The following is a 277,119-nucleotide window of genomic DNA, read 5'->3' on the forward strand; positions in this document are numbered from 1 at the left end:
TCAAGTGTGACACACCACAGATAATTCCCCACTGAAAAATTACAGGCAGACTGGCCTCATGATATCACGCTTCAAACCCCCCATGTAGACTGCCGGTTTGTTAGGTCTCTATGCTACTAAAAACATTTCCCCTTACTTTCATTAGATAAATCGTTACATAAACCTTACCTTTATAAACTCACATTGGAGCTGGAGACTTTCCTATCACTACTTTTGTCTTGGGTGCACATTGTGTTATGCTGTGATGCCAAACTTTGGCGTTCCAAACGTAACGCCATCACTCTTCTACAACTTTTGGCTGCATTTTCAGCTGCCCTCCATTTGCTTTTTTCATATTTTAACACATTTCTCAAATTTGGTTAACCTATTGATGGAAATTAATAAAGCATTTATGAGCTACACACCTAAAAAAAAGAAAATAGAAAATGTTTTAAAAATGTTGAAACAGTATGTCCCTTTTACAGTATAATAATTAAGTGAATGCACAATAAGCTAGGGTATCCCAAGTTGTGGCTCACTAAACAAAGTTTATTAGAGGTGTGTTCCAACAATCTAACAGTGCTGTAGGCAAATATTTTAACTGAAATATTTATTTGAAAAACAAATAGGCCCATGGTCCTGAGTTGAAACGGTATCGACATTACATTAAAACGTCTCCATTCCTTCAACAGCATTGGGCACACAGACCTCCGCTCCAAGGATGAGATATTTTCCTCATGTTGAATTCCCATGCTAGCAAAGCAAAGTCTCATGAGATCGACATATCAGATCCCCATGACTGATTCCCGAGTTTCAGATGGTAATAAAACCTCAAGTTGATCCAGTCGGGATGCATCATCATGTGGCTGAATTCCAGCTCCCTGGAGCCATGTGAGAGCCTGATAATTTTCCAGGTTAGTCTAGTTTTTAGATAACCGAATTTAAGCCGTAGTAAAATTGGGGTCAAAGTGCACATATTTGCAAGCAGTCTGGAATTCCAACACAATTTTTCCATTACCCTCTGAGGATGGGGGTGGCTTTGTGTTACACACTCACAAATGTTATTTCTCCTTCCTCGGGTCTCCTACTTGGCATATTCAGCCTGTAGAGAACAGTGCTGCATTTACTGACCCTCGTGAACCATGTTGGGACTGTTATTAACAGTCTGCCCAGGGCTACACACATGTCTCATATTACGGTTTTAGGTCCATATCCACGCAGGACAACATTTAACATAGCTGCTAATCTTTCTAGGACTGTCCGTACCTGTCATAATCGGGTTTTCTTAGACTCTGAGATACACAACCACGAGGACAAAGACAGTGTTTTAACAGTTTATTTAGAAATATGGATCAAGGTTGGACTGGAACCAGGACTGGAGCTGGTGGACAAACGCTGGGTCTCTCTGAAGGAGAAATACAGAAGCTGGTAAACACTCTGGGTGGAAACAGAGAAACTGTGAATGCCTTCTTTAGATGCTGACTTACATGGGTTGGGTTCTTGGCAAGACCGGGGGGAAATAAATCCCTTTCCACGCTGGCTTGAGGCTGACAGGCTGTGAACAGGTTCTGGAGGATGAAGTGCTTTGTTTCTTCTCTTCCAGGAAACTCCACTATGGTTGGAGAGTTTTAACGTTGGAGGGTGGACAGCAGGGGCGTTTGTAGGGTCTCAAAACATTGGGGGCTTTAGCCCAAATCCAAAATATTTAGATGTTAATAAGACAATTTATAGGTAATTTAAAGTTAAAATAATATAGGACATATTGTACCAGTTCTGTGTCTCGGCTGGTTTTAGACTGAATGTAAATTATTGAGAATCAAACCAAAAAGGTTTGCAATAATTTAACTTTTTATTTTTGTTAGAAGCTGAATGAAGGACAAGGAGAAACAGAGTTTAGTCCTGATGAAAAACCATTTTGCTGAAGCAAATAGTGACACATTTTGAGGTATTTAGAAAAGAACTTAATCTGAATTTTTGCTGACAAAAGTTTTTCTTAAACTCAGATATGTTTATTATGGGCCAGATAAATGTGCTTCTTCTGTCATCTACATAAATTACCTTTTTTAAACGTTACATTCTCATCAAAGTGTTCCAATCCTGAGGCTCCATTGTCTTTATTCTTATATTTCAAAAAAGGAAAGTGGTATAAAGTTGATTTTCCTAAATCTTAGTCAAATGGAAAAATCCTAAAACACATTTATTTTATTATGCCAAGAGCTTTAGAAACATTTTATTAAAATTGCTCCTACTTTTATGAACCTGTTCTCTTTTATCTCCATCTTTTCAGTCCTCTGTTCCACTTCTGGAGAAATTTGGCCTGCCAGAAATAATAAATGAAACATTTTACAACCAAGTCTTTTGTTCTGCACTGAACATGTGAGACATTAGTGCAGTTCTTACTATTAAACACTTTGAGAGGAAAGGGTGTTAAGTTGTGTTGTTTAAAATATAGCATAGAGCCTCATCCTGGACCTTATCAGTACTAATATTACAGTTATTAATAACTGTATACATATGGTATGTATGTCTCACCTTCAGTAAAACTGTATCCTTGTTTAATTAGTTTAGTTTATATAATATTACATGTGTAATTCAGAAGAAATAAAATAGTTAACTAACCAACGGTCCACCTGTGATTAATTGCTATGATTTATTTCTTAATTATCCTGCATCTTTAACCCCAGAGCTGTATGTTTAAAATCAGCACAGAAGATATGAAAGAGAAGAAGGAGGCTTACTGTTGCTCTTTCTACTACGTCTTACTGGAACCAGGAGATATTTCCCTGGTTTATTGAGCAACACCTGGTTCTGTCTACATGAAGAACTAGACTATAAGACTGGTTGCAGCAATGAGATCCAATGTGATGATCTGAAGGATCTTTTAATGTGTTCAGCTATGTTAGGATTAAATGCTTTTATTTTGACTGAAGTAAAGGACCAGATATTTTCACATTATGATGCATATCTGGCTAGAAGGTCACAGAGAAGGTTGCTACTGTTTTCTATCACAGCCACATCATTTAACTTCACCTGTAGCTAAGGTGAAAGTCCCTCATCATGACCCTGAAGATACTCATTAGAGTGAACCTCCACCTCATGTCTTGCTGGGTGAATCAGTGATTAGCTGTAACTTACAATTAGCCCATTCTGAGTCAGCATTCAGGTTTTACTGCTATCTTCGTCTGGGTTATACCGCTCTGTTTCCACCTGTTCCTGAACACACACCCACCAGCCTCCCACTCTCCGGTTGCCTCCGCGGTTGCTCTGAAATGATCCTTGTTCGAGGCGCTCAGTGTAACTTTTCAGGTAATGAAGGAAGCAGGTCGACATGGAGTAAACTGCTGTTCTGGACTTCTCCAGAATGGAGTCCATCTCTGGCTGTGCGCGTAGTTGCACATTCGTGGTGCTGCAAGTGTACAAATAAATATTTTATGTCTTCTCCTTTGAACTCATTGTCAGGTTAGGTGGAGCGGGACGTGATTATATGGAACACATATGAAAAAGTCTGATTGTTTTTAAATAAAAATGTGAAGTCTAATACCGTTTTGTGGCTGCATCTTTTTAATACTTCTAAATTACTTCTATCAAGAAGTCCGGGCTCTTCAGAAAACATCCGGGGCTTCCGCCCCGAAAGCCCAGGTCTAACTACGCTCCTGGTGGACAGGCAGGTTGATGGGTGGTTCTCAGGTGGCTCCTGAGAAGCTGGGCTTGGAGTTGGAAGCAGAGAGGAGGCTCAGGGATGAGGTGTCGAGGCTGGAGTTCCCAAACCCCTCTGAACATGACACGAGTGAAAACGGAGACCAGAAAGGTTCCATGACTTCCTTCAGCGAATGGTGATCTGCAAGGCAGGGGAAGAAAAACAAGGAGATCAGAGAAACTCCTTGGAAGCAGGACTGCAGAGAAGCAGAGGATATATAAGACAAACATACAGGCTGCCCTAGGATGTCCTACTTTTTTCACTTGACTGTAATAACCTACTAGTTTTAAAATATAGTTTGTTTGTGTAATGCAAGCTGTAAAATGGTTTTAATCCCTTTTAAACCAAAGCTCCCCTTTCAGTTAAATGAATTACAACAGACAGTCAATGAAATGCCTTGCTATATAGTTTATATAACTTACAGAGCCCTAATATTACTTAATTCAGTGCAACAGGATCTTCGATAACAGTCGGTTGGAGAGATATCCTCATATTTGGATTGTTTTCAAAGCTGGTTTGAGCTTCTCTTAAAGCTTTCCATTTGTACACACACACACACACACACACACACACACACACACACAGACACATACACACACACACACACACTTGCGCTGTTGACTTAAGGATTAGAAGCCTTCCAGTAGATGTCTGACGATGACCACCATCCCCGTGTCATCTCTGCACAGCTGGATGGTCACTACATAGAGATATATGGTTCAACTCACACACACTGCAGACTTCGGGCTAACTTTGTAAAGTCAATTTGTTTTTCAGGCTTTTTAACAGAAACCTAATGTTTGCTATTTGTTTGATTGAACTGTGCTGTTATGATTGTTTTAGATGATTTATTGTAAGTGATTTTTTTTCTAGAGCGAAACAAATAAACAGTTTACAACTCTAGTTATTTTTAAAAACAAGAATTGAGTGTACACATTTGTATGTTTTGTGGATTTTTACTAATGCACATAGTTAACAGTTCACATGCCTAAATATGTCCATACATTCGTTTAATTTAATCCTTTAAGTAATGGTGCTGAACGTCAGTCAGTCATTTTCTACCGCTTATTCCATAGTGGGTCGCGGGGCAGCTGGTGTCTATCTCCAGCAGTCTATGGGCGAGAGGCGGGGTTCACCCTGGACAAGTCGCCAGTCCATCGCAGGGCAACACACAAACAACCAAGCACACACAATTTTGAGAGACCAATTAACCTAAAAGGCATGTCTTTGGACTATGGGAGGAAGCCAGAGTACCCGGTGAGAACCCACGCATGCACGGGAAGAACATGCAAACTCCATGCAGAAAGACCCCCAGGCGCTGAACGTTTTACAATCTATTTTAAATGGACAAGGGCATGAACAACCTTTGGTTGGCGAGCATGATTGTATAATATTAGGCAAAAATAACATGAGTAAATATAAAATGCTGCTATTCAAAGCCACCTGGCCCTATTAAAAAAAAGGTACCACTGTTGATTAAAAGGAACACAAAGGCCCGTCTCATATTGGCCTAAAAACATATTGATGATTCAAGGAAATCATTCAAGGATTTGGAAAAATATTATCTTTTTAGGTCATAAAATGATTTTTACTCTCAACTGTCAGTCTACACACAACAGAGTAGAAAAGCATTTTAACATTTTAAACTTATTTCCTCCAGCAGCAGTCTATGCATTGTGAATCTCCCTCAAACTCTTGAATAGGCTTTGCTTCACAGTCTTCTCAAGGTTGCAGTTATCCCTGCTCCACCTCTTTATATCACACTTTTTTCTTCCACTCAACTTTCCATTAGTATGGAAAGTTGAGTGGACATGGGCCTGTCTGTGAGCAAGCAGCTTCCTTAGGAACAATATTATCTGTTTTTTTTTTTTGCTTGTGGTGGGCATCAATGACTGTCCAAAGGCCAATTGTAAAAACAAAAATCAGAAAACCTTTCCCCCTCTACAGATAATGATAATGAAAGCAGTAATAGTAGTATTAGCTTTTGTATTAGTATAATTCTATTATTAGTATTCTAATTGTATTTTGACCACTATTATACTTGTTGTTACTATACTGTACACTAATGGTACCATTACATTATATTGCTACTATACTATAATGCATTTAAATTGGTCTTTTGTATTTATACATAATTATATATTATTATTACAATAAATATGATTATGCAGCTGTGGTTATTGCTGTTTTCGTACTCCTATATAAAATACAGACTTGCTAATGTATACATATTTAAATATTTCTGTTACTGATCACCATCCACTGTGATTTGTTCACCTTATGCAGTAAAAAAAACCTCGGCAGGATTCCAACTTATTGTGTGGGCCATAACATAACATTTGTTCTTAAGTAATATTTCCATCTTTCAAGAGACATAATTTGTGGTTTTCATTGGCTCTGAGCCATAATCATTAATATGAACAGAAATAAAACCCTTGAAAGTAAAATATCTTATCGATGTTCTGGTTTTTGCCTGTATAAAAGGATGCTGAGTGAAAACAAATTGGGATAGCCCAAATGACTGGTGCTGTGTCCGATAACGGATGACGTTGTGTCGGTGGCTGAGGGGGATCCTGTGTTTACGGTGCGCGGGCCCTTTAAGAGAGTCCCGTGTTTCCATTGGCACGGTGACGTCAGAGCAGCGCAGCCTATCCTCTGCTAAAGATGAAGGCTTCGGTCCTGGCATAGCGGCCAGCTTCAGGAGGGGGAGTTTTACGCAGCTCAAAAGGTTGGAAAGCCTTGCCCGCTGAAGACATCCAGGCGCTCAACGTGGATTAAAACAGGAAACTTTTCACGATGGCTCTGAGCGTGGAAAAATAGCCCGAGAAGCAGCCGACGCAGAACACGGAGCCTCTCTCACTGCAAAGCAACAACTCCTGGTTAGATGCACGACTACTGCTGAGAAAAAATATGCTCCAGCCGAGCCTCCGCAGCAGCACCAACAAGCCCGGCTTCAAGCGCAGATTGCCCGTGTTTTAACCTCTTTCCTCCAGCAGCCGTCGTCCCGTCTCCTGGTTCGTTTCCAACGTCTGTTTAGCCTAACAAAAGTTCGCCGTTACAGTCTCCCCTACCGAGCCTCCAGCCCCGGAGAGCCATGGCAAGGAAGCTGACAGCAGCGCAGGGCGCAGGAATACTGCTGGTGACAGCCAACGTTGGATCTCTGTTCGAAAACGTGAGTCTCTGTTGATAAACACACTCTGTGGCTTTCAGTCCCAGTACATTCCACGTCGTCCACGCTCTGTTCACGGTATGCCAATTAACGTCTCATCTGGTCACGACTCGTACCGTTATAGTATTACCTGTACACATAGGCGTCGCCAGACCCAGTTTATTAGGGCACTTGTCCCAGGATATATGTCTTCTGTGTCCCAGCTAAAATTCCGACCCAGTTTCAACAAAAAACGTTGACATATTTGAACAGAACAGCACATAAAATTTATCTTTACATTTTTACAGCTTGGATGGAAAATATTAAGGAAATACTAAAGAAATATACACCAACGCCAGTTGTGTTTAAATGTATACTTTAACAGTTCAGATAAATAAAAACTTCTCCTACAGTGGAAACCATCAGGTGGAACAGGGGTCAGCAACTTTTTACCATTCAATGAGCCATGTCTGTCTCATGTCTATTTTTAGATTCTATAATAAAGAAGAAAATTCAAACTTTTTCAAAGAGATTAAATGCATTTTATTGATTTCTATATTTATGTTCTATTATTAAAAAAAAAGCACAATTTGTGACCTAATAAAAATGTTAATTGCACCACTTGTTTAGTTTTGTTGTAGAAATACTATGCATGGCAGAAGGGTGACCGGAGGGTGTGTTCCAACTAGAGGGGGATCACACTCCTCAGCCTCCCTGGTAAGGCCTACGCCAGGGTATTGGAGAGGAGAGTCCGGCCGATAGTCGAACCTCGGCTTCAGGAGGAGCAGTGTGGTTTTCGTCCCGGCCGTGGAACACTGGACCAGCTCTATATCCTCTACAGGGTGCTCGAGGGTTCATGGGAGTTTGCCCAACCGGTCCACATGTGTTTTGTGGACCTGGAGAAAGCATTCGACTGTGTCCCTCGTGATGCCCTGTGGGGGGTGCTCCAGGAGTATGGAATCGGGGGCCCTTTATTAGGGGCCGTCCGGTCCCCGTACGAGCGGAGCAGGAGTTTGGTCCGCATTGCCGGCACTAAGTCGGACCTGTTCCCGGTGCATGTTGGACTCCGGCAGGGCCGCCCTTTGTCAACAGTCTTGTTCATAACTTTTATGGACAGGATTTCTAGACGCAGCCAAGGGCCGGAGGAGGTCTGGTTTGGGGACCAGAGGATTTCGTCTCTTCTTTTTGCAGATGACGTGGTCCTGCTGGCCCCCTCTAGCCAAGACCTACAGCATGCGCTGTGGCGGTTTGCACCCGAGTGCGAAGCGGCTGGGATGAAGATCAGCTCCTCCAAGTCCGAGGCCATGGTACCCGACAGGAAAAGGGTGGCTTGTCCTTTTCAGGTTGGAGGAGAGTTCCTGCCTCAAGTGGAGGAGTTTAAGTATCTCGGGGTCTTGTTCACGAGTGAGGGAAGAATGGAGCGGGAGATCGACAGACGGATCGGTGCGGCTGCCGCAGTAATGGGGGCGCTGTGCCGGTCCATTGTGGTGAAGAGAGAGCTGAGCCGAAAAGCGAAACTCGATTTACCGGTCGGTCTACGCTCCTACCCTCACCTATGTCTATGAACTTTGGGTCATGACCGAAAGAACGAGATCCCGGATACAAGCGGCTGAAATGAGCTTCCTCCGTAGGGCACAACCTTAGAGATAGGGTGAGGATCTCAGCCATCCGGGAGGGGCTCGGAGTAGAGCCGCTGCTCCTCCACATCGAGAGGAGCCAGTTGAGGTGGCTCGGGCATCTATACCGAATGCCTCCTGGACGCCTCCCCGGGAGGTGTTCCAGGCACGTCCCACCGGGAGGAGGCCCAGGGAACGGCCCAGGACACGCTGGAGGGACTATGTCTCTCGGCTAACCTGGGAATGCCTTGAGCTCCCCCCAGGGGAGCTGGAGGAGGTGTCTGGGAGAGGAACATCTTGGTGTCTCTGCTGAGTCTGCTGCCCCCGCGACCCGGTCCCGGTTAAGCGGAAGATGACGAGTTACGAGTACTATGCATTAATTGCCTAAAGGAAGTCATTTTCATTAGCTTTGTTTACAAAAACAATGCTCAGTTTGTTACTACTGTGGCAAAGGTTGTTTATGGAGGCCCTTAAGAGCCACATGTGGCTGCAGAGCCTCAGATTGCAAACCCCTGAGGTGGAATATGGGTGTACAAAAAGATCATGCTGCACTGAATAAGTCTTAATCTAAATTAGATCACACATTTAATAAAAACGTTTTTTTTTTTTTAAAGAAACGTTTAACCCCCTTCTTTCCATCTCCATACTCGGTCTAGCTTATTTACATGTTTGATGGGTTTGGGTTTGACGATATAGCAACACTACTAAACTCAATGTATTCATTAACAAGATAAAGGGCATACTCTCCTTTAAAACCACCTGCGTGCATCACAGGAATGAAGACACAATCTGTTATCTGTCTATTGGCAGAAACAGTCACAGAGGTGCATCTGAAGGGATGTTTACACAAAGTTTCATAAATCATCTTTTATTGCTGCATTTATTTTTTTAATACCATTCAATTCCCTCCCGGGGCTGACTGTGAAGTTATAGTCCTATAATGTAATAAACTTTCAAATTTTGATATTTTAGAACCAAAAAAACACCAATTTATTCTTTGGCATTTATTTGTATGTAAAATCTATATTGTATACAAAATGTAAAGATTTCTCAACACAAGAGCATCCCCAGATTATGATGGTGTGTTGCCTCGTTTGTATCAAAATCTCAGTAAAAAAACAACATTTTTTGTAACATTTCTTCATGTTACAACCATACATTTTGTGTGCTGGCTGTGTCTCGGTGGGTAGATTTGCAATCAGAATGTTGTTGAATCCATCTTCTGCCCGCCACATAATGAGGTAACCCCAGGTAACCTACGGATCTGTGTATCGGTGCTTGACCAAGTGGTCCTTCATCTTAGTTTTTTTTTGTTCTCAAGGTTTTCTTCAACGATTACCTTTTATTTATCTCTGTCCTTCCTCCCATCAGCTCTGACTAGATTTCTTGTCTCTGCTGAATAAACACATCCCCACAGCATCATACTGCCCCCACCATGTCTCATGTTCAGGGTGGGGTTTGGGGTAAATGTTTTCTGCACACATGATATTTGGCATGGCCAAGCACCCTTTTCTGCATGTTTTCTGGATCCCATTAAAACCAGGTTCCGTTTTCCTTCCACTTCACAATTAAGGTGCAGTTTGGCTCACTCAAGTTTGAATTAAATACAGAATAAAACAAGTAAATATAAAATGAATTAAAAAGATAACAAAAAACACAAGAACTTTTACACATTTCATGATTATTACACCAATATTGTAAACACTGTGTCAGCTATGAAGATTCTCCAGTACAATTATTAATATTGGATGAAAAGTGTTATTTAAACGGGTCGTATGAGTTTGACTGCCCCGGTATCTCTCTTCTGAGGGTAGGAGCTGGAACAGAGTGTGTCCTGGGTGTGTTGCATCTTTTCTCATTTTAACAGCTGCTTTACGTTGGCCTGTCACATAAAATCCCAATACAATACTTCAGAGTTTTAGTTTGTAATGTGACAATATATGAAAACGTTGATGAGTAATGAATACTTTTCCAAGGCACTTTATTTCCTGTAACTCCATCCTAGAATCAACAGCATTTTGTTGATTCTACTCAAGTGTTTCCTTCAGAAAAGCAAAAGTATGTTCTGGATAAAATTAGTGCATCTGGCCTCCTGCGGTGCAACTTCTTCCGTCTTCAGTTGCTATCATGTATCCGGCTTTGATGTTGGTTCTGAAAGACTTTCTTGGTTCTGATGATTCTGCTTTCAGAACATGAGGGAAAAATAAGGCTTCAACTTTCAGAACCAGCCTCCTCCTCCTCCACCCACTCATGTGAAGCGCTGCTCCCAAACATAAGGGAAGAGCTGTCTCCAGCGCTGGAGTAAGCCTATAAATAGGCCGCCTCTCACCAGCATCATGTTTTGGCTGTCTGTTTTTATTTCCCCTCCTTCTCCAGACTAATAACCGACTGAGCCAAAAATGCACATTTGAACATGATTCCTGCTATGAGTGGGTGAGCTGCGCATACATAAGGCAAACTGCAGTCTCCAATGCGTTGGTACCCCTTGTGATGAATATGTGGGCTGAATGAATTCTTTGTCTATGAATGCTGTTTCTTTTATTAGTTCTGCTTTGGGCTGTGTGTGAAGCAGCGCCGGTTGACCTTGATCTTAAAAATATTTTACCTTTTGACTTTCTTATTTTGGCATTAATGTCAGTTAAAGGTTGACACCTCTGAAGGTGTTAGAAATGTAAAGACTGCTACAACACCTCCTCTGCAGTGAAGGGACATTTGAATGATGCATGCAGCTGGATTTTGCGAGAGATTGAAAAGTTTTAACGACAGGGACTATTTTAAATGTTTTAAATATGGCTATGAAAACATGTTGTTAAACCCGTACTGCTGTTTTTTACCTATGGCTTATGTTACTATTAACTCTCCTCTGTGATCTAAGTAATAAAGATGTAATGATCCGGCTTTTCCTGGTGCCCAGTTTCCTTTTGCCGATTCCTATTTTGACTGATTCAGATTGTCTTTCTTTCTAAGGATCGTACCAAAGCTGGTCTCCTGCATGTTTAGATGTGTTGCTGCTCCAACCCAGGTGATTCCAAAGGCTGAGTCCCCTTCTCAGCTTGTCATCAAGGTTCTGCAGAACTGTTTCTTTCATTCAGGCGTTTTGAATCATTGATTAACATCTAAAAACCAGCAGGAAGCTGGTTCTTGAGCACTAGAGTTGTCTGACTCTGGACTGTACCACACAAAAGAGAAAACATGTGCTGCACGTTCTTTGATGGAGGTAATAGGTTGGAATCCAGAAGAAAATTTCAAGATAATCACAACTGATGCTTTAAAGCTTATTTGTTTTCATTGCAAGTTTAGCAGCCATTCTTCTCTTTAATTACAACTTTATGTAATTTGATAATCTGTTAAATTCATTCTAATTTTAGGAGGGTGGCTTTGTGGCATTTAGTTATTTGGGAAAGTGGGATGCAACTATATCCAGAAATATTAAATTAGGCCTAATAGACCATTCATCAATCAGAAGACTCAAGGTTTGAGTCAGAAGTGCAAATCAAGACCCAGTGAGTTCAAAATTATAACATTTCCCAGGTTGAAATGAAAGTGTTCTGTATTCAATTTCAGCAAATTTTATTGCGATGATCAATTTTAAAACTAATCGATCTTTTTTGATCAGTTTGCTACCAGGTGGTGTGCAGTTGTATAGCTTTGCTCTATAAACCAGAGATGTCTCATACTGATAGTGTGTAGTTCAGTCAGCGGTGTGCAGGCACTGCATGCAGCCTCTCTTGAACAGTTTTGGACTGCCCATTTGTCATAAATTGTAAATTTGAAAGCAGCAGGGGAGGGAGATAGCTGCATTCAGACAGCTGTGTCATTGCCTGTAGGAAATCTCATAATGAGAGCAAGTGGTTTGTTTGGTGTTTAAAACCTTTAAGATTTAACATTTTTAAATGTAATTTTAGTCCCCCATGCCCCAGTTCATGGTGGTCTGCTTGCCCCGTTGCTTCTGCAGCAGGTTAGATGTGACATCTGTCACCTGAACTCACAGCTTTGGTGCTGACTTCCTGTGGAACAAATTCTTCTAGTTTGTCTTGACCAGATAATGATTTATGTTGAAGCTGTGTACAGGTCCTTCTCATAATATTAGCATATTGTGATAAAGTTCATTATTTTCCATAATGTCATGATGAAAATTTAACATTCATATATTTTAGATTCATTGCACACTAACTGAAATATTTCAGGTCTTTTATTGTCTTAATACGGATGATTTTGGCATACAGCTCATGAAAACCCAAAATTCCTATCTCACAAAATTAGCATATCATTAAAAGGGTCTCTAAACGAGCTATGAACCTAATCATCTGAATCAACGAGTTAACTCTAAACACCTGCAAAAGATTCCTGAGGCCTTTAAAACTCCCAGCCTGGTTCATCACTCAAAACCCCAATCATGGGTAAGACTGCCGACCTGACTGCTGTCCAGAAGGCCACTATTGACACCCTCAAGCAAGAGGGTAAAACACAGAAAGAAATTTCTGAACGAATAGGCTGTTCCCAGAGTGCTGTATCAAGGCACCTCAGTGGGAAGTCTGTGGGAAGGAAAAAGTGTGGCAGAAAACGCTGCACAACGAGAAGAGGTGACCGGACCCTGAGGAAGATTGTGGAGAAGGGCCAATTCCAGACCTTGGGGGACCTGCGGAAGCAGTGGACTGAGTCTGGAGTAGAAACATCCAGAGCCACCGTGCACAGGCGTGTGCAGGAAATGGGCTACAGGTGCCGCATTCCCCAGGTCAAGCCACTTTTGAACCAGAAACAGCGGCAGAAGCGCCTGACCTGGGCTACAGAGAAGCAGCATTGGACTGTTGCTCAGTGGTCCAAAGTACTTTTTTCGGATGACGCAAATTCTGCATGTCATTCGGAAATCAAGGTGCCAGAGTCTGGAGGAAGACTGGGGAGAAGGAAATATCAAAATGCCAGAAGTCCAGTGTCAAGTACCCACAGTCAGTGATGGTCTGGGGTGCCGTGTCAGCTGCTGGTGTTGGTCCACTGTGTTTTATCAAAGGCAGGGTAAATGCAGCTAGCTATCAGGAGATTTTGGAGCACTTCATGCTTCCATCTGCTGAAAAGCTTTATGGAGATGAAGATTTCATTTTTCAGCACGACCTGGCACCTGCTCACAGTGCCAAAACCACTGGTAAATGGTTTACTGACCATGGTATCACTGTGCTCAATTGGCCTGCCAACTCTCCTGACCTGAACCCCATAGAGAATCTGTGGGATATTGTGAAGAGAACATTGAGAGACTCAAGACCCAACACTCTGGATGAGCTAAAGGCCGCTATCGAAGCATCCTGGGCCTCCATAAGACCTCAGCAGTGCCACAGGCTGATTGCCTCCATGTCACGCCGCATTGAAGCAGTCATTTCTGCAAAAGGATTCCCGACCAAGTATTGAGTGCATAACTGTATATGATTATTTGAAGGTTGACGTTTTTTGTATTAAAAACACTTTTCTTTTATTGGTCGGATGAAATATGCTAATTTTGTGAGATAGGAATTTTGGGTTTTCATGAGCTGTATGCCAAAATCATCCGTATTAAGACAATAAAAGACCCGAAATATTTCAGTTAGTGTGCAATGAATCTAAAATATATGAATGTTAAATTTTCATCATTACATTATGGAAAATAATGAACCTTATCACAATATGCTAATATTTTGAGAAGGACCTGTATATCAAAATAAAGCTACGTTGCTGTGAGAAAATATTTGCCCCCTTACAGATTTCTGCTGCTGGTGCTTTTTTGCCATATCTAAATGTTGACATCAGATAAAGATACCTTCAATAAATCCAAAATGCACTTTTCTAATGATGATTTCATTTTTGAAGTGAAAAAAATCCCATCCAAACCAAGCTAAACCTATGTGGAAAAGGAACTGCTCCTCAAGCTAAACCTCGATTTAATTGTGATTAACCACCGTTGTTTGGAAGTTGAGTTCAAGTTTAGACCTGATTACTACCTGAACGTTGGAATGAAGTCACTACTTAAATAGAACTGGTCTGACAACATGAAGGAGAGCTGAAAGATCTCAAAAAGAAGTTACTGAAATCTACTAGTCTGGAAAGGTTTATAAAGCCCTTTCTGAAGGCTCTGGGACTCCAGAGAACCACAGTGAGAGCCATTGTCCACATATGGAGAAGATACGGAACGTCCTACCACAATTTCTCACAAGAGTGTATCAAAGACTCATTCAAAGGGTCCATAAAGACCCAGAACAACATTTGAAGCACTGCAGGCCTCAGTTAAGGTCAGAGTTCACGATTCAACAACAAGAAAGAGACTGTAGAATAAAATCCTGGAGGAAAATATCCGATTATTGGTTTATGACCTTAAGCTTAAGCACACTGAGGTTATGCAGCCAGACAGTGACCCAAAACACACCAGCAAGTCCACCTCTGATGGCTCAGTCAGTTCTGGACTTAAAATTTATTGAGATGTTATTGCATGACCGTAAACAGGACGTTCCTGCTGGACAACGGTCCAGTGTGTCTGAATTAGAACAATTCTGCAAAGAAGAGCAGGCCACAATCCCTTCTGAGCAACATAAAAGACTCATTGACCGTTATCGCCAGCACTTGATGGCAGTTGCTGTTATAAAGAGTGCCACAACGAACTGTTCATATCATCATTTAAAAATGAAGAAAATACAGGATATCTACTGCAGGTTCAGTTTTCCTAAATAGTCAAACTATTTATAAATAATGAGGAGTCATAACTTCCACCGAATTCACCTTCTTACAGTAAAGCAGCTTTTTATGCATTGTTGATCATAAATGCAGCTTCTTAATGGATCGTTCACTGCCATGCTGGTTAATGGGTTTCACACAGAAGATAAGTGGAAGAAGAGTGATTGGATGAACAAATCAGTGACTTTATAAAGAACATGTTTGTTGTCATGACGTTAAAAGGCTGCCGGGTTGATGTAGTAACCTAAAGAACAGACTAGCTTAGGATAAGTCAGAGGAGGTACCGTAACTGCAAAAATATGGTCAACCGGACATGTTTGAGAACTGTAAGAGTGTTTTCTGTTCAGTGTTAGTCTGTTAACACAGGTGGACCTGGGTGTCACTGAATTATAGTGCTACCACAGATGAGGAGAAGCTTTTGTTTCATTAGAAAGACTCAGAAAACATTGCAACAATTTGTTTAACTTCAAACAACTAAAATTCATTTGAATTTAATCTGCATCATATGTTTCAAACCCGTTGTCTAGTATTTTATTGGCGTCTAAATAAACTCATCCATTTATTTAAGCTATTGTAGATCAGTTTATGTCATGTAATTTTATGTTTTTATTTCACGACTTTGTGTTACGCTTCATATTTCCATATATTTCGGTTCTGATTCCAGTTTGCGGCGCTGAAACTTCTGAAACATGGCAGATTGTGACCCCTGATTAAACCAGAGTAACTCTCAACAAACACTCAAACAAGCTGAATACATTTAGACATGTGTGTTACTTTAATGAATTATGGCCACACATACCTTTAGCAATATAATGTATTTAAAGACTGCTGACTTTAAAAAAGTCTTTGTACAGATGTAACCTCGATTTCTTTCTCTATGTGATGAAATAACTGCAGCAACCATAAATCCTTGAGCCTACATGCAGATTTTAGTCACGTGATGGATGGTGTTGAATGTCCTTATTGAATAACGTAATTGAGCATCCATGTTGTAAGTCTTTAGTCCGGCGCCGTCCTGTGGACGTTTGGTGGGACAGACCATAGTGTCGATACAAAGTACGAAAACTGATTTAATCTTAATGTCCCGTCTTTACAATGGCAAAGGCTGCCGAACAGACTGAATATTTCATATGAAGGCTTGATTTCTGCCTTTCTTCTGCTGCCAAAGTCTTTTGCAGCATGCCGCTGCACAAGCGGAAAAGTTCATGAAAGACAAACCTGATAGCTTTTTTTTCTCAGCCCTCCTTCCATCCTGTCACAACAACCCAAAAAAATGATGAAAATGGATAAATACATCTGGATTGTCCGCTGATGCCACATAATTAGCCGTATGTGATTGACAAGATATGTGAAATAATCCTTTTCTAACACCGCGGTGGTAAAAATAGATTTAAGAGCTGTAATTTAGAGGGTGCCACCACCAAATAAACGTTACGCAGCACATTTTACATGTAGCAAGCGTTCATTCTTATTAGGACTTCAGTTTGGAAGAGGAAAGATGAATCATAGTCTTTAGAAAAGCTCCAAGTCTGTGAACCTGTGCACCAGTTCAGAGTGAAAGGGTGAGAGCTGTGGGGGTTTTCCAGTTTCTTATCACTGTTTCAGCCTAACATAGATAAACTTTCTGCACTTATCATTGATGGCCATTCTGCAGTTGTTTCTTGCACAAGATGCAGGGCAAGATTGGCCTGAACTCGGTCCAAATTTTGGAAAACGATGAGTTTTAGCGACAAACTTTGAGATTCTAAGCTGCTCCATTTTTTCCTGTGCTGCATTAACACAACAGGTGCCATCCAGACAGCAGACCAATGCAACAGAGTTCCATTTCATATCGAACAAAGGTGAAGCCAAAATGAGGAGCTGGTGTATGCAAAACTAAGTATACCCAATAATTCAAAAGTTTAAGAGGAGAAATGCACCAATCTGTCAGCCAGAGGTCGAAAACGGTCAGTTTTTGTCTTTACTGGATCTGGTTTAAATGCAGGCAAACTAAGAACTCCTTTCATTTTAGGTTTATAAATGCATCAATCAGTAGCAGCCAGCAGGCACGTTTAAACACTTTTGTTAGCTGAATAATATTGTGATAAAAGTTGGGGACACTTGCCTCAATCAAAGAACCTGAAGCACATTTTCAGCCTTTTAAGTGTTTTAGTCCTAAGAGGGAAAAGTATTGGTGGGGCAGGTCTGCAGAACCTCCTCTTGGAGCACTACCTTGCAGTATTTTTCGGTCTGACTTTCAGTCTCTCACATAATCCTGGATGAATTTTGGCCCACATTTCTTTAGATTGTCTTTCTTCCTTGGCTGAATGACCCAGATTCAGCCAAGCTTCAGCTCTTACGCACATGGCCTCATATTTGACTCTTAAATACTTTGGCATGGTGCCCAGGTCCTGTGGCTACCAAACAAGCCCAAACCATCAGCTCTCCACCACCTTGTTGGAAAGTTTGCATGAAGTGTTTGTGCCAATATGCTGTATTTAGTTTTCTATAAAAACATGTTGCTGTGCATCTCCGCTTTGGTCTGATTTATACAAAGGACATTGTTACAAAGATCAACTGGTTCATTCAGATGCAATGTTCATGCTTCGATGTGCCTTTTTAGACAGAAGAGGGTTTCTCCTGGCAACCCTTCTGAACATGCTTCACTTGTTCAGTGTTTTTCTGAATATGCTCTCATTAACTATAACATGTAACATGCCAGCTGAGGCCTGCCGAGTCTGAGATGGAGCTCCTGGTTGTTTTCAGTTTCTTTGAGGATTGCACACTCTGACCTTGTAGAGAATTTGCTGGGACATCCATTCCTGTGGAAGATTGGCAACTTTGTCAAATGTTTCCCGTTTGCCAATACTCTTTCTCACGGTAAAACGAACTTAGGATTGTTTGGAAATCGCATCATGACCCTCTCCAGATTGATGGGAATTAACAATTTCGTCTCCACAGTCATTGCTATTGTCTTTCCACCGTCCATAGTGGCAAACTGCTTTAATAGAGGAGGTCACACTGATGATGACCAGTTCATTAAGTATTTGTGTTTCGCATCACCTGGCTCCAATTTTACGTCTTCACTTAATTTTTCTTGAATGATAAAAAATCCATCCATCCATTTTCTATACCCGCTTCTTCTATACAGAGTCACCTGGGGTACACCCTGGACAAGTCGGCAGTCCATTGCAGGGCAACACAGAGACACACATGACAAACAACCATGCACACACCCGTTCACAACTAAGGACAATGTAAAGAGACCAATTAACTAACAGTCATGTTTTTGTACTGTGGGAGGAAGCTGCAGTACCCGGAGAGAACCCATGCATGCACGGAGAGAACATGCAAACTCCATGCAAAAAGACTCCCAGCGGGAGTCAAACCGAGGACCTTCTTGCTGCAATGCAACAGTGCTACCAACTGTGCTACTGTGTATCCCATAATAAATGATGTCAGTGTCAAATATTTGGTGCTTGTTAAAATACTTTGAAACCCTGGTGAAAAAAAACTAACCATAATCAAGGTTCTTGATAATATATTTTCTGAACCACTTATTTAATCTGCTGTGACGTTTCTAGATCCTTGAAGAATTGGTTATGCACATTTGAACCATTAGTGATGCTTTCCAGGATGAAGTCCCGGAGGTTTTCCTTTTTTGAATTCTTTTAAATGATTTCTGCCATGCTGATGATCTGGACGTTGTTCATGTGCCTTATCTGACTAATCGGAGCTGTATCTCCTTGGCGACCGGACATGTCACCGTGCCCCATGAGACTGAAATTCTGCGAGGTGGACAGATGATCATTCCTGTCTCCTGACTTATTTGCACCTGGCAAAATCAACAAACACTCAAATTATAAATGATGTTTGATGTGAGAAAGAGACTTTTTCCCAGGGTTCACTGAGCCTTACTTTCCAAGCAGGATTTGATCATGTATGGGACTAGAGCAGGACGATCATTCAGAGGCCTCAGATAAGGAACAGGGGTAAAAGTTGGAGAGCTGGCGCAGTATAAGGGAAGTTTGGATTCACTTCAAAAAGTGTAAATATCCATTCTGGGACAGCTGTGGATGGGAATGTTGTATTTGTAGATTTATTAAAGATACAGATGTTTTGGTGGTACCCCAGTTTGCCATCTGTGTGATTAACCCAGACCTTGATAATTAAATGTCAGAGGTAGGTGAATGGTGAATGTGTAAACTCTAACTGGGTTATGTGGGTTTCTAACGAGTTTAGAAGATTTAGATACTTTTAGACGAAAAAGGCAGGTTAGTTCAGTTAATTGGGTTGGAGCAAACAGCTCGGTCTATATATTGATAACAGTTATATTGAAGTTTTTACTTTGAAACAAAACAAAAGAATAGAATAGAAAAAACAGTCTTTAACTGACTGAGGTGCAGAATATCTGTTTTTGTCATTCTGCTCTTTACGCAGTAAAAGTAAAACGAACATACACATATATGTACATATTGTTATTTTTATTCTTTATTTCCTCTTAAGTTTGTATATTTATATCCAATGTTTGTATGGTGTAGGCGCCTGAAACCGAAGTCAAATTCCATTTTTGTGCTCTCAACCTTGGCCAATAAAACTGATTCTGATTCTATGTGGCTAACTAGTCAGGCCATCTGCTCATGCAGAACCTGCAGGCAGGTGCTCTTTGGTTCAGAGAAAGATGCATTTGTTCCCGGAGTCTGGAGGAAAGTGGAGAAACTCAATTCAAAGATTTAAGTGCCACCACACAGATGTTTTCAGGAGATGGGCTACAACTGTTGCATTCCTCATCTGAAGCCACTCCTCCCCTTTGCTAAGGAGAAAAAAGTCTGGACGTAAAGTTTGCATTTCCTTCAGAAATCAAGGTCACAGAGTAGGAAGAGTGAAGAGGCACAGAATCCAAGCTGCTTCAGGTCCAGAGTGAAGTTTCCACAGTCCACTGGGTTTTCTGAAGTCCACAATCAACACAACCATCTACCAGGAACTTGTAGAGCACTTGCACATCCTATCAAAAAGCTTTATGGAGATGCTGATTTCATTTTCCAGCAGGACTTGGTACTGGTCCAGATTGCCAGAGGTACCAAAAGCTGGTTCAGTGACCATGGTGCAACTGAGCTTGATTGATGAGCAAACTCACCTGACCTGAACCCTGTAGAGAATCTGTGCACTATTGTCAAAAGGCAGATGAGAAACACCAGACCAACAATGCAAATAACCTGAAGGCTGCTATCAAAGCAACCTGGGCTTCCATCACACCTCAACAGAACCACAGGCTGATCGCCTCCATGTCACACCGCACTGATGCAGTAATTCATGCAAAAGGAGCCCAGACCAAGTATTATCCGTAGTTGGACAGCCGTCAGGGTGGAAGGATTCATATAGACAGCCTTTGATTTCATCACATGCTTCTCACATTTGAATGGCTTGACAAAAGCTCTGAAATCATTTGAGATGCAGATTTGAGAGAAACCATTCCTACTTTTTGCTTTAAAGAGGAACATCTGATGGAAAGTGACCTGTTATTGAAGCTATGTGGTTAAGGCTAACATTTTCTTTTTACTTCTTTTTCCAGCCTGGATGTTTTTACACTCTGTAACCCCAAGCCTTGATTTATCTTCACGTTTAATTTGCCTTTGGAGGATGTTAAATAGCTTGCTGCAGGAATTTTGCTGTATGTTTTAACATCATGTCATAAACCTGTTTTACATTGAGCTGCATGTGTGGTTTATGTTCTGTGTAAAAACTCACTTCTGCAGTGTTTATTAGAAGAATTTGGCTCGACTGAATCTTGTAAACCCAAACTGCGGTGCTTCAAGAGACCCCCTTGGCCTAAGTTCTTCGCTGAGATGCATATCCACTTCACTTTCTCAGAAGTTTTCTTTCCCTCCCTCTGTTTGTTACAGTCAACACTCCCACCTGCACTTGCTCATGCCTTGCTCTAACCTGCCGTGTTTTATCTCAGCAACTGGTGGGGTGGGGTGGGTGGAGCAGCAGCAGTACCAGCAGCTGAATGATTACAAGAGCGCTCATACCGCTTTTATTACCGCTGCAGCCAACTTGCTTCAGCAGCCGCCTCGTGCCGTGGCTAAAGCCAAAGGTGAGGTGAGTCTGTGGTCCCAACCGTGCACCACGTCACCTAGAGAGAAAAAACGCTTTACAACCACCTGCTGCACAGTTTGATTTTATGAGACAAATGTATACATTTATATCTTCCAGTAGATCAGATTCAAAAGACTTGAAGTTATGATTTCTACTTGGTATTTTTGTTGGAAGCTTGTATTTCAGTTTAATTTAGTTGTTAAGGAATGAGACTGTGTTCAACAAGTAAAAAATCATGTAATTGTCCTTTAGTAACAGATTTCTGCAGAGTAGATGCAAACTGACGACTTGCTAAGCAGTTTCTAAATAAATCTAGGATTTTGTTTCATTTTTCATTTAAGAGTTTTAGGAGTTTTTGAGCAATCAGTATCTTACCTGCAGTAGTCCCTCCGCATCCTCATCACACTAAAACAGAAATAGTGTTGTCCTCTTAATGGCTGTTAGCCACATTAAAGTGGATTCCAGAATTCATACATCCATTGTCTTACACCCGCTTGTCCTTCAAGGTGGTGGGAGGGCTCAAATAATCTCCAGTGGTCATTGGACCACAACCATGCACACACACTCTTAACTAAGATTGACCTAGAGTAACCAACAGTTATGTATTTGGACTGAGGAAGGAAGCTGAAGTACCTGGTTGGAACCCACAAATGCATGGGGAGAACATGCATAGTCCATGCAGGCCGGGATTAAAAATCAGCACCTTCTTGTTACACAGTTGTCTTCACCAGAACTAGACCAGGTGTTTGGGTCATTTCATGTCCTATTAAATTCTCAAAAAATGCATTTGCTTTAAGTCTAAAACACTTGATTTTCTTATTTAAGTCTCAATTTAAAAGGTTTGGCCCTAGGCATAGGTTGGTATGAGGTGTTCACTATATGATCACATTCAGTGAAAATACAGTATACCAAAGTTTAAGATCAAACGTATAGGGTCTGTCCAGAGTGTACTCCACCCCTCATCAAAACATTGATGGAGTGAGGCATTAGACCTCCCAGGTAATGGGGGGTGGTCCTTTAGTCAATTTAATTTAACCAGAAATATTTCCAAACATACAGATTTGCCCTTCCTAGAACCGCCACCTTAACGTGGTGGAGATGTTAGAGTGCTCGAATGATCTTAGAGGCTATGTTGTCTGGGGCTTAAATGCCCCTGGTAGGGTCTCCCATGGCAAACAGTCTCTGGGTGACAGGTCAGACAAAGAGTAGTTCAAGACACCTATATGAGGACCACACAATTGAGGCACATGACGTCGCCTGATACAGCGGAGCCGGGGCCCACCTTGGAGCCAGGCCGGGGGTCGGGACTCGTTGGAGCGCGCCTGGTGACCGAGTTGCTCCTCGCGGCACCCGGCTGGGCCAAGCCCGAACGAGAGATGCGAAGCCATGCCCCAGTGGGCTCACCATCTGCAGGGGGAACCATGAAGGACTGGTGCAAAGAGGATCGGGCTGCGGACGATGGTAGAGACCTTGGCGGCCCGATCTCTGGATGCTTAGGCTGGCTCTAGGGACGTGGAATGTCACCAGGAAGGAGCCTGAGCTTATGCGGGAGGTTGAGAGATATCGACTAGAAATAGTCGGGCTCACCTCCACATACAGCGTAGGCTCTGGAACCCATCTCCTGGAGAGAGACTGGACTCTCTTCTACTCTGGAGTGGTCTGCGTGGAGAGGTGGTGAGCTGGGGTGAGCTGCCCTCTGGCCATGACCGAAAGCATGCACTGCGGTGGTTCGCAGCCGAGTGTGAAGCGGCTGGTATGAAGATCAGCTTCCTTCCTACTAACTTCCTCGGGAGGTGTTCCAGGCATGTCCCACCGGGGGGATGCCCAGGGGATGACCCAGGACACGCTGGAGAGACTATGTGTCTCGGCTGGCCTGGGAACTCCAGCGCTTTGTACGGCATCTTATTAAAAAGGCTTAAACATTGTTTTATGAGTGGAAATCTTTTGTGACGTTTTAAAACCTCTGTATATGTTGATGCCAGTAACTGACCCAAGCCTAGCAGCAAGCCATTAAAGCCTCTCCGTTTGCCTTAATGGCGTTTACTAAAAAGGGCTCACTTATGAGAATATTTTAGGATAACAGAAATTAGAGAGTTTGGGTACTTTTGGGTCTTTGAAGTTTTAATTACAAACCTTTACCAATCCTGGCCCATTTTATTGATTCCTCACTGCTGCAGTATAAGAAGACTTACTTGTGCTTGTGCTTCTGTTTTCTCTGTCTTGGGCAATAAGTCATTCCAAGCTGGACGGGTGTTTATTTAAACTCAAGTCTTCGATGGAAAGAGTTTGTTTTTTCTGGTCCTTGTATAATCATTGGTTGAGAATGTCCCAGTAAAGGCTATTGTTTTTGTTTTATTGTTTTTGTTTCCTCCATGCCTGTAGCACAAGAAGACTCATCTGGCCAAGTCATTAGCCTAAGTCTCGTAGACGCCATTCTTATCCTGCGTTCTGTCGCCCCTTAGGATTTTCTGCTCGGGACTCCTACTGTGTCTCTGAGCCCTGGGGCTGCTACATGCTCTGCTTCTATAAATACCAGGTATCACTGGGTCTTGCACATACATTAAAAATTAAAGGAAAGCGTATGCATCATGCAGTTACAGTGCTCAAACATTATATATATATATATATATATACCCAATCAGTCAGAGCTGGGTCTGGTTTCCTTCAAGAACCTTTCCTAACCAGACATCTTCAGTATTTCACTGTTTACCATCATTTAAGGCGAGCAGAGCTATATTTTATAAATACATACACAAACTACCATATACCTGCTCCTGTTAACTCCATCTCTGTGAATATAGCTCCATATTGCCTTATAGGTCAAAGATAACATTAGTTTTTACTCCATGGACAAAGGAAAGTTTGCATTACTCTCTAAAGTTATGCAAATACTTTATGCGGAGCTTTGAAAATTTGTTTTGTGGATTCTGCTTTTGTCTTCGTGTCGTGATGCATCCATACTGCTCATGTCAGTTCCTTCCCACAGATGCAAACAGAGGGTAAGAAGCCACAGGGGGTGGCAGTGGGCGTTACTCCCCATCAAGCTGCTGCAGAGTTGCAGCTTGGCGCCTGCTTTAATTACGCTGTCATTAGTCCTCCCACTCTCAGCCACACTTTAAGGAGAAATTATGGCCTAGAACAGTTGAATGCGTTGCAAACGGAGATGATTGAAGATTACAGTAACAGCGTGTTGTAACAAAGCAAAGCCTGTTTAGGATTATTATTATTAACTAAAGACATAGTGATGAGGTTTCTTGCTCCAGCTGTGATACACATAAAAGTTTATTTCTTACCGCGCATCTGTTAGACTTGATTGCCATCTCACAAACACTTTGCATCACAGAGCATTCCTTATTGCTTCCCCCAGAAACATTTAACAAACTGCAACAGTGTCCAACGTCATATTTGTAAGAGAAAAATTTTGATTTGCGGTTAGATGTGTTACATCTTTAAATTCAGCATTTGTTTTAATAATAAAGTGTAATTTAATGTGCTTTAATGCTGTATATGTTCATTACTTATTCACATAAGGAGCAAAGGCAACAGTTTGAATGTGGATACAGTGTTACAGTAAAACATGACTTCACTGTTAGGATTAATAGGGAGAAAAAGTGTCTGGGTGTGTTTTCTTTACCGTAAAATATGTTAAATTAACAAAAATTTCCCCCAATGACTGCCAATATGTTTAAATCCAGCAGGTTCTGTAACAGAGACAGATTGAAAGGTAGAAAAGGTAAACTAGATTAACTTGTGCTATAATTCCTTTACTCTTCTATTAGTTTGCTGAAGTTTAAATCTGTATTAACAGCCGACCTCTTATAAATTCTGTGCTTTTTTTAATAATTCTTTTTCTCATTTAAAAACCTCCCTATGGAAGATCTGCAGTTTACCTCCAAACTTAGCTTTTCCCTGTTGCCTTCACTAAGCAGAAATAAGACTATTTCTAAAATTTTAGTCAGGATGGTCAACCTGAAAGTCCTCCAGTATTGCACCAGAACATTGTTTACATTATTAATTTATTTGGAATAATTCATATGTCCTTTGTTGCATCAGAAAGTCAGCAAAAAAGTGTGAAAAGTATCTGTGTGCTGCCAACCAGAAGTGCCAGTGTGTGGGGTTTAATGGAAGATAATAGTGACATATTTTTATATGGCTTAAGAATTTGCTGCCCTCTACATATTGGGTCCATATTGAAAGGGAAAAAGCTGTAAAGTAGCTGCTCAAGTGCTTTGATTAATAGGAAATAGTAGTGATGTGTCTTTTGACACTCATTGTATACTGCCCATGTGTTGCTCTTTATACAGTATACTGGGCCCTTATTAATAAAAAGTTGGCTAAAATATGGCCTCAAAATGTGATTATTTGCTCGTTACGTTATTGCTCAGGTTTTATGCAGGACAACTGTGTGATTTGTTTATTAGAAAATAATAGTGACGTGTTTATACACTGCTCAAAAAAATAAAGTGAAGACTTAAACAACACAATATAACTCCAAGTAAATCAAACATCTGTGAAATCAAACTGTCCACTTAGGAAGCAACACTGATTAACAATCAATTTCACAGCTGTTGTGCAAATGGAATAGACAACAGGGGGAAATCTTTGGCGATTAGCAAGACACACTCAATAAAGGAGTGGTTCTGCAGGTGGGGACCACAGACCACTTCTCAGTACCTATGCTTTCTAGCTGATGTTTTGGTCACTTTTTAATGTTGGTGGTGCTTTCACACTCGTGGTAGCATGAGACGGACTCTACAACCCACACAAGTGGCTCAGGTAGTGCAGCTCATCCAGGATGGCACAACAATGCGAGCTGTGGCAAGAAGGTTTGCTGTGTCTGTCAGCGTAGTGTCCAGAACCTGGAGGCGCTACCAGGAGACAGGCCAGTACACCAGGAGACGTGGAGGAGGCCGTAGGAGGGCAACAACCCAGCAGCAGGACCGCTACATCTGCCTTTGTGCAAGGAGGAACAGGAGGAGCACTGCCAGAGCCCTGCAAAATGACCTCCAGCAGGCCACAAATGTGCATGTGTCTGCACAAATGGTTAGAAACCGACTCCATGAGGGTGGTATGAGGGCCTGACGTCCACAAATGGGGGTTGTGTTCACAGCCCAACACTGTGCAGGACGCTTGGCATTTGCCAGAGAACACCAGGATTGGCAAATTCACCACTGGTGCCCTGTGCTCTTCACAGATGAAAGCAGGTTCACACTGAGCACATGTGACAGACGTGACAGAGTCTGGACACACCATGGAGAGAGATCTGCTGCCTGCAACCTCCTTCAGCATGACCGGTTTGGCAGTGGATCAATAATGGTGTGGGTTGGCATTTATTTGGCCCTCCATGTGCTCGGCAGAGGTAGCCTGACTGCCATTAGGTACCGAGATGAGATCCTCAGACCCTTTGTGAGACCATATGCTGGTGCGGTTAGCCCTGGGTTCCTCCTAATGCAGGACAATGCTAGACCTCATGTGGCTGGAGTGTGTCAGCAGTTCCTGCAAGATGAAGACACTGAAGCCATGGACTGGCCCGCCCGTTCCCCAGACCTGAATCAGATTGAGCACATCTGGGACATCATGTCTCGCTCTGTCTACCAACGTCATGTTGGACCACAGACTGTCCAGGAGTGGGCGGATGCTTTAGTCCAGGTCTGGGAGGAGATCCCTCAGGAGACCATCCGCCATCTCATCAGGAGCATGCCCAGGCGTTGTAGGGAGGTCATACAGGCACGTGGAGGCCACACACAATACTGAGCCTCATTTTGATTTGTTTTAAGGACATTACATCAAAGTTGGATCAGCTTGTAATGTGTTTTTCCACTTTAATTGTGTGTGTGACTCCAAATCCAAGCATCCATGGGTTAATAAATTTGATTTCTATTGATTATTTTTGTGTGATTTTGTTGTCAGCACATTCAACTTTGTACAGAACAAAGTATTTAATAAGAATATTTCATTCATTTGGATTTAGGATGTGTTATTTGAGTGTTCCCTTTATTTTTTTGAGCAGTGTATATGGGGCCCATATTGGTAGGCAATTGGCAAAAAAATATTGAGCTTGAAATGTGATTGTCTGCCTATTACATTATGGACCCATGTTCATTCCATATGTAGGTGTGATTAGGATGACTTGGGACCCGTAGGGGTCCTAGATGTGTTTACAAGCACATGTTGTTTGAGAACTAAACTCTGTCCTGTGAATTAGTTTAAATAACCTGAAATGGAAATCCAGCATTATTGTGTTGTTTAATTTTGATTGAGTAAGATCTTGCAGGATATAAGTATTAAGTCTAATAGGGCATATTTTCATATTTTGGAATGAGAAGTAAGCACAACTCGGAAAACTGTAAGAGGAGGATATTTTCTATAACATTTTCTATTAAATTAAATTAAAAGATATTTTATTCATCATCAAACAGTCCTTAAGACGCTGTGGTGATGTTTCCTCATGGTAAACCAGTGAGTTTGACCACTCCCCAATTGTTTCCCGCTGTGTTTTGAAAGAGTACAGGGGCTTTCTGCCAGTTTTCCAGGAGGTGTGGCTCTATTGTTATTTGTGTGGTTCCTCTCACTGCCTTGTCTCTGTTGGCCTTTGCCAGAGGTTATCTCTTGCTCTTCCACTGCGGACAGCTCAAACAATGTAAACCCTCCCCACTTGTCTTCACCACTTCTGTAACCCCGCTAGTGGCTATATTTAGATCTCAGTCACAAGTACATATTTGTCTAAGACATCTTTTTTTCTTTTATTTATGTTGTTGCTTCAAAAGGTCTTGTCCTTGCAAGATGTTTGGCCTGTGGTTACAGAGTGTCCTCTGAGATGTTTTCCTCACGCCATAACGAAAAAGTTGTGAGAAGAAAAAGTCAAGAAGAGATAAGCTGTTTTTTGGGGCCAGTAAAATTGTTTTTTCTGTTCACGGTTCCAGAACTGCACAGCTCCACTTCGCTCAACCTCTCTCTGCTCGGCACAAAATTTGTTGTTTTTCTTGACAATTGATGCTGTCCAAAGTAAAATAAACACTAATCGTTGCACTTGATGTCCTTCAACAGTAAGATTGCGGAGTCCAGACCACCCTCCCGTCCACAACTCATGGGACGATGGCCATGCATGGTTCCATAATTTTGAACCACCGCCTTGGCTTCCCATTTGACTCGCTCCAGCCATTGTGGTAGTTAATATTTTAAATACTCTCCGCTACTGCGGTGAACACCTTCTCATTTCTTGTCTTCCCATCAAGCTGCCGCTGAATATTGCAGTCCAACTTATACAGCTGACTACGCCCATGGCCAACTGGTGAACACCAATGTTTTCACATCACATCTCAACTCTGCTCAGCCCCAACGGTTCCTGCTGCCTAGCAGGAACCACGAAAGTCAGCACCTGGCCGGAAAACCCAGTTATGGAAATAGTCACAAAACGGGGTAATCACAAATTCTGCTAGGAACAGGGGTCAAATGCCCAGGCAGTATATGTTACATCATCATTTCACCCCGAAAAACAGCACTTCATCACTAAAAGCTCTAAGTGACGGTGACATCCGTTGGCATTATGAGTGTGTCTAAACTTATGTCTGAAGCGGTACATTTGTGACTCTATTGGGGTTCAATAAGATACTTTCAAGAGAAAGCAAATAGTTTTCACTGGAATTGTGCATTTAATCAGAAATTGATTAAATGCGTGGAGTGACAGTGTAGATAGAAGACAATGGACTTCACACTTGGCCTGTAAGCACACACTTGTCTGAAGAGATCTGTTGGCCGTTTGCCTGCAGCTTGTCAACGTTTTCCAGACAAGAGTCCATTCGTTTCCTGGCTTCCATGGAGCGGTCCCTCCACATATGCCCTCTGAACAGAGGGCATTTTCTCCAGCTTGCCTGCTTCATGGGTTTGTATTACCCAATTTGGCCGACAGGAAGCTTGTTTGAAACAGAAGATAAATGCCTCCTTAAACGGGATCACATTTATCGGTCTCTGAGTGTTTTCACAGGTACTTGCTTTGCCTGTATGGCAGATGGACACCTTCTCATTTTGTGCAAGTAAAATCTTAAAAGGCTTCATATGTTGGTTGGTGGATTACAGAAAGATTCCACTGATGATGAAGAAGATTCACAGCTGCTGAGTCTGCTGTTTAAAGCTGTCCAGTACATATAAAAATTCCTAAACCAAAGCAATGTGTACAGTTTACAAGGTTTGGCATCTGTTCTGTTCTTCTCTCCTGAGAGAACGGTCTCATACTGATTGCTTGGCTGCCTCTGTAGGCTGCATATGTTTTATGTTTATAACCATCAAATCTAGACCTACAGAGAGATATACTTATGAAAAATTGTTATATTTTTATAACACTCTTACACCCCTTACCTAGCCTCCTTTAGCCGATGCCAAATGTTCTCTTCCGCCTTTACACATGTGATGAACAATAGAGTGCAGCAATAATAATTTTTGTTCATTTCAAGTCTCAGAAGACAGAGATCTTGTTCCGTTTATTTTTGTCAGTGATGCACTCTTCTTGAGAACAGAGCTACAGAGAAGACACCAGGAGGACTAGAAGTGAACAGCAGCATCTCTTGTCAGAGTTAGTAGCAGACTGCTGTTTGCTCATTAGTGCTATTTATTACATGAACGCAAGCAAGGTGTAACTATTGTCCATCTGTCCACGTCTGTGAAACTAGTCAGACATGTGGAAATGTGATGCATTTGTTTAGCTAAACCGTTCAAAAACCATTTTAATATTTACATATCTGGAATATGACCAAAGCTTTGCTGGTGTGTCTAGTTAATTGGCATAACTGTCAATGAACTAATTCCTTTAGTAGGTGTTTGCACACAGTGATGCATACATAGGGATGTGACCGAGTTTCTAATGTGATTGGCTGCATGCAGCAATAAAGTGGTCAGGTACAAGGCAATAACGTTAAAAAAGGTGGCTGATGATGGAAGTCATGGCCATTAGCTTTCTTATTTCCCTCTTCCTGTTTAGATAAATGAGCTCTAATGTCTATAGATCCAGTAATAAAAATAAAAGCTGCCAACATCTGATATTGCAAGTAATATTTGTTTTCCTGGTCCTCCATTGTTTTCCTCACTGACTGTTGTTAGGGCAGGTTTTCCATTGATACAGAGTTTGACTTAAGTAGCTCCTCATGTGGGGTGTAGTCTCTGCAAAACGGTGTGGAATGACAACATGAGTGGGTTGACCCGTGCCTTCAGACCACTGAAGGCAGTCAAACGCAAGTCAAACATTTTACATAGACATCACTGATCTCAATAGGACCAAACTATATCCAGATCGGGGCATTGTTTCTCGGGGAGTAGCTGTGTGTGTGTGTGTGTGTGTGTGTGTGTGTGGGCGCGTGTGTGTACAAATGGTTCCTACACAGTTTGGGAAAGCCTTTATGTTAGGTATTATTTAGTCAACTCAGAGGCAAGAACGATACGGGGGGGGGGGAGGTCAGAAAGGTTAGGGTTCATGTGTCTTGATTGAGGACTCGGTACCAGACCCTAGATGTTGCTGATAAAAGCATAACTCATTCCTCTCCCCATCTCCCTTTCTGTGACATGTAAGGAGGGAAAAGCACTTAGAGCAGACATGAGTGATAAACAATACAAACGTTTTCAAACCCTAACACTTTAGAAGCTCTGGAAATTAGATATTTTTTAAAAATATGTGTTTAATCTCCTGGTGTGGAAATGAAAGAATGAATGAAATAGAGAATGGAAAAATATTTGTTTATCCAGATTTTATTCAGTTATCACTTGTCTAAAACATCCATCCATGCCTCTATTTTGCATGCCTATATTTTAATAGAATCCACTGTGGAAATACACTGCCCTATTTATTGCGGGCTGCACAGCGGCTTAGTTGTTAGCACTGTTCCGTGTTTGAATCCAGGATGAGGGCCTTTCTGCATGCTGTTTGCATGCTTTTTTAAGGCAAACACGATTTCTCTCTGGGTATTCTGGCTTCCATGTTAGATTAATTGGTTACTCTTAAGTTGTCATTAGGTTTGTGTGTGTACGTGCATGCTTGCATGCATGGTTGTCTGTCCTGTTTGTCTCTGTATTTGCTTGTGATGGACTGGCGTCGCCTCCAAGATGTACCCAAAGGCAATGAAGCTATGAATGAACACACATGGAATTATGTAGTAAACAAAATGTGTGAAATAACTAATTTGAACACTTTGATTACTGAGTTGCTTTCTTGGCATTCTCTCCATGAGCTTCATAAGGTCGTCACCTGAAATGGTTTTCCAAAGAGTCTTGAAAGAACTTCCCAGAGGTTCATTGACAGACGGCCAAAGGTTAATATTTCAGTCATCACAGCAAAGGGCGGCTACTTTAAGGAATCTAAAATATAAAACCTATTTAAAGTTATTCTACAGTTTTTTTGTTTGCTACATAATTCCATATGTGTTCATTCACAATTTCGATACGTACAATGGAAATAGTCATAAACATGATCAAAAGCCAGGGGAAGCAGCAGTCGTCACATTATCTATGTCTTGTTTTTTTCTGAAAGACATTAAAGACTTTACACTGTAGTTGGATCTGCTGCTTCACACCTGTCGTTAAACCGTGTTTATGAGAACTATATTGTCTAGATCTGTCTGTGATGAATTACTCAAATGTCATCTGTCAAGACTGAATTGTGAGTGACATATTTGCATGTTAGCTGAAAACTTGCTTTGCTCCTAACAGTGTTTTGTTTCGCACTGAATTTATTAATCTTGTTAATTATGAACATTTTCTTTTCTGGTCTGATGAAAACAATCATATTAAAGTAACTGGATTTGTCCCTTTGGAGGTTAGCTGCTGTCAGTCCCTTGTTGGGGATAGTTGATGTGATTATGAACATCACCATTGATTAGCTGTGATAAGAGGTTAGGATTGTTTTGTTTTTCCGTCTGTAACTGAAGGAACGACCCTTGGCTACAGAGTCAATGTGTCACCTAATCTTTTAGGGCTCCACAGATAATGTTTAAGCTGTTGTGTGCGTCTTGCATAAATACAATAGTGATTGTGGGAGGATTTATCATCAGGATCTGTGTGTGCGTTGGTTCTCATGAAGATTAATGGAAGTAAAGGTGCATTGAGATAGATGGCCTTTGTGTGACTGAGTACAGTTTATTTCCCTCTGGCGCTGTGAGGTACCTAAAAACACTAAATTGGTGATACCCTTACATCTGGAGCAAAGAGATTACATTTGACATTGTCTTCCAGTTCCTGTTTACATGTCTTTCCTACTGAACAGCTTTTTGCTCTCAATCCTGTGTGCAACAGTTTGACTTAGTGCTGAAAGGTATTCATACCCTTTGAGCTTTTTTACATTTTACAACCCCAAACATGTATGTATTTAATTGGGATTAGATGTGATAGACCAACACAAAGTGGCTGTGAAATGGAAGAAAAGGGATGCATGATTTTCAAAAGTCTTTGCTACAAGTACAGCTGCAAGTCTTTTGAGGTTTGTTTCTACTAGCTCTACACAATAGCTCTAGCTCAGTCAGACTGCAGGGAGAGCATCTGTGAACATAAACTTTCAAGTCTTGTGCAGATTATCAATTGGGTTTAGGTCTGGACTTTAACTGTGCCATCCCACTGTAGCTCTGCCTGTATGTTTACCTCCCAGGATTGTCCTTCATTTAGCTCCATCCCTCTACCATCAACTCTGCACAGCTTCCGAGTCTTTCCCGCAGCATGATGCTGCCACCACCGTGTGAGTATTTTGTCATCTGAACAGAGCACCGTCTTCAACGGTTCCTGTGTGCTTTCGTATGGCTTTTGGCAAACTTTCCTATGGCCTATAGCAAGAATATCTTTCTTCTCACTGCTCCTCCATGAAGACCACTGTCAACAGGTTCTCCCTCCTAAGCTGTGGATCTCTGCAGCTCCTCCAGAGTCACCACATATCTTTTGTCTGACTGTCTAATCTCCCTATGTGGACTCGGCTTTTGAGGGGAATCAAGGCAACTTGACTCACTGGACTTTGTTTAGTGGTGTCAGAGTAAAGGGGGTTGAAAACAAGGTACTCCACACTTTTTGGATTTTTAACAGTTGAAAACCATGTCACTTTTTTCCATTTCCCTGCCATGCAGCACTTTGTTTTAGTCTATCACATCAAAACCCATGAGATTACATTGATATGTGTCTTTGTAACATAAAAATTGCGAGGAAGTTGAAGGGTTGTGAACACTGGAACATAACTGTTGTCCTCTGCAGCATTGTTCAGAATAAATTCCTAAAAACCGTGATTAATTTAAAGGACACAAAGACCATGTTTCTGTCAGGATTTCTGTCTAGACAACATGTGTGAATCACTTAACTGAGGGACAAAGAGGTATTATTCTTCACACGAGTTCCCATTGTACAGACAGTTTTTACTCCACTGCTGTTTTAATCTCCTGGATGACCACCAAACTAACTGTCTTGTGGCGAGGTATAAGTTATCTTCTTCTGAGATGTTTTCCAGCCACATCACTTACCCTCCGGCTTGTCGGTGATGTGACTTCTGAAGAAAATTACAAAACCGAGTTGTAAAATTGCACAAGAGTTTTCATAAAACACATGAGCACTGTATGCTGAAAAAGGCAAACAACGAAGGGAGCGTAGTGTTGTGTATGCGGGGACCTTAACAGGGTTGTAACTCACACTCTGTGCTTCTGCAGCATCAGGATGTTTGTGTTGGCATGTCTGTAAAAGCAAACGGGCAAACCCTAAAGCATCACGAACAGTAGAAATGGAAGTGAGAGCTGGGACAGGGAAAAAAATTGGATGCAGGACCAAATCGATGGGAAGTTTCTTGTTAGCAATCCAACACAACCGAAAGCTTAAAACCCATGTTCTGCATGTCATCTGCTGTGGTTAGCTGTCTTTATTGGATATTGTCCAGCATCTTTTGTGGCTGGGAACCTTGCGTGGTGATTCCACTGTGCGACTTCCTCCTCCGGCTTGTTTCACGGCAGCGTGTTGCGGAAAATACACTGCCTCTCCCTTTGCTTATTTTGGAGGCCTGATTTTCTATTTGCCTCTGGAGAGTACTGCTAAGGGGAAAACATTTAAATGAGGCGGCTTCTAGGAAGATTTGACATATTTTGGATGTGTTGGAAGTCCAGGGAGAGTCTGGGTTGTGTCATTTTGGGCATTTCCTGATGAAGTGCAATGGTTTAAATGACTTTTCTATAATAAAGAGCCCCCATGTTGATTGTTCTGCCCATCCATCTTGCAGAGGAACGTAAAAGTGACGGGACCTTTTAACAGGGTTCTGGTGGAAATAGAAACTGGCCCCCCTTCTTTACCCACTTGTTCCTCGCCCTATTTTTTCCTTTCCTTTCTAACTACTCACTCACTCCCCCGCAGGAAGAACCCAATTACAGAGATATCAGGGCCACGAAGAAAACGTGATAGCCTGTGAAATGTCTTTGGCGTCACACAGAGACGATGTTTGTCCTGCTGCAGCGCAAACAGGATGCTGTATGCAGACAACTCCATGAGATAACACGGTGCACTATAAGGAGGGAAGGCAAAAAAAAACTCCAGCATGCAAGGAGACGGAGGATTGCTTAGACAAAGAGAGGAAAAAACAGCTGTGAGACCGATGATGCAGAGGTGATCTGATGACCTCATCTGCAGCAAAGAGGAGCCTGAGCACAGTTACAGGATCGCTAAGAGAGTTCAAACCCTGCACAGGAAGTAGAGCTGTGTGCAGTGTAACCTGTTGTGTAGACATTGCCTAGTTTCTCCTCCTACTCCTAACCATTTCCTGTTGGTTCCTGTCAAGAGTTATTTTTCTTTAGGGCAGCAACTAAGCCTGATTTGAATGACAAGTTATAGTAAAGGTTCAGATAGAGACACTTGTGACATGATTCTGCACCCATACCAACCACATGTTTTGTTACAAAGCAGCGGCTGAAGAATGGTTTTCAAACACTTCCCTTCAACTTGGCCTCAGATTTTCTGCAGCGGTGCCATTATGATCCTGATTCAGGTTCTGTTAGGTCACTTCTGAAATGAAAACCAGTCATTGTTGCACAATATATTGCATTGGAAACAAATTTGTTCTCCTCTGACGGGACATTTCTGGCATCAATAAATGACTTTTATCACATTTATCATTACCCACATTCAATATTGTGTACAACCCCCTTTTTCCATTAATATTTAGTCTTCTTCTATAGCATTTCACAAGGTTGAAGCATCCAGGGAGAAGGATCCTGGGTCCCTCCTAATGCTCTCTTCTCATCAGCTCACCGCATACCTTCTCTATGGGATTAAGGTCTGAGGACTGAGATGGTCATGGAAGAAGGTGGAGTTTGTGCCTGTTGAGCTATTATTGAGATGAAAATCCTGACGCATTTTCAGGATTTTGGTTGAAGACACCAGGGACCTCATGTATGAAAGATTGCCCAGCTTTCATACTAAACGTTTGCGGTAGGGAGAAATTCTGAAACTTGCAGTTCTCAAAAAATTCAGGTGTACAAAACTGTGCGTAGACTTGTCACCGCACACGTAGTCTTCATACATCCCAATTTGCGGTGGATTTGACGTAGCTGCAGGTGGCGCTTTGACCGCCTGGTTCCCGCCCATAAATACATATGCAAAGTAGCATAAATAGCCTAAGTGAGACAGTGTCTACACACTATGAGAGATGTTTGTGGTGAATCACAGCAAACCAACAACTACTTGAAGGACATCAGTGATTCATCCCTGACTGTAAATCAAACGTTTTTTGTCTCGTATCTGTTTAGTTCTACAATGTGCGTATCTAAATCAAACGATGCTGTCTAGCAGCTGCACTGAACTCAATCATAGCTCAATGCTGATCATTATAATGTTATGAATAAGCATCCTATATTGCTATTAGGAAGACTGTCACCACAAACACTATGTGATGTACTTTAAATCTTCATAACCATGCAGGATGTCACATACAAAAATATTTAATTATTGTATTATTATTGTTTTGATAGTATAAAGCAATCATGAGTTGAGGAAGCCATCGTGCCACTGAATTTGCGCATCACAAATGGGTTGCACACATATTGAATTAAATTTCTATTCATTAAAGCACTTTCACTTAGAGCTGGTGCCCTTATAGCTTTATGAATCCAGTCCATAGCTCTGATTACATTCAGAAATCACCTCCTCGGTGCAAATGAGAGCCACAGTTTAGGGGAACGTTACAACATATGGATAAGGCTGACCCATATGGCTGGCATGGCCTGGCTCAGGGATGACTGTTAAATACCTGACCGGTCAGTCAGCTCCCTCTGAAAAGCTCCGGTTGAAAGGACCACAGCGAAGTAAGAACTGGAATTGGCATCGGCAACACACAGTTCCTCCTGGTTTCCCTCTGCAACACTGAGGCCAGCTCCAGGCAGAGCTCCAAAATAACTGCTCAGGGCAATTTAAAGCAGCTGATAAGCCATGCATCATCATGTGCCAGCAGATCAGTACGATCTCTGAATAAAACACTTCCTCCAACTTCTTCCATCGGTGATGTCCTCCAGCTGTGCCAAAGTTGCCATCGTTCCACAATAAGCGCAACTTTATGCAGCTATTTATCGACATGTGTGATTGTCTCCGACTTGTCCATCTTATGAATCATCAAACCTGACTGGTTTGGAGTTAATTTGCTGATCTGACACCGTTTTCTTTTTCAGTGAGAATGAAAGTACCTCTTCGATTATTCGCATGCATTTTATGCTCCTCAGCGCACAGACCGATGCGCATTTCCATCTACAGGTGACAAAAACACAGGAAGTTTCACCGTTTATACCTGAATGGAGTTGTTCCCATAATTTTCTGAGGTGCGTTACGTCATTGTATGACGAGAAATGTGATTCAGTTTCATTGCTCTGGTTTAAACCATAAAAGGCCAAACTCTTGAAAGGTCAAACTTAGTTGCGCAACCTTTAAAACTCTTATAAATTTCAAACAGTAACGTAAAAAGTCTTCAGATTAATTTATTTTAAATGGATTGTCAGGCGTGTCAACAATATTGCCACAAATTATTTTAAAAGCAAATATAATGATAATGATGGAAAAGAAAAAGTGGAACAAATTTGGATTTGTTACAGCCGATATCACCAATTAATTGGTATTAAGCACTGATTTTGCAGTCACGTGTCCCTAATATGTTGCAGGCCCTTGGTTTTCTGTGTGCACCAGCATGAATTCCCTGATAGTTCACCACCAAGAACTTGTTGAAATAAATTACTGCCCTGCCTTTTCCCCTGACAAGTAACCTTTAATTATTTCTCATGAAGAAGAAAACTGGCCTGACTGCTTCAACTATTTCAATGCATGGATTTTGATTATAGGATGTTGGAATATTCAGATCCTGAATTTCATGTTCTTGTTATCGCCACACCCTGAAGTTGACATTTGTTCTGCAAAAAAAAAAAAAAAAAAAACTACACAGAACTTCACTTTGAGATTGCAGTTTCCAGTAACAAAGGATTGCTTGTGCTGAGTTGTTGCAGCTCCCAAAGATCAATGCCAGAATTCTTTCTCTTTTTGTTGGTTTCATTTAATCAATGCTGCTAATGTGCCAGACAACACCACCCATCCGCCAGGATCAATTTCACAATCAATGCTGGACTTTTAGCTCTTATGCACAAAGTATCCTGACATACAGTAGAGGAGTAAACCCTTCTCTATCCCCATCAAACACTTCTGCACAGATGACCTGAGAGGCAGAAGGCTTCCGAGTGACTTTTTAAAGCCAAAGAATGTACACCGCAGCCTGATTCTCTTAGTCTCTCTTTTGTTTGTTACTAAATTATGCATAGGTTTCTGAGGATTTTGCAGATTGGATCCACAGCTTGAAAGTGTTAGCAGAAACATGTTGGGCTGTGTCCCTGTGGATGCGTTTTAGACCATCTGAGCACTGAGTGGCTTACCCGTTGTTTGACCAGCGATGGGACCCTTCAGGTTCAGAACCCAGATTGGGTTTTCCTATAGTAGTGTAAGGTTTTTACTAGAATATCATGCACAGGTTATTCCATGTTTGGTTAGCAATCAAGGAATTTAAATCATACCTAAATTAAACCATTAATCCTTGTGGAATGGTCCAGTCAAAGTCCCTGCTCCCTTGTTGAGTTAGTTTGTAACAGGAAGTTTACTGTTGACCATATCAAAACATTCCCATATTTACAGCTCCAATATAGATTTATGTGATCAATTGTTCAGATCACCTAAACTCTTGTCACGATGTAGCTAAGGGAAATAAGTTTCCATCCAAACAATTATGGGAAACTGAGTACACCCTACACTTCACCGGGGTTTAAGAGGGAAATGTGCCACCATGTGATCTTCAGTCAATATGGCCACCTCTATGAAAGTAGGAGTTTTGTCACTTCTGGTCTCTAGTATTTGAGTTAAAACAATGCCAAAATGGAAAGACATCAGAAATGATCATAAAGTAGCAATTGCTGTTGCTTCTCAACCTGGAAATGGTTATAAGGCCATTTTCAAACTATTTGAAGTCCAAAACGTTCAAGCAAGAACCTTTTAAGTGGAAAACATATTAAGTCAGCTGTGCATCTTCCAATGAATAGAGATTTCAGAAGATTCCCCCCAAAATCAGAGGCTTCAATGCTCTGAGAAATTGCCAAAAAACCCAAAAGCTTTAACTCGGACTCCACTGGCCCCAGGTAGCATGTTAAAGTTTATAACATGACAAGTAGCAAGAAGTCTGAACAAGTACTGCTTGTTTAGAAGAATTGCCAAGAGAAAGGCCGTTCTCTCTATAAACAATTTAGCAGCATGACTTAGGTTTGCAAAGTTGCATCTGAATAAACCATCTGACACCTGGAACAATGTTAGACACTGAAAAAGAAAATGGTGTCGGATCAGCAAATTATTTCCAAACAAGTCAGGTTTGATGATTCATAAGATGGACAACAATGGACATGTTAGACCAGAGAGATTTAGCCATAATGCGTCTGTAAAAAAGACAAACAAACACGTCATACCAGATGTCAAGCACATAGGTAGATATGTGATTATTTAGGTTTGTGTTTTCAGCCACAGCACCTAAGCACCTTGCAGTCACTGAGGTCAAGAACTCTCCTGTGTTCCAGAATATTCTGGAGTGAGATGTGAAGCCTTCTGTCCGATAGGTGAAGCTTGGCCCAGACTGGGTTACAAGAAGAACTGTGGGAGTGGTGGCCTAGTGATTAGAACAGGAGGTTTGCGTTCCAGAGGGGCCAGGTTCATATCCCACAGATTCCCACTCAGGGTCCCTGAGCAAGACCCTTAGCCCCAGAATGCTCCCCGGGCGCCGCACAATGGCAGCCCACTGCTCCCTATAAGGGATGGGTTAAATGCAGAGGACAAATTTCGTTGTAATGTACATGTGCAATGACCAATAAAGATGATTATTATTAAACACAGCAGCAAATGCACAGCAAAATGACTGAAAAAGAAACGGCTCAAGGTCTCACAGCGGCCCAGTTAAAGTCCAGACCCCAACTTGGTCAAGATGCAGTGGTGGGACCTTCAGAGAGCTTTGCAGGAAAGAAGACCGGGTCAAAATTCCCTGACAATGATGTGAGAAACGGATGGTCATACAGAAAACAACTACTGTGAATTTTTGCTGCTAAATGGGCTTCTACAAGCAAATGGATCATGGGGTGTCCTTAGTTTTTTCTATGACTGTATTCACAGTTCATTATTTTTTTCCCCAGTGGCTGTTTCGTTAAGCCAGTACTCTAAAGCTAGATGGGAACATTAAAGACTTTTAATCCTGTAACACTCAGCAGATCTTGGCCCCATCATCCGCAACAGAAGTCCAGAGAAAAGTAGCTGCAGCAAGATTTTAAAGTCTTTGACTGATGAACCAGCTGAACTTGTTGACGGTTCTTTTCCTTAATTTTAAGCCAGAGAAAGAATGAGATTTCTGTCCAATCTCTGCAGCTCTAGACAAATTAGCATAAAGGTTTCGTCCTGCTTAAGAGTATGAATCTCTCTCTTCCCCGAAAGAGTGATGGGTTCCTGTAGCTCTGAGACTGTTGGGGATTTTCTGCTCTTTGTCACATGGTTCTATTAGGACAAATAAATAGTCCTTGACCTTTCCAGACGTTTTAGTGGTGCAGATTATTTGTGAGCAGTGGCAATAAGAAGTTACTGTTGTTAAGGAACAAGTCAGTAACTCAGACACATTTGGACACGTTCAAAAGTAACTCCCGAAAATCCGTGGGGAAAGTTTTTTTTGGGGGGGGGCTGGCATGTGCTGAGCAGCATGAATACTTTGCACTCACCCTGTTGGGCTGTCTTATAATGTTACATGCTCAAAAGTGAAGCAGGCATGTCAGCTTCTTCTGTATAATGGGTCTGTTGGGAGCAAAGTAAACATTAGGATTAACCTTCGCCGTGTTGCATTTGTCAGCTTCTATGTCTCAGATGGAAGAGATCAGGTCAAGACAATCTGACTGAAAACTACTGAAACTGTATTCATGCTGTTTTTGTTTGAGCTCATTGTTTTGAAGGAGAAATTCTGTTTACAGAGACGGTAACCAGGCGTGTGCAGCATTGTTTCTTTTATTTTTTATATCTTCCAGTTACTGATTTCATGTAGAACGTGCTTGCTTGTAAATTATTGTTTTCTCTTTCCTCCGTCAGATGCAGATGCTTTCTGTCCAAACCCCAGCCGTTTATTTCCTCTTATTATGGAAGGTTCAAACAAGATTCCCAAAAGGAAACTGGAAGAGATGGCAGCACCATAAATCAAACAAACAAACCTGTTGGAAACAGGTTAACAACAGAAAATTATCAAAACGTCCTTCTATTTCAATAATTTCATTCAACATTTTATACTCATACAGATATATTGCACAGAGTGATATATTTCAAGCATTAAATTCCATTACTTTAGATGATTTTTAATGCTGAATATTATATTATTAAGTGCCACAACAACTCATTGTTAAAGAAGCTGGCTGTTGACAGACATATTAATGGAAGGTTGAGTGGAAGGAAAAACTCTTGAAGAAAAGGTGCAAGCAACACAGATAAACAAGTGCATATACTCCGCAGTTCATGGACATGCTTATCAGTAGGATGACATTTTTGTCTTGGCAAACCTATATGTAAAAAATGGCATAATTATATAATCTTGGTTTACCTTTTTTTTTGTGACACCTTTTCCTTCCACTCAAACTTCTGTCTGTATGTTCTGTTAAATCACTATGAAAAAACAGGTTTTCTAACAATTGTGGAGGGTGCCTGTGGGACAGCTGTCAAGTCAGCAGTCTTCTCCATGATAGTGTGGATCAAAAGATAACAATTCTGCTTTAAAATGATTTGATGATTGAACCTGACTGTTGTGAAGTGCCTTGAGACAACATGTGTTGTGAATTGGCGCTATATAAATAAAAAAAAAAAAAACTGAATGATTGATCTTATATAAAATATTTTTTTGGAGAAACTTAGCTGTCAGCCATAATCATCAAAACATATTTTTATGTTTGTAATGAAGCTATAGAAAACTGACTTTTGAGTTGAATATCTATAAATGAACTTCTTGATGATAATCTGCTTTTCTGAGTTGTACCTTTTTGTTTTGCACTTTGTTCCTGTGGTTGGAGTTGTTTTTAAATTGCTCCTCTGATAGTCTGCGAGTTGTAGTCTTTCTAACTCTTCAGTTAATTGGGTGTTGTCCTGATCTGAGTAGCATCACTGCTACCCAGACCCAAGAGAATACCTTAATCCACACCAAGGCATGGTGGTGGCAGTATTATACTATGGTGTTTTCTTTCCTTCTGATGGAGCTGTTGTTTTTTTGTTGATTTAGGTTTTTATGTCACTGTAGATGAAATCATGAACAATTCCATATATAAGTCAGTTTTGACCTAGAGCTGTAGCTGAGAAAGGAGATTTTAGCCTCACGGTGAGTTCAAGGGTACCTCCAAACCAAAAATGGCTTCATCAAAAGTAAACCAGCTGTACTGAGGCTGTGGACAAGAGTTCACAATCTGAAAGCTAGAGTGGGGAAATGATGACAGATTACTATCAAAGCAGACTGAATGCTGAACTAAATCCAAAAGGTTCCCTTTATAAAATAGTAGTATAATTTAGAAAGTGCAAACTTATGCAACCAGGTTATATTTGATCATTTTCTTCTGCTAACATCATCAGATGTTTTGAATGAGAATCATGCAGGTGGTCTAAAGACAACTCCTCATATTTCCCAGACCGCAGGCTGTAGGGAGGTATTGTTAGTAGAATTAGTAAGCGAGGCTATTGTGCAACATGTTAATTTGTACAATATTTATCTTGAATGCAACATGAGGTGAACAATATTTACTCTGTTGAAGTTTTGCTCAAACATTTTTCAGATTAACACTTTCCACCACAGTTTCTATGCAGCAATTTTTCCAAATGTTCACATTTTCCTTGGTAACCAAATGATACTAAACAGATAACATACATAAATAAATTTAATGTACATAGAGTGGCACATTAAATATCCTGATCCTGAGCTCTGGCCACATCTCCTGTACAAATTCTTAGTCATGCATTTTCAGTCATGCAATTATGCAATTTCAGTGTGAATTTTCAAGGATTTTCTGATTACAACTTTGTGCAGAGGAGAGATTTACAGCAGCGAGGTGCATCATATTTTGGTGCTGAGTTTGCTTGACTGTGTTGAGTAACACTTTTTTTTTGGGATAGCAGCGTTGTCAGAGATCCCTTGAGGCTTGCTGGGGATTGCACAATGCAGCAATGTTTTTAGGTCTGTCTTAGGTAGAAAGCTGATTATGATGTAACAAAATATTCTTTCATTTTCTGGTTAAAAGGATTAAAACACTAGTTTCAGTGGGACCTCCCAGTCTCTCCTGACAGATACTGAACCATACATGAGGTGTGTGATGTCCGTTGCCTCATACTGTGAGAGTGGAACAGGTTTTATACCCACATCTGTGGTTTCTGAGTGCAGTAATTTCCTGTCTTCTGGTGACACATGGTTGACACAGATCCCAGCTGACTGCAGTGTTCATTCACTCTTCAACCTTTAGGCATGGTCTGCAAAAATAATGTCATACAAATACATTTAAATAAATCAGAAAAGCATGGAAACATTAATTTGGATGATTATGATCAATTATTCTCTCTAAGCCGTTCGGCTTTAAGGAAATTGTGCAAAAGGTTGATTGGAAAGCGTTTTCACCAAATGCAACCTTCTGCATATGTGGTAAAAGAGAGAAGAACTGGATTCCCAGTTAGGAAGCAGACCTGCTGTGCTGCAGAAATGATTTATGATTCTTTTGGAGTTTTAGCTTTATAGTCTTTAGTTTCCATTGCGGGTTTTAAAGGTGCTAACACCCAACCGCAGGGCATCATTTTACTGCTAAACATCTGTTTACTCTTTATACTGAGCATTACTAAGATCTGTCGAACGCTGTGGCATCAAACTGATAGGAAAAGGGTTTTTTGAGATCTTGAGATGATCTTAAGAGGTGTCTCAGATAGTACTTTGCTGCTTTTGAGTAATAGTTTGCATATCATACTCATCACACTTTAATCAAAGCAGATTGTATTTGGTTACCAAATCATTTCTTGAACATTTGATTATCCGACTTTGACAGCAGGTCAGTGAGGATGTCACTGTAAGCTAGACGATTGGGGGTTCGATGTAAACCGTTTATATGTCAATGTTTTAGGGATGCTAGTCTGATGGTAGCTTTAGTGGTCTACACGTGTGTCCACAGCAAAAAGAGCAAAATATGTCAGGAACACATGACTATTCAACACAATAGATGAAATCCTAAGTTTACTCTCACTGGCCTTTTTATGAGGTACACCTGCTCAACTGCTTATCAACAAATAGCGAATCAGGCAAGGACATAGCAGCAACTCAGTGGATTTAGGAATCTTATGGACCAACGGTTGTCTGCTCTGAGGATTTAATTAACTGCTGATCTACTAGGATTTTTACACCCAACCGTCTCTCAGGTATACGGAGAAAGAACAAAAATACTTACAAACAGTTGCAGGATGAAAATGACGTCTTGATGTCAGAGGAGATTGAGCACACGGGTGGCTTCAAGGTTCATGTTGAAACAGATTGGCTAATCTAAACTTGCAGGATAATTGTTGAAATATAAAGCACAGATTCCCCTACAAATGCATTCAGTGGATTTATTTGGATGCACAGATATTGCATTAGTAGACTTTAAGGTTTTACACAGGTGGGTGATCTTTTCTTGTTGCCGTGTCCTGTAAGTTAATTCGTCTCATGTGATATGTGGGCAAAGAGAGCTTTAAGGAGACATGAAATGCTTTGTTTGAAGCATACCTCCTCCATACTTCTACCTTGTTCTCTTGATGGATGAAGACCTCTCACAGGAAGCAGCATCGGTCTAATTGAATGTTTCAGTGCAGGTTTGCTCTAATTAATTCCTTAATGAGCCTCTTTGATGTGAAGTTGCATAAAACACAGATGGGACCCTACCTCTGCGTCACCTGGCCTCTGCACAGGAACTGAGAGGAAGAGTTGTTTTCAGCACCAACCTGCTGAAGGATTCTGGGTCAGCCTATTCTACTTCATCAGACCCCCTCCCTCTTCTTAGGACCTCCAACTCCATCCAGCGAGGGTATTTTTAATCAGCTGCTTGAAAGCCAATAACCTCCTTTCAAACAAGTTGTCAACATAGACAAACACACACACACACACACACACACACACACACACACACACACACACACACACACACACACACACACACACATATTCAAGCTTTCCATGCACAGTAAACCAAGACTTTGATGTATAATACTTCTAATTTGTTCCTACACCTAAGTATGCTGCATATTTCAACATTTTATTGTTATTAACTAGGTGGTGGTTTGCAGTTTTGCCCATATAACCCTGTTTCTAAGGGGTAATGTATGCAAGCACATCAATGCAGTGGAAAGATTCAGCTGGAAAAACAGTTTTTTTTTTTTTTCCAGACACCTTCCTGGTTCTAAAATCAGGCGCAGATTTATTGCTGCATTCTGCATGAAAAATCAGGTGGTCAAATCAGCTGTTGTCATTTGTTTGCTGTAGTTTATAAAATGAAACTGACTTCTCTTCAGTAAGCAGTAAAAAGCTGCTCTTTTTAGTTCTTTTTAGACATTATTTTTATATACACTCACCGACCACTCTGCTAGGATCCTCTTTTGTCTTCAGAATGGCCTTAATTTCCCATGGCATGGATTCACCAAAGCATCGGAAACATTCCTCAGAGATTCTGCTTCATAATGACCTCCTGTTCCACCACATTCCAAAAGTACTCTTCAGATTAGGGTCTTCTAACTTTGGAGGCCATTGGAGTACAGTAACTCAGCCAGTTTGAGATTATTTGAGCTTTGTGACTTGGTGCACTGTCCTGCTGGCAGTAACCATCAAAAGTTGGGTACACTGTGTGCCAAGAAGATATCAGACACCATTACACCACCACCACCAACCTGAACAGTTTATACAAAGGAGGATCGACCCATCCATCTTATCTGAATTTTGCAGCTGAAACCGAGACTGTTTGGTGAGCCTGTTTGGACTTGAGCCTGAGTTTCTTGGTTTTAGCTGAAGGTAGGGGAACGCGGTGTGGTCTTCTGCTGCTCTACCCCTTCTGCTTCAAGGATGAACATGTTGTGCATTCAGAGGTGGTGTTCTGCACACCCTGGTTGTGACAAGGGGTTATCTTAGCTATACTGTTGCCTTTCTACCATCTTGAACCAGTCTGCACAATCTGTGACTCATTGTGACATCAAAGTGTTTTTTTTTGTCCACACAACGGTCGCCCGCTGGATATTTTCACATTTTTGGACAATTCTCTGTTAACACAAGAAATATGGCTGTGTGAGAAAATTCTAGTAGATCAGCAGTTTTTGTAGCACCAACGAGGAAACCACTTTTAAAGAGACTTGCATCCCCTTCGTTTTCATTCTGATGCTCAGTTGAAACTTTAGAGTTACCTACACCACATCTAGATACCTAAATGCATTGAGTTGCTGCCATGTGATTGGCTCATACACTGTGTGTGTTAACAAGTGATTGGACAGGTGAACCTAATAAAGTGGCTGTCAAGGTGTGACCCAATGGCCCTGATTTATGAAACAGTTGATATGAGGTCCAACTTTGAGGCTTCTAGGAACGTCTGCAATCGACACAGATTGGCAAGGATACCCCTTTATGTTTAGTTTTACGAAGCCACATACAAAGCAAACTGTAATCTGTTATAGTAAATATGTTTTCCAATGTATGCCGCAGTTGTGCTTCATTTGGACAAGGCAACACAAACCAGTCTTTAAACCAGTCTTTGCTTCCCTCTTGCAATAATGCCAGGTTCTTCATCCTTTCTTCCAGGAACATTCGACAAATGCTGCAGCTTTGATTCAGATAGCTAACCAAGTCAAGTTTGCCCTGGTTAAAATAGCTGAAATTTATTTTAATCATCCATACGTGTGTCCAGCACATTAACCTGTGTGTGAAAAAGGTGCACTTGCTGCCTGATTTTCCTACACCTTGCTTCATGCCAGCAAAATTCTTCCGACTTCCAACTCTGTTGCCTCGGTTTTTAAGGCACACTGTGAGACTTCCTTAGGTCAAACTCACTTAACTACTAGTGACGGCATTTGCTTTGTCTTTTAAGATTGATGAGATGCCTGCAAAGATGTGGTGCAGCCATTTCTGTATGGAGAGGAAGTTTGGTCCTGCAGTCCCGGTGGTGTGCTGCTGTTTAATATGGGTTATTAAAGAAATGCTTCCTTGTGGGATTGAATTGTTTTTAATCTAAGCATACTGTTATAAACTGGTAATAAAAGCTGCATGTTCGAATTTCCATTCGTACTCTAGCATGTGTTTTTTCTTAGTTTGAAGGTTGGATATTAAATGTAGCTGTTTTTTCTGCGGTGGACTCGTGTGTCTGTGATTAATGTCAGGTGTAACCAAGCAACCAATGCTTTTTTAAAAGCTGCTCATCTCCGCTCTCTCTTCTTATCAATTATGGAGTTTCTAAGCTGCAGACCTAGTTCTTTTAAACCAGTATATCAATCCTGTTTTATACCTGGAAGGAAGATCTTATGGAGATGTCTTGATAATGAGCATGAAGCAGAAGAATTCTAATTTAAACATCAGATGCATTAAGGTAATTCCTGTAAAGGACTTAGTTCAGGTAAGAAGTCTTTATACACTACTAGTCAAAAGTTTTAGAAACACTTTCTCATTTTATAGTTTTCTTTATGTTTATGACTATTTACCTTGTCCATACTGTAGATTCTCACTAAAGGCATCAAAACTGTGAATCCAAGCTTCTGCTGGCAACAACTTAATGCTCACCTTCTACAGATGATCCACATGGCCCTGTCTTTCAGTGTTTAACCCTTTCTCTCTCCTAGATATAGCAGTTGACTGAGCTTTTACTGTAACTAATTATATGTTCTCTCTTTCAGACTCTATCCTTGAAAACTGGCTCAGAGTTTATCTGTTCTTTCTTTCTAGATGAAAGGACTAAAGGAACTACATTCACTAACATTTACTTTTCCTTCCCATAGAAAGGACTCCTGGATCAGTGCTTCTTTGTTCTCTTTGTGTCTCTGCTCTGTTCTCTCTAACCCCTAGTTGGTCGTGGCAGATGGCCGCTCACACTGAGCCTGGTTCTGGTTCTGCTGGAGGTTTCTTCCTGTTAAAAGGGAGTTTTTCCTCTCCGCTGTTGCTACATGCATGCTCAGTATGAGGGATTGCTGCAAAGTCAACGCCAGTGACTGTCCACTGTCTCTACATGCTCATCCAGGAGGAGTGAATGCTGCCAGTCACTGACTGGATGCAATCTGCTGGATTTCCTTAGATAGAAAAACTTTTTATCCAATTTGAATAAATAACTAAATCTGACTGCACTGTTCAATGGTTAGGATTAATTGGTATGTATGTGTTGTGAATTTGCGCTATATAAATAAACTGAATTGAATTGAAAACTGAATTGAAATTTAATTGAATGAACACAAATGGAATTATGTAGAAAACAGAAAATTGTAAAATAACTTTAAATATGTTTTATATTTTAGGTTCCTTAAAGTAGCAGTCATCAAAGCAAGGGGTGGCTATTTGAAGAATCTAAAATATAAAAATGTTTAGTTATTTCACACCTTTTGTTTACTACATAATTCCATTTACAGTTTTGTTGCCTTTGGTCAGAATCTGAAATGCAAATACTCATGAAAATAAAGAGACCCATTAAGTGAGAAAGTGTATCTAAAACATTTGACCGGTAGTGTACACTCATCATGGGTACGAGAGTTATTCATTTAATAAGGTAAAGTAAGTTTATTTATATAGGTCTTTTCAGTAACGAGACACTCAAAGCGCTGTACATACAATTACAATACAATCACAAAGAAAATAAACACAGAAAAACAAATCAAATGATACTACAATCCTTCTAAGAAATCTAAAATTCTATGAATCCTTCTGAGAAATCTAAAAATCTCTGGTCAATATTACAATGATACAGATAACATTAATAATCCTTTGGGTTTTACTGGTAAGAGCTGGTTCTAAACCAATCTTTATATCAATAAATCCTCTATGTAGGGGAAAGCATCTTGTGCTAAGAGAGAATGATCCTTGGGTTCGCTGGTATAATGCAGTTGTAGTCCCATAATAACAGTCATTTGCTTCCATTGAAATTTAACTGAGCAATCACTGAGTTCTAACTAAGGAAGCGGAGTCACTGGTGTCACTTTTGTTCAAATTTTTAAGAAACTAGTATTATTTTCCTTTCACTGGTAAATCTAAAAATCTATGAAAAGGAGAAGAAATTAAGAAATGAAATCCACATTTAGGTAAAAATAAGGAGCATGGGAAAGCAACACACATAAGCAAAGATTTTGCAGGGGCATGGTGGACTCGTGAGGGTGCCAATATTTAAGTATGATCATGTTTGCAAAGAGTTAGACTGTCAACACTGACGAAGGTGCCATTGTCCTTTAAAAAGAGATGGAAGTTTTATCAAATGGCCATACAGTTCAGTTCACAGATGAGGGGGGTTGCTGGGGCAGAGCGTTGTAGTTACAGAACATTCAGGAGAAATGTTTTGATAAGAAGCCTGTGAAGGCCGTATCGGGGCGCCTGAATTTGACAAACAATAAATGTTTTGGTTCAGGCCGGCTGTGATTTTCTGCCTGCCTTCAAAGTCTTACTGGCATTCTCAATTTCAAATCCAAATAGCCAAATTTCTGGTACTTTCAGTAGATCCTTAGCAAACAACTTTCTCCAAGATTAAATCATATCACCTTTGAGTCTGGGAAACGCAGCCAGCCTGCGATTCTGTTCAAGGATCGCGTCAAGCTTGCAATTCTGCTCTCTTAACATATTAGTCTGAGCGCTGAGAGCTCTAAAGATCCCTTCAAACATCCCAGGCAGCTTTAGAGTGCTTTGAACAGCTGCCGATGTTTTACAAATCTTTCGATAAGCCACGTAACCGCCAACTCCAATAAGCAGAAATCCTGTTATCAGAAATCCAATTATGTACAAATCTTCCACTTCCTCGACTGACATTGTTGTCAGGTACACAATCTTCCACTGCTGCCAGGAATCCATTGCGTATCCGGAGAAGAACGTCCTGTCTGGACAAGAGGGTTCCCCTTTACCCTTTCTTCCCGTCGAGAAAATATGATCGATTGCATTGAGAAACCAGCTGACCAAATCCATAATGAACAAATTAGGAGGATATGCGAACAGAGGCTCTAAGAAAAACATAGACAAAATGCTGAAGCAGGGCAAAAAATGGGGGAGGATCAAGGAGAGAGTGGAAAAGCGTCTGCCCCATCGAGAGCAGAAGAGAAAAATGGTTTTAATGACTTATTTGAATTGCTTTTTGTCCACGGTAGAATGTTTGTACAACCAACTAACTTACACAGGGATAAAATTAAACATACACCGTCACAAATATATGAATATATCACATCATGGTTAAAAATCTGTTAAGCTGCACTTAAACCGCAAGCCATTGTGGCCATCAGCAAGCTTCAAGCTTATTTCTGACTGGAAATTGTACCACTCTTTTTTTTGGCAGAATCTGTAGAGTAAATTTCACCAGTGCCACTGGCAGTAACACAGCCCCACAGTATAATGCTGCCACCACCATGCTAAGGCAGTTGGTACAGTGTTCTTAATTTTGAAAGTCTCACCTCCTCCTCCTTCCCCACCCCCTCTAATATTTAGTTAATATCCCTAAGTAAGAGGCACCTCAACCATTCATTGTTTGGAGCCATCAACAAGTTTCAGGCATAGGTCTGTCATGGCTGTTGTTCTTGGCAGAATTAAAGGAGTTCATTTTTTGTTTTTCTGCAAGTAAACCAGCTTTCTTTTCTATTAACATGCCCTGTTGCGGCCTTTCAGGCATATCATATAGAGAAGCATGTGCCAGGATTGATGTGCTCTACAACAAGGATAACAAGACCGAATCCTAATTGCATGATTGACTTTATTAAATCAAGACTGGATCCAGCATCAAAGTTGGCAGGCCACATTGATGTAGTAGTGTTTGAAAGATTTTCAGCCACTTGGATTATCTGTGTCGGTGTATGTGAGTGAGTTTGTTACCTTGGAGGTTCATAGTTATTAGAGAGGAGAGATCAGTAGAAGGCCTGCAACACAGCCCCCGAGAGCAGCGAAGGACTGGTGGACTCGGCTCTGGAAGGCCCCAGGCTAGAGAAGCACAGGGTGTAACGTAGGGCACCGAGACCCTCCGACCAGGCCACACTGCCAGGTCCCGCCATGCAGGCCAAGGCCAGTTTGGGTCTGTGTTGACATGTACAGTTAAGTTGTATGAAATAGTTTGAAGTGATGATCTGGGATTCTGCGTTTGCTCTGAAATGGCTCACAAAGAGATCTTTCTGTAGTTACTTTTGCTTTCCCTTTGTTCTGTCTATTGTATTTATGCTGACAAAGAGAATCATGATCACCGACCAAATTTTTATATGCCTTGCCTTTGTCTAAAAAAGGCATTGTTGAACCTTAGGCATCATTTGTTATTTAATTTGATTTTGGAAAATCTACAATAAATTCTAACTTTTGCACCCAGGTCTTGTTTTTCAACATGTTGTAGGGACGCACAATATATCTGCAAAAACACCGGTATCAGCCGATGTTGGTAATTTTTTAACATACCAGTATTAGTCCCATGAGTAAGATTTTTTTTCACCATGTCTATAGGCTAGGGAAATATATATAATAGGGGTAAATATTGGTTATTGGCCTCAACAGCAATATTAATAATAGGAAATTGAGGTTATACCACCATATTTGCCATGTGGAGCTGGTCACCATGGGGGGTTTTAATGAGTGGAGCCTTGACGTAACACCCCTCCAAACCACCACTTTGTACAGTCTGCTACGCTGCAGACTGCTGTCAGGCAAGGAATTTCTCACTGAAGAGTTCCAGTGGAAAGAACAGTGTTTTCATTTCAGGTCACAACCTCTGAGTCTGTGTGGAGGACTGAGGGTTATGACCTGACACTTTCACCAAACTACAGAAAAGCAGAAGGGAGTTTCTCCCTCTGCTCACATCATCGCTGTTCTTTGTGATGGTCTTACTAGCATGTGGTGAAACGTATGTTGTGAGTTAAGGTTAGGACAGCTGTGTACTTTCAGATGGAGTCTTACTTTGCTATGTTTGTTGGCTTGGATCTTGGCTTGCACACATTTGACTAGATTTAGCCATGTGTTTGTAGTATTGAAACTGAAAGTAAAAATTCTTCCTATGCAAGTGCAGTTCAGAATATGAAATATATATTTTTAGTGAGTTATTCTCAGTGCGAAGGTGTGTGTCTAACTGTGTAACTATAGTAACGGCAAAATATTGAAGAAAAAAATATATATATATTAAAACAATGTAGAGTGATACAACACAGATAACTTTACACATAACATGTACCATATGCAATAAGTGAAAGTGTAGGGGGTTTAGATAGAGATGAATATTGCACATCCTTATTGCACATAGTTGTGAAATAGAAGAAAAGTGATGTAGAACAACCTTTCAAGTCAAGTCAAAGCAAAAACACTAAAAGTAGTTGGCGTAAGGTTTGCCCAAAATGTAATATAATCAGTAAAAGATAAACTACAATATGGGGGTATGGCTTTATAAACGTTGTACGTATAGAGACTTGGATGTTTGCCCATTGTTATTTTTATAACAGCTCAAGCTTAGTTATTGATGGAGAGTGTCTGTGAACATTAATTCTCCTGCATTGCCACAGATTTCTAGTTGGATTTATGTCTTTACTTTGACTGGGCCATTCTAACACAGGAGCATTCTTTGATCTGCACCATTGTATTGTAGCTCTGGTTGTGTGTTTAGTGTTGTCCACCTGGAAGGTGAACCTCTGCTCCACTCTGATCTCATTAGCAGTCTCTAACAGGTTTTCTTCCAGGATTGCCTTGTATTTAGCTCCATCCACCTTTCTGTAAATTCCCACCATTTCCCTGTCCCAGTTGAAGGAAATCATTCCAACAACATGCTGTCGCCTCTTTCCACCTTACAATTGTGCTTCACATACTCCAATAAAAATAATATTTTGTGATTGTAACATAACAAAACGTGAAAAAGTTGAATGGGTATTAATATTTTTTCAAGGTTCTGCAATAAAATGTGAGTGTCCAGGACTTTGCTTATTTTTTTGTCCCAATTTGGACATAAGGACAGTTCTGTTAGCTCTCCGGGTAACAACAGTACACATATTTAAATCCCACCTTACTCTGAAGGCCTAAATTTAAACCTGATTTGTTTTGCAGCGCAGTCTCTTTGTTCCTCCTCGAAAAGTAGGCCATTGGCTCAGAAAACAGTACATGGGCAGAGAAGAGACAGGAGGTGGAGACAAGTGAGTAAGTGAAAGTTCCACTGAAGGACGAGGAGGAGCCAGGGAGGTGTGGGTCTATTTATACCTCTCTGTCTGTGTAGCCCCACTTTCTAATTAATTCTGAATTATCTTGTGATAAGTTGAGGGTGGGCGGCTTTGAGCCGACGCTACGGAGATAGACGTCTCTTCTCTTATTAGCCCAGTTTCGCTCCATGGCTCGGGCCTCTGAGGGCCCCACCGGTACTCCTCTGAGCCACCCTGGCAAGGCCGACATCTGTTCCCTAGAACCGTCTTTGCTCCACATCAAAGCTGGAACATCAGCCTTATCTCAAATGATGGAGAAAAGCTCTCCATGGTTTCATGCAGCTAGCAAGCAGTGATGACATACTTTCAGACTTGTTTGAAAAACTGTCACCAGGATGCATTTATGGTGTTATATTGTAATCTTATAATAACCCAATATATGACGTGTAACACAGAAACAAAGAAGAGAGGTGGAAGCAGGCTGTCTTGTTACTGTACGGAAGTGCTGTTGGTTTTACCAGGAATTAGAAGGTCAGGATCTAAACATAAGGGCATAAGTCAGTTTGTTTGTTTCTCCATTACCATGGCAGTCAGGTGGCATCTCCATGGTTTGAGCCTGTTTGTTCCTTTGTATGCTTGCATCTGTCTCACTGTCTTTGTCTTCCTCCATCCCTGTGACTGATGACGGGCTCCACTGCTCATTTCCTTATATAGAGCCACGCTCTGCCTGATCCGGCTGAGATTGGGACAGCGCACATGCTTGCTAAGTCCTGAGATATTCAGGTACCCCTTGATAACATTAGTATTAACATTTATCAAACAGTTCTCTTTAGCTCATTTAATCCTCTGTCTTTAATTAGCTTGGCTAGGCATGGGCTATTTTGAGATGATCATTTTAAGTTAAAATATCTTGGTTTTACCATATTGACATAATCTTTTTTAACAAAAACATATTACATGGCCCATATTACTTTTATTTCAAACAGAAAATCATCACTTATTCCGTGCTGCTGCTGTTAAATAATTTTATATGTGGATTCTTATGCTTGTGCTGTGCCATGAAAAAGTATTTGTCCCCTTAAAGGTTTCTTCAGTTTTTTTCTTTTTTTGTCACACTTAAATGTTTTACATGAAACAAGTTTTACTATACTATACTATACTATACTATACTATACTATACTATACTATACTATACTATACACATAAAAAAGCAGTTTTAAAAAGCAGGAAGAAAATCTAATTCAAACCGTCGCCTTGTGTGAAAAAGTAATTTCCCTCCCTTGTTAAAGCTTGAGAGAAATAGCACCCAGACATGATTACTGCCAGAATTAAGAACTTAAATAGTACCTGTCTGACAACATGAAGTAGACTAAAAATCTTTTAAGGAAACAGCCTTATTCCACAAAATCCCCTTTATTCTCATGTTTAGACCCACATGACGCATTTTTCAATATGCCAGCATACGTACAAGAAACAGCGTTACAGTAGATTAATAACTTCATACGTATCTATTGAACATCCCAATGAAACATCTTGTTTTTTGTGTTTTTACGTATACAATGAAATAACAGGATTTTGATTGGATTGGAAGTAAAGCCTGTTTGCTTATTTTTGTCTGGGTCTTCTATGCGTTTACAGTAACTGAATGGAAAAGTGAGTAGTACTGGTAACCGCAAACCAGAACTTACCGGGTCTACAAAGTATTTGTTTAGCTTTGTGCTTTGTTGCCATCCTGGGGTACAGAGCCTACTTTTCTAATGTATTTGCTCTTTGTAACAAATGCCAACAAAGCCTGTGAATCCCCTTCGTGTTATTATAGACTGGTCTCGTTAGGACAAACTTTCTCTCTCTCTCACCCCGCACACGCTCACACACATGGTCGTTCATCAGACATGGTTATCGACATTGGGAGATCTCTCCTTAAATGGTAGACTGCCCTGTCTCTGTTTCCACCACACAGACTAAATGAAGTCCAGGTCTGGGAATAGCCTTTAAAAGAGGGGGAAGTGGGGGAGGGTGTCAGAGGGAGGGAAACAAAAAAAAGAGGAAATCATGGTGAGAAGCCCTGGAGATGTTTTGACCTTTAAATATAATGTAATTGAAGAGAATAAAATTGCTGCTATATATGTGGTGGATTTAAAGTCCTTTATGCTGTTTAATTCAACCAAGAAAACAAACAAGTCTGTTTAGAAGGGATGTATAATCACATGCATGCATAGGTGAGCACCCCTTAAAATAATACCTTGCCTAAGGCACCTTTGTTGATTTTATTTCAGTCTGCTTGAGTTCACCTGGGCCACTGGCACCCATCCGTTCTAGTTAAACAGATTAACTTCAAATAAGTTTAAGCTGTTCTGGTTGGATTTTCCTGGCATTTCCTCATTTACATTCTTTAGTTAAAGATAAATACAGGTCCTTCTCAAAAAATTAGCATATTGTGATAAAGTTCATTATTTTCCATAATGTCATGATGAAAATTTAACATTCATATATTTTAGATTCATTGCACACTAACTGAAATATTTCAGGTCTTTTATTGTCTTAATACGGATGATTTTGGCATACAGCTCATGAAAACCCAAAATTCCTATCTCACAAAATTAGCATATCATTAAAAGGGTCTCTAAATGAGCTATGAACCTAATCATCTGAATCAACGAGTTAACTCTAAACACCTGCAAAAGATTCCTGAGGCCTTTAAAACTCCCAGCCTGGTTCATCACTCAAAACCCCAATCACGGGTAAGACTGCCGACCTGACTGTTGTCCAGAAGGCCACTATTGACACCCTCAAGCAAGAGGGTAAGACACAGAAAGAAATTTCTGAACGAATAGGCTGTTCCCAGAGTGCTGTATCAAGGCACCTCAGTGGGAAGTCTGTGGGAAGGAAAAAGTGTGGCAGAAAACGCTGCACAACGAGAAGAGGTGACCGGACCCTGAGGAAGATTGTGGAGAAGGGCTGATTCCAGACCTTGGGGGACCTGCGGAAGCAGTGGACTGAGTCTGGAGTAGAAACATCCAGAGCCACCGTGCACAGGCGTGTGCAGGAAATGGGCTACAGGTGCCGCATTCCCCAGGTCAAGCCACTTTTGAACCAGAAACAGCGGCAGAAGCGCCTGACCTGGGCTACAGAGAAGCAGCACTGGACTGTTGCTCAGTGGTCCAAAGTACTTTTTTCGGATGAAAGCAAATTCTGCATGTCATTCAGAAATCAAGGTGCCAGAGTCTGGAGGAAGACTGGGGAGAAGGAAATGCCAAAATGCCAGAAGTCCAGTGTCAAGAACCCACAGTCAGTGATGGTCTGGGGTGCCGTGTCAGCTGCTGGTGTTGGTCCACTGTGTTTTATCAAGGGCAGGGTCAATGCAGCTAGCTATCAGGAGATTTTGGAGCACTTCATGCTTCCATCTGCTGAAAAGCTTTATGGAGATGAAGATTTCATTTTTCAGCACGACCTGGCACCTGCTCACAGTGCCAAAACCACTGGTAAATGGTTTACTGACCATGGTATCACTGTGCTCAATTGGCCTGCCAACTCTCCTGACCTGAACCCCATAGAGAATCTGTGGGATATTGTGAAGAGAATGTTGAGAGACTCAAGACCCAACACTCTGGATGAGCTAAAGGCCGCTATCGAAGCATCCTGGGCCTCCATAAGACCTCAGCAGTGCCACAGGCTGATTGCCTCCATGCCACGCCGCATTGAAGCAGTCATTTCTGCCAAAAGATTCCCGACCAAGTATTGAGTGCATAACTGTACATGATTATTTGAAGGTTGACGTTTTTTGTATTAAAAACACTTTTCTTTTATTGGTCGGATGAAATATGCTAATTTTGTGAGATAGGAATTTTGGGTTTTCATGAGCTGTATGCCAAAATCATCCGTATTAAGACAATAAAAGACCTGAAATATTTCAGTTAGTGTGCAATAAATCTAAAATATATGAATGTTAAATTTTCATCATTACATTATGGAAAATAATGAACTTTATCACAATATGCTAATGTTTTGAGAAGGACCTGTATTGACTTGAAATAAAAATAAAAAAAATGTTTTGGAGCGGGCCAGCAGGAGTCCCAACCTCAGTTTGATAGAGAATCTGTGGAGGGAGCTAAAGATTAGGGTGATGGCAAGGAGGCCTTCCAACCTCAAAGATCTGGAGCTCATCATAAAAATACAAAGGGTTTGGTTTTATCATTGATTATTGAGAGTTTAAGTTTGAGTTTAAAACTGTCTCTTGTTTTAAGAATTTCACTAACTGTGTTTTTTCTCTGTCTTTCAGCCTGGAACTCTGCAGGAACCCTGGCTGAAAGAACTTTACAAGGTAAGATTTACACTCCACAAGCTCAAATATTCAGGAATGATTACATGCAAAACAGTGCTAGAATGTAGAGATAAAACTGCTGTTGGATGCAGTGTTACCCAGCATGCAAGTCTCTCTGCTTATGATGAGAAAGAGTCTCTGTGGCTCTGTTCATCAGGAGTTAGAGTTATCACTTAGTTTAACATCCTTTCTCAGCATTGTCCGTCCATTAAAAACCACCTTGGTTATGCTTGAATCTGGGTCGGGTTTCAGTTTTTTTGCCACATCAGTTTGAGACTTTTATGCTGTATATTGGACACGTTTTTGTTGTTCTCTCCTCCTGATATTTGTTCTTTAAAAACAAATTTTAAAACTTTGTGGCTCATTTCACAGGAATACACATCACAAATGCATATGAATAGATTAGAATGTCATTGAAAAGATTAATTGAATTGAAAAATTAAAATTTGTACAGCCTTAATTTAAACCTGCTGAAAAGTCCTTGAAACTGAGTAAACTTAAAATTAATTCTTCATTTCAGTATATTGAACTCCCACATGGTAAAACGTCCTGACTTTTTTTCCTTTACTTTTCCCAACTTTACTGTGTGCTGAAAACGCAACAGTTAGAACTTTCCGCAGAGAGAGATTTGCTCTTTAAGGAAATCCTTTATTTCAAGCAAATAAAAAGGACAATCGGCTCGAACCCGTTCATGTTTTGCCATTGACAGAAAACGTCTTGCTGTATGTTTATTTAAAATAGTTTTGGATCTGTGTCAAACAGCTTGAGTGGAGTGATGAACTCACTTGAGTGTAACTTTGTTACGCAGCACCCTGACAGGTTTTCTGTGGTAGTATGAGATATTCTCGGCCTGAGCCTTCGGTTGAGACGTGTTTATGACCACAAACACTGAAAATCATCAGTGTGATTTTTTTCTTTCTTCTGGTTTCCAAGAAATGGATGAGAGCTTAACCATAACTTACAAATACTTGTCAAATAATTGGCTTTTTAGGAAGGCTGATGTTGATATAGCGGTGATCCGGTCGTTTTCACGCTTTAATAACCTTTTTTTTGTTTTAACAACAAACAAGTAGTTGAGCTCAGTCATGTTTCATCTGATGAGGAACCCCCTGACTAACCACAACTCTTTCCGCTGGCTTAAAGGATGTGAGGCAGCTAAACCTCATAACTCCTGTCAGAAAGTGATAGAAAAAAAAGATTGAGTGGGCTTGTTGGCTAATTATTTTTTTGCTGTACTATTTGCCTTTATTCTTGTTACTTTTTTAAAGTAGGCAGACAGGAAGTGAAGGGGGGGGGACATATGCAGCATCGGTCTTCTGGGTCAGAACTTGAACCCAGGACGGCTGCGTCGAGGACTGAGGCCTCTACCTCTCTACCGCTACACCACGCTCTGCACTAATAAACAGACAGTTTAGAACTTATATTAACGCACAAATGAAGTTGATGTAATTTCACCTAAGAAATGTATTTACTTTCTAAACTTTTGGTTGTAAGACTAATGTGAGATGTCAATGTGGGGTCGCGGTCCATCACAGAGAGCCACACATCAGACAACCAGCACACGCTAAGGGCAGCTCATGGTGACCGCTAACATGCATGTTTTTGCCTGGTTGAAGGAAGTGTTATACGTAGAGTAAAGCCATGCTTGCTATGTGTAGAATAGAACCAAAGATCTTTTTGCTGTGAGGCAATAGTGCAAAGCACCCATCCTCTTTTTTAAACATAAAAAAAACATTGGCTAATGATTAAAATTTGCTAATTTTCTCTTTCTGGTGATTAAATGATCTGATGAATCTGATTTTTCTTTTTCCTGTTAAGTAATTGGCTTAAAACCAAAAATGATTCCTTTATTGATCTTTAAAAGCATCAACAAACATCTTCTCTACCTCGCATCATTTATTTTGAGTTTAGTGTGACCTCTTCCTTTCTGAGTGGCCTTTCAGTCCATGTCGGTGCAGGTCTTGTTTCCCCGAGGATGATGACACTCTCTTACCAGCTTCAGACAGTATCAGCACCAGGGGCCTCATGTACAAGGCGTGCTTACGCACAAAAACCTCGCGGTACAGTGTTTTACGCACAACTCGGTTTGTACAAGAATGAACGTTTTCTAAAAAAGTGCAGAAATCCGATCAAAGTTTTGACCTTCCGTGAAAATATTCGGAAGCCTATATAAATTGTGGCTCTCATTTGCACCGAGGAGACGATTGCTGAATGTAATCAGAGCTATGGACTGTACTGATATTGCTATAAGGGCCCCATCTGTAAGTGGATATGCTTTAGAGAATAGAAATTTAATTCAATATATGTGCAGCCTACTTATGATGCGCGAATGTGTCTCACTAATGCAACGGCACGTTGGCCTCCTCTACTCAGGATTGCTTTATACTATAAATATAATTATAATTTTTCTAATTATAATGGTTGTCTTGAGAACAAACTTCAAGGTGGTGTCCTGAATGATTATAAAGATTTAAAGTTCATCACATAGTGTGTGTGGTGACAGTCTTCCTAATAGAAATATGGGAGGCTTATTCATGTCATTATAATGATCAGCATTGAGCTATAATTAAGTTCAACGCAGCAGCTAGATGGCGCTGTTTAGATTTGCGCACAGTATAGAACTAAATGGGTTTGAGCCGACAAACATTTTATTTTCAGTCAGGTTTGAGTCGCTGATGTCATTCAAAAGTTGTTGGTTTGCTGTAATTCACTACAAACATTCATCACAGTGTGTAGACAGATAGCATTTTTCCACCAAAAGGAATTGTTCAGTTCTTTGATTGTCACAGCACCGTTGCCATGATTATTTGTTAGATGCCTTCCTGTTATTTATACTACTTTGCATAAGTATTTATGGGTAGAGACAGGGTGGTCCAATCGCCACATGCAGCTGCACAGAATTCACCACAAATTGGGATGCACGAAGGCTACGTATTCGGTGACTTGTCTACGCATGGTTTTATATATCTGACACTTTTTGTGCGCCGCAAGTTTCAGAATTTCTCCCTACCACCAACTTTTGATAGCTGCGGACCCTTAAGTACACAAGGCCCCAGATCTTTTGCTTTTGTTCTACGGTGGATTAGAACATTTCACAGCAAAACACGTTCATCTCTGGGACATAGAACCTGTCTCCTTTCTTAACGGCTGGATATAGCTGGACATTTCTGGGATGTTGACGTTTGGAGAAAACTATTTGAATAGATGTATGTGGTGCCTTCAAGTGAATGGAAAGCGTAGCCAAGGATGAACCCGATTTGTGAAGGTCCGGAGTTCTCTTCTGGCATCACGCAAACAGAAATGATTGTGAAATCCTACCTGACCCTTAAATAGGAAACGTTTTGTCTGTTTTAATCTCAGAATTTGAACAAAAAGAGGTTGTCTTTTATTAATACGGTGATATACACTGCTCAAAAAAATAAAGGGAACACTTAAACAACACAATATAACTCCAAGTGAATCAAACTTCTGTGAAATCAAACTGTCCACTTAGGAAGCAACACTGATTAACAATCAATTTCACAGCTGTTGTTCGAATGGAATAGACAACAGGTAGAAATCTTTGGCGATTAGCAAGACACACTCAATAAAGGAGTTGTTCTGCAGGTGGGGACCACAGACCACTTCTCAGTACCTATGATTTCTGGCTGATGTTTTGGTCACTTTTTAATGTTGGTGGTGCTTTCACACTCGTGGTAGCATGAGACGGACTCTACAACCCACACAAGTGGCTCAGGTAGTGCACCTCATCCAGGATGGCACATCAATGGAGCTGTGGCAAGAAGGTTTGCTGTGTCTGTCAGCGTAGTGTCCAGAGCCTGGAGGCGCTACCAGGAGACAGGCCAGTACACCAGTAGACGTGGAGGAGGCCGTAGGAGGGCAACAACCCAGCAGCAGGACCGCTACCTCCACCTTTGTGCAAGGAGGAACAGGAGTAGCACTGCCAGAGCCCTGCAAAATGACCTCCAGCAGGACACAAATGTGCATGTGTCTGCACAAACGGTTAGAAACCAACTCCATGAGGATGGTATGAGGGCCCGACGTCCACAAATGGGGGTTGTGCTCACAGCTCAACACCAGAGAACACCAGGACTGGAAAATTCCCCACTGGCGCCCTGTACTCTTCACAGATGAAAACAGGTTCACACTGAGCACATGTGACAGACGTGACAGAGTCTGGAGACACCGTGGAGAGCGATCTGCTGCCTCCAACATCCTTCAGCATGACCGGTTTGGCAGTGGGTCAGTAATGTTGTGGGGTGGCATTTCTTTGAAGTGCCACACGGCCCTCCATGTGCTCACCAGAGGTAGCCTGACTGCCATTAGGTACCGAGATGAGATCCTCAGACCCCTTGTGAGACCATATGCTGGTGCGGTCGGCCCTGGGTTCCTCCTAATACAGGACAATGCTAGACCTCATGTGGCTGGAGGGGGTCAGCAGTTCCTGCAAGATGAAGACACTGAAGCTATGGACCGTTCCCCAGACCTGAATCCGATTGAGCACATCTGGGACATCATGTCTCGCTCCATCCACCACAGACTGTCCAGGAGTTGGTGGATGCTTTAGTCCAGGTCTGGGAGGAGATCCCTCAGGAGACCATCCATCGTCTCATCAGGAGCATGCCCAGGCGTTGCAGGGAGGTCATACAGGCACGTAGAGGCCACACACAATACTGAGCCTCATTTTGACTTGTTTTAAGGACATTACATCAAAGTTGGATCAGCCTCTAGTGTGTTTTTCCACTTTAATTTTGTGTGTGACTCCAAATCCAGGCCTCCATTGGTTAATAAATTTGATTTCCATTGATGATTTTTGTGTGATTTTGTTGTCAGCACATTCAACTTTGTACAGAACAAATTATTTAATGAGAATATTTCATTCATTCAGATCTAGGATGTGTTATTGAGTGTTCCCTTTATTTTTTTGAGCAGTGTATTATTGGCAAGCAGAGTTTAGATGCATGACCTGTAAAATATTCTATTTTACCACATTTTAGATCCATTCAGCCTTTACGATATTGTGCTCATTAAAGTTGCACAATTCAAAATGTTGTGCAGAAGAGTCCAACAGAAATGAAGATGTGGATCCTGGGTTGATTTATGGGAACTCATCAGTAATTGTGCAATTCATACATCCTTGATCAACACCCGTGTTGCTAAAAAAAGGCATAAAATAATGTGTGTAATAGTAGCTTGTAAATGTCTGCAACCTGATGATAACATAAAAACCGGAGTGCACGAGTTAACATTAACATTTGTGCAACGTGTTGTAGATCCCCATTACAACCCTTATACCAACCAGTCTGTTGATGAGAAAGGGCTTTGAGGTTTTTTTTATAATACAGAGGTTGAGTCAGTGAGATTTTCTCAGCAGGAAGTGGTTTGACCTAGAGCAATTTTCCATTCATCGCTTTATTGAAGAAGAAATGCTTAGGGGAAGGGCTGCATTGGGGCCAGAAATTTATTTTCTGTTTACGATTTAACAAGTTCATGATGAATCAACCTGCTCAGTGCTGATGAACTGGTTCAACGTCATAAAGATTAAAGTTTTTTTTTTTAGATCCACAAGGTATTTATCAGATTGTCTTTGTAAAGGTTAGTTGAATAATAACTCTGCAGTAATTGTCTTTTAAGATAATCGCATTTGCCTGCAGGGTAAAGCAGTAAACATGTTCCAAATAGATTTATTTTCCGCCTTTTGCAACCCCTTAAAGAAACCCAGGTGTCACTTTCAAGTTGACGAATGTTATCTGACCTTAAGCAAACAAATGTCACTTCAGACTCATCACAAAACTGTTGCAGCCAGAAGTTCCCGTCCACCCAATAAACGTTTAATGATTCATGTAAAATGTTCCTTTCTGAGGGCAGAATACTAAAACCCCCTCAGGCACCCGATGAGTGGATGTAGACTTTAAGCTGAAATAATAATTACAGATTGGCGGCGAGGTAGTGACCCATCCTGTCAATGATTGCTGGGGTTGCCTTGTTTCATTAGATGTTTTTCATAATGCAGTATTTCTGAGGAACTGTACTATTTTCTGTGTGGATGTTGCTCCATTTTTTCATCTTTGCTGCAGAGAAATTAATAAATTGTGTCTGCAAATGGAACCAAACCCGTCACCTGTTTGGTTTTCTATCTAAATTGCTCTGTGTCAGATGGGAGTGGCCAGTGATTCAAAGCAACTTTCCAAAGAAAGTCAATAATAGGCCTCAGAGCCTACAAGAGAATGGGAAGTTTTTGTTTCTAAGAGGAGCAGATCCATTGGTTGGGGGGAGAAAATATTCCAGTCTAGATACACAAGTGTTGACCGTTTTGAGATGAAATTGAAAGTTATAGTCGTACTTCAGTCTTATGTAAAACAAAATAAATCCAATCAGCTTTAGAAATCATAAAATAGTGTTTTATACAATTGAACACTTGAGAAAACTTTGGATGACTAGTTTCTTTCAATGAGTGTAATACATGGCTGCATGCTAGACTAATAGATTAATGGATTTCCTTGTATTAACTGAAAAGGCATAAAGCAAATTGAGTATAATGCAAAGCTAATAACCAACAAGTGAACGCTGATATTCATGATTAGATTTCCTGCTAACTGCCAGACCGCCAAGAGCCTTTCCAGATCAATAACAGTGATGTTGTGGAGTCATATGACATCTGAAATAGAAAAGACTGTTTGTTGACTGTTTTTTTCAAATGAACTTTTATACCGTATCATGGGTTTTATGTGATAGATCACCACAAAGTAGCTCATAATTGTAAAGTGGAAGGAAAAGCATGCATGGTTTTTAAATGTGTTTACGAATAGCGGGATGGAAAACAAATACACATGACTCTTTTACAGTTTTCTGAGTCAAATAATGTCCTTTGTTCTTTGCAAAATAGCCCAAACTCTTGTTTTTTTATTTACCTTTTATTTATACAGGTTGTCTTAGTGAGATCCAAGAGAGACATATAAAAAAAACAACAAGAAAAATAGTTAAAAATGCAGTAACAATACAAATAAACAAAACATTCAACTCAAATTAAAATATGACCTAAAAACAAGCAGGTTTCATAGGATGATTTCTCTATTTTTCTTAAAAAAAATTAAAATTGTTCCAAAGGAATCAACGTGAATAGTTTCAGATCTTTCTGCAGAAGATTCCAAGTTGATGGAGCAGAGGAATGAAATGCTTTTTTCCCATGTTCTGATCATGCTAACGGACCACTGAAGGTGATAACGTCCTGAGAGCGAAGTCTGTGACTGGACTGTTTTAGTGATATGTAGGTGAAGTAGGAACAGTCCAAGGATGGCTTTATGGATGAAAATGTACCGATGCATGAGTCTACGGATTGATAACCATGGCCAGTTCACTCTAGAATATAAAGTACAGGAAGGAGTGAGAGATTAGCCCTGTTATGCAGCGTTATGCTTCATGATAGACAGCATCCAACATATGCAGAGAGGAGGCAGGTATAAACACCTCCACAGTAACCTAACCAAGGCAGGAAGGTCATAAGACAAGAAGCACTGAAAAAAAACCACAATCTGAATAAAACACCCATTTGATCTTCAACCTCTTTACATGTTCAATATGTGACTTGAAAGCTTGTTGTCTCCTATGCCAGGGTACTCGGTGTACCTGTCGTTGTTTATATGGACGGGAGAGTTTGTGGGACTTTCTTTTTGATTGCAAACAGCATGACCTTTGACCTATCGTTATTTAGGACCAGAGTCAGAAGATGCAAGTCAGAAGAATACAGTCAAATGCAGACTGCAGGCACCTAAGCACAGCAGTAACGGTTTTGGCAGGACACAGAAGTTTTGGTTGCACAAGGTTTTATTTTTGGGGAAGAAGGCGACTGTGACTCAGTAGGAAGAGTAGTTGTCTTGCAATCGGAAGGTTGTGGGTTCGATTCCAGCTTCCTCCTGCTGTTTGTCGATGTGCCCCTGGGCAAGGCACTTAACTTCAAGTTGCTCACCGATCTGCGTATCGGTGTATGAATGTGTGAGCGTTAGTGAGTGCGATTGGGTGTAAAGTGCTTTGAGCGGTCTGTATGACTGAAAAGGCGCTATATAAATTCAGTCCATTTACCATTTATCATTAAGTGGGGGTAAACTGGAGGGGGTTAAATACAAATAAATACACAGCAAACATTTCAAATTTTTATTGGTATAAAAGGTTGAAAACAATGTATCCTTTTACTACTTCACGGTACTACTTTGTGTTGGTCTGTCACATAAAATCCTAATAAAATACAGTGACGTTTGTGGTTGCGATGTGACGAGATGTGAAGGTTCAAGGGTTGTGAAAACATTTGTAAGGCGCTGCGTGACATCAGAGCTGCTGCTGGGAACTCAGCCACCATTGTTGGTCATCTAGCTGGGCAGCTACCTGTCATCACATCTGTATGTTAACACAAACGCTACCCCCATGGATATAAATACACTGAAGCTTTATTAAATGAAGTGTGAATACATTTCTTGTCAATTTTGTGTATCGTTCTATAGCACTTTCTCAGCTCAGAGGGAAAAAAAGCAGTTCTCAAAGCTGGAAGGCTTGGATTCTGTTTTTATTGTCTCTAAAATAAAATCCTGATAGCAGACTTCTGAGGTGGACTGTAATGCATCTGAGAAATGTCACAAGGGAGTAACTGCACAGAATACCCCCTCACTACTCCATTTTCCCTTGGACTTCCCTGCAGTTTCCATTGAACATATTTAAGGGTATTATAGTTGGACACAGCCTGGGTACAATAAAGAGAGCTGCTAGCAGCTCCTTGGAGAGCACATGAACAGTGAAAAAGACTTTGAACTGCTCACACCCAACTGTGCAACACCTCGGATCAATGTGCAGTCTCTGATTTCTCTTGCACTTGACACCGCCTCTTGCCTTTAAAAAGAAATAATGTATTTGTTCGTAGTGTTTAAACATTTATAAAGACATTTTAGATCCCAAATATTTGGTAATGTTTTGTAGACTTGCTGTTCTTTGCATTGATATTCAGAATCCTTGAACCTTTTCACAACCTGTGACGTTTAGACCGAAAACTGAATTTAGCTGAATATATATTCATTGTGATAAACCAACAGTCTGAAAAGTGTGGCCGGCATTTGTGTTCAGCCTCCCTGAGTCAATACTCTGTTGAAACCATTTCTCTACAGTTACAACTACAAGTGTGTCAGTGTATCTTTCTACCAGCTTTGCACATTAGTAAACTGACATTTCTGCCCATTATTCTTTGCAAATTAACTGAAGATCAGTCAGATTTGATGGACAGTGTCTGTGAGCATCAGTTTTAAGTCCTGCCACAATTTTTCAATTGGATTTAGGCCTGGACTTTGACTGGGCCATTCTAAGAAACAAATGTGCTTTAAACTAAACCAGTCTGTCGCAGCGCTGGCTGCATGTTTAGGATTGCAACAGGTTTTCTTTATCAACTCTGTCCAACTTCTGTGTGCCACAGCATGATGCTGCCATCGCCGTGTCTATTAAGTTAGCGTGTCCAGGGTAATATGCAGTTATTAACAGGAGCTCCTGCAACTTTCTTCTTGCCTCTCTTCCATGAAAGCCAGATTTGGGAGGTGCATGACTGACGGTCGCCGTGTCAACAGATTCTCCCACCTGAGCTGTGGATCTCTGTAGCTCCTCTACAGTAACCATATGCATTTTGCCTGCTGCTTTAATCAATGACTTCTATAGGTACTGAACTTGATATTATGGGGTATCAGAGTAAAAGGAGCTGAATACATAAACATGGCACACCTTTTAGATCTGTATAAAACAGCGTGTTGTTTTCCTATTTTCACCGGTACTCCAAATTTTGGAGGTAACTGCATTTTGTTTGCATGCACAATTCCTCTTTTTTATGTGTTTGTATTTTGCCTTCCTTTGTTTCCTCACTGGGAGACCTAAACACTGAATTTTTAACGGGTTACCTGACTCCTGGTTTTAATTTATTTATGTTTTTTAGTTTCACCATTTTTTTATTCTTTTAAACCTAATTGAAATCTGGTAAAAAAAATTAAAAAAACACCTTTACAAATGCAACCCCACCCCCCTATTACAGACTATTTCATTAGTTGTAGAGTTTGAAAAATTCTGATAAATCGTCAGCCTCGCTGCCTCTGGATATCTCCCAGTCTGTTTTAGCACTGCTTTCCACCTCCGTGTAATTATTACTGTCACCAGCATGCCCAAGCATGTTGTTTGCTCTGGGATTTTGTTGCTTGTGTTTGTTTTACACTCGGGATATTGGATACATCATGTTTGTGTGTGTGTGGGAATAATGCATGTCCTGGTTGCGGCTGTTGAGGAATTCTGTTTGCATTGGGTTGCAGGCTTGTATGTTTTGAGGGAAGGTGTCACGGTGTTTGTGTGTGTGTGTGTGTGTGTGTGTGTCCGTGCAGTAAAAAGAGAGCAGGAGAAGCATGCGGTGTGAGAGGTGTGAGAGGTGTGCCCCTGAGTGAACCAGGCAGGCTTGTAGCCTCATGCCAGCTCCGTGTTGCTGCTGCTGACGTCATGGAAAGAAGCATCCGACGCTGAACTCTGCTCTGCTGGGAACAACCAGCAGGGACGACTGAAGTTAGCTACCATCGGCCAGGTTGCTAGTCTACTCTGGCTGTAAACTCACCGATGCCTCTGTTAGCCTGACATGTGATCATGACTCCTCAAAGTTACAATCTGTTCCTTGAAACACCTCAGTTGATGTAATAAAATAGGGAACTTGAAGTTGGTCTTGGCAGGAATCCAAAGGAATGTGTCCCATTCCTTAAACGGAGTCAGCTCTGTCGTTTCTTCCAGACAGGACAATCATGTTGTTGAACAAATCTGAAATTAGTGTTAAAATTGAACATGTTTACATAGACCTAAACGGGACATTAAATCTGGTGGTGTTCGGAGTTTTTTATTATAAATTGTAATAATTTATTCTATGACACACCTTGGCAGGAGTTCACGGTTTCACAGAAACAGCCTTCCAGCGGTAATTGTTCTATTGTTTCAAAGAGCTTGGGAAGGTTTTCTTCAGTAAGAAAGAAGTAAGTACATCCTGTTTCAGTTCTAGACGTCTACCTGTCAGGACAGGGCAAAAATTAACTGATCTTATCCAGGTTCTAAACTGTTTTATACCCAAGTGTACAGAAGCATCAGATTCCAGACCTATGTTTTGTCCAGCTCGTCCGGTGAACGTTGCTTCAGTTCGGTCAAGTTTGCAGAGATTCCTTTCTGACATCTTTCTAAAGGTCCCGCCTCAGCATTTCAATCAATCTAAGGTCTGGACTTTGACTGGGCCATTGCAACACCTTGATTCTTTTCTTTTCCAGCAATTCTGTTTCGGATTTTCAGCTGCGTTTTGGGATCGTTGTCCTTTTTAAAGATCCAGTTTGGACCGAGCTTTAACTGGCGGACAGATGGGCTCAAAGTTGACCTGATTCTGGTAAACAGAGGAGCTCATGGTCCACTCAGTGACTGCAAGTTGCCCTGGCTCTGTGGCTTCAAAACAAACACAAATCGTTACCCCTCCACCATTGTGCTTGACGCTTGGTGTGAGATGATTGGGTTTCTCCAAATATGGCACCATGCATTATGTCCAAACATCTCAACTCTGGTCTCATCTGTCCAAAGAACATTGTTTCCTTGTGTTGTGGTTCATTGAAATGAGAACCTAATGCATGCTGCCATATTCTGTTTAGTGAGAAAGGGCGTTCTTCTTGAAGCCTTCCAAGTAGCCATACTTTTTCTAACTCTCCTCCTGTCATGAACTTTAACATTTAATACATTTACTCAGGCCTGTAGAGTCAGACACGAAGCTGTTGGGTTTGTTTCGCTGTATGGTCTGAAGTTTAGGAGAATTTATCGTGAAGATTGATAGCTGTCTTAAATCGTTCTCTTTGATGGACTTCAGGTTGGCCTTGTAACCCAGTCCAGATTGACTGGGGTCAGTAATTGCTTCTCTAAGGCTATTGCTGATGTTAACTGATTCTTAAGTCCTATAAAGACAGCAAAGGTTTACTTACTTTTACAGTTTCCATTGTGGTTTTATCTTTGTTTAATAAATAACAGCAACATGCAATCTGTTTGATTTTGTACGCTTTAGGGCAGATTTAAATCATTTTGCAGCCTGGTATAGACCAGGTTTTCGAAAAAAATTACTTTGTGTTTCCAGGGTTTCTGAGGATCCCTAGAAATGAAAATAAATTAAGTTAAAGAGACTAGATACATGAAAAAATTGTTATTTTTTTATCTGCCCATTAACATAACTTGGTTGATGAGGATGATTGAGATCCATACAAAGCCTGTGTGAGCTCTTTGAACCTGGATAAATTAGATTTGTCTCCTTTATTGGATCATATAAGTGAGGCAAAGGAAATAAAACTGCTCCTATCTTCTGTTGCCAGTGAATCCAATCAGTTCTTACATCAAAGCTCTGCTCCGCTCTCACGATTTTGCAATTTAAAAGCTCACATACACATAAGCAAAGCAGGGTCATTTGCCTGCCCCACTTGTGTACGATAGACTGGGCTGAATGGGATTCCACCACTACTGCCGCAGCAGCTTAGACAGCACTTTGCATTGAGCCACACTGAAATCGATGGCCGCTTGGCTGATTTGCATTGGAAGCTTCCCTGGACGGAGATGATCCAGTGACTGTGTCACATCCAGTCTTCTGATCAGACACACATTATATTATCTGGAATCAATTGCAGTTTGTAGGAACTACAAGTAAACAGTGAAATATCAATAAAATATGAAACATTTATAGGCAGTGGTCCTAGCTGCTGTCACTTTGTGAGAATATAGTGCAGGATTACTGGTTGTTTTTTAAATTGATTTAGACTTTTTTAACTTAATAGCTTGTTTGACACATAAATCAATCAACATTCATTTCTGTGACATATGACTGTTTTCTCTTTATGTGGCAGGTTTTCTGGCTGAAAGTGGGAAGGTTTGTCTTGTGTTTTGTCTCATAACAGACTGGTTCCTTATGTAGTTTTTGGGGATTTTATGTGATAAAATAGAACATAGTTGTGAAGTGGAAGAAAAAGGATACATACATTATTTATTCATTGTTTTTTACTGATGACTCTAAAACAATGGAGCGCAACCAGTTGCCTTCAGAAGTCCGCAACTAGTAAACAGAGTCCACCTGTGTGTCATTTCATCTCTCTATAAATCCCCAGAGGTTTGTTAGACATTATTATGGCACAACCACAAACCTACCAAGACATGGCCATCCACCTTAACTGACACGCGAGCATCAATCAGGACAGCACCCAAGAGACCCCTGGTAACTCTAGAGGAGCTGCAGAGATCCACAGAGCTCAGGTGGGAGGATATGTTGGCAACGAATATTTTTTCACCATCTGATCTTTATGGAAGAGTGGCAAGAAGAAAGCAATTGTTGACTGCCAAAGGAAGTCATTTACAGTTTTCACACGCCATGTAGGGGACATAGCGGTGGAAGAAGGAAACTAGTAAGGGCACTGAATCTTTCTGGAGAGGGAAGGGAAGATGGATGGAGTTAGCTGATGTTATTTCTATTCTATTACATAAAACTAGAAATACAATTGTAGGGTAAGTGTAATATCTTTGTCTTTTTTCAAAGGATTGTTCAGTTTCTGTGGCTCCAGATAATTTTTAATTAGCAGGACTAAAGGCAGAAAAGGGTTTTTAGGTTGCAAAGGTCTATCAAATAAAAACCCAATAAAACACCCTGAAGTTTGTGGTTGTAATGTGACGCAATGTGAAAACGTTTATAGTGTCTAAATAATTTTACAAGTCGTTGGGTCCAGATAGAGGTCAAATTTTGGGTGTATTTAGGAGCCCCTTCCCAGTAGATTTGAATGTGTAAGGTCAGATAAAAGGCAGGATCCGCTGCTGAATGTCTGACAGATGAGTTATTTACACAAACGGAGCCTCCTTGGAATTCATATGTTGCCAAGAGTCAAGTCACTGTCAAGGAAGAGGAAGGACGACAGGACACGCCTACACATCAAACACACCAGTGTGTGACATCCTCGTAAGGCTGAGAATCGGTCCCATATGGCAGGTCTCTGTTAGCCACGACAGCGGGTCAGGACGGGCTTCTCTCAGCACTCACACAGAGCAGCTGTCACCGTCTGAGGGCTGATTTTAGAGGCCTCACGCTGTTACGGATCAGTAGCTGCAGAATGCAGAGTCAATATGGCAATCAAACATCAACGCGGTTTTGTGTAAACTATGTGTAATTGGATGCCAGTAAAAGGCTTGCTGTTTGCAGAAGAAAAATAAGGCTGTCTTGTAATCGGTCTGGTTTAAAGCTGGTGGTTCTTATAATGAAGTTACCTACTGGTTCCTGCTTGTTTGCCAGCTTGGATCTCCATTTAAATTAGGCGCTTCATTGGTTTATTTCCTTTTTGTATAATTATTTTATTACTTTTATACCAGTTTACTGAACCCACTGTTATCCCCATTATTCTGGTTACTCTTTTTGGTATTGCTCTTATTATTACTACATTAGTCTTTCTTATCCTATTGCCAAGGAAACGTGACCTAACACTTAAGTCAGTGGATGCATTTAGTCTAACACCCTTAAGCCTTAGATGGTGGGTATCTTATTAGTCTTCAGAAAGTTAGTGAATATGCCAGAAAAGTTCCTAAACAGGCAAGATAAACAAAAATACACACACAAATATTGAATCCAATCATTTTAGTAACTTCATTTATGCGTAACTCTAACATTTACCCAAACTCTAACCTAAACTTAAGCCACACCATACATTTAACCCTGGGCCTTATAAGTGGGGGTCCTCCCCATTAGGCCCACCTGTCTCCAGGAGATGAATAAATATACCAGAAAAGGTCATTAATAAGTAACATAAACAACTGCACACTCACATACATCCTTCTTATCACATTAGTTGTGAGCTCCTTGAAACTGACCTTCCCTGCCGTTAGTTAGATAGGAGCTCAAATGGCTTCAACTTAGACCTGCTTGAGGTCTGTGCTTGTGGGTCATCCAGCTAAGTGACAAGCCATAGGTTGATGGAAAATCCATAGCAGCACAGTCATACATTACCTTTATATGACCGGGCCTGTGGAAGGAGGGATCCTCCATCTGCAGGGGTTCTGCTGGTGAAGGAGCTGCATGGCAGCATTCGGGTCTGGGAAGCATTTGTAGGCCGCGACCTTCTGTGACGTTGATGCACGTTCTCTGCCCACCGTCCACAGGCCAGACTCCTGTGAGTGCCTGCGAAGGCTGTAAATCTCTCCCTGCTATCAATTTTCCATTAGAAGTCAGCCGCTCGGAGCACCTCTGACACGGTGCTCACAAACAGCTCACTGAGTGGAAGAGGGAACGCTGCAGGGGGGTAGCATGAGGTCATGTGACTCTGGGGGCTCGCTGAAGGGAAAATGGGTCACGGCTTTCAAGATGATCATGAATCTGTGATCTGTTCTTGTTCCATAGCAGAAAGGTTTACAACAAACAGCAAAACATTTACCATGAGCGCCCTTTTTCCTAGAAATCAGCACCATTATTCTCTTTCCTTTTGGTTCCTTATTTTTATGTTTATGATTATTACATTTTTTGGGTATTATTTATTTTTAACCATTTTTTCTAGCTTTGGTTCAGTATGATGGTATGTGTTTAATGGTGAGTTTATCAATCGGTGGAGGCTTGTTTTTCAGTGAGCCCGTTCAGAGACTCCACCTCAGCACAGTTGACCCTGACGAAGCCCGGTCAACACTTTGCTCAGTCAGTTTTCATTTTATTTTGAATTGTCATGTCCAGTAAATCAATTGAAGATTTTTTCACTCGTTCCTTTGGTAGTTTTTATGGCCACTTTACGGAAAGCAAGAAGCCTGGTAGATGACCCAGAAAAAGCCTGGAGACCCGAAGCATCAGAAGAGCAAAGCAACGCTTCCATATTTCTCCTCTTTAGGCTTCTGGCAGGTTTCTGGTTGGGTATTTGACCAATAATCTGGGCAACTATGGTAGAGTTGAATTCAGCTGGTAGGTTTCCTGCAGAGCCACTCTATGCGTTGAACCACAGTCGTCATCAAAATTTAGAGCGTGCTATTTCACAAGGACCACTGCAAACATTAATATATTTGGTGTGCTGCATGGACTTTAAGTCTACCAAATACTCCTTATGTATATAGCGGCTGAAATTGGGGTTGCTTATAAGGGTAAAGAGAGAAAAGTGTCAAGAAAATGGCATGGACCCAGATTTAAGCCTAGGCCACCAAATCTTTAACAGGGTTGAGAGTCGATTTTCCAGGAGCGTAACGTTTCCTGCTTTATCAGTTTCAAATCAATGTTAGTCCTGTAAGAACACCCAAGTTTTAACAATCTGATTCAAGCTGTTTCCCCTCAGCTAAGTGGAAGTTGGTTAGGATCACCACCAAAACTTAAACCCGCCCTGACCTGGATGACCCAAATATGTTTTGGCCAAACGTTTTATGGAGACAAAGGCAGAGCTGTTTTACAATAGAAGCATGTTTGGATGAGTCAGGTGAGGCTAACAAAGCCAGGAGAACGTTGCTAAGTGTCCAGCCAGATAGTGGTAACATCATGTCTGATGCTCTGAACTAAGTGGATGGAAAGATGATGAAGAAAGACTAACTCCTGATTCTTTAACTTCACCTCAAACCAACAGCTGGAAAAAACGTTGGGTGTTCCAGAAGGCCAATGATGTCAAACACATCTGAAATGCTTTAGGAATTGATAAAGCAGGCTAACAATAAGCTTCAGCAATGTTTTTCCTTATGTACAGCGCCTTGAGTGCCTTGTTGCTGAAAAACGCTTTATAAATAAACTTGACTTGACTTGACTTGAGCTACAGCGTTGACCTCAATCTAACTAAATATTTGTCATTTAAATTAGCTGTATTAGTTTTGGCAAGATGTATGTTGATGTATGTATATATTTGAGCCTGTATGTATAATTTTGACTCTAGGTAGAGCAAATCAACAACTCTCTTTTATAAAAATCTTGTATGATGTTTCCACCCTAGAAAGAAATAAATTGAGTTAAGGCCTAAAGGTCGTGGCACTCATGGGCTTGTTGATGCGTATGCAGCATTTCCACTGAAACGTCTATTAGATTTAACGTCTTCTGTTTGCTCGAGTCTTCCTGGAACCACAGTCCTGTTATCAGGTTCTTTGCGTTGTGAGACATCTGATCGTCAGTCACACCCTTCATGCATACAGACCTGCAGGAACATCCCTGATAGGAGACGAAGATGGAGCGCTGTGAGACGAGCCTTCAGCGTTTACTGAGGCACTGTTTAATTATCAGAAAACCAACTCAGCCCATTTCTGATCTTCCTCTTATGAAGAAATAAAATGATAAAAGAAAAGCGTCGATCTTTTTCTCTTTTGACTCTTTTCTCTCTTTTGTGTCTCTTTTACGGCAGACAGTACAAACACACAAGCCTCACTTCTTGGCCGTCCACTGTCAGGAGCTGGGTGGGAAGAGTTTCAACGCAACCGTGTCATATGTGAAGAGCTTTGTCAAGTAAGTATGCCACTTATTATTGAGTCTAATTGATTTTACAGTGGCAATCTGAAGCAAGGACCAACCACAGAGTTAGAAACTGAGCGCACTACTCCCCCCTCTGGTCACTTCATGTCAACTCAGGAGTCTGGTTTGCTGTGCAAAATGTGATTTAATGTCAACACTATCTCTGCTTCATACGTTTAGCAGAGTATCTAAGGGTTTGAGGAGGTTTTAGTCTGATGAATCTGTGTGTCCATCAGAGCGCTGCTGTCCAGTGATGCCCTGAAGGAGTTCAGCAGAGCCTGCATCTACCTCGATGAGAACTACGAATCCGAGGAGCTCTTCACAGTAAGTACACACCTGTGATCCCGAACAAGTTGCTCCTGAAGCACAAACCTGATCTGCTCTGATCTGTTCATCAAGGAATCATTAGAAAGATTTAAAGAAGATTGCTAGATCTAAAGCTGTTTATATGCTGAAAAACCTGTCCACACTTTACAAATGCTCTTCATTGACATGAATGTTGTCATTTGAGCAATTCAGTGATTTATTTGAACGGTTCTTTTTCCAGGATGGAATAATTATACAACAAATTATTGCAGTTTTAATTTCTCTAATCGACACATAATTAAAGCCATGCATACAGGCTCAAATATATACATACACCCTAACTTATACTTTGTTAAATGTCCCTCAGCAGGTTAAACATCAGCTATTTTTTTCTGTGGTTATCAAGCAGCTTCTGGCATAATCCAAGCTTAATGTTTGACCCATCTTCTTGTCACAATTGATGCAGTTCATTTAAATTGATTGGATTTAAGCATAACACACACATTTAAATGGGCTTTAGGAGAAACATTCCAGAACCTTTAATATTAGCTTGCTTTGTCCATTCCCAGTTTCCATTCCCAGTTTGGATCTGTTATTCATCTGGTAATATTATCCTTTTAGAACACCCAGCTGTGTCCAGGTTTCTGCCATCTATCTGTTGCTTTAAGGTAATCTCCGTTATCCCATCCAGTTTGATTAAAGCACCAGCACTGCTAGTGGCAGAACGGCCCCACAGGATGATGCTTCCACCACCATGCTGGACAGCTGGTACAGGATTCTTTGCTTTGAAAGCCTCACCGTGACTCCTCCAAACATTCTCTACTGCTGTTTTATATAGCATAATCATTCCACCCTGGAAACAAATCATTAAAAGCCCCAAATCCGCCTGAAATTCTTGCCCACGATGAGTGGTTAGAAGGTGACCTTAGAACTGTAATTTTAGTCTTTTCCTGAGGTATAATACTTGAATAATGAGCCCTATCCAGGACCAGAGGGTACACTCTGGATCTCTTTTTGATTGAATCCTCACATTACCATAGAGAATACTAAATCTCTGACAGAAACAGGTAATGTTTATTTAAAATTAGAATATAGTGGCTGAGATACCCCAGCTGAGTTCCCTATACATGTCACCAAGCTACCAGGTTACTGGAGTGTTGGGAGAAACCAAGTCTGGTTTCAGATGGTTAAATGCGTTTGACTGAAAGAGAGAGTTTCCTGCAGATAGAGGGGTCTTCAACCTGCTGGAAGACAGGTGTGAGAGCATTACAGGTCCTTCTCATAATATTAGCATATTGTGATAAAGTTCATTATTTTCCATAATGTCATGATGAAAATTTAACATTCATATATTTTAGATTCATTGCACACTAACTGAAATATTTCAGGTCTTTTATTGTCTTAATACGGAGGATTTTGGCATACAGCTCATGAAAACCCAAAATTCCTATCTCACAAAATTAGCATATCATTAAAAGGGTCTCTAAACGAGCTATGAACCTAATCATCTGAATCAACGAGTTAACTCTAAACACCTGCAAAAGATTCCTGAGGCCTTTAAAACTCCCAGCCTGGTTCATCACTCAAAACCCCAATCATGGGTAAGACTGCCGACCTGACTGCTGTCCAGAAGGCCACTATTGACACCCTCAAGCAAGAGGGTAAGACACAGAAAGAAATTTCTGAACGAATAGGCTGTTCCCAGAGTGCTGTATCAAGGCACCTCAGTGGGAAGTCTGTGGGAAGGAAAAAGTGTGGCAGAAAACGCTGCACAACGAGAAGAGGTGACCGGACCCTGAGGAAGATTGTGGAGAAGGGCCGATTCCAGACCTTGGGGGACCTGCGGAAGCAGTGGACTGAGTCTGGAGTAGAAACATCCAGAGCCACCGTGCACAGGGGTGTGCAGGAAATGGGCTACAGGTGCCGCATTCCCCAGACCTGGGCTACAGAGAAGCAGCACTGGACTGTTGCTCAGTGGTCCAAAGTACTTTTTTCGGATGAAAGCAAATTCTGCATGTTATTCAGAAATCAAGGTGCCAGAGTCTGGAGGAAGACTGGGGAGAAGGAAATGCCAAAATGCCAGAAGTCCAGTGTCAAGTACCCACAGTCAGTGATGGTCTGGGGTGCCGTGTCAGCTGCTGGTGTTGGTCCACTGTGTTTTATCAAGGGCAGGGTCAATGCAGCTAGCTATCAGGAGATTTTGGAGCACTTCATGCTTCCATCTGCTGAAAAGCTTTATGGAGATGAAGATTTAATTTTTCAGCACGACCTGGCACCTGCTCACAGTGCCAAAACCACTGGTAATGGTTTACTGACCATGGTATCACTGTGCTCAATTGGCCTGCCAACTCTCCTGACCTGAACCCCATAGAGAATCTGTGGGATATTGTGAAGAGAACGTTGAGAGACTCAAGACCCAACACTCTGGATGAGCTAAAGGCCGCTATTGAAGCATCTTGGGCCTCCATAAGACCTCAGCAGTGCCACAGGCTGATTGCCTCCATGCCACGCCGCATTGAAGCAGTCATTTCTGCAAAAGGATTCCCGACCAACTATTGAGTGCATAACTGTACATGATTATTTGAAGGTTGATGTTTTTTGTATTAAAAACACTTTTCTTTTATTGGTCGGATGAAATATGCTAATTTTGTAAGATAGTAATTTTGGGTTTTCATGAGCTGTATGCCAAAATCATCCGTATTAAGACAATAAAAGACCTGAAATATTTCAGTTAGTGTGCAATGAATCTAAAATATATGAATGTTAAATTTTCATCATGACATTATGGAAAATAATGAACTTTATCACAATATGCTAATATTTTGAGAAGGACCTGTTCAACACAAGAGCGCTTGCGCCTCTTGGGTTTATGCAGTACCAGCAGATGGCCACAAGGCGGCAGCAGATATTTAGAAATAACTGTCGGAGCTATTAGGATGAAACATTTTTGAAACAGCTGCTTACAACCAGTGTTGGGAATATGTGACTTTTATATAGAGATGTACTCAGAATTATAAAACTCTCAAATGAATGCTTTAAAAATAAACTTAGCTCTAAATAAGAAAACATAAACGGTGCCCTGCAAAAATATTCACACCTGTTGAATTGATTTCACATCACAATCCCAAACGACATGTGTTTTCTGGGCTTTTATGTGATAAACTAACACAAAATGGGTTATAATTATGTAATGGAGGAAATTGTTGATTTAATCTCATTATGAACACAGCATCTTATGTCAAGGCCTCAGAGGTTTGTTAGAGGACATTAGTGAAGAAACAGCATCATAAAGACCAAGTAGAGCATTTATTAGAGAAGTAGCCAAAAGGTCATGGTGACTGTGGAGGAGGTGCAGAGATCCATAGCTCAGGTGGGATAACCTGATGGCAGGACAGTTATTAGTTGTGTACTCCACATACCTGCCTTATGAAAAGAAGAAAGGGAGTCCCACATCATTGTTTGACAAACAATGTGGAAGAAGGTGCTCTGGTAAAATGAGACCAAAGTTGAACATTTAGGCCATCATGCAAAAAGCTATCTGTGGAGGAAAGCATAAAACTTCACATCAGCAAGAAAACACCATACCCATGGTGAAGCATGGTGGTGACGGCATCATGGTGTGGGTATGTTTTTCAGCAGTATGGACATAGAAGCTGGTCAGAGGTAAAGGGAAGATAGTTGGAGCTAAGTACAGGGAAATCGTGTATTTTAAACCTGTTAGAGGCTGCAAAAGACTGTGTGAAGGTTTACCTTCCAGCAGGAACACACTAAACATCTGGCCAGAGCTACTATGGAGTGGTTTAGATGAAAGCATATTTTTAGAATGGCCCAGTCAAAGTCAAGAACTAAATGAGAATGTGTGGCAAGATTTAAAAGCTGATGTTCACAGATGCTCTCCATCCAGTCTGACTGAACTTGAACTATTCTGCAAAGACAAAAGGTTAAAACAGTCTTTAGATGTCCAAAGCTGAGAGAGAAATACCCCAAAAGACTTGCAGCTGTAACTGCTGCAAAAGCTGCTTCTACAGAGTATTTATTCAGGCAGCCCAAATACATATGCACATTTCATAACTACTTTGTGTTCTATCACATAGAACCCCAATAAATTTCACTGAGTTGTTCTGTTGTCACAAGACAGAATGAGAAGATGTTGAAGAGGTATTAATAGTTTGCAAGGCACTGTAGAGGATTCTATAATTGTCTATAACTCATGTTGGTGCAGTATTTCTGGAGCCAAATGCTCAAACGGAGATATAATCTTTAAATTTAGGGGTAAAGGGATGTTTATTCCTTATTGTGTGGCTACAACAACATTTTGGTGGCACGTAATTATAGTAAAAAGCAAAAAATATCAAAAAACAATTGAAAAAAGCAGAAAAAAGGTTGCCTTTTGTCTTGAATCAAACGACATTTTTTTCGACATTCAGTCTGTTCAGTCATTAAAGTTATCATCTGCATGTTCCTAAGAAGGTGCTACAGAACAACACCTCCATGTGTTCTGTTTTATGGACTGCAGCCTCGGTCGGAGTCTGCTGCGCCTTCCTGCGAGCGCTCTCAGTTGCATCTCCACGCTAGGCTGCGTCTCCACAAACGCTCATTAATCAAAGCGCCCACAGAGTCACATTTGCTCTTTTCAAAAAAAACGATTCCAAACGCTGGCCTTTCGGAAACATAATTATCTGCCGTTTCATATAAGCTCTGCACCCGTCTCGTCCTCTGGAGCTGTTTGTTCAGCGCTGTTTGTCTGTAGATTAACCTTTTTAGTCCTATTTCGATTCCCATCAAATAGAGATAGCAGTTTGTGCGAATCAGTCGGTGGAAAGAGAAACATCTGATGTGCTTCCTGTGGTGTTGATATTGAAATCCCAGCAACAGTAAATATGAAGAGACTCTCCAGTCATTCTCACACTGGGCTTGCCATTTAGCTTTGATGACATCACCCGTGTTTGTTTTCCCAATCTTCGATCTTTTCTCTTCCCCTCAGCCGCGCTCCTGGGATAATTGTTTGTTGTCCGCCCCGCCTGTCAGTTTTCACATAAAATAAGCGGCAACATTTTATGTGGCGTTGTGTATTGAAAGTGCCTAAAATAAAGGTTTGGATGTCGTGAGCGTTTAATAAAAAGGCCCATCAGAGTGTTTACGTGCCTGTCCCAGTGTGAGTGTGTTTGATTGATGAGATAAATGCGTGTGTGTGACGCTTAGTAATGAGACTATTGATTTATTTTCTCCCAAATCTGAAAAACAGCTTGATAATCTGATGTTTCTGCCAACATTTCCTATGACAGAAAAAGGTTTTCACTTTGCATACACAGATTTATATTTTATTAAAATGATTTAATAATATTGTGTGGATCAAAACATTTATTGATGTGTGACAATCTACATGTGCATTTCTGTTAAAACTATTAGTGAAAAGTCGTATTTAATTCAGGAATTCAATTTAAAAAGTGACACTCACACAGAGTGATGTTACATCAGTTAGTTTCTTTTCATTTTGAAGATTCTGACTTATATCCAATAAAACCCCCAAAGTTCAGTTTCTTAGAAAATTGGAATTTAAGACTAATAAAGATATTTTTAATGTCAGGATGTGTTGTAATGGCTCAATTGTCCAGCAGACAGAGGGTTAAACACAAAAGCTCACTGCTAAAGAAGCTGGCTGTTCTCAAGAGTGCTGTATCCCAGCACATCAATGTAAAGTTGAGTGGAAGGAAAAGGTTTTGCCTTTTGCTTCTTTGCTTGTTTGGATCTGGTGTCACTCATCTTCCTGTTGACAATGCTTCATAGATTCTCTATGGGTTTTCAGCAGAGGGAACAATGAAGTGCTCTCCAGTTTTCTGGTAGACAGCTGTGTCGATTGTAATTAAAATGACTTTTATTTGAATGAGAACTGTGGACCACTGAACAACAGTTCAGTCCTTTTTCTCCTTCACCCATGTGAGAAGTGAGACGTCGCTTGTTCAGGAGTGGCTTTACACAAGGACTGCTTTAGGTGTAGAGCCCATGTTGTTGGTGGTTCCTCAGGCTAAGACTTCAGCAACAGTCGACATCTTGTGAATCTACCCCCAAAGTCTGTTTTTGTTTTTTTAAACCGTGTCCTGTCTGGCAGAGTAACACTCTCTTGTCTGAGTGCCAAGAAGAAGCCCAGCAGATTTACTTTCACAAGAGGAGCATTGCAGTTAACACCATAAAGCTCTGCTTGATATTTATAAGAAAAACTTTATTAGAAACTGCTTTGGGATTATTTCAATTGCTATGGACACGGAGACGGAAACGAAGAGGAAAAAATAAGAAGCACGAAAGAGAGAGAGGCACCCTTTTCTTCTACCTTTTTCCTTCCACTCAACTTTCCTTTATAATGTTTGGATACAGGACTGTGTGAGTAAACACCTTGTTTATTAATTACTGTTATGCAGCTAACCCTCCTTCAGACATGTCTAGGTGTTTGCTGGACAGCTGTAAAGTCACTAGTCTTCCCCATGATTGAGTAGAACGATAACAGAACATTTCTATAATAAAACCTGATTTTATTTGTTCTCATGTAATATATAATATATATAATATAATTTCCTGAGAAACAAAAAACCCGCTTTTGGAAACATTAGCTCTAAGGCGTAAACATTAAAATAAAGAGAAATAAATACTTAAATGATGTGCTCTGTGTGTAATGAATCTTTGTCATGTATGAGTTTCACCTTTTGGATTAAATTACTGAAGTCACTTAATGTTTTTCTATTAAATGTTGTCTAACAGGTGATTTCTTTTTGAATTTACATAAAGGAAGTGGTCATTTGGACCTGCTTTAGGCTTTTGCTTCTATGAAATTAGTCACATTAGGCAAAACAAAGCTTGTGTCTTCATGAGCTTGATGCCAAATGAGAAATGAGAAGTCCAGAACCTGCTGGATTTTCTCCACCCTCCCAGAGAAGCAGCTTGACTGACATGGCTGCTTCCAGGCCTGGTGTTTTACAGCTCTGTTAAGGTATACAGCAGGTAAAATGTCAATTAGGAAGGCCTGCCCTGATAACTCAACTCCCAGTCCACTTGTTCTTGGCCATTAATATTTATCGGAGCGATGTGCGCCGGCGTTACGGATTCCTGACATACAAACCCGAGCTGCGGTGTCCCTGCAGCTTAACAGAAGCGTCCGGCGCTGTCACACAGTTCCATCAGGCCACCGACACACACCGTGACACACACATGCTGCCTCCTCCACACTGAGTTGTTCCAGAGCATTTTAATAGGAAATTAAAGGCATCCCTCGTGTGTGTGTGTGTGTGTGTGGTCTTCAGGACAGGAATGAGATCAGTGACAGCGGATAAATCAGGATCTGTGCCTTGACAGGATACTGCTGTCTCCTTTTACCCCAGGGGCATACAGGCACGAGTGTAGCTGTAATGTCCTGAGACTACAGGGTGTGATGAAGGACTTTATTCTGGGCTCAAATTACTGTGAAGGAATTTCACAGAAAGGCTGCTCTTGTTTGATTTTTTCCGCTTGCAGAATCAGAGTCTTCTATCTGAGTGTATTTAAATGTTTCAGCTTTTATAATTTTGGGGAAAAAGCTGCTTTCATGTGAAGATTCAGAGTCAATTCAGTCATTTAATCGGAACTGACTCGCTTTCATTAAACTATAAATCTTTGCTTAACAAAGAAAAGTAAAATATCACTAATGTGTTTTTACAGTACAGTTCCTTGATGAGACGTGCAAACTGAAGCACTGAGGAACCAACTTTACTGACAGACCAGCACGTTCATCAGGGGCCTGACAAAACATCAAATACTTTGTAATTTAAAAAACAAAGGTCTATTACACAAAAAATCAAATCAACCAACCACACACTCACAACAATGTTCAGGCTAACCAGTCAGCTTTAAATGGGGTGGTGTTGTTACCTGGCTGGAAGGCCTGAGCCATTTCAATGCATATCAAACTCAAAGGTGAATCATTTTACACCCCAACAGTAGTTTATTCCCAGAGGTTCCTTTTTAAATGCTGATAAAAACAAAATGAATGCAGCAATCATGAAACATATAAAATCTGTAGCATAAAACTTACTTTTGAAAGTAAAATCACTGCAAGCATTCAAAACCAATCACATCCTCATTCATCCCTGCAGGCAGTTTTTCCTCCGTAAAGTAATGTTGCCACCTCTTTTGGCAGTTTGCCCCAGGTCTTGTAACGGTGCAAAACCAGCATTGCATATCACTCTGAACATTATTTCCAAAGTGAGACAGGGTGGTGGCAGAATCATGCTGAGGGGAAGGCAAGGAGAGACAAACAGTCCATGAAGAAAAACTGACTGCAAACGACTGGAGAAGGAGAACGGCCAGAACTAAACGGGCTTAGATCAAAGAATTTTGTCTTGCAATGTCCCATTCAAAGCCCAGAACTAAATCCAATTTAGAAATAGAGCAAGACTTGAATATTAATGTTCACAGTTATCCCCCATCCAGTCTTGCAGAGATGACAGAATAAAACCTCCAAAGACTTGCTGCTATGATGATGTGTTTCTGCAAAGTTTTGGCTTAATTCCCTTTGAGGCAGAGTGCGGCAATGCAATAATCAGTTATGCTCTTCTTCATCTATAATTTAAGAAGACTTTGTTTCTGTCTATGTTAGGAGTTCAAGTCTTAACTCCTCTCTTTCAGGCCTTTCTTCCTCTTTATGACAAAACAAGGCTGCCTGGGGAGTTTTATTCTCGCCAGAGGAAGCAGCGTCGAATTGGCAACCAGGTGCAGCGCTCCTCCTCCTCTACCTCGGTGTTTAAAAAGCCTCCAGCAGCCACATAAACAGGTTAAGATATTGCAAACTAAATCCGGCCAGGCTCCTACTTCAATACGGTGAGAAGCACAGCGCCGACTGAGGCCACTTGAACGGAGTAAATGTCATCTTGGTAATATCGCCCGGGGCATAATTCTCCTTCACCATCAGTCATGCCATAAGGGCAGCAATAAGTGCGAATACGCACACGTATGAGATGACAAAGTGAAACAAACACAACCGCGAGCGTGCACAGTGGGAAACGCACTCATGGCGTTGACATGGGCTGAGCAACAATCAATGAATCTGCCATCAGGCCTGAGTTATGGAGCAGAGAGTGTGGGCATTCCTTCTGTGAAAATATTTAGACTTAAAATGTAGATGTAATTAATGGATTGTGTAAAGAGGTGAAGGAATTGATGCGTTTCTGACAAGGAGACAAATTTGAGCTTTTGCCCTCGTGGATTGTAGCTGAAACACACACAGACACACACACACCAGTTTCTCCATAAACAGTGTTGATAAAGTGTCTCCATGTGAGTGTGTGTTTGCAGAGTAAATCAGTGGTGGTGGAGGTGCAGGTGCAAGGCAGGATGTTGTGTTGTGGGTGTGTCCAAGTGTCTCCAGCCTGTAGATAATGATTGCAGCAACCAGTCGGGCCGGGTGTACCTCGCCATCGTCCATTATGATGTGCACAGCCCGCTAAAGCCACCCCCAGCCACCAAGGGGGCAGAGTGAAGGTGAGCCTGTCATATCGATCTTTTTAGTGCTAAAATATGAGCCACTTTACTCTGCTCTCCGGCGCAGTGATGTGAAAAATAATAACTCGGACCCAAATTAAAAATATTGATCGCTTAGAAGGTGTTCAGAGCAAATAAACACCCCCTGAAAGATTTTTATCCCCTTCTCTCCTGCATCCAGCTTGTCCTGGCCTTCCTGATGGAAGGAACGGGGTCAGGGATGAGCTGCTACATTGCCTCACAAAAGTATTCATACCTCATACCACATGTCCTCATGTTGCAACCACAAAACTTCCTGTATTTTATTAGGATTTTATGTGATAGAAGTTTTTTTCCACTAAAAATCCTAAAAATGTGCCGTACATTTGTATATATCACCCAATATTTGGTAGAGCCACCTTTCATAATTACAGCTGCAAGTCCACCTGCTTTGTAGACACTAAATATTTTACCCACTGATCTTTGTAAAATAGTTCAGACTCAACCAGATTGGATGGAAATCTTTCCTAAACAGCAACTTTTAAATGTTACCACAGATTCTCAGTTGAATTGAGGTTTGGACTTTGACTGGACCATTCTCACACATGTATATGCTTTGATCTAAACCAGAGATTCTCAAACTCTGAGCACTAATCCAGATATGGACTAAAATGCAATTCAGTTTTTATTTTTAGGGCAGACTCAGCTGAAGCTAAAGCAATAGACCTGAGTTCTGTGTCTCAACGCTGAAATGTTATTCGTTAATAATAATTAATTGGTTTGTAAAACATTGGATTAGCAAGATAAAAAAATATGAAAAACAGAATTTAGTAAAAATGCATTAGGTTTAGGCAGGTAATTGCCACTTTTTCATTAGGTTGCAGTGCATCCTAACTGTGTCTTCGTTTTTGGAAGTCCTACCTCAGTTGTTCAGATATTACAGCATCTTATTGATCTGTCTAACCCCCAGTCTGTCGTGGCAGATGGCCGCTCATACTGAGCCTGGTTCTGCTGGAGGTTTCTTCCTGATAAAAGGGAGTTTTTCCTCTCCACTGTTGCTACATGCATGCTCAGTATGAGGGATTGCTGCAAAGTCAACGCCAGTGACTGTCCACTGTCTCTACATGCTCATCCAGGAGGAGTGAATGCTGCAAGTCACTGACTGGATGCAATCTGCTGGGTTTCCTTAGATAGAAAAACTTTTTATCCAATTTGAATAAAAAGCTAACTCTGACTACACTGTTCAATTGTTAGGATTAATAGGAATGTATGTACCTGACTGTTGTGAAGTGCCTTGAGACAACATGTGTTGTGAATTGGCGCTATATAAATAAAACTGAATTGAATTGAATTGCACCTTCAGGTCAGTTTTTTTATTTTGTTTATCTTATATACTGTAACTTGATTTGTTGGGGCATGGAACGTAATTAAGTTAATAAAAGTTTACGGTAGAATTTCTGATAATTAGATTTAGTAATTTTCATAGAGCTTTACTGTCAGTCAAAACAAATTATATCAGCTTCAGGTTACAAACATAACATAAAGGCTTTGTTTGCTTGTAAGTTTAAAAAATGAATACCTAACATAAAATTGCTAATCAACAGTTGTTCTGGACATTTGACCATATCTAGAAAGCATATTTGGATCTTTGAACATGATGTTTGAGAATCTTTGATCTGGACCATCCCATTGTAACTCTCTATGCTTTGGGCTGCTGTCCTGCTAGAAGCTGAACCTCCAGCCAATCTCAAGTCTTTTTTCAGCCGCTAACAGGTTTTCTTCCATAGTTGTGCTGCATTTAGGGCATCCATCTGCTCTGACCAGCTTCCCTGTCCCTGCTAAAGAAAAACATTCTCGCAGCATGATGCTGCTACCACCATGTTCCACCATAGGGATGGTGTAGGTGTTAGTTACCTGCCACACTTCGCAGTTTGAATGTAGGCCTAAAAGTTTCATTGTGGTCTTATTTGGCCCAATCAGCATCCTCCACATATATACCATGTCCCTACATGCTTGTAGAAACGTTTGAATAGCAAAAACCTTGATATAATTTTCCTTCCACTTCAGGTAAACGCTACCTAGTGTTCATCTGTCACATAAAATCCCAGTAAAATGCATTGAAATTTGTGCTTACATTTGTACGGCAGTCTCGCACCGTCTTGCTGCTCACTAGTCCAACTTCCAGCTCTGTATTTTTCCCAAACACAAATCAGCAAGCAACCGTCTTTTCAGATACTCTCTAATGCTGACTGATTGCATTTTGACTCTATAATCTGGCATTAGTTTCGCTCTATTCAAGGTCCAACCCCTCTCCAGCAAGTCATCATTTTTGTGCACACCCCTCATGACTTTTTTTTCCTTTTTTTATGCCTTTCCGTCCTAACAGATGAGCTGACACGAGGGCCATCAAACGGGTGGGAAAACAATTGCCACAAGGTTAATTTTATTGCTTGCTCCATGCATTTGTGAGCAGACGGGAGGTGTCCTCTGCCCAGACCCTGATGGATGGCCTGGCCGAGCAGGCAGGAATGAAAATGAGAGGGGAGAGGCCAGCCATGGGAAGGCAGAGTCCTGCCGCTCCCACCTGAAATTGAAATCTTTTCGGACACACTCAGAATTGGTATTCTGACATACAAGAGAGGAGATGTTTAATTTAGTTTGATGGTGAAAGCCATTGTGTGTCCCCTTCAATTGTGTTTTACGACGTTTTCTTTAGCTCATACGTCTAGAGAAGGTTAATATCCACACACCCTAAGAGGTGGATGTCACATTGTCCAGGCTGCAGGAAAATAAACTACTTAGTGTGTTTAAATGCTGTCGCAATACTTGGCCATCCTGGTCGCAGCTTTTATTGATCGTCCACAAGGGCGTATGTTGCGTTTTTGGAGGCCAGGATGGGTGGACTAGATATATAATGTAGCGTAGCACCTCAGAGCGGTGTCAGTGGGGATGAGAGCTAGGCGTGGGGGACAATCACATGCTGCCTGTTGACATCAGTGAGAGGGAGCTGGGCCGGAGCTGGCGACATCTCCTCTTCCCCACTTGAGTCGGCCCTCCTGCTGAAAGCTCACTTCTGTCTGCTGGCCTCAGGCCCTTGCTCTATTTAGTGTGACTGTGGGTGTTTCTCTGCTTCTCTGTGCAGACACAATCATGTCTATGGAGCATTGCTGATATAGGGCTATCTTGAGGCAGTGCTTTGTCTATGTGTATCGATTCCTCTTCCTCCACCAGCTATAGTTGCTTCATTTGCATGACCCTGCTGACCTCAGCAGTCAGTGGCCATTATATTCCCATTAGCTGATCTCTAAGCTTTGATTTCCATAATCCTCATGTCTGTTGAGAGCCTTTTCGGCTCTCGCAGACACTCTCCTCTACATAAGGTCTCATGTCCATCCAAAATATAACATTCTGAACTCAGTCTAGACTCAGTCATCCTTACAATCACATGATGATGAAAGCGGATCCTATTAAAGTTCAAATCTTGAAAAGTATCCGTCCGTCCACCCAATTGACCATCCAACTGTCCGTCCGTCAGTGAAAATGTATCTGATCCTAAAGAAGCAGAACACGCTGGTGGGGTGATTGGATGGTTGTCAGTTGGTTGTGTATTACATTATTACTACGTGTAATATGTCATTTGTTGGTAATCTCAGATTGTGTTTATATAAGATCCAGATTGTGTTTCATGATATGTAAAATGTAACTGTTGAGAGAGGCTCTCCTTACGTATACTCAGGCTCTGTACTGTTATCTATATATATCTTAATTGTAGTAATGAAGAGCTTTTATGAATCTGTTTCTTTTGGGCGTGTTAGATTATCAGAGAATGATCAGTTATTTGTTACTGTGCTTGCTTTGGAACCATTTCTGTGACTGAAAACAAATGATTCGTCTAATCACCAAGGCTTTCTGAGTTCCCAGATGCAAAGCTCAGCATTCACTAACCCTCTTCTGGGAAGGAACTTGGATCGAGCCAGGCAGAACTGACCTTAAACACCTTCAGTGGAGTTATCTCACAGCGATCAGTTCCATTGATCAAAGAGAACCGAAAACCTCCCACCCCCGACTCCCCCCACCCGCCTAAATGAGCTGATAATTAATACGAGCTGGCTCCCGCTAAGACCAATCAACGGACAGTGTGATGGATCGGACAGCTTTGATGCTAACCAATATGCTGCTGGGCCTTGTTTCTGGCCCTCTGGGTGTCCTTTATCCTGCCTGATCAGTGATGCACGGTGGCACCCACCCTGCTAATTAAGCACTCACAGGTTGCCTTTGTTTTTTCAGACCTGATCACTATTGGCATGTATTTAATAATTCATGGAGCTGAAAGCTGAGAGTTTTGGGTTTGTGCTTTACAGTTTGATCGTGTTGATTGTTTCTCGGCTCACGCTTCTAACCTAAGCGTTGAATCATGTCTAGGTGTGCTGTAATCATTAATATCTCTCAGACAATTCTCCTCATTCATCTACAATGATTAGATCATTAGCTAAGATGCTGCCCAGTAATTTATGCAATGGGCGGTTTGCTGTCACTGAGGTGGTTTGACAGCATGTCACCGAATCGCTCCGTCTTGTGACAGCTGTTTACTCTGAGCAGTGACGGACACCTCCGTGACTAATCCGTGCCCCCAGGCTCCAACCATCTTTTAAATCACTGCACTTCCTCCTGGTTTGTCAACATGTGACTTGTTAGCTTCTAATTAAGAGACATAGGCCTTTCCCACAGGATGAAATTCTGTTAGCCGCTTCATTAGAGTGTCTAAGTTCTTCATGGGTTAGCGTGATCATTACCAGCGACACTTTGTGAGTTTCATTATCATCCGGATAGATCTTGAAGATATAGTGTTAGCCAGACTGACAGTTTTTATAACTCACGGCTTATTTTCACAAGCACAGTTTACAAAACCTGTTATAGGCCATGCACTTATTTTGTTGATCCAACAAACCTGAACTTTTACCAACAATCTAAATTATTTTTCTAGCAGTGAAGGCCTGATTATATTAGCAACTGGCAGCAGCTCAGCCACAGGTCTCCTTTCAAACAGGGTGGATCTGTCTGTGTGGTAAAAACCTGATCAGAGTGCAACTGAAACACTAGTCATTACAAATTATGATGTTCAAGGAAAGTCTTAAGTTTCTGAAGTAAAACTGCTAACCAAAAAGGACACAAAGGCACATTTTACATTTTCTAAAAGAAACACCTTGATGATAGTAAAGACTTTTGGGTGAATGTTCTGTAGATCGACAAAATAAAAGTGAAACTTTCTGGAAGCTGTGCACACTATTAATCTAATGAGGAGTAAAACTAACACAGCATTGCAGGAAAAAAATATATACTTACAGATATGTTGGTGGTTTGTTGCTCTGGGGCTGCTGGGCTTCTTCAAGACCTTGGTGACCTCTGGTCTCCTACAGCAAATCCTGTCCCTGAATGGGTCAGAAAACAAAATTAAATTTTTGGATTGATCTAGTCAAAGTCCGGCCTTAAATCTGACTGGTAAGCTTTGACATGGTCTAAAACCCTTCACGCTCTAAAAACTTTCAGTGCTACTTGTAGGACAGGTTAGTACACAAGTTACAACACATAAGAATATTCAATTTTTTTTTTTCCATTTTTCAGTTAAACATTCCCTCTATGTGAGCTTAGGCTGCACATCATGGTTTTCCTGCTTGAGGAAAACGGGTAACTGCAACAGCAGGAAGTGCAATATTCACTCGTGTTGTGTGATTGGTTATAATTGGTGAATGTGCTCTAAGAGGACTCAAACCTTGGCAGCTGTGAGTCTGACATATTAACGACCAACAATGTAATCATTTCATTTCCTTTTCACTTCCACATCACCTCACTTGAGACAGGACACACACAGGGACAAGGTTAATGTTGGGTCTCATTTATTTCCCTCTAACAATGACTCCAAATAACCTTTCAAAAGCAGAGTGCTCGAGGGAGATGAAAATAATCCAATCACACAATTACTGCTTGGCTTGATTCTATAGTTAAGTGCATTTTTATTGTGTAACGTTCCTTTTTTTTCTTTTGCACCCTCTCCCACCCCCTTCCACCCGCTCTATTTACCCTGCCTCCCTCAGCAAGCGTTCTCTCCCTGCCACTTCTCATCTAATATGGCCATAATTGGGTTTGGTTGCACAAATCAGATTTGAACAATTGGGTTATCGTCCTCTGAAATTGGAGAGGTCTCCGGGCCGGCATGGGTGGAGAGTTAATCTGCTTTTGTTAAGCTCTCTCTTTTTAGTTGCAACATTGTGCCGTGCCAGTTAAACCAGTTTACCTGTCACTGTGGACATAGCTCATAATTTAGCCCACCTCAAAAAAGCCCCCCTAAACTACTTGTGTGTTACACGTCTTGCACATTGGTCCACCCTTTGCCTCTCTCCAGGCAAATAATGACATTTGAATCAAGCATTAACTGGCTTAATTGCTTTAAAATTGTCGTTATAATTTACACTGATATAGTATTGATCACACAAGCAGAGATTAAGGCCCTCAGTGGAGCGGTTGATGTGGAATTAAACGGCGCCGGGTCCTCCTGGGGCCCGCTTGGCCTGTCCTGCCGCAGTCAGAAGAGGAATGACATCCCTCTCCTAATGAACTGGCAGCATGCGCAGACATGAATTTCAGGCCCCGCCAGAGAAGCAGGGAAATAATGGGGTTTGGGGAGACATGGCGGGTTATTCATTCACTGCCATGCACCAATTCTCCTGTGATTCATCCCCAGGCCCCCCAGACCCCCGCTGCCTGTTTGCCTGGCACATTCAGGCAGCCTGACCTTTCTCTTCCCTAAGTGTATATAGATGTCCCCACCCTCCTCTGGGAACACCTTGTCCCAGAGAAGGTGTCATGTAGAGAGGGAGAGAGGTGCCTGGGGTGAGGGGGGGTGAGACATCTTCGAAGAGCCAGCAGCCTGTAATCCAAACATCCCCCACAGAGCTGGAAGTGCCGGTTCGTGATTTTCCCTTTCATGGTGGCTCAGCAAGCTATCTGACGAAGATGCTTCCTCCTTGGGGCATTGATCTTCTCACATGAGCCCAGTGTCATGCACAGCGGGTTAATATCAGGGGGAAATCGTAACATTAAATCCACGCCATTTTTCTGCAGTTTGAACAAATCCTGTGGCTCCTGTGGTAAGCTTTGTGTTGTGAACCAATTAAAGCAGTCAGAACGACCTCTTGACTCGTGTCTCTAGTGAATTCACTCAAACAATCACACTCTGCATTAGTGCTTTAAATGACTTGCTCTTACAATGAGAGTCTAAGAAGAATGTTGTCTTAAGGTGAATTGTGTAAGAGCAGTTACTTCCCAGCTTTGCATGGGAGTCTGAGAATTTTTCCTATAATATATGCATGTAGAGGAGAGAGTCTGCCAACAAGTCATGGGCTTCCTTTTTTTTATGGCCATTTTTTTCAGTTTTGCCACATTTTAGTGTCCACGATCAATAATGTTTTGGTTTTTTTTTGCAAAAAAGCTCACATTTGTGGCATATAGCCCCTTTCATTCTGATATTCCTACATTAAATCCAATGCAGCCAGTTGGCTTTGAGGATCAACTTAAGAAAAAGATGGATGCCTTCCTGGTGAGTTTTATTTAACTGAACTTGAAACACAACCTGCTGCAATCAGTTTTCACTAGAGGTTTTCCTTTTCGTTCTCCCCTGTCCGTAGGTGCTCTAGCTATCCTCTTGGTTCAAGGTTAGCAACACTGTTAACCCTTCAATTGCCTGGTTATAAATGCTTTGGTTAGATTTGGTTTTTGATATCAAAGTGATGGACAGTTTCTAGCTCATGTCCTGGATATGTCTAAGTGTGGTGGCTTTTTGAAGCTCAGAGTCCAGATGTAGTCCAAGCCTGCCAAGTCTTCCCCAAACTGTTGAATAGGCTTTGATTGGTTATTCCTGTTGCCAGTGCAGCTTCTACCACACTTTTTCTTCCATTCATATGCTTCTACTTTCCGTTCATATGCTGGAAAAAGCCAGCGTAGCAATAACTGTTTGTGGCTTGTGGAAGGTATCAGTAACTACCGATCTGCAATTTATGAATGTAGGCTCGTTAGTAAGTGCTATTGGGTGAATGTGGGTGTGGTGTAAAGTGCTTTGACAGGTTGGTATGACTGGAAACGTGCAATATAAAATTCAGTCCATTAGCCATTAAAATCCTTCTTTTTATGTCTTATGTAAATTCAAATTTTCTGATAATCTAAGGTTTGGGTGCTAAGCCATCACCATTCACAGAAATAAACGCTTGTGATATATCACTCTGTCTGTAATGTATCAATATAATATAGAAGCTTTACTTTTTGAAATAAATTAGTGAAACAAATACTGAAATGTACCAAGATGCTCCAGTACTTGCTCCAGTAGGAGCTGTTAACAGCTCAGCCATGTTGCACGTCTCTCCATCTTTTGATCTCCTCTCCAGTTTTGTGGACGACTTGGCTAGTCCCTGTTTGCCCTTGAGCCTAGTGGCTCCCAGTGTTTCTGTGAGCCTAAAGGCCGCGGTGCAGACTGACAGAAGGGGGGACTGTTTGTGAGGTCCCTAATTGATTTCATTACCTGCACTCGGATGTTGGGAGATGGAAGCCATCCTGACGATGACGGCTAAACAAAACAGCAGCTTCCCCTCTCTTCCAGCTCACTACCCATGACGGATATCGAGATGCCTCCAATACACATAATGGACTTGGCACGGCCCGAGGATGGCCGGGCTCGGGCCTTTCTACCCCACTCTGTCATCCAATCATCTTATTCTAATGCTGTTGCATTGTTTAGTCAACCAGCTGTCCATTTACATCAAACCATAACCACACGGCCACACCGCAGGAGCACTTAATAGAATTAGCAGGTATTGTGCAGCACATTTTAAACACATAGACCATTCTAAAGACACACACTCAGTCACTCTGCCTCCCACTTTGAACTGGGTTTGTTGTCAGAGTAATGGCATCACAAGCTCTGCATGCACAAGTTGCCTTCCCTCTTTAACTGTCATTACTCCACTTTCTCCCCACTGTGGACAGTTTATTCACATCTTTAAATGTTCAGCTAATATTATTGCCATGTTTATGTTACGTACTGCATATTAAAAGCTTATGAAGCTTATTTGTTCCATTATTGAATAATTTTTCATTTGCTCTTCGTTAGGAAATGGGAAGCCAAAGCTTTTAAGTGAAAAAGCTTGTTCATTATTAGGCTCGTAATTTCCCTAATCGGATTTTTGGGAAATGCCGGTCTGTTCATCCAGCAAGTTTATAAATAGAGAAACAAAAATTAAAGTGCCACATGGCTAGGCAATTTAAAATCATATGCCCCTTTTGCCCTTGACTGAAAGCATTTATTCCTGTTTAAACTCCCATCCTATTGAACTAATTGCTTTCATATGCTTTCCACTCATAATTACCAGTTTTTTTTAAATGCATTTTACTGGTTTTAAAAATGTCATGTTGCAAATCGTCTCTCTCCTAGCCACCACCTTCTCTTAAACTATTACCAATAAAATGAGCAATCTGCTCCCAGTGGGAAGGAGGGTCCAGCTTGCCGTCATAATGAGTTCCTTTCTCCTTGTACTGTCCTTTGACCGATTGATTTTTGTTTTGAAAATTAAAGCAGCCGCAGTGAGGTTCACGCAGGGTCAGAGGTAAGATGGGCTCTGGCAGATGATGGGCGGTGCAAACAGAAACACAACAAACCTACTCAAGAATGCTGGTTTCCGTCTGATGAATCCTGTTGTGCATGTGTTTGTGGGCAGAGCCTGAAGTATCTGCTGATGTATGGTCTCCGCACTTTGATACACAAACCCAAATGTATCTGCTGCAGTTTTCCAACTACAGCGTTTTATATATATATAGCCTGGTTTTATGTTGAGTGTGTTTGGCATCTAGCAAGCATCCTACCCAGTCTAAAGTCTGGAATGTGGTTGTGCTTTTTAAGATCTGGAAGAATAGAAAAACCAAACTGTGGATCTAAAAATAGGAGAATTGTCAGATTATTTCCTTCTCCATTCTTCAAAATATCTGTCCGTCCGTTTGTTCATCCATCCATCCATCCATCCATTCATCCATCCATCCATCCATACATCCATCCATCCATCCATCCATCTCCCCAGCAACACTTGCCAGTGAACAGAAAGGAAGTATACAGGTCCTTCTCAAAATATTAGCATATTGTGATAAAGTTCATTATTTTCCATAATGTCATGATGAAAATTTAACATTCATATATTTTAGATTCATTGCACACTAACTGAAATATTTCAGGTCTTTTATTGTCTTAATACGGATGATTTTGTCATACAGCTCATGAAAACCCAAAATTCCTATCTCACAAAATTAGCATATTTCATCCGACCAATAAAAGAAAAGTGTTTTTAATACAAAAAACGTCAACCTTCAAATAATCATGTACAGTTATGCACTCAATACTTGGTCGGGAATCCTTTGGCAGAAATTACTGCTTCAATGCGGCGTGTCATGGAGGCAATCAGCCTGTGGCACTGCTGAGGTCTTATGGAGGCCCAGGATGCTTCGATAGCGGCCTTTAGCTCATCCAGAGTGTTGGGTCTTGAGTCTCTCAACGTTCTCTTCACAATATCCCACAGATTCTCTATGGGGTTCAGGTCAGGAGAGTTGGCAGGCCAATTGAGCACAGTGATACCATGGTCAGTAAACCATTTACCAGTGGTTTTGGCACTGTGAGCAGGTGCCAGGTCGTGCTGAAAAATGAAATCTTCATCTCCATAAAGCTTTTCAGCAGATGGAAGCATGAAGTGCTCCAAAATCTCCTGATAGCTAGCTGCATTGACCCTGCCCTTGATAAAACACAGTGGACCAACACCAGCAGCTGACACGGCACCCCAGACCATCACTGACTGTGGGTACTTGACACTGGACTTCTGGCATTTTGGCATTTCCTTCTCCCCAGTCTTCCTCCAGACTCTGGCACCTTGATTTCCGAATGACATGCAGAATTTGTTTTCATCCGAAAAAAGTACTTTGGACCACTGAGCAACAGTCCAGTGCTGCTTCTCTGTATCCCAGGTCAGGCGCTTCTGCCGTTGTTTCTGGTTCAAAAGTGGCTTGACCTGGGGAATACGGCACCTGTAGCCCATTTCCTGCACACGCCTGTGCACGGTGGCTCTGGATGTTTCTACTCCAGACTCAGTCCACTGCTTCCGCAGGTCCCCCAAGGTCTGGAATCGGCCCTTCTCCACAATCTTCCTCAGGGTCCGGTCACCTCTTCTCGTTGTGCAGCGTTTTCTGCCACACTTTTTCCTTCCCACAGACTTCCCACTGAGGTGCCTTGATACAGCACTCTGGGAACAGCCTATTCATTCAGAAATTTCTTTCTGTGTCTTACCCTCTTGCTTGAGGGTGTCAATAGTGGCCTTCTGGACAGCAGTCAGGTCGGCAGTCTTACCCATGATTGGGGTTTTGAGTGATGAACCAGGCTGGGAGTTTTAAAGGCCTCAGGAATCTTTTGCAGGTGTTTAGAGTTAACTCGTTGATTCAGATGATTAGGTTCATAGCTCGTTTAGAGACCCTTTTAATGATATGCTAATTTTGTGAGATAGGAATTTTGGGTTTTCATGAGATGTATGCCAAAATCATCCGTATTAAGACAATAAAAGACCTGAAATATTTCAGTTAGTGTGCAATGAATCTAAAATATATGAATGTTAAATTTTCATCATGACATTATGGAAAATAATGAACTTTATCACAATATGCTAATATTTTGAGAAGGACCTGTATTTATATCCTGCAGCGAACACCTCTGGAACACCTCCCTCCTAATCAGATGCATCCATAGTCTGAACTAATAGGGAAAACTGGAGTCTTGAAATGTTAGGAGTGTTTTCACAGTATGTGTAACAAACGTTCCCCAGGTTGATCTTAACCTGACAGGTTATTTCTTAGCAGCTTTTCACTGTGACACTTTACACTTTAATCAGCAGAGACAGTTGTTTTTTCATGAAAGCTAGACAATCGCCTAAATCAGCAGTCTAAAACCTCTGTCTGACCCCCAGAACTAACCCAAGTGGTGTCTCATGTAGGTATTAAGCAAAGCATAACCACATTCCAGTGAGTAATGTCTCGCAAGTGGGATATAATCTAACACAAAGGGCGCCCCAGTCAGGAAGGATTCGTGCTCAAGTTCCAGCCACAATGGTACTCTGTGTGAACCATGATGTGGCCAATTACCAGCTCATTAATGATCTCTCTAACTAGATTAGATCTTATGCTCTTTCACTTAAATTCAAACTCTAAATTTTAACAGCCTACTTACATTTTCTGACCAAGAAAAAAAAAACTTTTCAAAGCAATGCCTGACCAAGTGGAAATGAGGCAATTCTGTAATGTCAGAGAGATCTGGATGTTGTCCTCATGGTTTAGTAAACCTGTGGAGAAACAGGAGCAGATATTGAATCAGAATCAGAAAAGCTTTATTGCCAAGCTTTATTGGACATACAAGGAATTTGTTTTGGCGTAGTCGGTGCAATACAATACAAATTAAACAGTATAAACATATCTACAATATAATATAAATATATGTGCGCAGTTTTAAGTGAGTGAGAGTAAATGTAGAGCAGTATAAGATGCGAGAGCAATACAACAGTGCAGGTGATCATTGTGCAAGTATGGCAGTGCAAGTAAAGCAGGAGTCCAAGCTGAGTGTTAATGTAACGCATAGAGTTGCAGGTTATAGGTGTCCTGTCAGCAAAAAAAAAAAAGGGGGGTAAAGGGAGAGTGTCAGGGTGGTTTCCGGGCTTTGTTAACAAGGCTGGTGGCAGATGGGAAAAAACTGTTCTTGTGCCGTGAGGTTTTGGTCCGGATGGGCCGCAGCCTCCTGCCAGAGGGGAGAGTCTCAAAGAGTCTGTGACCGTGGTGGGAGGGATCAGCCAGAATCTTCCCAGCCCGCTTCAGGGTCCTGGAGGTGTACAGTTCCTGGAGCGACAGTAGACTACAGCCAATCACCTTCTCAGCAGACCGAATGACACACTGCAACCTGCCCTTATCCTTGGCTGTAGCAGCGGCGTACCAGATGGTGATGGAGGAGGTGAGGATGGACTCAATGATGGCTGTGTAGAAGTGCACCATCATAGTCTTTGGCAGGTTGAATATCTTGAGCTGCCGCAGGAAGAACATCCTCTGCTGGGCTTTCTTGATGAGGGAGCTGATGTTTGGCTCCCACTTGAGATCCTGGGAGATGATGGTTCCCAGGAAGCGGAAAGATTCCACAGTGTCAATTGTGGAGTCACAGAGGGTGATGGAGGCAGGTGGTGCTGGGTTCTGCCTGAAGTCCACAACCATCTCCACTGTCTTTAGAGCGTTGAGCTCAAGGTTGTTCTGGCTGCACCAGTCCAACAGATGGTCCACCTCCCATCTGTAAGCGGACTCGTCACCATCAGAGATAAGTCCGATCAGAGTGGTGTCGTCCGCAAACTTCAGAAGCTTGACAGACTGGTGACTGGAGGTGCAGCTGTTGGTGTACAGGGAGAAGAGCAGAGGAGAGAGAACACAGCCTTGGGGGGAACCGGTGATGGATGGACAGTATAGCAACATATTGATAACTAAGCATAATTATTAGGCTGCCAATATTTGACCTACAGAACCTTTATATTGAGGAAATAGAAATATTTCCAAAGATCAGATGAATAATAAAATGCTAGTTTATAATCATTCTATTAAATCCAGTAATTTAGTAACAGTTTTATGAAGTTTATTTTGTATACATTTACTTAGGTTAAATTCATGCCTCGGCTTCACAATATCAGGAAAAAAAATAATTCTGATGCTATTGCTGAAAGGTTCTATGACGACATTAATTATGATTAACCCATATTTTCCTGACCCTTTAACCATTGCACAGTCCCCACCACTCTGAGCTTTACTATCTTAGCCACTAAGAATATACATAGGGTTGTGGGCATCAACAGAAGTTTCAGTCCCTCCAACTGGATGGACAGTGAAAGCATGACCCTTAAATACAACATGCTACCAAAAACTGCAGCCAAGCAGTCCTTTGCGATTGCCATGATTCACACAAAATTCCCATTCTGAAGGTGGCGCCAAAGAGACAAGAAATGCAGAAAAAAGCAGACTTTCAAAGATTGCTAAAAAAAAACTATCCAGTATGTGTCAACATGACTTTGTTTGCCTAAATCTTAATTAAATAAGTCTCCATTTTTAAATTTTTGTTTGACGGTACTTAGGATGCCTAGTAGAAATAAACACAGTGACAGACAAGACAAGAGGATTAAGCACTGTAAGACAGTATTGCCAAACATTACACAGGTTACTAATGAACGTAAAGGTCGTTTCTGAATCCATAATATTCATACAGTTTCTTCAGATTTGATAAAATAGGAAGAATCAGGTTATTCGTATCAAAATATACCAAACCTGAACTCAAATGTTTGTACAAACGTTTTAAAACACAGTTTATAATTTGTTATACTTTTATTCTGCTTAGGAAAAATACAATTTTGCAATTATTTTTAGGACCTGTAGACCTGGCGTTGAAGTTAGCACATGATTCAATGCTTCATTAAAATGCTGTTTTATAGTTTTTAAGGAATCTGGTCTGCATATGAACATCTGTAGTTCGAAATCCAAAAGAGGCTCATGAAACTTAAAGTGATTACTTCTAGGCAAAGCAAGGAATTATAAATCACAGGTTGTTAATTAGAAACCCCCCCCCCCAAAAAAAGGTGGTTTCAATTAAGTTTTTGGCATTAGGAACACCTTAGATAAGGTCCTGCTAGAAAACTGCAGAACTTATAAAATTAAAAAACAGGAGTAAACTATTATGCACTCGTTCCATGTCCATTAAAAACAGTTTATACGTGAAACATTTACTCTATTTGGGAAAGCCAAAATAAAAGAAGATTAGTTTTCCCCGAAAATATTTAGATTTTCTCATCTGGTTCTCATAAACTGGACGAACCCATTCTGCAAATGATCAACCTGCAACTTTAGATTTAATCTTTGGTTAATTCTGAGTTTGAGTCGAAAATCTTCAGCATGTGATCAGTTTTTAAGCATTACAGATCCCATAGACTGATTCCCAGAATCAGAAGCTATGGGTAGAAGTGCCTGGAAAAGCTATTCATACCACTGGCTCTGGACTTTGACTTGGCCATTCTAACACGTGTTCTAACACGCAGTATGTTAAGGGTCTCAAGTCTTTGACAGCCTCTAACAGGTCCTGTGTTTAGCTCCATCCATCTTACATCAACTCGGACCTGTTTCCCTGTCCCTGCTGAAGAATAACACCCCCACAGCATAATGCTGCCACCACCTTGCTTCACCATTGGGGATTTACACTCCAAAAGGTTTTTTATTTCTGGTTTTATCTGACCGTAGCTTCATCTTCCATGTATTTACTGTGCGCCCTACATGGCTTCTGGCAAACTTGATATCAGACTTGATTAAGACTTGATGTGTGTAATGCAGAGTTAATAGATTTACTGTCAACAAATTCAAGAACATAGGACAGTTAAATCTACACTGACATCAAATTACAAGCAGGTCGACTGTATTTATTAATTAGGTGTTTTCTGGAGGCACTCCATTTTATTCAGGGGTATCAGCGAAAGACAGCTGAAAACAAATGCATGCCACACTTCAAAGTTTTTACAGCAGCCATGCAGCCTTTTCCTTCGACTCCACAATTATGCACAACCTTGTGTTGGTTCATCACATGAAATCTTAAAAAACACATACCAGTTAGTGGTTTTAATCTGGTAAAATGTGGAAATGTTGAAGGCCTATAAATACTTTTGTCTGTAAAGGCACCTGCATGGCTAAACTCCCTCAGACGAAGCAGATGCATTCTACACTTCACATTGTGGTGTCGTGATAAACAATAAGGTGGCACCTGGTCATGGGTGGAGTTCTCAAAGGGGGCGAAGCAGCAAACCTGGTGCAGAGATGCCTGCATGGGCCTCCATCTAAATCCTCTTTTCCTCCCACATTTCAGTTTGTGGTATGTTTACAGCAGAGCAGACGTGGGTTTGCTGCCACTCTTGCTCCTGGCACCGGACCCCTGATTTCTTAAAGCTGTCTTTTAAAGGGGGGGGGGGAGTCCGGATGCATAGATTGTACGGATAAAAAGAAACATCTGCGCTCTTTTTTATTTATTATTATAATAATACAATAAGATGAAAAAGGCATGACATAATTTCTTGTTATCTAAGAAGCTGAGGCTGCATTTACATTTGCTTTTTATGCAGCGTCCATGTGCTCTCGGCGGCGATGCACTGGAGTATAACTAAGCTAGCATGGAGGATATCCAACCATTTAAATCAAGCCTCTGGGAATTTTACATAACACATCATTGGAGAGCATTGGTTTTTACATAAAGACAAAGACGGCCACAAAGAGGCAGCGGACGGCGTCTTAGCCTGAGACGAGCTGCTGCGTGTGTTTCTGCAGACTCCTCTAAAGCTTCACGCTCCCGTGGTCACTGTTGTGCTGCGAGAACGCCTCTGCTCATACCCAGACAGCACGCAGACAGAAAGCTGCTTATTTTTTTTATACATCCCAGGAGGTAAAAAAAATATATTTTTCTGAACATGACCCCGAAACTGAACCCTCTCCTCTGGTGCAGTGATTGCTTGGCCTCAGCTCCAGAGAAGCACAATCGAATCTCTGTCCATGCAGACGCTGCAGGCCAGCATTCACTGTCCCCACGCCAGAAAGCTGGGAGCTGTCATATTTTATAGATGTTTCATGGGATGACTCATGATCTACACGTGTTTTTGTCATTTAGGAAGAATTGTGTGTTTGCTAAGGGAGGAGAAAAGCTCTAGATGCAGAGAAATGGAGACCTTCTTGGTAAGTTCCTCTCACATGTGACAAAGTAATGCCACTAAGATGTAGCAAACTGATATATCTCAGTGCGGAAGAGCTGTTTCCCATTGGACAGCCAAGGATAACACTTTGTCATTGCAAGGCCAACTGAGTAAGCCACAAGTAGCAACTGAACGGGAGCTGACTGATTCATGTTGCGGCTGACATCAGCGCTCTTTACCCAGAGTCCTCTGGGAGACCCAGTGCTGATCTCGTCTTTTTAAGACCAAAGCATCCTCGTACCAGCAGGTGTTTTACAGTTACTCAGATTATTAACTCGCCTCCATAAACGTTTAAAGCAGGATTCCTACAGGGTCGCTTATAGTATGGAATGTGGTTTTTCTATTCAAAGTCCGTCCGTCTCTCTAAGGTGGAGGCTGGCCACCCTGCAACAGAAACCTATTTCAGCCGTTTGTTTCATGGATCTCATTGTTTTAGTCAGTCCATTTCGCCATCACTCATTATCAATGTGCCAAATTTTGGAACTTCACCACAGTACAGGAATCACTTTTTTCAATCTTTTTTCAAACTTTCAGAGAACTAACTTTTTCAAACTTCTTTATTTGACTCCAGTAATCAGTTAAAATTATATTGCTTCCAGCCTCCCTACAGCCTGTATATTCCTAATTTAATCAATTCTTTCACAAATGAGGCCACATGAATAGGCACATTATTGAATCAGATAAAAATATAGATTGATGAACAGTCCGTGACAACATTAGCAGCCTTTCCAAAATGGAGGAATGAAGAAAAAATGAAAAGAAGAAGAGAAGAAAAATCAATGAGCTCAAGGAGCTGTCGTTTCCATGGAGCCTCCTTTGCTAATGGGAATGCTTTTATAGATGAGGAATTACAAGTTGAAATATTCTTTTTGATTATTGGACATCCATAGCCAAATATGATTTACATTAATGTGCATAAGTATATTAAAGACTTTGTATCCCCGACATCTGAAACAATTGAATAATGGGTTTGGCAAGCAAGCAGTGGCAGAGAATATAGGGAGGATGTAATGTCATTTTAATTACTAATGGGTACCTCAGTTGTACAGACTTTGATTTTTCATCTTTAGCAACAATCTAATAAGGCAAATATTCATCATCTTCATATCCCCTTTTAAAATGATGATTTTGTCGAGCCAAGACAGCATCGTCATTTAGAGATAGTGACTATTTATGCGAGCCCTGAGATCATTGGGTCATTTGAAGATTGCTTTTAGAAGACGGTCTTCCTGCGAGGAAGTAAGAAAGGTCTTTTCATGCCCAGTCGCAGATGTCTGATACACTTAGTGCTGAGAAGCTGACCTTGTTAGCAAGCTAAATTTCTCCTCAGAACCTTTAATTTTCTTCATATTTCTCTTTGCTGTTTTTAATGAATTGATGTTAAACGAAGTTTGGAGGTCCTGCATGCATCTTGATTTAATTGTGGACTGCTCCGCTTTGACCTGAGCTTCATCAAGGATCTGAATCGTCTTAATGGAGTTGTACAAACCAGTTGGCTGAAAGATGTCTTAAAGCTTTCCGTTTTATTACACTTTTCCATTTAACGGCAGCATTTTACTCCTCTGCAGTCAGTGAAACTCTATTTCTTGTTTTTAGGAGGGAATGAATAAATACAGTTAAGCCCAAAATAATTAATACCCCTGAAAATTTAAAGTAATCATAAGAAACCAAAGTGTTTCTTAAAACTGAACATAATATTAAGGTTTTGGGGTCAATAGTCCCTTCTTGAATCTGACAGAGAATCTGTGGAGGGAGCTAAACATTAGGGTGATGGCAAGTATGACTTCCAACCTTTAAGACTCACAATTCATCAGTAAAACATCATCTAAATGTCAGTTTTCTCGATGTCAGCGCTTGGCTTGAGAAACGTGTTCATAAGCAGCAAAAACTAGACACACACACACAAACAGCAACAGCAGCAGCGCATCGTTTCTTAAAACTTTGGAACTAATCCACAGGGTTTGTGTTTCAACATAAACTGCCTTAAATAAAATATTGTGTTAAAAATGTTTGCATTCTCCCTCCACAAAACTCCATCCAAACGTTCCTGGTACATGAACGGTTACTAATTAACTACTACCAGGACGTTTTTCTGCAGTTCCCTGCAAATTTGTTTTCGACCAGGTAAATAAATCATTTTCAACAGTTAGGACGCTGCTGCCTTTTTTGTAGAGAAATTAGCTCACATATTTAATTTTTCTGTTAATTAGCACAACCACTATGTACTATGGCATGTAATACGCCCAAACTTGCATGACTTTTCATCCTTACTGTTTCATCAGAAGACATTTATTCAAACCCTTATCTCACAAAAACGAGGTGCTATTACTGTATGTATCAAAGATTTTTAACAAAGTTATCAAAGTCTTCCATCAGAATTAAGGAGAAGAAGCCAATGATGAGATCAGGAGAAAAAAAACAGCGTTATATGCAAGCTGCCTCAAAGTCTGAGTCATGTCATGTACACTCGTATTCACTTTGTTTCTTATTTTTGTGATGAATGTCGCTGCTGTGATGGTTTTATTGCTTTAGACCCCTCTGCCGGGCAGGTTAGAGGAGCGGCTGCACGACTGATGAGCGTGGCAGGAAATTGGCAGATGGAAGCATCCATTTCACCGCTAATTAGGGGGTCCAGAAGCCCGCCGACTGACAGGGTTCAACTGGGCAATGTAGTGCCTGCCAGCTCCCATCCCGAGCGCTTTATAAAACGCTCTTTAATTCCCCGGCACAATATCATTAACTTTGTAAGTGGATGAACACAATGGACAAGCAATTTAATTAACTTCTACCATTGAATGTTGGAGGGGAGACTAAATGAAATTAATGCACAATATTTCCCAGCGAGGCAGCCAACCTTGGGAGTCGGTCTGGATTGTTGGCAGGTCAGGCGCTGCCGTGGGTTTGGCCAATTATGCCTTGTTTAGACCCATCCATAATATTTTCCTCAAAAGAAAATAAAATCAGTGGTTTAGAGATCAGTCATGACCGTGTGTCGCTCTGCATTCTGGGAGATTTTAGAATAATGAAGTGGAAGCCCGGAAACAGTCCGCCAAAAGCCTTGAAAGTCAACCAAGCTGAAAAATCATAACTGATCTAAGCAGCTATGGGGGTTCACTTGCAATAGAGAATCCATAAATAACACCCAGGAAGTTTGGGTCGGGGATTAAAAGCACACAGATTTTTTTTTTACCATTGAATTTCATTCAGACCTCAAAGGATGAAGCTTTTTCATTGGCTGAGAGAACTCCGCATATAGATACACTTTTGAGCTGATTTATTAAAACAGCATTATTTTGTGCATAAATACATGCAAATATGGTAATAAGCTTTAATTTGTCTCCTGGAAAACCAAAATAATATAATATTTTAATTTATACTTTTCACTGTGACCATCAACACAGAAATACATACACCAGATGTTAGTCTAAAGAAATGATGTGCGCCTGAAATGTTTGGTATACTAAAGTATTGACATGGGAGCTCTAATTGGTGTGTGGATCCGTTTTGATTATTTCTATGTGTTTTCCATGATATTTTTTCATAGCACCCAACCCTGTGGGTTTTTGTGTGTGCAGTGTTCTTTCCGTATTGAACATTAATATGCTCAGAGTTATTATCTAGATTAATTGTGCACTGGTTTTTGCCATTCATTTGATAATTGCTACCATTTTAACTGCATCAACGTATGTGGAAGACTCAAAACAAAAAGACAAACTCAAAGAATCAAATTAACGAACCTATTTCCTACCTCTAAATTCGTGCAAACCAGAGTTTGCATCAATTGCTTGAAATAAATACCATCTGCTACAAACTGGGAAATAAAATCCCCGCCTTAAAAAAATTAGGGCAGAGATGTTGTAGATGATAAAACTGATCCTCTCTTCCAATGACTGATATGTTATGTCTACAGGAAGAGAGGATCAGTTCTATGAATGTCACCCTGGTGCTATGTAACGTTGCAATAAATAAGCCAGGAATGCAGCCTTAATGCATTCTGCACTCATATCATGGCTGAGCATCTGCTCCCTTTGTTTTTGGCCATAATGTTTTGGTTTCCTTTGGTCATAATGTAATGCTTTGGGTTAGTAAAAAGAGGTTAAAAAAGCCTACCTATATCTGAATAGCTAATATCCCTGGTTTCATTAATTGCACAACATCATTTTAAGTCCTGATTTGCAATGTAAACCAGTTTTCTGGAAAACCTTGCACAGGATTTCTTTTTTCTCACGAGGAAAGAAGTCTCTTAATTAATGTAAAGTTATCTTAATTACTTTGTAAGTAGTTAAATTTACATTAACATGTTTTCTTTTTGCACTGTGGCATCTTTTCCATGTGTCCCTTACCTAGAGCCCCTGACACCCTGACCCCTGAGACAAGCGCCACTCCAGAGCCCTGACGGATGCCTCCTTTCAAATCACAGGAAGTGACAGAAGAAGTTTTAATGAGAGTTTTGTCTGTGTAGCCAGTTGGGCCTACCCGGCAGCCGATGAATAATAGACACTGTGGCTCAATACTCTGAATACTCAATCAATGGCACTGCGAGGGGGGCGCTTGGCAAACACATATGGCAGTTCGAGATGGCTGCTGGGCTCTGGAGAGGCAAAAAATACTTGTGCTTCTCCATCTGTATCTCTGGGCTGAAGAAAATAAGCAAGCCGTCTCTATTGATGCTGCACACTTTTTTGCTGTGGTGTTTTTCTTGCTGGGGATGACAAACAGGCTGTTTGTGCAGTATTGGACACTTGTGCTGACAGGCTCATGTGAAGGGGCTGTTTGAGGCCCAGATCCTGCATATCAATGGGGGGTGATCTTTGGATTCTCTATGAGTCGAAGATGGCGCATCTGTCTCACTGTTTTACATTTTAATTCAGGTAATGTTTGGATGAATACTCGTCTCTGGTGACTTTTGTGGATATTATGCATCTAGAAATCAGAGCTTGTGCTTGTGCCTGATTTATAGCTCCACAATCTTGGTCTTGACAGAATGTCTGGTTGACCTTTCTGATATAACTATTTGTTATGGTTACAACATGGTAGTAACATGAGGATGTACTATTACTGAGCGATAAGATTTCAACCAGATAATTTTCCCATTTTCATTGAGGAGATATATACATCCATAGTACAAAGAAAGTACACCCTCCTTCAGTTTTAAGGTTTTATATATCAGGACTTAATTAAAATCTGGTCTTTTGTAGATTCTAAAATTATATAGATCTCATCACAAGAGTACAGCAACACACAATAGATTCCACTTCCAAAAATCTAAGTGTGAAAAACTGTGTACACCCCATGATTCAACAGCCGTTCTGGATTTTCTGCCTTTTTTTTGGGAACATTGTCCTGTTGATGACCCAGTTTGGGCCACGCTTCAGCTGTAAGACAGATGGCCTCACATTTGACTCTAGCATACTCTGGTAAACAGCCGAAGTCATTGTGGACTCATGCCCAGGTCCTGTGGCTTCCAAACATGCTCATCATTCCCCCACCACCATGCTTGACAATTGTTGAGTTTGTGCTTATTTGCTGTGTTTGTTTTTCTCCAGACATGGTGTTGTGTGCTATGGCCAAACATATCGACTTTGGTCCCATCTGCCTAAAGGACATTGTTCTACAAGTTCATTCAGATGCTTCTTTGCAAATCTGAATCATGCTGCCATTTTCATTTAGAGAAGAGACTTTGTCCTTCCCAACCAGAAATACTTGCTCAGTCATTTTTCTAATTGGTCTGGCATGAACTTCAACTTTTAACGTGCTGAGTAGAGTCTGAGATGGAGCTCTTGGGTTGTCACAGTTTCTTTGAGCCTTGCGTGGTCTGAGCTGAACACTCCAGGGAATGTTTTGCCCCTTCTCTCTGTAGAATGATGGACTTCAGATTGTTGGGAAACACCCTGCTGTATCTGTTCACATATTGATGGGCAGCAACTATTGCTTCTCTTGTGTCACTGCTGATGTCTTTGTGGCATTGTGTTAACGCCCATTAAACTGCTAAAACTCTTGCTTTTATAGACGTGATATCACTGATGACGAACAATTAACCACATGCTTTAATCAGAAACACCTGGCTGTTACTTTAGTCAATTAAATCCAAGGGAAACAAAGGTGAACTTGTGTGTGATGTATTTTTTATTTAATATGAGGGATCCATGGCACATTCCAGGTAAAAGAGGCAATTAAATATATTGTCCTGCTTTAAACCTTTTCGAACACAGACCCTCACCATCAAACCCAACAAGACTGTATGAGCATCCGAGGATGCCAGAGTATTACCCTGTAAAGTTGCAGGGTGACACTGCCATGACACTGGAGTGTATCGACCCTCATGGGACTGACCACTCTCCCTTAGCACAGATTGGAGGTGAGACCTTGAGGAAAAGTTATTACTTTTATGTTTGCTTTATGGCTCATTTTTCACATTAAACGCAGAAAATCTATGCCGGGGTCACAGAATTCCTGCTTCTCCTCCCCCGGCCTGCGGCACTTTTTGCAACCCCTGGTATTGATAAAGCATTCAGCGGAGCAAAGTATGCGGGCTATGTACTGCTACCCTCAAGTCTCTATTTTCCACCAGCAAGTCTATTGGGACTTGTTCAGCTCACATCTACTGGGGTTTTGGAAATGCCAGACACACACACACACACACACACACACTCGTGCAGAGAGTGTGCACAGAGCCAGCCTTGTGTCAGTGTGTCCTTATCTGTGAGTGCCGTAACCAACATGACTTGTGATAAGAGATAGTATTGCCAGAACAGGTCATAAAATCCCAGCTTTTATGGCGCGGTTATTGTCTTTCTGTCTACAATTATAGTGATTACTCATTTCCCATCACCTCCTCCCCCCCGCGGCCCTCACCGTGCACTTAATAGACTGCATTTTACTAATGGAAAATTAAGTAGGCTCCTTGGCGGTGAGGTTTATAAATATGTAGAATAATCTTTTAATTATTTCAAGTGAATCTGGCAGCTAATCAATAAAGAGGGACGTGACAAACATACGTTTGACACAGGCCATTGTAAAGCCACCGGTAAAAGATAAGCCCGGCCTGTCAGCGCCGTCCGGCCCTAATGAATATTTTGAGCCTGTCATGTAAGGAGACAAATGGATTAATTGCGCCCTGCTAATATAATGGCTCCTTCATGAAGAGTGCAGGAAAGAGGAGGAGGAGGAGGAAGGAGTGCAGTGGCTACTGGGTTCAGAACCCCGGCGTCAAATGAATATTTATTAGGGTTGGGGTTAAGTAGATTTTTGCGATTACACGGGTAGCCACTTAGGCACGGTTGTTTATCATTTGTTTGATAATTGATTTAGATGGTGTCATATTAATTTTGTTTATAGTCATCTAATCTTGATCTCCTGCAGAAGAGCCACCTTCCACTGAAAACTAGATGGCAATGGTTTCAATCTGAAAGATGTATTTAGTATAAAAAGTATAAAAAATGCCTTGTTAGGTTTTCCTTTTGTTATAATTTATGCCTGGCTTTTGTTGACATTAAGGCAGAAAGACATATTAAATTGAGACAAACCTTTATTCAAAGCATGTAGATATAAGTTGGTTACCAGTAGCCGGTTCTACCAAGGTTCAAATAAAACTCACCCGAGTTAACTCTTGCTCTATGTAGCAATAATTGATGCAGTGCTACTCCTCCCCCACCTGTTGCTGTGCACTGCTAGCCAGCTTCCTGAAAGAAGCAAGAGCGTTTATTTATATATCAAATTTAAATACAGATTTCTTGTACATCATATCAAAACATTTTAAAGAGGCAACAGCTAATTTAAAAGCAACAAGAAGAATAAAATAAATAAATAGATAAGAATAAGCAAGGACCAACAGATGGAAAACTCTTTTATTGCTCAAGTCATGATTCAGATGAATTTAAAATGTGCTCAGGTTTGATTGCAGTGTTGCTATTAGTTTGATGGTTTTAATTGGTATTTTTACTAAGGTTTTCTCTGGAGATTTCTTTACTTTGACTACTCTTGTGCAGTAATTATGGTTTTATGTTTTTTGCCTGGTTGCAAGGCGAATGTTCCTATGGGGACAATAATAAAATGCTACTTATACAGTTTGGGAAAATTGGCAGGCTGAATGCCAAATTAAAATAATGTTCTGCACATTGAGTAGTATTACTTGAACACTACTACTAAACTCGATCAGGCTTATTTTATATTGTTTTCTTAAGTGTGTTAAAATAAACAGTAAGGTTAAAAAATTGGTCTAACTGTAATACTGTTTTTTTGCAGAAGTGGGATAAAAATGTAGCTTTCCTGCCTGAAGAAATTAGATTATGTTATACATTTTCGTTTTGAATTTTTTTGTCGTGGTACTGTGGTATTTCCTTTCTAGGTTATAAAACCTCGAGAGTCTCATACATGTAAAGTCCATCCATTTTTCGTCGATCAACCAAACTTTGACCTGTCAGATAAATAGCAGACTGCAGTTTAATTTGTTCTCTTTATTTGTGCTTCACTAGCTAGTCTCACGTAAACAACATCACTTAGCACAATGACACCATGTTGACAAATGGCATGGTTCTCCCATCCCTTTTTGTTTTCCTATTCATCTCCTAGTCTGGCGTTGGCACCTTTAAGGTGAAAGACAACATAAGGAGAAGCGAGCCCAAATAAAGCGCAGTGTCCCCCTCCCTGGAATCTGTTTTCTCTCTGTGTGAAGTTTTGACCTTGAGTCCTGCCTTCCTCCATCAGAGCTGGGAAGAAGGAATGACGAAGGCGAAGGGGAGGAGTACAGCGTGGCGGAGGTTCGGGTCACCAGCTGCAGTTCTCATCAATTAAATGCACGACGGTGTTTTCTGTCAGCTGAACTTAAGTGTCAAGGAGATGGGCAGGACCTGGTGTTTGTGCTTTTGACAAATCAGCAAATGTTTAATCTCAAGATGCGCCGTCGCTCATAAATAATGCAGAGGCCTGGCCCGAACACTGTCCTCTGTGTAGGAAAAGATGAGAAAAGATAAAATCCTGCCTCATCCCTCGTGTTTTTCCTCCTAATGACACCTCCTCTTTTCAATCAACATCTTCCACTCACCTCCACTCGTCATGGAGTGTGCTTTACAAAAGTATTCATACCTCACAAATTCCTAAGGATTTCATGCAGTAGTCCTCAGAGTAGTGCATAATTGTGAAATAAAAGAAAAATAGCACATGATTTTCTGTAGAACCACATTTTGCTGCATTTACTGCTGCAAGTCTCTACCAGCTTTTCACATCGAGAGACCGACATTTTGTCCCATTCTTCTTCGTCAGATACATTAAGCTCAGTCAGAATGGATGGAGAGCATCTTTGAACATCAGTTTTGAAGTCTTACCACAGATTCTCAGTTGGATTTAGATCTGGACTTTGACTGGACCATTCTAACACATGATTATGCCTTGAGCTAGACCATTCTTCCAAGTTATCTTCCAGGATTGATCTGAAATGATCGCTGTCCACCTTGTCCATCCTTGTCCCTACTGAACAAAAGCAAACCCACAGCATAATGCTGCCACCTTCATGTTTCACCATGGGAATGGTGTGTCCAGAGTTAGACACAGTGTTGATTTTCTGTCACAAACAGCATTTTGCCTGTAGGACTCAAATTATTTGCTTCTTCTCATCTGCCCAGAGCCCCTTCTTCCATGTGTTTGCTGTGTTCCCTACTGGGCTTGTGGCAAACTGAAACCAGGATGTCTTATGACTTTCTGATAACGGATGGTTATCATTTAAACAGATTCTCCCCCCTGAGCAGTGAATCTCTGCAGCTCCCCCAGAGTTCCCATGGGCCTCTTGGCTGCTTCCCTGATCAATGCTCTCCTCCCCTGGCCTGTTAGGTTAGGTGGACAGCTATGTTTTAGTAGGTTTGCGGTTGTGTCATATGTTTTCTTTTCTTTTGGATGATGAACTGAACGGAGATCTGTGAGATATTATTTTATAACCTAACTATGCCGTAATATTTTCCCCAACTTCCTCCCTGACCTTTCTGCTGTGTTCCTTGGTCTTCATGATGCTGTTTGTTCACTAATGTTCTGTTACCAGACTCTGAGGACTTCACAGAACATCTAGATTTATAGTGAGAGTAAATTACACACAGGTGAACTCTTTCAACCAAACGAGTAACTTCTGAAGGCAATTGTTGTTAGTTGATTTTACCTGAGTGAAGGGGGTTGAATGTGATCCTTTGTTTTAATTGATCACATGAAATCCCAGTAAAATGCATTGATGATTGTGGTTGTAACGTGACAAAATGTGGAAAGGTTTTATGGATATGAATAATATTGACGCAATGTGACAGTCGTTAATGCGCCTGGGATTTCCGCATCTAATATTTTTGAATTTTATGTTTTCTTTTTGTTTGTTTTTATTTTGTTGGATCAGCTTTTTCCACTAAAACTGACTTATCAGCCTTTTTCTCAGTGTTTGCGGAGGGAACAGAGACTTATTCTGAGCAAAAGGTCCGTTATCTCAAAGACACAGGGGATTGAGCTTGAGCTTAGCCTCCATTTGACCTAAATGTAAAGAGGCCAACAGAAAGCAGTGTAGTGGAGTGTGAACCGCATCAAATCCCCCCATTGCAGCTCTCCTACTTCTTCCCACACACTTTGATTGGCTTGTCCAGCGACTGGGAAAGTTTTCTGATTGTTTGCAGGGAAAATTAAGATTTTAAGCCTATTGAAGTCGATCTCTGCTCATTGAAAAGTCCATCTGAATGTGTTCTTTGAAAGGGTAAATTGTTGCGTTTGAGGAGTCCAGAAAAGGGGCGAAGAGTACTGTACTGAGAGGACGGTGCACCTGTTGTTGTGTAGCGGATGGTGTGTAGTGTTTCTGGAGACTTTCTAGAGGAGTTCATCTTTCAGGCTACATTATCAACCTTGTAAAGTCAATTGTTTAGAGAGACTGCCTCAAGGTTTTGAGAGATGGTTTTTAAGGTGCAAACATGTAGATTTGTGTAATTTCTCCGAGCATTACTCCATCTGAAGTTGAGGTAAATTAACCATGAGGGGCAGCAGCTGTTTTAAATTTTTTTCACTTAGGTTAATTTATCTGATTTATGGAGAGCAAAAGTCATTGCTGATGTCGTCCCAACTGTCCATTGATGGACATCCATCCATCCTTCCTTCCTCCCTCCCTCTGGTTTTTAGAGGTTCCGTATTTAAATTCTGATCACTGTTTAAAGATTTGCCACAAATTAATGGTTTGTATTTATTTTAAGGGTTCTGGCAATAGTTAAATTTGTTCACTGCAAATATCCACAATCTAACAAGGTCTCCTCTTCTCTCTCCCTGCAGGCTCTTGGAAGTTTCTACTTTATCCACAAGTCTTTGAAAAACATCCATCAGTTTGATTTCAATGGTGAGACTTTTCCCCCTGACACACAGCATGGATACATCACCAATCCCTAGAAATGAATCCTCACACCGATCCCATTTACAGGCTATTCTTGCTTCCATCAAAACCAGAGAGCTAAGATTGGCTCTGGAGATAATATGAAGGCAGCAGGACTGAATGGTAATGCTTATTAATATTAGGATTTAATTCATACAATTTCGGGGCTGCCGGTAATGGTGTGCTGCAAGTTATTGGACAGTTACAGCAGTCTCATCAGTCTGTGGTGTCAGAGGGCTCCAGGGTCTGGCGACCGTGCTAATTAAAAGAAGGATATAGATGTGGAGGCGCCTCGCTTCCTATTACACACCAAATCAGTATTAGCACCAGTGAAGGACAGGGCGACAGTGGGGAGGGGGGTCAAAAGCGGAGACGACCACTCTTCATCAACACACACATCTCCTGACAGAAGAAGTTGGCCTGAATCTGAAATTGCATATTTTGATAGATTTTATTGGATGGTTGTTTGCTTCTTGCTGTCCTGTAAGCTGCTGCAGTGAGTCTAAGTTACCCACATCTATACCTGTTAAAATAACAGGTGTGAACACTTTTAAAACTGTTTCCTCCTTTTAGACGACCTAGTGTATGTCCACAGTTCAACGAAAACCAACAGTACACTCAGCTGGTTGCATAAGTGCGCATTGTTGAACTAATACCTTATTGAAGCACTTTTTGAATCAGTGATCGTTGATAGTTGTCTGTCAGCATCCCACATCTTGACTTGGTAATACTTGTCTACTCTACTGGCTAAAATAGTTCAAATTGGTTAGATTGTGAGGACATCTCTTGTCCAGAACCCCCTTGAGATGACTCCACAGATTTACCCTCAGACCTATTTCTGAACACTAGCTAGACCATCCTAAAAATCTTAATTGTCTCCTGGTGAAGTCATTCTTTTGTTGGTTTGGATGTATGCTTGACATCACTGTGTTGCTGAAAAATGTGATCATTCATTATCTTTAGCTTCCTTGCAGAACACCGAAGGCTCCTGAAACTGATCATAATTTCATCCACCTTTATACAATCCCAGTTCCATCTAAAGAAATAGAATCCCAAAGCATGGTGGTGCCACCACTGTGTTTCACTGTAGGTATAGTGTTCTTGCTCAGAGTTGTTTTTGTGCCTAACTTACCTTTTGGAAATCTGACCTTTAAAGTTCTAGTTAGGTTTTTTCAGACCATAAACCATTCTCCTACCCTGGCCTGGACATTTTGCAGCTTTCTTCCTAGGTGACTAAGGTTTGGAAACATATCCAGTTTTTAGAATGTAATTGTTGTCCAATGCTTTCTAGGCTCTTCACGATTCAGTTAAATTCTGATTCAGAGGGTTACAATGTGAGTAAAATTAAAACATTGACCTAGCATGACCCCTGAGTCTAAGATCTCGTGACCTAAGATTCTTGTGTTCTTCAAAATTAGGTCATAAATTAACATGGAGAGAATCAAGTTTTGATGTTATTTGATTCAGAATCATTTGTGTCCGTGTTATGATGCATCAAAAAATAGATTTTATCCCATCACCCCTAATGTTTTCTTCCCTTTCTGATGAGTGTTTTCAGTGTCCATGGGGTTTATATATATCTATATTTATATATAGATATATATATATCTATATCTATATATAGAGAAAGAGAGATTTACGTTGCTGCTTTAACTAAAGGAAAACATGATTGAATGTCTGGAAGATCATGTTACAACAGCTGAACTTTATTTCAGGTTAATTAGATTAACTGTGATTTGTGGCAGGTCTGAGCTCTGACTGAATGCTGAAATTGAATCAAAAGGTGGTTTCAGGATTTGCTCACTTATGCAACCAGGTTTTTACACTCTTTTATGTTTTTCATTTTACATGTTATGTCTCATGATATGTGAAAAGAAAACTTATTTAAAAAGTACCATTTAACTATAGGATGGATTTGTCCTAACGAATAGATTCTGAAACTAGAGCTGAATTTCTGTCTGGTTCTTACTTTAATTCTCTACCTGACATCCTTCAGTCTGACCAGCAGGTGGTGCAGTTGCCACTTCAGCAGCATCAGCAGTTAGAAGATTCAGACTCCATCATGGAGTCTCCAAATATTAACCAATCTGTTTTTGTGACATTTCTCTCTTTTTATCCTCCACTTCACTCCACTCTTCCTCCTTCTGTCCTTGTCTGTCTTTCTTCCTCTCTCCTCCTCTCCAGCTCAAGAATTTCGGAAGGTGAGTGGGAAGGAAATCTGCGCAGTGACACTAGGTGGCTCACCCATGGTGGAGAAGGAGAAGTTTCCACAGGACTACTTTCCGGAGGTGGGTTTTGGGAAATAACGTTCAGTGATGAGCTGAAGCTGAAGCCTTCTACTAAAACAAGGATTAATGCATTTTGACACACATTGCAGACTTTCCTGCTTCAATAAAGCTTCAGACTGAACACTTCAGTACACATAAGTATATGATGTATGATTTTAAACATCTAAAAAGCACAATTTTTCCTTAATTGTTTCTTCAATCCCATAATTTTTTGCATCTTTCCTTTATTTAACATAAAAAAATTCTTAATGATGTTTGTGCACCAGGGAAACTCTGCAGATGCATGCTTGGTCTGAAGATGAATCACACCTAAAGGTAAAAATCATGAAAGCGAAGGTCCCCGTTGTTTCCCCCGCTCCTGCAGTTCCCTGCTCGCTCCACTGTGTTCGGTTTTCGGCTTTCGGAGCCGTCAGACGGCGAGCCGAGCGCCGCAGTGCTGATATAGTAATAAAGAGCACGACTGCCCACGTGTCATCCCTGCACTCCCCGCTCATCTGTCAACCATGCTCCAACGGCCACCTCTGCGAATATATGCAAAACAGATGGATACGGCCCCTTCACACACTTCCCCTCAATTTCCGTCTCTTTCACACACTTCAGGACCCCAAAATAAACACACACACACCCACCATCTCATTGTGTATCCTTTCCCACTCTAGAGATCCACAAAAGCAGCTTCAGGTTGCCCACTCTCCTGTTCCACAGATGATCTAAAAACATGGAGGAAAAACATTAAAGACGACTGCAGCGAATCGTTGTTCTGCATTAAATGGTGGAGAGCAGAGAAGGCCACGAAAACAACGTGAGAAGGATGAGGGGAGTCATAGAGTGAGAACGGAGGCGTGTGTGTGGGTCGAGCGGATGAGAAGTTTTGGCCCGTGATAGATGCCTTCTCCTCAGCTAGGGTATGAATCTGGGATGATGCTCCAGAGAGCACCACTCCACATAATGTTAGCCCATTTAAAAAGAGCAGATTTGTGTAGTCTATCAGGGTCGCAGAGTATTTTTTCCCCCTCCTGCCTCCCACCCTCAGTCCCTCCTCCTGCGACCCCTCTGTAGTGAGAAATTGGTTGTTATCATAGATCACAGATACTGCTCAAACCTCTTATGAAAGATGAATTAATTTCACTAATGCTTTAATGCAAAGCTCTCATGAGGGAGGCAGACTGGTGATAACCCCTGCCTCGTCCCCGCTTCCTCCACCCGTGATTTATGCCCTCTTTTAGTAGATGAAACTGCCTAGATTTGCCATCCATCTGCAGCTTTGAGGAATCCTATTACTCCAGTGGAGGGGTGGGGGGCTCTTGGATCGGTGGGGACGCCATATGGACTCCGAAACAGAGCCAATCCTTTAGTTTTGGGTCTCATGCAGCTCAAGATGCAACTTTTGTGAGAAATGCTAAATCATCAAACTGTCTGAAGAGGTAATTTCTGCATTCAGAGTCCCTTAGGTGGTTCATCTGAAGAAGGTTATAGGCTGACAACTCAGGTGGACATGTGTTCATGTCTTACCTGTACAGTAGAGCGCCACAAGGTGTGTAACAATGCTTTAGACGACAGGATTCTAGTTTTCGTACATAAGAAGCAGCGTTTGCAAGAATCTCTGGACAACATAGAACTAATTTGGCTCAGATTTGATCACTATGACTGTTATAGGTTTCAAACTACAGAACAGAATTGCCAGATTCCTTAAAAATAGCGAAACAGCCCTTTAGTGATGCAGTGAGTCACATTCTAATGTCTATCTTTCTTTTTTATATTCTTACCCATAGAATAAAGAGGTAAAACATCATAAATTGTGTTTTATAGAGAACATGAGTTGGTATGATAACCTTGAGGGAAGGTTTCCCAGCTTCACAGTGTCGCTTTTTTTTCAACCAATTTTCAAACAAAAATGTTTTATATAATACAATTAATTGCTTTACTTTGAAACAGAAAAGCAACAATTACTCCTACTGCTCAAAACAAAACCAAAGCCTTTTAATTGATATCTGTATCACATATAATGAGGTGAGGATACATTCAGCTCTCAAGGCGAGGCCACACACGGTATTATCTTTATGAAAATGAGACAAGGTGAGATTTCAGCAATATTTTAGGAACAGCTAAAAAAACGTAATTCCTGTTGTTTCCATTAATATACTAAAGAATTTACAAATTAAAACCTTTGTTGTTATTTTTTGTAGATTCACTGGCACCAGTGGCCTTTATTTGGCATTAATTTGACAGAAAAAAGTGCAGAAAGAGAAGTGTATTTAATAAAGATTTATGCCTGCCTAATTCTAAAGTGTTCCTTCAGCCAAAATAAGCATTGAATTACTCCATTTTGTCTTTCCACAAGTACAGTAAAGGTTTCATGAATCTCAACCTGGGTTTTAAGGAACCTCTGTGTAGAGTAAAATTATTCAGTTCATATTTGATTAGTCTTAAGTATTGAAATTTAGGTGTTTTACACCAGAGAGAATTAAATACAGCTCTGTCTAAATAAAACATGTAAAATGGCCCTTTAGATCGTTGCAAGTAACAGCTCTAAAGCAGATGCCAACCTTCACACAAACCTTCAAATCTGGGGCTTATAATAATCACTTAGGTTAAAAAGGTTACTTCAGCACGCCAAGCCACTTGCTAACAGCGATTGGATAGAGGCTTGTGAGACAGGAAATACTTCCACCATATATTCATTCTCATTTTGATTCAAACTCTTAGGCAAAGGGTTTGAAAAAACATGACCACATTTTTAAATGTGCTCTCAAGTAAACTTTCCTGTAGCTCTCTGCTCCATGTAGAGTAACACAATTATAACAAGCAAGACCAGAAATATTTCTAAACAGCTGAATTTTCAGCTAGCTAACCGGCAGTGCGCAGCAACAGGTTGGGGAGGAGGAAGAGCTTGGTGCATCTCAACAGTGATAGAAAACTCCAGCCATGCTGCACTGCAACAGTTTCTTACATTGGTTAGAAAATGTTTTTGTCTGTCACTGTTTATTTAAATACCATGAAGAAGAATTTTTAATCATACTCTGAGAATCTAATAACCAATAAACACCATGCAGCTAATGAACCATTAAGGTGTTTATGGTAAATTGAGTTTGATTAGGAAAACAAACTGGATTGGGTTGTAAAAATTGGAAAACATTGGGCTGATTTCTTGTAGTTTGACTCTGATTCACGCGTCAAGCACTCCATATGCTAACCATCACTTGTTTTCCATAACCTGCCTGTGAGTTATAGCAAGTCGGCAGGAGAGAGAGAAGCGAGAACATTTATTGAAATGCTGAAGAAGGAAGAAGTGGCCAAAATAGTGGGCCACATTTCTTTTGATAGGGCGCTGTGATGGATTTTGGCGGCTTGTCGTTTTCCGTTCTGTCAGTCTCTCCACCTTCCCAGTGGGAATTCATGTATTTATTCCTTTGGCTCTATGGCGCTACGTGCGTCCAAAAGCCATTGCATCACAAGGATTTGTCATTGCCTAATATAAATAAAGTATACGACCCGGACCTTAATGTGCCCTTGGTATTGATTGTTTTACACAAGCGTGGAGGGAAAAAAAATAAGTGAGAGAAAGGAAGAAATGAACAGACAGGCTGTAGATCAACATCTATATGAGTTTGTTGTTTGGCACCATCAGCACGTCCATAAAAGCACCAACTTTTCATACCCTTTTAGTGCCCCCCCGAAGTAAGCTTCTGTTTCACCACTCTGATTACTTTAAAGTTCAGACCTCGATGGAAGTTAACTTCCTTCGTGTTTTTTTCCCCTTCACCAATTTAACGCCTCGTGTGATTCATGTGTCCGCTAAGGAGATGAAGTCATTTAAAGCGGCGTTGCGTGTAAAACGCTCCCCGTGTTTATCACCAGACAAGACACCTGTGACACGGATGCCGTCCTCCGTGACAGGCGTGATCCATGAGACGGCAAGGAGCTCTCAAATGAGGGGCTAATGTTGAGATGAAGGCCTGCTGTGCTCATATTCGCAAATAGAACGCAAGTAAACTCTGCTGCAGGAGTCACTTTCCGGCTGTAAACCCTGCGAGAGGCCCTTGTGTTATTTAGTGGGCCCCCTTGCAGGATGATGGAATAAGGATAGATGTGACCGTCTACTGGGGCTCAAATCAATCAGTGTTTGTGTGCATTACTTATCACTCACTGTGCTTTTCTGTCCTGTACTCTTACAGCACCACTAAAGCACCTCCTGAACATCATCCTGCCATAATGTTATTTATGGGGGTCAGGCTTTCAGCTGGATTATACAAAAGGCCAAAGAATCAAAGGAGATGGACCAGGAAATAGTCCTAGGAGGGTGTTGTGAGGCTATGAGCTCTGACGGTATATCGTGACCTTTGAATTTTTTCTATAGTCACAGTTGTATAGTTTTTCAGTCATGGTACTAAAATTAAGTCTGTGGTTTTAAAACAGGACACACTAACACAGAGCTGGTCTTCTCTAAGGGCTAAAAGTATGTAAATCTAAACGTAAGTGTATAAAAACACAAGCTGTGTGTGAAAAAGTAAGTACACCCCATCAATCAACGGCTTGCAGAACAACCTTTAGCAGCCATAACTTTCAGTACTTCTGTCTTTACAACATTGCTTCAGTTCATAGAGGTTTGCAGACATTTGTTTCTTCACAGCTCTTTTAATGTCCCCCCACAGCATTTCTATTAGATCTAGGTCTGGACTTGGACTGGGCCGAAGCAAAACCTTGATTGTTTTCTTTTTTAGACCTTCTGTTGTAGCCAAGCTTCAGCTGGACCAACCCACATTTGACTCTAAAATCGTTCCAGAAGCCTTGCGGTTTAAGCAGATGCAACTTTGCAAATATAAGTGGTGCTGCTGTATCTTTTTCATGGGAAGAGGCCTTTCCCTTCGACTCTTTCCAACAAGTGATTAAAGCGAGTCATTTTCTAACTGCCTTCTAATAAACCTCAAACCTTTCATTTGTTAGCTGAGGCCGGCAGAGTCTGAGATGACTTTGTTTAGTGAAGTTGCATTATCATCAATGCAACTTCTTAGCTGTTGTTCATTTGTGAATAGTCTTCATGAAAGTGCAATGACAGCCTGATAACCCTTCCCAGATCAATGGACAGCAACAGTTTGCCCCCTGAGGTCAGTACTGATGCCGTTCCAGCTTGGCATTGAGCCTGCTTTTACAGAGGTGTTAACATTTTTTATGGTCAATTAATAATGCATATAATTGCTTCTGCTATCCCTAAGTGCTATAGAAGCAGCAGAGGGTGTACTTATTTTTTTTTTTACAGTTTTTTCTTATTTTGGCTTCACTTTTACATAATGATTGTGTTGAATCTGTGTTTCTGTACAGTTTAGATTAGATTTTAAGAACTGAAAGAGGGTGTGCTTTCTTTTCGTCATGACAGTACAGAGGTCTTTAAAGCAAACCCAACAGCATTCCGCTCCTTATTTTCTTGAGTACGTCTTCATTTTTCTTTCATCTTTTACCCTCTGTGTGGGTTCATGCTTTATGGTCAGCTGTGGTCCGCCCCAACATCCATGGACGTGACCCGTTCTGCAGCCGCCGTTTATCACTGTCGCGGGCGGAGACGCCATCACTGACCTGTGTAAGCTGAGCCAATGTCACCCTGAGCCTCGTGGCCTTCCTGCTGCCCCTCGCATCCACTCTTCAAACTCCACCCCCACAGCCACTGATGACTTTATTATGTGGACCCAGCATGTCTGTTCGTCTGTTTATTCTTTAACTGGATGAACTCTTCAATTCTGACTGAATATGCAATTTTGGTCATTTATGCCCATGTACTGTCTTCAAATATCAGCTGAAGCAACCTAATCATGATGTCCTCCTGTCAGCTGAAAGAGTGGGACCCTTGTCTTTAGGGGATCTGGCTGAATGTTTGAGATAATGACCCAAACTACACTCCTGTCCCAAAATAAAACCGGTTTCATTGGAGCAGATAAATGACTGAAGGCTGCCTTTATGTTTTAAAGTGCGGGACAAATGTATGACTGTGTGTGTGTTTACCCCGCTTGTGTCGTTTGTGTGTGTGTGTGTGCGCACACATGTGTTTGTGAGGACCATGAGGTCAATCAGTCATATGTGCAGGAAATGGGGTAATCTGGGGCCAGGTGTCAGGAAAGTGATGGATTTTAATGCTGTGATCGTAGTTAATGGCTCTTTAAATTAAATCGAGATTAATCGTCTCTAGCCGCAGTCAGATCTTGTACGGGTACTGAGCAAATCCACCGCCCCCCAAAATCCCCCACCACCATCCCTGACCTTCATCTTCCACCTCCTCATCCTCTCATATGCTTAAGACTTTCCTTCCACAACTTTACAAACCAAAGGATTTGTCCTGCTGTAAAGTAATTATATTGTTCTGAGAACATGTAGCCCATTATGTCTGCAGTTACTCAGCCTTTATTGTGCTTGTTTCTTTTTTTAATCACTTCCAGAGTGTGTAAGGTCAGTCTGTTTTTCCAGCAGGGTGAAACTCATATTTAATTCCATTTGCTCTTTTCAAAATCACAACATTGGACGAGCGAGTTATAATTGGGCCCATACATCCTGCCGAGGCAGTATGGATTAATTCAAGTATGCTAATGTAATTCAATTTGATACAGTTAATCTTGTACTAATGCAGATTGAAGGATGCGAGGCGCAATCAAATACCTCTTAGCCCTTTAATTTGCATCTGGGTTTTTTAAATAAAATTAGTCAATTTGTAATTATGCGACCTGGCCCATAATTAGTTTATTTATCACCGCAGTTAACTCCCAGAGAGAGAGAGGGGGAGAGAGATCGACTGGAAAAGAAAGAAAGAGGTTGCGGGAAATAGACTTACTTATCTTATTCCGAATGAGAAGACTCACAACATCAATTTGTCCCTCATCTAATAACCAGCTTCACGGTGCATCATGCGCTGTTTGATCATGTGCTGTTGGAGAAAGAAGCTGCTGGTTTGATCAAATCTCCCCAGGACAAGCCCAGTGAAATCGGTGAAACAGGATCACACCGCTGTTGGTCTCCCCTCTGAACTCTACGTGGTCCGTTTTCTTTCTGTTACACGGGCCAGAAGTAATATTCCTTTTTTTGTTTTTTTACTCAGGTCCTAGCTAAAATGATTGTCATTTTTTGCATTTTTTAAGGAAAAATAAAATAAAAAAATTACACAAGTGAATGCAATAAATTAGAAGAATGATTATTTTTGTTAATTTTGATGATTGTGTCTTACAGCCAGTGAAAACTCAGAATTTTAAAAATTAAATATTGCATAAGAACAGTAAAAAACAAAATTGTATTTAAAATAGAAATTTTCTAAAAGTAGCTGGATGTTCAGTGTTGTATCCAAGCATATTTAAAGAAAGTTGAGTGGAAGGAAAAACTGACGGCAAAAGGTGGACAAGCAACAGGATTAATAGCAAAGCCCACTCAACAGTTTGGGGGAAATCCGCAAGGCGTGGACGGAGGCTGGACTCAGTGCTTCAGGAACCACCACACATAGGTCTATCCAGGCCAATGGCTACATCTGTCGCATTACTTGTTTTAACACTGGAACCAACAATTCAGATGACCTGAAGGATGCTAAAGCAACCTGAGCTTACCTTAACACATAAGTGAAGCCAAAGGCTGATCACCTCCATGCCACGCCACAGTGATGGTGTAATTAATGCAAAAGAAGCCCCAACCAGGTTCTCAGTTCATATACTGTACAGTACAGCATTTACAGTAGGCCCACGTGTCTGTAATTAAAATCCATTTTTATTGGGCCTAATGTAGTATTCGTAATTTCTCTTAAACTGAATTTGCTCAAAAAGCCTTTTTTCTTCAAATTTTTGGTGGTTCAGTGAAACATTATCAGAATACCATTTGAGATTAAATGTCCTGCTCGACATAATAGCTTCCACACATCTTTCTGTCAAACTTTGACTGATAACAGGTTCTGCTTTTGTCGTGCTGAACTGAGTCTCTCTGTTCTGCAGGGCAAGTGGTCCAGAAAGGGATTCATCAGAACTCGATGGGCCCTGGGTGACTGGTGAGTTTTATTAACAGGCCTCTACAGCAACACGTCCCACCCACCTCATCACTGTTCAACCTTGAGTCATTGCAACTCTATCAGTGTGATTAGGGACGGAGATCCAGCCGTGTCAGTCATGTCTGACATCTCACACAAGCGGTAGCGTAGACCTGGAGAGCTCCCCACATAGCTGTACCCTCTGTGGACCACGTGTCACAGTAGCAGGCCAGGATTTGATTAGATGTAATCCCCTTAGTCAAGCAGCTGCATATGACAGATGACAGAAAACATTAGATGCAATTGAACCTGCACGGCATGAATAGAAACGCTGCTCCAAGCTTACAGAGGAGTGGGGGGCTGAGGGGTGGAAGAAGGGGATCATAATCTAATAGAGGGATGACATGAGGACTAAAGAGCTGAAACGGTAAGCATTTAATAGGAGCATGACGTTTGACAGGAGTGGCAGAGAGAGGGCGACTGCTGGAGAATAGGAGATCAGATCTGGGATGGGATAGACACGCATTGTCTAAGCCATGGATGTTGTCATTTGTTCTGGATGTCACTGCAGAATAAACTTGTGAGATAAGATCAATTCCTCTGGGCCGCCCTGCTGAGCCACCACGCTGACAAAACACCCAGACTGATAAAATCAGCAGGAACGTGTTCATCACTGCACATTGAGTCGTCTCCCTTAACAGGACAAGATTAAAAAAGCCAGTCAGGTTTTAAAAATATCGCGCAAGACGACAGCTTTGCTAGAAAAAGTGCATAAAGTTTCTTTTTACACAATTATATTGTTTTAACGTGATGTTTTCAAGGACATTTCCTTACAAAGTCTTTGCCCCTCCACAGTGCCTTCGATCTGGTCAACATTCACCTTTTCCATGATGCTAACAACGTTGTGGCCTGGCAGGAAAGTCCTTCCTTATACACTGGGATCAGGCAGAAGGCCCTGGAATTTGTTCTACACAGGTAACGGACCGGCTCTTAGCTGCAGTCCAGGTTATTAGCAGCAGATATGGCTGAGCAGACATAAACAGGGAAATTCCTCCTTTATGTAACATTGTGTCCTTACATTAAATCAAGAGGAAAGCACCTTCTCAGAAAACTGATTAATTGTTGTTCTGCATGATTTATAAATACAGACATGTACAAACAAAAATGTATTTGTAATAAAAAAAACATACAGTAATAGAATATTTCGTTTATTTTGTTTTACCCCTACAACTCCAACTTTAGCCCAAAATTGTCCCTGCATTCATGTTATAATTGGGATCAAAATGAGGTGAAGCGGAGGACGTTTTGATTAATCCAGTTGGATTTCAGTAAATAAAAATAAAAAGTTTTATTTTGTGATATTAAATGATCACACCATGCCTAATCATTTCCAAAGTATTTCCACCTTTATGGTGACATACACTATTTTGCCAAAAGTACTGAGTCCCACCACCGAATCAATAAATTCTGGTGTTCCAATCACTTCCATGGCTGCAGGTGTATGAGGTTTGGTGAGTTTGGTTTGGAAGATGTTTACAGAATAGTTAAAGTTGCTGTTGCTGGCAACGATGGGTCAGTCAGCAAACTGGACCTTATAGATTAATAGGATGTCATCAAAGTTCATATACATGTAAAGGTGGACAAACAAATACTTGTGGCATTATAGAGTATACCCAGTACAATTCAGGTAAAAAACAAGCAGAGGTGAACTAAAAAAATAAAAAGTGGCTGCACCTTTTTGTGCACGCTCTTAAGCCAATTTGCAGATCCCCTGCTTGATTCCATGTCAGCATTCAGTCTTCAGTTTACACTGGCCGTCAGGTATATATTCTGGTTAACCTGAAATAATTTGCAGATCTGCATCTTTTAGCTAAAGCCATAACTTGCAGAGAGGTGAGAAAGGATCGAAAAGATCTGATTGTACAAACGTATCAGTCAGGAGAAGCTTATTAAAAGCTCCATGACATTATATTTACTCCAAAATAGTCATCAATACTTAAAGAAAATATGGGACAACAGTTACATTCAATGGTGGTTTTCGATATGGGCCCAATACACAGTTGCCCAGGGTAGCTTTAGAAGGGGGCACCATATACTCGTACTCATACTCGTCGTCTTCCGCTTATCCGGGACCGGGTCGCGGGGGCAGCAGACTCAGCAGAGACGCCCAGACGTCCCTCTCCCCAGACACCTCCTCCAGCTCCTCCGGGGGGAGCCCAAGGCGTTCCCAGGCCAGCCGAGAGACATAGTCCCTCCAGCGTGTCCTGGGTCGTCCTCTGGGCCTCCTCCCGGTGGGACGTGCCTGGAACACCTCCCGAGGAAGGCGTCCAGGAGGCATTCGGTATAGATGCCCGAGCCACCTCATCTGGCTCCTCTCGATGTGGAGGAGCAGCGGCTCTACTCCGAGCTCCTCCTGGATGGCCGAGCTCCTCACCCTATCTCTAAGGGAGTGCCCGGCCACCCTACGGAGGAAGCTCATTTCAGCTGCTTGTATCCAGGATCTCTTTCTTTCGGTCATGAACCAAAGTTCATGGCCATCGGTGAGGGTAGGAACGTAGACCGACCGGTAAATTGAGAGTTTTGCTTTTTGGCTCAGCTCTCTCTTCACCACAACGGACCGGCACAGTGCCCCCATTACTGTGGCAGCCGCACCAATCCGTCTGTCGATCTCCCGCTCCATTCTTCCCTCACTCGTGAACAAGACCCCGAGATACTTAAACTCCTCCACTTGAGGCAGGAACTCCCCTCCAACCGGAAGAGGACAAGCCACCCTTTTCCGGTCGAGAACCATGGCCTCGGACTTGGAGGAGCTGATCTTCATCCCAGCCGCTTCACACTCGGCTGCGAACCGCCACAGCGCATGCTGTAGGTCTTGGCTAGAGGGGGCCAGCAGGACCACGTCATCTGCAAAAAGAAAAGACAAAATCCACTGGTCCCCAAACCAGACCTCCTCTGGCCCTTGGCTGCATCTAGAAATCCTGTCCATAAAAGTTATGAACAGGACTGGTGACAAAGGGCAGCCCTGCCGGAGTCCAACATGCACCGGGAACAGGTCCGACTTAGTGACGGCAATGCGGACCAAACTCCTGCTCCGCTCGTACAGGGACCGGATGGCCCCTAATAAAGAGCCCTTGATTCCATACTCCTGGAGCAACCCCCACAGGGCATCATGAGGGACACAGTCGAATGCCTTCTCCAGGTCCACAAAACACGTGAACCGGTTGGGCAAACTCCCATGAACCCTCGAGCACCCTGTAGAGGGCATAGAGCTGGTCCAGTGTTCCACGGCCGGGACGAAAACCACACTGCTCCTCCTGAAGCCGAGGTTCGACTATCGGCCGGACTCTCCTCTCCAATACCCTGGCGTAGGCCTTACCAGGGAGGTTGAGGAGTGTGATCCCCCTGTAGTTGGAACACACCCTCCGGTCCCTCTTCTTATGAAGGGGGACCACCACCCCAGTCTGCCAGTCCAGAGGCACTGTCCCCGACCGCCACGCAATGTTGAAGAGGCGTGTCAACCATGACAGCCCAGCAACATCCAGACTTGAGGTACTCAGGGCGGATCTCATCCACCCCCGAAGCCTTGCCATCACGGAGCTTTTTAACCACCTCGGTGACTTCAGCCTGGGTGATGAAAGAGTCCAACCCCGAGTCCCCAGCCTCTGTTTCCACCAGGGAATGCGTGATGGCAGGATTGAGAAGATCCTCGAAGTACTCCTTCCACCGCCTGATAATGTCCTCAGTCGAGGTCAGCAGCCTCCCACCCCCACTATAAACAGTGTTGGCTAAGCACTGCTTCCCCCTCCTAAGGCGCCGGACAGTTTGCCAGAATCGCTTCGAGGCCAACCGGTAGTCCTTCTCCACCGAACTCCTCCCAGGAGGAGTTAGTTAGAGTGTCTGAGGGCTGCCTTTTAGCTATGCTCAACCAGGAAATTGGATGAATTAAAAGTTTCACAAACTGTGCTGTAGTGGAGGGTGGAGACGGCAGAAGGAGGGGCTCACCCTGGGCACCATACATGCAGGCGCTTTCACTGGTTATGTTAGAAAAACTGACATTTCCTCCAAAATGCATAAAAAAACTTGACTGTAAACTGGTCCGAGAGGCCGACACTAGGTCCTGAAAGTTGTGGAGTTACTGGTTCTGTTCTACATAAGACAACAATCTCCTCCTCATATGTATGGACTAAGGAGGTTGATTGTGATTGCAAAACAGAACATTTTTCTTTCACCCAGACTTGGCTAAATTTTTCCAAAACCCTGTGTCAGAATATGGTATGATCTGATGAAACCAAGCTGGAATCTTAAGGTCACAGTAGAGGCAGCATCATGGTCTGGGGTTACTTATCTTCTTATGGGGGTGAGGTCTTATCCACTCAGGTCAAAGTGGATAAAATTCTGAACAGCCCCAAATACCAGTCTTGTCAGTCAGTCTTGACCCAGTCCTCAGGTTTGGTTAAAGTTAAAGTGAGTCCAAGCATCTCTACAAAAAAAGTGACTTCACCAGGAGTTTATTACAACTAGATCTGACAGAAAGTGTGTGTGATCATCTGAAGATGGCTGTGGGCATGAGATGACCAGACAGATGATTTGGAAGGTAGAGTGGGCAAACATTTCCAAGTCAAGCTGTGAATTGTTTATAAACTACTACCAAAGAAGACCGAAGGGAATATATAGTATATGTCTCACGTTAAAGCTGAAAAAAGTTTTAAAATGTCTATTTTTTTTTACCTCAGACATGCCTGATTTTATAACTGGTGTTTACATGTCTTAGATATTCTGTACTTGTAAATACATGAATGCTTTAGTCCATAGCGACACATCTGAAACCCCCCAACCAGATTACTTTGACACGGATGTCTAGCTTCCCTAATAATTATCTGCTTCACAGCGGCTTATTTAGCAGGAAATTAACAGTTGATAGCCTCTAGATGATGACTCCTAATACGACTGCCTCTATCAAGACTAAGTACAGTTTTGCTCCTTAGTTTAAAGACCCTCCTTCACTTTGAGAACTTGATGTGATGAGGCCTCAGCACTGTACACACTTTATTAAAGTACTTGGTGGTGAATCCCATTCATTTACTTATCTGCTGCCCCTGTTTTCCTCCAATAGGAAGTCCAAGGTAGTGAGGCATGTTCAATCTTACTGCGGCTGACCGGGGAATTTAACTACTATTGTTAATGTTGTAATGACTTCTGTATTCAGTATGGCCTGCGTAGAACCAACCACTATTCAAACAGGCCATCCTATCCCCTCCTAGTCCATGCTAATGTGATTTATGGCATTTCCATTTGGAGCGGAGCGGGATGATGGAGTGCACAGTGCCACCCCTGCTCCCTACCTGGCCGTGCTAACACAGAATAAAAGCCCGGTACCAGGCTCCCAGACGGTGACCTCCCATTCAAATGCTATAAGAATGCATGACACGGCTCCCCTCCACCTCCGCTTTGAATAACTACGTACATGCATATATGGGTGGAATACATCACCGTGTTTCCCAGCCAGTTTCAGATGTGTCTGTATTATGAGGTGCCTTCTAATCTCTCTGAGGTGACATTCAGCCTGTACCTCTTTGTTGATTTAATGAATAAATGCCTTTAATGGGCAGTGAAGTGGGAGTGTTTACAGAATATAGCAGCTTTTGCAGTTTTTATTACATTGTAATTCACCTGACATGATAAGGTTTCTAAAAGGACCTCTGTTGTTGCTCTCCTTGAAGTATTTTCCTTATGTTTTTATGGCTTACGTCATGCTTTTTCTGTTTTCTTTTTTAGTGCCCTAGTAAATCCATCTATATGAAAAAAACTTAATGTTTAGTTTTGTGGCAGAAATTCCATGATGTTCTGGATAAAGGAGGAGGTAGCCTGACTCCAGAGCACAGTCAGAATGTCTGGCTGTCTTCTTCTGCTATTCCCAGGGTTCCCACCCGGTCTGGGGAAGAAACGTATTTGATTGAAGGGTTTTCCAGGTCTGGATAAGTTCCCAAATAAGACAAGAGCATGAAAAAGCATTTGTATTTTCCTACTTTATCATTAAGTCTTTTCTGTTATCCATCCATCCATCCATCCATCCATCCATCCATCCATCCATCCATTCCATCCATCCATCACATTAATGGGATCAAATGTTTTCACATGTGAAATTTATGTGATTTTTATTTATTTTTTTCCCCCTAAGAGTCATGAGAGTTTGTGAGGTAAAAACTGAGATGCAACCTGGTTTCTGTATCTCCACATTCGAAGAAAAGCAATAGAAGCAAAGGATGCATTTCTAGCAGCTCTTAGCTTTCCCCACACATCAGTGCAGGGTGGAGAGCAGTGCTTTTTTGATGTGACTCAATAGTGTGCTCTGGCTCGCTAAACGACTTTCCTTCTCAGCATTATTCCTTAGAGGTCTTGAAGTACTTGGGAGATAAACACTGTTTAGCAGCTAAAAGGGCCACTGAGGAAAAGGTTTATCAGATGTGTTCTCAATGGGCTGTAGGATGTATTATTAGGCTAGACACACAGATAAGGTACAGGCTGAAGTTTGATACCCAGCAGCAGAGCATGTGATGGTGTGTACTCCATCCCCTCCCATCTCAGAGTGAGAGATTAGACCTTCAAGTGAGAGAGAGAGAGAGAAAGAGAAAGCAAGCAAGGAGAAAGAAGAAGGTGGGAGGGAGCTGGCTTTAGGTATTCCCCCTGTCCCTTTTCCTACTTTCCTTCTGGGGGTAGGAGTCAGAGTTAGGACAATAGCCAAAAAGATGGTTCCCAACCAGGCGTTGAATGGAAACACTGTTGGTGGTAGCGCCTCATTCAAAGCCTTGCCCAGGCACATTGTCCTCCCAGAACGGCGGAGGAGAATGGAGTTCGCTGGTGGCTGCCAAAAGGTTAGCAGCCTCTGTGAAAAGACCGAGCCATTATTCACTGCCCTTAACAGAAGCCAAGCAGCCTTTGTGCTGCTCCTCCCATTCCCTCTGAAAACCACAGGCTTTTTCTCACTCCGTTGCTCCGGATCTGTAGACGATGGCTTCCCAAAAAGTGAGCAAGCATGAAATGCTGTACCCACCATCTTCCCCCTGCATCCCCTGTGTGGAATAAAACGCTTCCTGCACATTTTTGCATGGCAAAATTCCATACATTTCCATAATTATAAGTCAATTTTTCATCATATTTAAAAATGGATAGGACAGACAATGTAGGGATGGATGAATGGATAAAAACTTTACACAATTAGAATGCTATTGTTCCATACACTTTTTTTTGATGTTTTTCTCAAATCTAGAAGTTCTTTAATCAAATTCCAGATTTTCCATACCGTTTCAAGAAATATAACCTTTTTACAGTGAATTTAATTCAAAATGGCGTATGTGTCATTTTTTATGAAGTCATATTTAAAATTTGACTGGAAAGTTTTCCAGAAATTGTGTAGTAATTGTGTAGTAGTGTAGTTAGATGTAAACACTTGTGCTTCTCATTTGGCAACTGTACCATGTAATAGCATGTGACGAAACATTTCGACTAATACCTTCCACAAGTGGAACATTTTTCCGCAGGTGAACATTTTTCAGTAACATGTGAAAAACTTCAGAATACATTCGACATGTGAAATGTTTACCCATATGTGTTTCACATGTGGAAATTAAATTGTCCAGTAGCATGTGAAAAATATGTTTAAATGTGGAAATTACAAATTTTACTATTATTATCCGTGCTTGTGCTTTTTGGAATAATCATATGTGGAACATGTGGCTATAGGTAGAGACATTATCACATGGGAAACACATCTGAACTTCATGTGTATTTTCAGTAAAATTGTCCTCAACATTTTAGAAATTAATTTTTAAGAATCAGCTTTTTGGCTTCAGTGATGCTGAAGCTTAGGCTTTTCTGTTGGATGGAAAACCTTGAGAATTAAATGATAAAACCAACACTTTTTTTTTTTCTGCCTTGCTTAAAAAAAATCTCTTTTGTCCGTTGAAGTTTGTTTCTTTTTCCTACTCCCATTCAGGGTGGCTGGTCCGATTCAGGGGAGAACAGTTTTACATTACAACTGTGAAATCCTGGTATAAAGGCTTCCTTTGTGGCGCACCATTATTTTCACACAAATATAGTCCTTTGTCACAGTGCTGAAGTTAATTTGATCAACATTGGGGACATTTAACTGTTTTGTTCACTGAAAAGACTTGTTTCATGCTCATTTTCGGGGCCATTGAAAAGGAATGATTGGCAGAAAAATAATGTTGCCGTTAACAATTCAAAGCAATTAGTTTCCCATGGGGAGGCAGTGGGCTGCACTGGCCACCACACAGTGATGCTTTGTCATTTTATGGAGGGTCATCAGTCAACTGTCACAGCGTCTCAAAGAGCTCTCCAATCTAAATGTTTCCTTTTAGGCTTTTCCCAGAACAACAGGCTGAAAGAGCTGAGAGAGGCCGGCTCGTCTCCAGCCAATAGACATGTTGAGCAGCAAGAGGGAGGAGAGCATAACCACAAGGAGATCCTCCATGAAGCCACAGGGAATTTCTTAAGGTGTTCCTGTCTGAGCAAACATTATGCTAATATTCCCAATGCAATTACCAACTATTCCAGTGTGTTTTCTTGGAATATCCAAAACAAAAGCAGATTTATTCAGTGCACCCTTCTATAGAATGTTATTTTCCTTACATTAAGATCTGCAGGCATTTGTTTTTGCGCAGCTCTTTAAGGTCAAACATGGAATTTAATTCATGGTCAGGTCTAGACTTTGAGTGGGCCAGTAAAACACATTAATTGATTTATTTTTAGCTAATGTGTTGGAATTATTGTCCTGTTGATGTCCCAGTTTGAGCACAGCAGTCCATAATGGTCTCAATACTTACAAGATGCTCAGGTCCTGCTGCATCAAAAAAGCCCAAATCAACACCCCTTCACCACCATGCTTGACAGTTGATTTGAGGTGTTTCTTCTGATATGCTGTATATGGTTTTGTCTGAATATGGCACAGGGCATTGTAGCCTAGTATCTCCACATTGGTCATCTGTGCAAAGGACAATGTTCCAGAAGTCGCATTCAGAGGACAATGGAAACATGAGTGGTGCTGCCATATTTTGTTTAGAGGAAAGAGGCTTTGCTCTGGCATCCCTTCCAAATTAAAAAAAGCACTTGTTCAGTTTTTTTCTAATTGCATTTTCATGAACTTAAAATGCTGACTGAGTCAAGAATCTGGCTTGGAGCTCTTGTTTTTTTTGTTTTTTGTTTTTTTTCACTGAGCATGCTCAAAATGATCTTTAGGTGAATTTGCTGTAACATCCACTTCTGGGAGTAATGTTTTCCTCTTGAAAAAATGTTTTCTATCAGATTATGTGGAAACCTTTAGGAAGCAACAGTTGTTTCTTTAAGATCATTGGTCGGTAATTACTTACCATCATGCCGTTGTGTTAACACACACCTGTGTGCATCAGAGTAGCAAACTGGCAAACCTCCTTCTTTTATAAAGGTGGTCACACTGATAATTATCAGTTTATCACATTTGATTTGGAGCACCTGGTTGTTACTTTTTCTCTTAAATACTTTGTGAGCAGCAAGGGTGTAAGTTTTTCACTCACAGATTTTTTTATTTTGCCTTCTAAGTATTTTATACCAAAATTTCAACCACCGCATGTACTTTGAGCAACAGTTTGAGACTATGAAAATGAAAACCTAAAGCCAATCTTGGGCTTTAGGTAGCACTGGGTTTTCAACCAGTTTACAAAACGTTTTGTAGCATTTCTCCATCAGGAAAACATTTGTGGAGACTTGTATTGTCTAATAACCTGTCTCCTTTGCTCACAGGTCTCTTTCCTCAATTTGACTTTGTCTTGAGTGGTCCCTAACCTCTGTGTGACCGGTGTCCACTTATGTACCCCCCACACACTCAGCACCACTTCTTTCCTGCATGGTGTTCTTATTGGGGTGGGCGTTACTAAGGAGATGGGTGGCTAACAGCAGGGCGATGCCGTGGTTGTCCAGCAGTGTCAAAGGTCTTGTCGGGGGCCAACTGTGGTCAATTCAAAAACACATCACCGGCAAATTCTTCACAATGTTAACATTCTCCCAAAGTCTCAGCATTTACTTACAATAGATGACGTTGCTCAAATGGGCTATTGTTTGCAAAGAAGAACCTGATTTGCCAGTGTATGGTTAGTCAGCTTGTCAATGTAATCATGACATGGCCCCACGTTGCACCCTTATAATCCTGTAGAGACCTCCTGTTATGGCTCAGTATAGCTGTCAGTCATCGGCATATAATCTGACCAAGATCCATTTTGAGTGATTGGGTCTTGAGGGAAGGGAAGAGACAGGTGGTATGCAGAGAAGATTTATACATCATTAACAGGGATTATATTAAAGACTAAAACACTGATTATTAATATCAGGTTTCAAAGATTTTATAATTTTGGCATATTTTTTTATTTATTTTCATAATAGCTTGTTTGCATGTTAGAGAAAATCAGAATCAGAAAGAGAGAAGATGCACTGGTTGCTTGGCAGTGGTGGTGTTAAGGAGCCTGGGAGCAAGGTTCTGGGCCATGTAATAAATTAGCGTCTGACCCCTATCTTTGTGTGGCCCGTCGGAAGGCCTGTGGAAAGCCCCAGCATAAACCCCAGTGAGAACTGGCCCCTGTGAAGAGGCTCTTTCAGGGGTGTCACCGTGCGATGAATTGGCCAGGAGAAAGCATGTTTATAGACTGTGCAAAGGAGTGCGTCTTTGTGGGGAAATGTCACTGACACTGGTACAGTTTGCCTGAATGAACTATGATGACGAGGCTAATGGGGGCCCCAACCAAAGGTGAGGGTCAGCGACTTGAGGGGGGGACACCCCTAAGCTCAGGACCCCCCACCCTTAGACTCTTTTCATGCCTAGTAGCTGTAGCTAATGTTGCAATTCTTCTATCCCCCACAATGGCCTAGGAAAAAAGTCAACTTTCACACCAGCGGGTCACCATGAGTGCTTTAGGAAACGATCGTGTAAACAGAGTGTTACCTTCTGACCTGTGGCTGAAACCTTAGCGCTGCAGACAAAACAGCCAGGCTGCGGGTATTAGACATGCCTGTTAGCGGGAGAAAGACCTTGAGCAGTGGAGAAACCCACACTTATAAGTGACTGCTACCTTCCTTGACCCATTCACTTATCTGTCTTACATTTTACCTTTTCAAGTCACTGTCTCATTAGCATGTTTATATTGTTACACATTCAAACTGTTTGCACTGTTTGGTGTCTCTGAGAACATCTGATAAAATTATGTTCTCACCCGTGGCATGTATGAGTTCCCACGGTTATAGGAACATCTTATTAGCCTTGTTACTGCCCTCTACTCGGCTTAGCTGGATAAAGTGTTTCTATACAGCTCAGTCTCTTAGCACCAGCATGTCGAGTCGTAAATGACACCAGTCTGAGTTAATTAATGAGCTGCTGGACACACAAACACACACAATTCCTCTGTCTTACTGTGGAAATAGTGTATACTGAGTCAGTCAGTTTTAATATCGTGGCTGAAGAATGCATTTTAGCTCGCTGTGTCAAGTCTTGTGGCTGATGAGTCAGAGAGGTGTTGGCTTTACGAACAGATGCAATAGATCCCACTCTCATGTCTGTGAACTTAAACTGGTATTTGAAAATAATTTTTCATTCCAAAAATTATAATTTTTTAACTTTAAGCAAAGCGCTAACAAAAACCTGCCCTTTTCTTTTCTATACCAAAAACCAAACACAAAAAAAAAAAATTATTTAATATACGTGGGCTGCAGGCCATTATTTGGACAAACTAATGCTTCAAAGATGTCAAGAACATTTTAAATACCCCACCTTATGGTGTTTATTAGTTATCACATACAGATGGAACTGTAAAATAGCTTCAAGAAATTACTAAAGAGTCACAGAATTAATTGTTTTGTAAAGGTGCTCATTTATTCCCATTTAACTAGTAATTAAAATGCAAAAAAAGTAAATAAAAAATTATTAAAGAAAGAAAGAAAGAAAAATCTAATAAATAAGTGGATAAATTAATAAATAGATAAATAAGGAAACCAGATAAAGAAAGTATAATTAGAATACGTAAATAAATACAAATAAAATAAATATATGTGAATAAATAAATGATTGAATGTATAAATAATAAAAAGATAAGAAGAATTGGAAAATGAACAAATGAGAAAATTACCTATGAATTAATTTTTAAACAAATGACTTTTTAAGTGAACAATAGTAAAAAATAAATAATTAAATAGGTAAAACAAATTAAAGAGACATTAAATAAACAAATAATGATCAAACTGGACCTTATTTAACTGAATCTGTCTAAGTATATTTTTTGTATCACTAAGTTTGTTGATTTGGTTTTGAATTTCTATATAATTGGATATAAACTGAGACGGTCTTTCTTGCTATATGAACACAATAACCTGAACTAAATAAATAACATGAAAACATATCCAAAACAAAATTATATCAGCCGCAACCTTCCAAAATGGATTCATTAAAGAATGTTTTCTCTGTTGTTAGTGAACTGCTCAAAGACATAAAAATTTACCAGTTTCTGTTCAATCCAATGCATTATCAAACTAAAAGGGTTCCTTTTCTTGTGAAACCTTTTCGCGCCTCCTTGACGTCCCGTCAGAGAAGAAGTAGCCGGGCTTTACGACCGCCGGCCAGACTGAGACCCACCGCCGTGAAAGGCTTTTTCCTCTCTTTACAGCCTCATAAATATATTGTTATCTGTGCCTGGGAAGTGAACGGCGAGATTTATTCACACGATTAGTGGAGATAGTGAGCCAAACATCCTGACTCAATAATTAAACAAGAGCAAGCACTACGTCCACCTTAATTTCCAATCTCTGCTCAACAGAAGAGCCGATTTTAAGTGGGTGATGAAGGAGTTCATTATATGTCGCTTAGCTGCGTTTTTAAATTTTATGACATGTTTTTAAAGCACTGGGATGCTGGCACTCTGCTGAAGTTGCATCGATCTGGAAGGTGTCCATGTCCCGGAAGATTTATGTAATGTGAATCTTCTGACATTGTATTCAAACATTAAAATGAAATCTGATTTCTATGTACATTTTTAGATAAGGGACCCATACCCGGTGTGTATGTTAAAGGTCTTCATAGAGCATCAAATGAGCATGTGTCAGTGGTGCTGGTCAAGCTGAACCCAGTCTGTGAACCCAAGTATGAGAAGTGGCACTCAAGGTGCAAAAGTCTGTTTCTTCTCTCCAATCTACCTCAGAAGGTCCTCCAATTATATCTGCAACACCAAGCATATCCTAAGGGTTCACCTCTTTGTGTTGGACCTTCCAGCACTGCAATATTATGCGCTCGGCTTGAAACGAGTAGACATGAACATTTAAATAAATAAAAATAACATTAAACATGGCACATGCAGTTCAGGAGTAGAATATCAGATCCCAAATCTAATGACATTAAAGGCAAAGAGAAATGGAAAATATTCAGGGAAAACTTATCAAAGAAAATTCCTTGGAACCAAGTTTCCAATGTTTTATTTTGCCGCTCAACTATTGCGAGCTTTAAAGCGGACCTGAACAAAGTCACAATAGTTTACTGTCCCTTTGATCAATTCAGCAAAGTGAATTTTCTGGTTTTCAAAGCAACCTTTCAAGGATTATTAAGTTAATTGTGTTGCAATTACTGCATCAGCTGATAATTAACTGTTCGGCCTGCTCACTCAAACGTCTTGCATGAATGGGAAATGGACCGCAGACAAATCCCAGGGGATGGAAAGAACTTGTTGCTGAAGACGAAGGTCCCTGAGCTGTGTCGGTTATTTGCCTCGAACTAGATCATATTTAGAAAGTTACACAGACATGGGATTTAATATTCGTCTTAATAGGCTAAATGTCGATAGCAAGTTTATTTGTATAGTAATTATTACATTTTGGTTCTTCTTCAATCACAAATAATCCATTAACATCCAGGGACTGATGAAAAGAAGGAATGATTTAGGTGTAATCACTATATGTTTTTAGCTATTTTTAAATCCACTCTTTTTGGTAAAGATTTGTAAAAAGTATTCAAATAAATGCTGTTTTATTGCAGCAGCTTAATCCCACACAAAGGCTACACCTGCAGTTTGTTTACTTTGGTCTAATGCAGTTGATGAGTTTAACGTTTTTCGGTGGTTCAGTTTTTTACACAGAGAAAACTCCAAGGGAACCAAAAGCTGCTACGCCAGAATGTTCATTCGTTGGTCAGATGGGTCAGGGTCGGGGAGATCCAAATGTGAATACAGGAAGCAGATGCAATGTTCTGAGCAAGTGGAAAACATTTAATCATTTCATTAGTGTGTTTCTGGGTGCTATTTCATACTAAACTGAGAGGTATACTGAATGGATTTTAGGAAGAGGTCTTGAAAGTTGCATAGGGGTCTACATCCCATGATGGAATGCAAACCTAGCTACGGGAAGGCGTTTGGGTAAGATTTGCAGCGTACACCCGGTAGCTGTTTCGGATGGAGGTTGGATCACAATTACACCATAAACGATTTGCTCTAAAGTTCGTTTGGAACCGTAATGAGACCACCTCCTCTAAATGTTCTAGGTACTGTTGTTTCAGTCCATACCTTAGTGCAATTGCTGTGTTTATTTTGGAGAGTTTCTTTGGTTCTGGTGTTCCCAGCCTGGAGTGTTACTATCCTGCAACCTTTGGAGGCTTCCCTTCTCTAACACACCTGAATTGAATGAATGGATTCCTTCACCAGCATGCCATTCAGCTCTGCAGATGCCTCATAACCAACCGTTCATTTAATTGAGGTTTGTTGAGAAGGGATGCATCTAAAAGTTGCAAGATAGTAGCGCTATCTCTCTGGCTGTGGTGGCAGGTTGTTTGAGTTCTTATAAACATGTAAACTTTTGCTCTAATATTGGGAAGTTGAGATGAAAAACCATTTTCTTGTGGTCATGGCCTGTTTATGAAGATTATCTCTTGTCTTTCTTATGTTGAATAATGGAGAAACAGAAATCATTACTCAGATCAGTTTTTAAAAAAAGAAAGTATGCATTGAAAAGGCTTTAAATTATACTTGTGGTTTATATAAATTGTTAGAGGAGACGAGAATTGTGGGACAAGTGATTCTGTAAAAAAATATATCTAAATGTGTGTTTTCTCACTAAATAAAAGTTCTCAAATAAAAGATTGGATTTTTATTTTTTACTAAGATTTTTTCTTTTAGATTCTGCTACTGCATAAATATATTTGTTTATTTTTACTCATCCATACAAAGATACCAATACGAGCTGAAGGCACTTAACATCTCTATCATGTGTTTTTAGTAATAAATAAAGTAAATCTCTTAAAATATGACATCTTTAGGATAAACAGTAAGCTTACAAAACAGACCCTCTTAAACGAAATTGTTCAGTCCACCAGGTGGTGCTGTAACCCTCGTGATCTATATCCCCTCCAATTAAGTCTTCAACAATTAATACTCATGTTTTTAAAGTGGCTTTGGATGTTATTATTTTTGTTTCTGTTTTCTGAAAACAATTCTTTGGATTCATTTGTTCTTGGATCGTTTTGCAGGATCACAGACCAGAGGTATGAAAAGCTGCCATACTTCCTCTTTGGGGACTTTAACTTCAGGTTGGACTTCAGGTCTTTAATTGAGGTGAGTGTCTTAATTCATGATGATGTAAAGTGTTTGTGTGTATTAGAGGGCAACTGCAATATAGTAAAAGTGATTTTAGTTGTGCACAGTCTGCTTAGAGTTATGAGTCATTAAACGCCTCACTGTTGCTGCCCCAGCTGTGTTTGCCAACTGAGCCTCCAAGTGCATTGTTATGTTATGGTGCCATTTACTCCTGCTTTCCCTTCTGCTCCTCTCGGTGCAAATGAGGCACGTGAGACCTGAAGCAGTGCAGTTAGTCTGCATTGTCCATGAGTAGATGGTGGGGGGTGGGACAAGTTATAAAAGCCCACCACAGAGAGTGATATGTCCAATGATAACAGAGAGGGAGAGATGCTTGTAGGCAGATCGTTTCCGGCACAATGGTCCTCGAATCAGTGGGCCTGTTCAAGGTGTGGGCATTGTCGGTTTCAACTAGAGCTCCCATTCAGAGGAGAGGGAAAAGGAGGGAAAGCTCTCTCAATGGAGGGCTCAAATGCTCAAATCACTTAGGAAGCACTTCACTCTGTGTGGCACAGAAGAGGAAACCTTTTGTAGTTTGTCATCTGCCCAATAGGGGATAACCAACTGAGCCGAGTTGCGCCTCGTTCACATGTTTTCCACTCCGCAGTCTATCAGGGGGCATTGATTCATGGCCTCAGAGTTGGTGCGGAACATTTGATTTTGGGGCCGTAATCAGATCACATCGACCTGCTGGTCATATGAACTTGTGTTGCTTTGGAGATAATAAATACAAGTACGCTCTCTGCTCTAGCAGATGTTGAAGACACTGAGGCTATTCAGTAGCAATAGTCTGCAGTTATGTCCCCTGGGACCCATTTAGGTTACCACATTAATATTATTACACTGATAACTTATCAAGGCTCGCTAGGATAAGCAATGCTGTGTTTCGCACTTAGAAATTGTCAAAGAAGCAGTGTTTTTTATGGATTATGGATGAATTAAGCTGAAAAGAAAGCATGATTTTTGATTTATCCCATATGTGGCTCATCTCATCACGCTTGCAGTCTAAAAATCAAAACATGAGAAAAGAGATTTAGGGAAAGTGCCTTTCGACAGTGAGCTTTTTCTCCTTTCCTGTAAGACCCTGACTGTTGATTGGGGGACAACAGAAACAGCTGATGATGTCATCTGTGCAAGAGCTTCATAAACCCCACATTGAGATCGACCTGCCTGATCCAAGCTGCAACCCGGGTATTAGGGGCCAAGAGAGCTGTGATGTCACTGATAAACAAATGGACTGGAACCTCTCCGCAGGATGTAACTCACAGCTCGGAGGCCGTTTTAAGCCCTTTAATGACAATTAATGTCAACAGGACAATTAGTGCACATCAACTGAAGTGCTTAGCTGTAGATGGGCTGCTAGTGGATCGATCCGCCATACTTACCCGCAGATTGATTCAGACACAGGGAGGTTGGTCTCTGTTTCTCAGTGTCGGAGAGTCCATTTTTTTATTGCAATATTGTCTTTGTAACTCTGCATGGAATCAGTCGATTCAAAAAGCCCCAAAATTCAGGTTTTCTTCCTCTTAAAGGAAGTAAAATATAGGTGCATCTTAATCAGTATGTATTTTAGTGATTCAATTGAAAAAGCATTTATATATTTTTGATGATTAAAACCCAAAACAATGTTGCAGAAAATTTATATTGTTAAATAAAGTGAATATATTTTTACAGGAATGTGGGCCCACTGAAAGTATGTCCCTGTACTGGACAGTATAAGCCCTCAATATTTGGTACCCTGGTCTAAAAAGCAGTTTTTTGTCCCTTTTGGCAGTGTGGGCAGATACCGAGTCCTGCTGGAAAATGAAACCAGCATATCCTGGACATGTTTGTGTTTGACCCTCTTTAATGGGCTTTGCTTCACAATCCTCTGAAGGCTGGTGTTTTCGAGGCTGTTGCTTGTTCACGTTTTTTATCAGATGTTTTCCTTCCTTTCAACGTTCCATGAGCAGCCAGCTCCTTTATCAGTGATCCGTCTTGGCTAACATTTCTTGTTAAGAGTGTCAGTGTCGGTCTGCTGGACAGGTGTCAAGTCTTGACTTCATGATTGTGTTGGCCACAGCATAACATCACTTTGATTAACATCCTTTTCATTCAACAAGCAGCTGAAATATACCACTGTGTGTACTTCAGTTCAGTCAAGGCCCTTCAATTAAATTGTTAATCAATGTATATAATGTGATTTTTATTTTTAAATAAAGCTACATTTCAGTGATATTCTAATGTATTGAGATGTGCCCGCAGGAGCTTATTTAAACAAACTGAACAGCGGGGATGATTCTGGTTTGTACATTATACCCTAACTTTGGTTCATTGTGCAAAGTGGAGCCCTCCACAATCATTAGCCAGTCCTCATCTGTCCTGCATGAGGAAAGGCTGGGTAGTCCAGGGATATGGTTGGATATATCACTGAAAAGGAGGTGGCTTTGAAAGGCTGTGGGTTTGTTATTGTCAGAAGACAAATTCCAGGTTGCAAATTCCCGGCATGCTTGTACGCCAGGATCAGTAACCACAGACCTGCAGCCACCCCCCCACCCCTGCTCAGCCCGGGCAACCCCATTAATTGTGTCCGGCAGAGGGAATTGGTTTCAATTGACCCCCATTCAGCGGCCCTTTGACTGGCAGACAAAAGACACAGCCACGTGGAGACTAATTCTGGGGCTGAGCAGCCTGGAGGTGGTCCAGGCCCCACCGGACTCCTCTTTCCTCTCCCATGAGTCTTATCATTCCTTGGCTTGATCATGCTCTGCATCGGTGCTGATTAAAACAAGAAATCACAAAGGATGTCCTTTGAACATATAGTCTGAAACGTACATTCTGTTATGCTTCACAAAGCAACTATTCATGTCCGTTCTTTAAAACTTTATTGAAATTTCCCATTTCAGCCAAATTCAAGTCAGTTATTGCTGTTAGAGTAAAGACAGGCTACACACTGTAAGCTAAAAACATTCAGACATTTCTGATACCAGATTTAAGTTATTTAATGAACCCCTTTATTAGCCATCACGTGATTGTTTCACAAAAGCACGGAGAGTCTTTGCTACCGGATAGTGTCTCTGGTGGCAAATACTGTGACTAGGTGTAGAAACTGTGAATGCAGACAAACACAAAGGATGAGGATTTTAAATTTAACTTAAAACTCTTCATATTAAAAATCTTTGAAAATAAATCAGTTGCCGTGCGCCGCGCTGTGTTGTGGGCGAGTGGGGTGCGGCGGGGTTGCTTAGAGCGGGGCTGTGTGTGGAGCTTGCACTGTGTGGGTGTGGCTTCATCGGCTTCTCGGCTATGGAGTTCACCTGTGGGGGTGTGCCCCTGTGGCGGAGGGGATTCGTGGAGTTTGGGTTCGGGGGCATGTGTCCGATATCGGTGTCCTTGTTGGGGGTGGCCCTGTGGGGAGGTTCATGTTGGGGTTCACTGGGGGTGGGAGACTCATGGGGTTGGGATCGGAGCTCATTGGGGGGTCGAGACTGCTCCGTCCTGGGGCGGCTCCGGTTGGCGGGCTGGTTTGAGCCATGTGGACCCCTCTTTTGTAAATAGCCCTCTCTCCGGAGGTGGATGGGGGTTGTTGGGTGCTGGGTTCGGGGTGGGGGGCGGTGGGCCGGGCCGGGGTCACCCGGGTCTTGGCGGTGCCGGCGTTGTCTGCCTGTCTCTGCCCCAGGAGGGCACCACCTCTTGAGTCCGGGGACTGGTTGCCCCTTGGGGGTACCGGTGCCTGGACCTGGGAGTATAGAGTATGCATGGGGAGTGTGAGTGAGTGTATGACATCCATTGTTGTTTGTCTTTATGTTGGGTGCGAGTGATTTTATGTGTATGCATGAGGGTGGGAGTGGGTGATTGTGACTGTGTGTGCCTGTTTTTTTTTGGGGTTTTTTTGTGACAGGTTGGGTCTTGGACTGCTCCCTCTCCTGGATCAGCTTAGGCCCCCCCATATTATGGGGGGCCTATTTCCTCCCCGCCAAACTACCTGCCGGTGGTTGGAGTCTCTGCCCGCTAGTGTACTTGTGGTTCTCGGTGTCCGGGGCTGGGTGCTTTGGTGTGTGCTGGCTCACTCCCGGTGGCTGCTTGCCGGGGCCTGGTCCCGTGGGCTCTGTCGGGCCTCTGCTCGGGGGGTGGCGTGTCCGGGGGTCTTGGATCTCTGGGTCCATGGCTGGATCTGCTCGGGCGTGGACGGCTGCCGGCGGGGCCTGTGGGCTCGTCGCTGCGGCTCCCTGGGACTTCTGCAATGTCGCCGCTGGGTGGTTCCCCTGGGACTCTCCACTACTCTTCTCTGGGGGGGGGGTTGCGGTAGTCCCAGCGGTGGTTCTCCTGGGGTTCCTGTGCTTTGTGGGGCCTTTAGATGTCTGTGGCTTGGATCTCCTCAGTGTCCGTCCAGGGACCATGGGGCAGGTCTGTGGGTCATCACACTAGCTATTGCATATTTTTGTGGAGAAACCTTGTATACAAAAGCGCGTCCACACCCATACTCACAGGTGTTAGGCTTCAGGTGCTGACAGATACACAGATGTTTTATATTGGGCTGCACCTCTCACTAAGTACATTTTACATTCATAAGTACCGTGTACTATTTTGTTAAAAAATAAAATAAAATAGCTGCAGGTGTATAAGCCAGCAGGGTGTAATCTTGTATTCTCTTCATCCTTCTTTCTCTCCTCAACTCTTTCCTCCTTTTCTCCCCTTTTTCCCTTTTCCCCCATCTCTCTCTTTTTCGAGCTTCTTTTTTCCTTTTCATTTCAGTCTCCGTGTCCGAAACAATTGAAATATTCCCAAAGAAGTATATAATAAAGTTTCTTTTATAAATATAAAGCAGAGCTTTAAAGCATTACCTGTGGCCTGTGTAAGTAAATCTGTTGGGTAATTTCTTGGCACTGACAACAATTCTGAGCGATACTCTGCCGGACAGGACACGGTAAAAAAAAAAAAAAAAGAAATTGAGATATTTTGCCTTTTTGTCACACAAGATTCAACATAGAAAATCTGGTCTAATTTAATTTGGCTATCTTATTGATTTTATGGCCATTTACTCCATAAGCAAAATGTTGAATCTTCTGTCTTTCCTCGAAGCAGTAATAATTAGAAAATAAATCTGGTGACTACTTTTCCAATGAACTGGTTGAGTTTTTAGTCATTAGGAATGGGATTAGGATGTGCGGCAATAACATAATACCTGTTTGCTTGTCTGGAGCAATCTAACTCAGTAAACCAGCACAAACGTCTCATACTAAACGTCAAGCATGAAGGTGGAGGGTTCATGATTTGGGCTTGTATTGCAGCCACAGGACCAGGATGCCTTGCATGCACTCCTCTGTCTTCTAGTCAAATGTGAGGCCCTCTGGCCAAACACAGCAGCAGATCTAGAACGGAATGGCTGATCCAGGTACTGCAATGGCCCAGTCAAAGTCCAGATTTCAACCTGTTTAGAATGTTGTTGTGGGGCCTTAGGAACCCTGTGTAAAAATGAATGCCTCAAAGCCTAATTGAACTGCAAACCTGAAGCACAAGTGGTATTCTCAGGTTAGACTCTCAGTCAGTAAAGCAGATCATATAACTTGTTGGCACATGTATATAGAAATACACATTTAGCTCTTTGCTTCTACAATTCAAGCAAGAAATGAGAGCAGTAGCAGTATGTGTTGCGGGGAGAGTGTGGGTATGTTTGGCATGTATCCCCCCCCTCCCTTGATGTGGCCATGAATCAGCTGTGTCGATGACAGACTCAGGGCCCTGTGCCCAAATTCCCAGTATATTTAAAATCCCTCCTAATTAAACTTAATAGAATCTAAATTTAATATCTGCAGAGATTGTGTGCTGCTGGCCGGCTTGCTCCAATATAAGGATTGATAGAGGCCAGCGGGAGGGGTTAATTGCTGACTTGATCTACTGTCGCCCGGACATGGTGTGGGGCTGTTTTAATTGAGGCTGATCTGCTGAGCAGATTTCATTAGGCTTAGCTGGCCTCTCACTTACTGGATTAGCATCCCCCTGTTGGCATCAGCAGGAAGTGCAGGGGAGGCTGGGGAGTGGCTGGACTGGGCATCAATCTCTCTTCCTTTGTCCTGTGTCCTTTCTCTTGCTTGAGCAGCATGAAATTAAAGGTGGGGCCCCCGACCATCCCTGCTGAAAATGAATGCTGTAAAATGCCTTGTAATGACAGAGCACTTTGAAAGATCATTCATTTTTCTCACAGAAAGCACACACACACACACACACACACACACACACACACGTATGACAATGTCAGGACAGATAAAAGCAAGTAATTTTTATGCAGGAATTAGCATGAATGTTGTGTATCAGCTTAACCCTGTGGGCAACTATTCAAAAGCGTTTTCTTATATGTGTAGTTAATATTATATTTGCATGTAAGGCAGTACAATTCAGTTTTATATAGTGTTAATTTACAACAAATTAAATCTCAAGGCCCTTCAGTAAAACAACAGATATAGTAATTAGACAGAAATATAGAATCCAATCAATCTAATCATCTTAACAGATTCCAGTTCAGTTACATACAGTAACTGATCCTAGTTATTATACAAACAGTCAAATGTAGTTTATGACAGCTGATAAGATGTTATCAATTTAAGGAAGTCCAGCTGATTAGCAGCAATCTCTCCTCCTGAGGAAGCACGTGGCGACAGTGGAAAGGAATGACTCTTTTTTAACAGGAACAAGGCTCCATGGTAGCAGAAGTCCATTAAGGAAGATGATCGCATCAGAGCCCAATGAATGTCTCTTGGGATACATATTGTTAATTTTTTTGTCAAAGTTTTTCAAACTCCATGGTTAAAAATATAAATTGAAATCATTTCTTCACCCTAAAGCTAATTGAAAAAAGGCTGAGTGTGGTTATCATATTTATTGCATGAAAGGGTTAAAATAAATGATGGGGGTGGGGTGGGGGGGGTGGGGGGGGGGGATTTCACCACATGCTTGTTACCTTCACCCCCAAGCTGAAACCACCGACGGTTCATCAATGGCCGCTGTCCCGGCTGCTGAACCTAAACTTGCTAAATAAATCTGTAAATGCAGAACAATCCCTCCCCCCTCTTATTCAGGCCGATTGTGATTACATGTGTGTGCGCTGCTGGATCTGCCCGGCTATAAATCAAAAGACAGTCGGTGTAATTAAGTGTACACTACATTAGTCAGGCTAATTAATTTTGGGGGCCATCCATCCATTAACCATCGGGCCAGCACTGATTGGGGCTCTGTACTCTGGAACCCCTGACACCGGGGACATTTCATGGCTGCTCCCAGATACACTCATGCAGATGTGTATAAAGGAATAAATTTGCCAACGTCCATTTGATTTAGCTAAAAGGGGAAGCACATTTCAATAAATAGGACAGTTTTGTGTATTAATAGTTACTGGAGAATGCATAGCAATGGCTGTATTTGAGCATTTCATTGCTTGGCCAAACTTCATTGACAAATCCTTTAAGTACAATGCCTGATCTACTAAATCAATATAGTTTGCTGTGAAGCACAGCCCTCCTATCATTGTCTTAATTATCCTGGAGCATTACACCTCATCTGTTCACGACTCTGTGCAGGTCGAAGCAGAATTATTAGCCCCTATTGCTTGTTTATTAGCCTCCCAGGTGATGCCTGTGATGATATTTCCTCACAATACAATACAGACATTTTATTTGGCAAAAAGAGTCCAATCTATCACAATGAGGGCCCATTATCCCACTGATAACCCATCTGGATATAGAAGGAGACTATTCTCTTTAGACAGCAGCGCCTGTTCTCTCTCTCCCTCTTGCTCTTTTCTCTGTTTGCTTACTCTGCTAATGAATACAGCTCTGGAGACACAGAGGAAAGAGAGTTCAGCAATGAGGGCGTAACTTGAGCGATGCGGCTTTGATGGGAGCGCTCTCCATATCATTAAAACGTTGGCAAATGAAGAACAAGCAGTGGCTTCTCTTGGCGCTGCTCATTAACAACAGGCCATTTGAGCTCTGCACCAGTCATGCTATTGCCATTGTGTGCCTGGAAGGGAGGAGGGCAACTGTGACTGGCAGCTAGGAACACCGTGCCAATGGTGGGACGGCGTGACAAACCAAGTCAAAGATGAGCACAGAGCCTGGCACCAGCGGGGCCTGTAAGGGGACGTTGCCTTGTTGGCCCCACGGCTCAGTCCCTGTCAGGGACGTAACCCAAGTTACCCCCAGCCCCTCATGGCTGCTGTATGCTCCAGCTGGGGTCGGTTTTTAACCAGTCAATGGGCAGGCCCACCTTGCAGTTTTGGCTTTCTAAGACAAAATAAATTCATTGTGAGGGATTTAACTTTCATTTAAATGCTCAGAGATGTCTTTGTACTGAACGGGTTCATACAGTTAGATAAAGAATAAGTCAGTTACGGGCGATCGCCGCTCTTATTCATAAGATGACATGCCATTTTTATTTTGTTTAATTGCTATGGCAGAAGAGGAGGCACGGTGGCGCAGTTGGTAGCACTGTTGCCTTGCAGCAAGAAGGTCCTGGGTTCGATTCCCAGCCGGGGGTCTTTCTGCATGGAGTTTGCATGTTCTCCCTGTGCATGCGTGGGTTCTCACCGGGTACTCTGGCTTCCTCCCACAGTCCAAAGACATGCCTGTTAGGTTAATTGGTAACTCTAAATTTCCCTTAGGTGTATGAATGAGTGTGTGAATGGTTGTTTGTGTGTTGCCCTGCAATGGACTGGCGACCTGTCCAGGGTGTACCTCGCCCATAGACTCCTGGAGATAGGCACCAGCTCCCCCGCGACCCACTATGGAATAAGCGGTAGAAAATGACTGACTGACTGACTGCTATGGCAGAAGAGGAGATGCAACCAAAGCAGTTCAAGATCGGCTGATGATACTGAGCTTGAAGACCTGCCTTCTTGGTTTTAGATTTTGGATTTTTTTGGCAATATGGCAGCAGTGCAATAGAAGCAGTGTAATGTAGCAAGACCAATGGTCAAATAATGGTGCACTTAAGGCAAGACATTACTGTATTTATTCTACATTCTTGATATCAGGCCTTGTTTCCATTTACTAGTTGCAAAACATGATAGAATTGAATAAAATTCAATAAATATGCTATCAGACACCACCATACATAAATGCCACCAGGTTCTTAATATTTGCCACCTAGTATTCAAAAAGTGTCACAATAGGTGATTATTTTCTTAATTGTTTTGCATGTTCACATTTGGAGAAGTAATTTAATTCTGCACTGAATTTTAGTAAATCTAAAAAGTAGAGTAAATAAAAGTAAAAGTTAAATCTAAATTGTAAAATAAAACTGTAAAGGGCTGGTAGTAGTACCAGTAGTAGCATCTGGGATTTGATCGTCTCCTTACTCTTTTTCTGTTTTGCAACCCAAGAAGAATGATGGCAACATGTAAATATTTTGTCACGTTTGAGTATGAAAAAAGTTGATTATGTTATCAGTTAGATATGTTTCATTTGGTTCCTCATAAAAAGGAAAATAAGATATAAATGTTCCTTATTTGCTTCTTTTGTTCAACTAATTGCAAGCTTAATTTGTTACAGTCGACCTTAATATGCAGTATTTGCCCGAGAAAGAATTGTTTTTGCTGCTAATGATTCCATAGTTTTATAAAATTATACATTATTTTTTAAACTATGGTGGAAAATATGGGCATCAGTGTTGCAAAATTAAAAAGAAAATCTAACTTAAAACAAAATGTTTTGAAGTGAAAAGTATTCATAACTGATGTAAACTAACATGTTTATTTCAGATTTGTGTTAAATGTGGTTTTGTGCAAACTTTATTAATATCTCAAATCTAACCCTGGATAAAAATCTAATCAGTCTACAAAAGTCAGTGAATCCTGTGTTTCTTTTTATTTTTCTCAAACATTTTTTTCTTAACAGAGTAGGTTCTTTATAAATCATTACAGGCATGTTTGCTGATGGCTTGTTTTGCTTTTTAATATTCAGTTTGACTCCATGTTTGAAGTGAGTGGGAAGGGTCAACGTCTGCTGACAGTGATGCTCTTATTTACTGCAGATGAAATGTGGCTTAAACTGTGAAGGATAGGGAGCTCTTTGTGCCTGGTACATAGTGTCCGACTTGTATGATGTCAGTCTATTTTTGACTAATGCAGTCCTCAGCCTTTGTAAAGCAGAGCACAATAATTGTTCTCGTCTGAAGGATGGAGAGGCTGCTCAGATAACACATGTCCCTTGAGGGGGGGGGGGTCGTGCACAAACATTCACTACATGTATCATTAATTCTGGCATTTTAATCATCCACAGGTTGTGAAAATGCACAAGCAAACTGCAAGCATTTATTTCCATTGAAATGTTTTATGTAGATTGAAGGAAATACTAGACGAGAACAAATGCAAATGTACGTTGCACTCCATTTTTATTTGTTAAATTTTTATTTTTATTTTCTAAGCGTATAAACATACAACATGCAGAAATCTGACTACAACGTGTTAATGGAAATCTTCATTCTGCTTTGACTTTTTATTTTCTGTTACTTGAAATCATTTCAAAGTTCAGGATCGGATAAAAAAAATTTGTAAAAAGAAAAAAAAAAAGTGTGAGGATTATTTAAAGATGTGCGAGTCCAAACAGTCAGGAGCAGAGTGATGTTCCTCCAGAATGGCCCATTGTAAACCCACTGTTGGCACCATCAGCTGTTAAACTACTCTGCCCACTGACATTAACAGTCGCCAGGCCCCATTCACACTTGCTCACAAATATCCCATCATATTTAAGAGGGCCTATTAAGGGCCACATTGAAAATTCATGGGTCTAATCGTGTGATTTATCTGCGACGACCACGCTGCCGGGCCTTTTCAGAAGGAGTGGCTGCAGGTTTTGTCTTAGAGGAGGCCTAAACAATGCCTTTTGGGTTCATTTCTCTGAAAAGGGCCTCCTCCTTTGGGGGGGTGGCCAGTGAGAGCTGGGGCTGGCCTAACATCTGTTTGTGTCCAGAGCCAGGCGGGACCGGAGCACAACTTTCCCCAGCGGCCCCCTTCTCCTCTCCACGGGGGTCTTTGTTCCCGATTTCATGCTATCACAGCGGCAGCATGTTTTCCTGCGCAGAGCTGTCAGGGGCATAAAAGGCCCTGAGTGGGGTCACATCAAGAGGGATGGGCATGAAAAATTGGTAAAATGTATCACAAAGCCCACCCACTAGATGGTTGCCTAGCATCCCCCAACACTCTCCTGGGCTGAATTACACCTCTCTCTCTCACCCTGGTGGACAAGCACATCATTTGGATGAAATGGTGTAGACAAATTAAAGGCTGCTTCTCAGAATGAATCAATGATCTATGTGTGGAAGAAGGGTTTCTGAGCTTCCCCTCCCAGCAAATAAAGCCTGTCTGCCTAAAATCCATAATCTCTTCTGTACCTTTTCAATAAAGAAAAATAAAATAGTAATTTTAATAATTATACTATCCTTTAACCTTGATTGACAAATGCCGCCCCTTTGTATTTGTGCTGCGCCAACAAAGCTTCGTCTTTTTTCAAGGCAAACAGAAATAAATGTATTGAATACCAGCATAATGAACTCAGCATACTCTCATGCTTATTGGACCATCGCTAATCACAGATTGGCTCTTCGATGTTCTGTAATTGACTCAGCAGCAACAGATTGCCTTGCTGTATGTTTCCTTTAATTGATTCCCACTTGGAGGTGCAGCTGAAAAAGTTAATTCAATGAGTGTGCAGTGTTTTAAGGTGCTTAGTATGTGTTTATTTTTCCATCAATGACCCTCTCTTTGGCTATTTTAAAAGTATTATATCAACATTTATACAGATTTTCCATTTTTATTTATGGTCAGGCTTGTGCCTCATGATAGTTATATTCAATATCATGTCAGAAGTCAAGAAATATTTAAAAAGAGATGAAGAACGTGAGCACTAGGGAGCAGAAATGTTGCCAAAGAACATTAAATTTGGAATGTCAAACTCATGATTCAATGTACAACCAGGAGGAAAATAATTATAGTTACGTCTGCAGCTTCAATTTGAGTTAAAAAAGTGAAGGTTTATGTAGTTTTTATCCAGTGAAGATGAAGGAGGCTGGAGACCTAACACACTGGCACCATACTGATTTAAAAACTCATTGTGCCAAGCTCTGTCTGCTTGTAATTCACCACTGGGGTATTTGACTTCTTGTGGCAAAAATGTATAGCTTAAAATGCACAAATTCTGGCAGCATTCAGATAGTGAGCCATGCAATGAATGTGCAAGTTTCCATTTTCAGAACATAATCAGGCCGGGTTTTACTCATAAGGGTCGAAATTTTGCTACAGAAATTTAACCGTCAAATGGATGCTGTCTGTCTTACAACTTAAAATCTATAAGGTTTCTCAGAACAGAGTGGTTTGGCCCCTACAAGTCAGTATAAGCTAATGCTAAATGTGTGCAGGAATCAAAGGAATGCTAAAATTGTCATTGTCTTACCTGATGAGCCTTATGCTCAGAACAACTCACAGGCACCTCCACTGCTGAGTCCAATTAAGGGTTGTGTCTTCCCTTAAATTCAAAATTTGAGTTGATTCAGACTTCTGAAGCAGACTCCTGCAGTGTTTCCAGTAGAGATGCACCGATAGGGATTTCCACATAATTCCACATTGTCAGTACCTTTAAAATTTGACCTGTTGATTCCGATTTTTATTTTTCCTAAGGACTGTGATGCATGAAAGAAATAAAATGTGCTGCAGGTTCTTTAATAGCAGCATTAGTTCTGGATAAAACATAAAATAAAGTAAGTACATCATAGACCCCAATATGTCCCTAGACTTTATTGGAATTTTATTAAAATCAACAAAAGTGCATTCTGTTGGTTGATACCTTTGCAGACACAGTTTGAGAACTCTTAGATTTGATGTGTTTAATGAACAATAAAAAAAAGAAAATTTTTCCAGTATTTGACCGGCTGATTACCAATCAGAGCCAATCAAGAGAAATATATCTGACTCTAATTTCCAGCCAGTTGATTGTTGCATCTCTAGTTTTTGATGAGTGATCTAGCTACAAAGACCACAGATGATATTTGTAGCTACATCATTTGTGCACTCACTACATCTTTTTTGTATACCAGTTTTGAAGAGCTAACTGCTCAGAAAAGTGTTAAAACATGACTGACCTACATTGAAAATCAAATTACCTTGATGATTCCTGAGGTTTTCTGTCACTAAGGTACGATGATATTTGCCATTTAAGTTTGCTAGTCTTGTCTGTGGGTTTGCTTTCTCATTTCCTGGATAAGAGCTCCACTGTAAACCGGAGGAGTTAAAAAAAAACATGCATTACATGAATTAAATGCAGCACACATTTAACCATATGGCTACTGGACAATATAAGCCCGTCTGGCCTCATTGAGAGGTTAGGAGAAGCCTGCACGTTAAACAGTCTTGCAGACATCTGCCGCGGTTGGTTTTCAAAGTGCTGACTTGAAGTGGTACGGGAGGTTTCTCAGATCAAATCTCTCATTGGGTTTTCTTTGTACAGGTGGCAGTAATGTGTCAGGAACCTTGCCTGAGACAATGTCCTCTTTTTGCTGGGACTAATATGCCTCAGGAGAGCCCACCCTCTTTTTACTGCGACTGCTTTACACAGAGGAACGGCCACAAAGAAGCATCTGGTGGCCTTTTCTGTTGAGAAAGCTTTTTCTTGGCCTTTGTTTTTGCTGCTTGTTGGGAGGGTATGTGGGAGAAATGGAAGCAGAGATCAGGAGCTTTTGGGAATCTCTCTTACTCAGGATGTCTTGTTTAAGTCTCTGTACTTTTGAGTGTTGGAACTTTATGGAGAATCATTGGAGAAAACTTCCAAATAGTTCTGTCTAAGAGCTCAGATGGGTGGTGTGTGCTTGTGCGTGTGTAGCCCCCAGAATAAAAGAAGGTCAGGGGGGTCAAAGTGATGAATTTTTATAGGCCTGTTCTCTCTGTTTCAGCCCTGTCCCTTTCTTTGCGCGCTGCACTGCCTCTCAAAGACAACCATGCAGGGCAATTTGTCCTGTTGGGCTCTGCAGAATGGGCTAGCAGAGGAGTTAAATGCCAGGGACACACACACACACACATTCAGGTTTCCTCACACACACACAACCCTTCGTCCTGTTGTCCTGAATGATTTGTGGCCTGTCCATTATCCATTTCGAAGGGACAAATGCTTTCGGTGAATTTCTGAAGGTAAAGACGGAATGGCAGCCCTCAGAGCTTGCCTTTTGTTTTTAGAGAAGTTTCCCAGATGTTATAATGCGCAAGATAAATAGGGCACATTATCGCTGTCGCACACGCCCTCTTACCTCTCCGAGCGTGGTTTTGGCAAAGGCGTGGCGATTTGGTAGACCTCCTACGATGCACACACTGCCGTGAGCTCTCAGCATCAGTTCTCACACCGTCGAGCAAGTTCATGTGAAGAGGTTAGCATTAGTGAGGGTTTACTGGGGTCAGCTGCTGACCAGTAGGTCACGTAGAGACTAACTTTGCGGTTGATAATGTGTCCACTCTCACCTCTCCTCCTTGAAGAATTCCCACTGAGCTCTGGATATGTCAATAATGAATCCACTGTGTTTGGAGACGTTAAATTAGCCCGCCACAGGCCGAGAGCAGAGAATAACTCTGGCTAGTGTCCAGCTGGATGAGGTTGGAAGGGTCACAGCTGATTTACTGGTTATCCTGTGTAATAGCTTGCAGGAAAGCAGGAGACCAAATTTGTTGTTACCTACTCAGGCTGCGCTTTCACCCCATTCATGTTGATGATGAAGAACGGTAGTGAGTGGGATAAAAGTTATCACATTGCGAAGCTGGACCTGCCAGCTCCGCTGGCAAACCTTAAATCCTCCCGCAGCACTGCTTTGCATGTCAACGGGCAAATAATGGTGCATTCTGACAATGCCACCGCCCTTACTGACACAGTGTCGCCCCTGTCCAAGTTCTCTGGTAATGAAGAATGAATAGTTAGCTCATTTTCCGCTCCTTCGCTGTCTCTGTCTGCACACATGTTTATTGTCTCATACTTTTTCTTCCTATCTAAAATGAAGACCGTTTTCACATCTGTAGTTTGGTTTTCATTGGTCCACATTAGTTGATGAGTTTAACTTGTAACGTTTTCCGATGGTTTGGTTTCTTTTTACAAAGAGAAAACTCCAAGCGAACCAAAAGCTGTCACTACAAACCATGCGAGAACGTTCTGTGTTCTGAGCGAGTAAAACAACATGAAGTATTTCATCATATCATTAGTGTGTTTCTGGGTACAATTGGATTGTGAGAAGATGTCTTGAAAGTTGCATTGTTTATGAGTTTGTTTACTCTACCGCAACCCATAATGCAACGCATACCTGACTATGGGAAGGCACTAGGGTCAAGTGCCTTTCTGGGTAGCAGTGTCGGATCATATTCACACCATAAACAAACCGCTCTAAAGTTTGGTTGCAACCATACCGAGAATTCCTCCTCCAAGCGGTCTCGCTATGGTTGTTTTGGTCCACAGCCTAGTGCGATTGCTATGTTAACATCTGCACAAACGGACCACACCAAGGGGGGAAAGGAGTTTGTTCTAAACACAGAGGTACTGTAAGACTGTAAAATGACAGCGTAATGGGGTTACGTGAAAGCGAAATATCAAACGGACCTTTGACAATTTAAAAAATGTTTTCAATTCTAAGTTTTACTTTTCATGACACAAGGAAAATGATTGTGATTTCACACTCTCAATGTGAAAAACTAAGTGCACTATTTGCTGCTTCCATTGGATTTAAGAGGGAAGTAGCAGTCAGGTACTGCTAATCAAATGTAAGCTCAATCTTAATTAACTGTTGTTAATGTCTGTGTAACCAACTCTATAAAAGCAGGGGTTTGGGCAGTTTTCTGCTCTGGTGCATACTGGGGTTTGTTAAAACAATGTTGTGGCAGTAGGAATGACTCTAGAGAAACAGCTGTTGATATCTGTCAATCTTGGAAGGTTTATAAGGCCTTTTTCCAAACCATTTGAAGTCTGTCATTCTACCGAGAAATAGTTTCAACAAGTGACAAACCTTAAAGACATCTGCCAGGCTTCCCAGGAGTGCATATCCCAGCAAATTCATTCCAAGCTCCGACAATACAATGCTCAGAGAGATCACAAAATACTGTCATCTTAAACTGTACAAGACTTATTTAACATGTTAAATATTAAGGATCATTAAAGGTCAATAAAAAGAGATTGCACAAGTATGGCTTGTTTGGATGTGTCATATAGCAGCATCACGTAAGTGAACCATTGGTTCACTGGACACCACGGTGGTGCCATGGTAATGAACCACCACCATGGTTCATTACTAACTCTGCATAAATTGAAGACCTGCTGAGGAGGGGCTAAGCAATTTGGCTGTGTTCGATCAAGTAGAAACAAAGAGCAGCTTAAAAATTCTCCACAGCAATTTGAGAGACTGATAAAGTTAGACAGAAAATGACTACCGAGGGTTATTCCTGCTTACATACACTCTCTTTCAAGTCTAATTTCTGCATAGTTCCAATAGGTCAATCAAATCTGAGTTTTTTCTTCTAATTGGTGACCTCTGACCCTTTTGTGAGCCTTGCCATGGTGTTATGTTTGGATTGCCTTAATGTTTCAGTTGGACACAGTGGAAGGCGTCCATCTGTCAGCGGTGCAGTACACATTGCTTTAACCTGTCTTCTAAGCAGAGCAGTTGGAATGGAGAGCTTCCTCCTTCCACAGTCAGGGGGTTATCCTCCATCGATGCACAAAGCCAGTTCTATCCTCAGCACCGCCTCTAATCTGCAACCCTCTACAAACACTCAGTGCTGACCTCTGACCCATAATGCTGAGTCACTTAGCAGTCTCCCAGCCATCTCCACCTTTGCTGCTTGTTAATATTTTCCCTTTGCCTGCTTTCTTGTCCCTTCTGCAAACTAATAAGCCTGTATCAAACAAGGAGTCAATTGCAACCACACAAATTATGTTATTGGTCATAATTTAATTTACGGTGATCAGGGTCTACATGTAATATGTTTAAGGAGCAGCAGCTTCAAAGGGAACTGTCTGTTCAGAGATTCTGTAGAAGCACCTGGGCAGGCCGTGCAGCTGGCAGTAGGAACAACACATCAGCCCTCTGGTATGGTCTTAAGTGACAGCATGGGGTTCTCATTTGCCCATTTCAGTGCTCCGTGTTTGTCGGCCAAATCTTATGACAGAAACACCGGGATGAGGCGAGGCTCCTGAAGGTTTTACTCATGCTTGAATGAGCCAGTTGGGAGAACAACTATAGGTTAGCTGTAATCAATTGTGTGCAATCACCCACCTTCACTGATACACTGATTGTTCAGTCATCGAACATATGGATGGATCAATCGTTTTAATGTCAGCACGCAGAGCTATGCAAATGTGCAGGACTGGATAGCTAAAGGAGAGCCTGCATCAGTATTGATCCAGCAGACTTTAATTTGTTAAAATATGTTTCTCATTAGGCTCTGGTGCATGTAAGATCCTCCTTAAAAGAAGTACGTTCTGCATCTGTGTTGTTATTCCTACAGGCCAGCTGGAATCATACATTACCCTGAAGCTGAAATAATTGAATTCAGTCAGGATTTCAAAGAGTAATCGTTCTAGGAAAAGACATTTTCCTGCAAGAAAAGGAAGCATTAGCTAATTGTTGAACTGTCCTGGCTGAACTCTCCTGGCACAAGCTCTAGGCTCGCATAAATACAAAATATATGGAGCTATTTTATCACTGGGACATCCATTATTACTATTTTTATTCTGCAAGTTATGTCCATGATCTGTCATTTTACTGTGCCTTGCAAAAGTCTGCATACCTTTAAAACTTATCACAATTTGTAAGATTCCTACCAAACAACCTCAGAGCATTTTACTAGAATTTTATGTTACAGACCAACAGAAAGGTGTGCATGACTGTGAAGAGGAAGAACGACCATTTAGGATTTTATATGTATTATTTCATATGGAAATCTGAGAAGTGTGTTAAGCACCCGTCAATAGTTTGTTGAAATTTTAGTTCGCCCTTCTTTGCAAAAAAGCTCAAGCTCAGTCAACAGAATTGAATTTTGGTCTGTACTTGGACCATTCTTACACATGAATATGCTTTGATTCAACGTGTTTCATTGTAGGTCTGCTTGTATGTTTATTGTTGTTCTCCTGCTGGAAGGGGAACATTCACCCCAGTCTAAAGTCTTCTGCAGCCTCTTACCGATTTTCTTCCAGGATTGTCCTGTCTCTAGCTCCAGTCATCTTCCCATCAACTCTGACCAGCTTTTTTGTCCTGCTGAAATAAAGCATCCCCAGGACATGATGCTGGCACCAGCATGTTTCACTGTGGGGCTGTCCTCGTTCAGAGTGCTGCATACAGGCGACAATGTTCAGTTTTGGTCTCATCTGACCCTGCAACACCTACTTCCACATGTTTACTTTGTCCCTACATGGGTTGTGGCAAACTGCAAACGGAACTACTTTCTTCTGTTCACTTTTCTGTAAAGGTCAGATTTGTGGAGTTCATGCCTAAAAGTTGTACTATCAACAGATTGGCCCACATGAGCTGTAAATCTTTAGAGCTCCTCCAGAGGTATCACGGACATCTTTGCAGAGGTCTCTGATTATTGCTTTATTTGCCTGATCAAATATACAGGTCCTTCTCAAAATATTAGCATATTGTGATAAAGTTCATTATTTTCCATAATGTCATGATGAAAATTTAACATTCATATATTTTAGATTTATTGCACACTAACTGAAATATTTCAGGTCTTTTATTGTCTTAATACGGATGATTTTGGCATACAGCTCATGAAAACCCAAAATTCCTATCTCACAAAATTAAAAGGGTCTCTAAACGAGCTATGAACCTAATCATCTGAATCAACGAGTTAACTCTAAACACCTGCAAAAGATTCCTGAGGCCTTTAAAACTCCCAGCCTGGTTCATCACTCAAAACCCCAATCATGGGTAAGACTGCCGACCTGACTGCTGTCCAGAAGGCCACTATTGACACCCTCAAGCAAGAGGGTAAGACACAGAAAGAAATTTCTGAATGAATAGGCTGTTCCCAGAGTGCTGTATCAAGGCATCTCAGTGGGAAGGAAAAAGTGTGGCCGAAAACGCTGCACAACGAGAAGAGGTGACCGGACCCTGAGGAAGATTGTGGAGAAGGGCCGATTCCAGACCTTGGGGGATCTGCGGAAGCAGTGGACTGAGTCTGGAGTAGAAACATCCAGAGCCACCGTGCACAGGCGTGTGCAGGAAATGGGCTACAGGTGCCGCATTCCCCAGGTCAAGCCACTTTTGAACCAGAAACAGCAGCAGAAGCGCCTGACCTGGGCTACTGAGAAGCAGCACTGGACTGTTGCTCAGTGGTCCAAAGTACTTTTTTCGGATGAAAGCAAATTCTGCATGTCATTCGGAAATCAAGGTGCCAGAGTCTGGAAGAAGACTGGGGAGAAGGAAATGCCAAATGCCAGAAGTCCAGTGTCAAGTACCCACAGTCAGTGATGGTCTGGGGTGCCGTGTTAGCTGCTGGTGTTGGTCCACTGTGTTTTATCAAGGGCAGGGTCAATGCAGCTAGCTATCAGGAGATTTTGGAGCACTTCATGCTTCCATCTGCTGAAAAGCTTTATGGAAATGAAGATTTCATTTTTCAGCACGACTTGGCCCCTGCTCACAGTGCCAAAACCACTGGTAAATGGTTTACGGACCATGGTATCACTGTGCTCAATTGGCCTGCCAACTCTCCTGACCTGAACCCCATAGAGAATCTGTGGGATATTGTGAAGAGAACGTTGAGAGACTCAAGACCCAACACTCTGGATGAGCTAAAGGCCGCTATCGAAGCATCCTGGGCCTCCATAAGACCTCAGCAGGGCCACAGGCTGATTGCCTCCATGCCACGCCGCATTGAAGCAGTCATTTCTGCAAAAGGATTCCCAACCAAGTATTGAGTGCATAACTGTACATGATTATTTGAAGGTTGACGTTTTTTGTATTAAAAACACTTTTCTTTTATTGGTCGGATGAAATATGCTAATTTTGTGAGATAGGAATTTTGGGTTTTCATGAGCTGTATGCCACAATCATCCATATTAAGACAATGAAAGACCTGAAATATTTCAGTTAGTGTGCAATGAATCTAAAATATATGAATGTTAAACTTTCATCATGACATTATGGAAAATAATGAACTTTATCACAATATGCTAATATTTTGAGAAGGACCTGTATTTTGAGAAGATTTTACTCACAGATGAGCTCTATTTACTGATTAGGTGACTACTGAAGACAACTGGTTGCCATGGATTTTATTTAGGGGTATCAACACGAAGGGGGCTAAATCTAAATGCCCCTACACAGTTTTCAGATTTTTTTAATTTTGAAAAATGTTGAAAACCATGTATGATTTGTCTTTCACTTTACAATTATGCACAACCTCCTGTTGGTATATCACATGAAATCTTGGTAAAATATATTGCGATGTGTGGTTGTAAGCTGGCAAAATGTGAAAAAGTTCAAGGTGTTTGAAGGCTTTTGCAAGGCATTATATAAACAATTATGTTCAAAATAATAGCAGTGTTAGTAAAGCTCACATCTGTGTTGCATGGAGTCGACCTGGTTCTGGCATCTGTGAACAGGTATTCCAGCCCAGGATGATTTGACAACATTCCACAGTTCCTTTGCATTTCTTGGTTTTGCCCCAGAAACAGCATTTTTGGTGTCACCCCACATGTTTTCAATCGTACTAAGGTCCGAGGATTGGGCAGGCCACTCCAGAACTTTGATTTTGTTGGGCTGGAACCAAGATGTTGCTTGCGTACTGGTGTGTTTGGTATCGTTGTCTTGTTGAAACATCCATTTAAAGTGCATTTCCTCTTCAGTATACTAAGAGAGACATCCCCATATCATGATGCTTGAACCACCATGCTTCACTGTCTTCAGAGTGTGCTGTGGCTTCAGTTCAGTGTTTCTGGGTCATCTGACGAATTGTCTGCGGCTCTTGGAACCAGAAATTCTCCTTCTTTAGCATGTCTTTTTTCTTTCTTTTTTTACAGTGGTGCTTCTTGCTGATAGATTAGCCTCACACAGACTTCATCTAACTCTCACAGTACACACAGTTAACTTCAGACCCTCTTTGATCACCCTGGAGCTGATCATTGGCTGAATGTTTACCTTTCTGGCTATTCTTTGATCCATTCAAACGGTAGCCTCTGTTTTCTTCCACGCCTTCTGGTTTTGCTTTCCATTTTAAAGTATAAGAGATTTTTTTAGCTGAGCAGCCAATCCTTTTCTGCACTTGTTAATATGTTTTCCCCTCTCCAATCAATGTCCTAATCAAAAGTACACTGTTCTCCCGAACAATGCATGAAAAGACCCATTTTTGTCAGGTTTTCAGAGAGAAATTAATGAATAACATTTGCTAGAGTCATCCTCAGATAAGGACCACCTGATTGACACCTGTTTCTTCCCAGAATGAATGACCTCAGTTATTAAGTTTCACACTGCAATTATTTTGAAGACATCTCTGTCAATTATACAGACCGAGCATGCATATAAGGAATGTTGGTTCAGTTGGTTTTATATGACTCTACTACACCTACTAGTAAATTATTTACCATGTGGTAAAATGATTTCTACCATAAACAGTGATGGATCTGGTAAGTGTAGTTGGATGGCTATTATTTTGAGCATAGCTGTATAGATTTGTTGACATTTCAAAGCTCTTTCTGGGATGTGGAAATTGTTGCTTGTTACATCAGCAAACATTGCGAACATCCAGATTTATTGGGAACTTTAAGATTTCTGAGGATTTCTGACGAGGAATGCATTCTCATTTGGAATAATAACTGTAAAACAAACAAGGTCTAATTGGAAAAAGCAAGAAAAACAAGAAAATGTGATAATTTTCCCCAGGCTTTTGGAAAGGTGTTACTTTTTTATCATTTGTTTTAACCAAAGTCTGTATAGTACTGACAGTAAAGCCATCAATGAAAACAAAAAGGACTTTCTGAGATTGTCTTTCCTCGGTGTGGCTACAATGACTTTTTGACAGGAAAAGCATCTCTTGCCCTTCTCACTAGCTCCTTCTTTGGCCTATTCATTGCACAAAGCTGCTTAAGCACACTTAAGCGCATTAGCATTTGGCTGCCAGGGGACCATATTGACCCAGCATTTGGATGACCTAAATGAGTGAAAGATGGAGCGATTTGTTAGGGCTTTAGAAATTTCCTTTTGGGGAGTGGGGGGTAAGCACGAAGGAGGCGGCGGAGCGATGAGGGGGGTTGTCTGCAAGGAGTTGTTCCACTTTCTCTCAGGGCACGGTGTTTGTTCTAATCTGGTGTGCCATTTCTTCGCGGCCGAAGCAAGTCTGATTTGTGACATTTCGGCCTAAAGAGCCTTTTTCTGCTGGCTATATTGGCTTGACCCGATTATCTAATCTGTGCTTTGAATTTCAATCAGCCCCCTCAGTCTCTGCTGTGTGCTATGGGAACCTCTGGCTGAGGGATTTCCTTATTCAGCTGTCTTCAAACACAGATGGCCGAATGTTTAACTAATTGTTAAGAGAGTTCACAAAGCCGAATTTAACCCTGCACACAGTCCAGGGGCTAAGTACATAGACGAGATAAAGAGAAGGCACAGTGAGGTGGGAGTTTGTGGGATGATTCTTTAAGACAAGCATTTGAATGCAACACAGAGATGGGTATAAATGAACACCTGGTTAACAGTAAAACAGGCCCAATATGTCTTTATATTTAGTTGTGGTCAGCAGTTAAAAAACACCTATCCTGGCCATGAGTGGCCTTATTTTGGGCTTTAATTTCAACCTTGTTTTCTAGGGTGGAATAATGATTAAACAGATTTTAAACAGCTGTAATTAGATACGCACTTTTAAATTTATTCTGTATTTGCTTGTATTCACACAGAATCAGACTTTTACAAAAAAAGTTCAAATATATACATTCAACTCCAGCAATATTTGATCCAGTGTCCCTTAGCAAGTTGGACCTGGAACCTCTATGTTTTTTGTAGCCATCAACAAGCTTCTGGCATATTTCTGACTATGTGATCACTTTTCTTGGCAGAATTGATTTTCGTTTAAATTGAATGGTTTCCATTAGGGCTGAAAATATTTATCAGATCAATCGTGATTAATCGATTATTGAAATAATAATCAAATAATTTAGTTATTGAATAATCTTTAACTCCAGTATACAGACTCTACAACATGCCATTTGCTGAAAGAACAACCCACTCAGAGCAGTAATTTGGCTAAAACTGTCCAAGAAATATATACATTTTACATTTAAGATAAAAAACCTTCTCTGTCTGTAAATATGCTCTATCTAGAACTCATTAAATGGCATAGCTTTAGTTTCATCTAGTTCAAATTCTGTAAAAAGAATTTATGATATAGCACCTTTTGCTATCTTGATTATTAAGCAGTTAATTGCAAAATAGTGAAAAGATTAATTGATTAGCAAAATAGTCGTTAGCTGCAGCCCGAACTTCAGTTGTAGCGAGTTAAATCCATTCTAAAACAATTTTTCTTATTGGTTTGGTGTAAATTCTCTGTTGAAACATCTAGTTGTATCAGTTTGTGCATTTACACCACTGTGTAGTGAAAGCCATACCATGATGTCACTATCATGCTTTACAGTTGGTATTTGACAACTCTTGGAAGAACTGCTGGAGTTCATTTGAATTTGTTGATTTCTCAAGTCTAACTATCTTCAACAGGGCTGAGGTCAGAGCTTGGGGAAGCCATCCCAGAAGCTTGATGTTAATCTGCATTATCTGTTAGTAAAAGAGTTTGGATTCATTCTTTTATTTCTTGTGTTTGAACACTCCGTTGTGTTCTAATTTTTAATCATTTGAGCAAATATGCCTGCATGTGGTGCAAGAAGAGTGGTTAGGATATTCATCAACAACACAGGAACCACCTAGACTCAAGCCTACCAGGAACTGGAAACTGATGGAACACCACTGTTGTCCACTTCTGTCAGATGGAGTGGATAAATATGTTGCCAGAATTTTTTGACAGAAGCATATGGGGTTGGGGATGAAACCCGGCAAGCAACATAAAGCCAAAAAATACATTTTTATTTTTAGGCCCAAAAGTTAATTTAAAATTCGAATTATTTTGACATTCCCACCCACGGTGAGTGGATATAAACGCTCGATCAGAACTCAATGCACCTACTTTGTTTTCCATGTTTTCATTCTCTGCCTCTCTCTCTTCCAGAGCCTCTGTTCCACTGCCACCATGCAGACCGTCACAAACACAGACACCAATGTAGTGGACGAGCTAATGTTCATAGAAAGTGATAATGATCGAAAGGTTAGTTGTTTTCACTCTCTGGTTACAACTCACCTAATTCGCTCTGTGAAATGTCAATGATGCATCTGTAATTAGGTGTAAAAACTGTTTTATTGCACCGCCCTTTAGTTCTACAATTGTTCTACCTGTCCTGGTTTAGCAAAGGTCAGATTGTGCCTGACCTTAGCAGCGGATAACTTAGTGCTGCCTGCCTCTGTTGCTCAGGGATGTTAATTAATTCTCTAATTGCTGAGTCCTCTCCTCATTATTACTGCCATTAATCAGAGCACATTTCATCTCCTTCCTTTCGTTTAGGTTGTTCTTGAAGTTGGAAAGAAGATTTTTAAATATGCCGACCAGAATGTCTTCCGGGAAAACAATGGGACCTCAGTAAGTCACCCCTTTACGTCCCTTCATTTGCTCATCTGCCCTCTCATCTAAAAGTCATTTATAACAAATTAAATTTATCCCAACAGCTTCATAGTCTCACCCTCTTCTGTATGATAGCAGCAGCTGCAGTTTATAACGGTTTAAACTGATTATCTGTCCAAATGTAACACAAAGGAGCCACAGCAGAGATGTTTGATTAGCGATTACTTATAATGTGAGACATTGACGAACGCCCTTCTTACAGTAACTTTGGCCTAACAAACCAGTCTTTGCATTGTTTTGGTGCTAGTGTTGTAATACCCTTCAAACCAGATCTTTGCTAGTAAAACTGGTTCCAGGGTGGCACCAGCACTCTTCAGTGCCGCCCTAGAACCGGATTTACCAGGTTTGGGGAAGGAATTTGGATCGATTCTAGCAGTCAAGAGTTCACCTTCATGGACTGCGAGGATTTGAACCCAGATGTCTTTGAATAACTTTTAACTGTATGCGCACAGGCACACCGAGGGTTAAGTATGTGCAGCTGAAAGCACCTTTTACATTCCTCTGCTTTTATATGGCTGTATATTACATTAAGTAGTTCAAAGTTGCAGCTTGTTAAATTCCCCCTAGAGTTACACACACACACCTACACATCAACAGAATGAAGCACGAAGCTAGAGCTTATTAATGCAGTTTGACTCATAATATAAAAATTTTATATAAGCCCCAGGCAATAAATCAGCAGTCATTTATGAACCTCTAATGCTAAAATAGCTAAATGCTAAAAACAACCTGAAACTGAATATAAATTTGGAACATAAAGAAATCCAAGCAATTACATGGAGCAACAAAGTGATTAGAAAAAGAAACATACCAGAAATGGTGTTTATTATCCAATACATAACCTTGTTACATTTGTTATTCCAAAATATACATATTACATTATTTGGATGAATTCCTTCCACCTTAGTCATCACCTTATGATTTCAAACAAAAGTCTGGGCTGGATTTTCAACAGGCACCTTATGGCCCACTCTTGATTTCATTCTGGTAATTATGGCCTTTCTGTTTTATCGCTTTTAATTTCTGTTGTAAAACCTATATGCCATTTTTCTTTATTTTTCTGATGTTCTTCTTGATGTGAGTTTGCATTGGAATCACTGAGCATAAATGTTAAATATGACTACAAACAGGCAGAACGAAATTTACTACTGTAACTACGGTTCTTTGAATCCCAGATGACTGCCAGAGGCAGTGCTGCAAGCACTGAATCATCATTCTTGCGTATGCGAGGTCGAGTACTAATGACAACAAAGTCACCCCTGACCTACTGGTGATCCACGTCTCATGACACTAGAAGCTCATTCTTACTTCTCTTAAGCATGAGGATTCTGAGGGACCAAGCACTCTGGCGGTCATCCAGGATTTATAGAACCGTAGTTACAGTAGTAACTTTCGTTCTTTTCGTCCTACTAACGAAAGGCGGTGCTTCAAGCACTGGATGGTGTATACCAGCAAGGTCACGAGGAACCCAAATCTGCAGAACAACAGTCACAACCTCACTCACCCTCAGTGGGACGCTGCATGTCACTGTTGTAGAATGCCCTGCAGTGGATGGGGCGCCACATAGACAGCGAAGATGGCAGCCACATAGACCTTCAAAGTGGACGAGGACCCCCCCAGATCCAACAACCATTGAAAGAAGGCCAATATGTCAGCGACAATGTATCGGGTCCAGCACCTTACCACAGCACCAATCCTCAAAGACCGCCCACTTATTCATATAGATGGCCATTGTGCGGCCTACCACTCCACTGTATCAGGAGAAGGAGGAGCCGGTCCCTGCAGGGGCCAAACCCAGAACTAGAGGAGTCTTGGGTCTTGGTGGAGAATCCAACACCCCAGCTGGGACAGGAGGTCCCTCCTGGAGGGGAGGTGCATCTGTGAGCCGGAGCAACGCCTTTACAGCATTTAAAACTAAGTCCTCACTGGCCATAAGGGGGCCACACGAGGACCCTGTGCCCCTCCTGAAGAGGTTTCAGGAGAGTTTGAAAGATCAGGGGGAAAGCATAAAGTAGAGGCTAGGGCCAATCGTGCCCCAGCGTATCGTGGCTCAGAAGACTGGTGCAGTCTGTCGGGGAGAACCAAAATGGACAGTGAACCGCTTCCCTGGAGGCAAAGAGGTCAACCTCCCCTCTGCTAAAGGTCCACCAGATACAACTCACCACCTCCGGATGAAGTATCCCCCCGGCACCCTGAAGGCCTAGAGGGATGCTTTGCGGCCTGAAACAAATAGGAAGTCTGGGTTCCCCCATGGTCCCCCTGGGCCCAAGCCGGGCCCGGGGACTGCTAAAAAGGAGCAGGAGGATGAGATCACCCCCACAGACGCCCAAGCACCAACAGACTGACGGTCACGTCTGTGACGTCCCGCTAGCTTGTTCTCAAGTGATGATAGGATGGAGACGGTAGACGAATTGGAGTCTTACTTGGGACTTTCATGAAGTCCCAAAATTCAATATGGCTGCCTTGCCTCCATATTAAATTTCCTACGTTAAAATGATTTCGAGATACCTGTCTGGTAATTTTTCCAACTTCAAACTTGGAAATTTGAACTTTTGAGTAAAATTGCAATACAAAATACAGCTGCATCCTTCAACCAGTCATGCATTAGATAAATTAAATGTTTTATTTTTCCTTTTTTTTTGTTTTCATGATATAGCAGAAGAAGCTAAAAAGAAGTTCAGGTCCTGTTGTGTCGCTGTTTTAAAATGTTGGGCCAAATGATGGTTCTTGGAAAACCTGGTATTTACTGAGGTGGTACTAATAGAGAATATGACCCTGCTTGTGAAACAGTTGCTGTAGGTGGCTGATGTCCCCCCCTCAACTTCAGCTCCTCCTCCTCCCTTGCTCCCTCTCCACGTCCTCAGCAAGCCAGACAAGATGGATGACATAATGGGGGCATCAGAGATAATCTGATGGTCATGGTCTAGTTAAACACACCGTGTTATGATCCTTATAAAACAAACTACCTTTCCAAAAGGATAAATGTCCCGCCTCCCACTCCTCCACTGGGGAAGGGAAGAGGAAAAAATCCATTGCATCCTTCATCAACTGCAAGACTTGTACCAGCTTGACAGAAATTTAATTTGAGGGAGCTCTTGAAAATAATTATTGTATTTTGAGAGGAGTAATCATTGGCCGGGACATGATTGAATGTGTCCATGCCTATTGACTTTTGCTATGATTAATAGGTTTGTTTAGTCGATATTCCCATCGAAATTGTATAATTAATTATCCCCGGCGCTGTCATGGCAGGACGATGGAGAGCCCTGATGAGTATTTGGGAAGATTAAATTTTCCAGGCGCTCGTGGCGTCAAGGGGCACCATGGGGCCTTGCTCTGGTGGAGGGATGGGAGGAGCACGGCGATAGGGTGTGCTTGTGTGTGGATGTGCACACATCTGTACTCCTGCAAATCAGTTTCCTTCCCTACAACACACACGCACAGTTCAGTCCCTGTCCCCCATCCTCATTGATTTTGTTTCACTATCTCTTTATTGTAACTTTATCAGTGTGGTGTTGGCAGATGGGGGACCAGGATGTGTTTGTGTTTTGATGAACCTTCCTGCTCGTCATGCTGTTGGTGTTGGTCCTCGGCATTACTCGAAAAACCAGGAGATGTTTTAAACAAGTGAAGGAATGCTGCTGGAGCCCAAAGAACTGTCATACGCCTGTTACTGCTCCTAAGTGGCGCTTCAAAGTCAATGTTAAATAAAATCCGACTTTAAGGGATTTAAATTGATTCTGCAATAATTACGTCATTTACTTTGACGTGTAAATGTTTACTTAGCTTTACCAAAATGGATAGCTCTTAAGCTTCATGTACATCATACATACATTAGTACGCCATTATACACTTTCAGATCATTGTATTAGGAATCACTTCCCTGCATCCCCAACATACATTCAATTATCAATTAGCTTTTTCCATGCAAAAACTAAATAAGAACTAATTTAGTATAATAATACCTGAAATATCAGTGAATAAAGAAACAACATGAAAATATGGGATGGAGATTAAATCCAGTCGGTTCTGGGTCAGTTTGCCAGCTCCATTTTCCAACCTACACATTGCCATTTGGTCCCTTTTGACCTCTAATTCATATCCTAATTCATATCATAACCTAAACCATGGTAAATTAGTTCATTTTTTGTTGTAGTTCATTATGTCCTGAATTAGGAAAGAAAATTAAATAAAAAAAAGTTCAGTTTTAACATATAGCTTAATTTGGTTGAATTTTAGTATGTGGAAACAGTGTATTACACTCAGTTCCAACTTAATGGGTTCAGGGGCCAACTGACTCTCTGATCCAATTAAAAATAAGAACAACCTCCTGTAGGTAGGTATTAATCATGGTGGACATGTACATACCTTTCCTTATAGTAGACTTTGAGTACAATATAGAGAATTACTTTTAATCATAAGTTGTCAAAGTACCAAACATCCCCCTTTTGGCTACAGATTGACCTATGTTTGGATTTTTTGGATGTTTAAAGAAATAATTTTCCTTAAATATGTTCAGAGATCATTAAATTACACTTCTTTCTGATTTATATTTTAGTTGATCACATTTAAATTTAGTAAATATATTCAACTAAAACTGAAATTACTACTGATGACTAAAGTCTGACTAAAGCTAAATTACATTTTACTGCTGTCCAACTTAACCCTTCATTCAACTGCCATTTTGCTGGGAGTGCCTCCTGCTGTTCTCACTTCACCCTCCTGCCTCGTGCCCACGCCAATGACATTTTTTATCGTTTTTCCACACAAAATAATGAAGATACCATAAAAAGAAGGGGAAAAAAATATGGCCATCTCAATGAAAGCCAAGAGAGATGGGTAAAAATCAAATTAAATGACCTTTCACCCCATCAGTTATTGATGGTTTTCAGTGGCAGCAGGTGTTGTCACAGGGAATATTTGACAATGCATAAATCAAAGCACAATTACAGGTGGTGGACATGCTCAGACACACTGCAATGCCCTATTTTTTATATTTTTTTACCCATCTCCTTAACTATCGGCATCAATTTGATTTAGGAGGGTGCACAGTCAGAAATTTGAGCCCATGACAGGGTAGTTTTTGCCCTGACACTTCCTCATCTTTTTCTCCCCTGGCGTTATTGCCGGCCCGACATTATCTTGCGCCGACCCTTCTCCACAACTCCCAAGGTCATTTCTGGTTGACAAACTACTGCCAGCTTTATAATGTCACAAGGCCTTGAACCTGTATAAGCTGTGTTTTTTTATTTTTTTATTTTAAGCTGCCAACCCAGCAGAGCAGCAGAGCATTATGCTTAATTGACCTGGGATGAAATGTAGTGTGAAATTTCAGGCTGCAGGGTTTTCCATTCATCTGGATGAATAACTCAAGATTCACTTAAGGAGCACACTCACCATGTGCATACACACAGCCATATGTTGCTCATTCTGACTCCATACATTATAGCATGAGCTGGTTTATACTATAAAAACATAGTCAGCAGTAAACATATTTCTAAACTAAGCCTGGGCCAGTATGTGATTATCGAGATGTAATAACCGGGAATAAAAACACCACATTTTCATTATATTTATAAAACTTTTTTAACTAATATATATATGTTGGGGGTTATGATTATTGATTGATTAACCTTGATCAATAATTATAATCAAAAATCATAATTTGACAAAATTAGCTTCTTAACCAAAATCCACATTTATGAATCGAGACCAGAGATGTTTCTGGTGTTGTAATTGTGGCTCAACGCCTTTGACAATTACAACTGTCAAATACTCCGTAATAATTAATAACTATTGCCGAAGATGTCACTGTTTAATCGACCGTTTCTGCCGAAACGTGTGGAACTTTTAACCTTATCTTGACTGACGAATCACTTTTGCACACAATGAACACAAAACGGTCTCTTTTTATCTATGTGAATATTTATTAATCTTCACCTACTCAACATGCAAAATTCTACATAGCAAGGGTAACACATCTAACTAAGCAAATATAAAGCAAACAGCAGTGGGTGTGTATTGAATCAACCAGCAGTTATGGCAAAAAGAAGGAAAGATAATATGGAAAAGGGGTGTGGTGGTGAGTGGAGAGTGGGCGCAGCTACACTGTAACTTCTGCTCGGTTCATAAAACCTCCCCCCAAACTCCTGAGCACACAAAGGGTTGTAAAACTTTTGGCAGCAAGATAGCGAACAGTGAGATTGGAGACAAAAGAAAATAAATGGAGAATTTCACCATGCGGTTATTTCAGCAGTGCAGTATCACAACGCACCTGCGTTGACTCTCAGGTGGTAAAACACGCACAGAGCTAGGAGCACAGCGGCTTCAGACATCAACACAACACATCAAAGTTCCAATAAACAAGGTTACATGTACATCTCATTCAGAATACATGAGATTCTAACTAGCGATTCTCATCGCACTACAACCTCTGACCCTACCCAGGCCTTCTAATAAAGGAATAAAAGTAAATGATAGGTTTACTTGTAGTTGTCTTCCTTCTGAGCGGAGGGGGGTGCAGATAGTCCAATACTCAGCAAACAAGTGGTCCCACATATATAATTATTCAACTGCTTTTATTTAAAGCAGAAAGGCAGTAATTATTCATGTTGCTGCTAAATGTAATTGAGGAAAAAGTATAGTAGCCTTCTTTTAGCCAGCTTACAGGCAATGCGCAGTAACATGTTGGGCCGGTGTTGCATTACTCTATGCTCCAATCAGCCATATAATCTGTGGTTTCTCCAACACTTTTCAGGGATCTCATTAAAGAGTCTTTAAAGCTTAGCAGAATAGATTTTAGCAGTTTTGAAACCTGGTAGAAATAAATAAATATGTGCTTTGATCAGTTATTTCCCCCCTATATACATGTATCTTTGAAGTATGTTTGAATCATTCTCTCTCAGTGCCACTGTCCATGTTCTCCACACCTGCTACACATTCAGTTAATTACTCACACCTGGTCCTTGTACCAGTAAGAACTCTACCTCCCTGTGCATATAGGCTCCCCAGATTTTACTGTCATTGTCAGATCTTCATGTCTCATCTGTCAGTTCCATGTTTTTTTACCTCTTCATCTTCTATAGTTTTTTACATGTTGCAAAACTATTTTCTTCAGTTTATAAAATCCATTTCGTTATGATTCTGCCTGCATCCAGCCTGCCCTTGGGTCCTACAGCTTGAAAAACATATGTCAGAGGCTTTGGAAGGATATTCCAGAAGAATAGTTCATCCTGCTTTATCTTTTCCAAAACTGCTTTATTCTCTGTTTAGCATCATTTTGCTGTTGGAGCATCCACTTGTGTCACTTTGCCAAGTGTGTAATGCCCCAGTACTGCTGGAAATAAAACAGCCCCGCAGCATGATTCAACCACTGCCATGCTTGACAGTTGATATAGTGATCTTTGGTTTAAAACTCTCACCTTGGCTTCTCTAAACATATTTGTAACAGGCCAAACAGCTAAATTTATGTCTTGTCTGACAATAAAATCTTTCTCCAGAAGATATTTAACTTCAGTTGTTCTCAAAAGGTGTTGGTTTTGGAGAAGGGACTTCTTTGTTGGTCTGTCCCCTCTCAGTCCATAGCAATATAAAACCTTGACATTGTTGTTCCAACAGGTTCTAGATTATGAAAGTCTTGAGCCTTGATGGTACCTGGGTTGTCCCAGAAAATCCTAACCAGTTTCCTCTTTACAGTTCAGACCTTTATTAAGGCCTTGGCAAAGTCTTGACTGCCAAGAACTTTCCCTACTTGTGTAAATCTACAGTTCTCCTTGACCGAAAGAAGTTTACTGGAATGTGCCATACACATGTATTTTTGTGTCATTTTCATTTCTCTCAGTCCTGTTTTGCAACCAACACTGGTTATGCTGTTAAAACATATCCTCCAACATGGTGATTTAGGGAGTACAGCAGAGTGTGGGGTTGCATCCTCTGCTCTGCCATCCCTCATCCACAGTGTGCGAGTCTCTCCTGCGACCCCCGACCACCAACCCCCCTCCCCGGCGGTGTGATTTTGATGAATGCAGCACATCTGCCCTCCTGAACCGCGGAGACTCTGTCTGGGAGGCCGCTGTGGCTGCAAGTAATGGCTGCTGTTCTACACCACTGGCACATAATCACACCACATACACAAGCAGAGGACGAGTGTGGTGGCAAATGCTTGCACAGGACTTGTTTGTAAGCGTGTACTTACCAGTGACGTGTAGGCAAACAATGCATAGACGGTCATACATGCATAACATAAATATGTCAGTGTCGGTGTCAGACAGCCCTTACCTCCTATAATTCCCGTATGACATCTGCACGGGGAGGACGTCGTTCCAAATATTGCCCATGTGCACCACATCATCTTCGTTGATGTTTCATTATGTACCCGTCAACATATTATCACATTTAATGGAGCAATGTGATGTCATTAACGTCAGGGTGCTTATACAACTGCTGTCAGACTCATCGTGGAGGATGTCTTCATCAGGCCTTAACTGTTTCCCAGTGTTTGAATCATGTTGAGTAGCCCAAATTACCAGCAAACCAACATGGCTCCCCTTCATCTCCATGTCTTCCTGTCTGAAGCGAATGGGGCGGGGCTAGAGCAAGGTCCACCAAGGGTTGCTGGGAAACGTGGCTGTCAGTCTCTCAGGGAGGCAGTCATGCAGGTGTCTTGGCTACCTGTTCATCTCCCAGATAATTAATGTGTACAAGGAGCCACTAATTGCACTTTTCACTAATGATTTATGGGTTTTGCGAAAGGTGGGAAACTGGGGGAAGTGTGTGTGTACACTCTAGTGAGTGAGTACAGCTGGGTGAGGAGACATGATTGATGAAGAGTGTGTTGATGCTCTGTTGTTAGAGAGAGACACACTCTGGTTAGAGAGAATGGTTAGAGAGAACTGGTGACACACACACACAGTTGGTCAACTGGCATCAGTACCCTGTGTCTCTTTCAAGTATGTATGAGTAACCGAATGAGCCCAAAGATGAGATCAAGTGCGTTTGACTCTTTCTTATCCTCGCCTCCCTGAGACTATAAGGCCAGGGGATGAATGGGTATTGACTTCTTAGCTGAATCGAATAAGGCTGCTTGAATTTAAAGACTCAAAGATAAGTCTGCTCTGTTTCTGAAGGAAGCTTTGATTTTTAAAGCACAAACAACAAAAGGTTTGTGCTGATCTTTCTGAAGGAATTTTAGCTTCTACAGCTGTGTTAGTATAAAGACTTCCTATGTAGTCTGAACCTTTTCCAGGTCTGGATATACTTGGAAAATAAACCGGAATTCCCAACTTTATTCCCTATCCCAATGCCTGAAACATCCATCCATCCATTCATCCATCCATCCATCCATCCATCCATCCATCCCTCCATCCATCCTAAATGCCAATTTAATCTTCATTGAGGCTTCATGAACTGTGTAAGGGTAGAATAAACCATCATTTTATTATTTTCTGTTTTTTTAGATTTATCATTTAAGGTGACTTTTTTTCACTGCAGTCACCCGCGTGTCTGTTTGTTCTTGTTTTAGATTATAGATAATTAAAGGGCTGCTGATAAATAGACGAACTTAGTAGGATTATTTGATTGAAAGCTGCAGTAAACAACATTTTCAGTCCTGACTTGAAGGAGCCAACAGTTTCTGCACATTTCAGGTTTTTTATGTTTTTCAGAGTTTAAGGAGCACAGAAACTAAATGCTGCCCCCCTTTGTTTAGATCTTGTCCTGGGAACTCTGAGTTAGCAGGTCTCTGACGACATGAGTGCTTTGCATGGTTAATACTTGACTAGCAACTTAGAAGTGTGTTTTGTCTGTAGACCTGTCAGTGCTTTATTAACCAGTAACAATATTTAGAATTTCATTTGTTAAACAGAGACCCACGGAGCCGATTTCAGAACTGGCCTCATATGATCCATTTTTCTGGTGTCGGTATGCTGTTTTGACCAGAAAATCTTTATTCTGGAAGTGTTTTTTTTTTTTGGATGATAGTACGCTGATTAAGTAATGGACTATATGTGGTTGTTAAAACTTAGGTCTGGGGTCAAAACACCACCAAGATTTTTTGCATGCTCTGTGGTTTTTAGCCTAATTGAATCCAGCTGAGCACTGATCCCTGTCCTTGGGTTCCTCTACAGGTTGCAAATTGAAAGCCTTACTTGCTGTCCAAATATCTGCTTTGTATCTGGGTGAAAATATTACTGAGATCTCTGGAAATTAGAATCTGAAAAGGGTAAAGGTTTGACATGAAACCTGACTGCAAGTCAGTAAAGGTCACATGTATGGATGTCCAATATTTGTATAATCTTAATTAGCGATCACAGATTAGATTAATTAGTTGTCATCCATTGCCTGCTTATTCATGTTTCTCCCTCCTTATTTCTGTTCTTTTTGCTTTTCCAGCTTCAAGAATATGACAAAGAGCTGTCGGTGTTCAAGGATCGCCTCCATGAGCTAGAGATCTCTTTCCCACCCAGGTATGGACCATTTTACTTTTTTTAGTATAAGAAAAAAAAAACTATATATGACCTGAATAATGAAGGATTTATGACAGTAAAATGCAAGACAACCCAGGACGGTCATTTCTAGGGTTTTAAGCACATCATGAAGGAATGCTTTCAGTTTATTTGAACTATTCCTGATTCCTAAATTCAGAGCCGCTTATTTATATTCTGGACATCCACAAAATGCCTAAAATAAAACCTGAAAGAATATTTTCCTGTAGTGAGCAGATTTTACATGGTCTGAAGACTCTATAACCAGAGGCAGACACTGTCGCTTTTTACCAAGCAGTGCAATAAAAGCTCCTGGATTCTTGTTTTATAAGGATCAGTATGATTGCACATGTTCCCAAAGAACTCCCATGTGAATATAGGCGTGCGTACTGCACGGAGTGCCACGGGCCGCATTTATAATGCCGTCTCAGTGGGACGTGGCGGAGACGGGAGCTGGCGGACTTCTCTTCCTCAAACAAATGCATTTGCAATTAGCCCTTTCAGAGGAGAGGGAGGGCAAACACGCGGCTGGCGTGGAAATATGTTTTAGGGAGCGTCGCGTTAATGGCGCTTGACCTTTGCCGTCGGTTGTGACTCAATCAGCGCAGATAATGAAATGCTGTAATCAAACAATAATTACTTGATAAACTGCTCTAGTGGCAGGCTCGGGGCGGCGGGGGATTTTAACGTGTGTGTGGGTGTGTCTTTGTGTGAGAAAGGACTTTAGAAACATAGGACGCTCCAAGTGTGTGTGTGTGTGAATCGATTAGAGATTGCGTGTGTGAGGCTTGGTAGGTGTGCGTGTGTCACGGCTCTGCGAGTCCCTGTTTTTTAAATGACTCTGTGTCTTAATCAGGGGCCCCATTTACATCACTTTGCATAAGTGACAGGTGGATTTATCGTCCTCTCACACTGCCCGACTCCTGCACCTATCCATATAATACTGAATCATCTCTCCACAGGGAGGTATGAACGTGCTGCTGCAAAAGAATACAAATGATTTCCTCACACTTGAGGTGATGATGAATCAAACAGATGAAACCCGGAGCGGCATATGAAATCTGATTTGATCTAGTCTGCGTCTGCGACCATACACATTGTTGTCAGGCTTGTAATGGGCAGCAGTGGCCTAGTTAAACTTAAACAACCTGCTTCTGCCACTCTTATGTGTGGACTGGTACCCCTCCCCCTGTCAGCTCTGCCTTGTGCTCCTTGAGCAATCAAGCCTCAACAATTGTTCACCATCACACGCTCTGCTCAGGACCATCCCCTCGCCATCTGTGAGGTTATTACTCTTTTTTTAATGTCGGCCATCAGAACAAACCCTCACTGCTGCACACAGCCATGCACACGCACGGCTCACTTTGCTCCCGATCTATAAATCAATAATGGCCACAGACGTTTAATCTTTAAGTTAATTCTCTCCATGGATTGGATATCACAGTAAGATAGCCTCGCACAAATCAACTAAGGATCGGATAGAAAAGAAGTGAAAATAAATGCTACCTGGCGATATTTAAAATTACAGGTGAATCTCAGCAAATTAGATCATCAAAAGGTTATTTGTCTTAATAATTCAGTTTAAAAAGTGAAACTTATGAACTATAAAGGTTCAGTATACACAGAGTGGTATATTTTAAGTGTTCTGTTCATTTAGAAGATTGTGGCTTATAGTTGATAACTACTCAAAATTCAGTTTCTCAGAAACATCGAGTATTGCAAAAAAACATAAAGAATTCAGTGTTAAGAAGATTTTTAGGATATATGTTTTGAGGATACATCCATCTGTTGTGCAGTATTTTTATTTCTGGTTGTTTTTGAAGGTTGTTTTGCATAATTTGCTGTATAATTTCGGTGTGACATGAAGGAAGCCCAGGTTGCTTTAAGGAAGCTCTTCAGCATGACGAGTTCTGCAGAAGGAGCCGCTGATTCAATTTTGTTTTATCAAAGCAATATTCAGAGCAGGACACCGGCTCTTACAGACTCTAGCATAACATTTCTGTACTTAGATCCTTTTTTATTGATCTGATGTAATATTTTCTCAGCAACAAAATTTTCTGGTTTTCATAATCTTCCAAATTAATTATTTAAATAAACTTTCTTTCAATTTATTGAGATGCATCTGTATGTCTCAAACTTGGTGTTGTTATACCAGGACAAAGGTGATTAGATTTATTTTTTCTGTAGCAGGAAATTCCTCCGTTTGCATCTCTGCAGAGGCCTTGGGTTTCAAAATATATATTCCTGATCTCCTAGAAGTCATCTGTCAAAGTTGGCTGTGACACGTCTGAGTACTTGGGCACTGGGGTGAGGAATTTGCCTGGGACTTGTGACAGTTGGACCTGGAGCCAGTCGGCTGCACGGCTCTGAAGGGCTGATGAACACCCGCACAGCGATGCAGACAGGATCACATGTATGCTCAGGGGAAAGATGAAACTATTACGCTTATCGTTTATTTAGAATGCTTTCTCTATCAGCTGTAATACATGAAACTGCCAATCAACCATGAGGCCATGGACTGCAGCACCGCTATTATTAAAAGTAATGGTAAGTTTTACTGCAGATCATGGTACCTTTTATTTCATATTTTAATGGCATAAGGTAGGTAATATCCCCCTAAAAACATACAAAAGTACCAGTAACTTATTCATGTATTTTGATTGATTTAAGGGAAAGCTTTTAGTACTACTCTGATCTGATTTCTTCTCTGTGTTTTTTACACAAGATCGATGAAAAAATTGAATTGGTCCCCAGCTTCTAAAAAACAAACAAATGCAGTGGCTGATAGGCAGGTAGAGGGAGAATGTGTTCTCGTAACGTGGTTACTGGAGTGGGCTTTGAGGGAGATTTTAAGTGACATCAGACCAGTGGCACAACTCTATCAGTGGCCATATCATGAGTGATTTCAGAGTGGGAAGATGATGTGGAGTTTTGTGGGGGGAAATAAAGGGAAAGGGAAGAAGTCGCATAGATTTCTGATGTGTTTTAAATTTTTTTAAGTATGAGAGCAACTCTGCAGGTACCTAAAGCACATAAAACCCAGAATATTAATGATGTATTGTTTGCTGTTATGGAATATGCACTGATGCCCAATGATGCGTGAAGGAGTTTCTTTGAGCGAATCCCTGTTTAACCTTAGGTTTTCCTATATTCAGTTTGCTTCCTAAATAAATACCTCGAGCTGGGATTATGGTAAACCCAAGCTCACTGAGTTTACCTGCTAGTAGGAGTTGTTTACTACCTGAATTCATCATAAACCAAACACTAAATTGCAAAGACCATATGTTTAAGATTAGAGGATGGACAGTGTTGGATTACATGTATGACAGATCTATGGAGTCACAAATCAGACAAAGCTGATCGTAGCTAGTTTATTACGACTGTAGTGACTTTTGTAATCTCAATGAGGGTATGTCAGGCTTTGAGATCACACCACTCTGATATTTGAATTCAGAAATTATGCTTTGAAATTCAGAAAATCCTGCCCTCCAAATACTCCAGCAGTTTCCGTAGTTACTCTGTATTGCGGGATATTAAACACCAAGGCGCTCTCAAGCTGAAGGGTTATGGGAAAAGTTAAATATAATGGAAATTAAAGTACTAACAAGCTGATTTGCTAATTATTGGTAGCAATACAACCCATATTTCGCCTGACGTTACAGATTATTTTATTGGAATTTGCAGGTTCCTTTCTAGATCTAAACCTGATGTTACACATGATAATTACGTATATGTTTCAGAAAGTAACCTGTACGTTGCAGACAATAACCAGGCAGTTCTTAAAATATAATGTGTAGGTTCTGGTAAATAAATAGAAGATTCCATCGAGTAAGTTAAATAGCAATAATATGAGTCAAGAACGTAACCCGGACGTTTTAGGAAAAACCTACTAAGTCGCAGAAAGTTACCTGTAAGTTATGGGTTGTTTTATGTATTGCCACCTTATTATAGTAACTTATCATTGTGTGTTTGTTCAAAAGTATTAGTATTAGGCTCTGATTTTACAACATTTTGAGTGTCGTGAGAAACCTGGTTCATCACAGTGGACTAAATAAAAAACATCTAAATTTGCTCTAAGCAGATGTTTGCTGCCACATTGATCTGAAGTATTATTGAAGCTGGGGAATTATTTCTGAATTTTGGTATAATTTTCCTCTCCTTAGCTGAACATCTCTTTAGGTGCTGTAGTAAGACTGATGAAAAGGTCTTAGAGGGACCAGGGTCTCTCGATTGCTGCTTCATTGCTTGTCAAGTCTAGACATGGGACGAAGCAGAGAAGCCCAGCCTGACCCAAAGGTCGGGAGGTGAGGTCTGTTGAGAGGCTGAAACTGATAAACGCTTGTGTCCTCTCTGTATGGATAGCACCTGGGGATCAGTCTTAGGGCAAATATTTTTAAAGCTCCAGGGTGTGAGAGGACGTCGCTAAATGTGCCACTGCTGTGATGAAACTGATGCCTGGCTAAATGTCAAGGAACATATAAGGCTACCAGCCAGTTTGTCAATAACTGCTAATAGGAAATTGTTACGGATTTATCAGAGTGTTGGAGAATTCCTGGCGTCTCACTTTGAGCCCATATGGATGGCTGTTTTCTGCACTTTATCTGTGAACAACCCTCTTCATTATACCCCCTTCCTCTGAAGGCCTGTACAAATGATCTCACCCTCTCTGTACATGCATTTGATTGTGAATACATTAGCTCTACAACCCTTCTGTTTGCACCATATATGAAGGAAGCTACTTGTTTTCTGCTCTGTGACAGCTGTGCTACACTGTAGCAGAGGCATGTGATTCTGTTTAAGAAGCACCACCGAAATAGTTGAGCCACAATGTTGGGTTAAAAAGCAAGTCGCTGTAAGTGTGTGGTTTGTGTTGGCTGCTTCCAGCATTATGGGCTGATCTACTGAACAGGAACATTGTTTTACAACCAGCAGCGCATCCATCTTTCTAACTACTAGAGAGCCAGTGAAAATGATGAGGGGCCACTGTGGTGACAACAGCTGAAGATTCGCTGCTGTCATATATCGTTGCCTTTCGCCTGAGACGATGCCTCTGAGAAGGAAGCTTTGTTTAAAACAATCTTACTCAGAGAGGCTTAAATGGATGCCATCTGTGTCTTCCTGTCTTCATTTAGATCAGCTAAAGGCAGAAGTTGACGATGCTGCATCCCAGCAAGCTGCATGCCAGCCGATGGTGTCTCACTCTGTTTGTGCTCCTCTATGCCAATGTTGTCCCTGTAAGCCTCCCAGCTTTACAAATTCAGCGTTTTGATAGCATTTGGTTGATCTTCTTGAATCTTTCTGTGAGTTGTGTTTTCCACGCCACCCCTGACAACCACAAACAAACATATATGTAGAGGCAGCAAGTCATTTGAAAGCCAACTATTCTTACGTTTAGCCAACTCGGCATTGGCTTCTCCAGCTTGCCACAATGCTGGTTTACGCCCATGACATCATGTCTTGCATATGACAACTCTTATCTCTGGCTTCCTGCCCTACCTATATCTTCAAGTTTATACTGCAGTCAGTACATACTCAGTAAGTGAATAGTCCACTGTTTGGCTTGCCACTTTTCATTATATAGGGCTGTTGATATTGATAATGGAGATACGGGTATGTGGGCTCAGGAAGTCTGGAGTGTCTGGTCTTAGCTAAATGGACTTTAAAATCTTGGAAACCTATTGTTACAGGTTTATAAGAACATACAGGGTGTAGCCACAATAGCCATAATGGAGCAATGTATAGACAGTGCCCTTCTAAGCTATTTATAGCTCTGGAACCTTTGCACATTTTGTTTCATTGCAATCACAAACATGTACTTTATTGGGATTTTATGTGACAGAAAAGTGATAAATGGTTTTTAAATTATCTAAGGGTTTGAAACAATATCCCACAATGGGAGATGATGATTGCAGCATCATACCGTGGTGGATGTTTCTCTTTAGCAAGGGACAGGGAAGCTGGTCAGAGATGATGGGAAGATAAATGGAACTAAATACAGGACAATCCTGAAAGAAAACCTGTTGGAGGCTGCAGGAAAGACTTGAGACTTGATGTTCACCCTCCAATAGGACATGGATCATGTCATGTTTTAGATCAAAGCATAGTCATGTCAAAAATCCAGACCTAAATTTAACTGAAAATCTGTGACTGGACTTGAAATGCGATGTTCACAGACACTCTTCAACCAATCTGACTAAACTAGAGCTAATTTACAGTGAAAGAATGGGCAAAATGTCAATCTTTGGGCAAAACGACTTGTAGATGTGGTTGCAACCCAATTTGTTTCTAGAACGTATTTAGCCAACAAAGTTAACTGCAAATGTGCGGCACACAAAACTTTTTATTTGTAAAAATTGTATGAAATGAAAAACATGTATAGGTCCTTCTCAAAATATTAGCATATTGTGATAAAGTTCATTATTTTCCATAATGTCATGATGAAAATTTAACATTCATATATTTTAGATTCATTGCACACTAACTGAAATATTTCAGGTCTTTTATTGTCTTAATACGGATGATTTTGGCATACAGCTCATGAAAACCCAAAATTCCTATCTCACAAAATTAGCATATCATTAAAAGGGTCTCTAAACGAGCTATGAACCTAATCATCTGAATCAACGAGTTAACTCTAAACACCTGCAAAAGATTCCTGAGGCCTTTAAAACTCCCAGCCTGGTTCATCACTCAAAACCCCAATCATGGGTAAGACTGCCGACCTGACTGCTGTCCAGAAGGCCACTATTGACACCCTCAAGCAAGAGGGTAAGACACAGAAAGAAATTTCTGAACGAATAGGCTGTTCCCAGAGTGCTGTATCAAGGCACCTCAGTGGGAAGTCTGTGGGAAGGAAAAGGTGTGGCAGAAAACGCTGCACAACGAGAAGAGGTGACCGGACTCTGAGGAAGATTGTGGAGAAGGGCCGATTCCAGACTCTGGGGGACCTGCGGAAGCAGTGGACTGAGTCTGGAGTAGAAACATCCAGAGCCACCGTGCACAGGCGTGTGCAGGAAATGGGCTACAGGTGCCGCATTCCCCAGACCTGGGCTACAGAGAAGCAGCACTGGACTGTTGTTCAGTGGTCCAAAGTACTTTTTTCGGATGAAAGCAAATTCTGCATGTCATTCGGAAATCAAGGTGCCAGAGTCTGGAGGAAGACTGGGGAGAAGGAAATGCCAAAATGCCAGAAGTCCAGTGTTAAGTACCCACAGTCAGTGATGGTCTGGGGTGCCGTGTCAGCACTGGTGTTGGTCCACTGTGTTTTATCAAGGGCAGGGTCAATGCAGCTAGCTATCAGGAGATTTTGGAGCACTTCATGCTTCCATCTGCTGAAAAGCTTTATGGAGATGAAGATTTCATTTTTCAGCACGAACTGGCACCTGCTCACAGTGCCAAAACCACTGGTAAATGGTTTACTGACCATGGTATCACTGTGCTCAATTGGCCTGCCAACTCTCCTGACCTGAACCCCATAGAGAATCTGTGGGATATTGTGAAGAGAACGTTGAGAGACTCAAGACCCAACACTCTGGATGAGCTAAAGGCCGCTATCGAAGCATCTTGGGCCTCCATAAGACCTCAGCAGTGCCACAGGCTGATTGCCTCCATGCCACGCCGCATTGAAGCAGTAATTTCTGCAAAAGGATTCCCGACCAAGTATTGAGTGCATAACTGTACATGATTATTTGAAGGTTGACGTTTTTTGTATTAAAAACACTTTTCTTTTATTGGTCGGATGAAATATGCTAATTTTGTGAGATAGAAATTTTGGGTTTTCATGAGCTGTATGCCACAATCATCTGTATTAAGACAATAAAAGACCTGAAATATTTCAGTTAGTGTGCAATGAATCTAAAATATATGAATATTAAATTTTCATCATTACATTATGGAAAATAATGAACTTTATCACAATATGCTAATATTTTGAGAATTACCTGTATTGTTTCCTTTTTTATGATAAGATGCCAGTAGAACAGAGCAAACGTTCAGGCAGTATAAATGCTTTTACACTGTATATAAATGTTGCCTCTCCCATTATTGGGTGAGGCCCGGTCTCACTCTATAGATTGGAGCTGTGCTCACCTTGCCAGTTTAATTTTACTGTTACAGGACAAACAAGCTGACACCACCAGCAACACAAGTGAGTAATTTGCCAGCAGCCAAGTCAAACATTAAACCCTAAACCAAGCATGAATGAATGAGCTCTCATTGGCTGCTAGAGGGTCCAGATATGAGACTGTACACACATGTATCATCTGCAGAGTGGCCGGCTGCACAGAACAATGGATTAACTGTACAGTCTCAACAACGGGCATCTATCAAGAGAAATATTACAAGCTCAACATGCACTTATTCTAAACCTGACGGGACTGCTTAAGCACTGAGAGTTGGATGCAACTGTCAGTCATCTGCAAAACAAAGTGTTCAGGAAATATTTCATTCAGAATCACAGGTGGTGGAGTTGTTTCCATGTTTGTTTTGTGTGTACTTGTGTAGTTTCAGTGAAGTGCTGCACGGCCTCTTTCCAGGCACACAATAGTTGAAGTTATCAGTTGTAGCTCATTAATTAGCGTAATTAGCCTTGCCGTAGCCCACACACCCTCTTCGACAGTTTACCCTTCCAGATAAGTTTGTGAGTTTCCTTATCGGTCACATTAATCACTTTGGGTCCACTGTTTGCTGTTGCATTCATGCTTGTTATCTGTGTTGGAGTCACTGGAGGGTGCGGTAACACAGAAAAAAGAAACAAGCTACACCTGCCCACGTTGAGGATGGGAGTTTAATGGTTATACCTCATTGTTTTTAATCATTTTTTTACAACTTGCCATCATCAGAAATGACCGAGATGTGTTGTTCGAGTGCCTGGAGAAGTTATCCAGCGGGAGTTCATTGTTTGAAGGAGGTGAAGAGGAAAGCTTGATTTTCTCTCTATTTAACACCAAAATGACCCCAGTCTTGTTAGTCAATAAAGCTCCAAGACATTCCCTGATAGGTGGATTGTTCTCAGGCCGTCACCTCAGGAAGCAGCAGCATTCAGGCCACCCTGACGTGGAGCAGCTCTCAAAGCTCTTTGAAGACTTTGCTCTTTTCCACCATCACTTCTGTCTGATCCATCTTTATCCCCTCTCCTCTGCCTTCCGATCTCTATCTGTTTCACTCATCCTATTCTTCATGCTCCCTTTTATCCCAGGATCACTTCTTTAGCCCTTTGATTTGCATGTCAAAACCTCCATACATTCCCCCCCGGTGTTTGAATGTTATTAATGCTAATTGGAGGCGGAGAACTCCTTTAAGAAGTTCTCTGCAGGTCTGTTTGTACACCTGGTGCGGTGTGTGTCTGTATGTGTGTGTGTGTTATGCCCCAGCCATAACCCCTTTTTCATCCACACACATACAAGTGCATCTCAGTAAATCATATTATCAAAACGTTTAATTTAGTACTTCAATTTAAAAGGTAAAACTCATACATTATATACATATATCATCTTTATATCATTACACACAGAGTAGTTATAGATGTTTATTTCTGTTATTTGATTATTATGGCTTGCAGAAACAGAAAAAATCTTACTTCATTTCTCAGAAAATTTTCATCTTACCAACAGAGACCAATAAAGAAAGGATTTTATTGCAGAAATGTTATGGGTTTTCACACAGTGCAAAATACAAAAGTGTTAATAGAAAATTAAGTTAAAGGAAAAAGTGTGGTTGAAAAGGGGTTCGAGTAATAAAGATAACCAAAGCAATGAAAAAATTGTAAAACTGGCCAGACCCAGATCCCTTAGAGACTCTATTGATTATTGTGAAGAGGAACATGAGAGACACCAGAACCCACAATGCAGACGAACTGTAGGCTTCCAGAACACCTCACCAGTACCACTGGCTGATCGCCTCCAAGCCGTGTCGCATTGGTCCCTCTCCCCCACCTAATTATTGATTGCATATACTGTACAGTACATGGATTCTGTATTTAATATACATTTTTATTGGTTTTATGTAACATTCTAGTTTTCAGTGTGTTTTCATCTAAATCATCAAAATGAACAGGAGTAAACACTTGAAAAATACCACCAATATACAAGTTACACTTTATAAAGTAAATGACTGGCATAATGACAATTTTTAGTGAGACTTGAATTTACTGAGGTGCATATATTTCTGATATTAATATTTCACACAGATATTCATATTCAGCGGCTTATTTGCTTTAATATGGCTTAAAGCATCATTAAAAGGAAGGTAGAAATGTAAAAATATAACACGAATTGCAATATAGACAAATTTCCCAGTTTTCTCATATCTTCCCATAACAGTTTTTATCATTGTGCTGAGCTCAGCATAAAAGGTTCCTCCTGCTGTATGCTCCAGCAAGAGGAATGTTATAGAGGAAGGCTAAGTGCTGTCCTATTGGCAGAAGGAGATTTCACAAACAGCAAAGAGGCTATAAAATAATAAGTTATAAAATTAGGCCTCTTGCTATGTTTGAGTCTCTTTAGAGGAGATAAAAACAGGTTCCGGTGTTATGCTGGTACCAGTTCACATCCCAGTTGAAGAATCAGTCTACTAGCAGCAGCTCTTTTTCTGGTGACCTGAATGCACAGATATTGAAAGAACTACAAAGGACCACACTCAACAATATGATCTTCTTCAGCACAATGTCCAATTAAGCTATCAAAGCCTGGCAAGCGTGAAGAATTAAAAAAGCCAGTTTGTGTGTGTTTATTTTACCATTAGGGTATCATTGTCCTCAGAGAAGAGGCGCTTGCTGTTATGCTACAGTTAGCACATGTGGCACTGAGGGAGCAAATTGGATTGGTATTACAGTATGTAAGCCTGCTGTTACATCCTGATGAGCGCAGACAAACAAATTGGATTGGTAGTGTGTAAATCTGAAACAGTTTGATGAGCCGGAGGGGCAAATTGAATTTTCAACAATGTAAATCTGCATCAGCTCGATGGCTCCCCACCCGACTCTGCCACTTAAATCATGCGATTGTTCCCCGCCGTTCCAAGGCACAATTGCTCATGGCCATTTGCTGCAGCACCTAATCTGTTTTTGATGACCGTGCTGGGGTGTAGCTGTACATATGGGCAACTGAATCTTCCTCTGGCCCACTCCGCCTCTAACACACACACACAACCTGGCAGAGAAAGATTGCTTTGATAGAGCCATCCTTGTGTGTTGATTCAAGTGATTACTCAGATGATTGGTCATATTAATGGACCTCCTGTTTTCTTGTGATCTCCATCTCTGAGATGGCAGATGATATTTATTTCTTTTTTCTGACTCTGAATAATAGACATTATGTTTATTGGCATCTTCAGTAGCCCTTTTACCAGGATATAAAGGGAATGCCTCTGAAATATAGCTTTTCCTTTTTGTTTGGGGCTCTGATTGTTTTGTTGGTGTTTCTCTCCAGTTATCCGTACAGTGAGGACCACAGTAATGCGAAGCAGTATATGACCACCAGATGCCCCGCCTGGTGTGACCGAATCCTCATGTCACCCTCTGCTAAAGACCTGGTTGTAAAGGTAAGACCAACAACGTTTGGTTCTAAAAATGAAAATTTTCAAGATAATTTACATCCAACTTTGCTTTTACATCTTTCTCCAATGAGAAAGCACTGCCCAGTGCTTTACAAATGTATTCTTATGTCTTGGGCTTTTCAACATGTCCCCATTGTTTCATCACTACCACAAAATATGGGGATTTTATGAGACAGATCAGCAGAAAACAGTGCTGCATATGTTGCATTAATATGTGTTCATCCTCCTTTACTCTGATTCCTCAAAATAAAGTTCAGAGAAGCAGGTAAGAGGACCATAGTAACTCTGGAAGAGCTGCACAGATCAACAGCTCAGGTGGAAATATCGTTGTGCCCTCCACCAGTCTGAGTGGCAAGAATAAAGACATTGTTAAAAGAAGTCAGAAGAAGTAAAACCCATGTAAAGGACACGGCAAACTTGAAAGAAGGTGCTAGTTTTTTGGTCTACATACAAAATGTTACATGTGGAAGAAAACTGGCAATCACTCTGAACGCACTTTACTCATGGTGAAACAGGTTTGTATGGGCAGCATTATTTTGTGGGGAGGCTTTTTTCCAACAGGGACAAAGAAGCTGGTCAGAGTTAATGAATGGAGCTTAATACAAGTCAATCCTGGAAGAAACCATGTCAGAGGCTGCAAAGATCTACCAACAGTAAAATAACCCTAAACACAATGCCAGAGCTATAATAGAAGTGTTTAGATCAAAGCATATTGATGTGGTAAAATGGCCCACTTAAAGTCCAAACTTAAATCCAATTGAAAAGTAAACTGATGTTCACAGACAGCCTCAATCCTATTTGAGCTTAAGCTGCTTTTGCCAAAAGAAGCTTTTTCAGTCTCTAGAGTTGCAAAACTGGTAGACATACCCCAAAAAGCGTGCAACTGTCACTGCAGTAAAATGTTCTACAGTGTATTGTGTTTGAACTGTGTATAATATTTAAAAATGATAAACAATCAAAAATCAGGTGTATCATTCCACTTCACAATTATGCCCTGCTTTGTGTTGGTCTGTCACATAAAATCTAAATAAAACACAGTGAGGTTTTTAGTTAAACTGTCTAAATATGAAAACGTTCATTGATATAAACACTTCTGCAAGGCTTTGGGTGTTACCCTGTTCTCCTGCGCTGCGTCAAGGATGGAAGGATGAGTTGTTGCTGAATGTTATGTTTGACCCCCTTAGCCAAGGGTGAACCCAGACAGTATGTATCCCAGCCCTTATAGAGTTCTGTTGGGTCCCATTTTCTACATAAAGCCTCATCTTCCTCAGAGAGTTGAACCCTGTTTAACTTCGGATCTACCTCAGAATCACAAACAGCAGCCAATCTGCCACCTTTTTTGCTCTCATCCTCCCACAGCCAATGCTGCTGTCTGTTCACTCTCGACTCATTAGTTTGTTTGCTGGATTACTAAGTGATCCTGCAAGCAGCCAAGCAGCGTTCACCCAGATTTGGTTTACTCCTTTTTTTTTTCCGTTACACAAACACATCTTTAAACACAAGCTAGCCATTAACCCCACGATATAAAATCAAATCTTGAGCATTGTGGACTTCCAAACTTTTCAGCCATTAGGCTCCCTTTGTGCTGGATCAATCTGGCTTTCATCTGTAAATGTGTGTGGGAGAGGTGCAGCAGTGTGTTGTACAGTACCAATCCACAGCAGGGGGGCACTCAGGAAGTGTCTTTTGTCTTCAACAAATGAGAAGAAATTCCTTCCTGATCTTTCTTCTTCAGTGGCTGAAGCTTCAATGGATTTCTGCAGCCTTTCTAAAACATCACGTCTGGTCTCCAGAACAAAAAGTCAAGAAAAACCAGTAACCCTAAAGCATTTAGAAACACCCTGTTTCAGTTCTAAGGTGTTACATATGGCAACAAAATAAAACTGATCTGGTCTTTACCGGTTGTAAAATTATTTAAATTTAACCTAAAAAATTTACAACAGATTCCAAACTGTTATTATATATGAAGCAAAGAAGAAACTGATATGGGGTGAAACACCTTTTACAGCTATGCATATATTTAAGATATGAAGCAGCAGCCAGGTGGTGCTCATAAAATGCACTTGTTTAACTGACAGTCAGCAGTGTTACCACCTCAACAAAAGCAGGAGATTTGTAAACTTCCTGGTCTGGAGCATGCAGATGTGTGTTGACACAATGCCAAGATGAAAAGACATCAGCAATGACCTTGGTGTTGCGCACAAGGGAGCAGTGCGCGAGTCCTGCATTTAACTATGCCTGTTCTTTACCCTCCTAAAGGGGTGCCATCCTCTTGTATCAGTTTATCTTTGCTTATGTGTTGCATTTTATGTGATCAGCGGTTATGGTGTGTAAGCGTGTGGCAGATAAGCAACAAGGGCAGAAATATTTAATTAGGGCAGCAATGAGATCAGAAAAAGCCACAGAATCATACATACAAAATCATACATCCATAACATTGGAGATGCACTTGTTGCTGCTCATCACCTGGAAGGTGGTTAAAGATAGAGCGCCACAATATTAGAAAATCTTGATATGAGGTCTAATGTATACCTAGTTTCCTCTTTCCTTTCCTTTTTGCTCGTCTGAGCATCCATCTCTGTGACCTTTAGTATGTTGGTCAATGTCAGTTGTGTCCTGTGTGACCATCTGCTGCTATGAGGCTCTGTCCAACTGACTAAATATACACTAGCATATAAAATCCAAGTTCATAACACTTGGAATATATTACCCAACAATTATTGGTCTCCAAACATTCTTTTGTGATATGAATTTTGCACAGGCTGACATTGCAATGATGGCATATTCTTGATATATTGTGCCCCTTTAGTTAAAGGCCATTTACAACTCCATCCATCCACAGTTTATTAACAAGTAGAAAACATTTGAGACACTTGCCCTTCTTGCTAGACGTTGACGTCCCAGCAAACGTACCCCAAGGTCAGTTTATGCAATGTTCACAAAAATGACCAAAAACCCATTAAAGCAATCTCAGATTCTACAGAATACCAAACACAGCTATCAGCTGTCAAGCCTGGTGATGGAGGGTTGATAAAACGGCTACCATGAACTCCTCTGTATAATAATAATGTTTACTGTCCACATATGTGGAAACTTGCCTTTGGCTTCACATGTTGGTTAAAAACCTTTAAAAAACAACAATACAGTATTATATAAAGAAATTTAAGGTCGTCTGTCTGACAACTGAAGCTTGACCCAAACGGGGCCATCATATGACAGCAATCCCAAACACAGCAACAAATCTACTAGAGAACAACTGGAAACGGAAAGAAACAAGATGTTACAATGGTCCAGTCAAAGTCCAGTCCTCGTCCTGACTGAAATGCTGTGGACCTTTTTTTTTTTTCTTCAGACCTTTAATGTTCTGAAGCAACAGAGTAAAGACGAGTTGGCCAACAACCAACCAGACTTAATAAAAGTCAAACAGAAAACGTCCACTGAGATTTATTGCTGCTACAGATTGTTCTGAGAGCTGTTTAATTGAACGTTTTAATTAGTTTTTCACATTTTGGTTTAATATATAATGTTGGATTTCATTAGTGTTTTAATAGGATTGTGGGGGTCTGACCTTGTGGTGCATTTGTTGGGTTTTCCACACCTGGGAGGATTAGCAGTTGTCTTAAATGTTTTCCACTTGTTAATCATTCTGTCTGCAGAATGATGAACTGGAAATAGTTGGGAATAACCTTGTAGCCCTTCCTAGATTGATGAGCAACAACAATATTTTCTATAAGGTGATTTCTGATGTCTTTCCAGCTTGGCATTGTGTTGGAAAAAGCTGGTATGCTCCAGAGCAGCAAACCGCATAGACGGCTGCTTTTATAGAGGTGGTCACACTGATGATTATGAGCCAGTCATCATACTGATTCAAGGTTAGAGCATTAGCATTGGATAAGACCAATGATTTTTATTATGTCCTTATTTAAATATTTAAGAATTTGAATAGGGTGTACTTTCTCTTTACCTCTACTGCAGGTACACGCTGTTTGCTTTATCAACTTAATTATGCTAAAGGTGATTCTCACTCGCAGCTGATTCCTTGTTTGCTTTTCTCCCCCCTGAAGTGCCGGCTAATTGCTGGTAGTGCAGGGCCGCAATGGAACAGTTTAGTGCTTTCGCAGATTGGCTGATGATTCACTGAGCACACACTCTCAGGCTCTGAGCATTACAGATTGTTGAGACATGGGCCTGTAAACAGCCCGGCATGCGGCGTCATTTATCATGGCACGGTCGGTTAACTCGCCATCATGTTATTTTCTGCTTGCCGAGCCCTAACACGCCAAAGGTTGCCCGCTGGCTGTGCGGCGCGGCACCAGCTCCGGGAGCGCCAGTAATGAATGTTTAGCCGAGCGAGCGCTCCCTCCCTGCCAGAGGGGCCCCCGGGTAATTTGTTTATCTGTCTAAAGATTACACAGCCCGAAAATCCACAATTTTATGCTGCCTTTGTAAATTACCAAGTGTGTGTTTGATGAATGAATCTCAGGCTGTGGGAGGCAGCGGCACAGGGACGCCCGTCACACGAATAGAGAGGTGGCTGCTCGCTTGGAGAGGTAGAGAGGTGGAGGCGGGTGGTGTGCTGACCCCGCTCCACTGTCGGATCGCTTTGAAGTTAATTCTGAATTTGCTTTATCGCTCATTCTCAAACTCCATGCCTCCCTACTCAGAAACATGGCTGTGGATCTGTGTGTGGCTGTTCAAAAGCTCTTTAGTTCAACCAGGCAAGTTCTGATTTATTCTCCAGTTTGAAGAGTCATGTGTGAATCTGTGTCAGCCTCTTGGTGTGCAGAGAGGGACCCAGACACACCATTCTCTCACAATGGCGCTTAGATTACAGTGAGAGTGTTTGATCGTGAAGCAAAAACTTAATTTGGGAATTATTTCTGCTCTTCATTCCTTCCCTTTCTCTGTGCACATATCTGAGGTGAACATGTTGAGGTGCAGCCTCCTGCAGACTGGTAGAAGTGTTCAAAATCATTTGGATGGAAGATTAATACAAACATTCATTACTTTTCTTGTGATTTGTTTTAGAATTACACATTCCTTCATGTGATATTTTATATAACACATAGCTCCAAATGAATGTTGCCTCTAAACTGATTTAACCTTTTCTATATAACTTTCATATGAAGTACTGAGTTCAAATGTGGGTGTGTTTTTAACCCAAACATAAAATATATTTCTAAAACCAAAGGTTATGTTGAAGGTTATGCTACGTATCTTTTATACGTACATTTAAACCTCAATGTTTTAACATGTTTTTGGAACAGTTGTAACTCATGTCCAGGGTACGTCTGTTTGTGGTGCCTGTCAAAGTACTGAATCCAGCTGCGAGTCCACACCTTAGGAATCCCCCTATCTACTGAATAGGCTTTGGTTTCACAATCATCTCAAGGCTGTGGTTATCCCTGGTACTCGTGCACGTTTTTTTTTTTTTACCACACTTTTTCCTTCCACTCAACTTTCCAGTAGCATGCTTGGATGGAGCCAGCTTCTTTAACAAAGACATTTTGGGATTTAGCTGTCTTCCCCTTGATTGTGGGGCCATAACAAAACATTTCTTTATTAGAACTAATCTTTTATTGGTCTTATGCAATATTCTGAAAAATACTTCGAATATATAATGAATCTCCACAATATATATGTATAACCTTTTGAGTTATTGATGAAAGATTTAGCTTTCGATGACGTTCTAATCTATTAAGATTCACCTTTATTGAGATGGATATTTGACGACGTTTCTCCTTTTTGTGAAATATGTCCGATGGCCACAGGTTATGTGTTTTTTGTGTGGTATTGCTGGGTAAAAACCAAAGTCAAAACTTAATATGCATGGACGATGAAGTATTGGTATCCGTATTTACTGCTCATCGATGAACATGCCAAAAAATGACACAGGCCTGTACATAGTTGAAAACCAAGTGTGAAACAAGTATGTTTGTGTATGTGTGGTTCTGCTGGAATCGAAAGCTGCACAGCTATTTCTTCTAATACATTTTGATTTTGTGTTTCTACAGCCAGAAAATGAGGAGAAGTCTATAGTGTATGATAACATTGGGCCGAATGTCTGCATGGGGGACCACAAGGTAACACCAAGGGCTCTGCCCACATCTTTCACTTTGTGTTATTGTGACTACATCTTTCTTTAAAAATTGTTCAAACCGACAAGAAATGGAAGTCGTTCCAACACATTTCTACCTAACTGAGAAAATATTTTTTTTATTTTCAGCTGCAGTGGATTTAAAAACTGCACCCATAAATCGCGCTCTCTCTGTCTCTGTCGGTGTAAACATGACACTCGACACCATCATACTGAGGGATTACTGTTCCTTGGATGGCACTGCAGTTTTTGTCGAGGGTGTTGAATTTGGAGATGACGAAGGATTTTATTTTTTAAACGTCCAAACATATATCTAAATCAACAAAAGAACCACTCCACGAGAGGATAGTTAACATTTGTAAAGGCCTGTCCAAAGGCCGAACTAAGTCTGATTGAAAACGTGTTAATGCTGAGACTGTATGAAAACAGGTATTTGAACAAAGCTGTGTACACACGTGCAATCCGGTTGTTGCTGGATTTCTTTTTTGTTGACACATGTCAAATTAAAGATGCACAGAGATGCCTGACGTTAGGTCTGTTACCATGCAAAGTGACCCCAAACTCTAATCAAAACTGCAGCAGCCTCCAAAATACACATCAGTGCTAAGATCTCAGCAGCCTCTGTTTAAAAAATGTCCAGTCTAGTTCACACTCAGGTGCAGAAATGCACAGCCCTGCTGTGTGAGTTTAACCTGCATGTTAAAGGGGCTCAGAGGTTAGAGGGGCGCAGCATGTCCTCTTCCCACAGAGCGTCAACTGATCGTTCACTTTCTCTTTCCTGACTGTGGTTTGTCTCTGTCCCCCTGCCAGCCCGTCTTCCTGTCCTTCCGATTACCAGCGGGGGCAGGTAAACCTAATGCAAATAAGCACAAGTGTTGTGTGGTGCAGTGATTTCGTGGTAAATATCATTTTTTTTCTTTATTAGCACTTTTCCCATTGTTGCAACTGTTTGCTTTTATTTGCTTGTTTTTCTTTTCATTACTTTGCACAAAAATGCTTGTAACTGCAGATATTCCTGTCTGAAGAGTTTTATCCAGAGATAAAACTTCATCAGAGGAGAGATGTTACTTGACTGCTGAGAACTTAAAATGCTGTAGTCATTTTAAGATACTTACTTACAAGCTGGAGCTACATTTTTTATTCTAACCTGGGAGAATGTCCTGTAGGTGATAAAGTGCAAAAGTACTACTTGGACCCCTTTCCCATTTTGTCACATTACAGCCACAAATATGGGTGTTTTGAGGTTTGTGAAGATGAATGAAGCTAAATAGAAGGCAGTACTGGAAGAGAATCTGTTAGATGCTGCAAAAGACTTGAGACTAGACCGGAGGGTTACTTTCCAGCAGGACAACGATCCCAAGCATACAGCCAGAGCTAAAATAAGCTGGTTTAGATCAAAGCTTATTCAAGTGTTAAAATGTCTTAGTCAAAGTCCAGACATAAATCCATTTGAGAGTCTGCTGACGTTCACAGATGCAAAGACGGTGGAGACACAGCTGTACTCTGTATTGGTCAGTTGTATAAAATCCCAATAAAATAAAGTAAAGTTTGTGGTTGTAACATGACAAAATGTGTAAAAAAGTTCTAGAGTTAGGAATACTTTTGCAAAGCATTGTGATTTTTAAAAATTCTAATACCTCTTATTAATAATGTGTAAAAGTTGTTTCCTTTTTCTTTCCCCTCCCACAGGGAATTCTTGCCAAAGGGGTGTAGAACATATTCCATGAAGAGCCTCTGTGAAAACACCGGGAAAAACACACACACACACACGCACAAACACACACGCACACACAGTTTGCACAAGCACACACTGAAGATCCCAGACAAGCTTCTTTTATTTTCAGCAGCGCTGAGTTTTCCGGACGACTCATCCCTGCCGTTTTCTCTCTATAAAACACTTGTCGAGATGCGGACGAGGACCCGAGGAGGACCCCGGCTGCGTGGCGAGAGACGCACATTGCTGACCTCACCGTTGCCATGCAACCCCATTCCCCAGAAGAAGAAAAAAAAAGACAATCAAGGCGATGAATAAACAACCCTTTTTTTTTCATGCCGCAGCCTCCTTTCCAAAACTCTAATCCAAATCAATCATACTACATGCTTTTAGACACCATTTTACTGGCCATTTTTAAGTATGCCTATATGTATAAAAGCAACTTTCCAGACAATATGTAAGGTGTTTTAAAAAGGAAAAACAGAAAAGAAAAAAGTGCAATGCAAAAAATGTTGTATATCTATATTGATAGGTTTATTTGTACATTTGACAGTATATTATAGAGCCTTGAATGGTTTTAGTGCAGTTCTCTTCTCTGACCAAACTTTACGGTCCCTGTTGAAATAAGTAGGACTTCGGATCTTAGTTTATTCTGAAACTATATTAAACTATATACCTGTCATTCTGTTGCCTGACACATCAGTGGACTTTTTCATTTTATATGCTGTACTTTTTAAAGAGATAATTTATGATTCGTACCAAAATGTCTGTGCTGCAGCGAGCTGTGCTGCAGAGCGAGTGGGAACCTTAGACCTTCGGATAAGTTTAGGAAGAGCGCGGCAGAAAACCTCTTCAGTGATTTATTGCCTATCCAAGAATGTTTTAAGCAGTGCCATAGACCATGCGAGTAAATATATATATATATATATATATATATATATATATATATATATTATATATAAGATAATGTTTGATATAGCACCCTCACATTATGTCATTATTATTCCTACTCTAACTTATTTCTATAATATTATGGTTCTGAATGTGATTTTATTTTTAGGTAGGCTTGGGTGTCCCTTTAAAATGTAAACGGTTTTCTTCTGTGTCTTGTTTTTTTTGTTACTGCATTATGGTGCCAAGTATCATACACAGACATGAAGTGTGTAAGAGTTGAGAAATTTCATCTGTAAAAGTGTTGATTTTCAAATGTAAGACTCTAAACCCTGAAGAAGAAAGCAGGAGGATTTGCTTCTTCTTGTTACGCGTGGAGCCCTCAGGCAGAGCATTAAAGAGGGCGACCGGAGGCGGCAGCGTTTGTTTCTTTTCTTATGTTATTGATTTCATTCACCACACTACAGGTTTCGGACAGTTTGAAGCCGTCAGATCGATTGCGATTTCTTTATTTGTTTCATCTAAATGAATCACAGCAAGTGTAAATATTTTTGTGCCTGCTGGGGAGGTTATGTCATTTTTTGTTTTGGTTCTTAGGCAAAAAGTTTGTTTTTGTTCCTGCTGGTCATTCTGAGTATGCTGTAGGAGTATAAGCCACAGTTGTTTTTTTGTTCTTCACTCCATCTTATAAAAGACAGAGATTCTATTCTAGCCCCTTCTGGAAGGCCTGACCTCTATTATAGGTGATGCAGTTCTTAAGCAATAAAAACCATTAGAGCTCAACACGTGTTTTGTCCTTTTTAATCATGTTTATTTATTCAGAAGAGCCTCATTATTATATGACATGCTATTTTCCTTTGTCAGGTTTTGCTTAAGAAGGAAATACTGTTTTAAGCTTAGGATAATTAGGAGCTGTTTGAATATTTCAGTGTCTCCGCATTATTTACTTTACATTTTATAGAATCTGTCATTTCGTTATCTAGAATTATTTGTGAATTGGCAAGTATTGATGAAAGAAAATAAAACAATTCAAATAAAAAATATTTCGCAATAAGCCTGTATTTAAAGCTCCATAAAATTACTCAGAATTTTTTTTAAATGTTAGTCTGATCTGTGGAAAAAAATACTCATAAGAAAATATTCCTGCAGATAGCAGGTGGATTTTCACATCTAAAAACATTTAGTGTAATGAGGAATAACCTCTGATTGGCCTGAGGAGGCCTCAGATTTGAGTAGGTCAGCTGCAGTAGCATGGACAGTCCATAGGGGGAGCTCTTCTGTCCAGCAGCGCCTCATCACATTTATTCAATTAATTCTTAACCATCAAAACAGTTGTCTTCTTGCTCAAATTCTATAATACAGTTAATAGAAATAATCTTTGAAGCAACATTTTTAACATTTGCAAATTTTTTCATGTATGCAAAAATATGCATTTTGTATGTATGTATATATTGAAAATTGAAAAAATAATGTTATTAATGTAACAGCACTGTTGCATTAAGAATATATTTTTTTTCAATTTTATGTGATATGAAGCCCATCCGCACATTAAAATGAAACATAACAAGAAAAGCTTGTTAAATAATTTATTCATAATACAAAGTCTTTTTTTTTTTCCTTCCTATATTCTTCCTGGAAGCAATAATACTTTTATTTTTAGATCAACCTAATTAAAGATGCTGCAGTTTTCTGCCCCACTGCATGATGAGGTAAAACCCAAACTCTTCTGAGTGAAAACAAAGGAAAATGTTAAAGAAAAATGCTTTTTTTCCCCCTCCTTTTTACGGTGATTATTTACAGCATTCATTTTTGACTGCACTTATTTGCGTGAAGAGTTCAATTAAAGGTTGAGAAAATGGCTCTGCAGGGATTAAAAACTTAAACAGCTGGTCATATAGCTGAGGAAGTGGGAGAAAGACAATAAGCGCGCAGTTTGAACCAACATAAGTTATCCAGTAAAAAATATATACAATCTCACTTCACTCAAGCCAAACAGAACCCCCCTCCTACATTTAGAGACATAATTATCTTGCTTTTTTAGCACAGCAGATATATATACCCTGGTTAAAGTGAACTTTAGAAGCCTCACAGGCCTCGTTTACACCTGCCACTGGGAACATGCGTCTGGGATCCGGATCAGCATGGAGTCGGTGTGGGGGAAAAAAAAAGTCAGAGCTCACAACAGATGGTTACTGTGGCTTAAAGTAAAAAAACTACTAAATCTGATCTAAAACAAGTTACTTTAAAACAAAAAAAGGACCAGGAAATAAATCCAGAATTTATTATCTGAATATAATTAGGAGCAAAAGAACGAAAATCCTGAACTAAATTGGAAATTTAGGTTATTGTTGCACTGATCAGGCTTTTCCTGGTTATTGCCAATTTTTCTCTATTTTTAAAAAGACTTCCTCATTTATGTAGCAAAGCCTTTGTCCCTGCCCTTTATCTGATGTGTATTAAACTCGAAAAGGTGCATGCTGTTGGTTGATGTGTTTAGTCCGAAAAAAGTAGGAATTCTTAGTTTTGATGCATTTAATGAACAGCAGACTTTTTTGTATTTGCTGATCACCAATCAGAGCCGCTCAATGAAAAATTGGCTGATTCCAATCTCCGGCCTACTGATTGGTGCATTTCTAGTTAGGGAAAAAAGATTTAATGCATAAATAGGGATGATCTTTCTGTTTTCTGTTGGATTGAAAACTTTTTCAAAGAAGCAGCAGAACATTTTTCTTTTTTATGTGTTATATTCCTAAGAAAAACAATTGGTATCAGCCAGGAAAAGCTTGAATGGTGTATCTCTGGAACCATGTCTAAAGAAAAAATCATTATGAGCAAACCAAATATCTTGAAGTACCTTGAAAATTTATGGTTATTGTTGTTTAATAAATGAGTGACTCGCACTGATCCGGATTTAATATTGTGTTTAAATTTACTGCCGCTGTTAAAAGTCCCACTTTACATTGGAAAAAAGGCAAATTTCTTCTTCAGTTTTATTGTCCTCTGCACTGAAAGAAACTTGGTCTCAGTTTTTTCTTGAAATTCAGCTCGGACAAGGAGTTCTGGAGCTCTGTGTGTCCAGTTTAGATGAAGCCCCTCTGGCATTTTCTCTGCCTGAGCAAAATAAAACAAAACAAATGCGCTTCCCGTCAGACGCATGTTGTTATATCATGTGAGAACTGAGTGGGACAGGTCTCCGGCGGACCCCTTCGGTATCACAAGGTGTCCGAACTGTTACTGCAGGGGCTGATCAGCGCCAGGTTGGTGGTGGCCTTGTGCTTCTTCAACAGTCTCGTGATTTTCTCGTCGTCAGAGTTGGGGTCCAGCGGCTTGTTATACTCATCGTCATCCTCGTTGTCCGAGCTCTCCTTCATTTTTTCCGTTTCAGAGTCGTGCTTCTTCTTGGCCGAGGCCATTTCTGCTGCGTGTCTCTTCCGCCACTTGGTCCTCCGGTTCTGGAACCAAACCTGTTGGCAAAGAAAGTCACAGAGCAGGGAAAATCAAAACAAGGAAGCAAAAATTTACTCATCTCCCACAGTGACTCTAAATATATCAAAAAGACATAATTCTGCAAATTAACACAGTGTTCAACAGCCTGACAGGCCTTACCTTGACTTGACTTTCGGTCATCCCTAAAGAGTAGGCCAGTCGGGCTCTCTCAGGTCCAGCCAGATATTTGGTCTGCTCGAAGGTTTTTTCCAGAGCAAAAATCTGCTGTCCGGAAAATGTCGGCCTGGAGTGTTTCTTCTTGCCGTCTTTGTCCACCATGATGTTACCTTGAGCTAGAGAGGAGAAATAAGAAGAGAAACAAAGCAGCAAAAATAAAGATTAAACGTTTAAAGAATGCTTCTTTTATTTGTGCTGTTTCAACAAAACTATTTTCCAAAAAGGTCTTGCCATGTGTTTGAGATTGGCATGGAATTTTAAAAATATATATAAATACTATTGAAAAAATATTTGTATTTTCTAAGGAGCGTTGTTTTTATTTGTGATTTAAACTGCATCCCTTTTTATAGAACTGCTCAGACAGAATGAAAGGCTCAACAAAAAGTAATCAGGGCACCAGAGGAACTAAAATCAATGGACACCCTAGGAAATAAAAAAATAGATGAATAAATATATAAAATGATTTGCTTAGTTTAAAATATTATCATTTAAAATTTCACATCACCTCCACTATATTTCCATTAGCAGTGAAAATATCAGCCTACCTTTAGACTCATGTACATGTTCTCTGTTTTACAACTAATACATAACAACGCTATAACAGGCTATTGTGATTTTTATTTTTGGTTTTTATTGCATGCTGCAGTGCTTTTGCAAATATCTGTTCTTTTTAAAAGACTTTTTCAATGATTGAAAGCGTTTTGCACGCAAAAAAAAAAAAAAAAAAATCTAACGCACTTGTTCTGCTTTGTGCGTGAAATGGCAATAAAACCTGTAATGTTCTGACCATTTAGATAGTGCAGGAAAATTTGAACTGCTAAAATCCAATTTTTAGGTTATTTAGTAAATGTTTATATACGCTAAACTCTTTTAGACATGACAAGAAAATTGTCGATAACTCAACACACACACACAAAAAAAAAGGTGATAGGAAGTTAATGTTGCGAAGACACTAAGGACACCCGCTCTTTAAAAAAAAATTATATATAATTATATATATATATATATATATATATATATAATTTTGATCGAAGGAAAAAAATAGTAATAGCTCTACAGGTTTACTAAACAATAACCTATGTGTAAACACGCAAAATAAAAAATAAAAATAAAAAACGCGTCGACAGAAAAATCCTTACTTGGACAAGGAACCCGCGGGTCCCTCCATGGGGCCCCCTGCATCACACCGGGCCAGAAGATGGGCGCCCTGCCGGGCAGCTCGGCCAGCGGCTTCGGGTACCGGGACACTGCAGGGCTGAAATACATCCCGGCAGCTGTGGTCGCCAGGCCGTTTATCCGCGGGAAGCCGGACAGTAGCTGCCCCGCGGTGGTGATGGGTCTCCCCAGGATGTCGCTTATTCCGTGCGGGGTCCCACCGGAGATCTGCGAGCTGAGGTTGGCCAGCGAGGGCGCCTTGAAGCCCGCCGGGCTCTGCTGCAGCGCGTACGGGAACAGCGACGTCTTCATCTCGGTCATGTTGTGCAGCGCCGCCAGCGGGGTGCTGCCCAGAACGAACGCACTCTGCCGGTTAGCGTCCATCTGCCCGACCGCTAACATTTGTAAACATGAACCACCGAACTCGCTTCAGTGGAAATAAAAGAGGTTAACGAAATAAAAGCGTTGCGCTTCTGTCGCCTTTTCCCAAAGTATCCTGTATATCGAGGAAGAGTCGGGAAAACTTCTTCTCTCCTGGGAAGTTCAGACCCTGATGAAACCCCCCCCTGAAAGTGTCTCTCCGTGTTTGTTTAGGTCGCAGTCCGCCACAGGAATCCTCGCCAAAGTCAGCCGGTGCGATGATGTTTTTAGTGGTTTTGATGGGAACCATTAAAGAGTCTCCTTTTCATTCCATAAATTGACTCGCTCTCTGCTGGGAGGGAAGCAGGACTGGTTCATAACATCACAGCCACCTGCAGGCGCTCCATCCTCATTGGGCAACGCTGAGTGATCCTGTGATCTGATTGGAAGAGACGGATCCGCCGCTGATTCACTGATACGTCTTACCCTAATGCTGTATTCACGTACCGTCGGAAATATAATATTTATTGTTGACTGAATTCTTTTTGCGGTGATTAATTAGTCTGTTAAGATCCTGAAACACTATCCCTCAACTTCCCTCCTATTTTCTGCTCTTATCCTCTTGTAAGTTATTGTTGCTCATATATTTAAAGATTCAACTGCAGTCTTTTCACAATCTCTAGCTATATGTTTCTAGATGAGAGAGATGATGTTCAATGATTGATATAAATGGAGATGCATATTTAATTAAAGGTTTCTGCGTGTTTTGTTAATTATACATTCTCATCAGACTATGGTAATGAAAAAAACAAAAACATGTGGTTATTTGATTTGTATTTTTAAATACAAAATATTGAATTAGAAAGACAAGCTGTTGTTTGTGAATGTTTTCAAAATCAGATGACCAAAATATTTTTTATTTGAATGTACAGAACGAACAGCGCCTCCTACAGTTACATTATACAATGACAGCAGAATTAGGTGCCTGTATAGGGAATGGGATGTGTACAAACTGGATCATTATTCTTATCTATTTACCTGTGATTTAGTTTCTATTTTTTTAAACATAAAAACGATCAAACTAAATTTACTGATGCATTTCAATATTTAAATGATGTTAAAATAGCTGCTTGTTTTTTGATTGTTTTGTTGTCCAACAAACCACGATACTAATAAATCTCAGACAACTTTCTTTTTCAAACAAATTTAAATTCATGTAAGGGGTTTAAGTTCTGTCCTCAAGAATGTGTTCCTTCCTATTGTAGATATTTAATACCAACAAAAGGAAATCGTTAGAAAGTAACATTTCAGATATTTATATTATAGTATAGATTGTTTGTTTCACCTTCATAATGTCCTACATCAGTAAATACCTGAAATCATATCTGTGGTCCTTAATCTTTTCTATAACGTATAAAAGCGCTTTTAAACAGTCGATAATTTGAGTGCTGGATATCCTTTATGACTTTTTCACTAGTTTTTATCATATCTGGAAATATATCTAGTATGAAACATATTACCAATAATAATAGTATTCTTTTCACTGTATATTAGAGGCATGTAGATATCTAGTAAGTTTTCCGTTGTGGATATTTAATATCAGACATATTGCCTAAATTCATACACTGTATAATAAAGTTATCTCCAAAGTTTTTCATCTTGAACATCTAAACTGAACCATATTACCAATATGAAATCCATTTAACATTATGTTTAATATATATGTCACGATATCCATTAAGGTTTCTATATTGGATGTCTAAAATCAGTAAATTATAGGTGACTAGGAAGGTTTTTTGGGATATCTAATATTAAATATATAGCCAATAAAATATAGAGCTTTAAATATCAGAGATGAGTTGTTCCTTGTGTAAATTCTGACCACAATAGACCTTCCTCCTGATGAGAAGAAGGTGCTCTTCATCAAGTCCTAAAGTCACTGCCAGAAAAAAAGAATGTTGTTTGAGATATCCTGAATGTTGTTCGTGGACAGGATGTGATTAGGCATAACATTATGACCACCTGCCAAAACAGCCCTAGGCTGTTGAGGCACGGAGTTCACTAGAACCTTCAAGGTGTGGAATCTGGCACCAAGATGTTAGCAGCAGATCCTTTAAGTTCTTTAAGTTGTGAGTCTCCATGGATAGGACTAGCTTGTACAGCATTTCCCACAGATGCTTTATTAGACTGAGATGTAGGGAAGTTTCAGGTCAAGTTAATACCTGACACTTGTTGAACCATTTTTGTTGTGTGGCATGATCCTTCTGAAAGAAGCAACAGCCATCAGGGAATGCCTTTTCCATGAAAAAGGTGTACACGGTCTGCAACAGTACTTAGGTTAGGTTGCACGTGTCAGAGTAGCATTCTCATGGATGGCAGGACCCAAAGGTTTTCAGCAGAACATGACCCAAACCAAAGGCCAGTCTTTGCTCCCTGTGTGCATCCCTGATCCCATACGTTCCTCCCTTAAACTGCTTTGATTGTTGCTGATCACTGCAGACCAGAAACACAGCAAAAGAACCGCAGTTTTGTTGATGCTCTGGGCCAGTTGTCCAGCCATCACAACATGGCTCCTGTCACACTCACTCAGATCGTTATGCCTACCTTTCCCTGTTTCTAAAACATCAATTGTGAGGACATATCCACTCGCTCCCTAATATATTCCACTCACTTACAGAAGCCATGATGAAGAGCAAATAAGCGTTCTTCAATTCAACTGTCATTGGCCATAATGTTATGCCTGATTGGGATATACATATATATCTAACTATATATAGAGAGATATATATGTAAGGTGTTCTGTTGTGCCCTTGGCATCTTAAGAGCCTACCTAATGGGTAAGTCTACCTCTAATAAAGCACGGGCCTAAGAGAATAAAATGTTATGTAGCCTATATATATATATATATTTCTAATAACGAATTAAATGTTAAAGTAAGTTTTTTCTTTGCAAAAGCTGGAACTAAGTATGCTGGTGGTGTATTTTTCCAACTAACAAATGCACATGAACTCTAAAAAGACATCTGGGTGAGGCATGAATTTCCACTGCAGGATTTCACAAAAATGCAACACTGCTAATTCTGCTTCATGTGTATTTAGGTTGATGACATCACAAGAGACTTAATCATCAAAATATTCTGCTGGTATTAGTAAACAGTATGAGTGACGTTTGACAGATTTCAACTTTCATTTTGAAAGTTGATCTTTCCGGTTGCCTTGTTTGTCTTGAAAAAATGCTTTGAATTTTCCTGAAATCGTTTCAGTCTTCTCACTTATGACTCAAAGGGGTTCCTGGAGCTTTAAAAAATACATAAACATATTTGAAGGGAGAAATTTAATTAGGAAAAAACTAAACCATAATGGACACTCTTTAAAAAAAACGGATTAGTTGCCTTTTGTGATGTCATAAGAGGGAATCTTGCTGGGAGGGAAAATCGTATCTTGATTAAACAGACATTTCGAGCAAAATGGCAAAACATATAGACAAACTTCCCATCACGTGTTGTTCTGTGGTTGACAATCTGTATCTAAAGTGTGGCTGATTCATTTATTAGCAAAGTCTGGCCAGCAACTTTAAACTTGAAGATATTGTGAGAAAAATGGTGTCGGAGGAGACCGTGAATGCACCATCAGCTACTGCTACACCTCTATTGAGATCTTCAGTGGTGCTGGTAACGAGCTCTCCCACATGTTTCCTTAAAAAGCAAAGAATATGTGTGTATATTATGAGGTTTTACAGCAAACATTAATAGTATATTAAATATAAAAACGAACCCGAAAACAGCTGTTAAGAAAACTTGATAGAGGCTTATCTGGCTTTAAGTTTTGGATTTAAACGCAGAAAATTGTGTACCTTACATCTTTTTGTATTAATGAACCGTATAGTTCGATTTTTATTCATTATTCAAATAAAGAAAAAACATATTTAAGCTTATATGGTGAGTTTTTCCAGCTCTGCACAGCACAAAAACGAGCTTTTTAATTTAATTTCTAGTTGTCGCCAGAACTGCGCAGAAAACTTAGAAAGCCTTTAATTTGGTCCAAATCATTTTATTGTCCTCAAAGCAAACATCTGATGCTTTATTTGTGAAACTGCGCTGGACGTGATGGAGAGGAAGCGCGACCGGGGCTCCTTGCACTCATCACTCTGAGTGCTGTAATATTTTATGGAGATGCGAGAAGCTTGAGAGAGTGAAATATGGCACCGTTAGTGTTTAAAAGGCTTCGGCGAAATGCATCTTGCGTCTGATTTGCTCACCGCGAAGAGATTGTGGGTTTTAAGAGGTTTTCAACGCGACGTGATTCACAATTTCTTCAATATTTCTTCAAGCATTTTGCAGGAGATGCAGCAGACGCGCATTTTCTAATCCTGTAAATGGCCTTCTATTTCTAATTTATCCCCCTGTATTTTCTTCTGATTGTGTGCATTTATTTTATCATCCTATTTGAAGGTCTTTCTGAAATGATCACATACCGGAGGAAAATAAATATCTAAACATGGGAAGCAAGGCTGACAGAAGCCGTAGCAGGTTAGATGTGGGGCGGATATGGGGCTCATCCGTAGGGAGATCAATGACAGAAAGATTGGTACTTTTTCCTCAGCCCGTCTGCAGCCAAAGATGAAAGCTGCTAGGGTGGCCATCATTGCAAACCCCTAATCCCAATTTAACTCAATGAATAATTTGGATTGTTATTACTGGAAAGTGTAGGTAATTTAAAGTTTAAACCATTAAACTCGATTTTATTGCTTTTACATTAACGAAAACGATTAACTAACACACACACACACACACATATATATATACATATATATATAAATTAGTAACAGTATATAAACTATTATTATTATTATCATCATCATTATAGGACTTAATGTCATACATGTCCACAATAATATGGGCTTGAAATGTGAATTTCAATCGTTTCTACAGCTTTGAGGGTAGTGACAGATTGACTTCGGAATGTTCGGTCCAATTAAAAGACAATTGGGAGTTCTGCCCGACCACTGGTGCGTTTAACTGCCGCCATCGTCAATCTGTCCTCACTGTTATGGTAAAAAATTATAAATATAAGAAAAGTTTGGTAAAAGTGGTTTTCAAGCCGATCAAGTCCTGGTCGGCTTGATTAGATTTATAATAAGAAAACAAATCAACGGCGCCTGGATTATTTGATCAACGGCGCCCTCTGGTGGGAACAATCTGAAACAGCTAAACGTTCTGTCCCTGCTGCCATGTTACAGTCCAAAGACAAAACATTAAAACCTCTAACTTTTTTACATTTTGTCACGTTTTAACCACAAACGTCAATATATTTTTTTTTCTATTGCAAAGACCAACACAAATTAGTTCATAATTGTGAAGTGGAAGTAAAAGGATACACAGTTTTATTTTGTTTTTGCAAACAGAAATCTGCCAAGTGTTTGAGTGCGACCTCCTTTCCTCTGACACCTCTAACTAAAATCCTGGTTGCATTGGATTTTAGTTACATGTATCAGGGGAAAGGAAGCTGAATAAAAAGGGTCCCACTGCGTGTAGTTTCTCAGGATAAATTCAGTAGTTCTGTGAAGGCCTCAGAGGTTTATTAGAGAACAATAGTGAAAAATAAAAGCATCACGAAGACCAAGTTACTCAGCAGACAGGTCAGGGAAGGTTGGATGAGACCAAAACTTAAAGTTTTGGCCTACAGCCCATATTATGTGTATGTGGTAGAAAACTAGCAAAGCACATCACAGTGAACAAACCCTCCTCATGGTGGTATATGGTGGTGGCCCCTTCATGCTATGGGGATCTTTTTCTTCAGCAGGAGCACGGAAGCTGGTCAGTATATCTGGGAAAATAGGTGGTGCTAAATGCAGAGCTTTTCGGGAGAACAACCTGTTAGTGGCTGCAAAAGACTTGAGACTGTGGATGAGGCTAGAACAACCCCAAGCAAACACACAGCCAGAGCTACAATAGAAAGGTTAGATCAGAGCATAATTATGCCCACTCAAAGTCCAGACCTGAATCTAACTGAAAATCTGAAGCGAGACTTGAAAATTGATGTTCACAGACGTCTTTGCAAACAGCTTGAGCTATTTTATATTTTTATTTTTGCAAATAAGTATGGGCAGAAATTTTAGACGTACGAAACTGGTATAGACATCCCCAAATGGCATGCAGATGTTATAAGACTGAGAGGTAATTTATCATGTATTGATTCAGGGGGGGTAGAATACAAAAGCACATCTCACTTTTTAGATTTTTCCATTTAGTTTTCCTTCTACTTTAGATTAAGTCACTACTTTCTGTTATTCTGTCACATAGATTCCCAATAAAATACAGTGACATTTATTATTATGCTTTTGCATGACATTGTACACCTACCTGTCCACTTTTTTCCAACATCTTTCCTGCCTTGGCTTCAGATTTACATCATTTCAGACTCTTCTTCTTCATAACATGCACAATTCTGTCTGACAACCTCTGCACCAAATCTACTAATAAAACTATTAGTGTTTGGAATCGATCCCAGTTTCTTCTATTCAGTGACAACCTGTCCAACACTTAAATGTTCTGATCTTTAAATCGCTTTATCACTGTTCCCTTGTAATGCAGTGCTCTGTTAGCTGGAAAATACACAGATCCTCACCAAACAGTTCCCACATTGCTGAAAGAAGGTGCTCGAGGAGGACGTTTTGATCCACTTCAGTTACTTAATTTATTACGGTAGTTTATTTGTATAGGGACATTGTATTAACAGATAACATTCACATTTATAGCCTAAATTACAATACCTCTCCTGCTCTTTATTTCTTTAAGTGCTTTTGGCCAGAACTGGGATGAAATCTGTCAGATGAGTAGCCGCCCCACATGGATTGAAACTGAATGCTTTCACTGTTAGCACCTCTATGGACCCATGGTAGCTCTCACATCTTTCTTCTGCAGACATCCCAAGCAATCAGAGAAAATCACTGCACCAGTCTCCTGCTGTTCATCATTGTATTTCCTGAAGATTATTAGTCTGTCCTTAATATTTTCTGTCACACGTTAGTGTTGAACATTGTGAATGTCACCTCTCATGAACATTTGTCTCTTTTCTAGCACACAGTCTGCTGGATGCTGCTGCTGTCAAGATGGATAGAATGATTTTATCTGGACTCTTTCACAGCTTCACCTGCACTGATGATATGATGGTATGGAAATGGAAAATTACAGAAAAAAATTAAATTTCAACTGTTCAGCATGTTTGAATAAAATGGACAAGTTGTACCTACTTAAAATAAACCTGAAAGCAACAAAGATGAGAATAAAAATGTCCTTTACTGTCCCTCAGTGGGGAAATTCGGGTGTACCAATAGCAAAATAGCAAAAATGGAAGCATGCAGATTCAGACAAAGGTAAAAATATTACATAGAATAAAAAATAAGAGAATGTACAGTGAGGACATATTTACAACACAAGAAACATATTAAATATAGCATACTCAGATTTAAAGAAATATGCAACTTTGTGTTGTTTGCACAAATATACAAGCGCATTTTCTTAATTTTTCAAATGACCATAGTATATTATATAAACAACATTAGACTACTTACAAGAATATCAGGAAACTTTTTAAGTTTGAGTTTGTTGGGGGCAGCGCTGGTTATAAATTCTAACAGCTGCTGGGAGGAAGGACCTGTGATAATGTTCCTTTGAGGTGTTCAACAAATGGAAGGTGTTTCTGGATGTTCGCATGCATCTATCAAAAAATCTTTAAAGAAGACTAACTTTTCTCCCCTGAGCTGCTATCAAATAAAATGTGTGTTCTAATCTGTGGAAACACTAGATGGCGACCTGCAACCAGAACATGAGCAGAAAACTGTCGGCCCATTGAGGTGGGAGCATCATACAGGCAGCCTAAGAGGTGGACACTGACCAGTAAAGACTGGTAGATGGCTGCCTCACCTCACAATCATTTGGTAGAAACACAAGTAGATTGTGGAAGTAAATCCAATACATTCTTGATAAATTGAAGACACAATTTAAATTTTATGAATAATTATTTATTCATACAATATTTACATGGGTAATGTGATGACCCATGTGCAGACGTCACGGGTTCGATTCCCTGCCCATTGACCTTTGCTGGATGTCTTCCCCTCTCCCCTTTCCCCATTTCTGCTTGGTCAACTTTCAAAATAAAGGCCACTAATGCCACAAAATAAAAACATCTGTAATACATTTTTCATAAAAGTTTGTTCATAAAATTTATTTATTTATTTATTTATTTACAATGCCATGAAAAACTATTTATCCCCTCTCATATTTCTTCTTTTTTATTTCTTTCTCACACTTAAAAATCTAATTGATTATTATATCAGACAAAGACAACTGAGTAAATACAAAAAGCTGTTTTCAAATGATTAATCAATTTATTAAGGAAGAAATACCATCCAAAAAACCAGACCCTCCCCCACACACTTTTGGTTTACCCTGAATTAACTCTGATTGATCACATTTTATGGAACGCTCTGTCCTCATTATGACTGCAACCAAGAAATCACATACAATAGAACCTGTATGACAACATGAAGTAGGCTGAAAGATCTCAAAAAGCAACACAGCATGTCTCGGTGTAAAGAAATTGAAAAACAAGTGAGAAACAAAGTCACTGACATCTATCATTCCTAAAATTCATTTTTACATCTTTGGCAGGACAGTGGACCACAGTGAGAGCCATTGTCCACAATTGAAGAACAAGGTAGAGCCTTATTAGGAGTGCCCATCCAACCAACATGACTCCAAGAGCTCATGGACACCCCCACTTCCCAAACAATTTTTTGCAGGGGCCTAAAAAAAAGTCTGGACTTAAGTTCATTTGAGATGCTAAGGCAAGCCCTTAAACATGCTAGGAAATTCTCCAATGTGCCTGAAGTGAAACAAGTTTGCAAGCAAGAGTAGGCAGACATTTTTCCACAGTGACATAAAATACCCATTGTCAGTTATCACAAACACTTAAAGGCATGTATTGCTGCCATAGGTGACATCAAGCTATTAGGTTAAGAAGTGCTTTTTTATACAGAGCCAGATTGGTTTGGTTGACTAGCATAGCTGGTTACCATGGACAACGATACTGGTGTTCAGCTGTTTCCAGTAAATGGCAGGATGTGACTTGATGGTTCTTGGGTTGAGCAGCCTGACCTTCCTTACCAATTCCCTTTCATTTTCAACCATCTCACACTTTGGGTCAAGTGGTCAAAGGATTTAGTCTCTCTCCCTTTATTAATTTAGTTTTTGCAATGCCAAATAAATGCAAACAGGCTTCATCCAAATCAAAAATGGTCTTGTTAGGCTCGTACAAAGGAACTATTATTTGAGGTTATAAAAGTCGAGGGAGGATATTGATCTAAATCAGGATAATTTGATCAAACAGTAACTCTGATGGATACATTAATTGAATTTTTTGTCTTTGCTGATTTAACTTGCATGTAGCAGCTTTCTTTTAGGTCAACTACATGCAATGCTTGCTCTGAATTTTATGCAAAAGGTCAGTGTGTTCATCCAAAGTGCTTCATGTTGCCAGTTCAACCCCTCAGGTGCTCCAGATTTCTCCCACTCAGACTGTGAAGTACCCTGGAAGCAGTCCTTAGAGTACAGTGGGTCAGTTTCTGTTACCTATTTCATTTTATTAGGAGAAAACACACCGCCTGTAACATAGGTCCCTTATACAAACACCAACATAGAGTCAGATGAAACACAGTCATCTCTCTTTGTTGTCATTTTCCATGCCAAGCATTAGTGTCCCTATTATGTGTCCATATGGAAAGCAACGGCAGGAAGCTGCATCAGCGTACAGATTATGGAGCAATAACTTGGGGGACTTGAGGGAAATGAATGTGCTGGGTGCTGCAGTGCAGCTGTGATTGACTTGAAAGCTTGGAAAAGCATTATTTCTGGCTGCATCCTGTGGGCTTTTTTGCTCTGCCCAAGTCAGGGTAAAGCAGAGATTCTAAGGATTTAAAGGATCAGTTAGAAATAAGTTGTGCATGTCTCATGCAGAGGCTGCATACTGAGTTTTATTACTTTGTTTTATTGTTGGCACAACAACCATGTTTCAAATGTAGTGTAATTGTAACTCAAATCAATTTTGTTTTCCTAAATTTTCAACATGCTGTTGGAAGTGCTGCATGGTTAAATGGTGTGAATCCTATAATTAGCTGTTCAGAAAAGAGGAACATCTGAAAAAGAAAGCCAGCCAGCTATAGGACCTGGAAAAAGTTCTTGCTGAGGTCTGGGCATTCAAGGAACCAGATCAGAACCTGGACATGCATGCAACCTGCAAGGTTGGCCGGAAGTCTTTATTTATTGGGATGTCTTTAGATGGAAGGCCGTGTTGTCTTTTATCTGTCTATGCAACAAACATTTGCTTGGGAGGTTATTGATATTCTAGTGTTATTATCTCACCCTGAAAGATACAGAAAGGTTCAACCATTCATGTGGGCCTTAAGAAATAATTGTTTAATTTGTTTTTATAAAATCACTGGTGCCACATTTATTGGCACCCCTGATCGTAATACTTTATCCAATACATCTGGATCATCCAGAGTCCTGGGTCCTCTCCTATATAATCATTGCTGCCCCCAACCTCTAACAAGGTTACCAGCACCCTAGGCAGAAAGACATACCCACAGCTTCACAAAACCTCCACCACACTAAACAGTTTGTTTCAGGCCAGATCCTCCTGGAGAGTTTGTTTCAGAAAAGGACAACCTTTGTCTTCACCTGACCAAAGCATGAAGTTCCAGGTAAAGTCCCAATGCTGTTTTGCAGACCTCATATACATGTTGACCTCAGCCATGCTACTCTTTATCACAGCTGACCAACAGTGAGCTTTGAAGATGTTTTTTTGTTTCTTTTTTTGCCTTACAGTTGTTATTTTTGGACATGTATAGGCAAGTATTATTTTTAGTACCCATTTCCTGCCTTTTAAACATTACCACACATCTGTTTATAGTGTAGCTAAACCCAATGTAAAATCATAACCCCACCCTACACAAAGTTTGAAAAATGCCACCTAAGTGGGCAGTGCCAAGAGACACTGAGGGACACGGCCAAGTGTGGGGATGAGGGGTGTGGTCAGGAGGCGGGAAAGAAGCTGCTAGCTTAATTTGACATATTGAAACATGGAGAGTGAGCAGAGTGCAGGACAAAACAGGTCCAGTTTCTCAGTGGTAAAGTGATGTCAGGGGCATCATTGCTAACATGGCCTAGCGTTCAAAGCAGTAACAAACTTTCAGAAAGTTTACATCTACATATAGATTTATATTATATCAAGTAGAGCATATGATCAAAGGTATAAAGCATAAAACGTTACGATGCTATGGTATTCTCACAGTTCCAACTCCTGACCTGGTACGGGGTCATGTGTCTGAGGGAGGTGGTTTTATATCTGAACGAGGGTCTGTAAACATCTACCAAGCTGTGCTGTTTGAACCAACAGGACATTCAACTGCAGTGGCCACCGTTCAACCCAAAGAGGGCAGCACTAAGACAGTTTTAGGACCAATATTGCAGAATTAAACAAGTTTACATGAAAATGTAAAAAATTGCACATTAACATAAAGATACTACCCTTAAGGCCTACTTTATACAGTTTATTTGCAAAAAAAAAATAAATTATTTGGGGTTTAGTTCCATTCTCGTTTTAAAGATGGATAAAGTAATTTGCCTTTTGTGTCACATCATATATTCATCTTGCTTTGTGGCATATAAGTTTGTCTGGCATTTGACTGTTGAACCATAATTCTCAGATGAACCATCTGGAGTAAACTCTAGTCACATGGCTGTTGTGAATGACCATAATTTCCATTGACTTTGCTCATCCTTCCACAATCAGGGGTTTATGACCCAAACAGGACAAGAATCCCTTTGTTGCTTTGGCTTTTAACTTATTGGACTATAATATGAATGTTGTGACTGTGTGAAGACCATCACACTGCTCCACATCCAGAACGAAGTAAATTTGACCTGATGGGCCAACCTCCTGTTTGCCATCAGGTCCTGACACATCAGCAGTCTGTGTTAGCTACCTCTGGTTGTAAAGACACTTTCCTTGAGTGTGTTTGTGTTGAAACTCACACTGATGGAGACCTGACATTGCCTTAGTGAAGAAGGAAGGCCCTATCAGATAAATGGTTACATAGCTTGGTGGTGGCAGGGCCTAAAGCTGGAGTTTCAGGAGATTAAGAGCTCTTAAAATATAATTGTGTGTCAGTGAAAGAGGATTAGACAAGCACTCTTTTAGTTGCTGAGAAATTATTGAATCAGTATTATTAGAAGATTTGCAGTCAGTTGTTTTAAGTTGGTGTAAAAAACATAGATATGAAACCAAACTATTGGTAACATACAGCAATGCTCTTTTCTGACAACTTCAATTATTTTAAAGACAAGCAAAAGTCTTTATCAGTCAGGTTCCTGTCATTGTTTCCAGTTCCCACTGTTCATTTCCAGTTAGATAGAGATCAAGACTGTTTGCTGACGATGTCATTCAATCAATCTGCCTTTTCATCTGATTGAAGAAAAGGTTGAGCGCTCTTTGCTCTTTGCATTATCATCATCCTGAAACATGACCTCTTGCTTTGGACTAATGGAATAAAAAATATGTCCACCTTTGAATTTCCTGCATATGTAATGTCTGCCATCTGCCCTGCTTTTTTATCTGACATGCGTCTCCATATCATCAATGGCTGGTAAAATGTTCTTTTCTTCAGCCTGTCTTTCACCAAATACTAATACATTCTTAACTGAGTACTCTTTACTTCAACTTGATTAAAAATATATTGAAATAATGCTATTTATGGACTGGTGAGCTGTTCAGGGTGCCCCCCAACCCTACAGACAATGGATGGACGGATATATTCATGGATGAAAACAGAAAGGCTGTATTTTCTTTGTCAACAGGGGGTCATGACATAAATCCCTGACCTGACATAATATGGAATAAAAGCTTTTTGTGCAGAACAACAGTTTTTTGGGCCATGGTCATGAGCAGGATGTTTCAGTTTAAATGCACTTTTTATGATTTGATTTGTATCTTCTGTTTCTTCTTACAACATTTTTAAGCCCCCGCTTACAACGTTTGTATGTTTATTTCAGTCAAAAGTTAAAGCTTATTGAACACCTTGCTACAAACACCCCAGGAGTTGCAGTGACTCCCATTCAAAAAGCAGCGTCTACTTAAAAGGCAATGTTGCAGTTTTAGGGAGAAGGAAATGACATGGCAGTGAACTTTTAGACTTGTGCAGGTATTTGTTTTAAACATCCAAACAACAGATGGATTCCATAAGATTTTTCTCTTAATGCTCTGAAAAAAAGATATTCCTTTTACCTTAAAGTTGTGTCTGACCTGCCAGCCTAGCGTACACGGAGAAGCTGCTTGTTGCAAATAGCGCTATACAATTCCAGTGATACTAATGTAAAGCATCTCGTCTCAACAACCCAACAGGGAGCAATCAGACATTGAGCTCTTCTCCTGAGAAGAACTTCATTCAGGCTGCACAAGAAGGAACACCTGTCGAGGATAGGCTGAGGTGTGAAAGAGCCTTAAATTCCTACTTCACATCAAAGTGATTCTTCCCTCCGAGATCTGCTGGCCTCAGGCATCTGGCTCAGCTGCTCAAAGGCACTCAAAAAACACCTCTTTCACTGAGGAGCTTTCACTTTATCTCCTGCATGACCCAAACTCTGAAAAGAAAGAAACACCTGCAGAGATTTCACAATTCACAATCATTCAGATACTCAACCATAACAGCTATCATCAGAGCAGAGGTGTGAGAGGTGGTGGTCTGCCACCAAGTGTTGGATTGAGGATGCAATTAAGGCAGCTGAATCATATGCATGTAATCATGCACTAGTTTCCGAACAAAAGCACAACTATCACACCTTACGTTTGTAAAACACAGTAACTTAAATGCAATGCTTTGCAGGGTTTTTAAAATCACTTTTTGAAGACAGATTTCACCAAAATGAAAAAACTGAAAAACGTTTTGGGGCCAAAACTGTAAAACTACAGCATGTTTCACAAGTATTGGCACCCCTGGTAAATATGGGTAAAAAGGCCCTAGTGCAGCAGCACAATCTCACACTGAAATGGATTAAGAACATAAAGGTGCACCTCAATGAAGAACAGCATTGCTGAAATAGCCATCTCTCTTGTAAGTTGATTTATTTTCAAGAGTTTATTTTTGTTAAATTAGATGATTATGACTTACTTAGTCCACAGCACCCTCCACAAGAAGGGTGAACCACTTTCATTGGTAAAGAAGCTTACTCCCCATAGTTATGTGTCCAAGAAGATTATCGGGAAGTTGAGTGGAAGGAAACAGTAGCTGCAACTTTGTCAAATGTGCCATTTGGCTTCAGTCAGTGCTTCAAGAGCCGTCAACCTCTGACATATCCAAAACATGGGCTACTACAGTCGTTTTTCTTTAGTTAAGCAACCAAATACAGTATCAGGTCAAAAGGTTCGTATCTGGGCTAAGTTGAAAAACAACTGCACTGGTGCTCATGGTCCAGTTGTTTTTTTTCACATGACAGTGAATTTTGCATTTCTTTTGGAAATCAAGCTCCCAAAGTCTGGAGGAAGACTGGAGAGTGTGGAGATATATTATGTGTGTGCATCATTATTTTTACTATGTTCATAACCAGTGTGGGAAATAAAATGTGTAACATGTGTTAGTATAAGACATTGTGTATTGTGTGGTCTGCAAAAGTATTTCTCTCAGGAGAGGTGAAGTGGAAAATTACTGAAGAACTGCAGGAGTGTGTGAAAAGTAGAGATAGTACAACTGACTGAGTTACTCCCTTCTCATATCAGTAGAAAACATGGTGCAGCAGTTGGACAATGACTGTCTAAATACGGTAAAGCCAGAAAAGTGTGTACGTGACTACATGTGAGAAAATATTGTAAACAAAGGGCGCTGCCCATTTTTCGTGTGTGTTTTAATAAAATAAATGAGCCCAGTAAGAGAGCCTCAGAAGACATCTCGGTGTGAGCTCTTCCACCTGGGCCCAGGTATATTTGAATGACATACAGCTGTCTCCGTGTGATTTATTCTAATGTGTTGTGAATTCCTCCAGGTTACAGTGAATAAACCAACGCGCAGAAGGCCTCGGTAAAGGGGTACTTCAACAAGAGGCACATAATCCAATGTTGCTTGAGGTCCAGTGTGAAGTTTCCACAGTCAGCGATGAATTGGGGTACCTTGTCATCTGCTGGTGCTGGTCTACTGTGACTTTGAAGCTGCCAATATTTGTATAGTAAAAACACACTTTAATAAAATTACGTATAATAAAATTAGGATTATGACTTACACCAAACAAAATTTAATTTCTCACAAAATTAAAATTATGTTTGGTGTAAGTCATAATCATCAACCCAGTCTCACCTGGTCATAACCCAGGTGAGACTGGGGAACATCTTCTCCCGAACCAGATCAATAAGTACTGGTGCCCCCCAGGGTTGTGTTCTATCCCCACTCCTCTTCTCCCTGTACACAAATGACTGCTCCTCATCGGACTCGTCCGTGAAACTCCTTAAGTTTGCAGATGACACCACTGTCATTGGACTGATCCAGGACGGTGATGAGTCTGCATACAGACAGCAGGTGGATCGGCTGGTACACTGGTTCAGTCAGAACAACATTGAACTGAACCCACTCAAGACTGTGGAAATGGTGGTGGACTTTCGGAGAACACCACCCCCATACACCCCCCTCACCATCCTCAACAACACTGTATCGGCCGTGGACCACTTCAGGTTCTTAGGAACAACCATCTCTGAGGACCTGAGATGGTCATCACACATAGACACTGTTCGAAAGAAGGTCCAGCAGAGACTGTACTTCCTGAGGCAACTCAAGAAGTTCAACATTCCACAGGAGCTGCTGGTCATCTTCTCCACTGCCATCATTCAGTCTGTCCTGTCTTCGTCCATCTCAGTGTGGTTTGGCTCATCCACAAAACAGGACAGGTCCAGACTGCAACAAATAATCAGGAATGCAGAGAGAATAATCAGGGCTGACCTTCCCTCCATCCAGGACTTATACAGGTCTAGGGTCAGGAAAAGAGCTGCTAAAATCTCTGCAGACCCCACACACCCTGCACATAAACTGTTCAGAGTTTTACCTTCAGGCCGCCGCTACAGAGCTCTGTTCACTAAAACCAGCCGCCACAAAGATAGTTTCTTCCCCCAGGCTGTTTCTCTGATGAACATTCAATAGAGTACAAAACAACAGCATACAGATGTTGCAAATGCACCTTTTTATTATATATGTGTATATTGTACATTGTAAATATGTATATTCTGTAATGCAAAAACAAAACCAAAGTGCAAAGTGTACTGGAGTCAAATTCCTTGTTTGTATTTACGAACTTGGCAATAAATCTGATTCTGACTCTGATTCTGATAATCCTCAAAATCAGTGGTATACAAAGTCATTCTGTATGTTTTAGATGTTGCCCTGATGCAGCACACCTTAATCAAATGAATAGTTCATTTGCAGGTCTCTGGGGAGGTAATTCAGCAATTCAAATCAGTTGTGCTGGACCACGGACACATCTAAAACATTCAGGCACTGGCCTGACAGGAGCTGGACTTCCCTCATCAAAATCAACAAAAACAAACTCTTGAAATGTATCACTCTAGCTGTATAAAGAGTATTTAATAAATGGTTTTCACTTTTTGAACTGAATAATTTAAAGAAATCAGCTTTTTCATAATATGCTTATTTAGTGATGACCTGCAATATGCAAATATGACATATTTGTTATGTTCATTCCTGCCTGTTTTATTATTTTTGGCATGTTCCTTCTCAAAGCCCAGTTTGACCATGTGGGCTTATGTAAACAGCAGGTTTGTTTAATGTCATGTGAGAAAAGTTGCTTTAAGTTACTAATAGATTCAGTAAATCTGCTGACTGAGGAACTCCATACTGTGCATTAACAGGGAGGCAGTGTGAGGTAATTCTTATCCTTCCTCTGTTAATCTTAGATCCCTCTGTCAGGTTTTAGGGGAGAGCTCATTGAGTTCCCACTTCATCTGCTTTGGCCTCACACACGTGGTGTGTCTGCAATCAAGATTTCCAGTTCCTCTGCTTGTCCATGCCCGTTGTGCCAGTTTTGGTCGTTGCTTTATATCATGTCATTGCTTTTGACCTGTTTTTGCATTATTTACTTTCCTCCTTGAATTTGCCTGTGTGGATACTTACGAATGTCTTACTTTTTTCATCATGCACCACGGTATTTAACTGAAAATAGTTTAAAATCCAACCAAATATAAGGAAAAAACACACAAAATGGTCCAGAAAACGTTTGCTTGAGCCAACCTAAAAAGATTTTAAGAAGGTCTGGATGACTTGAGACATCTGTAAAGTACCATAAACTGTGTAAACAAAGTTTTCTGCGTGACTTTGTTCAAAGACTCAACAGACTTTCTTTTATTGAAATTAAATTTGTTGGACACATTTAACAGTATGGAAATTAACGCTTGTGAATTAACAGTTGTGTATAGAAGGCCTATAATAAGTTGGGCAGTAAATCTAAATCTTATAAACAGTAAAGCTGAACAGATGAGACAGGCTTGCCTTTCAAAAACCGTTGAGGCGTAACAGAGAAAGACAAGAAATAGGGGAAATCTAAAGGACACGACTGCTGAGGACATCAGAGAAAAATTAAAGTTCCTGATTGAACTGGGAAAAAGTGATTAACACCAGCCCACTAAAAGGTTCCTACAGCTGTAAGGCACAAATGATTTAGTCACAACAGCCAAATGATCACAGACCTCCCTTCACCCTCCCCTACAGTGTCTGGATTAAAGGTGTTTTGATCTAACTACGTTCGCCTGCTGAGAGTTGGAAATTAAATATCTGTTGATTGTGAAAGATTAACCTTTCCCTAAAATGTTATTGCCTTGGAAAAAATGTGGTTTAGAGTTATCTGAAAGTTCATTTGTCAGTGATTTCCAGGAAATGATGTCTGTGTCCTTTTGGTGAGACAGTTTGAAACTCAACAGGAAAGAAAAAAATTGCTTTTCTGGGGGATTTCATTGATGGAGAATAACATAGCTGGTCATAAAGGGAGACTTTAAGAGCATCCAGAGAATTGTGTTCTATGTGTACAGTAGGAGGGCACGGCATGATGCTGTCAGGAGGAGATGCAGAGATAAGGATGGGAAGGGGGCGAAGCAGAAGCGCCCATGAAGCTTCACACACTGTCTGCAGCTCTTATAAACATCGTCTGCAGAGAGATTAATGTAGCACTTTTTGTTAGGCAGATATCAAGGGTACAGTCTGGGCCTTCTACAAGTGCTGGCACACATACAGGGTCAGACTGATTGATTGCTCCGATACCCAGAGTTCGCCGCATCCAGTGTTCTCCCACCTCTGACGCAGCTTGAAGGTCTCAACAGCTGGCTCAGTTTTGACTTCCCAAAAAAAAACAGAGAACTTTTTGCGGACATTTGTCAGGGACGGTCTGTCGATGTCAGCTCTCCTTGGCTGCCTGTCATTCCAATGCGGCTGACTGTTATTGATGACAAAGCAAATAAAAAGCGAGATAATTAAAATTATGTGAAGCAATAGGAGGCTATCCAGATGAAGACAAATGAGGGGCCGGGTGCTTTTCTGAGATTTTGGGCCAGGATTTTGTTTTCAAATGGGTTTTAAAGGTTTCAGTTATTCCTTGCACAGTGGAAGGTTGGTGCCACATTGGGGTGATTAGTTGCTCCTCAGGAGGGCAGACCCACATTGTTTCACATTCTGGTGGACAACTAATTTGCTCCCTAATGGAGATGAACTTGTCGGAGCATTCAGCAGCAGAGGAAGGAGGAAAAGGCTGCCTCTCATCACTGTATTCATTACATTCATCGCAGCATGTCAGAAGACCTGACAGTTTTGTTGAAAATTGCTCGCAGAGTAGAAACATCATGTCAACCTTCAAATGAAGACATACAGTCTTGGTAAAAGGAAAGCACACCTTGGTTTATTTCTGCAGTTCACATATGAGGAACATTTATTTAAATCTAACCTCAAGTGTACGAAAGCACCCAGAGTCCACACTGTCGAAGAGTTGTGTGTGGCTGCACACTACAGTGCCTTGCAAAAGCATTCAAATCTGATTTTGTTACACCACAAAATTTCATTTAATTACTGAATATTATTTGATAGACTAACACAAAGCATGACATAACTAGAAAGTATAAGAAAAAAAGATTAGCAGGAATAGATTCTACATTTTTTGAAAGCAGTTGATGAACCGTTGATGTTCCAATTTGGGCCAAGCTTCAGCTGTTGGTAAGATGGCCTCATATTTCACTCCAGAATACTTTATACAGAGATAGACTCAATAAGTGCAAGGGCTGGTCCTGCACAAACTCATCATCACTCTTCCACCACCGTGCTTAACAGTTAGTGTTTTGCTGATCTGCTGTGCATCATGATTAAACATCTTTCAACTCATCTGTCTAAAAACATTGTTCCAAATGTTTTCGGGTTCTTAGTTAAACTTTGAAAAACTACCACAAAATTCTTTTCAGAGAGATGAGGCATTCAAACAAGCCATTCTTGTTCAGCTGTTTTCTGTCTGTCCTGTCATGAACTTTAACATTAAATGTGCTAAGGTCTGTAGAATATGGAAAGTAGCTGTTGGGTTTGTTTTGTAATTGCTCAGAGCTTTTCACACTATCATTATGTAGTGAACTTATCCATATGCCAACTGCTGGACTTCAAATAATCTGGAAAGGGCCTTATAACCTTTCCCAGATAGATGGAAAGCAACAGTTGCTTCTTTAAGTTCATTTCATAAAGGTGGTCACACTAATGGTGGCAAATTAATGCATTTTATGCACACTTTTTCTGTTGGCAAAGTCATTAGCTTTCATAAAGAGATATAGTTAGTTAAATAGGAGGTTTTTGTTATCAGCATAATGGTTTTGAGATGATAACCCTGTTCAAGGACACAACCTGTTCTCTGATGTTCTCATTACCTTTGCGGTCTGGCTGATCTCAAATTGTTCCATCTCACAGTGAATGAAGAAAAAAATCTCAGAATGGGTGGATTGTTCATAAGTGTGGACCGAAATGAGGCCATGACCACATCCGTCATGTCTGATGGGTAAATATATAATCATAAAAATGGTTCCAAATGAAGGTGTTGTTCGGAGACACGGTCTGCACAGCCATTCAGATTAATTTCTAGCCTCAGCTGCAGAACTGATTGGGAGCGTAAAAACAGGATGAGATTGTGACCTGTCTTCTTTTCAGTCTCTTTCTGTGACTTTAAGTGTCATTAAGCCTTTCAGAGCTGAGAAAAAAGTTACACTGACTAAAAAAATCTCTTCAGCTGCAGTATTTTACTAAGGAATATTCTTGACTTTACCAGCAAAGTCAACGCATTCTTAGAATACATACAGAATAATTTAATAAAGATAAAGTGTCAGCAAAAAAATGCTCATTAGTTTCCATCACAGATCCAGAACATGCTGTCATCTTTCAAAGTTCAGCTTATCCATCTATTGTGATAACCCATCAAAAACAGACCTACGATTTCATGCCAGTCAGCATATTAATGCAAGGACAATGAAAACCATAAAACATTCACAACTTGCACCTGCTGCTGATTTGTTTGCTTGGCTTTGATGAATCTAGTGTCTGAGCATTTATCTCTAACCTACATTCACATTCTCTCTGCAGTAAAAGCTCCTGCATTTTAGTATATTAGCAACTCACTCTTTTCATGGTTATTGATTTTGTTTATGTCTTATGTTCTGTAGATGCTATGGATTCAACAACATATTTATCAAAGATTATAAGTTGTCTTTTTTTTAAAAGGCCAGGTAACATTTTCGGCTGTAAACAAGTTTTATTTAGCTGGACTCAGGGCAGAAAGGGCCCTTTGGATTATAAGGGTTGCAGATCCCTGTCCTAGCAGAATCATAGAACATGTTCTTTCACAATTAACCTTCAGGTGGCAACACTGTGCGAGAAATTCTGTTTTCACGTTGTTCTACTGACCTTCCAAAAATGTCAATGAATACAGCTTTAGTTTCAGATACCGACCCCCTTGAATAGTTGAATGCTTAATTCACATTAGTATTATTTGGAGGTGAGAGATGTCTTCTTTCATTTACCTCTTCTTCCCCCTTCTTCGACTAGCCTTTGCACCTGCTTTTAGGGATATAAAAATGGCCGCTTTTTCATCAACGCAAACAAACTTTGACTGGTTACTTGGTGTTCTGTTTACACGCTGAAAACAACAAAGGAGCACAGGTGAGGGTCTCTAGCGGAAAACTCAGGAGTCATAACATAAATCAAACAGAACTCCTATTAATCTGCTCTTACTCCCCCTCTGGGCCCCATGAGGCTTTGTCTTCACAAGTGCAGGCATGTATGTTGGTACTGGGATGCAGCTTTATATTGCCTGTTATCCCCACTTTACTGTAAAACACTGTCATGGTCTAGATTGAATTTCCTCATTGGTGACCCAATGTTATAGGAGCTGCAGATATGTTTCAAGAGCTACGCTCCCCTGAGGCTCCTGCTCCCCACCCATTTAGTGATTCACTTTGGAAAAGCTGTCACTCTGAAGTGGAGGGGGTGTACTCCCAATCTGTGTTCATGAATTTACATGAGGCTCGTGTGCTTGGCTTTGCCTTGAGAAAAAGAACAGCCTAAATTCATCAGATAGACTCCAGTTTGAGGAGTAGCTCCTCAGAGCTGCAACTCCAACCCCCTTCACTGCTGTAACGTAGGACTGGATTTTTGACTCCACGCTCAGGCTAATCCACTGATTGGTAATTAAGAAGAATATTTTGGTGTTATTTTTTTTAGGAAGATCTAACAAACAGTGCCCTCAATACTTATTGGCAAAAGTATGTGTGGCCTTAAAGGATGTGTAAAAAGCCCACCAACAGATTAATAGACCGGCATAATCTCACGCTGAAAAATATGGTAGAATCAAGTCTTTACTTTGAGAACATTTATTCAGTGGAGTAATGTGTCGCATGTTAGGATTAATTATTGTAAATGAAATCACCAATGTCACAATTATTGGCATTCCTGAACATTTCTATAAAATCAATGTAACTGAAGATTTTTATGTTTTAACTTCAGTCATATTTTTCAGGACATTTTAAGTAGTTATCCACAACTAATGTTTCCCTGGGGTGTTACTATGGTGTGACACAGATGCCCATTTCTTTTAGCACCTCTTCATAATAGGAGAGACAAGCAAACATCTCATTCAAGTCAGGAAGGTGTATGTTCATCCAAAGTCAGGAAATGGTCACAAAAAATAGATCTTTGTCTGAACTAGCACAAATCTACAGTTCGAATAATAATTAAAAGGTTTAAACAGCTAAACACTTGAAAACTGTGTAGTTACTGGCTCTAAAACACAAGGCCAAGTAAACTCAGAAAGGGTTCATCAGACACAAAATCGACATTATTCCATGTCCGTCTCAGTCCCCCAACCAGATCTTACAGACAACATGTGGGCTGAGCTGAATAGAGGAGAGCTTAACAGGATGCAGAACTGTGGAGGACCCAGAGTGATTCTGCAAAGAGGAATGGTCAAAGATCTCTTTCTTCTTGTGCTCTAACCTTGTTTTACCTCGTTAAATCACGTTTAACCTCATTAAAGAGCTTCCAAGAGAGCAACAAATATGACGCTTTTAGTTAAATTTAATAATGTGAATTGCTTTTGAAGTTAAGAGCTTCTGCGTCATGTGATGAAATAGTTGCAGTATTTCCCACCAACTATCATGCTTTTACGTAACAGATCTTAATGGAATTTTTTTAACAGCATTTTACCTAATGTCACACATAATTTAATGAGATGCAGAGCATTGGCCAGAGTAAAATTTATAGTATAAAACAAATGAATGAGTCTGTGGCTTGTGAAGATATAAAGGAATCTGCATCATGAATAAAGGACAAGATGTAGAGCACAGATTGAAAGGGATGGTCATGAGCTAAATGTTCTTATCAGGAAAAGATAACATGAACATACAAATGCAGTTTAATAATGAATTCTTGATGAGTCTGTTACATTACTGTGAGCCTTGGCAAACTCTTTGCAGAATTGTTTTTATTCAGCCACATAAGTAAGTAAGTAAGTAAGTAAGTAAGTAAGTAAGTAAGTAAGTAAGTAAGTAAGTAAGTAAGTAAGTAAGTAAGTAAGTAAGTAAGTAAGTAAGTAAGTAAGTAAGTAAGGTTTATTTGTAAAGTGCCTTTCACACAAAGCCACATACGCCATAAGCCACATTTAAGAAATACATTGTATAAAACAGGCATAAAAAGCACAAAAAATGACATAAAAGCCTGATGGCAAAATGGTTTTCACTTGGTTTTTAGGAGTCTGCAAATCGTGTTTTCAGTTTAAGGTTATGACAGAGAATCTCAATTGGATTTATGGGTTACAGAGGCATTTATAAGGCTTTGGACTCCAGCAAACCAGAGTGAAAGCCATTATGCAGAAGAGAGAGAGAACATTGAACAACGGTGAACCTTCCCAGGAGCCACTGGCCTATCAAAATTACCATAAGAGTGCTCAGAAGAGTCATCCAGTACGTCACAAAAGAACCCACAACAACATCTAAACCACTGTAGTGTTCATGGTTCAACAATAAAAAAGAGAATGGCATAAATTGCATCAAGGTGAAGACAACTGCTCTACAAGAGGAACAGGAAGGCTGGTCTCAAATCTTTCAAAAAAACACTGTGATGAACCCCAGAACTTTTGGAAAAATATTCTGTGTGCTGACGAGACAAACGATGGAACCCTCTGAAAGGTGTGTCTTGTTGCATTTGGCATACAGTTAACACAGCATTTCAGGAAGGGTGAACCTGCTCGGAGTGCCATTTATGCAAGAACCACTGCTGACCACCATTCCTCTAATGTCAGATATTCACAAAGTAATGTCAGTCAGTCAGTCAGTCAGTCATTTTCTACCGCTTATTCCATAGTGGGTCACGGGGGAGCTGGTGCCTATCTCCAGCAGTCTATGGGCAGGAGGCGGGGTCCACCCTGGACAGGTCGCCAGAAAGTAATGTACATAGCATAATTAATGATGTAGTCAAGAGCTTTCCATCCACCTATGTCTTCTTTTTTTGAGTCAAATCCCATTGAGGATTGCAGGGGGACTGGAACCCAGCCCAGTAGTCAATGTGTGGAAGGAAGGACACATCCTTGGTAGGATATCAGTCCATCACTGGGTCTGAAAGAGACATTTAGAGTGGTCAGGTAACCTAACATGCTTGTTGTCAGATTCTGAGAAAGCATTTACATTCATGCATAGAAACAGTGATATAAATGTTTTAAATCATTTATGAAATCTTTTGAAATCTTTAACTGTATATATAGGATACACTGAACTGACTGTGACCCACCAATGTTTCATTAAAGTCTGCCTGCTAGTGTATGAACTGGACTTCCTGTTTTCTTTGTAAAACAGGTTATTTCCTCTGTTGAATCTACAGATTGAAAGCAAAAGGAACTATGGATAGTTTAGATCTTCCTTTTTCAACTTGTCACTGAGATAATAAGGAACAAACATTTTATTATTAAGTTTTATATTTAATTATCTAAAAAATCTAATCCATTTATGTTGCAAAAAAAGAAATACCTTCCACTATGTATGCAAAATGTAACACATCTAAAAGTTACCCCTGTGTTTTCCCAAGGATTCACCTGAGACGGTTTGATGTCAAATTGAGTTATGTGAAATGTTTAACAAATTTGTCTGACAAATTTGATTAGTCTACAGATTCAGGATATACGTCTAAAAAGGAATTAAACCAGATTTCAGTTACACACATCACTGAGATGAGAGAAGCTCATGACATATTTTCTAAGGGATATCCACTTCACTGGCTCATTAGCCTTCAAGCTGTTCTCTTCAACCTCTAACTTGGATCTTTGCCCATGTTACCAATCTGTCAGGCGGCTGATGTTTCTGTTGCTCCTTACAGTGGTTTTACAGAGGATTGGATACAACTCATGTTTACAAGAAATTAAGAAATAAAACTAATGATGCCTTCACCCAAGACCTTGCGACCCTGCAAGGAGATGGACGGATAGCCAGCAACATACAGTTGAACCTCTGTCAATGATATAAGTCAGAGACAAGTAGACCACCTTCTTTCCAAATAGCCCTGTATCAAGTGCTCTCACAGCCAAGGTTGAAGATCTATTACCAACATAATTTATTGTTGAGCATGCAGAGTTGCATAATCACTGAAGTAAACCAGATTGAGACTTACTCTTTTGAAGACCAGCTAGTTTTTAATGAACACATGCACCGCTATCTTTTCTACTTTAACAATTGTGTCCTTGCATGTAGTAAAGTCTTTAATTTCAACATTATGGGGTGGAAAACAATCAAGTGAGTCTGCAGTGAGTTTTTCTTTGATTTCAGGTGACACAATACAGATGTGTGGTTTGCGGACAGAAAGAAGTATTGTTTTTTCTTAGGTTCACTGGCTGAGATAAAACACCACATACAGAAGGTAGAGGAAATGGTGGGAATTTGGAATTACTTCTACCTCAGCGTTGCAGCACTTTCTATACACTGCATTGCTGTATTTTCAAAATTGAATATGCTGACCCACTGCATTTCAGAAAACAAAGAGCATGTTGTCATAAATCACTGTCCACTTTCTATGTAAAGATCACATGGTTTGAAATAGGTAACCAATAGAAAAAAAGCTCTCCTCTGATCCCAAATCTTTTTTAAAAGCCTGTTTCAGAGTCAGTTCAACAATACAACTCTTTAGTGTGTGCTCAAGTTAATACTAGCTACTGTCTCATAAAAACAGGAGTATGTGCTGCTGCCCCCATTCCTCTACCAAACAAATGCTGGCACCCCATCTCCAACTTCAGCTCTGAGTATATGTGAGACTTCCTTTATTTTATCAGTCAGCTTTGTTTTTTCTAGAAGTATGTGTCCTCTTTGTTGCCTTTTTCAGCATAAAGGAATCTAAAAGTGTTTCATTGACTGATATTTTTTTTTAATTGGTAAAAGAGGTGTCCAGATGTAGACAACCAACCGTATAATGGTGGCTTTCAATGACCTCTGGACGAAGACAATTGTATTTACACCATAAAGTCAGCACAGGTTTGCCTTGCAACCTTTCATACTCATTGTCCTTCTGCCCATCCTTGTAATTTTTAATGCATGTTTAACTCCAGATAAAAAAATCTAAATATAGGTAATTTAATCTATTTTTCTATGTTCCGGTTGTGCACAGTTCAAACATAATTTTGCTGTTGTGCTTGTATTTTGCAGTAAAACAAAGGTTCCAGACCTCTGTCAGGGTTGCCAAAATTATTTTCTTCCTGATCCTGCCATCGATTAGGTGAAGTACACCAATCCCTCATGACATGATAATGCCACCCCTTTCACATGTTACTGGATCTCCGCACTGAGTTTTCTTCAAAGGGTTTGAAAATAATTCTTTATATTTAAAGGAAAGTAAACATTTAAAAGTAATAATGAAGGAATTTTAATCAGCAGCCACAATTAGCTATACTCTAAACATCGCTTTGTTGGCTTTTTCTATACAGAAGTTGAAATAACTGAAGAAGCAACATGACATTGAAATGGTTGTCTTGGAGTAAGATAAAGTTATTCGTTAGTCTGACTGAATTAAACAGTCCACATACTGTACATTTCTTCTTTTTTTCTTTGCAAGGAATCAAAAGGTTTTATTCAACTCCATGGAGCACCTAGAGTTACCTGTTGCAAGCAGAGACCCGCCCTCATTTAAACATCCCGAACAAAGTAGGTCACGTTGTGTGACACAGAAGGAGGAGGTGAAGAGCATCATGTCTTCTCAGTCCCCATGTGGCCACAATGAGATGAAGAGCGAAGACAGTTATGTTTTGGAGGTGACACTTGGTTTTTCTCAACACTGACAGATAAACATCTCCCTTCTCTCACAAGTCTCCAGGCAAACAGCTGAGACTGGCCTCGTTCCAGAAGCTCTGTCTTCGCTTCACTCGCCCATCGCACTGCCCTCTTGACATGATTTGAGCTTGATCTTAAATTTGCAGCACGTCTGACTGGAGCAAGGGGAACGTGTTGTGACCTTGCTTATATTGTGTTATAACTGTGTCCCAGGTGCATTTTGTGGACAGAAAAGAGTTGAACATTCATTTGTTTGACAGGTTTCTGTAGAAGTTGTTTTACTCTTGTTATTCCCCCATGCTTCCACTACTGTTAAAAAACATGTGCAGACAAAGAAATTGGAGTAATGTAACAAAAGTCCCCCAATAGACTTAACCCAAAAACAGGGCTCAAACCAATTCTTTGGAAAGTTTGGATTGGTAAAATTAATGATTATATATCATGAAACATCATACTGATATTGTGCATTTATTCCAAAAACACTTAGCAGGGGAGATTGATTTTCTTAGAAGTGACTGCAGCCGGAGACATGCATCCAGGGGCATCCAGTTTGAATTTCCAGGGGCAGTTAAGGTCCCAACAGACAGCCAGCTGCTCCATCACCCTCCTCACCTCAGGCCACCACGCTCATTTAGAAACATGGAGATGCTCATTACAGCCACATGGGAAGCTAACATTTATCTAATCACTGTTTTCACCTTCCCTGCCTATTTTAGGACAAAATTATAGCCCAACTATAAACATTTCTGGCATCATTTCACTTTGCACACATAAATGAAATTATTCCATGGAACAAAAAACTACCAGGGTCAAAACCTTCTGTCTGTTTACTAAACAGCCCAAACCACTGTTGCACAATGATGTGCTTTAACTTTGTAAAGCTCAAAGTTTGCAAAATCAGGTCAAACTGAAGGTTTTCTCTTAGTTTAGACATAATACACTGCTTGAGAAAATTAAAGGAACACTCTCAATGGGAAAACAAATCATGCTGGATATACTGATAAGGAATGTATAATCTGTTACGAACAAAAGGATGCCATATCATTTGATGAAAATTTTAATTATCAACTGACAGATGACTTAATCTGAAGTCACAGAGATATTTAAACTTATAAACTGATGCAGTAGCATAGTCCACGTTGGTGAAATGTCATTGCAGCAACTCAAAATGGTACTCAGTGGTTTTTATGGACCCCATATGCTTGTATGCATACCTGACAACATTAGGACATGCTCTTTATAAGATGATGGATGGTGTCTTGGTGTATCTCCTCCCAGATCCTGACCAGGGCAGCACTGAGTCCCTGGACAGTCTGAGACGTTGGATGGACCTAATCATGGTGTACCGGAGATGTTCTATTGGATTTAGGTCAGGGGAGCATGGAGGCCAGTCAATGGTATCGATTCCTTTATACTCCAGGAACCATGCCACGGTATCAGTGCCAAAATTAAGACTATTGCGCACCCAGCGGAGGCTACTTCTTTGTTACAGGAGGCTATATCTATTCCTAAGCCAGCTACTGATCTGATTAATGATAGGCCGGGACCGGTAACTGAGTGGCCGGCTGGCAAATGAGAAGGAGAGTACTCACTTGCTGGTAATAGCATTGGCTGCAACTGCCTTCTTGCACAAAGGAGCAGATACCAGTCCTGCTGATGAGTTACAAACCTCTGGCAGCTATGTCCAGCTCTTCTAGAATAACTACATGTCTCCTGGAATCCCCTACATGCTCCTGAGACTGTGCTGGGAGACACAGCAAACCTTCGGGGAATGGCCTGTCTGTGCAGCTTATGTAGGGTCCAGGTATTGCCACTTGCTACCAGTAGTGATCCTTGTCCAATGCAAAACTACTGGAAAACAGTCCAAAACAACGAGGAGGGAATGTTTATGTCCTCCACCTGCAAAACCATTCCAGTTTTTGCGGTCAGTTCATTGTTGTGCATTTAGTGTACATGTTAATTTAATTGACACCAAAACAGCTGACATTAATTAACAACCAACCAGATCAATATCCCAGAGTTTAACTGACTGGATATTATACTCTGATTAAAATGTTGTCAGTCAGTCAGTCAGTCATTTTCTACCGCTTATTCCATAATGGGTCACGGGGGAGCTGGTGCCTATCTCCAGCAGTCTATGGGCGAAAGGCAGGGTACACCCTGGACAAGTCGCCAGTCCATCACAGGGCAACACACATACAACCATACACACACTCATTCATACACCTAAGGGCAATTTAGAGTTACCAATTAACCTAACAGGCATGTTTTTGGACTGTGGGAGGAAATAATTGTAAATATGAATATATTATCTAATATGTAATATTAATACTTTAATATTTTATTAAATAATATTTCGGTCTGTTAAGGGTTGTCCTGTGAATACCAGCTCAATAAGGCGGTGGTATTAGGACAAAATTGAAAGGGATAGGCCAAGGTCTGGCATTATTGAACAGCACAACACTGTACACACAAAATGAATTCACACAATTTTGATTGTCAAAAAAGACAATCACCAAAGGGCTGCACAGCAAGCAACACCAAGTAAACGCCCCTTCTGCAGAAGACACACTTTTAAGCCAGACTGTAGTGAACTAATTATAGCCTGGAGAAAGATTATGCACACAGGAATCATATCATTTGGTTATGTAAGATAAAACTAGAAGCCTTTCTGACCACAGAGACGTTCAAGTTTGGAGAAAGAAGGGAGAGGCATATAACCCAAAAACAACATCCCGACAGTGAAATATGTCGGTGGATCAGTGGAGCTGGGAATCTTGACAAGGTGGAAAGCGGTCGGGAGGCAACGTGTATCTGGATCTTCGCTTTGTCTTCCATCATGACAATGACCCAAAACATGTGTTGCTGCTGGTGAAGATAATGACCCTGGTAGCTTTTGTTTTTTGTGAAATAATCTTGTTTCTGACTGTGAAGTAAAATAATGAAAGCTTCTAACACAAACCTAAGATGTTTGAAAAAGCTGTCAAGATATTTTTTTTTCTTTTCTTTGCAGTGCTTAGAACATACCTTTAAAAAAATGAAAATTTCCTAGGGTGGCTGATTATTTTGTCTTTAGTTGTATTTTTAGTAATTAAAATCTAAGGATCTACAGTTCATGACCTATAAGGCTGAGTAGAACCATGGAAGGATCCATGAATCTTTAAATCACGTTTTGAAGGTTTACTCAACAGCTAACTTGTTACATTCTGTTAGTCTAGCGAAGCTGCAGTGCTAGCCAGTATTATCCAAAGTGGTTGAAGTTTAGTTTCAGCTGTGTTATTTTTATCATTGTTCCTCTTTATAACAAAGCTACAACATTTTGTTAGTTCTGTTTAATCTTGCAAAACATACTGTAACACATCCCATGCCCTGTGCCACTCTTGCTGTACTGGCAAGTGAAGATGAACTGTTCCTTCGCTGGACAGCCGTTTGGGGAGAGAAAATCTTGCAGTTTTCAGTTTAGGTGTTGTTTTCTTTCTGTGCCTTTCCTCTTTCATATTTCTATGTTAGGCTAGTGTAAAACTGACGCTTAACATATATATGCCTAACATGCACATGGGGCTGTTTAAAGGCACAGAAGGTTTTTTAGGTTAGCATCTATACAAAGTATTAAACAGAAGAAAATGCTGGCATAGAGAGAGCATGTTGTATCTGTTTGAGCTGCTTAATATGATCATTTTGTTTGAAATCAGAGCAGCAGTGGGATGTGATGTGGAACGCATCTGCGGTGACAGTGATGTAGTTGTAGCACAGCCAGTCTGTTGAGCTCGTAGCTTTCACATGATCCCAAATCTTTTCTACAGCAACACAATTCTTTGCTTGCAAAGGTACAAACCTGAATCTCTCTGGCATTATATTCAACACGCTTACTACTATACTTCCTCCATAACACAGCTGAAACTAATCGTGCATGTGCAGAAACCTCCTATACTTTATGTAAAAGAAAGTTCTGCAGATTTTGTTGGGGATAAGGAAACATCCTAGTGATGTCATAATACCCAAGGCAATAGCATGTTTGTAGGATTGCTAGGAAAGTAGAATACAAAAAGATATCTGGTGATTACCTAGAACTCAGCAGCCCTATGATTGTCTTACATGTTTGCCATATTTGAATGGTTGTGGAGACTGGATGGTCTTTATCTGCTGTGAAGTCAGCCTTTAAGACACATTAGCATGTGGCATGCCAGTTTTAAACATGGGCAAGGTGTCAAGAAGCAAGATGTAAAAATCTTTTCCCACAAAGCTGGAAGTGATCCGACATTACACAGTGTGAAAAGGTCAAAGCTGTGCAGCAACATTCAAGGCCCACTTACATGACACTCATCACAATACATCTAATGAACAGCATAATGCCTTTTTCTCTGACTCAGCACAATGCTAAAAGGTTAGAACAGCACCAAAGTCATTTATCTGTGCGATCATAAAGGTTGCTGCAGCTTCATGTTAACTGTTGCATATTATTAACATGTGCAGCAGATGTTTGGCCTTGTGCACATTCACAAAAGAACAATTAGCATTTATATAGTTTCCAAGTGTGAAAGGCAAACCTGATTAAGATAACTACAGGAATGATAAATGCTGAGGTCTGACATGTCTGACTTAATGAGAACATTTAATTTTTCCACTTTGTAGTTTTGCTGCTTCCCCATAAAGATTTATTCACACACGATGGCAAACGTTAAGCCAAACAGTTTTGTCCAATAGCAGGTTTTGTAATATCAAGATGAAGGGAAGAATTTGAACTTTTGTGGCTTTTATTTCTGTTTTCCATTCCTGTGCTCTTCAATAAGATTGCAGCCAGCTGCCTGTGACCTCACTACCATCCTCTTCCGTTTGACCAGTAGACTAATGTGAACAAATGTCAGTCCATATCCTTTGCCTGTGTGTTTCTAGGAAGGAAATGATAATTATCATTTCTCTCCTGATGGGGGTTGGTTGTCTGGGTCTTTCATTTAAATGATAAGAGGGCAGGTAAAATAAACTGGGAAACGTGTAAGGTCATTTGGACGGACTGGCATCTGAAGAAAGGTCCCAGATGAGTCGGCAAAATCTTTTTAACTACCATTAACCATCCCTTCTCTCAGAACACACAGATACAAAGTCAGAGTTATGTCTGTTTGATCTTTTAATGTTCTGCTGAGGCTGAAGGTGAAGAAATTATTCTGACACTGTCGTAGGTCATCTCTGCTTCACTTCCAGGTAGATCGGCCGTCAGCTGGTGTTTTGTTTAAAGGTGGGGGATATCAGAAAGGGAAGTACAAAGCAAATGGTTTTGAAAGCTACTTTAAAGTAAGTCTGAGTTAATTAGAAGCTGAAACCTGAAGACTGAAAACCATGATTAAGACATAATCCTGGTTAATGTTTTATTCATTCAAATTTCACAAATTCAATATGGAAAACGGAAAATATACAACAATTACACTTCAAGGATGTGCAGTCATCTGTTTCATTTTTTATAAAACAAAATACCACATGTGAATATAACAGCTGAACATTACATCAAATTACACCAGAAGAAAATAAATTGTTTTAATAAATGACACAACTTTTTTTCCGGTCAAGCAGAAGAAACATTCCAGATGGTTGATTTGGAGGAAACATGGCCTCAACAATCAACACACAGAGTGCCAACTATGTTGGTACTACAAACTGGAACTACAACCTGCTATTTAAAGGTATAATTAATTACAATTTCACACTGGTTAAATGCTGAAACCGAATTAAAACCAATTTATACTTTTGTATAAATTTGTAATAATCCACAGCACAAAAATCAGGGTTGCGGTAGTCCTGGTCGTGGTCCTCAACAAGTTATTTAACCCCAATTGCTGCAACAAGTTGCTTCTCATTTCTTAAGCAACCATGTCGAAAGACACATCCTGAGGTTGTGGAAAAGACGTCAGTCTGTTTCAGAAGAGTCAAATTATTGGCATGCATCAAGCAGAGAAAACATCTAAGGACATTGCAGAAATTACCAAAATTGGGTAAAGAACTTTCCAACTCATTATTAAAAACTAGAAGGATAGTGGGGAAAAATTCTGAATGATTGTGATTGGCGATTGGCGTGAAATCAAATAGAAGAAAAACAATAGTAGAACTCAGGCCGATGTTTAATAATGAATGTAAGAGCATTTCCACACTCACAATGCGAAGGGAACTCAAGGGATTGGGACTGAACATCTGTGTAACCCTAAGAAAACCACTAAGTGAGGCTAACCGAAAAAAAAGGCTTCAGTTTGCTAGGGAGCATAAAGATTGGACTCTGGAGCAATGGAAGAAGGTCATATGGTCTGATGAGTCCAGATTTACCCTGTTCCAGAGTGATGGGTGCATCAGGGTAAGAAGAGAGGCAGGTAAAGTGATGCTTCCATCATGCCTTGTGCCTACTGTACAAGCCTGTGGGGGCAGTGCTATGATCTGGGGTTGCTGCAGGTGGTCAGGTCTGGGTTCAGCAACAGTATGTGTTCAAAGAATGAGGTCAGCTGACTACCTGAATATACTGAATGACCAGGTTATTCCATCAATGGAGTTTTTCTTCACCGATGACAATGCCAGGATTCATCGGGCTCAAATTGTGAAAGAGTGGTTCAGGGAGCATGAGACATCATTCTCACATATAGATTGGCCACCACAGAGTCCAGAATCTTTGGGGTGTGCTGGAGAAGGCTTTGTGCAGCGGTCAGACTCTACCACCATCAATGCAAGATCTTGGTGAAAAATTAATGCAACACTGGGTGGAAATAAATCTTGTAACATGCAGAAGCTTATCGAAACAATGTCACAGCGAATGTGTGCCGTAATCAAAGCTAAAGGCGGTCCAACGAAATATTAGTGTGTGACCCTTTTTTTTTTTGTGGTGACTTTTTTTTTTTTGGGCAGTGTATATACACACATATACCCACAGGTGTTTGGATATAGATCTTAACAGACATATGTTGTATATTGAGCTGCAGTTGCCACTAAATACATCTTGCATTCATTAGTACCATGCACTTTTCTGTCACATTGCTGCTGGTATAAATACGTTTCTGCAGGTGTAATAGCAGTCTTCTAGGGCGTTATCTTGTAATGTCTTCATCCTTCTTTATCTCCTCTATTCTATTCTCCTTCTCTTCCTTTTTCCTTTTCTCCCAACCTCTTTCTCTTCTTTCTTTCCCTTCAGTTTCCGTCTCTGTGTTCATTGCAATTGAAATAATCCCAAAGCAGTCTCTAATAAAGTCTTTTTATATATATCAAGTGGAGCATTGTAGCATTAGCCTTAATGCTCCACTTGTGAAAGTAAATCTATTCGGCTTCTTCTTGGCACTCAGACAACATTTCTGAGTGCTACCTAGTGCTACAGGACACGTAAAAAAAAGCCCCAGGAAAATACCCTGGTTCCACAAAAGGTTCCGACTGTAGAAATGCAACTATGGAGTGTTAAAATTTAATTGCTAGCTAGTCAGCTGATCCTTAAGTATGAAATACAAATGACAAAAAGACTGTGATGACACAGCATGTCCCAAGTTCTGATGCAGCAGAACACTGTGAGCTCCACAGTCTTCAACCCAATACACATGCACTATTCAGAACATCTGTCTATTGAAAGACAAACTTCAAAGAAGTGACAAGACTTGATGTATCACCTAAATCTACTTCATTTTTTCACATTTAGACCTGTGTTACATGCATTTTTTGATGCACCAACATGTATATTGTTACAGTTTTTTCCACAAAGATTTTGTTTACGACTTCTGAAATTCATGCAGTATGACCATGATCAACTGGTTCCTTGTTCACATGGGTTTCTTTTTTCTTAATCTTGCCTTGTTTAGTGGTATTTGGGTATTACTTCAGTGTATGCAGATTATAAGTCACTCTCTCTGAGATGCTCACTGGTCTTTGTGATCTTCTTTTTCTGGCCTGTCATTCTGCCCTGAGTCTGCATTTTTAGTTTCCTTAGTTTTTGATTTGTGTCCCTTAAAAAATTATGTCTTGCATTATTTACAGAGTTAAATGTAGGCCTCAATCCTGTTTTTACTCAAACTGTATTAATTAGTCATTTTAAAGCACCCTAAACAACAACAAAAAAAGACAATTGGTCTTTGTTGTGGCACAGCAAAAGAACCTCAAAGGTCAAATGCAACTCACAGCCTTTAGACTTGTCACTTATTTACAACCTACAGTTGACCTATATTAATTAACAGGCTTCTGGCTTTCATTGTAATGCTGTCATTGAATTACATTCTTGCATCAAAAATGTACAAACATCTACAATATTACATAGATTTTATGGTGTTGTTTTCCAACAGGGAGCAAAAGACCTCCCTCAAGCAACCTCATTACATGTACATAATCACATTTATGTCTAAAGAAAGCAGGCCAGAAGGACTCTCTGGGATACCAAAGGATTTCTCTGAGCTCAGTTAAGGGCTGTCTTCTGAGAAATGCTTTGAAACAAAATGGGAATTTATCCCATCGATTAGCATTATACACGTTACCATAGTGCCAAAGATGAAGCAAAGTATTGCCATATCTTACACACACACACACTTCATAGTGAATTTGAAGTAAGATTTAACATAGTTTTAATTTGTTTTAACAAATGCATAACTGAAAAGTGTGCCATGCATAAGTGTTTGTCCCCCTTTAGTGTTAAACGTCTAAATAAAATCCAGGCCAACCAGTTGACTTCCAAAGCCACCTAACTGGTGAACTGAACTCACCTATGTGCAATTTAATTTTAATATAAATCCACCCCCTTTTGTGAAGGCCTCTGAGTTTTCTTACATTAGAACATTAGTGAACAAACAGTATCATGAAGACCAAGGAACACAGCAGGCAGACCAGGGAAAAAGTTGTGAAAAATCTTGAAATGGGGTTGGTTTGAAAAGTATATCCCAAGCTGAGAACATTTCACTGAGCTCTTTTCAATCCATCATCTGAAAACGGAAAGAGTATGGCACAACTACAAATCTACCAAGTCATGACCAAAGTTTCTAGGCTGTTAGAGAAGCAGCCAAGAGGCCCATGGTAACTCTGAAGGGGTTGGATGTGGGAATGTTTGAACAGGACAACTACCAGTTGTGCACTTTAGTGACAGAAAACCAATTAGAAGGTCCAAAAGGCAGAGGTTCACCTCCAGGAGGACAAATACTCTGAACATACAGCCAGAGCTATTATACAATGACTTAGGTCAAAGCCTATTCATGTGTTAGAATAGCCCTGTCAAAGTCCAGACCTAAATCCAACTGAGAATCTAATCTTGAAAAATGTTTGTTCACAAACATTCTCAATCCAGTCTGACACAGCAGCAGGACCTAATTTGCAAAGACAAATGACATGGAGGAAGAAATTCTGTCCCTAGATGCACGAAGCTGGTAGAGATGTAACCCAACAGAGTTACAGCTGCAGCTTCAGTGAAAAGCTGCAAATTGTTGACTCTTAGGGGCTGATGAAAATGCATGCCACACTTTGTGCATCATTTTAATTTAACTTCACAATTCGGCTCCACTTTCAGTTGGTCTAACATTTTAAATCCAAATAAAACACATTAAAGATTGTGGTTAGAACATAAAAATGTATATAGCATAAACATATTCAAGTCAAAACCCTTATTTACAAGTAAACCTCTCTGAGACAATGACTTAGGTTAGTGACAGAAAATTAAATACAATTTCATCATACTTTTAAAGATTTGTTGGATTTAAAGTGAAAAAAGGCTTATTATATTTGGGTTCTGTGCAAAGAAACTTTTGTTGGTGTCTTGTTTAATTTTCTTCCGGCTTTTGAGTTTAACCTACTAAAGCTTTTTGAGCCCATTTCTGCATGAAATTCAAAACATCTTAAGAGTTTGCATTGCTATAATGGAAACTTCAAACACAACACAACAAATTTGGTCTTTGACTTTGCCATCCCACAATCCTCTCTGTCTCCTCTTAAAATGCCACTCTTCTAAGCAGGTTGTCAAATGATTTCCTAATCAGTTTGAATTAGTCCTGGAAGCTGGCAGTCAGAAGAAAGACAGATCTACTGGAAGAGCCCTGAACTTTTGAATTAATATCTTGTCCTGAAGATATAATATACCCACACCCTTTTAGCTGCTGCTCAGCTCTTTCTCCTATACATCATTAGTGAAAGTAGTGCTAGGGCTTTCAGTTGACAGGTTGACAGATACATCCTACATTGAAGTCTGCCACTGCAACAAAAGCTAACTCCTTTTATTGGGTCACCCTGGCACTGGAGACAAACTTGGGTGCAATTTTTGCATATGTATCCTTCTGCTCTGCTTCTTGCACCACATTTAGAACCTTATCTAAACTCTACAGGGCTGATAACTGTTATTTGACAAACACAACGTTTGTCAAATCATTTTGGGATGCTTCATGCTGGGAGGACTCTCAACAGGAATGTTTCTTCAACAGTTGTTTCCATATTTTGTTTGTATTCTGCTTGTCAAGCTCTTGCCTTTCAGTTTTTGACAAAAGTCCAAAAGGTTGCTCCTTACTGCCTGAAATTGTAAGTTAGCTCACGTATAAACAAATGAATGTCTCTAATTTCCACTTTAATGTCGAGAGACAAAATATTGACAAAAAAATCCAGAAAAAGCACAATATTTAACTCAAACAAATGTACTTTCATGTCACTGAGTCAAATTTGTATTTGATGCCCAGCAAAATATGACTTAGATCTTGCTAGAAGCATAGCTGTAAACTGCTTGTAGTTGACCACCAGGTTTTAACTGCTCTCAGGTGGGATTTTTGGCCAGGTCCTCATTATAGAAAACCTCTAAATCTCCTTGAGCTCTTGGCTGTTTAGTAACTCAAAGCTTCAGCTGCCACCACAGATTTTTGTGTAGTATTTAGGTTTCTAGACTAGCCAATGCACTCCACTAACCTTAATATTATTCTTTTTTGGGCTTAAAAAAAGGATAAGGAGCAGTCATATAGTGGGAGCTTGAAGTAAAGCTGCTTCTTCTCTGCATCAAAAGGAGTCAGTTGAGGTGGTTCAGGCATCTGATCAGAATGCCTCCTGCAGGGCTGCATGATATTAGAAAAATCTTGCAGTGTTGATAATACTGGTAAATATTGTGATTATAATATCAGTTTCAATATATACATAGTTTTTCCTGTCCTATCTTTCTCATCTGTGCTTTCATCACTCTGTGTCCAGGGTGAGAATCTGCCAACTAGAGACACCGTCCAACTGGCCATATATTACATTAGCATGAAAAATGCAAGTTCATAACACCTGGAATATATTAGCCAAGAATGGCTACACTTCAACAGTCCTTTACAATATGAATATTGCACGCACTGATATTGCGATGATGATATATTCGCGATATATTGTGCAGCCTTACTCCTGAGTGCCTGCGTTTTGAGGTTTTCAAGCAGGTCCTACTCAGAAGAAACCCTTGGAAAGACCCAGAACTCTCTGGAGGGACTATATGTCCCATCTGGCCTGGGAACGCCTTGGGATCCCCCAGAATGAGCTGGAGAGTGTTGCTGAGAAGGATCTTTGGGCTTCTCTGCTGGGCCTGTTATCTGAGCAACCCGATAACAGATAAGTGGAAGATAACTGGATGGATGAATGATTGATTCTTTTTTTAGTCATTCCTTTGTTACTTTGGTTGTATGTTTGGGTCATTGCCATGCTGGAAGACCATTTCACAAAATGTCAGTGTTCTGGCTAAGAGAACAAGATTTCTCTCTAAGATTTTGCCATACATGGTCCATTCATGAACCGTTCAGTCATGTTGTTCCCTTTGCAGAAAAACAAACCAAAACCATAATGTTCCACCTCTGGGCCTGACTGTAGGGAGGGTGTCCTTTGGGTCATACTGAACATGAGTTTTTTTTCCAAGCACAGTGAGTGGAACTGATAGCAAAAACAGTTTGTTTTGTTGCACATTGGACCAAAACACATGTTTCAGCCCTTCTGTGGACCGTTCAGGTCCTCCCTTGAAGCCAGACCTTGCATGGAGCTTCAGACAAAAGGTGGATGGTAATCATATATGGTTTCTTCCATTTGGAAACTCCAGAACAACAGTTTTCACCTTTTCACCATTTTTTTTTGTTTGCTGATAGTCTTACAGTCCATTCCAATCTTGTGCAAATCTGTCTTGTCTCAGGCATCCTCAGACATCTCTTTGTTCATGCACCACCAATGGTGGTGGAGAGACTGAAATGAAAGAGACTGATTCTGTGGACAGGTGTGTTTAATACAGACAAGGAGTTGACTTCAAAAGTATCTGTAATTGATTGATTGATTAATTTAATGAGGGTAATCTGTGGGATACAATGGCAGAAAACCAGTGTATAACATCCATATTTCTAGCTATGTTTGTGCCAGCAAAGTTTGAACTTTTTATGCAATGCCAGGTTGTTTGGTCGATATTCTGTCTACCAAGACTACTATAAAAGTTACTGACCATTATTTTGTTTGCTAGTGAGCAAACTTACCAAATCACCAGGAGGCCTCTAGCTTATCTGGGAATGGGCAAGATAAGACTTTGACAATGTTTCCCAAGTCCTAACTCTTTTCCAACCAACTTTCCTAGATTCTGAGATGCTTTTTTTTTACAACTTACAGCAGCATTTTGAAAGGGAATTGCATGTTCAAAACTATTGAATTAAAATTATCTCTCAGCAACTGCTGACATCAGTCAACATGTGAATAACACAGATAACGCCCAAACGGTTCACAGCAAGGAACAGATGGATAAGAGATTAATGTTTAGTTGGATGGACAAGCAGACACCAATGTCTCAATAATAAAGGAATTTCAAAGAACATTTAAGAAAGACTTGGTTGTTTGCAGCTAAAACATGAACAGCCTGAGTCACAACAGCATTCCTGCTACCAGAGTTACAATGAAATGACTTATCAAGGCATATTTATTCGTTAGAATGGCCCAATCAAAGTCCAGGCCGAAATCCAATCGAGAATCCATCGGAAAGCTTAATCACTGCTGTTCACAGATCCTCTTCATCCAGTCTTACTGATCTTGAGCTATTTTGTAAAGAAGAATGCATGAGCAAAGGTTTCAGTGTCTATTTGTGTTAAGCTGGTAGAGACATTCCCCAAATGACTTGCAACTGTAGCAAAAGATGGTTTATTATGGTTTGTGATGGCTTATTGACTTTAGGAGGTATGCACCCCACACTTTAAGAAAGTGTTTCTCATTATCTTTATGAAATTCTAAAAAAAAACTACACATCATTTCACTTCATCATTTCATGGTCCTGCAGTACTTTCATGTTTGTCCATCACAAGAACAGCAAAAAACAAAACAAAATGGATATAAAATAACAGATGTTTGTATGTTTTCACAAGGACCTGCAGAAATTCCTTTCAGTAATTAGAGAAGATGCTTGATATATTAAGATACAAACAAAAACATGTAATTTTTCTTCTAAATTATCATAAACACATTAATTTCCATTCCAAAGTCAAGACACTCGTCTCTCCTGATGGACCCTCCTTGATGTCCTGAGCATTGATGTGATCATTTCCCATGTGAACACATGAACCCAGACCTTCGAACAGAACATCAACCCACTTTGTGATACCAAAGCAATAATCTGTTCATACGTGACAACAACATGTAATAGCACAGCCACTTTTTGCTTTCTAACTTCTCACAACCTCCAATAAAATGTTTAGGTACAAGTAGTCACAAGTATTATTTTAATTTAGGAATGTGTTTGCAAATTGATGTAAATTATTATCATCATTAGCATTTGTTCTGTGAAACATGCTGCTGATTGGATTACAGCTGAAAGAAATGAGGGAAATAAAACATGTGGCTAGCTGTTAGCTCCACTGTTTTCAGATGGAAGTCTTGATGGAAAAGAGCTGTTTGTGAAATGCTGATTACCCTAGAAGTTGAAAGGGCCATCATGAAATCCAAATACAGTTCCTCACATTTATATTGGATTCAAAAATGAGAAAAGTAGAACCTTGAGTTACATTTGAGGCCTAATCCTTGTTCCACAGCCACATATTGTGTTGTTTTTTGTGTTTGCTGTAGTAGGTGTTGGAATTTTGGTCATAGTGAAGCCCCAAATGTTTCTTTGATGGTTATCACATACAGCCCGGCTTTAAATTGACTGAACACAAAATCCATTTTTATTTGTTATTTCATTTTCGATAAGCACACAGCTCCGTGAGAGAAATCTGAAAAACTCCATCTATGTAACAACTGCAATCGCAGATTTACTCACTCAGACTCGTGCAAAAAACCAAGAGTGTGACTGTGTTTTCTTACACTGTAGGTGATCTAGAGCATGCAAAGTGGGGACCAGCAAGAAAACATAACTATATCATGGCCCAGAATGCGAATTAGAAGAGAGACCTTGATTTTCTGGTTAGGTGTGAATCAACTTTAGTTTTTACGGACAGAAAACACATGTGGTGAGCTGTTAGGAAGCATTTATTTTCTGGAGGTAAAGCTGCTAAAATGTGACACTGTTTTAGATGTTTGGAGACAGTTTTAGCAGTAATAACTTGAACAATTAATTTTCTGTGCATAGTTACTATAGTTTTTCCCTATTTTCCACAATATTGCTCTTTTGTTTGCATCACCCAGTTTGGGGCTAGTTTCAGCTGTAAGATTGTATCATATTTCATTATAAAATACTTTGCTATACATATGAGTTTATGGTCAACTTAATGAGTGCAAGATGCTCAGGCCCCGTGACTGTAAAACAAGCCCAAATCATCACCCGTCCACCACTGCACTTGGCAATTGGAGCAAGCGTTTGCACTTATATGTTGTGTTTGGGTTTATCCAAACTGTAAGAATACACTCCTATTCAATTAATTAGAATATGCTTTTGGAGGAGGCACGTTTGTCAAAAATAAATGCACCTTTTGAAAATACCAAGCAGGTATTAAATATACTTTTTATTACAGCCACATTTCTTCTTTCTCTAATCCTAAATTTGGTGTTTTCATTTGCTGTAAGTGGACAATCATATCAATTAACATCAATAAAGGCATGAAGCATCAGTCTGTATGTAATTAATCTATATAATGTGTTTTACTTTGCGAATTGAGTTACTTAAGTAAATTAACATTTCAATAACATTCAAATTTATTGAATGGATATGTACATCTATTAAAAGAAAAAAACAGATGCTAAAAAACTGACTAAATAATCAAAATGTTGTTCTAAGCCATCTGAATACATTTAATGACTAAACCAACAGCTTGTAGCTCTTATTTTTTATGTTGCTTCTGTTAAATTAAGTCAGGAAACAATTACTGTACTGATCTTGTAAGGTCCCACCACAGTATATCAAGCTGAGGTCTTTGTAATGCTTTGTTTCCATATATTTTTCAGGCATTTTGTTGTAGATTTGCGACTGTGTTTTGGGATCATTCTAATGTTGATGATCCAGTTTAGGCCAAGTTTCAGTCGAACAAACTGCCTCACATTTGACTCTAAAATAATTAGACATACAGAGACATTTATGGCTGGCTCATTGACTGCAAGGCACCCAGGTCCTTTAGCTGCAAAGCAAGCCCAAATCATCAACCCTCCAATACCATTATTGGCAGCTCACATGAGGTGTTTGGGCTAATATGCTGTGCTTAGTTTTCTCCTAACAGGTTGATGTCATTGTGGTAAAATATCTCTAGCTTGGTATCATCTGTCCAAAGAACATTGCAGTAAACGTCTTGTTGTTCATTAAGATACAACTTTATAAGCTTGTGAGGCTATATTCTTGTTAAAAAGAGGATGCTTTGTCCTTTACCTCCTCTAAACAAGTCTGACTTTTTTTCCAATTGCCCTTTCATGGATTTTACCATATGACATTCTAACTGAGACCTGTCAAGTATGAGATAGAACTCTTGTCTTTCATAGCAATTTGACCGTTGGATAAATTTGCTGGGTCGTTTTCACCTGGGAGGAGTTGCATGAAAACGCCTTAAACCAGGTCTGCCTCCAGGGCCAATGATTTACATTAGATTTTGGTAGCAAGATATGTGATAGGAAAGGGTGTAACAATATATTCAGCTCACAGGCAACAACAAGACATACGATTTTTGCAGTTATTTTTCAGAATCCCAATTTTTGAGCAAATAAATGTATCCCTAACACTGCTGTTTGAAGAACCACTGCCCTAATGGTGGACTGTAAAATGTGTAATAGGATGTAGGATGAGACTTGAAGTCTGTAGTTCATTGCAAGCCTGTGGGTGTTACATCCACAAGCAGCTGTAATCCAATCATCAGTGCCTCAGAAGGCATCTTGGAAGTTTTACAGAAAGTCATAAAAACTATTTTAGTGAAAGTTTGACTAATTGGAGCAGCACTTTTTGACTCTTTGAGAAAAGCACAAGGTTGAACTTGGCAGCAGTGCTTTAAAACAGCTGCCAAACAAAAGCTCTCATACAGAGGGCTTGACAGACAGAACAGGCAATAAATCCTAATTTACGTGATGGTCACTGAGGTGTGACATGCTGGCTTCCACAAGAGGGAACTAGATCAAAGACGGGGCAGAGATGGAGATGGCGGGACGGAGGTTCACCTCTGATGAAAGGTTCCGTGCAGACTTGACCTTGAAGTTCTTCATCTTAAGTTGAAAAGCAAAGTGGAAATGTCATATTTGTAGGACTTCTGGAAAGGATGTTAAGCTAATTTTGAATCTTAAGCCTTCTTCAAAGTCTTTTTCAACAGATCACTGTGTAGAAATTATCCTCAAGACGGCTCCTACTGAGCACCAAGTTCTCAATTTACAGGAATTTTATTCCTTTAACTGCAGATAAAAGGCCAAAGAAATAAGCTTTTAGAAATCTGATAGGCCTTTACAATGTGATGAAAACATCAACTGGATGCAGTACTCTAAATTTATTGTGCGTCTTTTAAAGTCTTTTAAGAAGTGTTACTTAAAGTTCTGGAGTATCTGTTTATTTGATGAGACAAAGTCCTTTTAACCTCTAATCAGTAACCACACCTGAGTGCAACACAAAATGATTGGTTTGACAATACTCTCTGGATGGAAAAGTCCAAAGAACTCAGTGAAAATCTAAGGAGAGTTGTAGATTTACACAAGTCAGGGAAGTCTTTTTTAGCGCTTTCGAAACAGCAGCCAATTCCAAGACCATCACTACAAACAATAGAATGTAAGTATAAGTTATTTTGATGTGTTACAACTTTGCAACGTTTGGAATAGGGCCCTAACTGTGACCCCTAACTTAAAGGAAATGTATTAGGTTGTCAAGGAACAACCAGGAACACCCAAAGCTCAAGTCTGCCAATGAAATGGATACTGCTGGAACATCAGTTTGCAGATCCACAGTGAAGCCATTTTTACATCCCCATGGACTGAGAGAGTACTAACCAAAGGAAGTCCCTGCTCCAAAATCAACACCTTCAAGTTTGTCTGAAATTTTAAGTTGCCCAAACAAATAATCCAAAACCAGTCCAATGCCCTTTAGAGGAACATTTTATGGTCAGGTAAGGCAAAGATTAAACTTAAAACACAATGACAAAAAGTATGCTTAGCGATGTCAAGGTGAGGAATTTAATTTTAAAGCATGGTGCTGGTATTACTAGTGGTACCTGAAGTTTTTAAAACTTCAGTGGGAGGCAGATATTTTTGTCAGATGATGTCAAACATATATAAAAACTGGTTTTGGAATGGAAGAAGGAGGCTTACATTAAGCTTCTAGAATGACTTCCCAGGGTCTCAACCTTTACTCAAGCATTACTGACTATGATTAAAAGCAGGGTATGTACCAGGGAACCAGACATAAACTCTACCAATTCTGCCAAGAAGAGTGGTCAAATATGCAGCCAGAATATTACATTTCTGCCCATATAAAGTATATTTATATAGTGACGCAAATGTCATCTCAAGAAGCTTTAGAGAAAAAACACCAGTAAGCATGTTGGTGGTTACAAAAAAAAAAAAAAAAAGAAAATCACTGGTCAAGGTACATTAGTCATATTCAATAAATTATTGAAAATTCAAATAACTCATTTCATTGAGTAAATCACATTATATAGATTAATCACACTCTGATGTTTTCAAGCAGTTATTTCTGTTAATTGTGGCGGTCTTCTTCTTATAGCTAATGAAAACATGACATTTAAAATTTGTATATTACTTTGGACCAATAAAAGAACATTTTAATTCAGAAATGTGGGATTCATGAAAAATATGTTTAATACCTGCTTAAAGGTTATTATTTTCAAAAGGTACATTTAATCTGACAAATCACTCTCGATGGAACACATATTCAATATATTAAACATGATATATATATTACAAGGATAATCATTTCACTTGGAAAGCAGAACAGTTAAAAAATGTGTTTAAAGCCTAATTTTATAATGAGATTCATGCCTACAATGAGGGGATAGAACTGACTTGAGTGCCACTGTATATTTCACTCAAGCTTGACATCCTGTCCGCATTTTATTCTGTTGCTATATGTGTATTTGGTCCATAATAAGTAATAAAGGGGAACAAATGAACCTAATTTAGATTAATAATACTTACCCACTGTGACCAATTAGTCTGCAGAGATGCCTAATTACCCATGAATAATAAATTGCTCACCAAAAAGACAATAAAGAACTTTTGAACACAGTTAAAACAGAAACTTGAGTGACCAAAGAATAAAAAAATATCCTTAATTAATCCTAGAAATACAGTGAGCAGCAGGCTGACATCAGTCTTCCAGTCATTATGGTGAGGAAAGCTTACAATAATCTACAATAACCTTAAAAACCTCTCACCTCATAAGGAAAATAATTCAGTCAATGTGAAGAACCATATCACTTAAAATACAGAATAGATTGCATTCATCTTGTAGATGTCTCACAAATACACTATATCCTGCTTTGGCTTGTGCATTTAAAGTTTTCATCTGAAGTCTTCATATAAAAATGCACCATACTGAAAAAACATCTGTGTAAGGCACATTTTGTGTGTTTTTACCATTTCTTTGCTGTATATATGTTCTGAAGGTCCTGCTTTCTTATATTTATTTACCTTTGCCTATTTTAGGTGTTTTCCTTATTAGGTCATTGTTTTGTGTTTCATTCTAGAGTTCTTTATACATGTAGAGTTATCTCCTGTTATATTCCTACCTGGGTTTCTTCAGGTTTCTGTTAAGCTCTGGTCTGGTGAATTAGTCTCCCTCCTTCAGCTGCCCCACCTTCACTCTGACTCAGCTGTTTTTCATTTCTGATTAGCTAGTTTTCATCGTTTTCTGCTGGTTTCTCCCATTTATCCACCTCTTCTGTTGCAATTCATGTCTGTTCTTAGAGCGCAAGAAAATTCGGAAAGTTGTTTTCATTTTTTAAAGTGTTTATCTTCACCTCCATTGATCTCTGCATTAGAGTCCTTTACAAAACTGAAACATAGCACATTTGTTTTCCACATTTATGTTTAAGACAGAAAGGCACAGGTGGGCTGATTGAAATAATACCAGGATTCTAATCCCTGTGCAAGATGGCGCCGCAGATGGTAGCCTCGGCGTGTTGGTGCGCATTGTTTTGTTTTGTTTTTTGCTTTCAAACGGTCTTCTGTGATGGTACCCGGAGCTCTCTCACCAGAGAAGAACTCATGAACATCAGGGCTACTACACCAGAGGAGTTATTTCCCACTTTTCTGCCTACTGCTCTGGAATTTTTGGACATTCTGGTCAAAGTTGTGCTCACCTTTGTTCATGCGGTGAAACGCTGGAAGAGAGGGAAACGGGCTGGGGTGCTGGTACGTCTTCGCCAGCGTGGACTACGAACACCGTCACCTGGAATATTTCTCTCTAACGTGCGCTCACTTCCCAACAAAATTGAGGAACATGAAAACAAAGAAAGCTGGAGGACCTGATAACGTCTCCCCATCATGTCTGAAAACCTGTGCACATCAACTTGCTCCGATCTTCACAAGGATCTTCAACAAGTCACTGGAGAAATGTGTGGTCCCCTCCTGCCTCAAACGATCCACCATCATCCCGGTTCCCAAGAAACCCACCATCGTAGGATTAAATGACTACAGGCCTGTAGTCCTGACGTCTGTGGTCATAAAGTCCTTTGAGCAGCTGGTGTTGAAGCACCTGAAAGACATCACAGGCCCCCTGCTGGACCCCCTGCAGTTTGCTTACCGAGCAAACAGGTCGGCAGATGATGCTGTCAACTTAGGTCTACACTTCATCCTGCAACACCTCGACTGTCCAGGGACGTACGCCAGGATCCTGTTTGTAGACTTCAGCTCGGCCTTCAACACCATCATACCAGACATCCTCCACCAGAAGCTCACACAGCTCAACGTCCCAGCCTCCACCTGTCAGTGGATCAACAGCTTCCTGACAGACCGACAGCAGCAGGTGAGACTGGGGAGCATCTTCTCCCGATCCAGATCAATAAGTACTGGTGCCCCCCAGAGGTGTGCTCTATCCCCACTCCTCTTCTCTCTGTACACAAATGACTGCACCTCACCGGACTCGTCCGTGAAACTCCTTAAGTTTGCAGATGACACCACTGTCATTGGACTGATCCAGGACGGTGATGAGTCTGCATACAGACAGCAGGTGGATCGACTGGTACACTGGTGCGGTCAGAACTACCTTGAACTGAACCCACTCAAGACTGTGGAAATGGTGGTGGACCTTCGGAGAACACCACCCCCATACACCCCCTCACCATCCTCAACAACACTGTATCGGCCGTGGACCACTTCAGGTTCTTAGGAACAACCATCTCTGAGGACCTGAGATGGTCTTCACACATAGACACTGTTCGAAAGAAGGCCCAGCAGAGACTGTACTTCCTGAGGCAACTCAAGAAGTTCAACATTCCACAGGAGCTGTTGGTCATCTTCTACACTGCTATCATTCAATCTGTCCTGTCTTCATCCATCTCAGTGTGGTTTGGCTCATCCACAAAACAGGACAGGTCCAGACTGCAACGAATAATCAGGACTGCAGAAAGAATAATCAGAGCTGACCTTCCCTCCATCCAGGACTTATACAGGTCAGGGGTCAGGAAAAGAGCTGCTAAAATCTCTGCAGACCCCACACACCCTGCACATAAACTGTTTAGAGTTTTACCTTCAGGCCGCCGCTACAGAGCACTGTTCACTAAAACCAGCCGCCACAAAGACAGTTTCTTCCCCCAGGCTGTTTCTCTGATGAACATTCAATAGAGTACAAAACAACAGCATATAGATGTTGCAAATGCACCTTTTCTATTAGATATGTGTATATTGTACACTGTAAATTGTAAATTTGTATATTCTGTAATGCAAAAACAGAACAAAAGAGCAAAGTGTACCGGAGTCAAATTCAGAGACGCTTATCACGCCGTCCCACGTGCTGCACTGGGCCAATCCGACCACATCATGGTCCACCTGATTCTTGCATACAGGCAAAAACTAAAGCTCTGCAAACCTGTTGTGAGGACGACAAGGAAGTGGAGCAGTGAGGCTGTGGAGAATCTCCAGGCGTGTTTAGGCTGTACAGACTGGGATGTGTTCAGGACTACTACCAACAGTCTGGACGAGTACACAGAGGCTGTGACTTCCTACATCAGCTTCTGTGAGAACAGCTGTGTACCATCATGCACCAGGGTGAGTTACAACAACGACAAACCCTGGTTCACAGCTAAACTCAGAAGGTTAAGACTGGATAAGGAAGAGGCCTTCAGGAGTGGGGACAAAGACATATACAGAGAGGCGAAGTACAAGTTTGGCAAGGCAGTGAAAGAGGCCAAACGACTGTACTCTGAGAAGCTCCAAAACCAGTTCTCAGCCAACGATTCTGCGTCTGTCTGGAAAGGGCTCAAGCAAATCACCAACTACAAGCCGAAAGCCCCCCACTCCATCAACGACCAACGCCTTGCCAACGACCTGAATGAGTTCTACTGCCGCTTTGAAAGACAAAGGACACCCCCCAACACCTGCAGGCACAATCCACCACCCCCACCTCCCCAACCTCAAGAGGGGCCTTGGCACCTCCAACCCCCACCCTGAAGTTCCCCCCCACCAGCCCCCTACCCACGCCGAGGACGGCTCTTTCCATCCAGGAGAGGGACGTCAACAAACTCTTCAGGAGACAGAACCCCTGGAAAGCTGCTGGTCCGGATTCTGTCTCACCAGCCAGCCTGAAGCACTGCGCTGATCAGCTGTCTCCAGTCTTCACAGACATTTTTAACACCTCACTGGAGACATGTCATGTGCCAGCCTGCTTCAAGTCCTCCACCATCGTCCCTGTTCCCAAGAAGCCAAGGACCACAGGGCTTAATAACTTCAGACCCGTCGCCTTGACCTCTGTGGTGATGAAGTCCTTTGAGCGCCTTGTGCTCTCACACCTAAAAGACATCACCGACCCCCTCCTGGAACCCCTCCAATTGCCTACAGAGCCAACAGGTCTGTAGATGATGCAGTCAACTTAGCCCTTCACTTCATCCTCCGGCACCTGGACTCCACAGGAACCTATGCCAGGATCCTGTTTGTGGATTTCAGCTCTGCCTTCAACACCATCATTCCAGCTCTGCTCCAGGAGAAGCTCTCCCAGCTGAGTGTGCCCGACTCCACCTGCAGGTGGATAACTGACTTCCTGTCTGACAGGAAGCAGCGCGTGAGGCTGGGGAAGCACATCTCTGACTCCCTGACCATCAGCACTGGTTCCCCCCAAGGCTGTGTTCTCCCTGTACACCAACAGCTGCACCTCCAGTCACCAGTCTGTCAAGCTTCTGAAGTTTGCGGACGACACCACCCTGATCGGACTCATCTCTGATTGTGACGAGTCCGCGTACAGATGGGAGGTGGACCATCTGTTGGACTGGTGCAGCCAGAACAACTTTGAGCTCAACGCTCTAAAGACAGTGGAGATGGTTGTGGACTTCAGGCAGAACCCAGCCCCACCTGCCCCCATCACCCTCTGTGACTCCACAATTGACACTGTGGAATCTTTTCACTTCCTGGGAACCATCATCTCCCAGGATCTCAAGTGGGAGCCAAACATCAGCTCCCTCATCAAGAAAGCCCAGCAGAGGATGTTCTTCCTGCGGCAGCTCAAGATATTCAACCTGCCAAAGACTATGATGGTGCACTTCTACACAGCCATCATTGAGTCCATCCTCACCTCCTCCATCACCATCTGGTACGCCGCTGCTACAGCCAAGGATAAGGGCAGGCTGCAGTCTACTGTTGCTCCAGGAACTGTACACCTCCAGGACCCTGAAGCGGGCTGGGAAGATTCTGGCTGATCCCTCCCACCCCGGTCACAGACTCTTTGAAACTCTCCCCTCTGGCAGGAGGCTGCGGTCCATCTGGACCAAAACCTCACGCCACAAGAGCAGGTTTTTCCCATCTGTCACCAGCCTTGTTAACAGGACACCTTTTTGTTGACAGGACACTTGTAACTTGCAACTCTATGCGTTACATTAACGCTCAGCTTGGACTCCTGCCATACTTGCACACTGATCATCTGCACTGTCGTACTGCTCTCGCACCCAATACTGCTCTATATTTACTCTCACTCACTTAAAACTGTGCACATATATTTATATTATATTCTAGATATGTTTATACTGTTTAATTTGTACTGTATTGCACCGACTACGCCAAAACAAATTCCTTGTATGTCCTAAAACGTACTTGGCAATAAAACTTTTCTGATTCTGATTTTGACAGTAAAAAACATAGTCAGATTATTTTGTGAAATTACTTTTAAACAATCCCAGCAGGCACCAAACTAAAATAGTCAAGGTTGACTCAGTGATTGCAAAGTATCTGTGTGATCTGTGTGTTTTGAAGGCGTGGAGGCTGAGTGATTTTTAAAAGATCCGTGCACAGAGTCTGAGAGTGGACAGGCAGGTTGTGGCTGGGGAAGAAAGAGTTGTTCGTTGGGTCCAAAAAGTCTTGAGAGGACCTGGTCTTTTGTCAGAGGGATTCTTGTGGACAAGGAAATAATCAGACTTTTCCTGGGAGGCACAGAAAACAGCAGATGGTGAGCAAACAGATGAAACAGGCAAAACTATCAAGGAGCAAGGTTCACTAGAAATCAGAAGCCTGAGTCTACCAGCAAGGTTGACCATCAGGCAAAGACTAGCTGGCAAACAGCTCCTTAAATTTCCAGCAGCCAGATTTAGATGATGGACAACAGGTGTGCTGTCAGGAGCCGCTAAACAGCAAAGACCCTTTATTCAGGAGAGAACTCAGACTCCACACAAAAATCACGCACAGAAACCTACCAAGATCATAACATACCTAGGTCCTGTGGTTCCTAAACAAGCCAAAATGATGAGCGCTCTACCAACACGCTTGACGGTTGGAGTGTGGTGTTTAGCTTTTTTCTATACATAGTGATTTTGTATTTCAGGCAAACCTCTCTTCTTTGGTTTCATTGGTCCAAACAATATTGTTTCAGATGTTTCATGGTTTGTTCAGAGGCAATTTTCCAACTGTAAATCATGTTAACAGGTCATTTTAAGAAAGCAGAGGCTTTGTCCTTCTAATCAAGCCATACTTGTTCAGTTCTTGGTTTTTAAAAAAAAATTGTTTTTATGCAATTTTGCAGGAAGAAATCTCTGCTGGGATTATTCTTTTTGTTTTGTTTGCAAATAACCTTTCTTATGATAGAAAGGAAGTTAAAATGTTTTTGAAGTGTTATAAAACCGTTCCCAAATGTATGGGCCGCAAAAAAAGAAATGCTTTTCAAGGGTAAATGCTGTTTTCTTTCCTTCTTGACATGTTGCTACCTATATGCACTAGATGGACCAACTGCCTACTGGCTACTTCTTCTATGGAAACATCACTTATATTTTCCTGTTACTGCATTAACTTAAATTGGAATTCACTTTTTCTTTTTTTTATGTAGTGCACATTGCTTTTCCTCCCAAGATGTCCTATTGGCCCAAGAAAACCTCCACATTACTTCTGCATAAGAGGAAAAAAAGGTCCAGGTTTTAGCTGCTCTGAACTGGGATCCATTAATATTTGAAAGGAATTTTAGGAGTCTTCTGCTTTTGTACAAAGTCCTTGATGCAACTAGATCAAATTGCATAGCCATTGCCCCTGTTAACCATTTACCCTCAGGAATATCGCTCTGCTGCTGACTTGATTTATCCAGAGACAGCTAAAGGACCATTAGAGACCAAAATGTCTATCCAGTTGAAAATGTTCAATAGAAATTGAAAGAAATGATGCAATGACAAGGGTCCATCATACAAAACAAATCTCTCACGCTATTCAAGAATGCTGAAACCTGGTTAATGAAGAATATTATTTTTTATTAGTAAATTCAAACCACAAACAATTCAAGCTTTCCAAAAGCCAGAGAGGAGCAACAGAGGAGTAACTGTGATGTTTTTTTTCTTTCTTGAGTGATTACTAATGTTTTCCCTCAATGTAGTTCCTTTCATACGTTTCATCTGCTCGATCTGAATAAAGCAATTAATCACAACAACGCAATTAGAAGATTTGGTTTGTTTGTCAGAGCTAGAAAAATTATCTGTTAAATAAAATAGTTTAGTGTAAGATTCTTTTCTCCCTACAAAATGAAACAAATAACTGACTTTCAACCTAAGAGGGGGAAACTTTTTTTTACACTACTTTTTATTTTATTAATTTATCTTGTGATATATTATTCCTTAATTGGGTCATTATGTTTATTTTAATGTATAATAAACGTCCTTATGCTGCGTTTATTGAGTAAAAGATGACAAATATTTATGACACTTAATTTGCGGTGGAAAAGGCTGAATGGGATCGATCTTGGATGCAGGATTCAACCTGGAGCTCTTTGCTGTGACCAGAGCTGTGAAAAGAAGCGCGCATGGGCTGGAAGCAGCTGTCTTGTCGCTTCTCCTCAGGGCAGCAGCAGTGATGCAGGAGCTGCCTCTATATAACACCCTCCAAGATGCCTCCCTCGTCGCTCCTTCGCGCTTATTGTTCCAGAGCCTCACTTTTACAGTAGCGACTATTTGAGCGAAACAGGTCCAGTGGATTTCTCTGTTGTGCTTTTTGCAATGTTCGGATTTCAACAGAAGTTTGTGGAAGCGGAGCGTCAGAGCGCACATGACGCGCGTCGCAGCCACAGTCTCCAGGAGTGATTCCGGGGGAACTTTTGAACATGAGAAAAAGAGAGCAAGTGGTATTTTCTGTCCTTTAAGGTTTCACATCCCATGGCTTGGACAATGGACACCCTGAGCCTGTCAGTGAACGCAGTGTCTTACACCGTGGCAGCTGAGATCCCCACCACCGACGACCCGTTCAGCGGACCCATCAAGAACATCGCGCCGTGGAACTTCACCGTCCTGGCCGTCGTCATGTTCGTGGTCACCTCGCTGTCTCTGACCGAAAATTTCCTGGTCATGTTTGTCACTTTCAAGTTCAAACAACTCAGACAGCCCCTGAACTACATCATAGTTAATCTGGCCATCGCAGACTTTCTGGTGTCCCTCACCGGCGGACTGATAAGTTTCCTGACGAACGCCAGGGGGTACTTCTTCCTCGGGAGGTGGGCTTGTGTCTTTGAGGGCTTTGCCGTCACGTTCTTTGGTAGGTTTAGGCTTATTTCCTGGATGTGTTGGAGTTTGTGGATGGATTAAAGCAAACTCTACAGCTGTAGGCACCAGAATCTAAAAACCTAGATTACAAATTAGTCTGATGACTTTAACAACTCCATAGATTCCCAGAAAAGCTGACCTTTACCATCAGTTCATGAATAGGGACCTCTAGGACTAAAAGACGTTTATTTCTGTAAACAAATGTCTAATACTGACATTTAGAGTGCAGGAAGTCTGCTCAACTTCTTTAAGCAGGCGTGCACATAGAAAAATAGTGTGAAATTCTTCACAACAAATGGAGTAAAGATGCACCGATGAGGGTTTTTTTTGGCTGATACCAATTTTCAGTTTCCTTGAATATTTTTATTTTGACAGATTTCAACTATAACACATAAACGAGGTAAAAAATGTTGCAGATTTCTTGATAGAGGTAGTTCTGAATCCAGAGAATTCAGAAATGAAGTAATTACAGTATTATCACCATTTATTCATCAAAGCCTATGCCTCTAATATTTATCTGTTTTTAATACACCGAAAAGTGCATCACACATGCTGTTGGTTTCAGGTGTTCAGACAGAAAATGGCAGACGTTTTTAGCCTTGATTGTATTAACAAATAAGGATTTTTAATTTTAGTTTGAGGTGCTGGTAAACCTGATCAGAGCCAATCTTACGAAAATAACCCATTTCCAATGTCTGACAGACTGATTGGTGCATCTCTGTGATATAATAGAAAAACGCATAAAGTGACATTTTACGGATACTAAGTAAAATTTAACATGTAGAGAAAAAGATTACAGGATGTTAGAAAATCATATTTAAAATAAAGTGATACAGAATGTTAAAAAAATATTAACTTGTTCTACCGGAGCAAAATTTTATCAAAAGGCATAAAATTCAACATTCTACATTGATTAGGAACATTCTTCATCCTAAACAATGTGAATAAGTGAAGGTGAGACATCGTCTTTCTGTTGATCTCTAAATGTGACTGAGGGTGGTTGAGGTTGATCAAATCTGCTAAACAAGCCTGATTTTTAACATTTTTGTATAGTGTAAATTTGAAAAGCACCTATTGGTTGAAAAAGTGTAACTTTCAACACATGTTTCCAAGCTAAAAAAGGCAAGGACTAGTTGATCTTAAGTAGCTATTGAAAACAGATATCCAGTGGTTGAAAGACGTTTGCTCCCGCAAATAATTCGCCTTTGTTTTGCAATCTGCAAAACCAGACAGTGGGATCAGATTTTTAGTTTCGTTGCAGTTAAAAAATATGTGAAAAGTTGTGATTTTTTTTTTAAAGCAGATGAAGAAAGAATCATCTGATTCCAGTCTCTAGCTGAATGACGGGTGCATTTTTATGATAGAGAGACAAAATATGACATTTGATGTATAGTAAGTAGTAAAATTAAAGGTATATCATTGTAGCAGTGTAGCAAAGACACCAATAAAACAGTTACATTTTTAAAATATCAGAATACTTTAACAGCTTCCTCAGCTAAATTCGGCTAATTTGTTTGAGGCTAAACAAGCAGTGTTTGAAATGCTGAAGAAGTTTGATTTTGAGTTTCTTTTGTGAATTACCTGTCTAATTTCATATATTTTTGCACCTGCACACTGTTTGCCTTTGTGCTGCATTCCATGAAAACAGACGTAGGATCATATCAGAACCCCCCTACACCTCAGCCCCCCGGAGTGAGTCAAAGCTACGCTCACATCAGATTTTAGCAGCAGCTGCATTGTCCTACGGGAGCTTTCTCACACACTGTGCTGCATGACTTGCCATAAGTAGGTTACCATCCCCGTGATCACCAGGTTAGCTAATTTAATGGATTCTGTTTTTTTTCCTTTAGTGAAGCTCCTTGTACGAAAGTACATAACAAGCTCTGAATCTGGGATCATGGGAATCTGGTGAGAAAATATGCAAGCAGGAGTAAAGGGAATACCTGAACAGTTCATACAAAAGTCTGTTCTTTCTTACATTTAGGGGAAAAAAGCATTGTTTGAACCCCTTTTAGTATCTTAGACAGGTTTCCCTGGAGGTGAGAGGATGTCCTTATCAGAAAAGGAATACCAACTATAATTTCCAGGAAATTACACCCTATTGAGTCAAAATGAGATTAAAATCAAATCAATGATCAGCATTTTTGGTCTGTATTAAACATTTATATATATCTTTAGCAGCTGTGAATAAGCAAATACAGGTCAGTGCTGTAAAAAAGTAAAAACTAAACGAGGTTTGTTGCTTTCTTGAAACAACATCCTTTAAATGATCTGTCTGAACCTTCCTGAAACTGTAAAAACCAGCACTAGGTGGTGATGATGCTAATTTTACTTGTGAACCTTTATGCCAGGAGCTTGTGTTAAAAAAAGAGGGTGGTAATTAAGCTGTTTCCACCTGTCCACTTTGTCCTTTGCTGTAAGCCTATCAGGCAGACACAAAGAGAACCTGACTATGCAGGGATAAGTAATTAACTTCAGTCTCTGAGAGTGACTTATTACCACAATTAAAGGTTGCCTTTTTTAGCCCCATTAGCAGGCAACTGAACGCACCTAAACCAGATCATTAAAGTATTTCCAGCAACAGCACAGCCACGTTGACCTCTGGGTTGTGTACTTAAAAATTCAGAAGCATGGGTGTTAGAGAGCAAAAAAGATGCAAAAACACACCTTATGAGCTCAATTTCTAAATAATACACATTTATCACTGGCGTGTTTCTTATTGCTGATTTCCTCAGGTATCGTGGCCCTGTGGTCCTTGGCTGTCCTGTCCTTTGAGCGCTTCTTTGTGATCTGTCGGCCCCTGGGGAACATTAGATTGCAAGCCAAGCATGCCATCCTGGGTCTGCTGTTCGTGTGGACGTTTTCCTTTATCTGGACCTTCCCACCTGTTCTGGGCTGGAACAGATACACTGTGAGCAAGATCGGAACCACCTGCGAGCCTGACTGGTGAGATGTGAAAATTTTGTTGTCATTGTAGACACAGGAAGCTGTACGAATGTCACCCTGAGCACATTTTATATCTCTATTTAAAAACTTAGTAATGCAAGTATTCACACACCTTAAGCTTTTCTTATATTTTGTCACATAGCAAAGAACTTCAAGTATAGGATTTGTTGTGATAGACCAACACTAATTAGCACATAAAAAAGACAATTAAAAATCATAAAAGTGTGGTGTGCATTTATATTCACATCTTTCCCCCTGGAATCAGTCCTTTGTTGACCCTCCTTCGTACAGTGTAATAGCCTAAACCTAATCAGATTGGATAAAGAACGTCCCAGAACATCCATTTTCAAGGTTTCCACAGAATTCAGTTTAGGTCTGTACTTTGACTGGACCGTTCTAGCAAATGAATACACTTCAATCAAACTCATAGGCATCGTCAGACCCAGGTTACTGGGGCCTGTGTCCCATTATATATCTTCTGTGCACCTGTAAAATTCCCAATCAAACTTCAGCAAAATCTTCCAACAGTTAAACAAGAAACCCTCTAAACAATATACTTTTGAAGACTGCAACAAAATCCGAATACTTTGGAGGAGCATATGAAGGAAAGAATACGATTTGTAAACTGTAGCCTTACTGAAGCCAGTTTTGTTAAAGAAAAACAATGTAAACATTTAGAGCATTTAAGAAATGTCAAATACATAGTAAACATGTATATGTACACAATGTGTAATTTAGATCAAAGGTTCTTCAGGAAAGCAGGTAGCAAGGTGTTTTTCCCCTTTATTTAAATAACATTGCACATCACCCTGAACACATCAACCCCAGGGAGAAACATGGTGGTTTACCTGCCTCTGCTGAAGAAAAGCATCCCTACATGATGCTGCTTCACTATTTTAAAACCTGGGGATGGTGTGTTCAGGGTGACATACTGTGTCAGTTTCTACCAGTCATAGTGTTTTAAATATTATCTAAAAAGTAAAATGTTGGTCTCATTTGACCAATACCTTCATACACCATGTGTCCCCTACATGGTTCGTAGAAAACTGAACATTTTCTGATGGCTTTTCTTCACAAATATTGCAAGTTCTCCATATTTTTAAAGGCTAGGATACTGTTTGACAGCATAACTATATACTGTATGCTATACATTTCATTACAACTTTCTCCATGACCTGTCTTTTGTGTTCCTTGGTCTCTAATGTTCTCTGACAAATGTCTCTGACAGTGCCCAGTCTAAGAAACTGGACAAGCAAATGAACCACAGAGAAGACCTAAAGGGAAAAAATGTTTTTTTATTGTTCCGGCCACCCTCTGAAAGAAAGCTGCCCTGGGCACGGTGCCATACTGTCCATACCAATACACTGCGGAAAATAGACTATAAAAACAATTGTTGAAAAAGAAGGTAGAAGAAGGCTATTATTCCCTAATTACTCCCTATTGTGACGGTATTCTTGTCGTGTTTGCTACTTGAGAAATTAGCTCTGAAAAGATAAGGTTTGGGGGTTGTTTATTAAATGAAAGTGCTGTTTCTGCAGAGGCCATTTCTCATGACAAAAAAAGCAAATCTGATATCTTAGTGCTTGGAGAAGAACACAACGGAGATCTGGCCAAGGTAGCTGCCACACTTAGTGAATGGAAGCAGCTAAAAGTCCAACGTTTCTGAAAATAATCAGTCTGGAAGCATTTAAAGCCCTTCAGTAATATTGCTGTCAAAACATTATACAGAGACACCGTCTGCTATGCTATTCAAACTCCATCTACAGTATTCCCACAACGATGTGTAATTTGTCTGTAAAAGTTACTTCAAGCCAATGGTAGACATTTGGTGGTTTAAAAGGAGGGGAAAATAATGGTATACTATTTAACATTAACTTGGCTGTTTAAGAGATGTGTATTTTTAACTACGTATATGCTTTGAAAAACAACTGAAAGGCCAGTTTAGAGATTTTGTACATTTTCTGGCTGTAAAAGATTATGCAATTTACCTTCTAGAAAGTATTTTTTGTGCCACGCGCTTCTTTATGACCACACAAAAATAAAACACTGACATTTACCTCAGGGAGTTAAAAAACCCATAAGATGATACAAAAGTATGAATTTCAAGTTGCCTTTCGGGTCACAGTCTTCATAAAAATAATAAATCAAAGTTATGTTACTGAAATGGAGTGGTTTTAATATTACAAAACTGAGCCAAAAAAACAAGAAAAAATGTCAAAAAGTACAAAAGGCTTGTCACAGTAGTTGTGTTTATAAACCCTTTAGTAATGTCTCAGCCTATTTATGGATAAAACATAATTGTTAATGATATTTAATATCGCATTTAGTCAGATGATGCACACATCCTTACAGGGTGGACTCAGGTAATAGTGTGTTGTTTGGAGGGTGCACTTCCTCTTCCTTGGTTTTAAATTACAACTTTCTGGGCTGCACCATAAGATATTCCACTTAGACATAATAAAAATCATATTTTTATGACTAATCACTCATGCAATGCTTTACATATATATTTATACCTCTTAAACATTTTGTCTGGTTGCAACCGCAAACTCTAATGTATTTTATTGGGATTGTGTGCAATAGACCCACACAGCGTAGTGTGTGATTGTGAAGTGGAAGAAAAAGGACTGATTAGTTTTTAATATTTTTAACTAGTAGAAATCTGAAGAGTGTGGTAAGTCTATTTTGTAGAGCTGCCTTCCATCTTTTGGTGTGTGTCTCTTCAAGCTCTGCACACCTTCAATTGGTTACACTGAATTTCATTTATGGGTATCAGAGTAAAGGATTACAAAAACACAACAAACCTTTCAGTTTTTTTGAAAATCCAATAGCTTTTCTTTCATCTTCACAATTATGTACTTTGTGGTGTGTAGTTGGTGTAATCATGTAAAATCCTAATAAAGTACATTCTGTCTGTGGTTGTAATGTGACAAAATATGGAAGTATTCAGGGAGGATTAATACATGTTTATAGGCACTTAGTCCTAACTACCAGTTTGTATCAATGCTAAGTAATTTTTGGTAGGTTTCTCTGAACGTCAGCCTAATAATACCCTCCAGGTACTTATTTTTATCCACATACATTGAACACAAACAGATAAAGATCATAGCTATTCTACACACACAGTCCATGGCCTCCAATCTACAGGGATTCCTCAGCCGTATGAGCTCACATGAATGCGTTTCATAAAGGAAGCCAAGAAGCAGGTCGACTGTAACCTCAGCCCTCGTTGAGCCATCTGGGTAATGCTATTTAGCTGTTTTGATCAAAGGCCTGCTGATATAAAACTTAGTGATGATCTTAAGCCCAGATGGAGAATAATTTCTGAAACCAAAATATGGGAGAACAAATGGTTCACTCAAGGCAATTAACAGATCTCCTTTTGGAGATTGCAGGGACATGGATTATCAGGCTCACCTCTGGTTGCATGCTGTCAGAGGAGTAGCCAGAAATTATGCTCAGGTGAGAGTAACATTACTTCAAAATAATATTACTCAAGTAGAAGTAAAAAGTGCAGTATGACTTCTCCTACAAGTAATTTTATTTCAAAAAGTTACTCAAGTAAATGGAACTCAGTAAATGTAAGTAGCTACTACCCACCAAATCCATGCTGCAGGATTTCCAACAGAAAGCATTTGGTTTAGAGCAGAGTGTGTGAGGTCCAGCAGCTGCAGGATGATGACTCCGGTGAATTTAAAAGCCTCATTAATGTGAACACTTTTTACACTGAAAACTTGTAGACCACACATACGTGCTGCAGCCCTGTTCTTGTGTGAAAGGTTTGAGTGTAATTGGAATTGTATCAATGAAAGGTTTGTAGTTGAATTCTGAGGAATTGGTGGGAATATGCATGTTCCTATTTAGAACTGTTTAAAAGAGATCATTCCCCTTATGCAAGCCAGTTTTCTTTCAACCAGTTTTGATGAAATATTTTATTATGTGTTCATTTTAGCATCAATGACGATCACAGAAGTAAAAATATGCGAGCAAAATAAGAAATTACAATCACTAGGGAATAAAATGTGCCTAAAGTGTACTTAACTTACCCTAATCTACAACATAACTAAAATTTATTTCCTGCAGTTGTTTAATATACCAAATATAAATTCTTATTACATGGAAGGATGTAAAACCCTTTATTTTTTATTTTTTAAATGTTACAGAGCCTTGCAAAAGTGTTCTTACCCCTTGAACTTTATCATAATTTTCATAGTACATCCACACACTTAACTGTATTTCATTTGCTTTTGAAAGATTGACACAATTAGATATTATACAATTAAAATGAAACATTGTTTAAAAATATTTTTCATAAATAGAAATATGAAATGTGGGGATTCTATTCGGCACCCTTTAGTCTGATACCCTTAAATAAAATCCTGTTCAACCAGCTGGCTTCACAATAAGCCAATAGAGTACCCCTGAGTGTTATCTATTCACAGTGTAATGCTAATGTTAGAGGAAATTAATGAACAAATTGCATTATTAGGACCAAAGAACACAGCGGACAGGTCAGGGAGAAAGTTGGAGTGTAGTTTGAAGGAGGGCTAGGTTATCAACATTATCCCAAGAATCAGAAGGCCCATGGTAACTCTTAAGGGGTTTCAGAGATCTACAGTTCAGTTTGAAGAATCCGTCGACATGAAAAGTAGTTTGTGCACTCCTGCAGTCTGGGCTTAATGGAAGAGCGGCAAGAAGAATGACATTGTTGAAAGAAAGTTAAAAGAAGTCTTGTTTCGAGTTTGGTACAGGCAATGTTCGGGACAGAGCAACCACGTGATAGAAGGTGGTCTGATCAGATGAAACCCACATACAAAACAGCATGTCAGGTGGAAAACTAACACTTCATGGTTTAAATGGACATGGCATCATCATTCTGTGGGGATGATTTTCTTCGGCAGGGACAGGAACGTTGGTCAGAGTTGATGCGAAGATGGATGCAACTGAATGAAGGACAATCGTGGAGGAAAACTTGTCAAAGAACTGCAGCTGTTATGGAGGTTCTTCAAAATATTGACTCAGGGAGACTGAATACAAATGCAGGCCCAACGTTTGAACTTCATTATTAAGTATTGCTTTGTTAGAAAATGTATACATCTTTGTTGTTACATGACAAAAGGTAAAAAAAGTTCCAGGGGTATGATTGTTTTTGCAAGGCACTACCTACATTAGATGCTAAGACATTTATTTAGGAATTGACTCTGGTGGTACATTTACTAAGTTCATTAGAAGTAATATTTAATCACTAAAGTACTTATTTTAGAGGTTAATATTTTGTTAAGGGCATAGTGATATTCCACTATTTGAACACTGTTGAAGAAATTATGATGAGAAGAAGGAAAGAATTAAAACCACATAGGGATGTGTACACCTGCCTTCAGTTGTAGCAAAACATCTCAGCAAAATGCAAACAAGCACACCTTATGATAGTCTCTTCTGTCTTTGTAGTATTTATATTGAGATGACACTCTATTGATTTAGAACCTGTCAGGAGAAATGGGCCAAAATTCTGGCAAATCTTGGTGCCATAAAGATAGTGTCTCTCAAGATGGTATCGTAATTGCATGATTGACTTTATAAATTCAAGACTTCAAATGGCATCAAAATAGACTGGCCACTTCAATGAAATAGGAACCTTTGTTCGTGTAACCATCAACCAGCTGAATTATTTGTATGGGATGGGGGTGGCTGAGTGTGTGTGTAAAAGTAAGTGGAGTTGTGTGTGCATAAATTCATCACCTGGAGATGCAGAGATGCTAGAATGGTGAGAAGGGCAGAAAGCTTGCAACATTCAGCACCCAAGAGTAGCAAAGGGCAGGTTGCCTCAGCTCTTAAAAGTCGCAGCAGCACCAGGCACCCCACCCAGAGCACCCATACACTCCACACAGAGGTAGGGCAGCAGTGAAGCACAGGATTGGCAAATAGAAATTATTTCTGGTGGATTTTTATAGATCAACACTTCTTTGTGCCAGTATCAACAAGTTCTTGCTCTTTTTGATAGCTAAAAGAACTTGCTGCTTATATAAACCTAGTTGCTCATACAGTGTTTTTAATGTTCCCTTTGCAAGATCTTTTTACAAGTCTAAATTTGGCTTGGGACAAGCCGGTTAACCATTTGAGAAGACTAAATATCTAATTAATTAAAATCAGTGTAATGAAAGATGAGGTAGCTGATAACCAACACCTAATCACTCTAATAACCTTCATACAAGAAAAAACACCTTGCTTAATGTTCAACTAGGACTATGATACCAGGGTTACATAAAACTGAGTTTACCTCATGGCGTGCCTCTCAGCATGTCTTTGTGGTTGGTCAGAGCTGTTGCTTCCTCTGTCTTTCCATTTAATAGAAGGAAACACAATGTTATGAAACCTCGGCTGCTGCCTGTTCACACAAAAAGGCCAGGTAATATCAAAAACAGATACTTTTTAAAAGGAGGAGCCTTTAAGGTGTGCAATATGAATGCAAATTGTGGAATAAAACAAAGCTACATTTTAGTCTAAAAAACAGCAATACAGCTCATATAAAGGATATTTCATTTTTAGAAAACCATAAAACATAAACCTTTTTATGTTTATACTTTATCAAAATATATTTTAATTCAAATTATTTAAGAAAGCAATAAAAGTTGTTGCAGTAGTTAATGGAATGTTTATATTTTACTATTTTTGCTTCAACATCCATCTGTTATCAGACTCTTTAAAGATAAAAACAAAATGACCCAAAACGATCTATGAACTATTGTAGTTGCTCTTAATTTCTACATTAAACTAACTTTAGACAACTAAAGAAACTTTAACCACAAATTAATGACCCACAATTTAGCAAATCAACTGATTTCTCCATAAACATGTAAACAACCCTCTTAATGCATTAAAAGCAGAGCCGTAAGGGGGTAAAAATGGTGTGTTAGCAACGTTCCTTCCTGCGTTTGGGCAAAAAATAAGCAACTTTTGTTTAATTTAAGTTGAATAAAAAAACTTTTTCTCTTCCTATAGATATGCTTCTATGGTGCATTCAAATACATCTACTACACTGGATTGCCTAGAATTAAACTGAGATTTCATCTCAGTTCAGTTCAACACAATGGGGATGCCCAAAATTACATTATCAGTAAAGTGTAGAATTAACATTTACAAATCTGGGCCTGTGCCCCCCCCCACCACCACCACACACACACACACACACACACACATCTTTATCTGTCAGGTGGATCTCCAGAAATTAATCTGAAGCTTGCTTCATTAGAGAGTTGTAGATGTTCTTATGGAAATGACTTAATTAGACTAAATTGGTGTCCTGAGGGCTCTTAAGTGTTCACAGAAATTTGCCTCAGCTGTGAGATTTTCCATTTAACTAAAGCTCGAATGAGGAGCTAAACTGTGCCATTTCTCTTGAGTCACATAAAAGTGCCTGAATTTTGCAGCATCTCATAGCTGGGAATTGTTTGTTTGCTCTTTGGTTCTTAAAGTGACAGTTAGTGTAACAGCTGATCCAATCATCAGCTTATTACCTTATCAAGATGTACTGTAATGGTGAATATTATCAGTGATTATTTTTGTCTACCTCTCAACAGGTATTCAACCAACATAACAGACCACAGCTATATTATCACTTTCTTCACCACCTGTTTCATTTTTCCACTCGGAGTAATATTCTTCTGCTATGGGAAGCTCCTCAGGAAGCTCAGAAAGGTCAGTTCCTGCACAACACAAAATGCTTGAGGATTTGTGCTGCCTTGGACATTTGTATGCAGTGTTTTTATGATTTTCAATACTAGTGCTTGATGGCAGATGGAGAGTTTTGAAGTGCATAGACATTTATCCTGATGTTTTTTTCTACATGACTTAAAATTCGGAAAACCTTCTTCATTGTGATGGGTATCATGATGCTTCTGTGCAACTAGTATGCTAGCACACTGTCGTCATAATGGGACTGTAGCCTGTTCCTGAGGCCAGCTGTGCTACAAATTCTCTTTGACCAAGCAACACCAATGCTAGCGGCTCCACCTTTTGGATACAAGGAAACCATAGTCATCACCCTTTGACCCAGTCCACTAATTTCCCTGCTATGCTGCCACAGTAAAACACTACTTAAATTTATTTTGCAAGCTAAAAACATTTGGCCATCTCACAAGCGCTGTCACAGTTAATAGGGAGCCCACCTGTATTTCTAATACGTCCCACCGCCATCTGGTTAATTTTACAGTGCAGTGTATGCCTCAGCCTGTGTAAAGGTACCCTGATCAGATACTTGATGACTATATCCATCAATGTATCAATGCATCATCTTCCACTGTGTTCATCCTGATCAGATGCCCAAACCATCTCAACTGACTGTTTTATATACAGATAAACAGTTGAACTACTTTAGGTTCCTAACTGGGTCGTTTTTCCTCACCTTACCTCTAAGCCACCAGCACAGCCACACTACAGAGGAAGCTCCTTGTTCTTTTGGTCATCGTCCATATCTTATGACCAGGTGAGGCTCAGAACATAGACAGACTGGGAAATCGACACGTTGAAGGTTACCGCATGAAGATGCCAATAGAACCAAATCATCTTTAGAAACCAAAGTTAAGACTTTGAGGTTCCCAAATCAGACTCTTGCTACAAAATGCCTTAAGGGACATGGTCATTAGGTCTCTCCACATAGACAAAACCTATATGGACCAGAACAAATTCCCATGACACGCAAGATATCCAGATATAGCTCCAAAATCTGTTGAATATTTTAGGCAAACTAGCCAGACTTGGGACTTGTGTATCTTTACCTCCTTATGTGATATATACGTTTTTCTATTATTACTGCCAATATTTTGTATATGACATGGAAAAACTGCTGTCGCTTTCTGCAAAACAAAATCACACAACCATTTCAAAATATGTTGGCAACCTGATTTACCAATACCTTTATATTTTCCATTTCTGTTTCCTTCAGGTATCTCATGGTCGTCTCGCAACCGCCAGGAAGCCCGAGCGGCAGGTGACCCGGATGGTTGTGGTTATGATTGTGGCATTTATGGTGGGCTGGACCCCTTATGCAGCCTTCTCCATACTGGTCACAGCTTATCCCACTATTGAGCTTGATCCAAGGGCAGCCGCCATCCCGGCTTTCTTCTCCAAGACAGCTGCTGTCTACAACCCAGTCATCTACGTCTTCATGAACAAACAGGTAGCGTTTTTCTTTAGAGCCAAATTAGCTTGTCATAATAAACACTGGCATGAATAACAGGAGATCCAAAGTAGTTACATGATTTCCAAGTGGTAGGTTTCTTCAAATGTTACGTTAACAGAAATTCTTCCTAGGCTACAAGCAGAGAGTTTACTTTGGCAGTAAACTCTCTGCCAGCATGTTGCAATAGTTTTCATTTGCCTTGAACGTTTTAGCCTATTATCATGTTACAACCGCAAACCTCAATGCATTTATTTGAGATTCTATGTGATAGACCAACACAGAGTCGTGTATAATTGTAAAGTGGAAAGAAGAGGATACATGATCTTAATTTTTTGTTTTTTATGAATAGAATTCTGGATGGTTTGGTGTTTATTTGCATTCACCCCCCTTTTGGAGAACATTGGGGAACAACACCAGTGTTAGCTTAAAAAAATCTCAAGCTTTGTGCATTGAAAGGAGCCCTGTTCAATTCTTTAGCTGAAAATGAAAATGATGATTGTCCACCTTAACTGGGCAAGGACAGCATTAATCAAAGATGCAACTAGGAGGCCCATAAGGCCTTTGGAGGAGCTGCAGAGCTCCACAGCTCTGCTGGGAGAACCTGCCGACTGGCAAAGTAGTAGTCATGCCCTCTCTAAATCTGGCCTTTATTTAAAGGTATCCAGATAAAAACCATTGTAAAAAAAAAAAAACATAAAAATTGTTTACAGTTTTGTCAGAAGCCATGTAGGGGATACAGCATATCTATATATATCAACTGTTTAAAATGTGGCGCTAATTTGACTTGGGAAAACTGACCATGATGAATCAATTCCAAACTTTTCCCACTTTTAATGTGCATGAATTAAATAATGCAAAAAGAAGATCCTAGGACAGTTGAAGTTTATTACCACTTAATCTGATTCTCCATAATCAATGAAGACTGAAAGCAGAAACTGAATAAAATTGTGGTTTAACAAAGTATTAGTTAAAGGATATGCACACTTATGCAACAGCATTATAACAGCTTTTTTACTTTTTAATTATTTTTTATATTTTTCTCCATAAAAGACTTGTTTGTTTTTCATTTGAACTTTACAGGCTATATGTCACAGGTGGAAAAAGTTTGGTGATTATTTATCATGGTCTCATTTAGCTGGTATTTGGATGTTGCAGAACTAGTACCTTCAAACCTGTATGAGATATTCTTAAATGATAACTTCTTTTAAAAATAAGCCTGCATTTTAAACCCCAGCAGTTTCCTAATCATAAACAAGCTTCCTTTCCCTCTTAATGCATATTAGATATAGTTATGCACATCTAAGTAAACCTCATCCAAACTGAAATCTTTATATTCAACCTTTTTGAAAATTCTTGGCAAGGTACTATTCGTCTCTGACCAGTTTTTACTCAAAATGATATTTAATTCTTCTGTGGGTCACTTTACAAGAATTCTTAAATTAATTTGGCACATTACATGAAACATGACTATGAAAAACTAGTCAACAGAACAATCTGAAGTAACATACTCACAAATAAATTGGAAAGTGATCAGTTTTCATGTAGAATTTTGGAAATTCAAAATAAATAGCCACATGAAGTCTGGATTTCTATGTTATAACCCCAGGTCTGAACCCCTCTAACTGGGTGCCAAGAAGACACCCCATTAATTATTAATTTCTTTATTAGGATATGATCACATATTGATGTCTAATCTCATTTTTCTATCTCTGTAAATATGTAAATTAATTGCATATAAGCGAAAAAAATATTAACAAAAGAAATTAAAACGCTAAGGAAAAGTTATCTAATATTAGCTAATGTTACCCCCTTCAACTGAAAGTTTGCCCCACTCCTCACCTTCTGCTGTGAGATGTTTGAGGGGTATTGCTATTGCATGTACAGCCCGTTTCAAGTAACCCAATAGGGTCTCAATAAGATCAAGGACTTTCTAGATCTCATTGATCTCTCGTGACCTTCTTTTGTCTAATTCTCAGGCAGCTCTTGGTGGATTTAATGGTATATTTTGGGTGATTGACCTGTTGCAAAGTCTACGGTCTCCTTCAGCTTAAATGGTTTACAGATGGTCTCTGAAGCGGCTTCAGATTCCAAACCTTTGGATCTTAGCTGCATGTCTTGCCCCCTTTTCTCTCTGATCATTTCCTGTCTAATTATGAATAATAAAAGAAGAACTCACTTTGGATACTATGATGGTGAGTCAACCAGGTCCTGCTGCAGCAAAGCCTCCCCAAACCATGACAATTCCACCTACATGCCACAAAGTTGGTCTGAAACTCTTTTCATGGAAAGCAGTACGAAACATGTTCTAAGATATGATTTCCAGATAATTTAGTTTTAGACTATCCATTATTTTATTATTACATTATTCCAGAGGTCCTGGTGTTTTTCTGTCTGGCAAACGTCTGACTGATCTCCATATTTTTCTTAGAGAGCAAATATTTCCTGTTTGCAAAGCTCTCGGGAAGGTTAGACGAATTCAGCCTCTGTCTACAGGCAGCCACTTTCTATTAGCAGTAGCAAGACCCTGCTGTAAGTCCCATAATTACATTTTAGGGTTTAGCATCTTGCGCAATGATTTCAGAGGGAACTTACTTGAATGTCCAGATCTGAACATGTTGGCACCTGTTTTGAATGTCCTCCACTCATAGACTATTTCCCATACAGTGGGATTGCGGATTTGAAATTCCTTTGAGATCTCTTTATATCCCTTACCAGACTCATAAGCTGCTTCTTTCTTTCGAAAGGACTAAGGCAGCTCTTTCTATCTCACAATAGTAATCACTCTCATTTCAAATGTTACTGTAGGAGGAAACCAAAATAAATGTCTAAGGTTTAAACAGGACAGACCTCCGTTAAAATGCTGAGTAACAATGTTCTAACCATGTGCTTTTGATGTAATATGCCTAAGTGTAATTTTTGCCATAAACAGAATAAGATATAGGTAACATGAAATGGTTTGGATTTTTATGGCTGTACAATTGTCAGAAAACAATGTGCTCCATCCCATCTTTAAAAGACAACTTCAACTAGCAGTGTGAGGCAGTTACTCAGAATTACTGTGTTTTTAACTGTAAAAAAACTGTTTTAAAGGCAAAATAAATAAAAAGAAACACAAGCTAAATCCCACCTGCACCAACTGGATGGTAGTAAAAGGGTTGTGGAGAAAAAAAGTGTCCTAAACTCATTCCTGTACAGAAATTGAATTTTTAAATATATTTCACAGAAAGGTTTGAAATGTTATTTTCTTCAATTTTTATTGTTTTGTTTAATATTGTGAGTTTTCCGTAGTTTTAACAGCGGCATTAAATATTTCTAAGTTTTAAAAAATACAGACCGTTGTAGGCTGTCCAAATTGTTTTTACATGACTGTATATGAATTCATCTGACCTCCAACAGTTAGTATTTTTTCTCACTGGGGTACATGACAAAATGAGCTCAAACACAGTCTCAGGGGATTTCCATGATGCATGACTAATGGTGCTTGTAGTTTTAATGGGTGAACGCCTCCAGCCAACTCAAAGGTCAGAAGTCTTTTACCATGAAACAGCCATGAACTGCATCACTTCGAAGGAGGTTGTTTAAAACCTATTTCACATGAGGTTTGTAACAGGTTTTGATCTCTCAATGTCATTGCCCATTCTTCTTTGCAAATTAGCTGAAGCTCAATCATATTGGATGAAGAATGAACATCGCTTTGCTTCCCTGCCTTAATTCCGCCCATTTATGGACCAAAAACTACAAAGCATCTACAGGTTTTAAAGGGACAACTCTCTGACACTGAATATTACCACAGGCGGTGTAAACAATGAAAATATATAAACCTTAGACGTGAACATCATATCTTAACAAAGAACATTCAGCAACTGCTGTTAAATGTGACTGTACAGATATTATTCACAGAGAAGTATGCCCACTCAGTTCTCTACACTACTCAGCATTTTAGCCTACAGGTAAATTTTAATTTTGCAGGCCAGAACCTATACCAGAACCTTTGGTTAATTTTGACTGACAGACAAAGAATATAAATATTATCTGCCAAAAAAAACCACCACAAATAATAACAAAATCTTACTTTTACAGTTTTTAATTATTATGTTCTCTTTGCACATGGAATCATTTGCTTTAGGTTAAAAGAACAAATATGTTAAAAGCTACTCGCCATTAAGATGGCATTTGATGACCTTATTCCCTTGGGAGTGTTATGGAATCAATATTTTTGGTTTATAATGTTAGGCAACTATGACAAAAATGTTATGTAACTGTTAGATGAAGAAGTTTTAGACCAAATTCAGAACATTGATTACAATCAAATCAATGGCATAAAGCTGTCTTCTCTAAATTCTACTTTCTTACGGATGTTATTTAACTATTTTTAAAAAATCATACTTGTGTACTCAAATGTATTATTTAAGTATCACTGGGCTCCTAGTATGCAGTGGAGAACTATACTGCCTTTTAATCATGTCCTACCATGTAAATGACTGTCATATTGACAACAAAAAGTGAAAAGCTGATTATTAGTGAAAGAAAATGTTTAAGTTAAAAAATACTTATATTCTACACCTTTTTTTATAAGTAAAGAAAATTTAAATACCACAAAATCAAAAACCTTTCCATTTTTAGCCAATAACTAAACCCTTAAAAATAGCGTTTCCGTAGTCACTTTGGGAAATTTGCATTTTAAATTTTCTGTATGTATATAAAAGTCCTGGATGTTATTTTACACTGTTAACTATTTGGGAAATGAGTGACATTCTTCGGCAGCAGTTTAAACCTGACACCAAGTGAATCCTTTATACAGCAAACATGGCTTGACAGGACAATGCTCGATCTGAGCACAACCCCTGTCTGGTTCATTACTCATTAAAGTTGAGTTAAACCGCTGAACAATGACATTGTTGAGACAGATGTGTGAAATGTGATTCAATGATGTTTCTAAACGAAAACCAGCACATTTTGCTCTATATACACTCTAATGTGTCCTGCTTGTTCATCATTGCATTGTTATTACAAGACATCCATGCTTTACGTCACAGTAAAAAAAAGTATGCCCTCTTCCAGTTTCAGGGTTTTACGTATTAGTATATAATAAAAATCACCTTGTTTTCACCAGATTCATATATTTAAATCTGTGCACTAAACTGCACCACAGATTCCTCACTGTCATCTTTTATTAAACAAACCAGGAATCAAAATGGAAATACTGTATGTGGAAAACCAAGTATACCCTTGCTTTTTCCACAGAATTTCAGAGGGAATTGAATCTGATTGAGATTTTTCATTTTATGTTTATCATGTCCTGAAACATAAAGCCTTGAACTAAAAGAGGGTGATCTCATTTCACCATGATTGGAACATCTTGCTGTTTTAGGTATTGTTCTCTAACAGGGCTCCTCTTCATAATTTCAAAGTACATTAGAAACTGATGACTTTCTGTGAGCGTTGTGCTGTCCATCTGTATTTCTAGAGAGATTACCAAACCCAATTGCTTGTGTGACAAAATGCTTGGTCCAAAAAATCTGAAACTGACGTTATAAAGAGGATATGTGTTATAGCCAATCAACATAGTTTATTAACTGGCAATTACCTGGTAATTGTAAACTAGTTCTTATCAGACTAATTTAAATTTTTTTTCTTTGCTTTTGGTGCAGTTCAGGAAGTGCCTGATCCAGCACTTTACCGGCATAGGAACCATCCCGGAAAGTAACCTAAATCAGACCTCAGAACGACCTGGAATTACTGCCGAGAGTCACACAGGGGAAATGTCCGTCATTGCAGCCCGCATCCCTGTGGGCAGCTGCGTGTCTCCCAGATCTGATGACTCTCAAAATGATTGTGGCTCATTTGCTCAGCTTCCCATCCCAGAGAACAAAGTGTGTCCGCTGTAACTGTAAGCCTCCTTCCAATAGGTGTTACTTTCCTCCTTAAAAGTGATTTTTTAACATTTTGTCATCCAGCTAGTGTGCTTGAGAAACTCTGTGGATGTTAGGAGAAGTTGAAATAAGTCATCTATTTCTTAGATACATTTTGAGGCACTGGGCACTTTTGAAGAATTTTTGATGTTCTCTGGAACTGTGGAAAAGTTTTGTGCTTTAGCCTGTTTTAGTAGTTTGTTACTGTTTTTTTTAAATAGGAGCAGAAAAAAAGAACCGATAGATGTGCTTAAGCCTTTGCCCACCAGGTCACTTGTAAATACTGAATACTCCTCTGTCTTGTTATTCAAGGATGTCTGGGTTTTCTTCCTATCCCCGACACACTTCACATTGGTGAATCATATTAGAGGGCACTTCAACTCAACTTTATAGTGCCCGCCTTCAAATCTCAATGTAGCAGTGGATTACGAGAACTTGACATCAGTAAGTTAAGGGCTGGTCAGTGTATTTCAAATACCACAATGCATCCAGCCTTTCATCTTGTCCTTGCCTTCGCCTTTGAAGCGTCTGCAGAGAAAATGTTGTTTTCCTATGCTGTTTTCAGTGTTTGCTTTGGCAGCAAGCTTCAGTCAGCTTCAGTCAAAAGCACAAAGCGGTCTTTGAATTGGAATTTTTTTTTTCTATTTGACTGTTTTCTGCATAGACTAGTTTGGGTCAAATCTTTCATCTTTAGTGACTATGGTCAAGTTGTTTCTGTGGCACCAGTCTACCATTGCAGATTTGGAGTCAAAGTATTAATGAGAAGCCAGCAGGGGATCAGCATGCTCATAAACATTCACACTGGTGCAAACACATGCAACACCACATTTAGACAGAGGGAGCAGTGCTTGTTGGGAAAAATTATCTTGTTTGGCTATCAATAGCTATTAATAAGTACCCAAAGACATTTATTAACCAAACGGAGTCATTTGTTATTAAATCATCAAGTTGGGGTACCACCTGATTATCAGGAGTCGAAAACCAAACAGTTTCACTCTATGTCAGCTGTTCTATAAGTACCGCTTGCATTGGTTGTGGTATTATAGAGCATTAAATGAAGGAAGCACCAAATACATATAAAGAATAAACACAAAAAACGTTTCTTTAGATCACACAAGAATTTAATGGTGTAATACCCCAAATTTACAGTTAAAACACTTGAGTCAATAAACTCTGACTCTCACTAAACTAGTAACTTTCAACTGAACTACTAAACAATAATAAAAAAAAGAATAATTATTAATACAGCAGTTTGTGTGACCAAGACTACAGTTGCTGAAAGAAAAAATGGTGGGCAAGATGGGTGCCCATAATATAGCAAACAAAATGGCGAATGAAACACTGTGGGTGGTCAGAGAGTAATATCTCTGTACACACAACACATTGAAACTTAGTAGAAGGACATACTGGATGCAGCTCCTGTTGGCTATCAATAGAAAACTGCTTTACAGTTTGTACAGGCTCCAACGACAGATTGGAAAAAATGTTGCTGGTCTTCATTTCAGTTGCAAAATGAAAGCTTGGATCCAGCCTACCTATTTTCTTGTCACACTTTAGCCCCTCTGAGTGTGAAGCAGCTGGGATGAAGATTAGCTCCTCCAAGTCTGAGGCCATGGATCTCGACCAGAAAAGGGTGGCTTGTCCTCTTCAGCTTGGAGGGGAGCTTCTGCCTCAAGTGGAGGAGTTCAAGTATCTCGGGGTCTTGTTCACGAGTGAGGGGAGAATAAAGCGAGAAATCGACAGATGGATTGGTGTGGCTGCTGCAGTATTGAGGACGCTGTGCTGGACTGACTTAGATCGACTGGTAAATCGAGAGCTTTGGTTTTCAGCTCAGTTCTCGATTCACCAGTCAATCTGCCTTCCTACACTCACCTATGGGCATGAACTTTGGGTCATGACCGAAAGAACGAGATCCCAGATACTCAAATGAGCTCCCACCACAGGATGGCCGGACACTCCCTTAGAGATAGGGTGAGGAGCTCGGCCATCCGGGAGGAGCTCAGAGTAGATCTGCTGCACCTCCACATTGAGAAGAATCAGGTGGCTCAGGCATCTGTTTTAGATGCCTCCTGGACGTCTCCCCCGGGAGGTGTTCCAGGCACATCCCACCGGGAGGAGGCCCAGGGGATGGCTCAGAACACGCTGGAGGGACTATGTCTCTCGGCTGGCCTGGGAACACCTCGGGTTTCTCCCAGAGGAGCTGCAGGAGGTGTCTTGGGAGAAGGACGTCTGGGCATCTCTGCTTAGTCTGCTGCCCCTGTGACCCGGTCCCAGATAAGCTAAAGACAACAAGTACAAGTACTTTAGCGTCCTTAGTACCAACTGAGCATTGTACAAACATCATAGCCTTCCTGACTATGCAGAGCATGTCCATGTCTTCTTGATAACAGTGTACCAACTTCTTCCACCACGTCACAAAGCTCAAAATAATTTCTCAGACTCAACTGTTGGTTCACTGTACCCTAATGTCCTCCACAGTGACCAGATCCTAGTTCAATACAGTCCCTTTAGGATGTAGTACAACAGAGATTCACATCATGGATGCAGAGGTGACAAATCTACATCTGTGATGCTATCATGTCGATATGGACCCAAATCTCAGAGAACTTTGTTGAATCTATGCCACACATAATAAAGGCAGTTCTGAAGGCAAAAGGGGGTCAAACCCACTATTATCAGTGTTCCAAGTAAGTTGGCCTATGAGTGTAGTCACTGTGATAAAAATGCAGTGGACAAGAGTGGCTTTGATAATTAGCCATGTGCAAAAGCTATGTATATTTCCATGTTAAGCAAAAATCAACAGCAATATTGAAGCTAAATAATGTCCAACAACCCAGCACCGAAGCTTGCTGCTGGTGTAGCAGTGAGTGTTCAAACATCATCTGCTGGACTTTGTGTTGCATGTTTGTTCACTGCTATTTGGTATCTGTCTAATCACTGTTATCTGCTGCCCAATGATACTCTATGTATTAACAATATAACATTGTGTTGTCTGTGCATCCCAGTCATGTCTGGCTGTTCTATCCAAAATCACATTATAAGGATGTGTACATCTGTTCCATATTTATTGTAATAAATTGATGTTATCAGTATAGCCATATGGAGCCATGGTGATCATATATTGTAAGTATGGTGACATTTTACACTTATATTACCACAGTATTAAGAACCTTTGTGTTTCTTTTGAAATGGGTAAAGCAGTCTTAAATCATCAATACAAAGTTTTACTAATGTAACTGTAAATGATTTTTGTTTGTGTGGATATAAGTGAGTGACATGAGCTTCCTCCATAGGGTGTCCAGACTCAGCTTTAGAGATAAGGGGAGGACCTCCATCTTCCAGGAGAGGTTCAGCGTAGAGCTGCTGTTCCTCTGCATCGAAAGGAGTCAGTAGAGGGGATCTTGGGTTTAGGATGCTTATTGAGCTCCTCCATTTGGAGATTTTCCAAACATTTCACTCTGGTTAAGCAGATGTAGAACTTGCTAAAGGGCCTATATATCCCTTATGGTCTGGAATATCTTAAGATACCCTAAAATGAGCTGGAAAATGTTTCTAGAGTGTGATGTCGGAGTTTTCCTCGCTGGACTGCTTTGTAACACAGTGATACCAGTTTGCCCAGCAGAAATGTTGTAATGTTCACGTAAAATGTCAGATTTGACCATAATGTACTGTTTGCACTATTGTTTTTCATTCTTAAATTACAGTTTGGTCATGCCGTGTGTTGTTTCTCTCCTCCTTTCAATGTGTCTGTCTCTGTGTTGGTTTCGACGTTACCCTAGGATGCTCCTAGATCCAGTTGCACTTAAGCAACAACATCACAAGAAACATCAGTATGTCTCCATTTTGTTCACTTTAGTAACATTAATCCAGGACGAATTCACACTTTGCCCCTGGAATGGGCTGGAATTTAACTAAAAGACGGGCTCCGGATCAGATTGTCCATTGTTACAAAATCGTTGTTTTGTAATTTACTCTATAGGTTTGATACATGTCAAGGGGAGTCATATGGATCCTAAATATCAGTTTGAACAGATTTTCTTAATATTCATTCGAGACCCTTATAGAGTCCATGTACACATTGACTGGAAAGCTGCAGTCTCACTGTTTCTTATCACGCCACTTATGTGAGTGTGTCTAAAAACATGCCCAGTCATAAATCAAGTTCTATTACATGCATGACGTATGTGTACCATTGATGATATACCCCGTAACTTATGTAACTGTATATTGGGATAAAGAGTGTAAACTTTACAGTGTGCAATAGTTTCAAGACAGAGTACTTTTTGCTTTAGTGTCATCGTCTCTTTTTTTTTTTGTTTTACCCACTTCTTCTAACCACCTTGGGCTGAAACTGAATGCTACATACAGGTCCTTCTCAAAATATTAGCATATTGTGATAAAGTTCATTATTTTCCATAATGTAATGATGAAAATTTAACATTCATATATTTTAGATTCATTGCACACTAACTGAAATATTTCAGGTCTTTTATTGTCTTAATACGGATGATTTTGGCATACAGCTCATGAAAACCCAAAATTCTTATCTGACAAAATTAGCATATCATTAAAAGGGTCTCTAAACGAGCTATGAACCTAATCATCTGAATCAACGAGTTAACTCTAAACACCTGCAAAAGATTCCTGAGGCCTTTAAAACTCCCAGCCTGGTTCATCACTCAAAACCCCAATCATGGGTAAGACTGCCGACCTGACTGCTGTCCAGAAGGCCACTATTGACACCCTCAAGCAAGAGGGTAAGACACAGAAAGAAATTTCTGAACGAATAGGCTGTTCCCAGAGTGCTGTATCAAGGCACCTCAGTGGGAAGTCTGTGGGAAGGAAAAAGTGTGGCAGAAAACGCTGCACAACGAGAAAAGGTGACCGGACCCTGAGGAAGATTGTGGAGAAGGGCCGATTCCAGACCTTGGGGGACCTGCGGAAGCAGTGGACTGAGTCTGGAGTAGAAACATCCAGAGCCACCGTGCACAGGCGTGTGCAGGAAATGGGCTACAGGTGCCGCATTCCCCAGGTCAAGCCACTTTTGAACCAGAAACAGCGGCTGAAGCACCTGACCTGGGCTACAGAGAAGCAGCACTGGACTGTTGCTCAGTGGTCCAAAGTACTTTTTTCGGATGAAAGCAAATTCTGCATGTCATTCGGAAATCAAGGTGCCAGAGTCTGGAGGAAGACTGGGGAGAAGGAAATGCCAAAATGCCAGAAGTCCAGTGTCAAGTACCCACAGTCAGTGATGGTCTGGGGTGCCGTGTCAGCTGCTGGTGTTGGTCCACTGTGTTTTATCAAGGGCAGGGTCAATGCAGCTAGCTATCAGGAGATTTTGGAGCACTTCATGCTTCCATCTGCTGAAAAGCTTTATGGAGATGAATATTTCATTTTTCAGCACGACCTGGCACCTGCTCACAGTGCCAAAACCACTGGTAAATGGTTTACTGACCATGGTATCACTGTGCTCAATTGGCCTGCCAACTCTCCTGACCTGAACCCCATAGAGAATCTGTGGGATATTGTGAAGAGAACGTTGAGAGACTCAAGACCCAACACTCTGGATGAGCTAAAGGCCGCTATCGAAGCATCCTGGGCCTCCATAAGACCTCAGCAGTGCCACAGGCTGATTGCCTCCATGCCACGCCGCATTGAAGCAGTCATTTCTGCCAAAGGATTCCCGACCAAGTATTGAGTGCATAACTGTACATGATTATTTGAAGGTTGACGTTTTTTGTATTAAAAACACTTTTCTTTTATTGGTCGGATGAAATATGCTAATTTTGTGAGATAGGAATTTTGGGTTTTCATGAGCTGTATGCCACAATCATCCGTATTAAGACAATAAAAGACCTGAAATATTTCAGTTAGTGTGCAATGAATCTAAAATATATGAATGTTAAATTTTCATCATTACATTATGGAAAATAATGAACTTTATCACAATATGCTAATATTTTGAGAAGGACCTGTACACAGTCTACGATTGCCCTTCAAGTTGTCAAAAAGAAATTCACAGACTAATTCCTATAATAAAGATCACTGACATTATGGAGGGAAATTTGTCTTTTTAGTTTTCGATCTAAACAAAAAGTAATTTCAAACAAAAAAAACATTCAAACAAAAAATAATTTCAATTGAAAACAATATTTGTAATCGAAGCTTTTAAAAATGCAATGAAATTATTTTT

At 40.5% G+C, this 277,119-nt stretch overlaps 3 protein-coding genes and 1 long non-coding RNA gene across 7 annotated transcripts; 2 read left to right on the forward strand and 2 right to left on the reverse strand.

The window, feature by feature from the left end:
* Positions 1-1,301: 1,301 nt before the first annotated feature.
* On the reverse strand, positions 1,302-1,723 carry LOC124858778. The gene is made up of 2 exons (XR_007035925.1): positions 1,467-1,723; positions 1,302-1,384 (listed from the first exon to the last, which is right to left on the reverse strand). It is a non-coding gene; the product is annotated as an uncharacterized LOC124858778 (long non-coding RNA).
* Positions 1,724-6,320: 4,597 nt separating this feature from the next.
* LOC124858855 (inositol polyphosphate-5-phosphatase A-like) lies at positions 6,321-195,064 on the forward strand. 2 transcript variants are annotated; one of them, XM_047351131.1, is made up of 16 exons: positions 6,321-6,848; positions 57,354-57,395; positions 74,780-74,880; positions 75,123-75,210; positions 112,824-112,887; positions 115,105-115,208; positions 123,161-123,213; positions 124,048-124,167; positions 138,731-138,815; positions 163,039-163,134; positions 163,429-163,503; positions 173,935-174,008; positions 185,453-185,564; positions 191,594-191,662; positions 192,487-192,523; positions 193,366-195,064. In XM_047351131.1, exons 1-16 carry the CDS (start codon positions 6,771-6,773, stop codon positions 193,401-193,403), a joined length of 1,236 nt encoding a protein of 411 aa, XP_047207087.1. In that variant the 5' UTR covers positions 6,321-6,770; the 3' UTR covers positions 193,404-195,064. The 2 variants fall into 2 exon arrangements, with proteins under 2 accessions (XP_047207087.1, XP_047207086.1); XM_047351130.1 differs by having other exon boundaries at positions 6,322-6,848; positions 192,487-192,574.
* Positions 195,065-195,853: 789 nt separating this feature from the next.
* Positions 195,854-199,828, reverse strand: nkx6.2 (NK6 homeobox 2). The gene is made up of 3 exons (XM_047351132.1): positions 199,084-199,828; positions 197,888-198,060; positions 195,854-197,745 (listed from the first exon to the last, which is right to left on the reverse strand). The coding sequence occupies exons 1-3, from the start codon at positions 199,499-199,501 to the stop codon at positions 197,494-197,496; spliced, it is 843 nt and encodes a 280-aa protein (XP_047207088.1). The 5' UTR covers positions 199,502-199,828; the 3' UTR covers positions 195,854-197,493.
* A 51,774-nt stretch (positions 199,829-251,602) lies between these two features.
* valopa (vertebrate ancient long opsin a) lies at positions 251,603-274,645 on the forward strand. Of its 3 annotated transcripts, none has more exons than XM_047350631.1 (6): positions 251,603-252,882; positions 255,626-255,836; positions 263,414-263,531; positions 264,778-265,011; positions 270,666-270,904; positions 271,239-274,645. In XM_047350631.1, the coding sequence occupies exons 1-5, from the start codon at positions 252,507-252,509 to the stop codon at positions 270,900-270,902; spliced, it is 1,176 nt and encodes a 391-aa protein (XP_047206587.1). In that variant the 5' UTR covers positions 251,603-252,506; the 3' UTR covers positions 270,903-270,904; positions 271,239-274,645. The 3 variants fall into 3 exon arrangements, with proteins under 3 accessions (XP_047206587.1, XP_047206588.1, XP_047206586.1); XM_047350632.1 differs by having other exon boundaries at positions 274,220-274,645; XM_047350630.1 differs by having other exon boundaries at positions 270,666-274,645.
* Positions 274,646-277,119: the final 2,474 nt, after the last annotated feature.

The sequence above is a fragment of the Girardinichthys multiradiatus genome, chromosome 22 (assembly GCF_021462225.1).
Source record: "Girardinichthys multiradiatus isolate DD_20200921_A chromosome 22, DD_fGirMul_XY1, whole genome shotgun sequence".
NCBI lineage: Eukaryota > Metazoa > Chordata > Actinopteri > Cyprinodontiformes > Goodeidae > Girardinichthys > Girardinichthys multiradiatus.

Excerpts from the sequence above, each read along its gene's own strand:
- nkx6.2 (XM_047351132.1), bottom strand. The coding sequence starts at position 199,501 with ATGTTAGCGGTCGGGCAGATGGACGCTAACCGGCAGAGTGCGTTCGTT. Across the intron at positions 198,061-199,083 it reads CCCGCGGGTTCCTTGTCCAA|CTCAAGGTAACATCATGGTG; the intron begins GTAAGGATTTTT and ends TCTCCTCTCTAG. Across the intron at positions 197,746-197,887 it reads TGACCGAAAGTCAAGTCAAG|GTTTGGTTCCAGAACCGGAG; the intron begins GTAAGGCCTGTC and ends CTTTGCCAACAG.
- LOC124858855 (XM_047351130.1), top strand. The coding sequence starts at position 6,771 with ATGGCAAGGAAGCTGACAGCAGCGCAGGGCGCAGGAATACTGCTGGTG. Across the intron at positions 124,168-138,730 it reads CTGGAATTTGTTCTACACAG|GATCACAGACCAGAGGTATG; the intron begins GTAACGGACCGG and ends ATCGTTTTGCAG. Across the intron at positions 174,009-185,452 it reads GAGATCTCTTTCCCACCCAG|TTATCCGTACAGTGAGGACC; the intron begins GTATGGACCATT and ends GTTTCTCTCCAG.
- valopa (XM_047350630.1), top strand. The coding sequence starts at position 252,507 with ATGGCTTGGACAATGGACACCCTGAGCCTGTCAGTGAACGCAGTGTCT. Across the intron at positions 263,532-264,777 it reads TCCTCAGGAAGCTCAGAAAG|GTATCTCATGGTCGTCTCGC; the intron begins GTCAGTTCCTGC and ends TGTTTCCTTCAG. Across the intron at positions 265,012-270,665 it reads ACGTCTTCATGAACAAACAG|TTCAGGAAGTGCCTGATCCA; the intron begins GTAGCGTTTTTC and ends CTTTTGGTGCAG.